Genomic DNA, 288,358 nt, shown 5'->3' with positions numbered 1-288,358 from the left:
GGCTGTCTTTGGAGGGCCTCTGTAGAACTTGGGACCAAGACTTGCTGTCTTAGCAGTGGAGTATTGCTAATCCCAGAGGGACTTGCCTGGCTTCTGAAGGGTTTCTCTCTAAAGGCTGCCTCATGATTATCTAGGGCCAAGTTAGGAATCACAGGGCCCGCCAGGCTAAAAATAGCCACAGCCTACAAAGAGGGCCCTCGTGGCACAGAGCCACTGCTGCCTTCCCAATGCCAGAAGTTGATCACATAATGGGGACAGGAGGTTGCCGAGCCCCAAAGGGGTCCTGTCTAAAGACAGGTGTGGTGAGTGCAGGGAAGAGCAGGCATTTCTTCTTGGCTTGTGCAAGGGGAGGTAAAAGTCAGTGGTTGATTTAAAAAATTTTAGAAATGAAAGTAAATATTGAGGTTAGTCTTTTTATGAGGCTAGCCTTACTGGGATATATTTCTGAATAATTCTGATTTATAAGAAACTCTTTTGTGTTGAATGTTAGTCACTGTCAGTCGGAGGAATGGAAACAGTAACATGTCTTGTTTCTTTATAGTGTCTTTGAACACAAAGTGAAGCCTTGTTTCAAAACTTGCAGACAACAAGCCATTTAAACAAAGACCTACACATTTTAAGCTGAAATTTAGGGGAGGATTATTTAACATTCTTGCTAATAACTCTTTGGATACAGTATGATACAAATTGTATGTTGAAGTCATATGGGCTAGAAGAAACTTCCATTGGAAATTGAGACACAAAATAATCCTTCCAGAATGGTAGCTGATTGGCTATAAGATATTTGAAACTTAGTTTTTCTTTCTTTTTGTTCCATTTTAGGTGGAATCAGAACTTTAGAAGTTAGGCAAGTAAATAAGGAGTGGTCAAGAACCAGAAGACTCTTATCCCTTGAAGCCTTCAGGGTAGTTGTGGAGATGTGATTAGATAAAAGGAGAGAATTCTGTTTGAACACCTACTGATTTAGGGATGAAATGTCATTGATTTTCAGAGGTTCTTCCACAGCCCCTCAGGATTGACTGTGAAGTGTAAGCATGTCATCTGTGTCATCTGATTGTGGTGGCAGTAAGCACTCCTTTGCCTTTAATGATGCTTCACCTCACATTTTGCATAAGGTTAGTCTGTTGTTCATTATTGTCCTAGGTAACTGGGTCCCTTTTTTGTATTAGATGTGCTAGGAGGCCATCAGAAGGCTTGGACCCAGGGATGGCAGGAACTGGGTACAATTCAGAAGGTTGACTCTGGGTTTGTTTGTTTGTTTGTTTGTTTGTTTGTTTTTGGAGACAGAGTCTTGCTCTGTTGCCCAGGCTAGAGTGCAATGGCATGATCTCGGTTAACTGCGACCTCTGCTGGCCTCCCAGATTCAAGCAATTGTCCTGCCTCAGCCTCCTGAGTAGCTGGGACTATAGGCACATGCCACCACGCCTGGCTAATTTTTTTGCATTTTTGAGAGAGACAAGGTTTCACCGTGTTAGCCAGGATTGTCTTGATCTCCTAACTTTGTGATCCGCCCACCTTGGACTCCCAAAGTGCTGGGATTACAGGCATGAGCCACTGCGCCTGGCCATGGTTGCTGTTTTGAGAATATATTTTCAAGAGGCTGGGGCTCATGATTTGCCCAGTTAGTCCCGGAGAGAGAGAGTGGTGACTTGGGCCAGGGATAATAGTGAAGGTGAGGAATGGTTGCATTTGAAATGTACTTTGAATGCAGTCCCTATTGGAGTTGCTATTGGGGAGAGAGGGAGAGGGGCAGCTTAGTGCTGACTCCTGGGTTTTTGGCTTGAGGTACATTCATGGTGTCTTATTGAAAACCAGGAACACTGGAACAAGAAGGAAATGGGCAGGGGTCTGGAAGCCAGTAGTTCCCTTGAAGCATGAGATTATATCAGACTGTTCTTGCATTGCTAGAAAGAAATAACTGAGCTAGGTAATATATGAAGAAAAAGAGGTTTGACCGGGCGCGGTGGCTCAAGCCTGTAATCCCAGCACTTTGGGAGGCCGAGGCAGGTGGATCACGAGGTCAAGAGATGGAGACCATCCTGGCCAGCATGGTGAAACCCCGTCTCTACTAAAAATACAAAACATTAACTGGGCATGGTGGCATGTGCCTGTAATCCCAGCTACTCAGGAGGCTGAGGCAGGAGAATTGCCTGAACCTAGGAGGTGGAGGTTGCGGTGAGCCGAGATCGCGCCATTGCACTCCAGCCTGGGCAACAAGAGCGACACTCTGTCTCAAAAAAAAAAAAAAAGGTTTAATTGGCTCATGGTTGTGCAGACTATATAGGACACATGTTGCTGGCATGTGACTGAGGCCTCAGGCAGCTTCCAATCATGGCAGAAGGCAGCAGGCACCTGGTACGTCATGTGGTGAGATCAGGAGCAAGGGGATGGGGTGGGGTGATACCATACTGTGTTTTGTTTTGTTTTTCTGGGTTTTTTTTTTTTTTTTGCCCTCCTTATGGAGCAGGGCTAAGCCATAAGACGTATGGCCAGAGTCGGCTGCCACACACTTTTAAACAACCAGATGTGGACAGCCCCGAGCCTTTCACGAGGGATCTGCCCCCATAATCCCATCACCTCCTGCCAGGCCCCACTTCCACCACTCGGGATCACATTTCAACATGAAATTTGAAGGGGACACACATCCAACCCGTAACAGAGATTCCAGTTAAACATGTAAATGGAGATGTCACATTGACAGTTGAGAATTCGAACCTGGAACTTTGGGGATAGATCAGTGCTAATGATGAGCTTGTGGGAATTATCCTCAGCGTATTTGAAACAAGAGTGAGGGAAGAGAAGGGAAAAGGGGGCCGGGCCCCGCCCTCCTTCCCCCTGCACTTGGAGGTTTATCAGAGAAGAATCCTTCAGAGGCATTTGCCAAAGAGAAGTCTGTGAGTTTAGAAGGAAAACCAAGATAGAGTAGTGAAGGGGCCTTCCTCAGGCTTGATTTCCCATAGTGAAAAGAGATTTTTCTTTTGTCAAACTGGGATGATTTTGTCCGATTTTTGGTGAGTGAGTGAGTGTATGTGTGTGTGTGTGTAATTATCATTTAGAAACATTGATAAACTTCTGGAAACCTTGTTAAATACATCAGAAGAAAGAACAAATACAACAAATCTTTTAAACACCAGAACATGGGATTTAGTTACCCACAGGCAACCTCATTTCAGGGAAATAATACATGTGTTGATGATTTTTGAAATACTGACAAGGATTGGAGGAACCTACTTCCTGACGGTCCCTAACATCCAAAACACGTCATTACATCATCTCCTGGCCACTGTCTGTAGGCTGTTTAAAGACCTTCATTTACTACGGCTTTTTTCTTAGCAGGTCCTAATCCTGATAATAGCAAAGTAGTAAAATATAACCATACTTCATATGTTGTGAAACAGGTGAGTTGCTGTTGACTGTTGATCTAGTGACACATTTAGAAACCTACTCTCTGCCTCCTTACCTACTACTTAACTCTTCGGGTCTAAGCTTGAGTGACTAGCCCAGAGAGGCCTTCTCTGACCCCTGCTCCCATAATAGCAATCAGAAAATCCATGCTTTCCTATGTGGTCTGTAATTTGTTGATGTAGTTGTGTCTGTTTTGTTCATGCCGTACTAGCTCATAGCAGAGCATTTGGCATAAGATGGGCAGTCAGTACATTTAATGTATGACTGTCATCCGGTATTAGAAAACTGACATCTTACAGGTACCTCAGTAGCTTTGGTTTGGTATCTGAGCTCAGTGTCATCTTTATTTTTATATATTTTTGGAGATGGGGTCTTAATTGGTCACTCAGGCTGGAGTGCAGTGGTGCTATCTCAGCTCACTGCAGCCTACCCCTCCTGGGCCCAAACGTCTTACGCCTCAGCCTACCAAGTAGCCGAGACTACAGGCACCCACCACCATACCCGGCAAATTTTTGTATTTTTTGGGAGAGACAGGGTTTCACCATGTTGCCCAGGCTGGTCTCGAACTCTTGGGCTCAAGCGATCTGCCTGCCTTCTTCCACGAGTGCTGGGATTACAGGCGTGAGCCACTGCACCTGCCCTCCTCTTTATTTTTAAGTCTGGTTTATTGATGTATAATTTACCTACAGCAAAATTTGCACTTTTTGGGTGTACGGTGCAATGAATTTTGACAAACACATGTAGCTGTGCGACCACCAACCACAATCAACAAAATAGAAATTTTCACCATTTTGAAGTTTCCGCGTGCCCCTTTCAGTCGTCCCCCATTCTTAGGCAAACACCAATCCTGTTCCCTTAGATTTGCTTTTCCAGAATATTAGATAAATGAAGGTACACAGTATAGAGTCTTTCGTGCATAACATCTTTTGTTTAGCATATGTTTGAGATACATCTGTGTGGTTTGTGTATCAGTGATTTACCTTTCTTTTGTGGAATGGTGTTTCATCATATGATTGTACCCCAATTTAAAAAAAAAATCTACCATTGATGGATTTACCTTTGATTTACCTTTCTTGTGTGGAATGGTGTTTCATCATATGAATGTACCATAATTAAAAACAATCTACCATTGATGGACATTCAGGTTATTTCTAGTTTTTGGCAATTAGATTTTTCTTCCTAGTTTAATAATACAAGATATTAAAGTGGTATCAGTAACCCACAGCTCCATACCCCTACCCACATCTGTTTTTATTTTCTTTTGTTGTTTTTCTATGTGTTTTATGTAACAGTAATCATAAAACACAGAAATATTTTTCCTAGTTTTGTAAACTGCATAGTTTATAAATAGTTGTATTTTACTGAGTTACTGGACTGTAATTTTCTAATTCCTTGTTGTCAACATTGAGATTGTTTCTAAGTCTTCACAGATGTGAAAAATATACCAAAAATCTTCTCCAAATATTTCCTATAATAAATTTCTGACAATAGTTTACTTAAGACTCTTAATCAAAAGTCATAAAAAGTCAAGCGAATATGGACAAACACTGGATAGGTATGATAAGGATATGGAGTCCTTCTAAGAACTCACTGTCTGACAGGTTCTCAGGAACCAAGTCGTTAGGTAATCACTAACAAACTTTTCATTTCTGCACCTCTTGCTACATTGGTCCCATCTTTGTCTATGTAGAGACTTGCTTTCTCTGCTTCTGGATGTGTGGAGAAGGTGGCTGATGCACAGCGCTTGGATTTATGTTCTTTAGTTCCAGGACACACCGTGCCTGACCACCCTTTTTTTTTTTGAGACAGAGTCTCACTGTGTCACTCAGGCTGAAGTACAGTGCCGGAATCTTGGCTCACTGCAGGCTCCTTTACCTCCTGGGTTCAAGTGATTCTCCTGCTTCAGCCTCCAAATAGCTGGGATTACAGGTGTGCATGACAATGCCTAGCTAATTTTTTTGGGTTTTCTTTGAAGTTTTAGTAAAGATGGGGTTTTACCATGTTGGGTGGGCTGGTCTTGATCTTCTGACCTTACGTGATCCACCCGCTTTGGCCTCTCAAAGTGCTGCTATTATAGGCATGAGCCACCATGCTCAGCCCTGACCACCTGTTGCAAATCCAAATGCTGGGGCTGGCAAAATCTTAGACTGTGAGCTAAGTTTCTGCCTGAGGGCTAATTCACTAGCTCATTTAGTGAAATCTACCTCAGTGAGTAGGAGGAGTTGTATTCAGAGAAAGGTTGTTGTTGGAAACTAAGCCCACACCCAGAATTTTCCATTTTCAGTAAGATACCATGAAATCAAGTCTTACAGCTGTTGAAATTGGTCTCCAAAAGCCAGTTGCAATTAGGTCTTAAAAGAGGAGAGAGCCCAGGGAGTATTATACATCTATTTCTTTATATTTGTATTTAGATATAAAACTAGTTAATAGTGATTAAACATCACTCATCACTTATGAGTGATGTTTAATGGCAAATAATCTAATTTACAGTCAACATTTATTGAATGCTTACTTTATATAAACCTTGTATTTGAGATTTTTCCCTTTTTTTTTTTTTTTTGAGACTGAGTCTTGGCTCTGTCACCCAGGCTGGAGTGCGGTGGTACAGTCTTAGGTCACTACAACCTCCACCTCCCAGACTCAAGTGATTCTTCTGCCTCAGCCTTTCAAACAGCTGGGACTACAGACATGTGCCACAATGCCCAGCTATTTTTAGTAGAGATGGGGTTTTACCACATTGGCCAGGCTGGTGAACTTCAGCTCAGGTGATCCACCCACCTTGGCCTCCCAAAATGCTGCGATTAGAGGCGTGACTGCAGCGGGCCGCTCATCTGAGACTTCTGTGTAGTTAGTTGTCCGTTGGTATCTGTGGGGATTAGTTCCAGGATCGCCCCTTCCTCCACCATCAACACCAAAATCTTAGAATGCTTAAGTCTCTTAGGTAAAATATCATAGTATTTGCCTATAAATGACACATACTCCCAAAGACTGCAAAAAATCTCTACGTTACTTTTATTTTTAATTTTTATTTTTTTGAGATGGAGTTTCACTCTTGTTGCCCACGCTAGAGTGCAATGACATGATCTCAGCTCACTGCCACCTCTGCCTCCTTGGTTCAAGTAATTCTCTTGCCTCAGCCTCCTAAATTGCTGAGATTACTGGCATGTGCCACCACGCCTGGCTAATTTTGTATTTTTAGAAGAGTTGGGGTTTCTCTATGTTGGTCAGGCTGGTCTTGAACTCCCTGCCTCAGGTGATCTGCCTGCTTTGGTCTCCCAAAGTGCTGGGATTACAGGCATGAGCCACTAAACCCAGCCTCTAGGTTACTTTTAATACCTAATGTAAGTGCTGTGTAAATAAATTTATACCTGTTATGTTATACTGTATTTTTTATTGTTAGATAGTTTTTCTCCTGATTATGTTCAGTCTGTAGTTGGCTGACTGTAAATAGAAGCAAGTTTTAAAGACCACTTATCACCACGATGCATTCTAACAGATTTATTTAACCATGCAGAAGGGCTCCTTATTAAGTGGACCTTGACTGGGAATGTTCCATGCAGAGGTAGTTGTGCCATTCTTTGCCTGCGGATTAGACCAGCATTGGTGCTGAATGGCTTGGTGGCCGAGCAGGAGCCTAAGCATCTTTACTTAACTGAAAGGCCTGCTTAGTCACGTGACTCACTATTGGGCTATGTGTCTTGTGGTCACTTTGATTTTTAGGCACCTGCTAGGGTCACCTAGATTGGCCAGGCTGCCTTACCAGGAGTCTGTACCTGAGCTCTGTTGGCCCAGTGTCTGGTGGCCATGGGTCCAGATGTTTTTCCTAGTAATTTATTCTAAACAGCTACATCGAAAAAAATCTTTGTGAGCATACTTGTGGTTACTATGATAATTTTACTCTTCTATGAAATATCTCTTATGATACTTAATAGAGTGAGAATTTCTTTGAAGGTTTTAACAACAGAACTTGCAAACTTAGGAGACTGGTTCCTATGTACACATGGCTGCTTTCTGTGTGACCATCTAGCTTAGAAAAGCTTCCATCTGGCAGGTGTGTCGGGGGTGGTGCATGCTGTCATGCAGACCCTTTGCATTTGAGGATTGAATGTGTGAGGTCTCAGATACTCAGCCTGAAGTTTCAAGATCCAGAAGGTGGTACGGTATTTTTCTCCTATTTTGTAGATTGGGAACATTGAGATATTGGGAGGTGAAGCCATTAGCTGAGTCTTCTAGTTTGTGGTGTTGCTTAAAACAAAAATAGGGTAAAATATACATAAATTTACATTTAAACCATTTTTAATTGTACAGTTCAGTGGCACTAAGTACATTCACAAAGTTGTGTAAGTATCACCACTATTTTTGGAACTTTTTCATAATCCCACACTAGAAACTAGACCCATTTAGTAATAGCTCACTGTGTTCCACTTCCCCAGTCCCTGGTAACCTCGAATCTACTTTCTGGCTCTATTCATTTGACTACTCCAGGTATTTAATTTAAGTGGAATCATCCAATATTTTTCCTTTTCTGTTTTTTTTTTATGACTTACAATATTTTCAGGGTTCAGCCATGTTGCAGTATGTAACAGAATTTCATTCCTTTCTATGGTTGAATAACATTCCACTGTATGTATAGACCACATTTTGTTTATCCACTCATCTGTCAGTAGTGGGCACTGACACCTTTGGTGGTGTCCACTTTGCGGTTATTATAAATACTGCTGTGAACATGGGTGTACAAATACCTCTTGGAGGCTTCGTTTTCTGGTTTTGGGGGTATGAGAGTGGAGTGCTTGATCATATGGCAATTGTATGTTTATCTCTTTGAGGAAGAACAGAATTATTTTGCATAGCTGCTACACATGTTATATTTCCACCAGCAATGCAAGAGGTTTCCAGTTTCTCCATATCCTCACCAATATTTTGATAATAGGCATCCTAACGAGTGTGAAGTGGTATCTCATTATGATTTTGATTAGCGTTTCTCTAAAGACGAATGATGTTGAGCATCTGCTCATGAGAGTCACCCTGATGGCATCACCTCCCCTTCCCTTCCCTTTAAGTTCTAGAAAGAGGTAAACTTACTTTCATTTTCTTCTCCCCTCCTTATCCTCTTCTGATTTGAGATTGAGGTGGTAGTAACCAGAATGAAGTAGGAAAAGCAACAGCTTTGATTCTTCTTTCCACATCAAAACAAAGACCTAACTGGTGTTCAGTTTTTTGGCCCTTAGGCGGATGTTAAGAACCAGTTTTTTTTTTCCCCGGAACTAGTAGTAGCTGCATTGTGGTTTAAATGGGTTTCAGATTGGAGGCCAGCCTGGGAGCTTATTAACAGAACACTATTAAGAGAGAAATGCTGTTAATAGCATTTATCTAGGAAAATGAGCTTTGAGTTAAATAAATCTCCAGGCGAACTTTGGAAGATTATATGCTTGTGGGTTGGGGACTACCTTCACCAGCAGGATCATTAAGGTCACATAATGAGGTTATGGAGCTGAAGGAGGGAATGTAGATGTGAGGGCTACACAGTGGGGAAGACCACAGACATTGAAATGACTAGATTTGCCTCCTAGGCCTGTTGACATACAGTGTGCTTTGGGCCCTAGCTTCCACCTCAGAAATGCTAGTCATTGATCCATGCACGTGTAGATGTGTGTCCAAGCTGTTGATATAGGAGTGATGAGGGAGATGTCAGAGATCTTCCTGGAAAGGCCCTGAGGGATTTTGGTGCTACATTGCTATGATTTGAATGTGACTTCCAAATTTTTGTCTGGAGGTGGAGTCTTTGGGAGGTAATTCGATTTAGATGAGGTCATCAGAGGTGGCCCTCATGATGGGACTGGTGGCTTTGTAAGAAGAGAGACCTGAGTTGGCAGGCTTTTACTCACGCACTATGTGATGCCCTTCGCCATGATACGGCATAGCAAGAAGGCCCTCACCAGACAGCAGTGCTGTGCTCTTGGACTCTCAGCCTGCCGAGCCCTGAGCTAAATCAACTTTGATTCCTTGTAAATCACCCAGTCTATGGTGTAGCAACAGAAGCCATACTAACATACGCATCAAAGTAAGGTGTCTTACCCTAGATTTGCCTTTATAGAGGAAGGCCGCTGATACAGACACTAGGCTTTTTGGCTTGCTTCAGGTAACCCCAGAGCATTTTTAGGCCACGTCTAATGACAGTGTGGCTAGTGTGACTCTTGAAGATTGTCCCATCACTGCTGCCCTTATGTATGGCTATCTAAGACATTGCAAAATACTTGAAAAGTTCGGTTCAGAGACACTCATTTCTAGTGATGTTTAAGACAGTCTTCTTTTCCCTGGGGCTCTTTCTCCTAATCTTTATATTTTACTGTATATCTTTTTTTCTCTTGGATCCTCTCTGGCATACTAGGAGTAAAGAGAAATAACAGTCGCTCAGCCAAAGTTAACTTCTCACCCGAACGAGGTGAAAGTGAGGGGCAGTTGTGCGTGTGTGTCTATTGAGTGAACTTGGGGAGCTAGAAGGGTGATTTAGTTCATAGTAGTTTTTCTTCTGAACTTATCTTTGGGAGTTTAATCTCCTTTTGATTTTCTAATATGGATGAGTCTTGTTATACAATCTCCATTTCCATACCAGTACTTTTCAAGGGCACCTTATGTTCATTTGGTTTCTGCTGATCTTTTATTCCATTGCAGTTTTTTGGTGCTGAATCACAGAGGGTTGCTTCAAAAGTTAGAAGAACTATTCTGGCTCTTTACAAAGTCATGAGCTGAAATGTTTTTACGAGTGCCTGGATTCTCTTTAACATTGAGTGATAGTGGATTATAAAAAGAAATTGAACATACTGTGTCTAGTTTTGGGCTTGTTTATCTTTGTAGGAAAGCTTAATCTGCTTTGCAGCCCACTAGAGTACTGAATGTACTGGTTTCTTATCTTAATTGGCATCAGTGATTGTAGCCAAAAGTACTTCCCTGGTATGACATCAGTACGGAGTATGCTGGCCTCTTCTGCTGGGGAGCAGGACCAGATAATTATGTTTTAGCAGATGTAATATGACAGTCGTAATTATGAATCTCTTAATTTAAATCCTCTGGTATAGTCAGTAGGGATATTGAAAACAACAGGGATTCAACTTTGGGTAATACAAGTGAAATACTCATTCTTGTTTTCACCTGTACCTTTGGGACTCAAACTATTTAATATAGTATATTGGTGGAGGACATCTTTAAGTTATTTTGTTCTGTAGGTATGTGTCTAGTTTCTGTAAGCATCCCTTTTAATACATATGATGTTCTGAAGGCAGGATTAGTCTGCGGTGTTTGTGCCATTTCACTTACGGTGGCTAAATGGACAGGTTTTAAAGTGGATAAAAATTAGAATTTTATCCTAAATGGCGGCCGGGCGCGGTGGCTCAAGCCTGTAATCCCAGCACTTTGGGAGGCCGAGGCGGGTGGATCACGAGGTCAATAGATCGAGACCATCCCGGTCAACATGATGAAACCCCGTCTCTACTAAAAATACGAAAAAATCAGCTGGGCATGGTGGCACGTGCCTGTAATCCCAGCTATTCAGGAGGCTGAGGTAGGAGAATTGCCTGAACCCAGGAGGCGGAGGTTGCGGTGAGCCGAGATCATGCCATTGCACTCCAGCCTGGGTAACAAAAGTGAAACTCTGTCTCAAAAAATAAAAATAAAAAATAAAAAAATATAAAAAAGAAGTTTATCCTAAATGCACTGTTATTTTGCTTTCTTTCATACATTTATGAGGCAAGATGATGGTAAACTGAAGAAAAGGTGGAAGATAATTCTGATCCTGGTTCTGCCTCTAAATAACTGCATGGTCTTAAAAGTCATCCGGGCTGCTACCCTGCACAATTCTAGGGGCACCATGGCCGTCATCTTTAATGTAAATGGACCAATGGAGTTTCTGTCTATAGAATATGGTGTGAATGGGGACTCCTAGAGTTATGCATTAGAGACACTACTAGAAATTGTAACTTATTTTTCTCTACACCACGGTTTTCTCACATGTAGAACTCGTAGACTGGGTTTGAACCCAGCTACTCTAAACACTGGAAGATGATTCATCCATGTTAGTGAATCTCTTTTCCATGAATGTACTCTGTTTATAGGAAAATAGCAAAATTGACTTTGTTAGTCAGAATTGTATTTAATTTCAAGAGAAGCTTATTTATTGTAGAATTTGTTTTCATGTGTAGACTGCCTGCTTGCAGGACGACTTGGCATGCCTTTCAGGTGTCTGATTCAGACAGTCTGTTGTTGGAATTTGAAAGACATTTATTTAGGGACTACACTGACTATTTTGTAAAGTAACAGCTTTGATGACACTAGTTACTCACATTACTGAGAGCAGATATGCTGGCCCAAGATTGTGAATAAAAGATTTCCAGATCTTTTAATTGCAGTGTCTGTGAAAGAAATGCTGATTTGAAAAGTTCATTCCATGAAGCCTGAATTTGATTCCATTGGAACATAAATATATTTTTAATATTTTGATATTTAAATAAAATTCCAAAAGCAATTACAAATATTTAAGTAATTATTTAAACATATAAAACAAACTTATAATACAAAAGATCCCCCTGCCTCCTGTTCCTCATCACTGACCTAAGATGGTGAACCACTGCTAATGAGATAGTATGTATCTTGCTGGAACTTTCCCTTACACATATTATTTTATTTATTGCTAACTTAAGAATTTCTTAGCACTCAGAACTTCCTAAGTTTAAAGGATATGACACTCCTCAGAATTTATTGGTTTAGGTAATTAGTCTGGGAAATGAGAAGTAAAATTATAGGCAGGATAATGAAGATTATACTTTAAATTCCAGTTATGTTAGAGGTGCATACTTAACATCTTTAAAACTTTTTTTTTCTTTTTCATTATCCAAGTCACTAGAATATTCCAGTTTCTTTAATCCAGAATCAGTCATCCAGCCACAGTGAATGCTGATTTAATCTGACAGGCGAAAGTCCCTTCTGTTTTCAGAGATGATCTGAAAATTGCTTAGGAACTTGTCATGTTTTTGTTTTGTTTTCAGTTTTACTGTAAGTAATGTGTATAGTATAACTAAGAAACATCTGCATACAAGTTTTCTGCCTATAAAGCCTCAGAAAAGTCTGTGATGTTTCATTGGCAGGGAGTCCAAGGAAAATTCTTTTAGTTTGGAAGAAAAAAAACAAATCGTTACACTCAGCCCTATTACTGCTGCAAGGCTGAGCTGGTCTTTGAATAACCATAGTCCCCAGAGAGGATTCATTGTACGGTCTGGTGTTTGGATTTCCTTTAGTCTGGTTGTAGTTTCTGTGTTGCTCCATGAAAGACAGTCTCTTAGGTGCAACCAGAGGCATTAAAAATTTTTGTTTGGACAGATCAATTGAATAAGACATCTCTTGCTTACGTTTATAGCAGTTGTTTTGGTATTCTGAGGAATATAGGTAAGTTAGCTTGGTATGGTTGATTTGGAGCATTTAAATTAAAAGCACTCAGTTTCAAAAGCGATTTTTTAAAAAGCTGCTCTTTGAATCTTAGATGCTTTCCACCTGCTTACATTTTGTTTGTGATATTTATCATATGGTATTGGGTTACCCCTCCTTGAGGCTAAATTCTAGGATTTGTGAAAATGCAAAGGTTATTATGAATTAATGTGAGTACACCCTTAGGAAATTTTGGGAAAGGATAATAGTCAAATGTGGTACTCTGCTTTGGGTTAAAGTAACAAGTAGAAAAACTTTTATTAAGCTATATGTAAAAATGTTATATGTTGTTAGAACTGACAATGGTTATTTTATGGTTATACAAACAATTGTATGGACTGTGGCAGGAAATTACTACATATTCTTTACTTTATATGTCATCTGAAGTATCTAGAACCTTGCTTATTTGTCACTTTTGCATCGTGATTCTGATTGGAGTGCTTCCCCCCACCCCTCTGTGTGTGTGTGTGTGTGTGTGCGTGTGTGTGTGTGTGTAAGCAAAGAATGTGGCAATGGGTCAGACAGAAGGAAGAAAACTGCAACCACTCGAGTGCTTATGATTTACAATGATCTGAACATTTTAAACTTGGCAGTTGGGCTTTCGTCTTTGCAGCAAGAGATGAGGATGGAGGGAAACGCAACTTTGTTATTTCCGCTGCTTTTATGATACCTTGAGAGAGTATAGGGTGCCCTGAAAGTGTTAAACCATTATACTTAGTAAGATTTCTGACTAAGCCTTCAGAAATGCAGTTTTAAGAGTTTGTGAATGTGTGGGGTCTTCTACATGCTGGTTTGGAGGTTTTAGGAAGTTGTTGAGCCAAAAAAAAAAAAAAAATTGGAATAAAGGCATATTTTTGCAATGAACTTCAGGAATCGGAATTCTTGAAGCTCAGTAGGTCAGTTAATCGGCTGTGTTGAATCTTTATACTTCCAGCAGGCTTTGCAGGGAGCTTCTCCTTCAGGGGTGCTGTCCCTGTGATCATCAGCTAGGGGCTTGCTCCTCCACCCCACTGGAAAGGCTTTATTTAATTGCATAGTGTGAATTATCTAAGACAGACTGACTCTACTGTGCTATTGACAGAGTTAGTCGGTCTTCCATTGCCAGTGCCCATTTAAATTGTAACCACATTAAAGAAACAACAGAAAAATCCCTGAAAACTCTACTCAAGAAGTGAAAACACTTCTTATTTATCTTTATTTATTGGTGTAAAAATGATATTTTGGATGCTTCTTTTACTTTTCTGCTGTGTTTGATAGCAGTTTTAGTGGACTTTAGAATGTCATCTGCCCACCAGCACTCTCTCTTCTCTGCTGGTGGTCTTGTAATAGTTTTTTGTTTTTTATTTGTTTTTCTTATTTTGGAGGTAGGAGACTTCTATTTGCTTATAAGACACTTGGCAATTTTTGACTATTTCTATAAAAATATTTTAATTACTGCAAAAAGTCTCTTAAAGATTCTTTAAATACAAAGCTCGTGGTTTTGGGGGTGGGTAGGGAAAGGGGGTGATACATTCTTTTTTAACCATGGCATAAACAGAGTTTCTCTGATAGCTTTGTTGAATATGATTTTCTTTTACAAAGTCTTAAATGTGTGTGTTTTGGAAAGAAGTAAGATACTTTTCCTTGGATAATTAAATAGTATCTGTCTCTATGCTTAATAAATTATTCAATTTAACCCAGATCTCTTAATCATTCTTTGAACCTCTCTTTTATTTCTTTTGGATTGAGTAAAAAACCTTTGAGACCCTAGAACATCCAGAGTTAATGTCCTAAACTCATAGAGTAGTTTATTTGAAGAAAGAGAAGAGAGAACATTAAAAAACTCTCCTAGTTGATACTAAAAGCGTAAATCATTTGTATCTCTCTAGAATGTGATACATTATTTATGCAGCTCTCCTATACTATCTGCTGTGGCTTCCTTCTTTAAATATTAATGTAGTCTTTTAAAATAATGTTTAATTCAACAGACCTGCATTGGGCACTCAATGTTTGCCGCCAGCTCTGCTGCTCAGTGCAGAGGACACAGTGGTGGCCTTTTTAGCCTGTCTGGCTTGTCCTTTCCTTTGCCTCTTGCTGCCACTGCCAGGAGTTCACATCTGTCCTAGCAGTTTGCCGCATGCAGTCTCTTTTCACTAGGACATCTTCCACCTTCAGCCAATTCGAAGCATCAGTCTGCATCACAACACCTTTGATAGACTCACATTGTTCTCAGAGTAGAAGCCAAACTCTTGAGCCGACCAGGCTGTTACTTCTTTATCTTCATGTCTCCCAACCCCCAAACTTGGAGCATCTTACTGTTTCCAAGCACTTCTTTCTCTTTCACAGTTTTCTTACTTTTGTTTATTTTTTAGAGACAGGATCTTGCTCTGTCACCCAGGCTGGAGCACAGTGGCATGATCATGGCTCACTACAACTTCGAACTCCTGAGCTCAGGAAATCTTCCTGCCCTCAGCCTTCAGAATAGCTGGCACCATAGGTATGCACCACCATACCTGGCCATTTTTTTTTTCTTTTTTTTTGGTAGAGATGGGGGTCTCGCTGTATTGCCTAGGCTGGTCTTGAACTCCAGGCCTCAAGCAATTCTCCTGCCTTGGACTTCTAAAGTTTTGAGATTATAGTCATGAGCGACTGTACCCAGCCCTTTTTACCTCCTTTCACTCTTTTTTTTTTTTTTTTTAAACTGCTAATCGAGAGCATTAATCATGACATGTAAAAACAATACATTCACGCCTGTGATTTCAGCACTTTGGGAGGCTAAGGCGGGTGGATCATGAGGTCAGGAAATCAAGCCATCCTGGCCATCATGATGAAACCCCATCTCTACTAAAAATACAAAAAAATTATCTGAGCATGGTCGTACATGCCTGTAGTCCCAGGTACTCAGGAGGCTGAGGCAGGAGAATAGCTTGAATCCAGGAGGCAGAGATTGCATTGAGCCGAGATTGCACCACTACACTACAGCCTGGGAGACAGTACGAGACTCCATCTCACATACACACAAAAAAATACATTCATATGTTAAAATTGGCTCCAAATTCCTTATGAACAGTACAGAAATGAAATGACACACTAATAACAAAATTGTACTGTTAATAACTAAAAGATTTATGCAACCATTTTTTAAATAAATATGTATATTTTACTCTGAGGCTGTTAACACCAAAGTGAAAAAGAAAAGTATCAGCTGGAAGGTATTCAGTATCGAGTTTTAAAAACCATTTATCATTATTCTGCAGTGATGTATATTTATTCTCCCCACCCACACTATGTGATGATAACAGGAAAAGATGGCAAGTGGTTGTGTCCAGTTTTACTATATCCTGGTCATGTAATTCTCAAATATACTGATCATATGATTCTCAATTCAATCAACAAAAACAAGAAAATAAAAGTTTAACATCCATTAACACTACATTATCATATTTAAAAATATGTATTGAAATCAGTTTTCTCTTTTAAAAGAGGGATTGGCAGTACATTCTCAGACCAAACAAAACAAACCCGCAGAAAACGAGTACAATGTTTTCTTATAATGGCTAGTGCCGTGCATTCTTCATATTTCATGTAAATCAACTAGGTAAGTTCAGAGTTCACATCGACTGCCTCACAAATACTTAACTCTGGGCTCTTAGTCACCTTGAGATAAGGTCTGCAAATGTCTAAAAGAAAAATAACTCCAAATGCTACAACAGTTATTCCATTCAAGTGCTGAGAGATGTATGCACATTAAACTTGAAAAAAGTTAGCCATGTTGAGTAGTAGGAAGAAATCTCATGGAAGAATGAGACGCGTGTGTGGCCTTTGGGATGAGTGGGAATTAAACATTTCTCATTCTAATCACGGATGGTGATTACTTGTGGACTGGGTGTACTCACATGTGATGCTCTGCAGACATTTAATTTCTTACAAGTTGCCAAGTTTCTGTTATTTTCTGTAAAATTGCATGGATACTGGTAAGACTTGTTTTTGCTAATACTGTATGCTTTCAGTTTTGTGATCTTTAACAGCTGTAACAAACTTGAACTTGTTGACAAAAATTCACTAAATGGGCTCCTAGTCTTAAGATGGCTCTAAAGTCACAATTAGGCTTTAAAAAAAAAGAAAATAAAATAAAGGTAAACTAATGCTGGCATAAATATCTCTTAAATTGTAGTATAACATTTTATAGTATATGAAGTATATAATATATGATAAATGATAATTAGTGGAGAAAATTTGTGAAAACTAAGAACCAATTTTTGGTGCAATTTCTGTTTGTTAGATAATTTAGAAGCCCTGTGGTAACTGATATTGTGAGTGGGTATTTTTATGAAAAGAAGTAGTGATGGACTTTACCAGAAAATTGAGCGTATACTGTCCTTCGGTTGAATTGACCTGTTTCTGAAAGAGCCAAGAAATAGAAATAAAACCAAAAGGTAGGGGTGTGTGTGTGTGTGTGTGTGTGTGTGTGTGTTAATGGTGAAGTATAGATGACAGCTAGTCTTTTTTTTTTTTTTTTTTTTTTTTTTTGAGAGAGTCTTGTTCTGTTGCCCAGGCTGGAGTGCAGTGACATGATTTTGGCTCAGTGCAACTTGCACCTCTCGGGTTCAGGTGATTCTCCTGTCTCAGCTTCCCTAGTAGCTGGGATTACAGGTGCACACCGCCATGCCTGGCTAATTTTTGTCTTTTTTTTGTAGAAACAGGGTTTCACCAGACTGATCTCAAACTCCTGACCTCAGGTAAACCGCCCACCGCAGCCTCCCAAAGTTCTGGGATTACAGGCGTGAGCAATCATGCCTGGCCGATGACAGTTGGTTTTGATTGATTATGCCAGGGTTCCCCAGTCCCTGGGCTGTGGCCTATTAGGAACTGGGCCACACAGTAGGAGGTAGGCGGCAGAGGAGAGCACAAAGCTTTATCTGTGTTTGTAGGCACTCCCCATCACTTGCATTATCGCCTGAGCATCACGTCCTGAGCTCCATCTCCTGTGACATTAGTGGCAGCATTTAATTCTCCTATGAGTGCGAATTCTATTGTGAACCATGCACTTGAGAGTTCTAAGTCACTTCACTTTTCCTGGATGGAGTGAGTCAAAAGCCAAGAGTGTTTCATGAATTAAGCTCCCTCCACATGGAAGGAATAAACTGAAGTGGGATGGAAGCAACATTTCCTGCCTTTCCAGTTATTTTCTAGATGCAGAACATGAGCTGTCTTGAGAGACGCATTCAAAAGCATAAGTTAAGAGTTCAGGTGGGGCCTGGTAGCTCACACCTGTAATCCCAGCACTTTGGGAGGCTGACGCAGGCGGATCATGAAGTCAGGAGTTCGAGACCAGCCTGGCCAAAATGGTGAAACCCTGTTTCTATTAAGTATACAAAAATTAGCCAGGCATGGTGGTATGTGCCTGTAGTCCCAGCTACTCAGGAGGCTGAGGCAGAAGAATTGCTTGAACCTAGAAGCAGAGGTTGTGGTGAGGCAAGGTCATGCCATTGCACTCCACTCCAGCCTAGGCAACAGAGCAAGGTTCTATTTTTTTTTGAGACAGAGTCCAAATGTAGGGAAAGTCTGTATCTACTTTGATTAAGAAATGGTATCATTGGATGTGAAAGCAGCCGGCCCTGACAGCTACTGTTGTCATTGATCTGGTCAGCTGGACAGACGTTTCTCCAAGCTGTTTGCCACATCTTTGCTACTCCACAGTGGCCCATGGACCAAAAGGATCGGTATCACCAGGTAGAAGGATAGAAATGCGGAATCTCAGGCCGCAACCTTGTCTTCTGAATCAGGCAGTTAACCAACCAAAGGCCCAGTTGATTTGTAGGCACCTTAAAGTCAGAGAAACATGGTTTCAGGAGAATAAAAGGATATGATTTCAAATTTATACCCGTTTTCTAAATTATTTAAGGTCCAACGTGTGTTACCTCATAGCCTTCCATTTTGAAATGCATTAAATCAACTCCAGTTTCCTGCTGATTTTTTAAACAACTTCGTGGGAAATCATCGTGCTTTTAGGAAATTGACCACCAGGTCCATCTCTGCTTGGTTCCTAGGTGGTGGACATGCTCTGTTAAACCTAGTGCTTGAGCTGGTTATTGAGCGTGATGAAAGGTAGGCCGCAAGAGCAAATTTAAGAATGTGGGCATGAATTATGAAAAACAGTAGTACGTTCAGGCTTAGAATAGAACTGTTTATTAGCTACATTGCATGGTTTTAGTAGGAGGTAGAGGCTTATGAATATATTTTTTTTATAATACATGCTGCTGATGACATTTTGTTCAACTGCTTAATTTTTGTTTTTGTTTTGTTTTTGAGACAAAGTCTGGCTTTGTCACCCAGGCTGGAGTGCAGTGGCGTGATCTCTACTCATGCAACCTCCGCCTCCTGGATTGCAGCAATTCTTGTGCCTCAGCCTCCTGAGTAGCTGGGATTACAGGCGCCTGCCACCACACCTGGCTAATTTTTGTATTTTTAGTAGAGATGAGTTTTACAATGTTGGCCAGGCTGGTCTTAAACTCCTGGCCTCAAATGATCCACCCACCTCGGCCTCCCAAAGTGTTGCGATTACAGGCCTGAGCTACCATACCCAGTCTCAATTACTTAATTTTCAATAAGATAAACTTACAGTTTAGATAATTTGCAATGTCATCTTTTTTTGATTCAAGGCAGGTTGAAGATCAGGTAATATTTTGGGTTTTAAAGCCTGCAGAGCTAAACTACTATTGTGATTTGTGAGTTCTTAAAATCTTTTAAGAAGACTGATAATGACTTTATGACTTAGAAGCTATAAATTGTAACTGTATTTGTATTCACATCTTAAAGGACTGGTGTATATATGACAGTATATGTATATATTGACATAAATGAGTAAAATGAGTATTACATAAATAAGGAGTAAAATTAAGTTCTGTGTGGTTATAAAGTAATGAATCCAGTTTTTATGTTTTACTTTTGGAAACATTCTTTATTTTATAATTACGATACAGTGTTGTAAGTTTAACCATAATGAGTCCAGATAATTAAGCTAGACACTGTGGGTAATAGGAAGATAGACATCTACTCATATTATATAAGCGTCTAATGAGTTTCTAGTTCAGTTAGTGAAATAAGGCACACAACTATTGTATAATCTGCTACTGACAAGTGATTTGGCCAAATCATGCAATTTATTTCTCAGAGGTTTCCTCATTTGTAAAATGAATTTTCAATTGGATCTCTAAAATTTCTTCCAGCCTTAATATGGTAATCATGATGAATTCTATTATATGATAATAATTGTAATTAGTATGATTCAGTTCTTCAGGTGTGTCTCTTCACATGAGGGAGTTTTTTTATCTTTGGGGAATAAACAATCACTTAAGCTAAGATTTAGAAAGTAGATTTAGATGGATAACAAAGGCATTGGAATTAGGCCTCAGCAATTGTGCTAGTAGCTCTTTGACCATTTCTTTCAGCACGTATTTATCAACTTTTAACCTTGTAAATCCTTAAGGAAATGCATATTTTGGTAATCTTCTAAGAGGAGCTGCTCTATTATATTCCCAAATTTGAATAAGTGAGGAATTTGTTCTCTTTGGTCCAAAATGTTCTCTGAAAAATATCTCCTTATTTTCCCAGTGATTCTCTTAGGAAGGAAACTTGATCATTCAGCTTTGTTGTGGAGTGTTACACAAGTGTTAAACCTTTGTTCTGGTAGGCAGTGCTACTGAAAGAGAATTTGAGAAATTATCCCTGGGGGTGAGGATGGTTTGTTTCTAGTGGTGTTGTTGTTGTTGTTGTTGTTGTTGTTGTTGTTTTTCCTCCAACACACACTCTTTCTTTATTTTTTAGCTTTCTATATCTGGTTTAATAAAAACATTTCCAAGATGGTAACTTTGAAGGCTCTGCAAGTTATATTGCAGGTATAGAAATAGGAAGAATTTATTTCATGAGTCATGTGAGATTAAGTCAAAGAAGGTATGTGTCTAGCAAGTGGTGGAAGCTGAGGACCCTTTTTTTTTTTTTTTTTTTTTTTGAGACAGAGTTTTGCTCTTGTTACCCAAGCTGGACACAGCAACCTCCGCCTCCTGGGTTCAGGCAGTCCTCCTGCGTAGCTGGGATTACAGGCACGTGCCACCATGCCCAGCTAATTTTTTTGTATTTTTAGTAGAGACGGGGTTTCACCATGTTGACCAGGATGGTCCCCATCTCTTGACCTCGTTATCCACCTGCATCGGCCTCCCAAAGGTGGTGACTTAAAGCCATTTTTCTCTTTTAATGAATTGTGAGGTTGATTCTCCAGCCTCGGCTGGGATTACAGGTGTGAGCCACCGCACCCGGCCCAAGACTCATTCTTAAAGTCGGGGAGAGGCCGGGTGCGGTGGCTCAAGCCTGTAATCCCAGCACTTTGGGAGGCCGAGGCGGGTGGATCATGAGGCCGAGAGATCGAGACCATCCTGGTCAACATGGTGAAACCACGTCTCTACTAAAAATACAAAAAAATTAGCTGGGCATGGTGGTGCGTGCCTGTAATCCCAGCTACTCAGGAGGCTGAGGCAGGAGAATTGCCTGAACCCAGGAGGCGGAGGTTGCGGTGAGCCGAGATCGCGCCATTGCACTCCAGCCTGGGTAACAAGAGCGAAACTCCATCTCAAAAAAAAAAAAAAAGTCGGGGAGAAATAAAATTGACAGTAAAATAAAATGGCCAACTTTAACTCTTTTGACAATCTCCTGAGGGAAGGCTAGTCGCCCCTTTCTGTCCATGGCTTTGTATTCATGGTGGTGGTGGTGACTTAAAGCCATTTTTCTCTTTTAATGAATTGTGAAGTTGATCTTCCAGCTAATCCTGGAATTTATCAGCTTAACTTCAGAACCTTTTCGATATCCAAATCTCTGTACCACTCATTTTTTATTCTTAAGAGTAGAAGAGATGTCAGTAAATTTATTTTATATCAAAACACTCCTTAAGTATTTATGAACACATGATTGTGGGTTTTTTTAGTCTCTTTGCTTACCAATTTGAATTTTTTTGTTTGTTTGTTTTATTTTAATAGTGATAGGGTCTCACCCTGTCACCCAGACTGAAGTGTGGTGATGTGATCAGAGCTTACTGCAGCTACTAACTCCTGGGCCCAAGGGATCCTTTCTCCTCACCCTCCTGAGCAGCTGGGACTACAGGCATGCACCACCACACCCTGCTATTGGGGGGGGAAAAAAAAAAAATTGTAGAGTTAGAGTCTTGCTGTATTGCCCAGGCTAGTCTTAAACTCCTGAGCTCAAGTGATATTCCTGCCTCGGCCTCCCAAAGCACTGAGATAACAGGCATGAGCCACCACACCCAACCTCTTTTTCTGAATTAAAAAAAATAATAACCCAAGTGTACTAAAAGGTTATGTGAAACTTGAATGGTTGATGGCTTCTTCATTTTTCTATCACTCTTATGAACCACTAGCTTTTAAATCTAAAACATTAACTTTATGTTTTAAATCTAAAACTTAACTTTAGTGGAGTTTCACAACCATTAAAAATGTTTTTATACGGCTGGGTGTGGTGGCTCATGCCTGTAATCCCAGCACTTTAGGAGGCTGAGGTGGGCGGATCATGAGGTCAGGAGTTCGAAACCAGCCTCACCAACATGGTGAAACCCTGTCTCTATTAAGAATTCAAAAATTAGCTAGACATGGTGACATGCACCTGTAATCCCAGCTACTCAGGAGGCCGAGGCTGGAGAATCACTTGAACCTGGGAGGCAGAGGTTGCGGTGAGCTGAGATCGCACCAGTACACTTCAGCCTAGATGACAGAGACTACGTTTCCAAAAAAAAAAAAAATTTTTTTTATACTATAATGACATGGGAAAATGCCTGGGCAACAATGCTGACCACAGTGTATGAAGTTAGCATATGTACTGTGGTCAGTATAAAAGCCAAACTCGGAGAGAGTGAGTATATAATAAATATAAAATATTTTGTGTATGTATGATGTACATATATAGTAATGTGCACATTATAAAGAATCCTGCCCCCCTTTTTAATACAGTTTGGCAAATGATCAGATGTCAAATACTGTGAAGATTTTAGTTTAGTAGTATTAATACATGAGAAAAGCTGGACCCCTTTTCTAAAAAATTTTTTTAAAAAAATTAGGCATGTGCTAGGCCGGGCGTGGTGGCTCAAGCCTGTAATCCCAGCACTTTGGGAGGCCGAGGCGGGTGGATCACGAAGTCAAGAGATTGAGACCATCCTGGTCAACATGGTGAAACCCCATCTCTACTAAAAATACAAAACATTAGCTGGGCGTGGTGGCGCGTGCCTGTAATCCCAGCTACTCAGGAGGCTGAGGCAGGAGAATTGCCTGAACCCAGGAGGCGGAGGTTGCGGTGAGCCGAGATCGCACCATTGCACTCCAGCCTGGGTAACAAGAGCGAAACTCAGTCTCAAAAAAAAAAAAAAAAAAAAAAAAAAAAAAAAAAAAAATTAGGCATGCTGGCACATACCTGTAGTCACAGAGACTTGGGAGGCTGAAGTGGGAGATCACCTGAGCCTAGGAGGTTGAGACTGCAGTAAGCTGTAATTGCACCACTGCACTGTAGCTTGGGGGACAATGTGAGACCTTGTCCCCCCGCCTCCCCCCCAAAAAAAGAGACAACTGGTAAAAACCTAAGACTAGTGATACAATTATTTATCCTGTTTTATACTATTTAAAAAATAACTTTGACATATGAGCCATTTACTTTATTCAGGTTTAAAAATAATCTTTTATGTACTTTGGAAGGGGGAATTTGGGCAATAAAAATTCTGTTAATTGAAGCTAACAACTGTTTACAAAGACAAATAATTCCCACAATTTATGCTAAGTGCATGTTTGCAGTGCGCTTTGCCCATATTTGCTTACACCAAAATCTGTTCAGTGAGTATTGGCCTTTAGGGAAGCAGAAAGGTGTAGCATATTTAGTGCTTTTCAGAAGTTACATGGCATGCATGTAAGCCTAAAAATGAATAAATACATTTCTTTATTTAAACGTTTAGCTTGCAGGTTTTTTTTTTTTTTTTTTTTTTTTTTTGAGACGGAGTTTTGCTCTTGTTACCCAGGCTGGAGTGCAATGGCGCGATCTCGGCTCACCGCAACCTCCACCTCCTAGGTTCAGGCAATTCTCCTGCCTCAGCCTCCTGAGTAGCTGGGATTACAGGCACGTGCCACCATGCCCAGCTAATTTTTTGTATTTTTAGTAGAGACGGGGTTTCACCATGTTGACCAGGATGGTCTCGATCTCTCGACCTCGTGATCCACCCGCCTCAGCCTCCCAAAGTGCTGGGATTACAGGCTTGAGCCACCGCGCCCCGCTAGGTATTTTTTTTTTTTTTGAGATGGAGTTTTGCTCTTGTTACCCAGGGTGGAGTGCAATGGCGCAATCTTGGCTCACCGCAACCTCCGCCTCCTGGGTTCAAGCAATTCTCCTGCCTCAGCCTCCTGAGTAGCTGGGATTACAGGCACGTGCCGTCATGCCCAGCTAATTTTTTGTATTTTTAGTAGAGACGGGGTTTCACCATGTTGACCAGGATGGTCTCGATCTCTTGACCTCGTGATCCACCCGCCTCGGCCTCCCAAAGTGCTGGGATTACAGGCTTGAGCCACCGCACCCGGCGATTGCATGTATTTTATACTGGATGATTAAAATATTAATTTATGTTTCATAAAAGCTTTTATCAAGGCTCTTGCCAATAAACTATTCAGTGATTTCACTAAGGAGTTATATGGTAAAAAGTTAACAAATTTATACTTTCATCAGTATATCAATCATACAGCCCTCATTTTAGGGTCACAACCCCTTTTTGGATGTACGTATGTACACATGCTGTTGAAATAAACATTTCAACAGCTATTTCAACAGCCTTTTTTGTATTCTGTTAAAGGCTGATTTCAGGATGCTCAGGCCTGTAACACACAGAACACTGTTAGTAAAGAAAACTGATGTTTCAGTTTTAACATAGTTCCTATTCTCCTGGTTTTATTCAGGTCACTGAAGTTTGAACACAGAGAGAACAATTGCAAGATAGAAAAATGAGACCCACTCTTAATTCAGCAGTTTGAATGAACACACAGAATGGATTTTTTTCCCTCCCTCATGGATATATTTTCTTCTTTACAGCAGTACTGTGACTTTGGATTGACATTGAATACTAGGATTAGAAAGTCAGTTAAAGTGTGTGTGTATCTGTATGTTTGCAGTCCTAGTTTGAACATGTGTACCTTTGTTAGGCACTGCTGTTTGACCAAAAGCATAATAAAATTTGAGTTATTTCCCAAAAGTGGCTGGGCGTGGTGGCTCACACCTGTAATCCCAGTGCTTTGGGAGGCTGTTGCAGGCAGATCACCAGAGGTCAGGAGTTTGTGGCCAGCCTGGCCAATGTAGTAAAACTCCGTCTCTACTAAAAATGTAACAGTCGGCCATGCATGATGGTGCACACCTGTAGTCCCAGCTACTCTAGTGAGGCTGAGGCAGGAGAATTACCTGAAACCGGGATTTGGAGGTTGTAGTGAGCCGAGATTGGACCACTGCACTCCAGCCTGGGTGGGAAAGCAAGACTCTGTCTCAAAAAGAAACCACTAATAACTGATTTGCAAAAAGTTGTAGATTTTAATGCTTTTATGGATATTTTTAAAGGTTTCATTTTTAAGTGTACAATTCAATAGTTTTCAATATCTAACATTGTGTAACCATTATCATTATATAGTTTTAAAACATACTCGCAAAAGAAACATCATTCCAGTTAGCAGCCAGTGTCTGTTCCCTTCCTCTCTGCCCCTTCCCAGCCTTAAGAACCGCTGATCTACTTTTTGTCTCTATAGGTTTGCCTATTCTGGACATTTCATGTAAAGAGTGTCATATAATACGTAGACTTTTGTGACTGGCTTCTTTCATTTGGTATAATATATTCAGGTGTAATACTGTATCCCTGTTGCACTGTGTGTCAATTTGCCTTGTTTTCTATTGCTGAAGAATATTTTTGTTGTATGCATAACACTACATTTTGTTTTCTGCTCACCAGTGGATGGACATGTGAGTTCTACGTTGTAACTGTTATGAATAGTACTTCTATTAAGAATCATGTACATTCGTATTCAAGTTTTCATGTGTACATATGTTTTCATTCCTCCTTAGTAGATTCTAGGAGTAGAATTGCTGGGTCATGTGGTGCTTAAGTCTTCTTTGGCCACCATAACAAATTACCATACACTGGATGGCTTAAACAACGAAAATTTATTTTCTCACTGTTCTGGAGTCTGGAAAGTTCAAGATGGAGGTTCTTTTCTGGGTTTGTTTCTAATGAGAGCTCTCCTACTCTTCTCAGTGTACTCTAATTTGGTAGAGCGGGGGTGAACTGAGGGTGGGAGATGATTCTGGTGTCACTTCCCCTTCTTAGAAAGAAACCAGCTCTATTGGATCAGCACTCCACCCTTAGGACTGCATTTAACCTTAATCATCTCCTTAAAGGTTCTGTCTCCAACATAGTTGCATAGGCTGATTAGGACTTCACATATGAATTGGGGAGGGGGTGGGGAACAGTTTAGTTCATAATATATGGCAGCTCTCTAACATTTCGAGAGACTTCCAGCAGAGTACCACTTTAGCCTTTAAGAATTGACAGCTTTAGGCTGGGCTAGGTGGCTCACGTCTGTAATCCCAACAGTTACGGAGACCGAGATGGGTGGATCACCTGAGGTCAGGAGTTCAAGACCAGCCTGGCCAACATGGTGACACCCCATCTCTATTTAAAAAAAAAAAAAAAAAAGATTGACAACTTTTTTTTTTTTTTCCTTGAGTTTGGAAATGCCATATGTTTAAGATAGGAATGAAAACAAAGGAAGGAGAAACATGAGTTCTTCATTGATCTTCAGCTCATTTGCTGGGCCTTCATGGTCTGTCTAATAATTACTCTGCATGGAAATAATAGGGGGCTCTTCTGAGAATGAAAGGGACATGATTACTAATCATCCTGGGACAACAGACATGTTGGGACTATTGTAAGGATATCTGGGTGAATTGTCGCTCTGTCAACCAACAAGAAGAAAAAACTATTGCTAGATTTAGCTCTTTTGTTCTGACAAGTCCCTGGGAGTGGGAAGGAAGCATTTCAGTTGTGAAGTCAGGCACAGGGTTAATGAGCAATGTCTCCATCTTCCATTCTGCCCCATTCCCTCAAATTAAAAAGGTGTCTTGAAAAGGGGTAGTGGATTAGCTAATTATATCTTAATTACCCACCTCAATAGTTGTGAGTTCTAAATGTGAAAATAAAGTGATTGAAACTAATCAAGGGGTGGCCTATTAATTTTTGTAATAGTTAACTTGAGTTAAACATTTTATTTCTTCTAGGGAGCAACAAATCATTGAATCTTCAGAGCATCCTAGACTAAAAAACTTTGAACTGTCCTGAAAAATTTAGAAGACAGATCATTTTTCCTACCCTCTCATTTGAAGGGAATTGAAGAAATAAAATGGCAGAGGTTTAAGGGTACTCTTCAGGATGAATGATGATAATTTAGATGATAAAACAGAAGATGAATTGCAAACCTTCTTTACCAGTGATAAAGATGGAAATACACATGGATACAACCCAACGTCACCACCTACACAAAACTCTTCAGTCAGCAGTGTGAATTGGAATTCTGCCCACCCAGATGACATGGTGGTTGATTACGAAACTGACCCATCAGTGGTCACTGGTGAAAATATTTCTTTAAGCCCTCAGTGTATTGAAGTATTTGATCATGAAACGTCTTCTAGTGACTTCATTAGTAAGCAGGTGTTAGATAGGCATAAAGATTCGATTGGTCAGTCTCCTGCACTTGTAGGTACAGAGAAGCCTGAATATGTGCAACATCATTGTCAATGCCTAGAAGCAGCTCAGGGCCAGAGTGTTGAGCCAGCTTTGCCTTTTGTGTGGAAGCCTAGTGATGATTTGAAATGTACAGGCTACTCTGCTGCCTTGGAGCTAAACCAGACATTTGACATCACAGTGGATAAAGTTAACTGCACCTTTATATCACATCATGGCGTCGGAAAGAGTCAGTCTTTTCATACCACTGGAAGTCTGCCACCAACTGGTGGGAGAAGTGGAAATATATCTTTATCCTATTCATCTTGGACATCTTCCCATTCTGGTAAGATGCATGCAAGAGAAACTACTTTTGATAGAGAACACTTTGAAAGCCCTCAAGCTGCACCATCAGAACCCCAAGACATGACTTACACAGCGTTTCCTGATGTGGTGATGCAAACTGAGTTTTCTGTTCCAGATATTGGAAATCAGTGTCCATGCTCTTCAGGAAAGGTCGCCAGTGAGTACACAGATGGCTCACAGCAAAGACTAGTTGGAGAAAAAGAGATGCAAGCTCTAACACCAGTTTCTGATGGCATGGAAGTCCCCCATGGGTCTGCATTACAAGAGTTCATTTGTTTATCCAAACATGAATCCAGTAGCGAGTTGCATTCACAGAGCTCATACAGGCAAAAGGAAATGGGCCAAAATCTAAGAGAGACAGTGTCCAATTGTCTTGCTGATGATGAATGCCCTTTAGTGGAGCCAGCTTTTGATAAAAGTGAAGCCCAAGTGCTGAACCCAGAGCTTAAAGTCACTGAGACTGAGGACACACAAATGGCTGCCAAAGGAAGGGATTTGGGAACCCAGAATCGTACCCCAGAATTGATTCTCAGTAGCCTGCCAGGACAAAAGATGGGTTCGCCATTTGGACTGACTTGGGATGCAAATAATATGGTCATTAGCACAAACAACACGATGTGCATGTCAACACCAGTCCTAGAACCCACAGAGGTAACCTTTTCTGTTTCACCGATTGAAGCAACAAAGAAATGTAAGAAAGTGGAGAAGAGTAATCGAGGGCCTAAAAATGTGCCAGACTCGAAGGGGGCTCCTGTGAACATGCATAATCCTAGTCTAGGAAAATCAACAACCAAAACGAATACCCCAGCAGGCTGCAAAGTTAGAAAAACTGAGATTATAAGTTATCCCAGACCGAACTTCAAGAATGTCAAAGCAAAAGTGATGTCTAGACCAGTGTTGCAATCCAAAGATGCTGCTTTATCAAAGGTCACTCCCAGACCTCAGCTGACCAGTGCCTCGTCACCTTCATCAGTGTCTCCCTCAAAACAGCCAGCAGCAGTCTCGAGCAGAACACCAAGATCTGACTTGAATGCAGACAAAAAGGCAGAAATTCTAATTAACAAGACACATAAGCAGCAGTTTAACAAACTCCTTACTAGCCAGGCTGTGCATGTTACAACTCATTCTAAAAATGCTTCACACAAGGTTCCAAGAACAACATCTGCCGTGAAATCAAATCGGGAAGATGTTGACAAAGCCAGTTCTTCCATCTCGGCATGCGAGGCCGGGTCTGTAGCTGCGTTGTTCCAGAAGATCAAAGGCATACTCCCTGTCAAAATGGAAACTGCAAAATGTCTGGAAATGGCCTATGTTCCCAATGTTGATAGGATTAGCCCTGAAAAGAAGGGTGAAAAAGAAAATGGAACATCTATGGAAAAACAGGAGCTGAAACAAGAGATCATGAATGACACTTTTGAATATGGTTCTGTGTTTTTGGTAAGTAATAAATATATGTATATATATTTGGCATGCTTCAGAGAAGCTTGGGGTAAACTAAGATATGTTACCAATTCGTTATCTATTAGTCAATAATATTGCAGAACCAGATGGGCAGATTTACATTTAGTTGTTAATTCTTTGATTTTTTTTCCAGTACATATTAGCATGTTAATAGGTCTCAATATAACAAACCTGAATATGGGGAAAAAAAATCCTCAATTTCAGAATTTTGTATCAAGTATCACTGTTCCTTTTATTAGTGTGCTAAAAGTTACTTTAATATTTTAGTATAGTTAGTAGTTAAATGGCTGATACAATCAGATTATGTTTTCTTTTTCTGAAAAAGTTGGCTTGTCAGCTTTTACATGTATTGGACCACATTTAAGAAATGGCTCGGGAGTGCTGGTAAACATGTCAACATAAAAATAACTCCTGGACTGGTGTGGAGGAGGCAGCTCTGGGAAGTAGAGCCGTCTTCTGTGAGCAGGAGTGTTCTTGATTCTGCCTCTGACTAGCTCATGTGATTTTGAACAAGTAATTTTTTGAGACCCAAAAATGAAAGTATTGCACTAGTGGATGTGTAAGGCCTCTTGCAGCCTTAATGTATTGATTCCTTGTACATAAAATAAAATCTCCTGTATTCATGTATAGTGAAAAACCAGTATGTTTTCTGTAGCACCTGTCTAAAATATTTGGGGGTACCTAGAGAGTTCTATTTAAAGAATTCACATGCAGTATAAAAGTGATTTTTCTTTCAACAGGCATGTGTTTTTGAGAATAATGTGAAGAAACAGGTTTTTTGAGTTTTAAAAACATTTGACAGGCCGTAGAGAACTTGTCCTCGGCCCTATTTTTGGCAGTGGGGACTTAGGTGTATTTTCAGCCTCAGACAGGCTGTCCTTAGGTGCCTGTCCTCTGGGCCAGGAATGGAGCTAGGAGCCAGGGGAGAAAGGCAGGTGTGACACAGGCAGCTTGTCCCTTGGGCTCCTGGCAAGAGGAATGAAGCACATAGAGTAGCAAGTGCAGAAGGGCTGACTTAGGTGTTTTCAGGGTGCATAGGGGCCACACAGGAGGGAAATGTCAGATCCCTTTGGAAGACAAGGTTAGGAAAGGCTGAAACTCTCGATTTTCTAAAACATCAGTGTCGAGATGTTTGAGCTTTAACAACCAGTCTTCTCTACTTGGAAGAATGGTACACCACTCAGTGATTTCTAAACTGAGTTCATCCATTGTTTCAAAACTCAGATTTAGTTTTTAAGTTATCTTGAAGACAAACTTAGAAAACTTACATTATTTATAATTTTAATTTTTTGCAAAATTAAATGACAGTACCCTCTTAATTCTAATCAACATTCTTAATTTGGTGTTTACAGATAAACACAGAAGCAAGATGTTTATTTCTTTTTATGGAAGATGTTTTTGTGAGTCAGTCCCCAACTAGCAAAAACACTATCATAAAGGTTTTTTTTTTTTAATGAAATTTGTCTTGAATTTAAATTGGTTGTATAATTTTGAAACTAAAAAGTTTTCCTGATTTGTTTATTTAGTCTTAGAGTTAAATTTCCCATGTGCAGCATGAAAGCCTGTTTTTCAGGCTCACGATGTGGTATTCAACCATCAGGTTGAAATGGATCCCAGGACATCTTGGAGAAGAAGCGCTTTTCACCTTAGGAATCTGGCAGTTAGGGTTCTTAATTAGCGATGAAATACTTTGTAAGTCTTGAAAGATTGTCCCGTATCCTCTGCGCTGTCACTTTTGCTTATCAGCTGGTTATAAAGGACTTACTCTTCTTTCATGATCATGTCTGAAGCACAGCGCTCTCTCATTTGGCTAGTTCACCTCTTTCACGTTTCCATGTCTCTGAGCAGGAGGACAGGACAATGGGCAGATGCTCAGAGGCCACTGGCTTTGCACTTACTGTAGAGAGGTGAATGAATTCACTGCGTGTTTTCCTAAAACATCAATACCTGTTGGTCACTTCAGCAGCACTCAAAGGCTTTAACTGCCCTGGATTGATGGAGACCATCCTGGAGGGATGTTACTGTTCTTTTTCTCTGAGATGGAGTCTTGCTCTGTCACCCAGGCTGGAATGCAGTGGTACAAACTTGGCTCACTGCAACTTTCACCTCTCAGGTTAGAGCAGTTCTTCCACCTCAGCCTCCCATGTAGCTGGGATTACAGGTGCACACGCCTGGCCAATTTTTTGTATTTTTGGTAGAGATGGAGTTTCACCATGTTGGCCATGCTGGTCTCGAACTTTTGACTTCTAGTGATCCGCCCGCATCTGCCTCCCAAAGTGCTGAGATTACAGGCATGAGCCTACTGCGCCCGGCCAGATGTTAATTTTCACTATTGGCTTTGTCCTAACTTAAGCCTTGAGTTTATTGAATCCTCAGACTGCCTGCAACCTCCCAGCTCTTTGGTGGTCAGGGTTCATCTGAATCTTTAGAGAAGTTCTTATTTGGAAGAAGGAACTTGATTTTTAATTTGGACGAGGCGTAGCTCCTCGAGACAGAGGTTATTTATTCATGATCGTGTGTGAGATAAAGGGAAGGGAGACTTACCTAAAAGGAAAGGAATTGATATTTATCCACTGCTTGCCCTGGCCCAGGTACTTTGCTCAGGTGTTCTAGGTATATTATGCCATTTAATGGGCCCTGTAATGCTCAGGTGCTCTACATATGTGGTTCTTTACTGTTCGCAGTAACAATAGGACAATTGTTGTCTACATTTTAATACTTCAGAGAGGTCACTTCAAATGCACGCAGCTGCTAAGTAGTAAAGTTGGGATTCAAACTCAGGGCCTTCACTTGAATCCTGGCCTTTTCTGCTCCATACACCATAGGGTTTCAAAATGTTTGGAATGTTGACTCTGAAAGGCAAAAGTAAGCGATACGCTGAAGATTCACTTTTGTAAACAGATGAGAAGTTTGCATTACCTTTTAAAAGAAGGTTTTCTCTGGGAGATTAACTTTTGGGTTACTTTTTTAAAGAAGATTTCCCTCTGGGAGATGAATTCAGCCAGCTTTAATTTAACCTAGCCAGAGACAGAAGATCTTTGTTAGTTTGTGTACAGTCACCTTGCTTTTCTTGGCCAATTCTGTATTGTTCTCCAGTGCCAGAACATGACCTCCAGCTGTGCTGATGGGTTATTGGCCTACTAAGTTACTGCTGAATTCACCTAATGTGTGAATTCAACTGTCATCAGTGTTGGGCTTTATGTATCTCTACAGGAAATTAACACTTGTGATTTTTTTTAAACAAAGGAAAAGGGTAATGGTGGGGAACATGCTACCTTACAAACACAGATTTTGGAGTAGTTTCAAATTGTAGCTCCATCATTCACGGTGCAAAATGACCGCAGGGAGGTTACTAAGTCTCTGTTGGGCTCAGTTGTTTTTTGTATCAAAAAGAAGAGTCAAACTCTAATGTATTTGAAGAGATTTATTCTCAGCCAAATATTGGTGACCAGTGGTTCATGACACAGCCCTCAGGAGGTCTTGAGAACATGTGCTTAAGGTGCTTAGGCTACAGCTTGGTTTTATACATTTCAGGGAGACATAAGGCATCAATCAGTACAGGTGAGTTATACATTGGTTCTATCTAGAAAGGCGAGACAACTGGAGGTGGGGGCAGCTTCCAGGTCACAGGCAGATGTAAAGATTTTTTTTCTTTGTTTTTTTTTTTTTTTTTTTTTTTTCTGTGTTGCACAGGCTGTGGTGCAGTGGTGTGATCTCTGATCTCACTGCAGCCTCTGCCTCCTGGGTGCAAGCAATTCTCCTGCCTGAGCCCTTTGAATAGCTGGGATTACAGGCATGCACCACCATACCCAGCTTTTTTTTCCCCCCCTATTTTTAGTAGACACAGGGTTTCATCATGTTGACCAGGCTGGTCTTGAACTCCTGGCCTCATGTGGTCTGCCCACCTCGGCCTCCCAAAGTGTGCAACCAAGCCTAAAAGATTTTCTGATTGGCAGTCGGTTGAAAGAGTTCTTATCTAAAGACCTGGAATCAATAAAAAGGAATGTCTGGGTTAAGATAAGGGGTTGTGGAAACCAAGGTTTTATCATGCAGATGAAACCTTCAGGTAGCAGGCTTGAGGGGGAATTGATAGTAAATATTTCTTATCAGACTTAAAGGAGTCTGTTCTATTAGTCTTAAGGTCTGCTTGATGTTAATGCTGGTCAGCTGTGCCTGAATTCCAACAGGGAGGAGATGATAATCATGTCTGACTCCCACTTCCTTTCTTGGCCTGAACTAGTTTTTCAGGTTAACTTGGAATGCCCTTGGTCGAGAGAAGGGGTCCGTTCAGATGGTTGAGGGGATTAGAATTTTAGTTTTGGTTTACATTAAAGGGAGAATATAAAATGTAGTTCGGTATTGTAATGTATGCTGAGTGAGGCTCGTGCTCCCATTTCATTTCTTCTATGTGGAATAGGAACATTTATTGGGTACCTAGTGTGTATTATATATATGGTGATGATTATTAGGATACAGGGGTAAAAAGAGACTTTGTACAAATGTAGCGTCTAGTGCAGTGGGTAATACTGATGCAGGAGTTTTTCTCTCCCTCTTTGTCGAACTTGGAATGGGGGCGCCCCATGTATTCAGCCCACCACACTCAACCTCTTGCTGGTGGCAGTGTGTGGGCAAGTGAGCGCGGGATCCAACCAGCCACTTTGGACGTTGGCAGGAGCAGGCTCTATGTGGGCCCCACAGTGGTGCCCAGGTGGGGGTGCCTTTACTCCAGAAGCTCAAGAGTGCATGTCACAGTGCTGTCTTAGCTCCACCATCCACGGACAGCGGTGTCTCATCAGCTCCGTGGGCCCTCTGCCTCATTGTGTGGGGCAGCTGCCCTCAGCCCAGGAGGGCAAAGGGCCAGTGTGATAACCTTTTTTGGGTACCCGCTCTCAGTGCATCCCAAGCTCTTGTCCGGTGTCCAAAAAGAATTGGGTCACAAGGTCAATTGAAGGATGGTGGAGGTGGATAATTTTATTTAGTGTTGGAAGTGGCTCTGGGCAGAGAGGCTAGCTGGAGAGGGGATGGGATGGGCAGATGATCTTCCCTGAAGTCCAGCCGTCTCCAGCTGGCTCTTCCCCGAAGTTAAGCTATCTCGCCTCCAAAGTCCAGCTGTCCCTCTATCATCCCAGCACTAACCAGGCCTGATCCTGCTTAGCTTCCAAGATGAGACGAGATCAGCTGTGTTCATACGGCAGCAGATCCAGCCATTCTCTCAGTTCTCCGGTTGATATGGTTTGGCTGTGTACCCAGCCAAATCTCATCTTGAACTCCCACGTGTTTTAGGAAGGACCCATGGGAGGGAATTGAATCATGGAGGGCAGGTCTTTCCCATGCTGTTCTCATAATAGTAAGTCTCACAAGATATGATAGTTATTATAAGGGGGAGTTTTCCTGTGGCTGCCGTCCATGTAAGACGTAATTTGATCCTCCTTGCCTTCTGCCATGATTGTGAGGCTTCCCCAGCCATGTGGAACTGTAAGTCCAGTTAAACCTCTTATTTCTGTAAATTGCCTACTCTTGGGTATGTCTTTATCAGCAGCATGAAAATGGACTAAATACCTCTTCTCTACCCACTGAGTCTGGGGTCTTTATAGGCAAGAGATGTTGGGGAAGGAAAGACTGTAGTTAATTTTGGAAAAGGCAGCAGTCAATTGGTAAAAAGACATTATGCAGAAATAACTATTCAGGAGAGAACAGGCAAACAGGGATAGAAGTTCTCACTTTGGGCTGTGGGTTTCAGGGTGTTTGGCTTGCAGGTGGGGTTTTGTTGGGGACCTGAGTCTGCTTAGGATTTCTCTGCATTCTGCCTCTATCAGTATGAGAAAGTAAACCAGCAAGGGTATGTTGATTGCTAAATTGGGAGTTTGAGTAGATTGCTGAGCTGCAGGAGAAGGAATGAGGTGTGGTGATGGGCAGAGTTGTCAAGGAAGGCTTATAGGGGAGAGCACATGTTGTCACTAGCTGGAACTTGAAGGGCAAATATTCTGGGTAGAGGAATACTACGTACAAAGGTGAAGAAATGGGAGAAGATTTTCTCAGTTAGGGGACTCCAGGTGGTTGGTATGATGGGAACTGGGAGTGTAGAACCGTGAGCAGTAGGAAATGAGGTGAAGAGGGTGGCAGGGGCTTCCACATGCATTAGGATTACTGGGCCTTGTGAAGAAGAGATGCTATCGGGAAGACAGATGGAAGGTGTCTAACCCTATTTGAGTTTGAGAAAGATTGCCTTAGCAGGCAAATGAAAAATGACTTGAGAGCTGGTGAGACCAGAAAGATCCTGAGGACATAGTTTCAGTAATCTTGGTGAGAAATGACAGCAGATGGAAAAGTGGGGTGTAAGAGGTAAGAAAGAAAGCACTCAGAAATAGCTTTCATTGTTGAAGTTGGGTGTCTGGGTATGTTGTGGTAAATACAGGAAGAGATAAGTTTTGAGATAGATGGGAAAGTAAGTTTAATTTTAGAAAATGCTTTCATGTTCTTTTGTGAAATGGGATATAGTAAACCTACCAACTTCACAGGATTATATGAGGATTAACTGAGTCGATACATAAACTTAGGATTTAGAATAATAATCTGTTAAGGGCCCTATGTATATTCTTATAAGGACTATATGTTAGTAAGTTGAGGGATATGGTTTGGCTGTATCCCCACGCAAATCTCATCTTGAATTGTAGCTCCCATAACTCCCATATATTGCGGGAGGGGCCTAGTGGGAGATGATAGAGGCATGGGGGCAGTTTATCCCATATTGTTTTCATGATAGCGCGTAAGTCTCATGATATCTCATGGTTTTATGAGGGGAAACCCATTTCACTTGGCTTTCATCCTCTCTTGTCTGCTGCCATGTAAGGTGTACTGTTCAGCTTCTACCACGATTGTGAAGCCTCCCCAGCCATGTGGAACTGTGAGTCCATTAAATGACTTTTTTTTTTTTTTTTTTAATAAATTACCCAGTCTCAGGTGTGGCTGTATAAGCAATGTGAAAAGGAACTAACACATAGAAGTACTTGAAGGATGCTGAGAGGGGAGGTGTAGAAAGAAGTGAGGTATATAGGATACTCGGGAGAGAGTATTGGTTGGGCATGTGGATTTGGATGCACCAGTGAACAAGTGGCAATTAAAATAGCCAAGATCATGTAGGAGGAGCACGCGGGGAGGAGGGAGAACAGGACCAAGGATTAGGTCTTCCTGAATACTAGCTGTATTAGTCTGTTCTCAGTTGCTATATAAAGAACTACCGGAGACTGGGTAATTTGTAAAGAAAAGAGGTTTAATTGACTCACAGTCCCTCAGGCTGTACAGGAAGCATGGCTGCAGAGGCTTCCAGAAACTTACAGTCCAGGCCCAAAGGCAAAGGGGGAAGCAGAGGAGTCTTGGATTACTAGAGAAGGAGGAAGAGAGCGATGGTGGAGGCTGCACTCACTTCTAAACAACCAGATCTTCTAAGAACTCCATCCTGAGCACAGCAATGAGGAGTCTGCTTCCATGATGTAGTCACCTCCCCCCAGGCCCCTCCTCCAACACTGGGGATTATAATTTGATATGAGATTTGGGTGGGACACAGATGCAAATTATATCATTAGCCTCCAAAGGTACAGAAAAATGGTACCCAGAAAAGGAATGATCAGAAAGGTACAAGGAAAACCAAGAAAAAGTTTTGTCAGGAAACCAGAGGATGCAGTTGTTAGATTGGATGCCATAGAGCATGCGTTCCCAAACTACAGCCCGCAGGCCACGTGCGGCCCCCTGAGGCCATTTATCCGGCCCCCGCTGCACTTCAGGAAGGGGCACCTCTTTCATTGGTGGTCAGTGAGAGGAACACAGTTAGGTGGCGGCCCTCGCCCTCCAACGGTCTGAGGGACAGTGAACTGGCCCCCTGTGTAAGAAGTTTGGGGACGCCTGCCATAGAGAGACAGCCCCCTACCCCCCACCCCGCTCCTAGGGAAAAGATTGGTAACTGTAGCTCGAACTTAACTTGTGGCACTGGTGATCTTGAGAACACTCACTAATGGGTACAAAGGCAGAATATGGTGATTTAAAGAGTAAACTGTGAAGCGTTTTAATTGCTTCATAGTAAAAATGGAAATTGAATATAGTCAGTTCTCTGTATTTATGGGTTTCACATCTGTGGATTGAGCCAACCTTGGGTTAAAAATATTCAGAGGAAAACATCGAAACATGGGCAATGTTTCCAAAAGCAAAACGTGAACTTACTACATGCTTAATACCATGTTGAATCCACTTGAAACAAGTATGCAGATGTCGTAAGTAATGTGGAGATGATTTACAGTCTGTGGGAGGGTATGCGTAGGTTATATGCAAACCCTACATCATTTCATATAAGAGTCTCGAGTGTCCATGGATTTTGATATCTGCCAGGGTCCTAGATCAATCATTTTTGATAGGGAAGGACAACTGTACATGTCCGCCTAGAAATTCTTTCTGTCACATAGCTAATACCACATGGGAGTGATATGGAAAAGGTATCATCTCGATTAAAATTCTGTTAATGAAAAAGCCAAACTCTAACATATTTGTAGAGATTTATTCTGAGCCATATATGAGGACCCTGGCCTATGACAGAGCTTCCAGAGGTCCTGAGAACATGTGCCCAGGTGGTTTGGTTACAGCTTAGTTTTGTACGTTTTAGGGATACAAAAGCCATCAGTCAGTACATTTAAGATATACATTGGTTTGGTCTGGAAAGATGAGAAGTCTTGAAGCAGGGACTTACACATTGTAGGTGAATTCAAAGATTTACTGATTAGCAGTTAGTTGAAAGAATTAAGTTATTATTTAAAGACCTGGAATCAATACAAAGAAGTGTGTCGGTTAAGAGGAGGGGCTGTGGGGACCAAGGTTCTTACTATGTAGATGAAATCTCATAGGTGGCCACCTTTAGAGGCAGTAGTAGGTGGCAAATATTTCCTATTTAGACTTTTAAAAGGTGCTAGACTCTCGGCTCATTGCTTTGGGACCAGAAAAAGATCTGGGAAGGTAAGAAGATTCTCTGTGGAATGTGAATTTGTCCCCACAAGAGACCGCTTTGCAAGGCCATTTCAAAGTATGTTCAAGAAAAATATTTTGGGGTAAAAATACTTCGGTTTCCTTCAGGACTTGCTGTCTGTCATGCGATGGTATACTAGAGTCAGATTGGAATTTGGTATCTTTTTGCTGTAAAGAGTCTGTTTTATCTGACTTAACGTCTTAGTTTTAATGTTAGTGCCGGTCAGTTGCGCCTGATTTCTAAAGGAAGGAGAGTATAATGTGGCACGTCTGACCCTCCTTCCCACTGTGGCCTGAACTAGCTTTTTAGGTTGCTTTGGAATTCCCTTAGCCTAGAGGGAGGGGTCCATTCCATCAATTGGGGCGCTTAGAATTTTATTTTTGGTTTACAGTCTTAACTGTTATTTTCACAGGGCTCTGCTTCAGAAACGACAACCACCTCAGGTAGGAATGTATCCAAGCCTGACTCCTGCAGCGTGAGGAAAATAGCTGCTCCAAAAGGCAAAGCGGGGCCCCCGGTGTCCTGTTTGAGGCGGAACAGCGACAGTAGAAACCTCAGTGCTGATCGAGCCTTTTCTCCTCAGAGGATCAGGCGTGTGTCCAGTTCTGGTAAGAATAAATAGTTCAATAGTTAGGAATTACTTGAATGTGAAATGTGACAGTCATGATTATAGGACTAACGCATTCTGTCATTTAGCCTTCTGTGGACCAGCACCCTGAGCAGAGAAGGTAGGAACAGAAGGTGACAACACATTCCTTATCTCTGAGCAAGGCAAAGGCTAGTTGAGAGAGATACAGGTGCATAAACCGTCTTAGAAGCTATTCAGTAGAATGTGTACATAAATAGACAACCGAGTGGCTGTTGTTAATACGAATCATTTCGTTAATTTTTTTCAAATGGTTAAGTGCTTAACGATACTGAAGTGTTGAACGGTAGGTCCACAGTGTACCCTCAATACATGTGAAGAGATTAATTTTTTTAAATGTTACTTAGAGTTATATTATAAATTTAGGAGGGATACGAGCGTCACTAAAAAGTTGAATTTTTCTAATATGAACTTTTATTTATGTTGGCTGGTGTCTTAGAAGTTGTGGTTTTAAGGTCCTGTTAGGCCAGTGAAATTTGAGAGCCTCAAGAGTAGCTATTAAGTATCATACTAAATTTGGCAGATGTACAGATTTCTCTGTGTTACAAAGAAATGGAAGTGGAAAAGTCAGCCCTGTGTCACAGAGTAGGGTGAAAAGCCTGCTCACCATTCCAATTGACTGAGAAAATTTGTAGAGAACACACCTTATTTCTGCAAGTACAACCTTGAACAAATTAAAGTCATGTCAAATCAATTTAGAAGTAAGTTCGGATACAACAATAGTGAGTTATGTGTCCACACATGTGCGAATGTTTTATGGAAACTAACAAAAGCAAGCAAATCCCAGATCTCTTTACCTGTCTACAATTTCGTATTTTTAGGTTTTATTTTTCAACCCTATCATGAAGCCTCAAGTGTGAGGAGCCTATACTGCACGGAAATGTTTTAAGTGCTGTTTGTTTAGATTCAGGTCCAGCGTCAAGATTAAGGTCACGTGACCACAGAGGTATGCGTGGAAGAGGAGGGATTGGCAGCACATTTCCATCTCCGTCCCCAGAGGAATGAGGTGGAAAGAGGAATTCATTAGCTTGGAGTGTTCATCATTTGGGAGGAAAAACAGAAGCCAGAAGACATTGGGAGAAACACTGGTGGATATTGCCACACTTGGGGAGTCAAGGCATGAGTGAGATGAAAGCTCTGGTCCTGGCCGGGCATGGTGGTTTATGTCTGAAATCCCAGTGCTCTGGGAGGCCGAGGTGGGAGGACCACTTGAGGCCAGGAGTTCAAGTCCAGCCTGGGCAATATAGCAAGACCCCTGTCTCTATGGAAAAAAAATTAGCTGAACATGATGACATGCACCTATAGTCCCAGGTATGCAGGAGGCTGAGGCAGGAGGATCGCTTGAGCCCAGAAGTTCAAGGCTGCAGTGAGCTATGATCATGCCACTGTACTCCAGCCTGGGCAGCAGAGCAAAACCCTGTCCTTTGGTGGAGAAGAAAAAGTTCTGTTCCTTACTATCATTGCCCAGTAAGGTTCGTGGTGCTTGCCGGAGAATGAGTAGCTCCCTTCTTCCTCTGTGAGGAGCACCTGTAGGTTGGTGGCATTGAGTGTGGCCCCTGGTCCCTGGCCTGTAGTTGGAGCCCTGTGTTTTGGTTCCATTCTGGCCCCAATATGCTGCCTGAACAAGTCTTTTACTCTCCCTGGGCTTCAGCCTTCACATCTGGAAAGTATTAAGTGTCTGAGAATCTAAGACCCTGTCAGCTTTTACAGCCCTCATCTTTCTAGGCACAATTTGGAGCTCACTTAATTTTCTGAGTAACTGCTGCTACTCGTATGTTTCTCTGAATTTCGTGGTGCTTAAATCCCAGAAAACCTAAGTGCAAATACTTTAAAGACATTAGGCCAATACCCAGGATACATGGGAAAAGATACAATCATTTTATATAGGCGATCAGTCCCACCCAACGGAAAAGCAGTTGTTAAGTCCTTTTACTCTCCATAATGTCGTGTCTTAGAGAAAAGTGGATCCGTGTAGTCTTAGGGAAAAGACAGGGCATGTTTTTAAGCTTTTACCTTCCTCCATGAGCTTGATAACTGAGTTGTGCATCCAGATTTTTCAGTCTGAGTTAAAACCTAAATTGTATTTTACTGGGTGGTTTTCTGTATATGAATGGAAAAAAGTTAATATAACCAGAAACATTCTGGATTTGAATTTGAGTTTTATATTTGGCTGGTTAGAAGACTTTTATGGAAAGCTTGGGTCTGTCTCTCCACATCAATATGTGGAAGCCCCCACCTGCAGTGTGATTGTATTTGGAGACAGGGCCGGTGAGCAGGTGATGGAGGTTGGACAGGGTCATAAGGGTGGGATCCTAATCCAGTAGGGGTCCTGCACTTAGACGAAGAGGAAGAGACGGCTGGGCATGGTGGCTCACACCTGTAATCCCAGCACTTTGGGAGGCTGAGGCGGGTGGATCAGGAGGTGAGGAGTTCAAGACCAGCCTGACCAACGTGGTGAAACTCTGTCTCTACTAAAAATGCAAAAAAATTAGCCAGGCATGGTGACATGTGCCTGTATCCCAGATATTCAGGAGGTTGAGGCAGAGGAATTGCTTGAACCAGGGAGGTGGAGGTTGCAGTGAGCCGAAATAGCACCACTGCACTCCAGCTTGGGAGACAGAATGAGACACCAGCTCAAAAAAAAAAAAAAAAAAAAAAAAGAGGAAGAGATACTGGAACTGTCCTCACCTTGTGAGGTACAATGAGAAGGTGGCCGTCTGGATGCCAGGAAGAGGGCCCTCGCAGGGAAGCAGATCAGCTGGCATCTGTATCTTGGACATCTCAGCCTGCAGAACTATGAGAAAACAAATTTCTATTGTTTGAGCCTCCCCCCTGTCCCCCGCCACATCTGGTATTATTACTATTATGGTGGCCCGAGCAGACTGAGAAGATGAACTTGATTCTACCTTGTTACGTTTTACAAAAAAATTAATAGCAACTAATTTGTTGTGATGCTCTCAATAAATTGAGAGGCATTTCTTGTGGGGGACAAGAAACTTAATCACCGTAGAGTTAAAAGTAGAGCAGAAAAATCAAGGAGCAGAAACAGCATGCTTTTAGATACTGCGAACCTGTTACCATTGATTGTACAATGAAGTGTTTGTGTATTAGAAAATTGAAACCAAATGGATTTCACCATATTCACTCACAGTCACTCTGCTGAAAGGTAAGCAGCAGGAATGTTCCAGCCAATTGGGGGTTTTCAGTAAATCCTTTCAGAACACTTAAGTAGAAAACCAGACCCAGTGTTGAAACAGCCATTTTCTTGAAGCTTTAAAATGAATGTGAGAAGGAATGGTAATTAAACCCAATGGAGCTGTTCCTTTTTTTTGAGATAGAGTCTCTGTCTGTTGATCAGTCACCTGGGCTGGAGTGCAGTGGTGTGATCTTGGTTCACTGCAAACCTCCGCCTCCTGGGATCAAGTGATTCTCCTCCCTCAGCCTCCTGAGCAGCTGGGATTACAGGCACTGACCACCATGCCTGGCTAATTTTTGTATTTTTAGTAGGGATGGGATTTCACCATGTTGGCCAGACTGGCCTCGAACTTCTAACCTCAGGTGATCAGCCCACCTTGGCCTCTCAAAGAGCTGTTCCATTTTACTAGTTTAAATGTGGAGATTTATAAGACTAGATGATAAGAAATTATAACCAAATCTAAAGTACCTTTGCTTCTTGGAAATGCACTGAAATAGATGAGATAGTGACAAAAATTATTTCTCATAGCAATTATTATAATGTGAATGATAACAGCTCATGCTGTTAAATATATGTCAAGTTCAGGCTCAGTTTTAGTAATTTCATCTGTAAATCATTTAAAGCTCACAATAATTTTGTGAGACTTATGCCTATTCTGTAGACAAGGACTCCACCACAGAAAAGTTAAATAATTTGTCCAGTGTTATGCAGCTTAGAAAGTGGTAGAGGAGAGATTCACACCAGCCTGTCATGCTCTTAACTGTTACATTACTAATCCAAATACTACTGGTGTGACCATGAGTTTTATTTTAAATAATAAAATAAAGCTTAATTTTTTTTTGTTTTGTTTTCTGTTTGTTTTTTGAGACAGTCTGATTCTGTCGTCCAGGCCAGAGTGCAGTGGCCCCACCATGGGTCACTGCAGCCTCGAATTCCTGGGCTCAAGCGGTCTGGTCCTCCTATCTCAGCCTCCCATGTAGCTGTGACCACAGTTGTGCATCAGCATGCCCAACTGATATATATATATTTTGTGGACATGAGGGTCTCACTTTGTTGCTTAGGCTGGGCTCAAATTCTTGGGCTTAAGTATTCGTCCCACCTGGGCCTCCCAAAGTACAGAACTTACTGGCATGAATCGCCACACTGGGCTAACGTTTAGTTTTTTAAAAAATTTAAATTTGTGTTGCCTAGCTGAGTGGTTTTGAAACTGTGGCACTTCTCTTTTGAGGTCTTCATTTAAAGCTTGATGTCAGTTTACTCTGATGTGAATGATTTTATGTGATTACTGAAAATTAATACTGCTTCAGGAAAAATAGCTAATGCATGCCAGCCTTAATACCTAGGTGATGGGTTGTTAGATGAAGCAAACCAGCATGGCCCACATTTACCTATGTAACAAACCTACACGGCCTGTATGTGTACCCTGGAACTTAAAACAGTAAAAAAATACAAATAATAATTAATGCTGCTGAATAACTAACTGCTCAGTAAATCCTTCATGATCAATTCAGACGTCTTCAGAGAGACCCACCGTCACTCCCTTTTGGAGGCAATACCAGCTCTTACCAGGTTTTATGTGATAAATATGTGTTCTTTTCTACAAACATGCAGTTGCCCTTTCAGTGGCCAGCCTGAACCAGGCAGGATTACAGAGGTAGCACAGAATGCCCTCCCTGCCCTGGGACTCCTGTAAGCTAAGTGAGGAGGAAGGGTGTAGGTTTATGCAGCACAAAGGATGGTGATGGGTGGGGAAGACGCCCCCTGAGAAGAATCTCCAGGGGCAAGTTGGTGAAGAAAGGCCTCCTGAAAGAGATGGTTTTTAATTTTCTTCTAGAGAAAAAGAAACCACATTTCAAAAGGATGGCTCTTTGTTTCAATTCAGTTTATTGTGGGTTAATAAAGGAAATTCCCTTCAAGACAGTAGTCCATCCGAGCTTGCAGTGACTTGCCTGTCATCCCAGGTTTCTCTTCTTTCTTAAGTGATTTCCTTCGTTGTTTGTATAAACTGATTTTCCCCCATTCATTTCATATTAAAAGGAATTGAAAATCTTCAAATTACTTTGATATCCTTTTAAACTTTTCTAGGTGAGCGTTTCAGAGAGATAGCAAAATTATGAGAGATTTTTTTGTACACTTGCATAATTACTAAAAATCAGAAGTTATTACCCAGTAAGTGGTTGTGAAAGCTAACTTTAGGCCAGACGTGGTCGGAAGGGTGAGGCGGGGGGATTACTTGAGCCTGCAAGATTGAGTCCAGCCTGGGCAACATAGTGAGACCCTGTCTTTATAAAAAAATTAAATAGCAGTTAGCTGGGCAAGTGGCACACGCCTGTGGTCCCAGCTACTTAGGAGGCTGAGGTGGGAGGATTGCTGAACCCAGGAGGTTGGGGGTTCAGTGAGCTGTAATTGCACCACTGCACTCCAGGCTGGGTGACAGAGCAAGAGCCTGTTCCTAAAATGTGAATAAAATCTAAGATTAATGTGTCACTGATAGGTGTTTCTATAGTTGTATGTAATTAAAACACTTTCTTAAGAATGTGTCTCAGGATTTCTTTTAATAAAAATAGTAACAGTCACTAACAGGTTTTGAGCATGCATGTATGCAAAGCACGGTGATAAGCCCTTTTTTTACATGTATAATCCCATTTAATTCTTACAGCTCCTAGTGGGGATACTGTGATTATTCCATTCTACAGATGAGGAATTGGAGGGTCTGAAAAGTTAAGTAACTTGTCCAGAGTTACACAGTGGGGTAATTGGTAGAGGTGGGAAATGGGCCTGGTGGTCTGGCCCCAGAGCCTGTGCTCTTAACCCCCTTCCTTTACCTGCGTGCAGGAGTCTTGACATACTCGTCTTCCTTCATGGACATGAGTGAATTCTTCGTTAAACCACGTATGTGTGAGGGAGAATGTGGGTAAGGCTGGCTTAGGCTAAGAACTATTCTGAGTACTGGAATGAAGTACAAAGAAGAGACCAGTTCCTTCCTTTAGGGACCTCACATTCCAATAAGGGGATTAAGAAAATAAATAAAACTTTTGTATTCATGACGTTGAATATAAAAATAAAATAGAAAGGCCGAGCATGGTGGCTTTCGCCTGTAATCCCAGCAATTTGGGAGGCTGAGGCAGGCGGATCACTTGAGGTCAGGAGTTTGAGACCAGCCTAACCAACACGGTGAAAATTTCTACTAAAAATACCAAAATTAGCTGGGTGTGGTGGCAGGTACCTGTAGTTTGTCGCAGCTGCCCGGGAGGGTGAGGCAGGAGAATCTCTTGAACCTGGGAGGTGGAGGTTGCAGCAAGCCACAATTGCATCTGGGTGACAGAGTGAGACCCTGTCTCAAAAAAAAAAAAAAACAGAACAAGCTAAAAAGAAGAAAAGCAAAATAAAGCAGTGAAGGAAATTAGATTTTTAAACAGGTGGTCAAGAAAGGCCTCACTGAGAGGGTGACATTTGGGCAAACACCTGAAAGCATGGGAGGAGGGAGGCATTTGGATGTCAGTTGGGAGGACTTTCCAGGCCTGGGGACCAGCCGTGCAGAGACCCTGAGGTGAGGCAGAGTGCGGGGTGCGTGAGAAGCAGTGAACCGCCCACTGTGTGTAGTCGGGGCTGGAGGGCGTGGACAGGCAGAGCAGATGAGAACAGACCAGGCATGGCTGTGTGGGTGCCTGTGAGACACATGTGCCTCTCTTCATCCTCAGGAACATCACCGCTTGTAAATGCTTGATCTTTTCCAGGCATTTCACACAATTCTCATTTGGCAGTAATTATGGAGAAGATTGCTTACGGAATGACTCACGGGTAGGCTTAATATGACACAGTGTAGTCTCGCCCGTTCATTCAAGAAGTGCTTAGAGTCCCTGCTCTGTGTTGAGCAGTGTACTAGATTCTGAGAACACAAACAGGATTAAGCAAGTATGCCCTCTTAAGGAGCTTACTGATTGGAGGGTGAGGGGATAAGGGACGTTTTAAGCAAATCATTACTATGAAAAAACTCTGTGCTCTCCAGATTGCAGCTCAGCTGTCCTGGCCTCTCTGCTGCTTTGCATTTACAGAGCTGTATGCTCATTATTTCCTTACCTGTCCATCTCCTTCTAGACCGTGAGATCCATAAGGATGGACTCCAGCTCTTAGGTATTTTCATGTTTCCCAGTGCCTGGCACAGTGTACTGGTTGCACAACAGGTGTTTAAAAATGTCGCTCGGTTTGATTTGAATGTGAAGTGCTGTGTATCCACAGTGAAGGAACAACACTAATTCATTGTGAGGGAGAACTGCAGCAGAGGCGGTGACATTTGAACTGTTGGGAATGTGCCTGCAGAAGCTTGCCAGCAGAGGCGGCTGCTGGCACTCCCGAGGGTGCAGATGTGGCGTTGTCAAAGGATACGGTATGCTTGGGGAACATCAAGGCCAGGGTCAGCATACCTTGAGCAAACGTGTCCCGGGGCCAATGAGAGATGAGCCTCTGCATCAAGGGAGGTTGAGGCTGATTGGTTCTAATACTCTAGACACAAACTTGCAAGAGCATTGCACACTTTTGGGAACAGACAGTAGAGTGCAAGTTTAAAGTAATAGTGAGAAAGAGTGTCTGGTCACCTTTGTTGCTGGTGAATAAGTCCCAGTGTCTCCCCAGACACCGCCTTCAGAGGCTGGGTGGATGGTGGGCCATGAAGTGAATGGGGGAATAGAATAGCAAGAAGTTTTCAGGAAGAGAATAGTGAGTTTGGTTTGGGGCTTACGAAATTTAAGGAGGCTACAGACTGGGAAGCACCTCCAAGGAGTATGTGCATGTTTGAGGTTTGAGAGTAAAAATATGTAGAGACCGAGGAAACCATCAGAAAAGAGCTGACATAAAGATAGAAGGGACAGGCCAGGCTTGGTGGCTCCCACCTGTGGTCTCAGCTACTTGGGAGGCTGAGACAGGAGGATCTCTTGAGGCCAAGTTTGAGTCTTTAGTGAGCTATGATTGTACCACTGTGCTCCTGCCTGTGCGAGACAACTCTGAAAATATGTGAAGTTTTGAGGTCTCAGTGATCTCACCATCTCATTGCTCAAAGGAGCTCTGCTCATGAACCTTGACTCCTGATGAGCCAGGAGGCTCATTGTGCACCTTTTCTGTTCTTATCAGGCGTTATTAGCATGAGCGTCAGATGGTAAATAAATTGTTGGTAAACATGTGAAGACCCTTGTTAATCTCCTTTGTATGGTAGCCTGGAAAAGGATGTGACACCTTTAAGTCTTTGGTTTATTACCCTCTGAATTTAAATGTTCCCTTAGTTATGGGACACATGTTCCAGGCCTGTGATTAAGACACTTATTTTTGCTTAATCCACACCTGAAGCCACAGACATCTTGTGAACATACTTGCAGAGGCAGGTACTGACAGCATCACCAGGAACGCTGCGCTTCTGTGCAGTTCAAGTCATCGTGAGAACCTCGCTTTGTGGGACATTCTTGCTTCTTTGTCAAATTACTGCTCTCTTAAAACTTGCTGTGTTTTTCTTATGACTCACCTGTGTTGCTTTGCCTTTATCTAGGGAGCTTACCCTTGAGTTGAAGCAAATGAGGATAGTTATACAGAGTCCTAGTGTAATACTGCCTTGACAAACTCAAGAAGGTGGAATACTAGAATTACGTTTGTGACATATAAATGTAGAGTGTTACTAAAATACACTGTGTTCTGGAAGATAATTAACAGAGAGTGTATGCTCTGTAGGTCATATGCCAGACTGAGGGATAGTGGGATAAGACATGCTTTCTGCCCTCTTGATATTAACTGCCAAACAGAAGAGGTGACACGTTCTTCCCTCATCACGTTTGTTCTTATAATCTAAAATTTAATATAAGGAACTGTAGGATTTTTGGCAGAGGGTGAAATTATAAATACCAAAGTTTGCTTTAATTTTTTATTTCGTAATATAGGAGATTATATAATGTAATAGAGTTACACTGTTAAATAGGTAGGGGCCAGGCTTGGTTTAATGTTACGGTTTGTGCTGTTTAACTTTTACCCCCTGAGATCCAAGGAATAAGGAGGATGCACAGGGATTGAGATGTATTTCAGGATTTGACTGATGTTTTAGAAAGTTGAATGAGAAGAGGAGTAACGACTCAGAGTGTGGAATGTGGAGATTGAGGTCAGAGTCAGTACGGATGCGTGAAAGTACAGAGGAGGGCCAGCGGTGACTAGGATATGACAGATTGGCTTTCTGGCAGGCAACCAAGAAGAGGCTGAGCCAGAGCCCGTGTCTGTCAATGCCAAGAAAGGCGTTGGGGGTTAGGGTTCTTTCCCTTTTGTGTCTTGAATTGAATCAGGCAAATTGGAGAGTTTATCAAGTTTCCACTACTCTCTTTCCAGTAGGCTACTTTAAAGATACAGCATTTTAACTTAAAAGTGAGAAGGAAGGCCGGGCGCAGTAGCTTAAACCTGTAATCCCAGCACTTTGGGAGGCCTAGGCAGGTGGATCACGAGGTCAAGAGATCGAGACCATCCTGGTCAACATGGTGAAACCCCGTCTCTACTAAAAATACAAAAATTAGCTGGGCATGGTGGCGCGTGCCTGTAATCCCAGCTACTCAGGAGGCTGAGGCAGGAGAATTGCCTGAACCCAGGAGGCGGAGGTTGCGGTGAGCCGAGATCACGCCATTGCACTCCAGCCTGGGTAACAAGAGCGAAACTCCGTCTCAAAAAAAAGAAAAAAAAAAAAAAGAGAGAGAAGGAAAATAAACACCCATCATTTTCCCACCACCACATAGCTTTTGGTAGATAATCAAAATGTATGACTATTTGGTACCTTTTCTTTTTGCATATTCTTATGCACATATGTTTATGTGTATAATGGTGACAGTGTCTGCTGTTTTATTTTTTTGAGATGGAGTCTTGGTCTGTCACTCAGGCTGGAGTGCAATGGCACGATCTTGGCTCACTGCAACCTCTACCTCTACCTCCCGGCTTCAAGGGATTCTCCTGCCTCAGCTTCCCAAGTAGCTGGGATTACAGCTGCCCGCCACCATGCCTGGCTAACTTTTGTGTTTTTAGGAGAGACAGGGTTTCACCTTGTTGGCCAGGCTGGTTTCGAACTCTAAACCTCAGGTGATCCGTCTGCCTCAGCCCTCCAAAGTGCTGAGATTACAGGTGTGAGCCACCATGCCCAGCATGGATCACGTATAGTCTTGAAAGTCATGATTAGGACTTTGATTTTTAACTGGAGTGACTTAAATGTTAACAGGATTACTCTGATAGTTGTGTTAGGAGTAGATGGGATGCCTGTGAGGTAGGAACAGGAAGATCAGTTAGAAGGGGTCAGTGTGATGACAGCAGAAAGTTACGGTTTCTGGGACTTGGGTTGTGGCAGTGGGTCCTGCTCAGATTCTAGTATGTGCTTGACAGTGAAACCAGTGAGGTTTGCTTGGATTGGATCTGGGGTGAGAGCAAAGGGAGGGATCACTGATGACCCATGAGCAGCGGAAGGTGCAGCTCTTACCCGAGATGGTGGAATGGATGGTAGAAACAGATGTTTGGAAGGGGATGTCTGAAACTCATTACATTGAAATGATTGTTAAGAGGCTGTGTGGAGTAGAAAGCTGGATATGCAAGTCTGAAATGCGTGGGAGAAATATGGTCTATGGATATCAATTTAGGATTTAGCACCATAGAGTGGATATTTAAAGCCAACAGACTAGATGAGATCCCCAAGGCAGTAAGTATAGAGAGCACAGGTCTAGGATAGCTCTGGGGTGCTCCCTGGAGTCTCCAAAGTCAAGAAGAATCAGCCAGGAACGTAGGGGCACCCCAGAAGCCAGTAAGGAAAGCCTTTCAAGGAGAACAGAAGAAACAGCTGTATCAAATACTGCTGGCAGGAGAATGGAGCAGTTAAGATCCCAGTTGGCAGCATGTGACAGAAAACCTGACCTGTGGACAAAAACCTGACCAGTGGTGGATGTAAACCAGAGGCTGTGTGTTTATTCATTTAGTGTTCTAGACTCAGGCCATTCCAGGTTTGATGATTTGGAAATGTCCTTTTTCTGCCTCTCCGCTCGTCTTGCCTCAGCATGTGGCTTTGTCATTGGCTTTTCAGTTAAAATATGGCTGCAAAGAATTCCGTGTGCATGCCACCACCTCTTGGGACTGTGTTGAAAGGCTGGAATTGAGGACGGCATCGCAGGGCAGGGCTGTCTCCGTGTATCAGGGGGACACACGGCCAGTGGCTCCCTCCTCACAGTCTTGTCCTTATGTCTGATTGGTGCAGACCAGATTTCACAGTTGCCCCTGCTGGCATGAAAGGTTAGGAAGCAAGCATTTGACTTTTTAAACTTTTCTGAGGGGTTAAGCAGTGGATAGAGATTAGGAATGACAGTTGGCTCACCAGGAAAGGTGTTAGACACAGTGAGGTTAAATTAAAAAAGAAAAGTTATCAGTTCTTTTTATTCCTTCTTTCATGGAGAGCTTTTGCTCACTTTTATTTGGGGGTAAAATTTTATGTTGATTTCCTTTGTTGTTTTACAGCATGTCTTTTTATTTTGCATATGGTGGTTTCTTAATTTTTTTTTTTTTTTCATTTTTATGTTGTCAAATGTTTTTGTTAACTTTCCCTATGTTTTTGCGTTTTTTTTTGTTTTTTTTTTTTTTTGAGATGTAGTCTCGCTCTGTCTCCCAGGCTGGAGTGCAGTGGCGTGATCTCAGCTCACTGCAACCTCTGCTTCCTGGGTTCAAGTGATTCCCCTGCCTCAGCCTCCTGAGTAGCTGGGACAACAGGCACATGCCATCATGCATGGCTAATTTTTTGTATGTTTAGTAGAGACAGGGTTTCACCGTGTCAGTTAGGATGGTCTCCATCTCCTGACTTCATGATCCCCCGCCTCGGGCTCCCAAAGTGCTGGGATTATAGGTGTGATAATTTGCCATTTTAACAATTTTTTTTTTTTTTTTTGAGATGGAGTGTCACTCTGTCACCCAGGCTGGAGTGTAATAGCACGGTCTCAGCTCACTGCAACCTCCACCCCCAGGTTCAAATGATTCTCCTGCCTCATCCTCCTGAGTAGCTTGGAATACAGGCACGTGCCACCACACCCGGCTAATTTTTGTATTGTTAGGAGAGATGGGGTTTCACTGTGTTGGCCAGGCTGGTCTCGAAATCCTGACCTTGTGATCCACCCATCTCGGCCTCCCAGAGTACTGGGAGTACTGGCGTTGAGCCACCATGCATGGCCTTAACAATTTTTTAAACATGTACACTTCTGTGGCATTAAGTACAGTCACAGTTTTGTGCGACCAGCCTCAGTGTCTGTCCATCTCCAGAACTTTGTTTTTCCCCACCTGAAATCCTGTATCCATTTTACTAACACCTAGTTCTCTGTTTCTTTCAGCCCCTGGCACTCATCATTCTGCCTTCTGTCTATATGCATTTGACTATTATAGTGATCATGTAAGGAGAATCATACAGTGTATGTCACCGACTTATTTCAGTGAGCACCATGTCTTCAAGATTCATTCATGTTGTGGCATGTGTTAACTTCCTTTTTAAAGCAGAATAATAGTTCGTGGTATATCTGTACCACCTTGTTTAGTCATTCATCTGCCTGTGAACATTTGGGTTGCTTCCACATTTTGGCTGTTGTGAATAATGCTGCTGTGAAGATGGGTGTACAGATACCTGCTCAAGTCTTTCCCTTTTTTTTTTTTTTTTTTTTTTTTTGAGGCTAAGTCTTGCTTTGTTGCCTCAGCCCCAGTACAATGGTATGATCTCAGCTCACTGTAAGCTCCACCTTCTAGGCTCAAGTGATTCTTCTGCCACAGCCTCTCAAGTACCTGGGATGACAGGTGCCTGCCACCATGCCTTTGTAATTTTTTTTTTTTGTATTTTTAGTAGAGACAGGGTTTCACCATGTTCTCCGGGATGGTCTTTTCAAACTCCTGGCCTCAGGTGATCTGCCCGCCTCGGCCTCCCAAAGTGCTGGGATTACAGGTGTGAGCCACTGTGACTGACTTGCTTTCACTTCCTTTAAATTTATACCTAAACAGAGTTGGATTAAATGGTAACTTATAGGTTTAATTTTTTGAGGAACCACCATACCATTTCCATAGTGGCTACGTTCCCACTAACAGGGCACAAGGATTCCAGTTTCTCTGTCCTTGCCAACACTTGTTAATTTTTTGTTTTTGCTTTTTGTTTTTATGATAGCATCCTATTAGGTACAAAGTGGTATCTCACAGTGATTGTGATTTGCACTTCCCTAGGGAATAGTGATGTTGAACAACTGTGCATGCGCCTGAGGGCTATTTGTTTTCTTCTTTGGATAAATGTCTATTCGAGTCCTTTGTCCACTTTTTAAATTGGGTTGTTTGGTATTTTTGTTTTTAAATTGTAGTCTTAATGTTTTTCTGTTCTAAATTTTTTTTTTTTTTTTTTTTTTTTTTTTGCTGTTCCTAATTATTGTAGATTAGTGTGTTTAAAAAATTCAATTCCCAAAGCCGGGCACGGTGGCTCAAGCCTGTAATCCCAGCACTTTGGGAGGCTGAGGCGGGTGGATCATGAGGTCAGGAGATCGAGACCATCCTGGTCAACACGGTGAAACCCCGTCTCTACTAAAAATACAAAAAATTAGCTGGGCATGGTGGCGCGTGCCTGTAATCCCAGCTACTCAGGAGGCTGAGGCAGGAGAATTGCCTGAACCCAGGAGGCGGAGGTTGCGGTGAGCTGAGATCGCGCCATTGCACTCCAGCCTGTGTAACAAGAGCGAAACTCCGTCTCAAAAAAAAAAAAAAAAAAAAATTCAATTCCCCCATTTAAAGGCAATCACGTGTAGGTTCGGATTTGAATAGTGTTCAGTTAAAATATCAATTCATGGAATAATTCACATGTGTACACTTGTTCAAATCTTTTACTTTTCTCATTTTTATAACTTTTACAACAGAATAGCACTTTCTGGTCCATTTATTCATAGAAAAAGTGCATAGGCATGTGTCTACCTATGCAGCTCCTTTCGTTACTGAAGTCAGGGATTTCCTTTTCTGTTTTTTCCTGGCACATAGGAAATACATGGATTTTATATAATACTTATTTGGTAAGCAGCCTATCAGGTTTATTTAATATTTATACAGTAATACCATACCATTGAGGCTAAATTCTTAAACATGTATATTTAGTGTTAGTGAGAGAATTTGGTCCCTCAAGCTTAATTGGAAGTGAACCTGCAGCCCCAGTTTTGAGTATGTAGAATTTATTTCTCTCTTATCATTAACATGTCGCTTCTAGGTTTCCCCTGGTTTTATAATAATTCCTAGTTACTGTAGATAATCACTCTAAAGGTAACTTTCTCTATGTAGTTGAGTTGTATCTAAAGAACTCAAGTTATAATTACAGCTAGAAACATACTCTGAATTAACTGGGAAAAAGTAAACATGTTCTGATGCCTTTGTATTTTAACTATGTCTGTTAATTTGGCATTTTCTCTTTCTCACTCTAGTAGTTAGTGGCCTTGCCACTTGCGTGCCTTACTGATAGATTTCATACGGACCTCAGTAACCTTGTCATTTTCTAGTTAAAATTCTCACTTCTCTAGCCCTGGCAGGTGCTGGTCCACTGGCTTCTCATCTTTTTCCCTGACTTCAGTCTTCAGTCAGTTCTGCACATTGCTGCCACACAATCAAGCTCTGATGTAAATGCTAAGAAAGCCTCAGTCTCCCCGCCCCCACGTGTGTCTTCCCACTGTATCCAGCCCTAACAGTTAGGGTCTAAAATTATTAGTCTGGCATTTATTACCGTCTGTCACTCAATTGTGTAATGTACCTACTTCTCCATCCTCTCTTTTTTCTTCTTCGCCATGATACCTGTGTTCCTACTAAGCTGTATAAACTACAGAACAACGTATCTTACCGTGATGAGACATGATGTTTTCTCTAGCTTACAGTTGTTACTGAGAACATCTGGTAGTTGATTCTGTGGCGGGATGTCAGGTGTTTCTGGCTCTGTATATGTTTGAACTTGGTGATTACTTGCAGTTAACTTACTAGGTAAGCACATAAATACTCGTGTAACAGATGCCTTCATGTGAATCCATTGTCTGGATTTTTATTAAGATGATCTGTGTTGGCTGGGCACAGTGGCTCATACCTGTAATCCCAGAACTTTGGGAGGCCAAGGCATATGGATCACTTGAGGTCAGGAGTTTGAGACCAGCCTAGTGAAACCCTATCTCTACTAAAAACACAAAAGAAGTTAGCCAGGCGTGGTGGCGCAGGCCTGTAATCTCAGCTTACTTGGGAGGCTGAGGCAGGAGAATTGCTTGAACTCAGAAGGCACAGGTTGCAGTGAACCAAAATCGCACCACTGCACTCCAGCCTGGGTGACGGAGTGAGACTGTCTCACACACACACACAAAATTATCTGTGTCTTCTGATACAGGTAATAGAGTAGTAGTCAGTGTTTTTTTGCTGTTGTTAGCAAATTAAAATTTATCTTCAAAACCCATAAATGTTATCAAATGTATAGAACAGGAAGTCACCTTTTCAATGCTGAATAGTCTCGTGAAAAATATATTAAGGCCAGGCACGGTGGCTCACACGTGTAATCCTAGCACTTCGGGAGGGCAAAGCAGGAGGATCACTTGAGCCCAGGAGTTGGAGACCAGCCAGGGAGACCAGCCAAGGCAGCAGAGTGAGACCCCACCTCTAGAAAAATTTAAATATATATGTTAAAGCTGGATTCCTTTGAATCTAGGTGATGGTTCTCCTCTAGAGATGAGAAATTGCTTTGGCAGTTGTTTCTGTGTCTCTGGAAATTGCTCTCACGATTTTACAGGTGTTCCCTGAGTGGCGGGGGACCCACCTTCTTTCCTAGGCCTTCCTTAAAGAATGAAGGCCAAATTGTTGCAGAGAGATTGCACTACAGACCTGTGAGGGCCCTGGGCATTCTTTCCTGGAGAGTGAATCATTTAACTTAAGTGTCAGGACAAAGGACCGTCATTCAGGAGTTCATTCTTTGGCTTTCATGTCCAGTCCTAGGAAACATCCCATGAGGATATCATGAAAAACTTTCCAATAGTAAAGCCACTGTTTTTATGATAGCCATACAAAGCATCAGTTAAAATATTGATTCTGTTTTTTCTTCTAGTCCTGTTAAATAAAAAAGGCTTGAAGAATAATGCTTACAGATGAACAGGAATAAAAATGATTATTAGAATCAACTTTATCGATCCAATTTTGTCCTTTCTTGATTTCTTTATTTTGTCCTAGATGCCTTTTCTGATTAAATTTGACCCCATTGACTGTAATACGATTTAATAGTTTCATTATAAAATATGCTTATTGTAAAATTAAAATTCGTATGTAGTAATGTATGTATATAAAGTCTGAAGGAAAAATTGTCATTTCTGCATCTTCTCATTTCTTCCTTGTCTCACTCTGCTGTACCTCTTAATAGTCTCACAAAATTGTGGTACAGCCTTTTGTGCTCTTTCAACATATAGGTAAATAAAAACTTCAAATACATAAGTTTTTATTTTCTCAGGGCACGTGCACCTTGGAACCCTCAGCCTACATAATCACAAGCCAATTCTGAGTTTTTCTCGAGGCCGCGTAATAATTGCTCAGTGTTCGTTTATAATTTGGTCTCCTTCCTTTGTTTCCCACATCTCAGGGCTATCGCTGCTCCCCCCAAGTCCTGTTTGTTCATTTCTTTTCTTCCTTTTCATTTCTTTCTCTTCTTTCTTAGAACACCGAACGAGATCTGCCCTTTAACACATTTTTAAGTGCACAGTACAGTGTTGTTAAGCATAGGTTGTGTGTTGTACAGCTCATCTGTAGGATGTATTCATCCTGCATAACTAGAACTTTCTACCCGTTGAACAACTCCCCCTTTCCCTTCCCCCAGCCCCTGGCAAGCGCCATTCTACCGTCTGGTTTTTACGGAATAGGATAGTATTAAAATTAACACTATCCTGTCTTTCACTTATTAAATCTTTGCATTGCCATTTTAGTTTTGCTAGGCACCTTTTACTGATTCTTATTGTTGTTGAATGTATTACACTTAGGTTTTCTGAGGTGGTGTACTAAGAAAATGAACAATTTCTTAGTCAATTGGTTCATTAATGAAGGATTGCTTCAAATCCAGTAGACTGTGTTACTATCTAAGGCAAAGTGGAAGTGTCATTCTTCCAGATTTTCCCTATGTAAAAGATGGTTATAATTACAGAATAAAAACAAATCTGTTGTCTATACGTAAGTCTATGCTAAGTGCATGAGCTTAAAATAAACCACTGAGATCAATAATATCCTGGCAAGCAGATCGTAAATCTTTATCTTTCACATCTGGGATAAGTTACACAATATGTTATGAACTAGGAAATGTCACCTTTTCAGAACTGTAATTCAGAGAAGTCCAGTATTGATTTCAATGTTTAAGAATTTAGTGTTTGGGTTATTTGCAATCTCTCAATTAACCCAATATTGCTATGTTTTGCTTTTAATACTGCTTATGATGTGTGTATTTTATTGCTTGATATGAAATCCAATTAGAACTACGTTAGGTCAACTTGACTGTGCAGCCAAGTGTTGGGACTGTTGGTGAAACAGTGAAATGTCTTTGTCGCATCCACACCGTTTTCAGCGTTCTGCTGTGGGCGCTCCTGTCTAGTATGAGCTGCAGTTTGAACTCAGTCTGCCTCCAAACCTCATACTTCTTTCTGTAGCCGAGATGCTTCTGTTCTGTGGCATGGCCAAGGGAACACTGGGTGGGTGGTTAGGCACGTGGATTCTAGGTCTTACTGTCACCGGCTGGGTATGTGACATGAGTAAGCCATCTAACTACCTGAGTAGTTTGCTCATCAATAAATTGGGATAGTAATGGTCACACACGTTTAAGATTATTCTCACTATCAAAGGAACGAAGGTTTTGGTGAAATCGGCATTTATTTCGTATCCTCAGCGCTCATTAGTCAGGCGTCATGGTGGAATCAGGAAGACTTTGGTGATGAAAAGTTGGTAGTAGGTGTAGGGGATGGACCTGGATGGGGGTGATAATGAGATAGGGCGGGTCACGGAAATGATATTTGGGTGCAGAGCTAAGCTTTCTTCTAGTGCAGGCTCTGAAGGTACAAGTCTTCTGTAGTAATTCCAAGGCCACTCAGAAATGTCTGCAAACCTGGAATGTGTTTAGAAGCAAAGCTATGAGGCATGCATTTCTGAAGAATAAGCTAATTTCCAAAACTTCAGAAGCCTTGGCTGCACTGTGGCTGCAGCCCAGTCGTGTTGATCTGTTACTTGCCAAACCTTGCTTATTAGTTGCGATGATGATGATTCATCGATGTTTTTGCTGAAGGGGCCGCAGTTTGGTAACTTTATAGTCTAAAAATCTGTTTTTCTGTTTCTCCTAAAGCAAATAAAACTAGTGGCTAAACGTAAGTTTTTAAAACGGGTATTTGCTATCTAGTAGTTGCTAATTATTGTCAAGGATATAAAGAAGAAAGTTGCTAGCTAATAGACTGAAGAGACAAGCTTATAAGCTTGTAAAAATGGATTAAGCGTTGAATGCTTCAGTGTAGATGATGGGAGAACACATGATAAAAATGTGTCATTTACTATTGGCATTAAAAGAAAAATGAATTTGTTGAGAAAACATTGATTAAGGCTCACTCCATGCTAGACTGTTGCCAGTTCCTGAGGATCAGAATTGAATCACGTGCCCTTCCTGATCTCAAGAACCTTAGAGATGGTCCAAGAGGAATGTGGAGGCGGACGCTGTGACAGAAGCAAGTATGTGGCATGAGCAGAAAGCCAGGCGTAGTCCCTGGTACACAGAGGAGGGTGTCCTGGCAGGATAAGCTCACAAAGAGGTCCTGGTTCTCAGCAGTGCGTCAGAAACCTGGTGATCTTGTGAAACTGCAGGCGGTGATTCAGTAGACCTCGGGTGGAGTCGCAAATGAGTAGCAAGGGTTTAGAAGAGAATCTTGAGCTGACTTGGCATTGACTGGGCAGAAATAGGGCAGGGGCTAGAAAGGAGGCCGTTCAGTCAGAAGGATGGGCATAAGCAGAATCATAGAGTGGAATGGCTAGAGAGAAGCTAAGAGGAGTGTGTGTAGGAAGGGGCGGAGGCATGGCCTAAAGGGGAAGAAGTGGGTAGGGTTGCCTTTTATTTATGCCTGTAAAATAAATATTAAATAAAAGGATTGACCATAAGGTCACCATCCTGTAGATTGGGGTATCCAATCTTTTGGCTTCCCTGGGCCACACTGGAGGAAGAAGAATTGTCTTGGGCCATGCATAAAATATGCTAACGATAGCTGATGAGCTGCTAAAAAAAAAAAAATCTCATAATGTTCTAAGAAAGTTGATGAATTTGTGCAGGGTTAGCATTCCAAGCTGCCCTGGGCTGCATGCCCATAGATAGTGGAGAATCCCAAATTTTAGACCAGGTCATGACCTTAATTTTCACATTCGGGAGAGTAATGTGGAGTTGGGAAGGATGGAAAGATAAGATTTTAGGAGTGTAATACAATTGTTTAGACGACTCTATAAGGGGTTAAATAAGGAATCAAAGAGAGGACGAAGAGGTCTTTGAAAGGAAATGATGTGCCTAGTGGACTATTAATAGGCTAACACGTGACGTGCCCTGGTGTCAGAGAGAAAGTCAGAAGGACTGGGGCAGAGCACACATTGATGTAGAAGAGGAATACAGTAGTCAGGCTGCAGCCGAAGAGGGAGCTTCGTGTGGTCACTTCAAGCGCCAGGCCTGAGGAGATTCCATGTCTTTCTCTCCATTAGATGAGGTTTTTAGGAGCGAAATCACTGGAACAGAGCAATGAGCATTACTTTCCAGCAGCATTACTTGACTCACTTACAGGGTCCTTAGTGATAGGCAACACTGTCATTTTCATCAGAGGTCTTCTTCAACTCTGGATAGTCTTCAGTTAGGTACTACTGGTAGCATTGGGAGATGGTGCTAGAATATATAGGGATCTGGGGAAGAAAAGATGATCCCAGTGGTTTGAAGCTGGAAAAAAAAATTAAAAATAGGGCCGGGTGGCTCACACCTGTAATTCCAGCACTTTGGGAGGCTGAGGCAGGAGGATTGCTTAAGGCCAGAAGTTTGAGACCAGCCTGAGCAACAAAGCAAAGATTCCCTCTCTACAAAAAGTTTTGTTTTTTTAAAAAAATAAAGCAGTGGAGCTATAATTAGCAGAAACGGGAGCATGTCAGTCCAAGATGAAAACTTAAAGTACACAATGAGTACTTTGAAACATGAGTAGCCATGGGATTCAGAAGGAAGATGGGGCTGCACGTGAGAATATGGGATTCGTCTGCACAGGATGATGGTTAGAGGAAAATAAAGAAGATAGATTCTCCAAGAGAATGGATGTGAGGAGAGTTGTGAGCTAAAGATTGAACTTGGGAAATGCCCACATTTAGGTAGCCGATGTGAGCGTCAGGAGATTGTAGTTACAGAGATGCCAGCGGATATGAAACCTGTATATTTATTTCACTGATAAATGGAAACATTTTTACTGCAAGAAAGAGTTAGAAATTTGAGTGAAGATCATTTAAGTCTGACAGATAAACTGTGTGGAGAGTAAAGAAGAGAGCAAGAAAAAGAAACTTAATAGTATAGCACCACCTGGTGTTAAAACACTAGGCATTTTTCAAATAAAATTTTTTCTTTGAAATTGCATTTTTCTTCCTGTTTGGGTAGTTTTTAAATTTTCCACTTACTTTTTATATGATAGCCTTTTGTGCTAATGTAATAACTGTTTTTTAGTCAACAGTATGGGAGGTCATATCAATTTGTTTATTCTTTGATTTCAGTTTTGCCAGAAGCTGTTTTCTTCTGATTCTTCAGACTGATCTACTTCAGAGAACATGTGCGAGTTAATTACTTTAGGAGACAGGGTTCCTGCCACACTTCTAATATCCTAATTGCCTCATCACTTCTGCTCTCTTGCCTCTAAATGATCAAAAATAAACATGTCTGCATGAAGCTTTCATCTTTCGTCTGAAGTTACATGATTGTGAATATTCATTTTGTGTTTTGACTTTGTTGTTAGTGCAGAAGTTTGAGTTTACATGCTTAAAAAGTGCCAGCTTTCAAGACGAATAGCAGTGGACACTTTTTTTTTTTTTTAATCCCAAGGAAAACCTACATCCTTGAAAACAGCACAGTCGTCATGGGTGAATTTGCCTAGACCACTTCCTAAATCCAAAGCATCTTTGAAAAGTTCTGCGCTGCGGAGGACAGGAAGCACCCCCTCAATAGCCAGCACCCACAGTGAGCTGAGCACTTACAGCAACAATTGTAAGTCAACTTGGTATCACACTTTGGGGATTGTTGAAACAGTCATTACATGAAAAACTAATGCTCTGCAGATAATTAGAATTTTTGTTTCTGGGGCTTCAGGAATAATATGCATGCTGCTTCCTGGAGTTGCTCTGAAAGTTTGGCAGAAAGAACCAAATTCTTTGAAAAACACTCTTGAAATAATTGTGTGTTGAAGTGTATTTTTGCATGAAGGATTCTAAAGTGCATTGTCTGAAGTGATGGCGTTTTGAGGGTTTGAGAGTAGCAGCCCAGGGGATTTGTACTCTAACTGGAGTCAGAGAAAAGGTTACTTCAGTTTTATTTACTTTGCAAAAGACTATCTCTTGTGGATATGTGTTGTAATCTTTAACTTTGGATACTAGAGTTTGTATAATATGACTAATGTAACTTGAAGCCTAATTCTAAAAAATTTAAACTCAGGAGAATTGTGTTAAAGTTTTCAGTTAATGTGAGTTCAATTTTCTCTGTATAAAGGAGTGAATTTACTGAGATACTTCTTTCATTCCAGAGATGTATTTGGACTTCGTTCTTATTTTCTCATTTCCTTTTTTGTATTTCCACACAAAATGATTCATAAATTTAAGCCATTTTGCAGTGACTGCTGTGCACGGACACCATGCTAGGCGCAGTGAGGGACATGGGATATAAAAGAAATGATCCTTACTCTAAAAAATAGTTGAAGAGAAAAAGAAGGTATTTCTGTGGATGATGAGAATACCGATAAAACCAGACACAAGGGTATAGAGAGGGACAGCAAATTGATCTCTCCAGTTTGACAGATCAATTTCTTCTTCTGGGTTAGGAGCTGGGGACAAAGTGGAATAATGCTCATGAGGCTCTTCTGGGTATGGAGCAATAGTTTAGGATGACCATATATGCTTTTAGTTTTTGCTCAAGTAACTTCTGTTACTCTGATTTTTATATATGATGTGACTGAGGCTCAGAGATGTTGTCAGTGGTCCAAAGTCACACAGCAGTTATGTCAGGGAATTAAGAATGCATTTTTTTTTGTAGAGAAGGCATTGAATTAATGACCGAATTAATGAGCATATTTCTGACTGGTCACCTAGCAGCAGTAGCTGAGAGTAAGTGGCTGCATACCCTGGCACTTCAGAAATACTGGATATGTGACTTGAAATTAAACAAGATTATGATAAGCTTTTTTGTTTGAATTTTGAAGCTGTGGCACAAAATCAGGTTTGCATGTAAGAGAGAACTCTGAATTTGAAAGGTAATTTACGTATGTATTATTTTAAGTTCATTTCACTCTAGCTCTCTCTGTGTCTTGTCATGCAATTTTAAAAACAAACTGTCAAAACAGAATCACCAACATGCTACTGGAAAAACTGTTGTGGCAACAGAATTTGTGGCACTTGAAGCAGACACAGTCTGTAGCTCCACATTTTGTCGACATCCATGTTGACTTGGCCACCGTTTCCGTACTGTGTCTGATGCTCCTAAGGAGGTTGTAAAATGCTTTTGTCCATTCCTTTTTGTCTTTTAACAAAGGAGTTTACCATACACCCACAGAGCCTGTCTAGTGGCGATGTGTTCCTGTTGCGGATTAAGCATTCGAATCAATGAGTCTCTTTCTTAGTTTGATTTGCTAGCTGGTTTAATCTGTTTTGTGTAGTGCTTTGGAGCTTACACATTTTTTTCTTCCTCCATTCTAATTCACTAAGAGCAAGCATGAGGGATATGAGAGTGAACATGGCTGCAGTTTTTCCTGCTTAAGCTTGCTTTGATCCTTTTAAATGACTGTACCAGGAGGATTTCGCAGTTGTACAGAAACTGATATTTCTTCAAAAATCTTTATCAATTCTACACTCACCCCACCGGCTGGTTCAGAGAGGCACTATGATGCTACTTTATTGACACTGCTGGTCGTGGGATCGTACAGCCTTTGTATAATTCCTTTGTTAGCCACGTTTACGGGGAAAAAAAGTAGGTCGACGATTTCTGGTTTCTTTTCTTTGTAAGCATGCTTAAATTTTTATTCAATAAATTGATTAGGATGTTTGGACTGCTATTTTTGTAACTTGTAATTTATGGTAATGGTAGTGTATGGGGCATTTTTATGTATGTTTAAGATGTGAATGCTTCTGTGGAGAACCAATCCTATTGTCTCTTTTATGTGTTTTGGCACTCTTAATATAATTCAGCAGCTTTGTTGATGCTGTGGCACATGAAATTATCCTATTATCAAAGACGTTTTGATGGTTTAATTTTTTATTAAATAACTAGTTTTTGCATGTATGTAGCTGGTAGTTGTGCAAGTATAGAAAAACCACTTTTATAAAATTGGGAACATCACATCTTTATTGTTCTAAGTTGTACCTGAAAGTATTAAACATGTACTTTTAAAGACTATCTCAAAACATGAAAAAATTACTTTGCACTGAATTTTCCTGCTTCTGATAATGGATGGTCATCTTAAGAATTAACTTACCCTTTTGATCAGTGTTCTGATTTATATTGGCTTAAGTATTTGAATCCCTTTAATGAATATTGGTTTCTTGCTTTGTCTGCTTGTTTCTTTGTGATGTGATATCATTAATGGCATCATTTAAGAACTTCTGATAAAACACAGTGCTGCTGTAAAATTTAGCATTGGGTTCTCAGAACTTCGGTATCCTATGGAAATGATGTTACTAAGTTTTTCAAATGACTGAATGAAAATATGTAAGGCAATAAATTCTTCTTATTTGGGAATTTTAGTAGGTTATTTTGTGTATGTTCTTTTAGGCATTGAAAATTTCAAAGTTATGATATTGATCCTTTTGGATATTAATGTAAAACATTTCACAGTGGTTTCTATACCAAATGTGCTCATTTACAGAGGTTAAACATTATAAGCTCTTTCACACTCAGATACCTGATGTCCAGTTTTGAAGGACATTAAAGTAACTGGATAAAAATAAATGATATATTGTAGATCAGGAACAGAGTTGAAGGTTTGGGGACTATTGTGCAATCTAGAAGGAGGTCCTGGGAGAGTGGATAATTTTGCATTGTTAGCAGGAAAATAAAGTCCAAAGACTTCACTTCCCCTTCGACTTTGGCCACAAAACCGTGTTTATTTTTGAGAGCCAGATGGTGAGGGGAAATGTAAGAGATGCAGACCAAAGCTATTTGCGTTCTCCTGGAAATGGAACAGAAGGAGGCTGAATAAAAGAAATGGAGCGTTCTTTCCCTTCACCTTCACAGCCAGCCCTGGCTGAGGTGGGGGGGGGTGTGACACGTAGAAAAGGGCACTCACCTTGGACCCACCTTAGGTTTCGCACACTTGCGCGCGCGCGCATGTGTGTGTGTGTGTGTGCGCGCGCAAATGTGGAGTTTCGTTCTTGTCGCCCAGACTGGGGTGCAGTGGTATGATATCGGCTCACTGCAACCTCTGCTTCCCGGGTTCAAGCAATTCTCCTGCCTCAGCCTCCCGAGTAGCTGGGATTACAGGCATGCACCACCATGCCCAGCTAATTTTTTTATGTTTAGTAGAGATGGGGTTTCATCATGTTAGCCAGGCTGGTCTTGAACTCCTGACCTCAAACGATCTGTTCACTTTGGCCTCCCAAAGTACTGGGCTACAGGCATGAGCCACCGTGTCTGGCCCCGCTCTAGTTTTGCTACTAACTCTGTGAAGTTTCTCTTCCCTTAGCCTCTATGCTCTCCTCTGATGACAAGGGAGGCCTGGATCATCTTCAAAATCCTTGCAGCAACAAATGTCTCTGGCCCTTTTCACTGCGATAAGACAGGGCCTAATTGTTTAGCAGGATGGTGTTTTGAATTGTTCAGGTGATTAAGCTGGGAAAGAATAGGGTGGCTCTTATTTACCCTTAGTTTTTTTTTCCCTCACAACAGGAATGGCAAGTGAGTATTGTCTCACCTGCCAACACTGGTTAGTTGATAAGAATTCTCCTATATTACAGTGTCAGTTGTTTCTCAGGCTGTTTTCAGGTTCAGGGGGAAAGTTTTGTGTTGAAGTAGGATGTCTGCCGTGGGTGAGGCGTTCAGGCTCTACATCACAAAACACATTAGTACTTACGCACTTCTGAATGGACTGTTTATGAAGGAAATATCCAGACCACTATTAACTTTGTTCTCGTTCTTTCTCTTTTCTTGTTTTCTTAGGGTATATGTGAGACGTTCTTCTTGTTGTATAGTTGAGTGATCTTGCTTTTGAAATTCAAAAGCTTAGTTTTCAGTAGGATTTGGTTTTAAGCCAGGTGGGCAGATGATCTGGCACAGTGGGGAGTGTTAAACTGATTCACATAAAATTCAAAAAATGAACAGGATGTTGGCTCTGTGTATATATACACGATGTTAGAAAAGCTAATTTTCACTAGGTGTTAGAATGTAGTATGAATGTTAGTTTGCAGATAGAAGCCTGGAACAATGAGAAGCTTTTTTTTTTTTTTTTTTTTTTTTTTGAGGCCGTCTCGCCCTGTCGCCCAGGCTGGAGTGCAGTGGCACAATCTCGGTTGACCGCAACCTCAGCCTCCTGGATTCGAGCAATTCTCCCACCTCAGCCTCCTGAGTAGCTGGGATTACAGGTGCACGCCACCATGCCTGGCTAATTTTTGTATTTTAAGTAGAGACAGGGTTTTGTCATGTTGGCCAGGCTGGTCTCGAACCCCCGGCCCCAAGTGACCCACCCACCTCGACCTTCCATAGTGCTAGGATTACAGGTGTGAGCCACTGTGCCAAGACTGAGAAGCCCTTTTCTAGTAGGAAAATCAATTCTTTTGCTTGGGCTTTTTTGAGGATATCCGTTCACTTTTCCTTTTATACTCAACAGCTCCTTTATTTCACTTGAACCACACTTTGGCCATGGGGAAATGAAGATCAGGATTCCGGAGAATCTATTATTCCGTCATAATTGAAACAGTTAGGACCAAAGCTGACAAAGGGGCAGTTTTGTTTTTGGTTTAAGATGGCGTTTTGCTCTTGTTGCCCAGGCTGGAGTGCAGTGGTGCTATTTCAGCTCACCACAGCCTCCACCTCCTGGGTTCAAGCGATTCTCCTGCCTCAGCCTCCCAAGTAGCTGGGATTACAGGCATGCAACACCATGCCCGGTTAATTTTGTATTTTCCGTAGAGACAGGTTTCTCTATGTTGGTCGGGCTGGTCTTGAACTCGTCAGGTGATCTGCCCACCTGGGACCCCAAAGTACTGGGATTACAGACATAAGCCACCTGGCCCGACCCAAAGAGTCAGTTTTTAACTACATAACAGATCAGGTTGAGAGATAGGTAGCCATCTGGGGAATTTTATGTATTGTCTCTTCAGGCCAACTGTCTTTAGTGCCCACAGCTCTTTAGAACAGTGTCTTTAGGATGATTCTGAGGATGCATCCAGCCTTAGTGGGACTGAATGCCAGTCAGTTGGGCCCCTGTGAAAGCGAATGTACTGTCTGTTCCCATACCCGATATTCAGACCCTTGTTATTCATAGACAGGTGATTCAGCACAGCTAGGCAGTGGCCAAGTCAGCACCCGAACTTGGATATTTTATATCCTGTTCCATTGCTTGAAACTATTATGCATCTTTTATATTGGAACTGTTGCTACTGAGGACTTTATTATTTGGATATAATGAGTCTGGGTAAGGGAAAATTTAGATAGTATCAGGATACCCAGCCAGTTGCCATGTTAGGAACGGAACTAGAGGCAGGGGAAATACTTGAGGAGCATGGTGCCTCATGATGATACACATCCTTCAAGTTGGGGTTTACTAGAAAGCAGTGGGCCAGCCTAGAGTACAGTGAGTAGAGAGATTGAAAGAAAGATATTAAGCGTTAGTCATACAGGTATGTTCAGTTCAGTATAGTTTGTGCCTGCCACGAGTAAGGCAGAAAGCATGTAGGATCATTGATGATCAGAGAGTATGTGAATAAATATCTTGTACATATAGCTTTCATGTAAATATGTATAAAATGTAAATACATGTGTGTTTGTACCTGAGTCGAAGCAGACAGTTTATCCTTGCTATATGGATTCTGACTTCATTTTCTGTGTTACGAAGTTGATAGGTCTGGTGCTGGAGTGATCGAGTGTTGTGTTGAGTCTGAAAAGAGGCACTGAGACAGCTGGTTTCCAGCACATCACCTCCTATTCTGCATGTGACAGTGAGCCAAGGGACAGGAGTATCAGGCCTCATGAGAAACGTGTCCATTACTTTAATGAGAAACCTTTTTACTCATCTCTTCGTGAACTGTGCAGGCCTTTGTGTCTAAAGTTTAGGAAAGCATGAATTTAGAATCACACAATTTCATATTAGGTTTGTAAATTGAACTCAGTTTAATTTTGTTTTGCTTTTGAGTTAGAATCTTGCTCTGTCGCCAGGCTGGAGTACAGTGGCGCCACCTCAGCTTACTGCAACCACCACCTCCTGGGTTCAAGTGATACTCCTGCCTCAGCCTCCCAAGTATCTGGGACTACGGGCATGTGCCACCATGCCCAGCTAATTTCTGTATTTTTAGTAGAGACAGGGTTTCAGCATGTTGGCCAGGATGATCTCAGTCTCTTGATCTCCTGATCCACCCACCTTGGCCTCCCAAAGTACTGGGATTATAGGCATGAGCCACCATGCCCAGCCACTCAGTTTAATTTTTAAAATATGAATAAGTGACTTATTTGTTGCCAATTGTAATAACATATGGCTTCAAGAAAACTAAGACTAAAACCAGATTGTTAAAATTCCATGGTCCAACTCTCTAGTTTTGTTTGTTGGATTTGATTCAGCAAAAGCTAAAATGCTAATTGAAACCCAATGTCCGTTTCATATAAACATCTAAAAAGGGTTCTGTTGAGTGTGACCATAGCAGAATCTTTAATATTATCATTCCCGTTAGCCTCCTGTCAACTTTGGAAATACCAAGTCTCTAGGTTCTGGGGAAGGTGAGAATTGGAGAGAAGGACAGGAAGTGGACAGAATTTTCTCAGCAGGAGGAAAAGCTCTGTGTTGATTTGACCTAATATTAGGAATGTTATTTGGGCATAAGAACAATGAACAGATGGCTCATTGTACAGGGACGGGGTGTGGATTAGGGAAAATAATAGCCTGCCTGTGCAAAGTTTGAATGTGATACGTCTAAGCACTATTATGGCAGTTGGAATAATTGAGCATAGTGAACAATTTCTAGCCATCTAGTTATACTGTGTTTGTAAACAAGGCAGGCATCTTAACCCTTTGCTAAATGAGTGAAGTGAGAAAAGGGGTCAGAATAGTTAATAAAGAAATGTGTAAGTGTTGAATAGTAGAATAGAATCGGGTGCTTAGAATTGGATATTGATACTGTTTAGAAACAAAAAAATACAGTCTGGGTTGGTGGGGGGTGGAAATTTTTACACATAATATAAAAGACAGTTTTTGTTATTCAAGTGAGATTCCCTTTTATGTTTTTGCTTTGGAGCAAACGTTCTTTGTTCAGGGAAGAAGTTGGCGTTCTAACTCGTTGCTGCAGCAGTGAGGATTTGAACCCGATCTCATTCTCTCATCCTTATAGCTACCAAGTCATCTGTTTGTTACTGTTCTGACGTCATTAAGTAGCTGGCTGCGTGAATTCTTCCTCGTCCCCATGGAGATGAGTACTCTTCCTAGCTGCACCTGGGGCATCCTTGTTACCTTGCATGAACAGCCGTATTATTTCTTCCCCAACTTTTATCTGGGATGAAAGCTGAACTGGACAAGATGCATAACTCGGACTGTGCCAGGCAAAACAGGATGTCTGGTCACTGTGATTGCAGCCTTTATTTCACGTCCCTGAGCACACAAGCTACCTGTTACCCATGCTGTACTCCCATTGTTCAGTAATGACTGGCTGGTCATAGGTGTTTACTGAGCATTTGTTGATTCAAGGACAAAGGAATAAATTTGGAAGGCCAAAACTGTATTTATCTATATAATAAAATGTCCTTTTCTGTTTTATTACAGCGAGTAATGCTGCTGTCATCAAATATGAGGAGAAACCTCCAAAACCAGCATTTCAAAATGGTTGCTCAGGATCCTTTTATTTGAAGCCTTTGATATCCAGGGCTCATGTTCACTTGCTGAAAACTCCAAAAGGTATGGTCTTCATTATGGTTAGAAGAGGGAGGGCAAGATGCTTAAAGTTCTTGGCCTGGAGAAAGTTAAATTTTGACCATTAGGTTTATGGTATATTTAGCAATGATTAAAAATGTGTTAAGAGATACATTTTTGCACTGAGAAAATTGTTCTGAGAGTTGGTAAGTTCTGTAGTTAAAAATCATTACATATAAATCAGCAGGCAGAACAAAGGTATAAAGGAAGAATAACAGAACTTCTGGAGTTGAGTTGTTCTAAGACAGTACTCTAGGAGAGTGAGATGGGAGTAGAAATGCATGATTTACTTTTTGTCAGGGTAGATGTTTCATGTTTATTATTGTACTTGTGTCTTTGGTCCAAGACAGTGTTCTTCCTCTAAATGTTTTTTGTTTGTTTGTTTGTTTGTTTGTTTTTTTTGAGACGGAGTCTTGCTCTGTCGCCCAGGCTGGAGTGATGATCTCGGCTCATAGAAACCTCTGCCTCCCGGTTCAAGCGATTCTTCTGCCTCAGCCTCCCAAGTAGCTGGGATGACAGGAATGTGTCACCACACCCAGCTAATGTCTTTATTTTTAGAAGAGACGGAGTTTCACCATGTTGGCCAGTATGGTCTTGATATCTTGTCCTTGTGATCCGCCCACCTCAACCTCCCAAAGTGCCATGATTACAGGCATGAGTCACCATGCCTGGCCCTATGTGTTTTTTTTATCTCTATTCCTTCTTTTATCACTCACTTTATATTTACTGTGACTATTAAAAGTAATTTTTAGGTTTACAAAATATGTGATATATACTTAATGTGCAGTGTTTTCATGCAGCTTTGTCACAGCGGGCCCAAAGCACATCAGAAGCCTACTCTGTGTCACACACGGTGGCTCATACCTGTAATCCCAGCACTTTGGGAGGCCAAGACAGATGGACCACTTGAGGTCAGGAGTTCCAGACCAGCCTAGCGAAGATGGTGAAACCCCATCTCTACTAAAAATACAAAAATTAGCTGGGCGTGGTGGTGTGTACCTTTAGTCCCAGCTACTCGGGAGGCTGAGGCACAAGAATCACTTGAACCCAGGAGACAGAGGTTGTAGCAGGCTGAGATCACCGCACTGCACTCCAGCCTGGGCAACAGAGTCAGATTCTGTCTCAAAAAAAAAAAAACCGTCTTTGTGCTTAGTGAACTAAAGCTTAACCAAAGCCTGAGAGAATAATTGTGAAGGAGAAACTTGACCTATTAAATGAGACCCTCATTTATGTTAGAGAATTTGGAAAACACAGAAACATACGGAGAGTCTTCCTTAATTCTCTCAGCCACCAATTGCTGTCACATTTCCTTCTGATTTTTTTCCTCTGCATATATATGTTGTTTTGTTTTTACTCCAGCAAAACTGGGATAATAATGAATATACTCTTCTGTATCTTGCTTTTTATTAAGTTGGTGGTATATCATGAGAGCTTGTTCACTTTAAACAGCTATGCAACAGTCTACTGTTTCCAGATTCTGTGGTTGTCCACTTCATAGTGGACAACTTCTGACTTTGGGGTGTATTAACAGTGAGATGAACCTCTTCAAATGTGAGTCACAGTTCATTGTTTCAGATTCTGGTTACTTATGGATATCCCAGAAGGAGAAATTACTGGGTTAACCTGTCTGAAAATCTTCGGATTGTTACTAAGTAACCTTCTAAAAGGTGTTACTCTGTCACAGCATCCTTCTTAATGTGTGTCTGTCTCTGTGAGTGTGTGTTTAAAGCATCATGTGGTACTTGAGGTTGGTGAATATATGTCAGTACCTTTTCTTTGTACAGAATAGAGAAAATAGGCATGAATTTTAGGAGTCACTTGAATTTTTCAGTGTGCAGCAGGTTGTCATTTGTCTAGTGACTTAATAAAATTTCGGAGGCATCAAATGACCTCTTGCTGGGTTGACATCAAGATGGAAAACTGTAGTTTTTATTGATGATGATAAAGCCCCATCCATGATCCACACAGCAGTAACAAAGTTAACGCTGTTGAACTTCGATACTAAAATAACTTTCAGAGAATGAGATTCCATGAACAGCTTTGTAGAACAGAGGACTAAGAATTCTAAAATGCCTCACTATTGAATGTATAGGTTTTTTTGTGTCACAGCAGTTTTACTTGAGTGGGAATCAGTACTTCCCATTGATAACAGCCACGTATTTTAAGAAATTTTCATCTCTGTAAAATTTCAGATAGAACATGGTCGCTGTTCTAACTAGCATTTCCGGATGATGACGTGCTAGAGATGACTATTTTATGTTAAGTAGAAGCGCTCATAGATTTTTTTATAGACACATAGAGGTAAAGGCTGAGCGTCGTGGCTCACACCTGTAATGCTAGCACTTTGGTAGGCTGAGGTGGGTAGATCACTTGAGGTCAGGAGTTTGAGACCAGCCTGGCCAACATGGTGAAACCCCATCTCTACTAAAAATACAAAAGAATTAGCTGGATGTGGTGCTGTGCTCTTGAAGGTTCTTGAAGTCCCAGCTACTTAGGAGGCTGAGGCAGAATAATTGCTTTAACCTGGGAGGCAGAGGTTGCAGTGAGCCAAGATTGTGCCACTGCACTCCAGCCTGGGCAACACAACGAGACCCTGTCTCAAAAAACAAACAAACCACTCCTGATGTTTATATTTTATCAGTTTGGAGGCAAAGCTTATATTTTTCTTCATAGCTGAATAGAAATGGGTAGTTTTGGAAAGTGGTTGTCCTTCGTGAAGTCTGGCCCCTGCTCTGCCAGCGTGAGAAGTATTAATGTGCACAGTAAATGTGTGAATTCAGTGCTGTTAAGACTTGAACCTCAGCTCTTCTTGATTGAAAAAATACTGTGGCTTTTCCTATTAAAGCTGATCCTATTTAATTTGTGATGATAACTTCATATCCTTCTTCAACATGTTGATGTTATATGGAATATCATCTTATATTTAAAATGCACTTGACAAAAGTTGGTTGCATCTCAGCGGTATTTCCCACCTGGAACCTGACATTTAGAGATAGATTGTTTTTGAAAATAATTCTTAACAACATGGTTTGTTTTTTGTGTGATATGTCAAATAAAACGTGTATTTTACATATATTTCTTTTATATCTTAGGTCCTTCGAGAAAAAATTTATTTACAGCTCTTAATGCAGGTGAGTGACCACTTTATGGATGGGGATAAAAAGAATCCTTTTGTAAAGTCATGTTATTTCAGATATTTATTTACAGTGTTTTTTTCACTGGTGTGCTTATAGATGGAATTTCCTATTTGAGGTGTAAACATAACTTTTTATGATGGGCTACATAGCATTAAAATATGGTAAGCATGATTGGCCATCTGATGTATAAAAGGATATTTTATTGCTAACAGATAATTGTAGTGTTTTAAAAAATGATCTTGTTAATGTGGTCTAAATGAAATGGAAAATTTACTTCTCCCAAGATAAATGCTCTTTTGAAAGTGGATATTCCTTCATTGCTAAGTGGATCACTTGAGGTCAGGAGTTTGAGACGAGCCTGGCCAGAGACTCCATCTCTACTAAAAATACAAAAGAATTAGCCAGATGTGGTGGTACACTCTTGACATCCCAGCTACTCAGAAGGCTGAGGCAGACTAATCACTTTAACCTGGGAGGCGGATGTTGCCGTGAGCCAGAATTGTGCCACTGCACTCCAGCCTGGGCAACACAGCGAGACCCTGTCTAAAAAAGAAAAAAAAAAAAAATCGATCAATCTCTCTAGATACATGGATGGGTGAATGGATGGACAGAGAGAGAGAGAGAGAGAGAGAGAGAGAGAGAGAGAGAGAGATGAGGTTTCCCATACACTGCCTACATTGTCTTATTTTATATGCAGTGATAAAACAGTTAGGTGGCTTCTAAATCCATGGCAGATTAGAAGAGCAAATCAGAAGAAAAGAAGGTACAAGCATCTCTCATTTTCTTGAGCCTCGCAAATGTATTTTTTGCAAGTCTACCAGCACCATTGTTTCAACAGCAGGTGCTCATTTCATGTCCATGTGTTAGATTTTGGTAATTATCACAGTATTTTAAGCTTTTTTATTATTATGTCTGTAATGGTGATCTGAGATGTTACTGTTGATTGTTTGGGGACACCACGGACCTTGCCCATATAAGACAGTGAACCCAACTGTTATGAGCACTGACTGGTCCCTCTTCTGTCTCTCTCCTTTGCCTTGGGCCTCCTTATTCCCTGAGACACAGTAATACTGAAATTAACAAATTAATAACCCTATAATGCCCTCTAAATATTCAAGTGAAAGAGAACTTGTATGTCTCTCACTTTAAAAGATGGAAATGATTAAGTTTAGTGAAGAGGGCATGTTAAAAGCTAAGACAGGCCAGAAGCCAGGCCTCCTGTGCCAAGCAGTTAGCCAAGTTATAAATGAAAAGGAAACATTCTTGAAGAAAATTAAAAGTGCTACTCTACTGAACACACAAATAAGAAAGCAAAACAGACTCCTGGCATAGGAAAAGTTGGAGTGATCTGACCAGACGATTAAACCAGATGCAACTTTCACTTCAGCCAAAGCCTAATCTAGAAGGAGACCCTAACTCTCCTCAGTTGTATGAAGGTTGAGAGAGGTGAGGAAGCTACAGAAAAAAAGTTGGAAGCTAGAAGAGGTTGGTTCATGAGGTTTAAGGAAACTGTCCATAACGCAGGAGTACAAGGTGAAGCAGCAGGTGCTCGTGTGGAAGCTGCAGCAAGCTATCCAGAAGATCTAGCTGAGATAATTGATAAAGGCAGCTACAAAAAACAACAGACTTTCAGCTTCAGACTGAAAGAAGAGGCTATTTACAACTTTCACAGGTAAACAGGAGAGGTCAATGCCTGGCTTCAAAGGACAAGCTGAGTGTCTTATTAGGAGCTAATACATCTGGTAATTTTAAGTTGAAGCCAGTGCTGGCTTGCCATTCCGAAAATTCTGTGGCCCTTAAAAATTAGGCGAAATCTACTCTGCCTGTGCGTATAAATGAAACAGCAAAGCCTGGATGACAGCATAATTGTGTACAGCATGGTTTGCTGAATATTAAGCCCATTGTAAAGACCTACAACTCAGAAAAAGATTTCTTTTAAAATATTACTGCTGACTCACAGTGCATCTGGTCACGCAAGAACTCCGATGGAGGTGTACAAGAAGATGAACGTTGTTTTCACACCTGCTAACATAGCGTCCATTTTGCAGCCCTTGGATCAAGGGGTAATTTTTACTTTCAGGTCTTACTATTTAAGAAATACGTTGCATAAGACTAGCTGCCATAGATACTGATTTCTCTGATGGAACTGCGCAAACTCAGTTGGAAACAGTCTAAACGGGTTTGTTCTTCTAGATGCCATTAAGAATATTGGTGATTCATGGGAGAAGGTCAGAGCATCAACATGAATAGGAATTTGATCAAGAAGTTGATCAGACTGTCATGGATAACTTTGAGGGGTTCAGTTCTTCAGTGGAGGAAGTCACTGCAGATAAGCTAGAAATAGGAAGAGAACCAGAATGAGAAGTGAAGCCTAAAAATGTGACTGAATTGCTGCTGATCTCTGGAAAAATTTGAGCAGATGAGGAGTTGCTTCTTATGAATGAGCAAATAAAGTATATTCTTGAGATGGAATCTACTCCTGATGAAGATGTTGTGAACATTGTTGAAATGACAAAAGGAGTCAATATTCCATAAACTTAAAGTAGTGGCAGGGTTTGCGAGGATGACTCCAATTTTGAAGGACATTCTGCTGTGGGTGAAATGCTATCAAACAGCATCACATGCTATAAAGAGATCTTTCATGAAAGAGTCAACTGATGTGGCGGACTTCATTGCTGTCTGTCTCTACGTTGCCACAGCCACCCCAACTTTCAGCAACCACCACCCTAATCAGTCAGCAGCCATCAACATTGAGTCAGAAGAATTCCTACTCACTGAAGGTCAGATGCTGATTAGCAATGAAATATTTTTAAACTAAGGTATATTGTTTTTTAGGCATAAAGCTATATGTACACTTAATAGGATATAGTATAGTGTAAGTACACATTTTATAGGCACTAAGAAACAAGACAATTTTTGTGATTTGCCATATTGTGACATATGTCTTAAGGGGTGATCTGTATCTCCCAGGTATGCCTGTATTCTTACAGCATGTTGACTACAGTTTCTTCATACATTGTGAGTGTCAGGTGTTAAGGATGCAGTCTTGAGCAAAAGATGAGCAGGGGCCTTGTCTCTGGGAAGTTAATAGAATAGTCAAAAAAAAAAAAAAAAAACCATGTTCAAATAAACATGAATTACAAATGAGCAAGTTCTAGGGAGGAAGGCTGTGTTGTATGGTCCTAGGTGAGAGGTCTGGATTGAAGGCTGTGATGTGAGGGAAACCTGGGCAGGAGGTATAAATTTCTGAGCCTCTTGTGTAAAGAAAATAGCATGGATAGCATTACATCATGAATAACAAATATCCTTGATGCCCTATCAGATGTATTCAGTTTCTTCAGCATAATAAGCAGGGAAGTGCAGGGGAATTATCTCAGAATTCTTAACCTTTTGTAGCCTCTTGAAGCTAGGAAGACAGCCATGCAGAATGATCTAAGCTCTAGAAATAACCAGTACACTGAGTGTGAACATAAATGGTTATTAAGGCCTTGGTGGTCTAAAAATGCAGAAGAAACTCTGTGTTGTGCATATTTAGGCTTTTATTTTCTTTTAAGTTTCTGGTACATCCTAATATCTAGGGGAAAAAAAGATAGCTAATATTCTATGGAATGGTTTTGTTTAAAACTTAGTTAACCATTATCAGAAAACTGACTCATACGGTCGCTCTGTGTGTGACAGTTTAAGAAACTTCCAGGCTGTTTTCCAAAGTGGGTGGACCATTTTATATCCTCACCAGCAGTGTTTGAAGAATCTGGCTTCTCCATATCCTTGCCAACACTTGGCTCTGTCTTTTTTATTATAGCTATCCTACTGGGTATGAAGTGATGCGTCAGTGTTGTTTGACTTGCATTCTGACAGCTGGTGACATTGGGTGTCATTTTGTGTGCTTATAGGCTATTTGTGTATCTTCTTTGGAGAAGTGTCCATTTAAATCATTTGTCATTTACAACTGGGTTATTTTTATTGTTGAATTTTAGAAGCTCTTCACATAGTCTGATGTTAGGCCCTTATCAGAGATAACATTTGCAAATATTTTGTCCCAATTCTTGGGCTATGTTCTCACTTTCTTGATAGTATCCTTGGAAACACATATGTTGTAAATTTTGACAAGGTTCATTTTATCGATTTTTTTTTCTTTTGTTGTTTCTGCTTTTGGTATTATATCTCAGAAACATTTGCCTAATCCAAGGTTGTGAAGATTCATGCCTGTTTTCTTTTATGATTTTTGCAGTTTTAGATGTCACACCTAGGTTTCTGATTGATTTTGAGTTAGACTTTCTACTCCATAACACATAAAAATAGAACTCTTTTTTGCACATGGACATCCAGGTGTTGAAAACATTCTTTCCTTCACTGAAATGTCTTTGCACCTTTGTTAAAAATAATTGGTTAAGAATGTGAGGGTTTATTTCTGGGTTCTAAATTGTATCATTTGCATCTATAGGTCTACATTTGCCAATATTACACTGTCATGATTAGTAAGTTTTGAAATCAGGATGTGATTCATTCAACTTTGTTCTTTTTCAAGATTGTTACAGCTATTTTGGGTCCCTTGATTTTCTATATGAATTTTAGGATCAGCTTGTCAGTCTGTGTAATGAAGTTAGCTGAGATTTTAGGAATCTAATAAACCTAATAATTAATCATCCTAATAATTCCTGTTACATTGAGTCTACTGATGACTCTGTAGAGTATACAGAATATAGTCTAAGGGGTCAACATTGCAACTTAATCTAGGTTGTGTGGTCAGTCTGTGTATTTTCCCAAAACCATAAGCGTGACTTTCCCAGGTTCTTCTTCTTGATGGTTAGTTATTGTCATGTCTTAAGACTAACCTGGTATTATGAGGAGTCTAGTGAGGAAAAGTTACTTTGTAGACAGGGGACCACAACAAAGTATGTTCTCTTTGGAGGGACAACTTTGATGCTGAAAAAAGTTCTCCAAATAGACAGTGACTTTGGGTGGATTATTGAATCTCTTTGATAATAGTTTTCTATGTAATTGAAAGGGTGGATTTCTAGATTTCTCTCCACTGTGATATTCTGTGGCTGCAGATCACCTTTTTTTTTTTTCCGTATTCTGCTGGAAATTGGTCATATTTTAGATGATACAGAAGACACTGCCTCCACACATAAACATGTTCCTCTGAGTATTAAATTTTTAATCAGTGTACTATGACTTTGAGATATTTTTATTTTAAAGCAGTAAGTAGTGGTGGAGATTATGGTTGTGTTGACCAACTTCATATTCCTTAGTTCTAATAAAATAATCACTTTTAATTACAGCAATTTGCCAAACTTCAAAAAGTTTAGTGTGTAATTTAGAAATCACCCTTTAGCTTTTTAAAATTTGTGATTTTAAATGAAATTCAGATACATTTATATCCTACTTTGTCATTTAAAATATAGTAATCATTTTTATATTTAGTAGGTGCAGTAACATTTACCTACTTTTGAATGTTTAGGGTGTTTCTCTATCACATTCGTAAATGATTCTATGCTGAACATCTGTACGATCAGCACTTTCACCTGTGGGGGAAGTTTCTTGTGATATATTCTTAAAAGTAGTATCAGGAAATCAAAATATGTACACACTTATAGTCACTGTACTCAAATAGCCTGATTGTTTTCCAAAACCTTCTTACCTGTTTATACCATGGTCGACATAAAAGACAGGCTTTATCATGCCTTGGTCAATACTGGATATTATTGTTAAATTTTTTTGGCTAACATAATTTAAAATGTTACATCATTGTTTTAGATTAACCTTAACCAGTTATTTTAAAGAAATTCCATTATCTCATAAGGCAATGTTAAAGAGCAGGAGGGGAATGAACTTTTAAGGCAACTAGCCCAAGGTCAGGACACTTTCTATTTGTGTCCTGACCTTGGGCTAGTTGCTAAGCCTCTCCACGTCTCAAATTTCTGATTTGGAAACATGGGAATATTGGGGGAATAATTCCCGGTCAGGGAATAATTTGACATCATAGAATTGTTTTATAAAAGGTTCTCAAATAATAGTTACTTCAGCTGCTAGGAATGGTAATGGTGATGATCTTTTATGTTGTTTTTATAATTCTAGTGGCTTATTTTTAGAGTTCTTTTCCAGGAAGTTGAATTATTTTAAATCCGTAAAGCAAGCAGGAAAGACTACTTAAAGTCAAGAACCATCCTCTTGGGGTCTCACTGTTGTAATTTATTTAAAGGCCGTGATGCTGCAAGATTCTAGTTGACATTGACTCTAAAAAAAAAAAAAAATCTTGGCTTGCTGTTTATAAGGAAAATGTCACACATACCACAGCATACTATTATTACATTGGTTCTACCACGTACTAAAGCCATTGCGATACCAGAGGCACCAGAGCTGTATTTATCCAGCACCCTGGTTGTTTTACACAAGATCTTCAGTCTCGGGTGCCAGGGTGTCTGCCTTGGAAGGTAGAAAATGCACTACTCCTTCCACAGTTATTTACTAAAGACAGCACAGGACGACAGGGTGGCTCTTTTGCCTCCTTTTGCCAAGTGTTGGGAAGAGGTTGCAAGGTGCAAAGCTGCTGCCGAGGCTGCCTGGGTTTCTTCTGGTGAGAGCAGAGAGAAGGCCAGTTTTCACTGTTGCTTTACCGTCATAACTGTCTCCTTATATTTAAAAAGCAGATGCTCTTTTGATATGAGATATATTTGTTGTTTTGGTGTTGGGGTTTGGGAGAAGTGGATCATTTAGTTAATCTTCTTGAGACAGTGGCCACCTTTTTAGCAGGAGCTAGCTCTTTTTCACATATATACAAACTATTCCAGATAAATTAGTTTTAAACACACAAAGTAATTAAAACACTAAGAATATAGACTTAAGTAGTAAAGATCTTTCCAGGAACACTAGTATAATAGAAATGATTAATAATTATGACAACAAAAGCTTTAAAAAACTTTAGAAACAGGCTGGTTGTGGTGACTCACACTTGGAGTCCCGGCACTTTGGAAGGCCAAGATAGGTAGATTGCTTGAAGCCAAAAGTTTGAGACCAACCTGGGCAATATAGCGAGGCCCAATCTCTACCAAAAATACAAAACAAAACTAGCTGTGCATGGTGGCATGCACTTGTAGTCCCAAGTACTCAGGAGGCTGAGGCTAAAGAATCGCTTGAACCCAGGAGGCAGAGGTTGCAGTGAGCTGAGATTGCATTACTGCGCTCCAGCCTGGGTGACAGAGCAAGACTCCATCTCTAAAAATAAAAAGCATTAGAAACAGTATTTATAAGCAAAGAGCAAATTGAGATAATATCAGCACATAACTCTTCATTGAGCTCTGTCAAATGAGCAAGATAAAGACAAGTCTATAATCAAAGCTAAATGAACATACCACCCAAAGAGATCTACAGATTCATTGCAATCCCTATCAAAATCCCAGTGTAATTATTTTTTTACAGAAATAGAAAAAACAATCCAAAAATTCATAATGAATGACAAAGGACTGTAAACAGCCCAAACAATCTTGACAAAGAACAAAGCTGGAGGCATCTTAGTTCCTGATTTCAAAGTATATTACAATACATAGTAATTAAAACAGTATGGTACTGGCACAAAGATAGAAAGAGACCAATGGAATAAAATAGCCTAGTGATAAATCCATGTATAAATGGTCAGCTAATCTTCAATAAGCGTGCCAAGAATACACACTAGGGAGAGGATAGTCGCTTAGTAAATGGTACTGGAAAAACTGGTTATCCACAAGCAAAATAATGAAATTGGACCCTTATCTCTCTCAGTACCCAAAAATCAACTCAAGGTGGAGCAAAGACTTAAATATAAGATCTGAAACTGTAAAACACCTCAAAATGTGGGGCCAATCTTGATGTCATTTTTCTTGGTATGACACCAAAAGCACAGGTAACAAAAGCAAAGTCAGGTGGGAGTACATCAAATTACAAATCTGCAGAGCAAAGCGGTCATTTAATAGCATGAAAAGGCAGCCTATGGGATAGAGAAAATGTTTGCAAACCATGTATCTGATAAGGGGTTCTTTACCAAAATAATTGAAATCAGGATGTAAGAGAGAATTGCACTCCCACGGTCATTGCCACATTACGATAGCCAGGATGTGGGAACAACGTGAGTGTCCGTATGATAGAGCAAATACGGCATAAACACGCAGTGGAGGATTATGCAGCCTTTAGAAAGAAGCAAGTCCTGCCATATGCAATGATACGGATAAACCTGGAGTACAAAATGCTAAGTGAAATAAGCCAGTCATGGGACAAATGCTTCATGATTCCTCTTACGGGAGGCATCTAACATAGTCAAAGTCACAGAAACACAGAGTAGAATGGTGGTTGCCAGGGCATGGGAAGGTGCCGTTGAATGGTACAAGGTTCGTTATACAAGGGCAAAAAGGTTTAGAGAAGTTTGCTACAGCCTTGTGCCTACAGTTAACAGTATCGTATTGTTCTCTTAACATTTTGTTGAGAAGGTACATCTCATATTAAGTGTTCTTGCCACCATTTAAAAACACTAAACAGAAAAGAAAAAAATAAGTGGATAAACAGAAAAGAAATATATGAAGTACTAAGGAATATATAAAAAGTTGACCAGATATGAATTAAAATAATGTGCTCTCAGTTCTTGCTTACTTTTAATGGTAGTACCTGGTACTGGAGAAGAGTAAGAAACAGCACTCATACATCCAGCTCTTGAGTGTATGTTAACAGCAGCTGTGTGCAGAGCAAACACCTTCAGGAGTTCCGGTTTTGAGGACTGGTTCTAGGAAAATAATTTATTTACTTATTTACTGCTTTTCAGAATTGTTTGGAAACAACCTGTATGCCTTATAGGTGTTGTTTAAATCACATTCATTGACATTTTCAAGACATTTTTGAAGCCATTAAAATAACAGAGAGGCTTATTTAATCCCGTGGAAAGATATGTGTGAAAATTTTAAGTTTAATAGATTTACGAAGCTTATATTAAGTTTAAAAACAAATTACAGAGCAGGATGGTGTGTAGTAATTTAAATTTTAAAAAATACAATGAACATACCGGTTTTTGTTTTTAAAAACAAACATTGTACATGAATTTGAAGCATTACTGCTTTTGATTTAAACTCTTATTTATTGCAAAATAAAAGGCAGTGTCACTGTTCTTTGAGAGCTTATCGTCTTATCGAGGTGGATGGAAGTTGATAGTTTTTCTAATTGCTTTGTGTTAATTTTTTGATAATTACAATGTATGCGCCTAGTAAGGAGGAGGATAGCATGGAAAAATTGGGCCTTAAGCTGAAGGTTCTACAACTGGAATACAGAATTGAACTTACTACATTAAAGACTGTGAGGAATAAATTGAAGAAAATGTTGCAATTAATGCTGTGTTAGGGGAAGTAAGGCGATAAATGTTAAGATTAATATTCCATATTAGGCTAAGGAAGATCGGTTGAATAGAGATGCTTGAATCTCTGAACAAGCCACTTGGTTTGAATTGTAATCATCTTCCTCATTCCTTATGACCATTAACAGCAACAAACAGTAACAGACAAATTGAATGCATTTTATATCATCTAAGCGCCCCCATACAGAATATACTAGAATCTTGTCTGGAATCATGACATCATTGTTTTCTAAATCTCTGATTTAAAAGACACATTTCTATACAAACTTCAGTGGAATTTCTGTTTGAATATACTGTGATATTACAACATATTGACTTACCCAGCATTTTGTATCATCATCTTTTTCTGGCTCCATGACTTTTGTAAAAAACTAGGAAAATACAAAAGCATATAATAAAGAAATGCTGCCTCTTCCACCTCCCGGAGCATTGCTGACATTTTGGCATGTTTGCTCCCATGTACTTTATCCTTTCTGTTTAAAATTGATACCCTGCATTGCGTAAAATTTAAGTCCTGGTTTTGTTTTCCACTGATGTCCTAATACAGGCTCTGCTTCATAAAGACTCATCTTTTTCTTTCCTTTTATTTTTTATTTTTTTATTTTTTTGAGACGGAGTTTTACTCTTATTGCCCAGGCTGGAGTGCAATGGCACAATCTCTGCTCATTGCAATCTCTGCCTCCCAGGTTGAAGTGATTCTCCTGCCTCAGCCTCTTGAGTAGCTGGGATTACAGGCACCTATCACCATGCCCAGCTAATGTTTTGTATTTTTAGTAGAGACAGGGTTTCACCATGTTTGCCACGCTGGTCTCAAACTCCTGACCTCAGGTGATCCACCCACCTTGGCCTCTCAAAGTGCTGAGTTTACAGGCAAGAGCCACCGTGTCCAGCCCAAAGACTCATCTTTTTTTTTTTTTTTTTTTTTTTTTTTTGAGACGGAGTTTCGCTCTTGTTACCCAGGCTGGAGCTCAATGGCGCGATCTTGGCTCACCACAACCTCCGCCTCCTGGGTTCAGGCAATTCTCCTGCCTCAGCCTCCTGAGTAGCTGGGATTACAGGCACGAGCCACCATGCCCAGCTAATTTTTTGTATTTTTAGTAGAGACGGGGTTTCACCATGTTGACCAGGATGGTCTCGATCTGTTGACCTTGTGATCCACCCGCCTCGGCCTCCCAAAGTGCTGGGATTACAGGCTTGAGCCACCATGCCCGGCCCCAAAGACTCATCTTAGCTATAGCTAACTTTTACAACTACAAACTCTTCTACCTTAGGCACTAAAATTTCCATATTTTTTCCCTGCTGTCCTCAGTGATGCCTGTCTATTCCTCTTAAGACTTTGTAAAATAACAAAGACACTTTTTTTTTTTTTATCTTTAGGAACTTCTCTCACATTTGTACAATTGCAGAAAATACAGAGTGCCTAAAGTAACGGCTGATCAAAAATCAAAGAATTTTTTGAACCAATTTTTTTACCTTGGCTCCTGCCAGAAGCGTATATAGTATAAAAATAGTTGTGACCTGAAAGTAATTACTAATCCAGTTATTTAAATGAGCAAATACACGTAAAATGTCTAAGCGAGTGCCTGGAGCAGTGGACTGTAAGCGATGACTGTCCCTGTTGATAGATTGCCAGCGCAGCTCCCTTGTTTCGGTGCACTTGTGCTGCTCGGCCACCAGGAGGCAGACTATGTTTGGGAAAGAATTGCAACCCAGTTTGTGCAGTTCTCAATCATGTATCTAGCACACCTGCTGTTTGTATTTTGCTGTACAAACAAAAATGACTTTTGGCTTTCCTCCTCACTGGCACTGTTTTTGTTTATTCCTTCAGCTTCTTGCTTTGCTGTTAAGAAATATAGTTGACAATGACTATTTTTAATATGATAATAGTTTAATGTAATTCAAGTAAAAATGTTAATCTGATTAATTGGTGGTTAAATTGCTAATTTCTTTTAGGGAATCTAAATTTCTCTTTTAACAAGAGCAGGCGTCCCCAAACTTTTTACACAGGGGTCCAGTTCACTTTCCCTCAGACCATTGGAGGGCCACCACATACTGTGCTCCTCTCACTGACCACCAATGAAAGAGGTGCCCCTTCCTGAAGTGACTCAGGGGCCGCATGGGGCGAGGGCCATAGTTTGGGGACACCTGAACAAGAGTAATTTAAGGCTGGGCGCAGTGGCTCACATCTATGATCCCAGCACTTTAGGGGGCCGAGGTGGGTGGATCACCTGAGGTCAGCAGTTCAAGATCAGCCTGGCCAACATGGTGAAACCTGTCTCTACTAAAAATACAAAAATTAGCCGGGCATGGTGGCAGGTGCCTATAATCCCAGCTACTCAGGAGGCTGAGGGAGGAGAATGACTTGAACCCAGGAGGCAGAGGCTGCAGTGAGCCGAGATCACGCCATTGCATTCCAGCTGGGCGACAAGAGCAAAACTCTGTCTCAAAAAAAAAAAAAAAAAGGTAATTTAGAATGTACTATTATTGAACAAACAAACACAACAACAACAACAAAAGCATCCTATATGGAGTGGTGGCATGCCTGTTTTTAATAATATCAAAATTTGTTATTGTATTTATGTTTTTAATGCTGATGGGTATCTTGGTTTTTAGAGGTTTTGAGGGGTAGAGGAAAAGGTTATGGCATGTTTTTAATATTTACAATCTGATAGGAAAAGCTGTTTAGTTTTTTTCATAATAACAAACTGGGATGAAGTAAAAAGACAACACCTAAAAGCAGCTTGTCTTGACTCTAATTCCTTGTTCATTTGTGCTTGCCTTGCCATGCTGCAGTGAGTGTATTTAGAAGGTTCGTTGTCAGCGTATGAACTAGGTGTATGTTTCTCACAGGAACCCGTGGGAGATGATTGGGTCTGTCTCCCTTGCTGACAGCCTCTAAAATGGCAAGTTGGACACTTGAGTGAACAGGGAGGAGGCCTTGAGGGAAGAGGACTTGTTTAAACTTTCCCTTCCTCCCTCCCTCCTCCCCTCTTCATACCGTAAATACTCGATAGAATTTGTAAAAGAATAACTGCTTCCAGCCAGTTTTAGTAGTGCTTAATAGAGTTATTTGTGGTAACAATTCCGCATTTATTTCTAAGTCTTATTTCCTAGGAAACCTTGGAAACGGGTATAGGACATTTTTAACACATTGTTTTGTTGTACTTTATAAAATTTTTAAAAAATGTTAAGAGCTCGAGCTGTTCCTGGTTTAATGGAATTAGCTTAAGTGGGCATATTGTTGTGGTTAATTGTTACATCTGTGTCTTTGTTTTTCAAATTGTTTTTTGCCATTGTGTTTTAACGTACTTTTACAAGCCACTCTCCTTAAATAAAAAAGTAGGTAACCAGCAAGAGATACTCATAACTGTGCCTCCCTCACACTCCTGGTCTTGAAAGACCACTGAAGAGAGCACATGATGTTCTATAAACACAATTAAGCAGTAAATGCAGTCTCTAGAATATGCCTTTGTGGTGGACTATTCCTCTGAAACTCTGATACTACATCTGGTAGAGAAACCACATTAATCTTTCATTGTTGATAATTTGTGAGGTCCTCAGCACATGGGAATTAAAGTTGAACTTTAACCTTTTGACAATCTGTCATTAACATAGTAGAATAGAAATTTTATTAAATACTGTAGTTGGGAACATTGATTGCCTGGTCTTTAAAAAAAAAAAAAAAAATACTTCTTCCAAAACATCAGGTTTAAATATAGGTTTACATTTAAAATATCTAAAGAAAAAAATGCTCATGTTATTAGTGCAAATATAAGGAGTGAAAAATGTTAAAATCAGGACACAGTTTACTTCCATGAAATCTTAATCTTTTTCTAATTATGAAATAAACGTGAGGCACTTGAAGCAGTTAATTTCCCCTAGCGATCTTTGAAGTGGTTACAGGATCTGTGACGTAACTGATCGTTCTGTAAAGCTCCTGAGACCACCCACTTTCTCCTCCCCTTCACCATCTCCCATCTCCAATGAAAACCATAACAACTCCACAAGCATGCACAGTGTGATGTAATTCAGAGGCTGCTTCTGGAGCTGCAGGAAGGAGATTTTACTCAGAGGAAGAGCATCGTTCTGGCCACATCTGGAAGTGAAAACGGAAGCCAGAAACAGTTGGCCAGCCCTGGGGATGTTTTTCTTCTGTGCCTCTGGTGGAATGACATTGCTGTGTAGGCATGCTTCCTCTCACTGTATTTCTTGGCTTTGAAGAGTACTGAGTTTAAAAAGACAGTATGTGACAGTCCATGGAAACTGCCTTTTCTGTGAAATCTCTCCACCTGCTCTGAAGACATGTTGTTGTCTCCCAAATTCTCCTTATCCACCATCCACGTACGACTGACAGCCAAAGGATTGCTTCGAAACCTTCGCCTGCCTTCAGGGTTTAGGAGAAGCACGGTTGTTTTCCACACAGGTCTGTCTTGCATAGATCTTTATTTAGTGTTGTGCGGGGGATATCTTCATTCATTTGCAGATGTTTATCAGAGATTTTTCCAAGGAAACAGATGATGGGAGAAACAAAGCTCTCTCTAATGAGAGATTAGGCTTCATTTAAAAATAGTTTTCTGTTGTTTCAGTGTAAGTGCATAATACTTTTACCGTTTACAAGCAGACTGTGGTGTTCGTGTTTATGGAAGACATAATTGTTGCCTTGGTGTTCCTAGCTCTTTTCTCTGTCACCAGCCCAATCTGTGAAAATCAGCACCTGTTAAATTACATTTTACTCCAAATGGTTGGGAAACAGGACATAGGCAAATTTAGAAGAAGATTTCTTTTTCCTGTGGGGAGATGAGAAGGTTTCTGTGGTTTTTCACTGGATAGTTTCTGAGTGAGATTTTGACAGTAAATTTTCATAGGCTAAAAGATTTCTGTTTTCTAAACACTTCTGAAAGAAAACATCCTAATGGCTACAGGGAGGTAATAAGTGAATCACAAATCCAGTTTTCCAGTCTTCGTAGTAAAAATGTTTACAGTCTCAAAATACTTCCCCTGAGGTTTTTGTTTGTATCTAGTTTTTATTTTCTGTGCCTAAGATGAATTTTAAATTATTATATATTTGAGGCACCTATTGACCTGTCTGCTCACTTTTAGGGGATTGGGTTGTCCTACCTTGCTACTTTTGTTCTAGGTGATATTTACAACTACAGTAAATTAATCAGTTTTATTCTGTAAAACAGGTAACTATGGTACTGTTAGATTTGTTTGGGGCTGGTCAGTGTTAAGTGTCACAGGATGGTTTGATGAGGATGTAAATAGATTTTTTTTTTCTGCTTCATGTTCATGTGACCCCCTCATGTATCTTGTTTTCCACTTGGCTCATCTCTGTTGCTGGTGATTTTTTTTTTCAGCTGACTGTCTTTAGTTTTCCCAGAGGCATCTCCCTTCTCTGCGGGAGAATTCTCATTTTTTCCAGCACCTCTCTCTCGTGTTTCATAACTCCCCTTGACCTGTCATTTGAGTTTGCCAGCCCCTCCCTTTCGGTCTGAGCTGACAGCTGAAGGTAAATGGGGCAGGCAGCGGGGAGGTGGTCAGCCGTGGCCTTTCTCCCCCAGCCTAGGGCCGCTGCAGCTCTTCCAACGGAAAAAATTAATAGATGGGGGAAAAAAATAACAAAGTACCCTATGTTTGCCATAATTTGTATGATCTAAAGTAGCTCCAAATAGCTTTTAATTTTAACAAGTTTTTTTAAAAATAGTGTAATCTACCCGCCAAGTTAAAAATAAACAGTGTGGAAGGTTGTGCAATGAGTGAATCTCTCTCTTACCCAGGGGCCCTGCCCGTTCTCCACAGAGGCAGCTACTCTAGGGCTGCTGGTATAGCATTCCTGCACGTTTCCAATCACATGTAAATCTAGGTCTTTCATATTCTTTTTTGTTATACAGAGAGAAAAGCGTACTATATATTCTATGCCTTTTTAAAGTTAATGTATTTTCGATTTTCATATGATCCCATGTTTATCTTCCTCATTTAAAAAGTAGTTCTGTAACATTCCATTGTTGGGTAAGTCATGATTTACTTAACCATGGAGTAGACGTTCTGAGTTGTTTGTAGTATTGTTGTGAAGCAGACAGCTTTCCAGGACAGCTTACAAAAATCACAAGGCTTCTTTCACCAGAGTTTAGTTGATAGTGATGTGCTGGGCACATTTTATTTTCTAAATTCATATACAAGTATTTTTTGTTTATTTGCCGTCATAATCTTTTGAGCTAATCTATCTTATTTCATACAGGAAGTCTGAGGCCCAGAGAAGGGAATTCACTTGCCCAAAGACATACAGTAAATGGCAGAGATAGGGCTAAAACCTGGGACCTCTGTTTAGAATTTTTGGCATAATTTTGCAGCTGCAAATTTTGCTGTAATTTGGTTAGATCCCAAGAAAACCAGGGATGGAGAAAGTGTTTTGTGTGTTGGATGCTTTTTAAAATCATGTAAGGAATATAATTCTCCTTACTCGCAATGTAACTCTTTTGTGAGCTTATCCATATTATGTCATTTTAACACCTAAAAATTGTCCGTTAAGTGGATGTTGAAGCCCTCATGGTGACTTTTCCCTCAGTCGACTGTCAGCAGTAGCTTGGCCTTGTATCTTTAGTGAAGGAAGTGGTATTGGTTGCCTTGATGATGTGGACCTGGATTCCAGGAGTCCTGGATTATAGTCCTTATTCTGCTAGTAACTAAGTGAATGACTCTGTGCACCTGACCTCACACGGCTACAAAATAAGGGAATGAGATGAGATGACTTCCACGTTCCCCTTAGCCTCAACATCTGTGACTCTTCTGGCTGAAGATTTAAAAACCGTCAATGTATTACTCTGGCAATTCATCTTATCTAAATTCTCTCCTTGTTTTTGCCTCCTAAATTCAGTTAATACTCCTGAATTATCTGTGTCTTTTAATGACACCATGTGTCTTGGTCATCAAACCCCACCTTTGGTTTTTTGTTTTTGTTTTAGATGGAGTCTTGCTTTGTTGCCGAGGCAGGAGTGCGGTGGCGCCATTTCTGCTCACTGCAACCTCTGCCTCCCAGGTTCAAGCGATTCTCCTGTCTCAGCCTCCTGAGTAGCTGCGATTACAGGCATGCAGCACCACAGCCAGCTAAGTTTTTTGTAGTTTTAGTAGAGATTGGGTTTTACCATGTTGGCCAGACTGATCTGGAACTCCTGACCTCAGGCAGTCTACCTGCCTCGGCCTCCCAAAGTGCTGGGATTCTAGGCATGAGCCACTGTGCCTGGCCAGACCCCGCCTTTGAATCATTATTTGTCCTCATTCATCCACAACCAGTTGGTTGCAAAACTCGACAACTCCATCCTTTGAAATCTCTTTGTTCTTACCCCCCTGCCATTACCCTAGTTCAGGCATTTATTATACTGAAGCATTGAAATTGCTCTTCTTGGCTGGTGCCAGTGGCTCACACCTGGAATCCCAGCACTTTGGAAGCCCAAGGCAAGAGGATCACTTAAGGCTAGGAGTTTGAGACCAGCCCTGGAGACTTAGCAGGACCCTGTCTCCGCTTAAAAAAACAAACACACAAAAAAATTATTCTTCTAATAAGTGAAAAGTGGCCAAATATTACAGTTTTGTGTAATCCAGCCTCAGATGTTGATTGGGTTTTCTGAAGGGTTCTGTATGTGGTCTGTGCCTCCAGCCTCTCCCTTGCTTCTGACTGGTCCTTCGAGTTACAGACGAATTCATTCATTTCATACAGAAGTACCCATTAGACATGTACTATGTACCAGGCATAATGGTAGGTGCTGAAAGTGTGGCTGGGACTAAATCCCACATGGACCCTGCCTTCACACAGCCCACTGTTAAATGGGAGACAGAGCCCCAGGGAATAATGCAGGATGTGGATGGGTGCCCAGGCAGCTCTTAGCAGGTGGAGGGACTTTTATCCAGCTCCTCCAGTGGAAGTGCCTTTTAAGTTGGGTCCTCAGAAAATTGAGAAGTAACCAAGAAACGAAGTGTTTCGGAGGGAGAAAACAGTATGGCAAAGCCTAGAGGGATTGGGGGAAGGGCTCCTTCAAGGAAACAAAAGAGTTGTAATATTTCTGAGCATAGAATGTGGTGGGAGTGGGGCTGGCCATTACAGAGATCCAGCCAGAACAAGCTTTCTCACGGATCCCACGCACAGGGTGCCTTGCACTCTGATGTGCTATTACTGGGTGGCATCCACCTCTGGCAAAGCATGTTGTTGGCTCCAGGTTATCTTTCCTCTGTAAACAGGGGAGAGAAGAGAGAGAGAGTGAATTTGTCAGGTACTGTGTGTTACATTGCAAGATGTCGGGCACAGATGAAAATCTAAGTCCAGTGATGACTTCACTAACTTGCGGAAGTGTCGGCAATAGTCTTTCTTACCAAAATATTAAAGTCGGTCTATTTCAGAACTTTGCCTCAGCATATTAGTTCTATTTTTATAATGAGTCAGTGGAGGGAAAAGACTTTGCTAAGATATATTTGCTGCCACTTAGCATTCAGTTTTTGTATGAAGCTGGAAATTCTTGTATTAATTACTGTGAAGAGTGCCATTTGAACCTCACAGGTTAATTTCCTTCTTGACTCCAGTGAAGACAATTCACTGCACTAAAGACAATTCTTTCTGCTGAGCTAGTGACATTAAAAGTCATTTCTGCAGCGAAAAGGGGGAACATGTGGACACATGTATTGAGGAACAGCAGAGGTAGTATCAGGACAAAATATTTCTATTTACTTTTACCGTTTTTTTTTTTTTTTAAATTTTTAGGTTCAGGGAGACAGGAAGATTTGTTATATAGGTAAACTCATGTCACAGAGTTTATTGTACAGATTATTGTACAAGAATTAGTTTATTGTACAGATTATTTCATCACCCAAGTATCAAGCCCAGTACCCAAGTTACCTTTTCTACTCCTCTCCCTCCTCCTGCCCTGCACCTTCAAGTAGACCCCAGTGTCTGCTCAACAGGTGTTCAGTAAGAGGCAGGCAGGATGTGAATGCATTTGTTTAATTAGGATGAAATTCATTGAATTATATTTTCGCATTTGGTATTCACTTTTGACTCCTTTTAGATGGAATTAACAGCTTCATTGAGAAGCAACTCATGTCTTACCTGAGGAAAAAGCAGCTTTGAGGTGGTGTAGGGGCGCCTCCATGTCAGGGTCCACCTCTCTGCTGTCTTAGCCCTTTCCTCATGCCTGTTGCCTCATGATCTCACAATGGCTGCTCCAAGAAGGAAGAAAAAGAAATAAGGAAGGAGTGGTGCCAGGTCGCTTAAGCTTCTGTCTCATTGGCCGGGTGTCAGTCACATGACTGTATCTACCTGCAAGGGAGCCTGGGAACTAGAGCCTGTGACCTCTCTAGTCTCTGTCCCACAGACAGGTATAAAATAGTAAGAGCCCTATGGCAACATCTGCCACAGAGAAGGCAGAACAGGTATTTCTCAAGCAGATGTTGGCTGATTATAAAGTTGGGGAGTATATTACTTAACAAGTTGTCTGGCCACAGGCCTTGCTGTTTTTTCTCTATTCTGTGCATTTTGGAGGGGCATTGATTACCTATTTGTAATAATTCGAATTAAACTTACAGGTGGTTTTGTTGTTCACACCTAAGTCTTAATACTTGATTTTTGGTCTCCTAAATGAATGAATTTTCAGTCGTAAAATACATTGGGAAGGAATATATTCAACCTTAAATGTCGGTTTTGTATACTTAATGTTATTAGGAGTACATTTATGGATGCGTTAGGGATTAGGAGTGCATTTTTTCATGTACTGTTAAGGTGACAGTAAATAAACTTCAATTTCTCTTGTGTTTTTCATACTACAAAATGTAGATGTCAATAAAGCCATATTAGAAAGCTTCCATTTTAAAAAAACCACCATATATTGGAGTTTGCGTGTAAAAAGATAAAATTCAGGCATTTGTAGAATGCTGAAGAAACCACAAGGACCAAGATGAAGAAGAATGAGAGTTGTAGCCTTTCACGGCCCCTTAGTTATCTTCCTGTGAATCCAGATTGTTCTTGTCCCCCTCCTTCAAAGCAGTCATGAAAGATTTTTGTGGGCCTCTTGCCACAGAGACAGGCATTTGCTAAGAACTGACGTTATGAATGGCATGAGGCTAAAAACGTTTTGTCGCAGATTGATTCCAAGCTTCTGTGGCTGTGGCTGCTTTGGAGCTATAGCTTTGCCGGGACATGAAAGTCTGCTGTTGTGTAGTTACAGCTTTGTATTGAAGAAGACAGTAAAGTGGTTAACAGCGTTTTGTTCACAATAGGCAAGATTTTGGTAAGTTTTTTTAAGTGAGATGTTGAAAGAGACAGTATGTCTTAATCTGACAAGTTTCAGATAACTAGTTTTACTACACTAAATTATATTTTAATGTACTATCTTTTTTCACACAAAAATGGAAAGGAAATCATAAGTTATGGTTTGGAGTTGCATTCCGAATGGGAAGGATAGCAGTGTTTTTCTTCAAGAGATACTGGAGGAATATGGCAAGCTGTATATAGTAAATACTTGTTTCGTTCAACCAACTTGTTCTAGTTAATAGACAATTACCCTATAACTAATACATATTATGATACTTGTATGAGCTTTAAAGCATCTTTCAGAGCTAAGAATAATATTTTATTAATAGGCCATGCACAGTGGCTCATGGCTGTAATCCCAGCACTTTGGGAGACTGAGGTGGGTGGATCACCTGAGGTCAGGAGTTCACAACCAACCTGACCACTATAGTGAAACCCCGTCTCTACCAAAAATACAAAAATTAGCATGCACCTGTAATCCCAGCTTCTCAGGAGGCTGAGGGAGGATAATTGCTTGAACCCAGGAGGCAGAGATTGCAGTGAGTAAATACCATACCACTGTATTCCAGCCTGGGTGACAGAGCAAGACTCCATCTCAAAATATATATACATACACACACACACACACGCACACACACACATATGTGTATATCTATATATGTGTGCGTGTATATATATATATATATATGTATATATTTTTTTGAGACGGAGTTTCACTCTTGTTACCCAGGCTGGAGTGCAATGGCACGATCTCGGCTCACCGCAACCTCCGCCTCTTGGGTTCAAGCAATTCTCCTGCCTCAGCCTCCCTAGCTGGGACTACAGGCGTGCGTCACCATGCCCAGCTAATTTTTTGTATTTTTAGTAGAGACGGGGTTTCACCATGTTGACCAGGATGGTCTCAATCTCTTGACCTTGTGATCCACCCGCCTCGGCCTCCCAAAGTGCTGCGTATATATATTTTTAATTACTAGTATATACATGTTATTTTCTTTAGTAGAAACATAACAGTTGTGATTTTAAAGGTATCTAACATTAAATGTCATATTTGTGTTTATCTTAGGCAATATTTTGAATTACTTTAGAAAACGAGGGTCTTTTTAATAAACAGCAGCAATTATGTGGCTCTGTGGAAAATTAAGACTAATAGAGCTTTCTGTTTTGGGTGAGAGATTTGCCTTTTTTCTCCATGGTGACCTGAGTTCTAGGCACCTCTGTTCCAGATGGCTTGTCTTTAACTGCTTAGTATTTTGAGAATGATGTCATCTTTTAATTTATTGTTTGTACTATAAATATTTCTAATATTTAATGTTTAAATTGACTATTTTAATTTTCATTTCTGTTTTAAGACAGTTGGTTGTTGTTTTTTTTTTTTTTCTTTTCCTTTGGGAAAGTAGTGGGATTGCTGGGCTGAATGGTAGTGCTATTTTTAGTTCTTTGAGGAATCTCCGTACTGTTTTCATGGAGATTGTACTAATTCACATTCCCATGAACAGTGTGTAAGCATTGCCTTTTCTCCACCTCCTTGCCAACATCTGTTGTTTTTTGACTTTTTGGTAATGGCCATTCTGGCTGGTATGAGATGGTATCTCACTGTGGTTTTAACTTGATTTTCTCTGATGATGAGTGTTGTTGAGCATTCGTCAGTATGTTCTACTTTTTAATATGTTGGCTGCTTCTGTGTCTTTGGAGAAACATCTATTCATGTCCATCACTCACTTTTTATTGGGTTGTATTTTTTCTCATTGAGTGGTTGGTGTTCCTTTTAAGTTCTGAATATTAGATCTTTGTCAAATGCATGGTTTGCAAATCTTTTCTCCCTTTCTCTAGGTTGTCTGTTTCCTCTGTTGACTATGTTAACTGTGAAGAAGCTTTTTAGTTTAAGTCCCATTTGCCTATTTTTGGTTTTGTTGTATTTGCTTTTGAGATCTTAGTCATGAATTCTTTGCCTCAGCCAATATCCTGAAGAGTTTTTTCTAGGTTTTTTTCCCCCTAGGGATTTTTATAGTTTCAGGTCTTACATTTAAGTGGTAAATCTGTCTTGAGTTAATTTTTGTATCTCATAAGAGATAGCGCTTCAGTTTCTCTCTTCTAATTTTCCCAGTGCCATTTATTGAATAGCGTGTCCTTTCACCATTGTATGTATTTTTGCTGACTTTGTCAAAGATGAATTAGTTGTAAGCATGTGGTTTTATTTCTGCGTTCTCTGTTGTGTTCCATTGATCTATGTGTCTATTTTTAGACCAGTGCCATGCTGTTTTGGTTGCTGTAAGAGGGAGGCAATGCCTTCTTAAAAGTACTTCTGAAAGTGGTGAATTTGTATTAACTCTTCTTCAAGTTAGTAGTCCATTTTAGGTACATAAGAGCATGAGAAATCTGCTTTTTTTCTGCCAGCTACGTGAAAAATGGTTACAGGCAAGTTTGAACTGTTGCTTCAGGAAAAATTTTGTAAGCATAATTAACACAAAATAGAAATTTTTGTGGGAATATGCTCTCCATTCTCTAATCCGCTTTTAATGTGAAGCAAAGAAGTAGAACCGGGCCGGTCGTGGTGGCTCACGCCTGTAATGCCAGCACTTTGGGAGGCCGAGGCGGATGGATCACAAGGTCAAGAGATTGAGACCATCCTGGTCAACATGGTGAAACCTCATCTCTACTAAAAATACAAAAAATTAGCTGGGCATAGTGGTGTGTGCCTGTAATCCCAGCTACTCAGGAGGCTGAGGCAGGAGATTTGCCTGAACCCAGGAGGCGGAGGTTGCGGTGAGCCGAGATCGTGCCATTGCACTCCAACCTGGGTAACAAGAGTAAAACTCCGTCTCAAAAAAAAAAAAAAAAGTAGAACCACTTTTCATATAATAGGAGCTATCGCAACAAATTCTACCAATAGAGTAATGAAAAGTTTGAATGCTAAGGCATCTTAAAGCCTCCTCCCACCCTCAACAAAGAATTGGCTTGGATAATTTTAAATGTCTAAACACTGCTTTGCTGAGCTTAAGATTTTCCATATTCAGTAAATGCCATATCTACCTAGAAATAGAAAAATGTCTCCTAAATTATTATTACTGTTAACTCTTAGAGTATTCAGCTAATGAAAAGAACACTAGAAAACTTGATACAAATACAAACTCATAATTGACACAAAAGATAACTTTAAAAAATTGCATGTGAGATTGCATAGGTTATACCAAGAGCTCATTGTTAAATTGCTATGACTAGAAGGTGCGTGTGGTCATATTCTTCTGCCAGGGGTGGGACAGTCTTCAGGACATTGGGAGATAAAGAGCTGATTACTCCTCAGGAAAATTACATGGCAGTGATTAAATGTGGAAAGCAGGTGAGTTTAGAAAAGGCTGTTTTTTAGAGAAGCAAAAGTAGAGTGTTCGAGAATGGCCTAACACCTTCCTCAACACATCGCACCCCAAACTCTTCCTCCCTCTCTGCCCTCACCTCATTCTCACACACTCATCTTCTTCCCTTGATACGATGAGGAAGGTGCTGGAAACCTGGGACTCATCCTGGATGTCCCTGGATCCAGGTGGCCACTCAAGCCCCCTGTGCACATTCCTCTTTCCCTACCTGTTATCACTGTCCAGGAGTTTCTCTTCCAAGATCTCCTTCCTGTCCTCTCTGCTCCCGGTCTTGCTCTGCTGAGCCTCCTGTACTGTGGCTCCAGGCCCTCGCTCAGGCTCTTCTCTGCCTGCGCCAAGATAAAACCTTGCGTGGTCTCCATGCTCTCACACCTGTTAGTTTCCACGGCTTCGTTTGACTTTAGCTTTGGAAGTACTGGCTGTGCTGACAGCAGGGCTTCTGGGATTCTTGCCCTGCTTTACCTTTGTGTTTGCTGGCTTCATCTCCCTGCAGTGCCCTGCCTCTGCCTGTCCTCTGCTTTTCTCTGCCAGAAGTGCAAATGTCCATCCAGATTGCCCTGGGAACCCTTTCTTGACTGCCGCAGATCTAGGTGCTTCTCTGCTGTACTCCCACACACTGTGCACGTGACTTTAGCAGATAATTGTCAAGTCGTTTTGCCATCGTGGATGGCGTATGGCTGTCTCAACCACACCATTTCTTGAGAGCAAGTACCAGTCTGTGAAGAAGGCATCCCGTAGATGTTTACAGGTTGAGCAGTAGTCATTTGGGTGATCATTTCATACTGGGTACTCCCTCTTACCAGAAAACAATTTCCAATAATTCTGACTTTAATGCTTTGTTTTTATTGAAATATCCCAGGATAAGCACCTGCCACCAGATGCTGGGGAAACACTGACAGAAAGAACTTGAGTGTAGCAGTCCCTATGAGGGCTTTTAGTTGTGTAGGATGAGATGGGGCAGAAAGAAGGGAATTTTCAGTCTGTCCACACTGCTAAAAGAGATGAAGAGACCCTTCATTAGCCTCTAAGTTCATAACCTATGTTTTGCCAACCCACAAACATTAGTTTTTAATGCAGTATGTTGTGGAAAGCACACACCATCCAGTCTGTGACTGTCACCTTTTTACAGAGAGTTGGTACTTGGAGTCGAAGAGATGAGCACCAGGGACACATGAGTCTGCAGAGGTCTTTGGTGTCTTTGTGCCTTTCTGGGCAATACCACCCTCTTAGGTGATACCGTTCCCATCCCCCAAAGCACCGGGGCGGGTGCACACCCTCCACAGCAGTGCCCTTATGGTAGCTGTTAATGAATATATTTCATGAGCGAGTGAGAAGGTCAAGGAGTGGACACAAAAGTAGACAGCGGTAGTTTCCAAATTCCATGTTTAGTGTTTCATGGAACCTAAGGCAAACTTCCTCAGCAGGTCTTGTCTCTAACTTGATTTTAATAATTGGGAACGTCAGCAGATACAGGAAATGCATGACCTTTTTGCGCCAGAATGGATGTGTCCTCAGCTGCCATTATGTGGTGATGATTAGTCCATGTCTTCATGGGTAGGTTTTTCCCTCAAAATTGTTTTCGGTCTTGAGATATGGAGGTCTATTTGCCTAAGTGACTTGAATGAGAAAGGGGCATCTTCCTCTTTAACCAACTACTTTACTACTTTCTTTAAGGAGATGATACATTACTTCATTGCACTGGTTTTAAATTTTATTAAATTGAGGTTTCTGAGTAGAAAACAAAGATAGCCAGCAGTGTTATCCAGCTGTTTTCCAAATGAGCAAATGTGTTTGGTTCTGGCCTTTGTTTTCCTGACAGAGGTTGCCATTTCGTACAGTGATTCCCAGCAAGGCTGGACCACAGCTGGCGGTGGTAATTATCTTGTTGGGAAAAATCTGAATCGATGCAGAAGTTAACACTTAATTTTAAGGTTTCTGATTAAATAGGTCCTTTGAATTCAGAACATGTTCTGTTAATAGGTACAATAAATAAAGTATTTTATACTATTGTAAAAAAGGTAAAAGGTTTGTTACCAAAACAGTAACATGCTGATAAACGGGCCTAAGGGCAAAGTTTGGCTATTATGCCAGTTTCGTGTAACTAATGAATTCTGCAGGATTTCAGGGAAACCCCTGGCTTTTCAGTTCTGTGAAGTACCTGTTGATGAGCCTTGGGACTCTGAGCATCGTTGGAGATTTTTGCATCATCTCCGAGCTTCAGCTGAGCCAGGAGTGTGGGAAGGATGTGGAAACTGGGTCATCAGCTGCCATGCGGTCACACTTCATCCTTAGGGAGCACAGTAGATAGAGCGGAAGATGGAGTGCACAGCATGAGTTTCCAGCTCCACATAGAGTGCGGTCTGTTTGCTTATTTGCTGTCATTTTAAGATTTGAAGACCCATACTCTTAGGTGAATACGTCAATGTGTTCTTTCCTCCTTAATCATAAAAGTATTGTGTTCAGAGTAATCACTAACTTTGTATAATGTTTGTATTCCTGTATAGTTTCCCCAAGGAAAAAATTCTGCATAGGCTATTTTCTTGATAGCTAAGTATTACATAAAAAATGTATGTCCTCAAATTTCGCTTTATCTTTAAAGTAATTTACTTCTTATATTTAACTTTTGCATAGGTAATATATTTACCTTATGATTAAAAAGTATAAAAAATGCTTTAGTATACCTTTTAGCTATCTGATTCCTGTTACCTTCCCTTCAAAAGTAAACATTGTTAGTACAATTACATGTATTCTGTGATATTTTTGTTATGAATTTATAAGCAAAAAGCAAGAATATAAAAGAATATTTTCTCCAAAATATTAATGTAAAAGATTCACTCAGATTTTGTAAATAATTATAAACTGATAGTTTTAAAGCTCTGAAATTGTGTTAAAAATAACTTTGATTAGCATAGAAATTCTAGAAAGAGAAACTGTCATTCAGGACTCAGGAAATGATAAAGCAGTTATCAATAAATAAATTTTTAACTAAGTTTTGATAGGATATATAGAAATGATTTTAGGAGAATGAACTTGTGTTTATATTTGTTGCAGTAAATTCTAGATAGTCAAATAATTTAAAAATTTTTGTTTATAAAATTATATAGCACATAGATGTTTATATGTGGATTTGTTAAAATATCAGATAATGGGCTTGAATGTATTAAAGCAAGATACTAGGTTTATTGCATAAATGTTTTATGTATGTCATATATTTTTATGTATGTCATCACCACCTAATCCACTTTCCGAAATGTGTGGGAACAGCAGAGACTTGGCATCAGAGGCCTGGGTTCTGGCTTTGAATCGATTCCCATAGAAGTTGTCTACACCCAGATAAGACCTTTCACACCCGTAAGCCTCCTCTTCCCTATCTAGGGTTATTGGGAGGATGAAAAGAAAAGGAAAGTGAGAATACACTGTGATCAGTAACACACTGTGTAATTATTATTATATGTTATGGGACAGTTTCTAAAAACATTTAGGAAATGCCATAAAGGAATACTAATCTCATGGTCAAATATTTAGATTATGTTTCCTTAATGCAGTAAGTGACTAATAATTCGTTCTTCAGGACTGTATATGATATTAACTTGGCTATTTTCTACATCTATGGAAGTGACAATTATTGATAAGCTACTAATAATTAATAAGGAGTAATGGATAAATACTTCCTCTTGTCAAGTATTACAAAGACACAGTGGAACAAGTGATACTTTAATCATTTTAGAACTGAGAATTAACAAGTATTAATACAAATATGAGTAGTTTAACCATGCAGTGCAGCCATAGAAAATAAGAGCCTTTTTTTTTCCTGGTTTTAAAACTTAGAGTTTATTCAATATATTTTGCCATTTATTCTTAGAACGTGAGTATTGATGTTTATTTTTCTTTAAGCAATCAATGTAGTAGTTTGCTTTTCCTGAAAAATTAGGGAAAATAATTACTGAATTTCTTTAAAAGGTGTCTAAGATTTGTTTGTTACCACAAAATGTGGGCGCCATAGTGGAAAGACTGTTAAAATACAGAAACTTTTGTTTGTTTGTTTCTTGCGTCTTTTTCTGAGATTTAGATTTGTTTTGATTACTTGGCTTGTTTATTTCAAGAAGCTAAGCAGTTCATTTCCTGTTTTTCCAATTCTGTTTGATGCTCAAAGTGACTGACACATTTGGAATGGTTCCAAGACTGAACAGTTTTTTATTTTAAACAGAGTAATTCCCAGGGCACCATAGCACAGGAAGGACAGAATCACTTATCATGGCATTTCTGTGCATTTAGTGTTAGCCTGTGCTTTAGGAAACTTATTTAAGCCGTTATTACTACTTGGGAGAAAAGACCAACAAAACTTGTGGTTGACGGAAAATGGAATAGTATAGTCAAGAGTATAGTACTCACAACAGTGAACTCAAAGAGGCAGAGTCTGAGTATATTTTCGATGTATGTTATGATTTGGTAGAGATGGGGAAATGACTCATCTGCAGTATAAATCTGTGTAATGACTAGGTCAACATCAGGGAAAAGATGAGAAACTTGTAGAAAATGTATGGGAGGAGAGAAAGGCATTTAATTTTAAGTCTAATGATTTGTGTCTTTCCTTCAGCATGTGAGATCAGAAAAGTCAGTCTTCTCATCAGTCAGGTTTCTCTACCAGTTTAACCGGAAAATGAGAAACTAGGAGAAGAACATCATTTCGCGCACAGTTTTTATGTTTCTGGGTTGCCAAATCTATTTGTGTCCTGTTCCTAATTCTCTGTTCCGCATAAATCTTGTAAAGTCAAAACTGAAGTCGCTGTCTGTGTTCGTGAATTCCAGCCATCTAGATCTCTGACTCATTCCAGTTCTCATCCATATGTATTCCTTACGGAAACATAACTTACAGGCATTTTCGTCGCTTATCTGGTTGTTTCTGAATCCTTGTGGTGGTGATTTTAGAAATTAACCTCACCTATCTGTGTGCCTATGTTAATTCCTTTCGCAGTTGAAAAGGGCAGGCAAAAGAATCCCCGAAGTTTATGCATCCAGACACAGACGGTTCCCGATGTGCTGTCCTCTGAGAAAACGCTTGAATTGGCGCAATATAAAACAAAATGTGAAAACCAAAGTGGATTTATCCTGCATCTCAAGCAGCTTCTCGCCTGTGGTAATACCAAGTTTGAGGCACTAACAGTTGTGATTCAACATCTACTGTCTGAGGTAAGGATGTGCATCCTAGAAAGAGCCTTTCTCATTGAGGTCGAGGGTGGGGCACAGGGAGAACCTTGCTCATGAGCTTGCCTTGGGAATATCTTTAGGTAAATGATGGAAAAGATTAGGTGTACTTCATCCCGTTACATTTTTGTCAGTTCACCAGATACCTGAGTCGGTCTCTAGAAATTTGGGATGGAAACATCTTATCACTTTCTTTTTCTCCCCTAGAGTCTCTTGGTTAGAATGGTGACAGCAAAAACATAATGGCCTGTTATACTGCTGTATGCCTCTACACCTAAACTAGCATTAGCATTTTTTCACTTATTTTTTCTGTTTGTCTATGTGTAGCTTTCCTCTTTCTTTTTTTTCTTTTTGAGATGGAATTTCTCTCTTGTTGCTCAGGCTGTAGTGCAGTGGCGCAATTTCGGCTCACCACAGCCTCCGCTCCCAGGTTCAAGCGATTCTCCTATCGCAGCCTGCCAATTAGCTGGAATTACAGGCATGCACCACCACGCCTGGCTAAGTTTTTGTATTTTTAGTAGAGATGGGGTTTCTCCACATTGGCCAGACTGGTCTCGAACTCCCCACCCCAGGTGATCCTCCTGTCTTGGCCTCCCAAAGTGCTGGGATTATAGGCATGAGCCACCATGCTCAGCCTGTGTATAGCTTTTACTATCACACTTAGTTTAATGCTGTGAAAAATGAGGTTGGTTATATTTACGGATTAAAGAGCTCTTTGGAGGTAACTCCCAGAATCATATCTGGGGATTCTTTCCATCTATTTCTAAAATAATCTCTGTAGCGCAACAAAAGCAAAGCAGATTTGCTGTGTTGTTACTCTTCCCTAATGTTCTTCAGGGACATTACTTCAGGAACTGGCTAAAATTCATCGAGAAAACCAAGTTTATATCAACATGTTATTGACATAGCAATAAATCTATAATTAAGGGGGAAACTGATAAGAGAATATAACTTGAGCTCCTTAGATTTTTTTTTTTTTTTTTTTGAGACGGAGTTTCACTCTTGTTACCCAGGCTGGAGTGCAATGGCGCGATCTCGGCTCACCGCAACCTCCGCCTCCTGGGTTCAGGCAATTCTCCTGCCTCAGCCTCCTGAGTAGCTGGGATTACAGGCACGAGCCACCATGCCCAGCTAATTTTTTTTGTATTTTTAGTAGAGACGGGGTTTCACCATGTTGACCAGGATGGTCTCGATCTCTCGACCTCGTGATCCACCCGCCTCGGCCTCCCAAAGTGCTGGGATTACAAGCTTGAGCCACCGCGCCCGGCCAGATATTTTTTAATCACAGTTTTAAAGGTGGATATACGTGATAATGCAAAGGGGAAAAAAAACTGGCCAACTACTGTGGCTCATGCCTGTAATCCCAGCATTTTGGGAAGCCAAAGAGGGAGGATTGCTTGTGGCCAGGAGTTCAAGACCAGTCTAGGCAACAGAGGGAAAAAATAAAAATTAAAAGCAGAAAGAAAACTGTTCAATTTGGTTGTTCTGTAGTTCATTTTAGATCAACAAACCTGTCCTGATTTCGTACAGAGCCCCCTGTGATATGGTTGCATGTTTAGGCAGCAGGGAGACAGAGGCATGAGACTTGGTCTCTGCCTTGGGGAAGCAACCAGACTGGTAGACAGTTTCAATGAATTCTTGATGAATATTTTACAGCTTTCTCCAGATTTTTTTTTTTTTTTGAGACAGAGTTTTGCTCCTGTTGCCCAGGCTGGAGTGCAATGGCGCAATCTCGGCTTACCGCGTCTTCCACCTCCTAGGTTCAAGCGGTTCTCCTGCTTCAGCTGGGATGCACCACCATGCCTGGCTTTTTTTTTCTTTTGTATTTTTAGTAGAGATGGGGTTTCTCTGTGTTGGTCAGGCTGGTCTCAAACTCCTGACACCAGGTTATCAGCCCGCTTCCACTTCCCAAAATGCTGTGATCACAGGCATGAGCGACCATGCCTGGCCCAGATACCTTTTTTTTTTTTTTTGGTGAGGAAGATGGAGACTACCTAATTTTTCAGTTACAGTAATGGTATACAGTATTTTTGTTTCTCTTTCATTTGTAAGAAAGGAACTCAAGAGTGTGTTTGTATAACCAACTAAGCCAGCTAGAAACTATATACTATCAAATGTAGGGAACAATAAGTTTTGATATTTAGAGAAAAACCAATTATTTTATTTTACTGTACTCAGCCTAATGGCCCCTGTCCTCAACTATTTTGTCTCCTTTATCCTCCTCATGATGTCAGTCAAGTCCTTTGAACTCTCATTTCAGGGTTTTTCCCCTTCCTGTGTCTTTGCCATTCCTGCTAATGTCATCCTTACCCAGACACTGGATAGCTAGCTGTCCACTAGATTATTATAGCAACTTCTTTTTTTGAGATGGAGTCTCACTCTGTTACCCAGGCTGAAAGACAATGGCATGATCTCTGCTCACCTCAACCTCTGCCTACCGGGTTCAAGTGATGCTCCTGCCTCAGCCTCCCAAGTAGTTGGGATTACAGTTGCCCATCACCATACCTGGCTAGTTGTTGTTTTTTTTTTTTTTTTTTTTTTTTTTTTAGTAGAAACGGGGTTTTGCCATGTTGGCCAGGCTGGTCTTGAACTCCTAACCTCAGGTGATCTGCCCACCTCAGTCTCCCAAAGTGCTGGGATTACAGGTGTGAGCCACCAGGCTGACCTATGATAGCAACTTTTTAACCAATCATTAGGCTTGCACTCTTTCTCCCCTATAATCCATCCCAAGCATTGCTGACAGCTTCCTCTTCACAAAGCATCCCATGCTGCTGATTAAATCTTAGAGTAGTTCTCCCTTATCTTAGGACCGAGCTGTCCAGTGTGGTAGCCACTAGCCTTATGAGACTATGAGTATTCGAAATGTAATCTGTTGACTTGAGATATGTGGTATAAGTGTAAAATACACATGGATTCCAAAAATGTAGAATAACAGCAAAGGATGTAAAATATCTCATTAATAATTTTTATATTGAATATGTTGAAGTAGTTTCTATATATTTGGGTTAAATAAAATATTAAAATTACCTTCATCTTTTTCAACTTTTTTCAATGTGGCTACTAGGAAATTTTAATTACCTGCGTAACTCACATTGTTATTTTGTTTTGGGAAGACTCTGGTTTTTAGCTGGGACTGTAAGGCTTTCTGTGATTTGGCAACAACTGCCCCTTTTAATGTTACTCTCATGCCCAGATGCTCTAGCTGTACATAAAGACATGGAGGTGAAGCAAGAGGGATTTATTGAACACTAGTATGGTGCAGAAGTAATTTCTGTTTTGCCATCATGGCAAAAGCCGCAATTACTTGTGCACCAACCTGGTATTTACTAAGTGCCAGATGGTTTTACTTGTCTTATTTAAATCCTCACCAAAGATACGAGTTAGAATTTTCAAATAAGAAACTTGAGGAATGGAGTTAAGTAATTTGTCTGCTATCAGACAGCTAGCAAGAGGAGAACCAGGAAGTAAACCTAGATCTAGGGCACTGTCAACTAAAAATGTCCTGTAAAGTTCCTGTACTTCATCCTTCGTTCAGATATCGTCACTGGGCTGCTGCTGTCCTTGCCCCCAGCACCTACATGTTTAGATCTGTTTTGCAGCAGCATCACATCACCACTTACATTTAACTTACATAGATTGAGTCCACAGACAACCAAAGTAAGAAAAATGCAGGCCAGGCGCAGTGGCTCATGCCTGTAATCCCTGCACTTCAGGGGGCTGAGGCAGGTGGATCACTGGAAGTCAGGAGTTTGAGACCAGCCTGACCAATATGGTGAAACCCCATCTCTACTAAAACTACAAAAATTACCCGGGCGTGGTGGGATGTGCCCGTAGTCTCAGCCGCTCAGGAAGCTGAGCTAGGAGAATCGCTTGAACTCAGGATGTGGAAGTTGCAGTGAGCCAAGATTATGCCGCTGCACTCCAGCTTGGGCTACAAAACAAGACTCCATCCAAAAAAAAGGAAAATGCAAATTAAATGAAGAACACAGGTCCACCTTGTGTGCCCTTCTAGCCCAGGAGTCTTTGAGATGAAGGTCAGGAGTTGTCTCTTCCTTCAGGCGTCTGCTCAGTTTCTCAACACCTCCTGTGGCATGAGCCTTCTATACTCTCCACAATCTTAGTGTTTAAAAATACTTTTCCCTCATAGAACCTGGCCCCTAAACACAACCCAAGGCCTTTATCAGGTGCTCAGTTAGAGAAAGAGTAGATCCCAACACTAGAGGAAAAATTCAGCAGGTTGGATCTACAGAGAGACGCATTGTCTGTCCACAACCTGGCAAGCTCTTAATGACTTTCCCAGACAAGGGTACTGTGTGTGAATTTCACCTTACACCTAAAGTTAGGTCCGGATACCCTAGGAATTCTGACTCCACTGCATACAGCTCCAGAACCCACCTTTTTTTTTTTTTTTTTTTTTTAAAAAAAAAAACGCAGCATCTTGCTCTTGTCACCCAGGCTGGAGTGCAATGATGTAATCTCTGCTCACTGCTACCTCCGCCACCCAGGTTCAAGCACTTCTTCTGCCTCAGCCTCCTGAGTAGCTTGGATTACAGGTGCCCACCACCATACCCGGCTAATTTTTGTAATTTTAGTAGAGATGGGGTTTCACCATGTTGGCCAAGCTGTTCTTGAACTCCTCACCTCAGGTGGTACACCCACATCAGCCTCCCAAAAGTGCTGAGATTACATGTGTGAGCCACCACACCCAGTCCAGAACGCAGTCTTTAATAAATGGTTTCCTGGCCTTGTAGATCTATGTTCCATCCACCTCTGGATTCCAAGAGCATATATGCTTCTCTTTGATTCTCTATGTTACATTAGAGATAGCGGTTTAATGCTTGTTTTTGCTTTTTAAGATAGCAAGTTTACTGAGGGCAGGATTTGCATCTAGTTCTTTCTTAAGAAACCACCTTAGCAGCTCTAAGAGACAACACAATGTATATGTGAGTGAACATATGAATGGAGTAGATGGAATTCCAGATGTAGGATGAGCATAAAGTCTTATGTACCTGTTCTTTGCTCTCTTTATTTTATAATCAGCAAATATTTACTAATTGTGTCATGTATGCTGAGTACTATTATAAGACAATTGGAGGCTGGGTGTGATGGCTGACACCTGTAATCCCAACACTTTGGGAGGCTGAGGCAGGCAGATCACTTGAGGTTAGGAGTTCCAGAGCAGGCTGGCCAACATGGCGAAACCCCGTCTCTACCAAAAAATAGAAAAATTAGCCAGGTGTGGTGTCATGTGCCTGTAGTCCCAGCTACTCAGGAGGCTGAGGCACAGGAACCTGAGAGGCGGAGGTTGCAGTGAGCCAGGATGGCGCCACCGCACTCCAGCCTGGGTGACAGAGTGAGACCCTGTCTCAATAAATAAATAAAATAAATAAATAAATAAATAAATAAATAAATAAATAAATATAATAAAAATAGTTGGAGAAACAAAATCATGGGCAAAGTTAAGCATTTTTTTTTTTTTAAGACGGAGTTTCACTCTTGTTACCCAGGCTGGAGTGGAATGGCGTGATCTTGGCTCACCGCAACCTCCGCCTCCTGGGTTCAGGCAATTCTCCTGCTTCAGCCTCCTGAGTAGCTGGGATTACAGGCACGCGCCACCATGCCCAGCTAATTTTTTGTATTTTTAGTAGAGACGAGGTTTTACCACATTGACCAGGATGGCCTCGATCTCTTGAAATCGTGATCCACCTGCCTTGGCCTCCCAAAGTGCTGGGATTACAGGTGTGAGCCACTGCGCCCGGCCCAAGTTAAGCAATTTAAAAAATTCCCATCACCTTTGAGTTGTCATTCCCGTTACAGAAGAATATATACAGTGTGTGTGTATATATATATATGTACACACACACACTATGTATATAAAATATAGATACACATTGTATACATATACAATATGTATGTATTTTATATACATGATATACGTAGACATTGTATGTCTATGTATTTTTATATATGTATAATATATAGGTTGTGTGTGTGTGTGTATGTGTGTCTGTGTATGTATATATTTTGTTATAGCTAACCTTTTCTTTCTAAATAGCATTAGAACCTTAGATTATGGGTAAAAGTGGTTAATTAAGAGAATCTTGCAACTATCACTTACCCTTTTGTTGCAAGTCTGTTTAATAACTAAGTTTCCCACTTAAGTAGCCCGCATATTTCATCACTTACAGGCATTCTAATGTCTCATGAATCTGGGAACTAATGTAACATTCCTTGTTTCTCAAAAGACACACTAATGTTACTTTAGTTTTTTCTAATTCTTGGTTTATTCTTAGAAAGTATTCTGCACAGATAGCCAAAGCGGTCAACAGTATTGGTGGTAGTAATTTCAGTTTCTGCATAAAAGGTTATACCGGTGGGCTTCTAGGTAAGCTTGAACAGGACTGAAGTCACCCTCCACAGACCTATGAGTGATTCTTCAAAGTGCCTCCCAATCTTTTTATTTTTATTTTTTGAAAGTGGAATTTAACCTAAAGTAGCACCTTAAAAAGGGTGAATTTTGAGTGACACTAGTGTTAAAATTGTCTCAGAACAAAAAAATCTAAATGCATTGAGCAAATTCACTGTGTGGGTGATGGGGAGGAGGTCAAATGCAGCACAGGTCTGAGCTGTCTGACGTGGCTCTTCTCTGCAAGATCGCCTGTGCTGTTGACGCTACTCAGTGGCTAGCAAAAATGCAGCCACACCAATGGGACCACAGCCAGAGACTAAGTGCCTCTGTCCCAGGGACTCCTAATTCAATTATGGCGAATCCATTTTTTTTTCTTGGAGCATTTCATATAATTAATGCAGGAGCATAAAGGCATTTTCCCATCCAGTTTTCTACCTTTCTCTCTTTTCACATTGTGTGAAATTCTGCATGTTACGGTACAAAGAGAATCGAATCAGCTTGTTATCTGGACTGTTAAGAGTTTATCATCTCAGACAGAAACACTGATCTAGGAGCAGCCGAGTAAAAAGAAACAGTACATCAGTATCTAAGGGACATTAAATGCATTTTATCATCTACAAGTAAAGGGTAAGTATATGTAAAGGCCAACACCAGGGAGAGTCAGGCAGAAACTAACACTTAGTATGTGTCTGTCTGAGTATGAGCACTGGGGTCAGCATTTCACCTGTGGATTATATAGTTAAGGCACTTGGTTATTTTCATTACTTATTCCCATCAAACAAGGTCATCTGCCTTGATAGATGACCAAAAAATTGGGCCTGGATGTTTTAGTTCTAGGTAATTCCCACACTCCTTGAAGGCAGGGACTGTGTCTTACATTTCTTTCATATTTTCACAGCATCTGCTATGAAAAATGCTTGGTTAATTAGTTTGAAGTAATAAATTACCAACCGTTTTAGAAGGGTAAATGGTCTTTCTGTGCATGTGAGGGAGGGGGATGATGTCTCTGACATGTAGCATTCCCAGAGGTTTATGTGAGTCAGTAAAGAAAAGCCCTGCATTCCAAAGAGGGTGGTGTTGGCAAGACTGTGGAGGTGAGATATGCGTGGTCCATGTGACCTGCTCAGGAGAGAGGCCGGGAGGCTACAGGGGAGGCTAAATGCTTCAAGTCCGCAAAACTATGGTGAAGTGGTTTGTTAAAATTTGTTTTGAATGCACTTAGGAGGCTGTTTGTGAGCAAGGGAGTTTATATGTACAAAGAATATGGACTAATAATCTAACAGCCTTCTGAAAGGTGAAGGGGTGCTTCGCATAGTCCAGGAATGGGCTAGGATCAGGACTAGAGCGGAAGTAACACGAATAGAAAAAGTGCAGTGGATTCAGGACACCTTACGAAGGAAGAACTGACTGATTTTTGCACCACCCATTTAGACAAAGAATCACAGATAACCTCACAGTTTTCCTGTTGCTGTTACTGTGACTGACAGAGGTTGGAAGATGTGGGGGGTTTCTGGGGTATTAAGGACAGGAACGTGGAGTGCCGTGAGAAGTTTGGGGAGATGTCCTCGTGCTTAATGAAACTCCCTTTCCCAAAAACCCTTTGAATAAGCAAAAATGTCACCTGGCGTGTTTTTGCAATAGCACATAAGGTTTTCACAAAATTATTCTTTGAAATTACACTAGCTGTAATTTCTGATTTTTTTCCATCGTCCCATTAGTTTCCATAAATTTTAATAATGATTTAATTTTCTTGCCATCTCTTCCTTCTATTAGAAATTGGCTGCCACTGAAAGGTGCATTTTAAGCCAGTTTACCAAATGAGTTTCAGGATTGCTTGTGGGTATTTAGTAAAGCTGTCTTGTTTTTCCTGTTACTTGAGTGACAAAACTTCCTGGTATTTACTTGAAGTCGATTACTAAACAAAATTAAGACTTAAATTTATGATGTTAGAAGAAGTATATATGATACATATTTTTTTGTTTTTCTTCTATTATGCAGGCTGATTTTCCTCAAACTTTAATTTCTACGTTAGAAAACCACGTATTAATTTTAAAAACTCCGACTCATTGATTGGTGATTTTGGAACAACTTAATACCATGTTTTTAAAAAACAAGCATTTAGAATACCATTGAGGCCGAAAGGTACTCAGTGAAAAGTGTCTCTTAAATCCCAGTTCCTCTTGACCATGTTTCAGTGCTGGCATTTAGACTTGGATGCCTTAGCTCTTATTGAGAGGTGAGAACAAAGCAAAAGTTAAAAATACATGGGATCTCCAACTCTCAGATGAGCGCTTCGGACTGATTTTGAAACACCGCGCATTTCATAATGTCATTTAAAATACTAAACGACGGCACGCCCCTTTCCTCGCCCTTCACCTAGTTCATAACCTGATTTAGTATATGGGTTTTGAAGAACAAGTTTCCCTTTTCTATTAGGAAGTGTGATCATCTAATGACCTCAATTAGAGAGGGGAGGAAAAAGGCTCACGAAGTCTAAAAATAACTCCATTATCCAAGCAGAGAGGGTCAGTTTTTCTTTCCCTCTCTGCAGCTGATATTTAACTAAGTGGCAATCGATCAGTCTAATGCCTGGCTCTCGTTTTTCAGAAATGAAAGGCTGTGGCTTTAAGTAATCGCAGGCTGCCTGTGCCAAAGGCAGAAGCTGCAGTATCAGCTTCTGTGAGAGAGGGATCCGAGGCGCACGGTAACCTGCAGGACATGAAGTAAGACGCCCGAGGGCCAATGGCGAGCCTCCTGCTAGAGCTTTGAATGTAGACAGACCCGACTGGTGGGTGGCGCAGCCACCTGTATGCTTCTTGGACAGTGCGAGGGGTGGGGGAACTTGGAGACAGAAGCTGGAAAATGGGCTGCCCCAGCAGCAAAATGTGCCTCTATTCTCCATGTGCAGCAACAAGGGTAATTAGTATTTGTTTATAGTGCTTTTCTGGAAGAATGTCAGGGACTACTGCAGAGGCTGTCTGGAATTCCGGGAAAATGCTTTGAATGACAAGCAACTCTTGCCTGCAAAGGCCGGGTCTCATGATCTCCGCAAGGCTGTGATCAGGATGCGGTGGGAGCTCCGTCTTGGGTGATCCTTGTGAGGACATTTTTCAGCCAGCTTTGAAATTCTTCATTTTTTTTTTTTTTTTTTTTTTTTTTTAGTTACGCCCTGGTTCTAGGGAATCTACCTTTTAAGGAACTGTATGTAATTACTGTATTTGTGTAAGTATGTGTGTATGTGTGATTGCTGTGAGTTGCTGATAACTTGAAAATTATTCTTTACCTCAAGGTTGATCATTGCTTCTCTAATACTAAAAACAGCCATCTGGTTTTCTTTGGTTTGTTTTTCTAACGTCTATTTAGAATGATCACTGATCCAAAACGTATCATAATCCTTAGAAAATGGTACGGAGCTGAAAAAATTAGTTTTCTCTTTAAAGGATTATCTTTCTGCTGTAGCTTTATAACAAACTTCTTGTCTTTCTTTTAGAAGGACTGGCATTGTAACGAAACTTTTTTATTTGCAATTATGGGACAAAGTGCATATATGTGCCTATGTTTATAACATTAAATATTTATCTTAAACTGATTAGATGTTTATTGCCCTTGGAGGAGGAGAATGCATTACATCTTAAGTACAGTATGCATTAGCCGAAAGGCTCTATGGATCAGCAGTGAAGCCTGGCTCAAAGTAAATATTTCTAAATGGGGCATTCACTGCTTCAAACAAAAGTTTCACTGGGACCTGCAAAAATACAGATTTTTCAAATACGAATTTCCTTAACGACGAAGGGACAACCGTGTTTCTTTCAACAACACAAATTGTTAGCCTAAATGATTCATATCTTGGCTTCTCAATCCTGGGTCTCATTTTCCTAGTGATAACAAATGTGTACCTTACTGAAGGGGACCCTCCTGGAAACATTAGTAACTTGATGTGTGTTTTCCACAGCGGGAGGAAGCGCTGAAACAACACAAAACCCTATCTCAAGAACTTGTTAACCTCCGGGGAGAGCTAGGTAAGAGCTTTTTCTTGTTGTTGTTGTTGTTAAATTTTATGGGACAAGGAGAACACTGGAAAATGTGGTTGTCCTGTCTGCAGCGTGGCTGGAGTTGCATGCTGGGAGCTGTTAGCACTCCCTCCCTGGTATCTGTGCAAACACTTACTATCGACATTTCTTTTGAATCTTGGCAGCTTGACCTCCACTTCACAGAATTCCTGGTACTGATCTGACTAAGCCTAGCAGAACTTCTTCTGATGAGCAAAACATTTCTGTTGCTGAAAAGAGGGTCAGAATTATTTTTGTAATTGTGTGAATTCCTGTTAAATAATGTTGTCTTTTTTTTTTTTTTTTTTTTTTCCTTCGGAACCACTTTTCTTATGAGAAGAGTGAAAGTTTCCCCTCTTGGTAACAGTAAATACATTATACTTCCAACGGATGGTTTGTGAGTAGTCAGTGTGAAGTTGAAAGGCTGCTGTCCATTAGGACTACCTGTCTGAAAAAGGCACATTCTATGCTATCTTACTATTTGGAGGGGGCCGATGGCGAATCACCTCCCCGCTCCACAGGGAGCCCGTGTCTGCAACACTCACCATCCAGCTCTGCAGTTTGCAGGCTAAACTCTTATTTTAGTTCCAGTCCCTCCTGGAAGTCCTTAGGGTTCATGGAACAGAGATGACGCTGCCTTTTCTATGTCAGCTCCCATCTTGGAGTAAACTGACCACTTTGGGGTTCCTCTCTCTGCCCTGGGCTTCTCTGCCTAGAGAATCACCTTCCTGCTTCAGCTTCAGCCAGATCTGGAGCTGATCATCCAAGGGCGGATTTCCTTGCCTTTGCAGTTTTCTGCAAATGTTATAGACTTCAGCAAAAGATGCCCAGGTATGTTGTATGAATAACGCAAGGGAACAACCAGAGAAGCAAATTGTGTTCACTGAACTTTAGGAGAAACTGCCCATTTCTCTTTTGGACAAGACCAGAGTTTAAACACTGCCAATCTGATTTGCTGGATTTGAACACTCTTGATTGTCTCACCTTCACCAGGGCAAAAATCAAAGGGCAGTGAAGGTGGGGACAAGACTTTTTCTCTGGGCTGGGTGCAGTAGCTCACACCTATAATCCCAGCGCTTTGGGAGGCTGAGATGGGAGGATCACTTGAGGCCAGAAGTTTGAGACAAGCTTGAGCAGTATAGCAGGACCCTGACTGTACAAAAAATAAGTTAAAAATCAGCCAAGCATGGTGGTGTATACCCGCTGTCCCAGTTACTCGGGAGTCTGAGGTGGGAAGATTGCTTGAGCCCAAGAGTTTGAGGCTGCAGTGAGCTATCATTGTGCCACTGCACTCAAGCCTGGGCAACAGAGCGAGATCCTGTCTTTTTTTTTTTTTTTTTTTTTTTTTTAAGACTTTGTGCATTTCTCTTCCCTTTTCCCCTTCCAATAGGAGGCGAGGCCAAATCCCTGACTAACCATCCAGATTCCTAATACCTAGCCAAGACATCAGTCCTGATCTTATTTTAGGCTGTGGAAATGAAGTCCTCTTTATGGAAAAGTAATTTTAACACAGATGGAAACTTCAGAATCCCAAAGAAGTGAGAGTTCTGGTGAAACAGTTCAAGAAAACCCCAGCTGAGAGACAGCCCAGCTCTCAGACTTGGCGGGCTTTCTGACTTAACTTGACAGCTGCCCTTATGATTACCTAAATGACCAATGCAATTTGCTTTTGTCCATGCCTTAAATAATGTAATTAATAGAGAGTGTGAAGATGAGGAAAGAGGCCTTTTGTGTGTGTGTTCCAGAGTTCATTATAACCCAGTGGAAGTGGAGGTGAGCCTATCTAGAGATTCGGGTTTCAACCTCTCTCCTAAGACAAGGCAGAAATGAGAATGGAACACTGTGGCCATTCACTGTGCTTGAATGCAGGCTACTCTTTTTACATTTTAGTGGACAGCACAATTAAGTGATTGCAGTTGGGGCCCAGGGATTCAGCACCTCCAGTGAGTCAAGTAGCCCGACAGGAAATAGCTGTAGCTGTCTTTGCCCACTGTCACCTTTCCGTCCGTGACGAGGAGGCTGCCTGGCGTGCTGCTTCTCTGCCGCCAGAGTGTTGGTATAGTGGGTGGCCTGTCCAGGTCCTCAGTCACCCAGCACTGGCCTCTTAGGGAATGTGTCATTGCCGCTGTTGCATCAGGCCTACATTTGATGGCAGCCCTTCTCTGCTTGGAGAAGGGTTTTGGTTCTGTAAGGGGAGGGAAGTGAAACCTACAAACACTTGTGATGAAGAGGTGCAGGAAACCCTTTCAAGGCTGCAGGTTGGATTGTTAGTTTCAGCGTGAGTTGAGATGGTTTTACATAGCAAAGATGAGACCTCAGTCTTAAAATCTGAGGCAGTAAAGTGGTTAGGCTCATGTTAACACACTGTCCGAGTCCAGACCTCTGGTAACTGAGTGACTTAGGACAAGTCACTTTGTATGTCTTCTGTCCCAACTTCATTCTCGGTAAAAATGGGGGTGATAATTGTCTGCCCCAAGGGTGGTTGTGAGGATTATATGAGGTAATGCATTGTAAAGCATCTAGCACCGAGTGTTAACTGCTATGAAATAATAGGTATTAGGATGTATGCAGCTTTACGTCTGTGTAGTAATTAACCACGTTGGCCATTTCATGAGGACATCTTTTATGCTACAGAAAGGAATAGTCGTTAGACTAAATATTATTAGAACTATCCAACGACAGGCTCTTCACACTCAGATGGAAGTGAGACCTCATCAGTATTCTCCTAATCCAGTGGAGTTTGGTGTGTTGAGTCAAAACTTAGATTTTTGTCCATCCGCTTCTAGTGGGATGGATGTTCCCTAACTTCTTCGAGTATGATTTTTTCACTGGTGATAAGAAATCAGTATGCATTTTGCTGGGTAATTGTGGAGCTTGAATAAAACAGTAATGCATGTGAAGCAGTGGCATAGTGCCTGGCCCACAGCAACTCAGGAAAAGAGAGCTGCCACCATCACCATTGTCAAAGCATCCACTTTTTCCCTCCAAAACAATGGGGGTGGGGCGATGGGGGTTGGTGTCGCTCTCCCATTGAGTGATTTCTCTTCACCTTCTCTATGGAAATGGAGACAACATACCCAGACTACTAAGAACTGCAAAGAAAAAGGACTGTTCATAAACTCGGGAGCACCGAAACCCGGGAAGAGTCTGTGCTTTCCACCTTCCGAATCTAACGGCCTCCAGCTGTCCCAACCAGCCACTGACTTTCCCGTTGTTCTCTCACTCTCACTCTGGCAGCATCCTATACCACCAGGTGAAGCCAGCTAGCCTCCAGTGTAGTCTGTGTGCATCCGCTGTCTGAGGCACGCTGGACTAATTTTTGTATTTTTAGTAGAGATGGAGTTTCACCATGTTGACCAGGCTGGTCTGGAACGCTTGATTCAAGTGACGCTCCCCCCTCACCCTCCCAAAGTGCTGGGATTTCAGATGTGAGCCCCTGCACGTGGTCAGATGTCTGCTGTGACCTTTTTGCACTTTTTCATACTTTCATGGAAGGGCTGGTACTTTGCTTCTGCAAAAACTTTTAAGAGGGTCCCTTTGGTCCAGGGATTCTTGATACTCTGCGTTGACGTATTTACTGTCTCTTGTGTTTTCTTGTCCCTTTTCTTTATACCTTACCTCTGTAAGGTATAAAGTCCGTAACTGTAGAGATTCTTTTCTGCTTCCTATGGAAAAATAGTATAATATGTGTTCTGTTTTCTTGGGTAATTGGTAAGTATTTTTTTGGCATTTGAAGTTTAAAAATTTTTTAGGAACAGTGTGTGAAAATTAAAATTAAGTGAGAAGAAAATAGCCTGTAGCTCTACCACCCTGACATAAGTTTATTTGCATAGGCCCTGTTCTTATTTTACGTGAATATATACAACTTCATGCTATAATTATTTAAATGAAGGTATAATGTTCATACAGTGGAATGCTTATTACTCCATCAGTTTTGACAGACATGTACTCCTAAAACCTACGTACTTATCAGGCATAGATTATTTCTGTCATCCCAGAAAATTGTCTCATGCCATTTCACATGGATCATCCCTTCCCTCAGAAGCAAACACTCACCTAACCTTTATCATCAAATATTTTGTCTGAACTAGCATCTCATTTAAACGGCAAGATAAAGTGTGCTGTTTTTTGTCTCTGGCTTCCTTCATAATGCTTTTGAGATTCGTGTATGTTTAATGTCTGCTTTGATTTTTTTTTTTTTTTAAGGCAAAGTCTTGCTCTGTTGTCTAGGCTGGAGTGTACTGGCATGATCTCGGCTCACTGCAACCTCTGCCTCCTGGGATCAAGCAATTCTCCTGCCTCAGCTTCCCGAGTAGCTGGGATTACAGGCACACACCACCACGCTGGGCTAATTTTTATAGTTTTAGTAGAGATGGGGTTTCATCATGTGGGCCAGGCTGGTCTGGAACACTTGACTCAAGTGGTCCGCCCACCTCGGCCTCCCAAAGTGCTGGGATTACAGATGTGAGCCCCTGCACCTGGTCAAATGACTGCTGTGACCTTTTTGCACTTTTCCATACAGCCTCATGGTCTTCATTATGATCAACATTAATGGACTGTGGGACACTCTATCAAGCGGCTGTCCCATAAGTTCACTTACCCCTTAAATAGTATCATAGTATATAGCAAGGGTTTCATTGCCAGCTGTTTCCTCATCCATTCGCATGGTTTCAGCTCCTACCTATACAACAGTGACCCAGGTTTATTTTTCTAGTCATCCCCTTCCCAAGCTGCAGATGCTTGCCAGTGACGGGCTGCCTCGGGGTCAGCTAGTCCAGTATAATCAGGCCTTCCTGATGGCCCAGCCCCTTCCTTCCTGAGCAGCGTCTCCTCATCTACCCGTGTTCCTCAGCTTTGGCGGTGGCATTCTGATTGACTTAGCACTCTAGCTGACAACTGAAATCATACTCCTGTTCCCCATCCTCCACGTGTATATCCGTCTGTGTCCTAAATGTCACCTAAATGATCATCCCTGCTCAGCATTCTGGCTGCTGCTGTTTTAAGTCCCACAGTTTCTCACCTGGAAAATACTGTCACAGCTACCGAACAGGTCACCTTGCCTCCAGGCCTGCACTCCCGTCTCCACTCGTGGCCAGGATTGTACTTCAACATGTGTCTCTACTGGATATATTCTTTTTTTAGAAGCAGTTTTTATTTAGACGCCCAGGCTGGAATGCAGTGGTGCAATCTTGGCTCACTGCAGCCTCCACCTCCTGGGTTCAAGCGATTCTCCTGCCTCAGACTCCTGAGTAGCTGGGATTATAGGCACCTGCCACCATGCCTGGCTAATTTTTTTATTTTTAGTAGAGACAAGGTTTCACCATGTTGGCCAGGCTGGTCTCGAACTCCTGATCTCAGTTGCTTCACCTGCCTCGGCCTCCCAAAGTGTGGGATTACAGGAATGAGCCACTGTGCCTGGCGTCTACCGGACCTTTTTAGCAAATGCAAAAGACTCCATTTTGCCCTTGGGAAAAAAATCCAGACATACTAAGCACACCATTTATGATTTGAGTGACTGAAACCTTCCAGTCCACATTCACGTCTAGACACTCTCTTCCCCCTTTATTCACGCCTCCTCCCCTCCCAGGCCCAGCCATGGGTTCCTCTGTACCTCTTGTCCACATCTTATACACAGTATCCTCTCTGCCTGGAGTGGACGCTCTTCTTCCCACTCGCCTCCTGTCGTTGACCCCTCAGGCTCTTCCTCATTTACTCAGTTTTTAAGTCTTAGCTAAAATGTCTTCAGTTGAATTTCGCCCCTATCTTTCAAGCAAGTTAATTGTGCCTTCTAACATGCCCTTCAAAGCACTTTGTACACATTTAAGATTTTGTTCTATAGTGAATTGTTTATAGTCCTCTTCTTGCCATGTAGAATCAGGGATTCCTCAAGGTCAAGGCCAGTATCTCTGTAATTTTGGTGGTTCTCTCACCTCCTGCTTGGCACTTACCGGGTGCTTAGACTTCAATCATGACTGATTTTATTACCAAGGATGGGAGCTAGGGGAAGGTAGTTTTCTCCTTACCGATGTGCTAACACTCAGTGTTTTTTATGCACAAATGTTTTCCTATAAACTGTTTAAATAACATTTCTATGACAAACACATATGGACACAAATCGGGGAACAGCAGACACTGGGATCTCCCTGAGGGTGGAGGATGGAAGGTGGGAGGAGGGAGAAGAGCAGAAAAGCTATTGGGTACTGGGCTTAGTACCCGAGTGGTAAAATAATCTGTACAACAGACTGCTTAGCTATATAACAAACCTGCACATGTACCCCTGAACCTAAAATAAAAGTTAAAGCAGTCAGAATAATTAAGAAATAAAACCCACATCTCGCAAAGAAACAATAATAGATAATACTTGTAGCATTAGGAATCCATAGTCATAAAGGAGAGCTGTAATTCTCTTCAATACATTTTATGTTATGTCCGACAATCCCTGTTAATCAGCAGATCATTTTGTGTCAGCCTTTGAAATAGATTACAGTTAGATTTAAAACAGTCTGCATCTAGAGCAGACATTTTGCTTCTAGGATAAGATTCTTCCTAGAGTCATGTTGAATAAAAACTGGTGCAGTAGTGGGCCATGATGATGATCTTTTGGGTTCCTTTTGCTTTTTGTTAATGTTAATCCTTGGAATCAGACTTTTCATCTAAATCAGGGGTATCCAATCTTTGGGCTTCCCTGAGCAACATTGGAAGAACAAGAATTGTCTAGTGCCACACATAAAATACACTCACACTAGCAATAGCTCGCGAGCTAAAAGAAAAAACCACAAATCTCGTAATGTTTTAAGAAAGTTTACAAATCTGTGTTGGGCCGCATTCACAGCTGTCTTGGGCGACGTGCAGGCTGAGGGTTGGACAAGCTTGATCTAAATTAATGAAGTAAAAGTTATTTTCTATTTCAAAATTATTTTTTAGCCATCAGAACACCTAACTCACATCTTTTTATACATTAGTCGTCATTATTTTTATTTTGTGAAGCAAGATTTTAATTCTTCATTCACCACAACTGTCGAGTATTCCCATAATAGCGTAAAAACACTAGTGGATTTTTCTGCGTGAAATTGATGAGCTAGGTATAGCAGTATTGTGTATTTGGTGCCTACTCATCCCTAACAAACAGTGTTCAGCTCTCCATCTACTCGTTTTGCATTTTATTTTTAAAAAATCAATTGAGGCTCAGAAGTTAAGTAACTTCCCAAGGGCTGAATGGCTAGAAAGCAAGAGCTTGTGTAAGAACCCATTAGCTAGACCCCCAGTCTTGCGGTAGTCACCACAGGGAAAGTTTGATGAAATGATGCAAAAGATTAGAAACTATTTGAAGTAAATACTAGTTTGCATTGATAACTACTTTTGGAATATTTTTCTTCTAATCAAAAGTTTAAGAAATATTGTTAAAATGTATCTTACTGAGGAAGGTAACTTGCAAAAACAGTATTGCCAAAAGCAGTATACACATTGTCTAATCAACACTTACCCAGGGTCTGTGAACTTCAGACTGCTTCATACCATATGGAATGTGCCGATTCGTTTACTGTTCCATTTTTATCTACAATTTTGGTTTAACAAGGCTGTGTATTTAAAATTCTTTTAAAACTCTTTAAAGCTAAGTCACTTTTGAGTTGTAGAATTCCAGAAGTGATTTTTCTTCAAGTAGGCTTTAATGGAAAATCTATTAATATACTGAAAACCAAAACTGTAGGCCAAAACAGAGCTATTTATCTCCCTGACTTGTTTGAAGACAGAGTTGATAGCCATCTGAGACTTAGCTCAGTCTCTTCCTACCCACATCTGCTCTCAATTTGGACTTTGGCTGGCTGTATTTTTAAGTAAAAGGCCCTGTTCTTTGACCTGCAGAAATGCAGTTTTACCAATGGTACCTGTGTTTGAGACTCACTGTTTGTCCTTATCTTGTTCCTTGTCCTAATGCCAGTCTCTCAGTTCCTAATTTAGTACCCTTTGGTGTAGAATAGTGGTTCTCAAATTTTGTTGTGTAATAAAATAGACCTGGTTAAAATGCAGATCCTCAGTTCTTATGCCCATTGTTTCTGATGGGGCTGGCTGGGGACGGCATACAGGGATCTGCACTTTTAATGGTCATCCAGGTGGTTCGGATGCAGGTGCTCCTGGGACTACCCTTTGACACTGCTCTAGCTGACTAGGATGTGGTTTCTTTTATGTAAAAAAACACACTATGTAAAGATCAAATACGCATAGTAAGGATAATCTGAAATAACTCCAACTGAATTGAGTCCATTCTTATAAATAAGCTTTCAAATTTTACACACGCCAAGGACTTTTAGCAGCCTTTTTACCCTTGTGCCCTAAAAAATGATTGATGAGGGAGGAGGAGAGGCAGAACAGTACCTGACTGGGAATCTCCCTTCTATTATATTGAAACTCTTGATTGAAACAGGAACGCTTTAAAGTCTGCCTCACTTTTCTCAGGCCTGACTCTTAGAATATGTTGTCAGTTTTGCCGCTGAACTCCTGTCTCCAGCCCACTTTTATTCTGAAATGTTTTCGTTTGTACGTGGAGTGTTTGCTGTTGTGATTATTTAAAAAAAAAAAAAAGGGAGAGCGCATCTGTTCTGCAGCATGTTGGCCAGTGAACGAGCTGAAAAACAGCAAAGACTTTTCAGGCTTCTCCCCAAGGGTGGGAGGAGGAACATTGGCCGGGAGAGGCTCGAAGCTTAGGGGAGGCCCAGCTGGTACCCAGGCACCAAGATCGAGATGGAAGACTGGCTGAGTGGAATTTTCTTCCCACCTGTGAGTCAGACTAACCAGAGTAGGTGGCAAAAGGTCATTTTTTTTTTTTTAACCTGCCTTGTCTTGCAGTCTTTTCACCAGTGCTTCCACTAGAGAATTACACCCTACTACCTTGAGGCTTCCATGGTGCATATGAATTAACTTCTCTCTTCTTCATCTCAGCTTGGGAAAAACAGCCAGTCAGATCCCATTTAGTGTTCTGTGCTCAGGCTCTCAAAGAGGCTGGAGTTCTAGGGCCAGGAACTGTGGGTCACACCTGTAATCCCAGCACTTCGGGAGGCTGAGGTGGGCAGTTCGCTTGAGGTCAGGAGTTTAAGACCAACCTAGCCAACATGGTGAAACTTCATCTCTACTCAAAACATGACAACAACAACAAAGTGGCTGGAGTTCTAGCTTTAGCTCTGCCATTTCCATTCCCCTTTAGTAAAGTGAGATGTATGATAACACCTACTTTAATCACTCGGAGCGTTGTTACCTCACGTGAAACAGATGTGATAGCAACTTGGAAAGTACAAACTGAGTTTTAAAGGTGAAGTGGTGGCATTTATGGGAGGATTGATTTGATAGTGCGGGCTTTTTGTAAAAAGTAAGTTCCTAATAAGTTATGATTTGTGGAAGACTTTGAAATTAGCCCTTATTGATTCATTAATTTCATGCCCAAGAGTAATCAGCCATTTGGAGCTAATTTTGAAATTTAGAAAAAGAACCTTCTCTACCACTTGTCTGCAAAATTTCTTGGTCGTTTGACAAAGAATCTTTAGGGAGGCAAACCCTGGAGCTCCATGAGTAGGGGATTATTCCACAGGGTGGGAAGACTTTTTCTACGAAGCCTAATAGTAACTCTACTTCACTTTACTCTCACCAGTCTGTAAGGTTGGCAGAACAGGTGGTATTTATTTCTACCTTCTGTATCAGGACACAGAGGCCCAGGAATCTGGACATTGCCTCTTTGTGGGATAGTCTCGGTCCCATCTTTTTCTTCTTTAGGCCACTGCCTGTCCACAAAGCGTCAATTCCATGTTTAAAACGACTTCTTGGTTACTTGTTCAGTTATATTACTACCTTCAATTTCAAACCAGATTCGACCCTGGCTTAAGGGAGTGACCAACAGAGTCACTTGCCATGGACGTGTGTTGTGATTGGATTTTGCCTCGTTGAATGTGATGACATCATCACACTCCTACATTAGAAGGTAGTGTCCCCTCCTGGTTCTGGGGTGTGGGGCACAGGAGAAGTGAGAGAAAGTTTTGTTTAGCCTGAGAAGTATATTGGGTGTGTGCTGTTGAAGAAAGAAGTGAAGGAGCCCAGAACTGAGGACAGGTGGCCAGTTTCCCTGGTCACCAGGAGAGAGTGAGTGGGGGCCCAAGGCAGGCAGAGCTGGAGGCAGCCTGCCCATTTCCCTCCTAGACGGTGCAGAGAAGGGGAATTCGGGGTGGGGGAGAGTCGCCTCCCAATAGCAGGCTGGCCAGAGCATCCGGGAAAGGTGCATGTATGCAGTTTGGGAATAGAATTGTCTCGTTTTTCTGTTTTTCTCTTCTTTCTGTCATACTCTCTTATATAGCATTATGAAAATTTGCCTGGCACTTTCCTTTTTTATATTTTGGGCCTCATTTACATAAAATCTCCTCCAAATTAGGAAAATTCTATTGCATATAATGTCAAGAATAATAGTAGTAGAAGATAAAGACTTGAAGTGAGTGTATACTACACCATAATACTTAGGTATGTGTGTGCATATGTACCAAATTTGAATACTAGGCCAGCAGTGCTTAACTGTTATATTCTGTTATGGAACCCCAAGCCTGTCTTCCAGAAATCTTCAAACACATTGGAATCAGTGGACTCTTGGACGCCATAACAGTTACCATTTATCTGCACACTCTAGTCAGGTACTGGGCTGAGTGCTTCACCTGTGTTATTTCATCCTACAGAGAAGGCATTAATACTATCTTCATTTTAAAAATGAAGAAATGTAGGGTTAGGCAAGGCATGGTGGTTCACACCTTTAATCTCAGCACTTTGAGAGGCCAAGGCAGGTGGATCATTTGAGGTCAGGAGTTCGAGACCAGCCTGGCCAACATAGTGAAACCCTGTCTCTACTAAAACTGCAAAAATTAGCCAGGCACAGAGATGGGCACCTATAATCCCAGCTTCTCAGGGGGCTGAGGCAGGAGAATCACTTGAACCCAGGAGACAGAAGTTAACAGTGAGCAAAGATTGTGCCACTACACTCCAACCTGGGTGATAGAGGGAGATGCCGTCTTTAAAAAAAAAAAAAAAAAAAAAAAAAAAAAAAAAAGAAAGAAAAGAAATGTATGCTTAGAAAGTTTAAATATTTTACTCAAGTGATATAGCAGCTAAGTGGTGTCGCTGAGATTTGAACCCACGTAATTCTGGCTCTAATCTATTAGGACATTTATTTATGTTGTTGAGCATTAAAATATTTTTGATTGTCTCCTAATGAAGCATGGTACTCAGATAAAAAAAAAACGAGGAAAGCACTGTATCATTTCAAAAGAAGATTAACAATGTTGGTCTATGGCTACATAATGCTTTTCTCTGTAAACAGTACATTTATCAGTCAACAAAGAGAAATGAGTCTCTGTGAGATGGAGATAATAAAAGTGTGCCCTCTGCCTCTGAGAAGAACCCAGGAGGGCTAATGAAGTAATGGCTGCACTCCTGCCCTGCAGGGGAAGCTGCTAGAGGACGTGCGAGGACTCCAGCTCTGTTATCGCAGATGATGTTTGACTATGGCACTGGGACTTTTCCACGTATCAACCCCATCATTATTTGAAAAGCAGAACTTAAAGCATTTGAATTGTTAAAATTTTTTTTTTTCCTTGCACAGATACTCATGATTTAAACAGTCAGGGAGGGTCTCACGTTTTTCTGTCACTGGCCTAGAATTCTTCTCAGGTGGCTCACTGCAGAGTGGAAATATTCACTTCTAATCTCCATATGGCCTTCTGCTTTATGGATGATTTTCTGTGTGAGTCTGCCCTTCCTTTCCTCCTCCTCCTTCCTCCCCTTCCCTCCCTTCTCCCCTTCTCCTTTCTTCCTTTCTGTTTTTTCTTTCTTCCTAAATCCTGAGAACTGTATTTCCCCTTGTAAGCTGGATTGCTGGAGATAGCTTTCATAGTTGACAAACGTGTATACCAGAGTTGCGCCACAGATCTCCAACAGGCAGTGGGCTGTTGGTGTTAATCATATACACGCTTTTAAAAACCGACTAATGGGATGATTAGAACAGTAGGGACACAAGGACTACTTTGACTTTGTGTGGATTTTGTGTTTGTGTCATATGTTCTTTGAAATAGTCGCATGTATCACTGGGAGAAAATTCCATGCTTGCTTCTTCCAAATTCGGAACGATTTCGTGTTTGGTTTTGGCTTTGTTGGGTGTCTGATTAATAGAAAGGGACTGGAATTCTGGAGAATAAGCAGGGAGAGACTAGGCTGAGGATAGGAGCGAGAGCACACTCGGGGCCACCATCAGTCTCTCCTCAGCTGTAGTCAATGCAAGGGAAAGTCTGCGGCCTAAAATCAGGGTTACACACACCCACCGCCACACACACGTTATGTCACAGCTGCCCAGGAGAGCTCCGAGAACCTTTAATACAGCGTTTACACGTGCACCCTTTTAAAAATGTCTCTTGAGTCTTTATACCAAATAAATGTTTCCTTAGGAGCCCAGGCCAGTTCGTCCAAACTGAAGCCATTGGTGTGAGTGATCATTGCAGCCCAGCTGTTCCCCGAACAGCACACCCAACCAGTAAACAGAGCAAAGGTCTGTGCACAGCTGCAGGCTGACGTCACTGTCTGGGGCCGGGCCTGCTGCTTTGGACTGTTGCAGTAACAGCAGTGAACCACCCGTTCTCCCATCTGACCCATTTTCTCCCTTTCTCTTTCCCATTTCTTCCCATCTGTCCTCCCTTCACCTCACTCATGGTGGCCAACAAAACTTCACGTATCTGAGCCTCGTTTATTTTGTTTTGTTGGTTTGTAAACAGAGGAAACAGCCCTGCCTGGTGGCTAATGGGAATGGACTTGTGTGTATCCTACTTGGTTTTAAAGGCTGATGTGCTGTAATTATATATTCAAACCAACAGTATTTTTATTATAAACAGATGTGTTAAAATCAGCCAGGGTAGCCTGCTGTTAACGTCTGCTTCAAAGCTCTTCTAGCCCAGGGCTTGAAGGCAGTCTCTTATTTATTGCTGAGTCCCTGAGTTCACTGAGATGTTTCTGTCCTGGATATGAGCTTCCAGATAGGTTCAGATCATGCCCTTGCTTTTTATTTTTTAACTTTGCAAATACCTGAAATGTTAAGAGAAGCTAGTGAAAAGGCTGCATGAAACTAGGATTTCTCTGACTAGAAAGTTGTTTGATGCCTTCATTGATGGCTTGCAAAGTATTTTCCTGTTGTCAGCTTTCTCAGAAAATTCTAGTATGAGTCTCACACGAGGAGCCTTCAGAGTCAGAAGGTTACTTGGCAGAAGCTAATGCTGTGTTTACTCGTTTGACTAACATTGGACTTCCGGAGTCATTTTCTCTTCTGTGGTTACTGCTGCAATAGAAGGGAAAGTGAATGTGAAGAGCACGGTCTCCAGTAGTCGAGATAATTACTATTTCTTACTAAATTATTTTAAAGGAAAAAAACAAAACTCGTAACATTGAGTCCCAATGGACTGAGTTCTGTGCGATGGCCCCTGCAACCTGGCCTCCGTCTGTCTTTTCTGGGTCCCATCCTTTCTGCTTTGTGAGTTTCTTAATCACTAAGGCACACTGCTCTGTCTCCCACTATTGCTCTTGCTGGGTTAGGATTTTCACCCTCAGTGCCAGAATTTTATTTCTGTCATTTGGCTGAGTTCGAAAATTTGACCAAATCATAACCACAGCGATATACTCATTAGGATGACTGTTATATATATTTGAAAAAATAAAATAGGTTCTGGTGAGGATGTGGAGAAATTAGAACCCTTTTGTGTAGTGCTGCTGATGGGAATGTAGAATGGTTCAGTCACGATGGAAAAGAGCACCATGGTTCTTCGCATAATTTGTAATAGAACTACTGTATGATTCAGCAGTTCTTTCTGGGCATATACACCAAAGAATCGAAAGCAAGAATGGAATTAATAATAGAATTACCCTGTGGTTCAGCAGTTCTTTCTGGGTGTATACACCAAAGAACTGAAAGCAGGGGCTCAGGCATGTACTTGACCCCAGTGTTCACAGCAGCATTATTCACAGTAGCCAAAGCTGGCAGCAACCCAGGTGTCCACGGATGGTGAATGGATACACAGATGTCATCTGTACATGCAGTGGAATATTGTTGTTGTTATTATTATTATTACTATTTGAGACAGAGTCTTGATCTGACGCCCAGGCTGGATGGCATTATCTCGGCTCACGGCAACCTCCGCCCCTTGGGTTGAAGCATTCTCCTGCCTCAGCTTTCCGAGTAGCTGGGATTATGGATGCCCATCACCATGCCCAGCTAATTTTTGTGTTTTTAGTAGAGACAGGGTTTTGTCATGATGGCCAGGCTGGTCTCAAACTCCTGACCTTGGGTGATCCACCTGCCTCGGCTTCTCAAATGCTGGGATTACAGGCATGAGCCACTGCATCCGGCATCACTGGCTCATTTCAACGGCATTTTTGGATGCAAAAAATGTTTTGGGTTTTTTCTTAATGTTAATTCTTTGCCCTTCAATAAATATTCGTGGATTTCTTTAATTTTTAAGGGTTCTCTTTAGCGGATACTATGCCTGCCATTATTTCAATATGGTCTGTTTTTCATCTGAAGAAACGCTGATTTGGGGCAAGTGACTTGGGTATTTCTGCCACCACATGGCATGTTCCTGAGGTAACAAGTCGACACCATTGTGGGAAATTTGTCCTGAGAACCTGCCAGTTTCACATTTCTTAGATCAAATAAATTACTGAGCTAAAATAATTTATTTTTTTCTGCCCTAAAAGAATCTTTCTCCTTCCCTAACTCCTGAAATGGTATTGCTTTCTAAAAGAGAAGTAAGGGTTAATTTAATAGATTTGCCAGTAACCCTGTTGTATTAATCCACAGGCACTCTGGGGGTGTGGACAACATGTGTACCCCCTGAAAATTACAGTAGCTCTCTATTTGCCTGTATTTACACAGCAGTGACGGAAGACTGGGAATGTCCAAAGTCAGCCTTCCTAAGGAATTCAGGCTTTTCTAGGATTTATTGTAATGTGTATACATATATCTCTGACTGTGTTCTGCCATGTATTACATTGTTATTAATTCTGTTTTGGTAGTGGTGGGAAGAGGTAGAATGCTCTGATTTTCAATTACGTTTATCAGACGACTTTGCCCTTTTATAATATATTAACCTTTAATTTTATATTGGTGCTTTTTTTTTTCTTTTTTTTGGAGCTAGGGTCTTGCTCTTTTGGCCAGGCTGGACAAATGTGTGATCATGGCCCACTGCAGCCTCAATCTTCTGGCCTCAAGTGATCCTCCCACCTCAGCTTCCTGAGTAGCAGGGACTGCAGGCCCACACCATCAAGCCTGGATAAAGTTTTTAAAATACATTTATATTTTTCTATTTTTAGTAAAGATGGGGTTTCACCATGTTGACCAGGCTGGTCTTGAACTCTTAATTTCTTTAATTTTAAGAGACGGGGTTACCTGGGCTGGTCATGAACTCCTGAGCTCAAACGATCCTCCTGCCTCAGCTTCTCAAAATACTAGAATTACAGGCGCAAATCACCATGCCTGGCCTATATGAGTGCTTTTAAAATTGTAAGTTTTTTTCATGAGATATTTGTGTTCTGGTGATCTGTGTTTAAGAGAGGCTAGTATTTCATTTTTACTAGTTTTGAAATAACAAATTGGAATCAGCTCAAATTAAGCACAAACTTAAAGTCCACTTGTTTTTTATCCCTGGTCTTTCCTGCTCCTGTCTGAGCTTCTCCCACACTGGCTGGCTGGGAGGGGGAGGAGTCCCTTGTCCTTAGAAATGTCTTGGCCTTTCTTGATCACTGCACTGACTGGTCACCACATGAGGGGGGATCTTCCCTTGGAAACCTGGCTCTTCTAAAGTACTTCTCTTACTGTTTCTTTTCCCTCGTGTTCCTTTTCTTTTTTTTTTTTTTTTTTTTTCCTAATGGAGTCTTGCTCTGTCACCCAGGCTGGAGTGCAGTGGCATAATCTCGGCTCACTGCAAACTCCACCTCCAGGGTTCAAGCACTTCTCCTCCTTCAGCCTCCTGAGTAGCTGGGATAACAGGCAGCTGCCACCACACCTGGCTAATTTTTGTGTTTTTAATAGAGACAGGGTTTCACCATGTTGACCAGGCTAGTCTTGAACTCCTGACCTCAGGGGATCCTCATACCTCGGCCTCCCATAGTGCTGGGATTACAGGTGTGAGCCACGGTGCCCTGCGCTCGTGTTCCTTTTTACAGTTCACTTCTATACTGTTATGTTTGAAGATGCGGTCACTAGAGACCCGAGACGACATTGGTTTACGATTCAGGTGTCATCACAGCTCTGCATGACTGCACTGAATATGGGACATTTCGCAGATGAAATGACCTCTTCCCTTTTCTTTCTTATCTCTTTTCAGTCACCGCTTCAACCACCTGTGAGAAATTAGAAAAAGCCAGGAATGAGTTACAAATGGCGTACGAAGCATTTGTCCAGCAGCACCAGGCTGAGAAAACAGAACGAGAGAATCGGCTTAAAGAATTTTACACCAGGGAGTATGAAAAGCTTCGGGACACCTACATTGAAGAAGCAGAGAAGTACAAAATGCAATTACAAGAGCAGGTCTGTGCTTTCAAAGCAAGAGCTTGGCGGATGCTCTGCTGCTTACTTGAATTCTCATGGCTCTTCACGTCCTTTGATGAGCTTCTCTTTGGCTTTCAGTCTAATAGGTTAAAAAGTATCTTTTTTTTTTTTTTTTTTTTTTTTTTAGGGATAGAGTCCCGCTTTGTTGTCCAAACTGGAAGCTGGTGTACAGTGGCTTGACCTCAGCTCACTGCAGCCTCCGCCTCCCGGGTTCAAGCAGTTCTCCTGCCTCAGCCCCCTGAGACTGTAGGCACCCACCACCATGCCCGGCTCATTTTTGTGTTTTTACTGGAGATGGGATATCACCATGTTGGCCAGGCTGGTCTTGAACTTCTGACCTCAGGTGATCTGCCTGTCTCAAAAACAATATCTTTTTAATTGAATAGATTTTTTATGACCAAAGCAATGTATATATGTTAAGTGACAGAAGGGAAGGAAAAAGGAAAAGATAAAATTACAAAACAACCCTTTCTTTCAACACAGAAATAATCCCATGTAAACATCCTGGTGTTGTGTTGTCAAACTATTGTTTTGACTTTATTTTTTTTTTTTAATGGCATTTGTTTAAAAACCCCATTTTTTTTTTTCACTAAATAGAATATCATAAACCTTTTTAATCTCGTAGCTCCCTTTGTAACTCAGTTTTTCATTTAGTAACTATCTGTAGAGCACCTACTCCAGGCCAGGCATGTGCTAGGGACTGAGTGGTCAAATGACAGGCGCAGAGCATGTGGCCCTGTCACTGTGAAACACATCCTCACTCCTCGTCATTTCTTGTGACTGATGGAGCCGTTTCCATCCATCTCCCCTGGAGAGCCTTGATGTGTTCCTGAGGGTAGGGAAAGAGACAGAGGAGAGCTACGTGGTAAATCCCACTTGCATTGCTCTGTATGCAGTGTGTGTGTGTGTACACACACACAGTCTTGCTACGTTGCCCAGGCTGGTCTTCAACTGCTGGGCTCAAGTGATCCTCCACCTCTGCCTCCAAAAGTGCTGGGTTACAAGTATGAACAAGTGTCCCGGCCTTTGCCTACATTTTTTGTATGTGTCAGGGAGCCTTTAAACGAGAGCTGAAGCATAATTACCTATGAAGCTGTGAAGTCTCCTACTGTAGTTGCTTTGCTAATTCAACTTAGGATATTTGGTTTTACTGTTAAACCAAGATTTTGTTTGTTTCTTACAGTTTGACAACTTAAATGCTGCCCATGAAACCTCTAAGTTGGAAATTGAAGCTAGCCACTCGGAGAAAGTTGAATTGCTAAGGAAGGCCTATGAAGCCTCCCTTTCAGGCAAGGATGCTTTTTTTCTCTTTAAACATAATAAAATCTGATGGGACTGTGTGGTATGTTTTAAGATGGAAATGATTCATGACTCTCCCCTTCAGCGAATGTCCTGTGGCATTCAAGCTAGAGTGTTCTTGGTTCCTTTCTGCCTTGTTCATTGTTAACAGATGCCTTTCCCACTAAGGATGCAAATAATAGTTATAAATGCCAGTCTTTTATTAAATAGGATGGGCTTTGGAAGATTGTAAAGGTCATTTTGGGGGGCAGTGGTTGCCAACTTAGGTTCCTGGAAGTTGGGAGTAAAAGTTTCTATCTTAAAATCCACAGTAAAGGATCTAAATCCCGCCCCCCGCCGCCCCCCTCCCCCCCACCACACAAACACAAGCGCTCTTGAACAGCTGTGGTGCTGTGAAATGTCAGTGGCGCTTACTAAACAGAAAAAGAGGGCTTTTTGATTTTTCATCTGTCATGAGTGGAAGGGTATAAGCCATTGCTTTCAGAACAGAATCGGCAGTGTTGCTCAGCCTTTTCTACTAAACCAGTTGCATCTTACGAGCAGCGTGGACATGTGCTAAGAACTGGCTATGTGACCTTTAGCAAGGACCTTCTCACCAGAAAAGTAGAGTTGCCTGAAGGCATTCAGAGATCATGACAATGTGTAAAAGTGACTGGCTCTGGGCAGTCTTTTAGTAAACATTGTTTTTCTTCCTTCTTGCCCGCTTAGGTCATGAAGAACAAATTGAAAAGAATACAGGGTTTCCAGACTAGGAGTCTGGAGTGGCATTTATGAGAACCTGCCCTGAAATGGGCGCTCAGTGTTTTTCCAAGGTCACGTGGCCTCTGTGGGCCTCAGTGCTCTCAGTCATAAAATGGGAATGGCTCCCCTACCCACCTCTCAAGGCTACTTTGAGCACAGATGGCCAGTTTACATAAAAGCATCCCATAGATGTAAAGTCACATCATATGACTTCATAATGAACCCCTACATCTATATGCTTTCACTGTTGTAGAATACATTGATCTCGTAGAATGTTTTTGTCTCTGAAATATCCTTTTATTTTCCCAGAAATTAAGAAAGGCCATGAAATAGAAAAGAAATCACTTGAAGATTTACTTTCTGAGAAGCAGGAATCGCTAGAGGTGGGTGAAATTCAGTATTCCAGCCCTCCCCCCAAAATTTTTTTTCATTTGTTTGGTTTTAATATTTCTGTGTACATATGTTGAGTTTCTGGAGTCTTCTTATTAACTTATGTTCCACATTTCTTGGTGTTTAGAAGCAAATCAGTGATCTGAAGAGTGAAAATGATGCTTTAAATGAAAAACTGAAATCAGAAGAACAAAAAAGAATAGCAAGAGAGAAAGCAAATTTAGTAAGTTGTGTGTGCTCCTTTATCAAGAATTTTTCTTCTCAGTTGCCATTTGGAGTTATTTAAGTGCTCAGCAGCTAGAGAAATAACACAGGTTTGGAATCCTTTTCCTGTCTGGCAGTGTGCTTTCTAAGGTGTATAAAACAGGTTCTTTGGGTTTTTTGTTTTTTGAGACAGAGTCTTGCTCTGTCACCAGGCTGGAGTGCAGTGGCATGATCTCAGCTCACTGCAATGTTTGCCTCCCGGGTTCAAGGGATTCTACTGCCTCACCCTCCAGAGTAGCTGGGACTACAGGCACGCACCACCACGCCCAGCTGATTTTTGTGTTTTTAGTGGAGACAGGGTTTCACCATGTTGGCCAGGATGGTCCCATCTCTTGACCTCGTGATCCACCAGCCTCCGCCTCCCAAAATGCTGGGATTACAGGCGTGAGCCAGCACATCCCGCCAGCTTCTGTCTTTAGTATCTTTTTTTAAATCATCCTAAAAACTGACATACAGATGAAATCCAGGATGTTTCTGATGGTCTAAGCTCATTTCCTACAGAAAAACAAGAAAACTACCAATTAGGATTAGGGTTTTATGTGAGGATTTTATTAAAAAAAAAAAAAAGCACTGTATTGGGGTATGATTTACAAACTACAAACTTCACTCTTTTAAAATGTAAAATTCAGTAGCTTTTAGTATATTCATAAAGTTGTCCATTGGTCACCAATCCCTCATTCTAGAACATCTTTATCACCCCAGAAAGGAAGCTTGGCCCTGTTAGCAGTCACACCCCATCTCCCCCAAGTCCCCCGGCACCAGGCCATCCCCAGTCTACTTTCTATCTCTATGGATTTACTTACTCTGAGGAATTAATACAAAAGGGCTTGTCCAATATGTGGTCATTTAAGATTGGCATGTGTCTTTTACTTAGTGTAAAGTTTCCTAGGTTCATCCCTGTTGTAGCATATGTATTTCTTCTTAGGGCTGAAAAATATTTCATCGTATGGATAAATGCCACTTGTGAAAAGTACAAATCTCTTGGAAGCTCAAATTTCTCTTGCCACGTTTGTCTGTCTCCCCTGCCTTCCCCTGGCGTGTGTCGTTTTGAAAATATTTTTTTCCCTGCTGCTTCTCCTTTAGTACTACTGTTTTCGTTCTCTGTGTTTAGGCTCTGGGACTGCAGAAGCAAAGCTTTTCTCCACTTATAATCTCTGACCAGCTCTGCCAGGGCATGTGTGGATTTCTCAGTGAGACCCTCTAGCTATTTGATAACATTAGATGAGCTCATATTCAAAGAAACCTCAAAGCTTTTTATTCTAGAAGATTCTTAGGAAGAGTCAGTGATTTTAAATGAAATCCAGACACTTACATGCAGAATGTAAACCTTACTGATGGCTCAGGAAACAGGTTGGAAAGAGTTTCCGGTACACAAAGGGGATTTTTTCTACTGCAGCAGCTTTTGGAAAGCTCAGGGCAGAATCAGATGGAGGAACGCAGAAACATCGAAGTGCCTCTGCCACATAAACACACTGAGGTTGTGGAAAAAGAGAGTGCATGAGTGCAGTCCAGGAGAAAGGGGCGGGCTGGCAGAGAAGTCGGAAAGAGGACGGAGGGGCCAAGGCTAGTAAATGCTGTAATTGTCAAACCAATGGGAAATCATGCTGTTTCCCCTCTAACAAAAATGAGGTAAGATTCGCTATGCTCAAGGTTTAAAAAAAAAAAAAAATCCTTTGTACAAGGATAACATTGTATCAAACGTATGATTTTTTTAATTAAGGCCGTTTTGTACTTATTTCTGGGGTACATGTGATGTGTTAAGACATGCATAGACGGTGGAATGCTCCAGTCAGGGTATTTAGGGCATCTATCACCTTTATCATTTTTGTGTTGGGAACATTTCAGATCTTCCCTTGCAGCTATTTTGAAATACACATTATTTATTGTTAACTGTGGTCAGCCTACAGTGTTATTGAACAGTAGAACCTATTCTTTCTAACTGTACATTTGTATGCATTAACCAACCTCTCTTCATGGCTCCTCACCAGCCAAGGTACACACACATAGCTCTCCCAGCCTCGGGGAACTATCTAAAGAGCCTAGAGTTGAAGATCTGAGTATCAGTCCCTGCTCTGACCCTTTCGGGCTCAGGAAGCTTTCCTGATCTTTCCTGAGTAGGTCGCTTAACCTGTGGGACATGTTTCTTAGTAAGGGGTTTGCATTACGTAATCCCGGAAGGCCCCTTGCTGGATTCTCCCTCACGATTGGTCCAGAGCAGAAGGCACTGCACCAAAAGATAAGCCTGATGATCCACACCCACTCTTACCTAAGACATCCCTTCATTAAACACATCTCTCTGATCAGTCGATCTTATGCTGTTCTTTTGCAGCATAAATTTTGGATGGTTTAGTTGAATTTCCATGAATAAGGCAAGGAGAGGATGAGAGGTGGTGGGGAATCCTCGCAGGGTGTGCTCTCAGAAGACGCCTCCCCTTATGTAGTGTTTATTTTGGAGAGTTTTGTGTTTTTGAGACAGGGTCTTGTTCTGTCAGCAGCCTGGAATGCAGTGCCACGTGTGCAGTTAACGGCAGCCTCCACCTCCCGGCTCAGTTGATCCTACTGCCCCAACCTCCTGAGTAGCAGGGACTAGGCATAAGCCACCCTGCCTGGCTAACCTTTGTATTTTTGGGAGAGAATTTTAGTAGGCTGTGTACTCCTTCCGTGTAGGTACTAGGGTGTCACAGTATAAAATGATGGAATTATGTCTGCCCCAGAAGTGTGGCCCAGGCAGCACAGCCCCATACTCGATAAAAATCGAGACTCAGGATGCTATTGTTACTTGTTTTGCAGAGAGCCGTATAATGCACTGCCTTTCCTTTCCCGATCAGTTCACTTGGTTAGAGAGAACTCTCATTCCCTTTTCTCCTGGTAGATGCCAATAAAGGACTTGTAGATTGCCTACTCTCCAGCCAAAATTGTTTTGTATGTAAGGATTGGTTTTTCTGTTGGTTACAATAACATGTTTGACGTAACCCACATTTTTGCATATTGTTACTGATAAATGAGTGAAATGTTTGTGGTATTAGGACCAGTCTTTGATATTAAGGTGCTGTTAACTTTTTTCACCTCTTTGAAATTGCTGTCAGATGATGGACATCTGTCGCTTGCTACTTATTTGTCTTATGTCTAATCAAAGATCCTTCATTAAGAATTTCAACTATGTGAGTGTGTGGAATAAAAGCAGTAACTTGCTGTGTCCTTTCCAGAAGAACCCTCAGATCATGTATCTGGAACAAGAGTTAGAAAGCCTGAAAGCTGTGTTGGAGATCAAGAATGAGAAATTGCATCAACAGGACGTCAAGTTAATGAAAATGGAGAAACTGGTATGTTTCCTTCAGAATGAATGAGGGAGGATCTTACAAATGGGGTAATATCTGTGACACTGAACCCTGAAGTTTAGAACTATGGAGTTGGGTTAACTGCTCCTAAAGATATTTGGAAATGGGCCAAAAGGTAACGTTTACATTTTCTTTGCCAAGTTTGTTCAATATGTATTCATTGCTGCCTGCTAGAATTTTTTTTTTTTTTTTTCAAAGAACATGTAAAACAGCATCTAGTTCTTGGAAAACCTACAGCAAACAAATCAGGCATGTATTTCAGTGGTATTTTGAGTCTTCACCTGTGTAAGAAAAATGTTTAAATATCTGTTTAAAATCAGTACTTTAATATACCACCCACCCTGGACAGGTTTCTTAGGTCTAAAACAGTTGGATATATTTAATAGAAATTAATCGCAGTAAAGCAATATGATCTATAGACTTCTTCATGTTGCTTCTTGTGAATTAGCATGTGATAAAAGAATTGTGGGCTGAGTGCAGTAGCTCATTCCTGTAATTGCTCTTTAAGAAGGCCAGCGTCGGGCCATACGTGGTGGCTCACACCTATAATCCCAGCACTTCGGGAGGCCGAGGCGGGTCAAGAGATCGGCCGAGGCCGATCACGAGGTCAAGAGATCGAGACCATCCTGGTCAACATGGTGAAACCCTGTCTCTACTAAAAATACAGAAAATGAGCTGGGCATGGTGCCGCGTGCCTGTAATCCCAGCTACTCAGGAGGCTGAGGCAGGAGAATTGCCTGAACCCAGGAGGCGGAGGTTGCGGTGAGCCAAGATCGCACCATTGCACTCCAGCCTGGGTAACAAGAGCGGGGGGAAAAAAAAAAAAAAAAAAAAAAGGCCAGTGTCTGTGGATTTCTTGAGGTCAGGAGTTCGAGACCAGCCTGGCCAACATGGCAAAACCCTGTCTCTACTAAAAATACAAAAATTGGCTGGGTGTGGTGGCACACACCTGTAATCCCAGCTACTGAAGAGGCCGAGGCAGGAGAATCACTGGAACCCAGGAGGCAGAGGTTGCCATGAGCCGAGATGCTGCCACTGTATTTAAATTTCAGCCTGGGCGACAGAGCGAGACTCTGTCTCAAGGGAAAAAAAAAATGTGCTATAATAAGATTAATCCACTTGGACAAGTAGCAAGCATTACCAAAAATCTGAGTAACATTTAGTTTGCAGCGTCTAGGAGAGAGAAGGATGTTAGTGTGTGACAAGTCTGACCAGAATCGTGTGAGTGGCATGCTCAGTGTTCGGCGTCAGTCTTGGCCCAGCTCTGAAACACAGCTGCTGCCAGCCAGGACTCAACTAAATTGGCAGGGCTTGGGAAGGCAGCGTAAGTGATCCCGTACCTTGCGGTGCCTTGCTGTTGACCGTGCAGCCGCTGCACACCGCTGGCCTCTTCTCCCCTCAGTGATGAGTGACTCAGGCTTCTACAGGTGCTTCATTCAAACCCAAACCAACCCTGGACAGTAGCGGGCACGGGGGCCTCTCTGCTGTTTGGTGTCTGTTGGTTTGCGTTTGGTTTTCTTCGAGAGACTTTTTACTTCTATTGAGAGAGAGAACAGCTCAGCCCCTCTGTTGGATATACAAGCACTTTGAATTATCAGGAAATGTTTGTAAAGGAAGGAAAGGAACTCATGGTTGTTAATGAGCCCAAGTTAGTATACATACCAGCTCCTGCCAAAGGTCATCCTGCCACACTGGGTCTGATACCTTCTCATCTGGTAGTCGGGATGGCTCAGATGATGCTGTTAATAGTTGCTCTATAGGCCATTCATACATCAAAACTTTCAAAGACTCATGTACAATGAAACACTGTCCTGTAAACTTACCCACACGTTTAATTTTTATTGATCTAGTATTTGTTTCTTGCCATGCCCAGGAGGTATCTTGATAATACCTGTCAGACTTGCATTGTGTATATGTGGAAGAATGGGTTGATACAGTGACAGGGAAACACACTGGCCTTTGATGAAATGAAGAGACTGAGCAGGACAGGAAGTTTTATTTTTGAAATGGGTGTCGCTCTGCTGCCCAGGCTGGAACGCAATGGTGCAATCTCAGCTCACTGCAACCTCTGCCTTCACGGGAAGTTTTCTAAGAAAGAAGGCCCTGCCCATAATCAGCTCTGTGACATTATCAGGACTGGTTTCCCTAGGATGAGATAATATTTAAAGGACAACACCATGCACTCTTGAATTCCAGGTTTTTCCACATTGTTTTATCGTGGATTCCTTCATAATTACTGAACATTTCGAAGATCCCTTTTTCTTACATTCCAGACTAATTTTCTGGAAAGTTATTTCACCTGAATGGCTTGTTGTCCTGAGCTGCTTCTGGGTAATAGGATGTCTTAAGAACAGTCAGGCTCCAGGCCGGGTGCGGTGGCTCAAGCCTGTAATCCCAGCACTTTGGGAGGCCGAGGCGGGTGGATCACAAGGTCGAGAGATCGAGACCATCCTGGTCAACATGGTGAAACCCCGTCTCTACTAAAAATACAAAAAATTAGCTGGGCATGGTGGCGCGTGCCTGTAATCCCAGCTACTCAGGAGGCTGAGGCGGGAGAATTGCCTGAACCCAGGAGGCGGAGGTTGCGGTGAGCCGAGATCGCGCCATTGCACTCCAGCCTGGGTAACAAGAGCGAAACTCCGTCTCAAAAAAAAAAAAAAAAAAGAACAGTCAGGCTCCAAACTAAGCACTATACTCAAAGCACGTCAGTCATGCTACAGGACACGGACATAGACTTAATTCTGATAGAGCTGGAATATTGCCCCTTAATAAAACCTTACCTTTAGAAAGTGAGTGGGGGATGGAATCGGCTTGTCATCAGGTGAAGTGATTAAATGTCCTCAGGCATCTGATCCTTTAATCTCTCAACTGATCAATTTGTTTGTCTTGAAAGTGTAGCCTGGGCAGGAGGACAGGAGAACAGACCTATCTTCAGGAGAGCGAGGCCTCCTGGAGTGTTCCTTCTTTCATGCCATGCTTTAAGAGCTCTGTAGAATTGCAGCTCTGTGTGGCCACTCAGAGGTAAATGCTGAAGAATTACCATGAATCTGAGTTGAAGTCCATAGTAAACATGGCCAAGTACTGTGAATTGTTGGCCCATTAGTTTTCATCAGATGTGGGAATCTTCCGCCTCGCCCTCACCCCCCCCCGCCCCCCCCACCCCACCCTCCTCCTGCAAAATTCACCATAAGAAACTATGTAAACTTTGCTAAGTCTGGGCGTGGCTACAGGGTTTGTTTCACATTGAAACAAAAAGAGGCACCAATTCTTGCAGAATCCCAAAACAAACGTGACCTGGAACAAATCCACTACCCGTATGAATATGTAAGCGGCCTGACACACATTTTTTAAATAATATCCGGCTGCTCCGTTTTGCTGTTTCAGATTCTTTTTGCATTCTTTTTAGATTCTTTGTGTCAGTGTGTAATAATTCAGTATGCCATTACATTGTCCTTAATTAATCTCCAAAGTGTGTTTGTGTTATGAGGTGCCTTAAGAAATGAGGGGATTTTTTTCTAATACTGTATAAATGTTGCAATTTTTCTCTATGCCAAGGTGGACAACAACACAGCGCTGGTTGACAAATTGAAGCGATTCCAGCAGGAGAATGAAGAATTAAAAGCTCGCATGGACAAGCACATGGCCATTTCTAGGTAAGAATAAAGCAGCGCTGTTTCTCCTGAGCTCCCCACTCCCTAGCACATCCAGTGTTACTTTCTGGCCAGGCTCTACCCGTGTACCTCCTGGAAACAGGAGGGAAGCAGATGGTTAAAGGGGCACTGATTTCTGTCTGGAAAATGTGATTGTAGTAGTTCATGTGTTTACCAAAGTGGCCTGGACTGAATATCAAGACCCAGGCCAGCAAGCCTTCTCCCCGGCCTCTGGCTCCTTCTGAGAATGCTTTCAGACACAAAGCAACACAAAACCAAATAGAAAGCAGCCCCAAACGTAACATAGTCATAAAACATGCCGCATATTTGCGAAAGTGGCACTCTGCCTCCTATGAAATTGCCCCCAAAAAGTACAATTTTTTTTTTTTTTATATGAGGTCTCTGTTGTTCCCGCTGGAGTGCAGTGCTGCGATCTTAGCTTACTGCAACGTCTGCCTCCTGGGCTCAAGCAATCCTTCCACCTCAGCCTCCTGCGTACCTGGGACTACAGGCACATGTCACCATGCCTGGCTAATTTTTGTGTTTATAACAGAGACAGAGTTTCACCATGTTGCCCAAGTTGGTCTCAAAATTCTGGCCTGATGTTACGCATCCACCTCCCAAAGTTCCAGGATTACAGGCACGAGCCACCACGCCCGGCCTGCATGTCGGGTTTCCTAGGCAGCCAAATACCTGTGACTTTGTACAGGATTCTGTTTTGTCCCAAAGGAATAAATTGGGACTTTCAGATTTCAAATGCTAAGACACTTTTTTCAAGTAATTTTTCACATAGATGTACCTGGTTTCTGGCTTTTGTTCTTCAAGGCAACTTTCCACGGAGCAGGCGGTTCTGCAAGAGTCGCTGGAGAAGGAGTCGAAAGTCAACAAGCGACTCTCCATGGAAAATGAGGAGCTTCTGTGGAAGCTGCACAATGGGGACCTGTGTAGCCCCAAGAGATCCCCCACGTCCTCAGCCATCCCTTTCCAGTCACCACGGAATTCTGGCTCTTTCTCCAGCCCCAGCATTTCACCCAGATGACACCTCCTTAAAGTCAACAGACTCTCTGAAAGCATTTTGATACAGGTCTGCAGGACTGACCCCAGTGAGGAACGTGGGCACAGAGCTCTATCAGCGCACGTGTGATCACCATAGGGTAACTGGAGCCATCACCGCCGCCGAAATCAGCAGCTTCTGAGACTGGAACTCTGGAGGAAGACTTTTGCCTCAGTCCAAAAGATTCCTCCACACCCAGATTTCGGCACCGACACACGGACGTTGTTGCACAAAGCACTTAAAGAACGAGAGAATCTTGTTCATTGCCTTTTTCACCTAAGCATAGGGGGAAAACTCTCAGGGGCCTATTCAGATGAAGATTTCTAACCTTTGTAACGTTCTTCACCAGACACCTTTGTGAGTTTTTAGTCTGACTGTGGGGGTGGGGGTGTATGAATGAAATGGATGTCATTGTGTCATGTGTCTGATGCAGCCTTCTTTGCTGTGTATTCAATGTCAAAATCTGAATATATCTGGATATGCACTAATCAAATAGTCACTGTATACATTTCAGCCAAAGCCATAGAAGAAAAAGCAATAGTTGCCTGCATTATGATCATCTACCGCCAACTCTGCTCAGCCCTGTAACGTGGTAGGGAAAGTGTATAACAGGAAGAGCTTCGACTTGTCACTGTACATTCGCTGTATCTTTTTGGGGTAACTTCTTGGCAGTTTCGGTGTTCAGCCATGTCAGTTGAAACTAGGTAGATTTTTCTGTAGATTTTGTACTTAACCACGGGAGCCTAACACTGTCCTGTAATCCATTTTCTCAGGCTATATGTAAACGTAGAACCCTAGTTTTTCTATTAAAAAACTGTATAAAGAAAAAGGGCAGTACCAATGGGTTTTTCTGCCTTATTTTTACCTTGCTCTGAGCTGTCCTTGCAGATTTAACCTGTATTCTTCTCTCCCATTATTCCCATTTTCCTTTTACCTTTCTCCACCATCCAGAGCCACGAAAGCAAACCACCTACCTCCTACCTCCTTTTCTCTGGGACGAGGATAAAGGAATACGCTTGTCCAGAGCTAGCTCATCTTCCAGGTGCTCAAATCACTTTCCAAATAAACTGAAGCCTGATTTGATACTACAAATGTTGTTGGGAAATCTTAGAATAAAGAACAAGAAAGAGGAAGTCATTGGCTAGGAGAATTAAGAAAGGTAGGATTCCGTGCTTACCGATGACTAGAAGCACGCTGATTAAACTGATGTCGCAGCATTTGATAGAAGAAACGGTCTGAGGATCATGCTCATTTTTCAGGGACCCTCTGAAGAGTCCCTGTGTTTGGGAAGGTAGCAAAATGGCCAACAGATGAGTGGAAAATGTGGCTTGTCCAGCTCTCCTCCAAGTTGCATTTCAGTTTCTTTCCAAAACTTACTCGCTCCCCTGATTTTGAGACTTTGGAAAAGGTGGAAGGAAGACTTGTGGCTTTATATCCCCCTCCCTGCATGTGTCCACACTGTGATGTCAGTATTTACTAATCTACATTCAGTGGCTGTACAAATAACCGCTGTAGTAAGAAGATTCAGGATACTAGAGGTGGATTTTTGAGTCATTTACATGTATACTACATAGCAAGTTGATACCATGATGCATGTTCTTTTAAATTAGTGATTGTGTGTCTTAAGTCTTTAACTTCCAATAGTTTATCATGTATGTAATACCTTCCATGTTTGCTTCTGATAAATGGAAATGTTGATTCACTGTCACTTCCTGGGACATCTCTGCTCACGCTTCCAAGTTGTTCTCAATGACATTAGCCAAAGGTGGGTTTGCCATTCGTCCCTTACGCATGGTAAATCTTGTGTTGTTCCCTGCTTGTCCTCCGTACTATGTGACTGGGAAATAAATCTTACAGCAGTTAATAAAAAAAAAAGTCTTCGGAGGATGGGAGAGAACAGAAGAAAAGATAGGAAACAAAATGGAGAATTTTTGAGATTTTGTTTAAACCAAATGTTTTATGTAGGATGTAACATGTTGGCACGTCAAAAATACGGATGTGTAGACAACTGTAGTTGTGCTCAGTTTGTAGTGATGGAAAGTGTATTTTACTTTGATCAAATAAATAATGCTGGAATACTCAAAAATTGCATCCTGACATACCTCACTCTTCAAAGTGTTACCAAGCGCACGGCCTTTTTAACACCACAGGAAAGATGACGTCTCTTCTTAGTTTATTTTCCAGGAATTTCCACTACAACCACAGAAGAGGTCATGGCCTGAAACTTGGCTCACAGAGCTACAGGTAGAGCTTAGCTTTTCTTTTCTAAATTCAAAGCTGTGTTTGAGACATAAATTTGGCGGGTTTTAACAATTTCTGCTGTATAAGAAAATTGGAGAAACCTGGTAAATATTTTTAAATATGATAAAAAACTCTAAACAAAGCTGAATGTTCTTAATCTATGCATCTATTTTATATTGAAAGCTAAACTTCTAAAAACAGGTTCCATTGAATAGACTAGAATTAGTACCCTTGAGTGCAGCAGTTTAAGAAAAAGAAAAATGCATACATGATTTTTTTCAATACTTTGATCAATTATCTCACATTTGCTTTAAAGTTGCTACTAAGACAAAAATGACATTTCTAAACATTTGAATCTGGAGTTGCTGTTTATGGATAAGTAGTCAAACTATCTAGTACATTTTTAAATTCTACTGTATTGTGGTAGTTATGTGACAGAGAATACTTGGCATTGACCCAGGTATCCCCACCACCACCAAGTCTTTCTAGATATATTTTAGGCCAACTTAAACACTTAGCTCACAATTTTTTTTTTTTTTTTTTTTTTACAAAAACTTGCTCATTTAATAGAAATGATTATATAAAATTGTTTACACATATAAACTAGGAACACATGTAGGTAAGCAATCAAAATGCATGCTTTCTGTTAGAAACGTTAACACTTCTGTGACTAGACTGGATGACTTCCTTTTAGTTTGGATGTCTGGGTCGGGCTCACAGGACGTTGGGGTTGGGGTTTGGTGCTTCACATCACTCTCTGGCAAAGCACTAATCAAAAGAACCCCAAAGCCAATAGTCTACACAAACGGGCTTTCCGTAAGTTCATGACATTTCCTTTTCCAACTCAGGAAAACTCAACAGTGGTAGCTACTGTGGTCTGTCCTTGAAGATTCTGAGCAGTGCAAATGTAATATCCTGCATCAATGGTCTCAAAGTCTTCCACTGTAATGACACTCTGGGAGATTCTGGTGGTGTGTCCCAGTCCTCTGTGGATCAGCCTCCAAGTGTCTTGGATCGTCACAGGCCTTTCATCCTGTTTAATGACACCCACAGAGACTGAAGCACGAGGGTCAAACAGCTCCCATTCACCCAACACTGTTGAGGGTTCCTTTCAAAGGGCCAAAGCACATGCTTACAAATAACTGTTTAGTATGCATAGCTCATAAACTCTGGAAGCTTTTCTACACTGAAATCATTTTAGGCAAACAGAGCCTTGAATTTCATTATGTTGTTTGGTGCTGTCTTTCTGCCCTTTTCTTCCCTAAGTTTCTACTTAAGCTAAACTTTATGCTTTTAAAACTCCAAGAAAGTGGAACTGGTATTAAGCATCAACAGGGACAAAATTTTCCACTGGCCACGCTTTTCACATTGCCCACTTTGTTCCTAGCTAAGTAGTTCTTATTTACGGAACTGCAAGTCAGAAGCCTGAAACATACCCACTGTGAAAGCTCCCAATTGCTCAGATTTGGAAAAGGGAGAAGTATGATTATGCTAACATCCCCTAGGACTCCAATGGGAGAAAAGTTGTACCAGGGATGGGTAAGATAATGTACTAGATGACATGATCCCTATTTCTAGAACGTGAGATGGTCACTTTTGAGATGTCCAGCCAACTCTGGTAATGAGAACGTAGTATTTTCTGAATTAATTTAACAGAACGAATATATTACTAAGTGAATACCTTTTCTTATAAAATACCACATAGCAATGTAGGAAAAAAAAAAAAAAACACCCCTATTGAAAATCATCAATGTCCTGTAAGTATGACCAACACTTTTGATAATCAAGCACCTAATACCAAGATGCTGGAAAACACTATTCCCTAGAGACAGTTATTTTCCACCAATCACAGCTCGTAAGCCAGACGGATGTCAGCTACTGAATGTGTCTTGGAGAGGCTAAATCTCTTCTGGCAACAAAGGGATGATTCCATGCTGGTAGCGAAGCTGTTACTTTAGCAAGCAGAACATGCACAAGGGCTAAATATGCTGCAATTGTTTTTATGAGAAGTCTATTTTAAAATGATCTCTGGCCTCACAGCACCTTTTTGGCAGGGTCAGTTTCTTTCTTTTTTTTTTTGAGACGGATTTTCGCTCTTGTTACCCAGGCTGGAGTGCAATGGCGTGATCTCAGCTCACTGCAACCTCCGCCTCCTGGGTTCAGGCAATTCTCCTGCCTCAGCCTCCCGAGTAGCTGGGATTACAGGCACGCGCCACCATGCCCAGCTGATTTTTTATATTTTTAGTAGAGGCGGGGTTTCACCATGTTGACCAGGATGGTCTCGATCTCTCGACCTCGTGATCCACCCGCCTCGGCCTCCCAAAGAGCTGGGATTACAGGCTTGAGCCACCGCGCCCGGCCGGCAGTGTCAGTTTCTCTGCCCACTTGGTGGATGCCTGCTCAGAGCCGCCTGCCGTGGGCATGGCTTGTTTAGAGAACACTCCAGCCAAGTGAAACGCAGGAAGGAAGCAGCAGAAAGAGCCCTGTGGGCACACTCGGTCCCCAGGGAAGCCACTTCCGACTTTGTCTCACAGAGGTCCTTGGGGAGGGCTACCAGAGAAACTGGGAAAAAACCACAGGGAGAAGAAAACGAGCTGAACTCTGTAAAAATGTTGACTGAACAGTTTCCTGTACAGAACTCAGGTGAGGGGATGAAGCGGGAGTGCAGACACAACGCAGAAACCATGGCATGTAGGGAGATGTGAAACCTCAAAGCCCTGTCTGCTTTATTGGCCAGGAGGCTGGCAGCCAGGGGCAAATTCTCAACCCTACTCACCCAATGCCTAGAAACAAAACTCAGTGCAGTGGGTAGGGACAGAGGGAGTGAGACCATCCATTTGGGCTACACAGGACCTGGGGAGGCCTCTAACTGCTGGCTTTCCCCCACTTCCCTAGTGACCTGCCATAATCAGAGCAGAGCAGCCATAATCCCCTGGGGAACATAACTCTATTGGCCTGAACACCACACCCCCATCCCCAACAACAGCCATGGTGACCTACCCAAGGAGAGTCTGAGCTCAGACATGCTTAGCCCCGCCCCCACCTAATGGTCTTTCTCTACCTACCCTGGTAGCTGAAGACAAAGGACATAATCTGTGGGAGCTCTAGGGTCGACTACCACAACTGATGCTGTCTTTAAAGTGTCACCTCCTGGCAGGAGACCAACCAACACAGAACTAGTGCAATAAACAAAACTATAACTAAGGACCCTCACAGAGTCCATTTCACTCCCCTGCCACCAACATCAAAGTAGGTGCTGATACCCATGGCTGAGAGACCTGAGACACCACAGGACTCTGTAGGCACCACTCGGTACCAGCCTGGAGCCCAATAACTCTGCTGGGTGCCTAGATACAGAAGAGAAATAACAATCACTGCAGTTTGGCTCTCAGAAAGCCACACACATAAAAAGGGAAGACCACTACATCAAGAGCACCCCATGGAACAAAAGAGTCTGAACAGCAGCCCTTGAGCCCAGAGCTTCCCTCTAACACAGTCTATCCAAATGAGAAGAAACCAGAAAAACAATTCTGGTAATATGTCAAAACAAGGTTCTTTAACACCCACGAAAGATCACAGTAGCTCACCAGCAACTGATCCAAACCAGAAGAAATCCCTGAATTGCCAGAAAAAGAATTCAGAAGGTCAGTTATTAAGCTAGTCAAGGAGACATCAGAGAAAGATTAACTCCAACTTAATTAAATAAAAAAAAAAGACAAGATGAAGGGAAAAATCTTCAGAGAAATAGCAAAAATAGAAAACAATCTCAATTGCTGGAAATGAAGGACACACTTAGAGAAATGCAAAATACACTGGAAAGTCTCAGCAATAGAACTGAACAAGCAGAAAAAAGAACTTCAGAGCTCAAATGTAAGATTTTTGAATTTACCCAATCAAACAAAGACAAAGAAGAATTTACAAGACCGAACAAAGCCTCTAAGAAGTTTAGGATCATATTAAACAACCAAACCTAAGAATAATTGGTGTTCCTGAGGAAGACGAGAAATCTAAAAGTTTGGAAAACATATTTGAGGGAATAATCAAGGAAAACTTCCCCCACCTTGCTAGAGAGCTAGACATCCAAATACAAAAAGCTCAAAGAACACCTGGGAAATTGATCACAAAAAGATCATCACCTAGGCACACAGTGATCAGGTTATCTAAAGTCAAGATGAAGGTAAGACAATCTTAAGAGCTGAGGCAAAAGCACCAGGTAACCAAAAAGGAAAACGTATCAGATTAACAGCATATTCCTCAGCAGAAACCCTACAGGCTAGAAGAAACTGAGGCCCTATATTCAGCCTCCTTAATCAAAACAATTATCAGCCAAGAATTTTGTGTCCAGTGAAACTAAGCTTCATAAATGAAGGAAAGAGACAGTCTTTTTAAGACAAACAAATGCTGAGAGAATTCACCAGTACCAATGCAGCACTACAAGAAATGCTAAAAGGAGCTCTAAATCTTGAAACAAATCCTTGAGATACACCAAAATAGAACCCCCTTAAAGCATAAATCTCACAGGACCTATAAAACAAAAACAAAATAAATTTAAAAATAAAAACCAAGGTATTCAGGCAACAAATAACATGATGAATAGAATAGTACCTCACACCTCAATACTAACACTGAATATAAATACGCTAAATACTCCACTTAAAAGATATAGAATGGCAGAATGGATATGAAGTCACCAATCAAGTATCTGCTGTTTTCAGGAGACTCACCTAAAACATAAGACTCAAAAACTTAAGGTAAAGCAATGGAAAAAGATACTCCATACAAAGGAACACCAAAAACGAGCAGGACTAGCTTTTCTTTTTCTTTTTTCTTTTTTGAGACAGAGCCTCACTCTGTTGCCCACGCTGGAATGCAATGGCGTGATCTCAGTTCACTGCAACACGTTCAAGCAATTCTCGTGCCTCAGCCTCCTGAGTAGCTGGGTTTTCAGGCACAAGCCTGCCTTTTTTTTTTTTTTTTTTTTTTTTTTTTTTTTTTTTGAGATGGAGTTTTGTTCTTGTTACCCAGGCTGGAGTGCAATGGCGCGATCTCAGCTCACCGCAACCTCCGCCTCCTGGGTTCAGGCAATTCTCCTGCCTCAGCCTCCTGAGTAGCTGGGATTGCAGGCATGTGCCACCATGCCCGGCTAATTTTTTGTATTTTTAGTAGAGACGGGGTTTCACCATGTTGACCAGGATGGTCTCGATCTCTTGACCTCGTGATCCGCATGCCTCAGCCTCCCAAAGTGCTGGGATTACAGGCTTGAGCCACTGCACCCGGCTACAAGCCTGTCTTACATAAGAGTAGCTATTCTTATATAAGACATAACAAACTTTAAAGAAACAGCAGTTTAAAAAGACAAAGAGGAACATTATATGATTTTAAAAGGACTTGTCCAACAGGAAAACATCACAATGCTATTTATATATATGCACCTAACACAGACGCTCCCAAATTTATAAAGCAATTACTACTAGACTAAGAAATGAGATAGACTGCCACACAATAATAGTGGGGGACTTTAATACTCCACTGTCAGCACTGAACAGGTGATCAAGACAGAACGTTGAGAAAGAAAGAATGGATTTAAACTATAACCTAGAACAAATGGACTTAACAGCTATTTATAGAACATTCTACCCGACAACTGCAGAATATACATTCTATTCATCAGGACATGGAACATTCTCCCAGACAGACCAGATAATAGGCCACAAAACAAGTCTCAATAAATTTAAGAAAAGTGAAATTGTATCAAGTACTCTCTCAGACCACAGTGGAAAAAAACCTGAAAATTCCAAAAGGAACCCTCAACACGTACAAATGCATGGAAATTAAATAACCTGCTCCTGAATGATCACTGGGCCAACAATGAAATCACGATGGGAGTTTAAAAATTCTTTGAATATTCCTGTATTCCCAGCACTTTGGGAGGCCAAGGCGGGTGGATCACTTGAGGTCAGGAGTTCAAGACCAGCCTGACCAACATTGTGAAACCTACCGTCTCTACTAAAAAATACAAAAATTAGCCAGCCAAGGTGGCTGGCATCTGTAATCCCAACTACTCAGGAGGCTGAGGCAGTAGAATCACTTGAACCCAGGAGGCAAAAGTTGCAGTAAGCTGAGATGCAACACTGCACTCCAGCCTGAGCAACAGAGCAAGACTCTGTCTCAAAAAAAAAAAATTCTTTGAACAGAATGATAATAGTAACAGAATCTATCAAAACTTCTGGGATACAGCAAAGGTAGTGCTAAGAGGAAAGTTCATAGCATCAAATGACTATATCAAAAAGCCTGAAACAGCAGAAATAGACAATTTAAAGCACACCTCAAGGACTAGAAAAACCAGTACAAACCAAATTCAAACATAGCAGAAGAAAAGAGACAAAGATCAGAACAGAACTGAATGAGAAGATAAAAGAAACAAAAAGCTGGTCCTTTGAAAAAATAAATAAAACTGATAGACCATTAGTGAAATTAACCAAGAAGATCCAAATAAGCTCAATTAGAAATGAAACAGGAGACATTAACAACCAGTATTACAGAAATACAAAAGATCATTCAAAACTACTATGAATACCTTTACACACACAAGCCGGAAAACCTAGAGGAGATGGATAAATTCCTGGAAATATACAACCCTCCTAGATTAAACCAGGAAGAAATAGAAACTCTGAACAGACCAATAACAACCAGTGAGATTGACATGGAAATTAAAAAAAAATTGCCAATAAAAGTAAGTCCAGGACCAGATGGATTCACAATTGAAATCTATGAGACATTCAAAGAAGAACTGGTATCAATCCTATTGACATTGTTTCACAAGAGAGATAAAGAGGGAATCCTTCCTAAATCATTCGGTGAGGCCAGTATCACCCTAATATCTAGACCAGAAAAGGACATAACAAAGAAAGAGAAAACGACGTAACAAAGAAAGAGAAAACTACAGACCAACATTTCTGATGAATGTAGGTACAAAATCCTTAACAAAATACCAGCTAATCAAATCCAACAGTATATCAAAGAGAGAATCCACCACGATCAAATGGGTTTCATACCAGGGTGGTTTAACATACACAAGTCATTAATGTGATATACCACATAAACAGAATTAAAAACAAAAATCACATGATCATTTCAACAGTCACAGAAAAAGCATTTGATAAAATCCAGCATCCCTTTATGATTAAAACCCTCAGCAAAATCAGCATAGAAGGGACATACCTTAAGGTAATAAAAATAGTCCATGACAAACCCACAGCTGACATTACACTGACTGAGGAAAAGTTGGAAGCATTCCCTCTGAGAACTGGAACCAGACAAGGATGCCCACTTTCACCACTTTTAGTCAACATAGTACTGGAAGTCCTAGCCAGAGCAATCAGACAAGAGAAACAAATAAAGGGCATCCAAATCAATAAACAGGAAGTCAAACTGTCACTGTTTGCCGATATGATCATATACCTAAAAAACCCTAAAGACTCCTCCAAAAAGCTGCTAGAACTGATAAATAAATAAATTCAGCAAAGTTTCAGGATACAAAATTAATGTATACACATCAGTAGCTCTGTTATACACCAACAGCAACCAAGCCAAAAATCAAATCAATAACTCCTTTTATAATGGCTGCAAAAAAAAAAAAAATAGGAATATACCTAACCAAGGAGGTGAAAGACCTCTACAAGGAAAACTATAAAACACCGCTGAAAGAAAACACAGTTGACACAAACAAATGGAAACACATTGCATGCTCATAGATGGGTAGAATCAATATTATGAAAATGATCATACTGACAAAAGCAATCTACAAATTGAATGCAATTCCCACCAAAATACCACAATTATTCTTCACAGAACAAGAAAAAAAATCCTAAATGTCATATGGAACCAAAAAAGAGTCTGCATAGCCAAAGCAAGACTAAGCAAAAAGAACAAATCTAGATGCATCACATTACTTGACTTCAAACTATATTAAAAGGCCATTGTCACCAAAACAGCATGGTACTGGTGTAAAAACAGCACAAAGAATAGTAGAACAGAATAGAGGACCCAGAAATAAACCCAAATATTTACAACTGAACTTTTTGACAAAGCAAGTAAAAACAGAAAATGGTTGAAGGACACCCTATTCAACAAATGGTGCTGGGATAATTGGCTAGCCACATGCAGAAGAATGAAACTGAATCCTCATCTTTCACCTTATACAAAAATCAACTAAAGATGGATCAAATACTTAAATCTAAGACCTGAAATCATAAAAATTCTAGAAGATAACATTGGAAAAACCCTTCTAGACATTGGCTTAGGTAAAGACTTCACGACCAAGAATCAAAAAGAAAATGCAACAAAAACAAAGATAAATAAATGGGGCTTGATTAAACTAAAGGGCTTCTGCACAGCAAAATAAATAGCAGAGTAAACAGATAACCCATAGACTGGGAGATAACTTTTGCAATCTATACATCTGACAAAGGACTAATATCCAGAATCTACAAGAAAATCAGACAAATCAGCCAGAAAAAAACAAACAATCCCATCAAAAATTGGGCTAAGGACATGAATAAACAATTCTCAGTAAACAATTCTCAAATGTCCAACAAATATGAAAGAATGTTCAACATCACTAATGATTAGGGAAATGCAAATCAAAACCACAATGTGATACCACCTCATTCCTGCAAAAATGGCCATAATTTATGTTTGCATGGATGTGGTAAAAAGAGAACACTTCTCCACACTTCAGCACTGCTGGTGAGAATGTAAACTAGTACAAGTACCATGGAAAACAGCGTGGAGATTCCTTCAAGAACTAAAAGCAGAGCTACCATTTGATCCAGCAATCCCATTAGTGGGTATCCAACCAGAGGAAAAGCAGTCATTATATGGAAAAGATACTTGTACACACGTTTATAACAGTACAATTCACAAGTCCAAAAATATGGAATCAGCTCAAATGCCCACCAATCAATGAGTAGATAAAGAAATTGTGGTATATATACCATGGAATACCACTCAGACATAAAACGGAATGAAATAATGGCATTTGCAGCAACCTGGATGGCCCTGGAGACCATTATTCTAAGTGAAGTAACTCATAAATAGAAAACCAAACATGGTATGTTCTCACTCATAATTGGGAGCTAAGCTATGAGGATGCAAAGATACAAGAATGATACAATGAACTTGTATCTTGGGGACTCTGGGGAAAGGGTGGGAGGTGGGCGAGAGATAAAAGCCTATACACTGGGTACAGTGTACACCACTAGGGTGAATCCACCAAAATCTCAGAAATCATCTAAAGAACTTATTCATGCAACCAAACACCTGCTGTTCTCAAAAACCTACTGAAATTTTAAAATGATGACATATATTAAAAACAAAGAAGACTCTGAAGGACTCCAGGAGGTGGTTAGACTCTAGTTGACCCAGGAGATGCAACTGAATTTGAGGTGGGGGCAGGAGGAAAGAGAGGATCCTCCCTTTCCCTTTCCTCCTACTGCCCTTTAAAAAAAAAAAAAAAAAAAAAAAACACCACACAACTTGTATTTTAGGCTCAGGGGTATACATACAAGTTTGTTTTATAACTAAACTCGTGTCATGAAATGACAGATTATTTTATCACTCTGGTATTAATATTAAGCCTTAGTGTCCATTAGTTATTATGTTAAGGATAATTAGTTATTAGTTAAGGATAATGACCTCCAACTCTATTCATGTTTCTACAAAGGACATGAGTTCATTCTTTTTCATGGCTGCCTAGTATTCTATGGTGTGTATGTACTACATTTTCTTTATCCAGTCCACCATCAAAGGGCATTTAGGATGATTCCATGTCTTTGGTATTGTGAATGGTGCTGCAATGAGAACTACTGTCCCTTCTTGGTTAAGGGTTTTTTTTTTTTTTCTTCAACCTGCTTATGAAGAGAGTACATCGAGCAAATTACTAACAAAACTCCATCTTTTATGTCCTGTCCTTAAAAAAAATTCATTTTTAAACATACTGAAACATCTTCAAAGAAAACAAGAAAGCCCGACCCGCAACATAAGCTCTCATGTTTCTTGCACTTCTTAAGTTATGGCCTGTATCACTGGGTGAGGACAAAACTGTGGATTAAAACCACTGGCTGAGACGCAGGTGCTGAGACGCAGGTGCCGCACTCACCTTCTGCCCTGGGAAGATCCACCTGAACTCCACCTCCACGTCGGGCTCCCCCAAGACAGTGCAGAGCACACTGACGTCGTCCCCACTTCTCACTTTGTTTGAAGAGGCCAAGATGGTTGTTGAGGGAGGGCCGCTGGGAACTGGAAGCAAGCAGGAGACAGGGAGAGTGAGATGAGACCCTGATGTAACGAGAACAAACCTACAGACGTGCTCTTTTCTGTGGAGAGAGATGGACTGTTGTGCCTTCCTCACAGCCTCCTGACCAGCGCCAGGGCGGTGCGAGCCCACCACTTGTGGCTTCCTCTGAAGCCGCCTTTACCTGTTGACCTCAGTGGTCTGGGAGGGGGCAGGCACCAGGACTCCCGGGGACAGCCTCCAAGCCTGTGATTAGGTGAGGAGGCTCAGAGGGCCATCCAGGGTCGTGAGGGGAAATAAGTCCCTAGGGAAAAAGCAAGCAGGAAGTACTGGGTGGTAGCAGCCATAGGGGTGGTGGGCGGCAGACAGGTGTCCGGCTGTCCATCCGCAGAAGGGGACAAAGTCTAAATACACAGATGACAAAGATGTCTGCGTACAGGGCACGAGTGCTACCTAGCTTTGCAGTGCCTTTGCTTCACCACGTTTCAGAAACAAATGTCTTCATTATGCTGAGTTCACTCAATGAGCTGGCTCTCTATTTATTTACGTAGCAATGGGGTCTCTGTCCTCCAGGCTGGAATGCAGTGGTATAATCTTAGCTTGCTGCAGCCTCCAACTCCTGCAACTTGGAGGACAGTTCCAGCTAGCCTCCCATCCCAGCCTTCTGAGGAGCTCGAATTACAGGCAAGAGCCACTGCACCTGGGGCAACTTTTCCATTTTTTGGTCTACGTTGCCCATGCTGATCTCCAACTCATGGCCTCAAGCAATCCTCATGCCTTGGCCTCCCACAGTGCTGGGATTACAGGTGTGTGAATGAGCAATTTTGATGGCAGCCTTGAGCAAGGCTGTGCTGGTAGCTGGGCCTAGAGCAGGGAGCGAGATGGACCTGATCTCTGAACCCCTGGAGCCTGTATTCTAGCAGAGAGGCCAGACACCGAGGGAGTCGCTGTATGGTTAATTTAAAATGCTGTGCTAAAAGCTAAGGAGCAAAAGCCCAGAGTGCTCCAAAAGGCCAGAATAGAATAGTCTGAGAGCCAGGAAGGGTTTCCTTGAGGGAGCAATGTTTGAACTAAAATCTCAAGGCTGAGCTTCAAAGACATGCTCAGGAGAAGCATGGAGGCACCAGCAGGCTGGGAATGCCCATCTGCATGGCTCCAGGTGAGAGGCAGTGGCACGGTGCAGGAGGGCTGAGGAGGGGAGGTCAGGACTGAGAAGGGGAGGGGAGGGCTGCAGGGGAGGGCTGGAGTGGGGAGGGGAGGGCAGCAGGGGAGGGATGGGGAGGGGAGGGGAGGGGAGGGGAGGGCTGGGGAAGGGAGGGCAGCAGGGGAGGGCTGGAGTGGGGAGGGGAGGGCAGTGGGGGAGGGCTGGGGAAGGGAGGGCAGGTCAGTGGGGGAGGGCTGGGGAGGGGAGGGCAGTGAGAGAGGGCAGGGCAGTGAGAGGGCTGGGGAGGGGAGGGGAAGGCAGTGGAGGAGGACTGGGGAGGGGAGGAGAAGGCAGTGGGGGAGGGCTGGGGAAGGAAGGTGAGGGGAGGGCAATGGGGGACTGTGGAGGAGGGGAGGGGAGGGCTGGGCAGGGGTGGGGAGGACAGTGAGGGAGGGTGGGGGAGGGGAGGGAGGAGTGAGACCTGGCCGGGGAGGAAGACAGAGGTGAGTCCATGCAAGGACATTCAGGCCACACAGAGGATTTGGACTCTGGTTCTAGGAGAAGTGGGAACCTACTGAATGGTTTAATTAAACCAGCACTTTGGGAGGCCAAGGTGAGAGGATCACCTGAGGTCAGGAGTTCAAGACCAGCCTGGCCAATATGGGGAAAACCTCATCTCTACTAAAAATACAAAAATTAAGGACAGGCGCTGTAATCCCAGCACTTTGGGAGCCGAGGTGGGCAGATCACCTGAGGTCAGGAGTTCAAGACTAGCCTGACCAAGAAAACCCCATCTCTACTAAAAATACAAAATTAGCCGGGCATGGTGGCGCATTCCTGTAATCCCAGCTACTCAGTTCGCTGAGGCAGGAGAATCACCTGAACCCAGGAGGTGGATGTTGCAGTGAGCAAAAATCACACCACTGAACTCTAGCTTGGATGACAGAACAAGACTCTGTCTTTAAAAAAGAAAGAAAAAACAGCTACAGTGTGGCCAACAGAGTGGAGAAAAGAAGTTGGACATCAGGGAGACAGGTGATAAAGTATTTGCATTAGTCCATGGCAGAGACGATGCTAGCTTGATCCGTTTTTTGCCCTGAGGGTGGAGAGGAACAGTAGCATTTGAAAGTGATTTAATGAAAACAGTAGAAAGGACCAGGAGGAGAAAGGAGGCAGCTTGACTTCCAGCCGCTGGCCTCTCTCCTGGGTGAAGGCAGTGCTATCACCAAGGCAGAGGAGGAGGAAGAACCAGATCGAGGGAGGATGGCACTGAGCCCAGGGATGGCACAAGGAGGGTTGGGGCCCTGAAGCACCTCAGTGCACACCAAGGTGGACAGCGGATATGTGGACCTGGCACTCCCAGATCTGGCCACTTCCACTCACTTGGGAGTTACCAGTGTACAGATGTGAAGCAGGCCCAGGGAGAGAATGGGGCATGGGAAAGAAGCGTACCTGGGTGAGGAGGGGGCACCAACATTTAAAAGCTGAGAGAAGGCTAAGGGCTGACCAAGCAGAGATTGTTTGTTTGTTTGTTTGTTTGTTTGTTTGTTTGTTTGAGATAGAGTCTTACTGTCACCCAGGCTGGAGTGCAGTGGCATGATCTCAGTTCACCACAACCTCCACCCCCCGGGTTCAAGCAATTGTCTGCCTCAGCCTCCCGAGTAGCTAGGATTACAGGTGCCAGCCACCATGCCCACCTAATTTCTTTTTTGTATTTCTAGTAGAAACAGGGTTTCACCATGTTGGCCAGGCTGGTCTTAAACTCCTGACCTCATGATCCACCTGCCTTGGCCTCCCAAGGGACTGAAAATTTTAAACAAATGGTCTTAGAAACCAGAATGAGGCTATCTTACTCACCCAGCAAGCCTGTTGGATGTGAAAGTGAAACTCAACAGGACTAACAGACGTCCCTACCCTCAGGAAAGGGGGTTTCAACACGGTGGAATGGACGGAAGTTACCAGGGAAAAAAGTATTTAACATATGAACACCCTGAATTGAAATGCCTTACCAAAACGGCCACATTTAAAAAAAGAAGTTCCATTTTTAATTGGGAGCTTGATCATGTTCCAGCTCTGTCAAGAGGAAAAGAATGGAAGAGAATGAGGTGGGAATTTAAAAACTCCAAGTGATAGCAGAAGAAAGAGGGAACAAAACACAAAAGGCACCAGGCAGGCAGAGTGGATGAGAGATGGGGTATTCGTGGGAATGCCCTCTACCCACCCAAGGGGAGTGTCCCAACAGCTCGTAAATCTCTGGGTACAGGCATGGGGAGGTTAGCTGTGTTCATCCAGGATGGTTCTTTCCTGGACAAGAGATTATAGAGAAGAGGGTGTGCAGGGCATGGGTGGCAGGTCCTGATGTGGTGGGACCCAGGTGGGTGGGGAGGGCAGAAAGCCCCGGGGAACAGTGTGGGGCAGGGGGTGCAGGTGAGGATCGTGGTGGAGCGAGTCATCGAACACATCGTCCTGAGAAAGAGAAGCCTGTGACTGAGCAGGGGTTGGCCCCGGTGATTGCTGTCACGGTGGTTGTGGTTGATATGTTCACATTGCAATGAGGGTGGCAAGATCTGAGATGAAGCGGATGAGGGGTCCATGAACCTGGCCAGTGGGTTCCAACCCAGTATCAAAGTCACCTAAAAATGGAGTGACGAGCAGGGCCAGGAACCAGATGCCAAAATGTTTGATGAACGCATGGCAGTGACAGGAAAAGAAATGAGAACACTGGTGGAGCCCACAAAGAGCAGAGGTTTCCAACAAAAGGGCAGAGAATGAGGGCTGGGAGGTGGGAGTGAGTACAAGAAGGATGCCAGCCTCGAGGTGGCAGTAAACGGCATCCTTTGGAGACAGCAGACTCGGGTTAAGGCCAAGAACCGGGAGGAGGCTCTAAAGGAGTCTGGGGACATAGAAGACTTGCTGATCAAACACAGAGGCAGCACCAGAGTGAATGACGGAAGGATTTGGCTGGAATGGAGAAGAGGGGTTTTCGGTCAGAGTCATAGAAGGAAGGAGAACATCATAGAAGTGGTGGTGCCAAAGGGAAGCCTTCGAGAACAGCGTAAGTGGGCCGAGCATGGTGGCTCACGCCTGTAATCTCAGCACTCTGGGAAGCTGAGACCAAAGGATCGTTTGAGCCCTGGAGATCAAGACCAGCCCAGGCAATGTAGGAAAACAAACAAAAAAAAGTTAGCAGGGCATGGTGGTGCATGCCTGTAGTTCCAGCTACTCAGGAAGCTGAGGTGGGAGGATCACTTCAGCCCAGGGCTTTAAGGCTGCAGTGAGAAAATGGTTGTGTCACTGCATTCCAGCCTGGGCAACATAGCAGGACCCTGTCTCAGAACAAAACAAACAGACCCCAACAACAATGAAGCAAACAAAAGGCACTTATGGTATTTCCTTATCCCATCTGCAGACAGAGAACAGCAGTACCTGAAAGTGACAGGAAAGTGACTAGAATCTAGGCAGGGGTGGCCAGGCTTACCCGCCACGTAGAGCAGCTGGTACTTGATGGAGATCTGAGATCTGCCCCCGGCCTCGGCCCTGCAGTAAACCACGCCCTGGTGCTCAGAATGAGGTTGCAGATACACAAAGCCCCGCTTCATGTCGTAAACAATGTCTGTTCCATTGGCTGGGATCTCCTTGGCTGGGAATTCCCTGTGGAGCGTGACTTTGGCGGACAGCACAGTCACCCGACAAGGAACCACAGCCTGTCTGTCCGGGTTCAAGTAGACAACATCGAAGTAGCTGGAAGAAGGCACAAAGAGTTCTCCTTTCTCTGTAAAGGGAAGACACAGGCTTATTCACTACGGAGAAGCAAAGTAAAAGCACCCCTAAGGATTCTGAATACTCAGAATACTGACTCCTTAAGAGTAGAAAAGGCTGGGTTTTCATTTTCTTTTTTTATGCTTTTCATTTTTTTTTTTTTTTTTTTTTTTTGAGATGGAGTTTCACTCATTACCCAGGCTGGAGTGCAATGGCGCGATCTCGGCTCACTGCAACCTCCGCCTCCTGGGTTCAGGCAATTCTCCTGCCTCAGCCTCCTGAGTAGCCGGGATTACAGGCACGCGCCACCATGCCCAGCTGATTTTTTGTATTTTTAGTAGAGACGGGGTTTCACCATGTTGACCAGGATGGTCTCGAACTCTTGACCTCGTGATCCACCCGCCTCAGCCTCCCAAAGTGCTGGGATTACAGGCTTGAGCCACCGCGCCCGGCCTTTCATTTTTTGAAAGAATGATTTTACTTCCTGTCTCCTTAAAGAAAATAGAAAAGGTATCAGTTCAAGCCCAAATGAGGCCCATGGATCATCACCCTGAGGAAGAAAGGAACAAAACTGATTCCCTTAAAGTTTAACAGGCCCAGCCTTACTTCTTAATATGAAATCAGTGACCACACTAGTTGCTTTAAAAATATATTTGCAATCTGACCGGGTGTGGTGGCACATGCCTGTAATCATAGTGCTGTGGGAGGCTGATGCAGATGGATAGCCTGAGCTCAGGAGTTCGAGACCAGCCTGGGCAACACGGTGAAAACCCATCTTTACTAAAAATACAAACAAAATTAGCCAAATGTGGTAACACGCACCTGTAGTCCCAGCTACACGGGAGGCTTAGGCATGAGAACTGCTTGAACCCAGGAGGCAGCAGAGGTTGCGGTGAGCCGAGATCGTGCTACTGCACTCCAGCCTGGGCAACAGAGCAAGACTGTCTCAAAAATAAAAATTGCAATCAGTAGCCTCCATCAACAACAACAAAAAATGTGTTGAAGTTCATTTTAATAATTATAGATTACATATGACCCCTGCAAATGTATTTATATCCACTCATGTAAATGACAAACATATTAAATTAAACTAAACACACTGGATTTTAGATTTCAAAAAAAAAATCAAGTTAATAAGCTATACACGACATCCAAATTACAACTAACTCAGTATTTAGGAAAGCACTTATTAATGTGATTTTACAATTTTAAGTTTTAAAACCTGAGCAGTTATAAAACCTTGAAGCTATCTGCTGCCTCTGTGTGGAGAAATCAGCCGCACAGCCACGGTCGGTAACTGCCAGTCAGGAAGCATTTCCCAGCATATCAGAGCTCCCACAGGAGCCCCAACACAGGGACAGTGTCCTCAGCATGTCCTCACACAGCCCAGAGGACCCGGCGCCTGTCAAGGTCAGTGGAGGGGAATGGAGTCGGCTTGAAGGAGGAACCCATCAGTCTCAGGTCTGCTCTTGGCTTGGCCAGCACCTGGCTGGGAATCTTCAGCCAGTCTTATACATGTCCCTATTTCCTCTGAAATTGCTTGGCCTGGTTCTTTAAGCTCAGATGATGGCATTTGTATCTTACCAAAATGGGACAAATGAGGACTGGCTTACCCATTCTGTCCTTAGGACAGGCAAGAAACTCTGGATTGGGCTTTTGGGGGTATTTCTGTTGGTGCTGGTGGCTTTTCTTTTTTGGCATGGTTCATTAAATCCTTTGTTTTTCTGGATCATTCTGTGAGGGAATGTTACAGTAATTGCAAAGAGAAATCTTCAGAGCTAGTCAGACCCCAACACTTAATACATGGTTTCTTGTGTTTTCTGCACAATGTTCCTGAAATAAATATTTTTTTCTGGGCTTTCTCCCTCACTCACCTTCTTTTTTTTTGTTGTTTTTGAGACGGAGTTTCGCTCTTGTTACCCAGGCTGGAGTGCAATGGCGCGGTCTCGGCTCACCGCAACCTCCACCTCCTGGGTTCAGGCAATTCTCCTGCCTCAGCCTCCTGAGTAGCTGGGATTACAGGCATGTGCCACCATGCCCAGCTAATTTTTTCTATTTTTAGTAGAGACGGGGTTTCACCATGTTGACCAGGATGGTCTTGATCTCTCGACCTCATGATCCACCCGCCTCGGCCTCCCAAAGTGCTGGGATTACAGGCTTGAGCCACCGCGCCCGGCCCCCTCACTCACCTTCTTTGTGTCACAGTTAGATGGTGTTTTAGGTTGGGGGCAGAATTACTGGACACATCATCAAATGTTTCATGAGCCAAGAGTTCTTGGGCTTTAAGTACCAAGTTCACTAACATGTAGAGCCTCCCCGCTGGCTCTAAGATGAGAGAAGAGTACCTCATGGCTCAGAGAGTCTCCATGTTTTATACTGGTTTCTGTCAGGCTGGGAGGTCTGTGCTACTTTATGAGAAATTGGCTTGCAGGCTTAGGTAAGGAGCACCTCCATCAATGTTGTGCCCAACATTCATGTATTCATACAGAGTCCATCTACATGGCTTTGGAGGCATTATTTAATTTCCTCAGGCTTCAACGTCCTTATGTGTAAAGAGAAGAATCTGGAATTGATAATATTAAAGATGTTTTCTTAGCAGCAATACCTTAGGATTTTATGACCGCAAGATTTAGAGGCAACTTTTAAGGGTGTGGAGAATAATCTGAACCACTAAGAAAAGCTGTTAGTTGAATAAGTGAACCATGTGAATTTAAGAACACAAAAATATCATCTTCTTTCCTTTACTCTTTTTTTTGAGATAGGGTCTCACTCTGTCACCCCGGCTGGAGTGCAGTGGCCTGTTCATCATGTATTGCAGTTTCAACCTCCAGAGCCAAAGTGATCCACCCACCTCAGCCTCCTGAGTAGCTGGGACTACAGGCATGTGCCATCATGCCGGTCTAATTTTTTATTTTTTAGTTTTTGTAGAGTTGGGGTCTCACTGTGTTGCCCAGGCTGGTTTCAAATACCTAGACTCAAGCAATCTTCCTGCCTTTGCCTCCCAAAGTACTGGGATTATAGGCATGAGCCAGTGTGCCCAGCCTTGCTTCTTATACTATAAAACATACTTGGAAATAAGTAATCACACCAGTTGCTTTAAAAATCTATTTGCAATCTGTTGCTTCCATCAAGAAAAAGTGTTCAAGTTTATTTTAATAATTATAAATTACTTATGTCCTCTGCAAACGTATTTATGTCCACTGATCTAGATGACAAATAGATTGCTTAAAGAAAACTAAGCACATGGGATTTCAGATTTTAAAAAATCAAGTTAACAGGCTATACACTAAATCCAAATTACAGCAAATTCAATATTTAGAAAAGAACTTTTGTTTTTTGAGACAGTCTCACTCCATTACGCAGGTTGGAGTGCCATAGTGCAACCTCAGCTCACTGCAACCTCGGCTCAGTGTAAGTGGGTGTAAGTGATTCTTGTGCCTCAGCCTCCCGAGTAGCTGGAATTACAGGTGCATGCCACCATGCCCAGCTAATTTTTGTATTTTTAGTAGAGATAGGGTTTCGCCATGTTGGTCAGCCTGATCTCGAACTCCTGACCTCAAGTGGTCCGCCTGCCTCGGCTTCCCAAAGTGCTGGGGGATTACAAGCATGAGCCACTGCAGAAAAGTACTTATTAATGCGGTTTCCTACATACAAAAATTAGAGCCCCAGCCTTTTACTACAAGAAAGCTATAGGCCGGGCACAGTGGCTCATGCCTGTAGTCCCAATACTTTGGGAGGCCGAGGTGGGCAGATCACAAGGTCAAGAGTTCGAGACCGGCCTGGCCAATGTGGTAAAACCCCATCTCTACTAGAAATACAAAAATTGGCCAGGTGTGGAGTCATTTGCCTGTAATCCCAGCTACTTGGGAGGCTGAGGCAGGAGAATTGTTTGACCCTGGGAGGCAGGGGCTGCAGTGAGCCGAGATTGTGCCATTGCACTCTAGCCTGGCAGCAACCAGGGGACTAATCTCAGCTCACTGCCACTGCCATCTCCCAGATTCAGGTGATTCTCCTGCCTCTGCCTCCTGAGTAGCTGACACCACAGGTGCATACTACCATGCCCGCCTAATTTTTGTATTTTTGTAGAGATGGGATTTCTCCATGTTGGCCAGGCTGGTCTTGAACTCCTGACCTCAAGTGATCCACCCGCCTCAGCCTCCCAAAGTGCTGGGATTACAGGTGTGAGCCCCCGTGCCCTGCCTAGGGTGAGATTACAGGTGTGAGCCACTGCACCCAGCCGAGAGCCCATAATATTAACAGGACATTCTGCCCAAGCTAAGCCTTCAGTTCAAAACCTCAACGAATATTTTGGGAAGATACAACAGTGCTAATCTTGGCAAAGAATCTTTATTCTGCAACTTAAATTGTGGAATCAGTCCTTGTCTGGAATAACAGACTGTTATTCATCTTAGTTGGTTGCCTTTTCCACTGTTGCTTCACAGCATGTTATAACACAAGGGGCACATGGACCATCTTGTGTAGCAAGTTCCAAAATGAAGATCCAAAGAGATTGCTTATGAACAATTATTAGCAATTCTCCTGACAACACCAGTTACATTATGTAGAATCTGGCTATCAGTCCATCCTTCACCTTGTCCTAGAAAAGGTTCAAGGCAGTAAGAACACTTGATCCTGGGTCAGAAAAACAGGTATGACTCCTTACTATGCCACTACAAGTCCTGAAACACTGAGTCTCAGCATGAGCATTAATATTTCTAGTATTTTGGATATAATAAAGTAGCTTTTGCCAATTTTCCAGGGTTGTTGTGGAAATGAAACTGATAGAGGCAGGAGGCAGAGAACTCTCCTAAACAGATAGGGAAGGGTACTTAGAGAAACTCCGACCCACAAAGGTCATGCAGAGGCCTAAGCATGCACCAGTAAAGAACTCCATCCCTTAACACATGCGCAGTAAGGGAAATAGATCAACGCAGAGTGACTCAGATTAAGGACCTGCATGCAGTCGCTGAATGGAGAGGGTGGAGCTGCCAGGACTTCATGCCTTCTACAAACAGGGAATCCAGACCTTTCAGGAGAACGTAGAAGCCCTTGTATTCAACTGTGTAGAGGGCAGCCTTTTTGAGAGCTTTCCTTTTTGTTTAATCAATTCTATGCCACGTCTGTATGCCTAAGTTTTCCTGGTCATGAGACAAGAACTGGGATCCAGCTGGACTAAGGAGCAAAAAATCTGCATCAAAATTAGAAACATGTGCTTTCAGAATTGCAGCATATCCTACTAATGCATCTCCTTGCCAGGAAAAGCACATTTGGCCAGGAAAGCACAAATCCATGAGATTGTACTAAAGCATTCTTTAATGGTAAGGGCATAACATCATTTGGGTCATACGTCTATGTCTATGTCTAGGTCTATTTAGGTCTAGATCTGAAAGGTAGATGGATTCAGGGCATAGAGAAATCTTATGAAAGCCCCTGCCCAGGCACTAAGAAAAGATTCTGGATTCAGCTGAAATGTCTTGGACAACAAGAAGACGGGTGGATTTTTAAGACTCCTCAAAGCTGTTACTGACCTCTAACCTTGAAGAACTTCATCCCCTAAACTTCAGAACTTAGAGAATGTTACTGAAAAAAGAGTCTGAGCAGTTATTCTGCAACACCTGTTTCTCAAAATGCAAGCTCCACCTTCCAAAAACATACTTTGCACTGCAGAGACGAGTTCTCCACTCTGACCTGAACGTTTTTAGGCAGTCCACTTAGGCTCAGGGACTGGAGACAAAAGAGCCACAATCTTTGGGAATCTTGTCCCCGAAATCTCAGCTCATAGTAATTCATAAGAACAAATGGGGCTGAGCACGGTGGCTCACACCTGTAACTTCAGCACTATGGGAGATCAAAGCGGGAGGACTGAGCTCGAGTTTGAGACCAGCCTGGGCAACATAGTGAGACCTTGTTTTTACTGGAAAATGAAAAATAAAATAATAAAAAGGACAAATGGGAAGAGGTCTTTAGCGAAGTATCCTACAATTATGGAGTTTCCAGAAAGGAGATGGTCATAGGTTCTGAGAACACAGTGAAAGTCAACAGCAGCACCGTCCAATAGAACTTTCTGAGATAAAGGAAACGTTCTCTCTCTGTGCTCTCTAGTACAATAGCCGTTAGCCATATGCCACAATCGAGCACTTGAAATGTGGCAAGTGCACTGAAGAACTCTTTTTAATTTTATTTCATTTTAATTAATTTTCAATTAAATTTAAGTAGCTACTTGTGTCTAGTGGTTACCATACTGGGGAGCGAAGGGACGGACCCTGTTTGCGTTGGAATGGTTTGTGTTGAAATCCTGTTACCACCACTTATTTGCTGTGTGATGTTAAGGACTTAATCACTCTAAACCTCAACTTTCCCATCTGAAAAAAAAAAACAGGACTGATATTAGTATTTGCCCTGAAGGGTTATGGCAAGACTTACATGAAATAACTGATGGAAAGCATTTAGCCCAGAGCCTGCCAAACAGGGAGTGCTCTGATTGTCATTATTTGCTATTCGGCATGCAGTGGGGGAGCCTTCAGTTCTCAGCCAAGTCCAGAAGTTTGAAGAGTTCCATTCATGCAGCAAATATTTTACCTGTAAAAAAGATGTAGGTGGAGCCTGTTTTGGCCTCGTCCTTCCTGCAGATGTAGCCACTGCAGAGCTGCCCCCAGCAGCTGAATTCACCTGTGTCAGCCGAGGTGGAGTTGACCAGCGTCAACTGGCTGTAGCGCTCATTCTGCTTGACACTAGGAATAAAAGAGACATGAACTCAAAGCAGGTCAGACCTGGGCTGGGGCCCTCCAGCTGTCACGCTTGGCCCCATTGTTCTCTGGGCAGACTTGCCCCAACCTCTCTCCAATGTCACAAAGTAAAATAAGAATGTGTTTCGCTGGGCACAGTGGCTCATGCCTAAAAACCCCAGTGCTTTGAGAAACCAAGACAGGAGAATAACTTGAGGCCAGGAGCTCGAGACCAACCTGGACAACACAGCAAGACCCAATTTTAACAAAAATTAAACAATTAGCCTGGCATGATGGCTCACTCCTGTAGTCCTAGCCACTTGGTAGGCTGAGGCAGGAAGACTGCTTGAGTCCAGGAGTTTGAGATTCCAGTGAGTCATGATCATGTCAATGCACTCCAGCCAGGGTGACAAGACCCCGTCTCCAAAAAATAAAAATAAAGAGTGCATTTCTGATAAATGAGTGTCAGGGGAGGCACAGAGAAAAGCCTTTCCTCAAAGGAAATGATAAATGTCAAAAAGAATTCCTCTTCTTGGAGAACATAATTGTCATCAGACCTGAGGTTTCCTTAAGTAAAATCTTTGGTGCAATAGCTACGCAGCCTCAGAAGCTCAGCCAGAAAGCCTTGGGCTGGTGCTTGGCTTTCAGCCTGCGTCTCATGAATTCATTTATACACAGTCAACATGAATGAAAGCACACAGCATTATCCAATATCCAAAATCCCTTTCATCAATAAAGATAAGTCTCTGAATTAAAGCTTGGAATCTTAGATATGCTGCATTATCATGTTAAAACCAAACACTTTCTTTTAAGAAAAAAATACATTGGCTGGTAAGACCCTGAAGCCCAAAGTATGCATGCAGCCCACTTCTAATAAAGTATTTAAAGCCTTTGCGCATTTGGACTTTTCCTCTGACCTCACTATTATTTCTACTTTTATTTTCTTCCTTATCGCTTGTATTTTGTATCTTGTTGCATGGCAAATATATTTGCAAACCCCTTCAGTTTCTTTCTGAAGAGAGGCATACATATTTATTATTAAACACTAGCATTAGCCAATTTCAATGGTAATTAATTCTATTATATTGTGGCAGAAATCCAGATGTATCAGATGTATCATTCTCACTCACACTGGAGGTTCCCCTGAGGCTCAGAGCCTCAGCACCGGGGGGTATACCAAAATAAGTAGTTTTACTCTGGGGACTCATCTCAGCTATCCAAACACTTCACTCTTCTGAGATCCACATAGTTTTATGATGCAGTTGAGGTTTCCCAGTTTATCTTGCAGCAATATCAACACGGTGACCAGTTTACATTTAGCATAGGGCAAAATGTCAGGTCAGCTGGTCCCGAAGGCAGCCCTGCTCTGGTTCACTGCGGAAAAGCTTGTTTTGCCCACCAGCTCTGCCAAGTGTGCTTCTGTACTCCCACTCCATCAACTGCCCCCTTTACCCTGAACGGAAAGCTCTCCTCCTTCAGTAAGCTTCTAATTAGAATTGACTCTCAGGACTCTCCCCACTTTTTCCTGACATAACTGACTTCCTCGTTCTCTACCCCTCCGATACCCCTGGCTTCCTGTCATTACACTAGATGGTGCAAGCTTTGAGGCAGGGACTGAGCTGTATTTGTTTTATATTCTCTAAGCAACAAATCTGTGCAGAGTACACAGTAAGGGCTCCCTAAATATGAATGAATCAAATTGAACCAGTGATGGAAAGAAACTGGAGAGGCAGGCTTCCAGCTCTCTATTTTGCAGAGGGGGAAACTGAGCCTCAGATAGCTGAAGTGGTTTCCCTGAAACCCACAGCTTATGAACCAATTGTGAGGATGTCTTCCTTAAGTCAGTTAAGTATGTTCTGAATACCACTCATCAGGTAAGAAAAGGTATACAAAGCCCTTGGAGCAATGCCTGGTCCACTGAATTATCCCAATTATATCTTAATTACAGATAAGTAATAGTAATCATGAATATTACTATAGCAATGATAAACAGAACACATGCAGCATTGGGGATGGTTAGCACAGCAAATGAAAAATGGTGGACCCAGGCCAGGGGTGGTGGCTCATGTCTGTAATCTCAACACTTTGGGAGGCTGAGGCAGGAGTATGGCTTAGAGCTTAGGAGTTCACAACCAGCCTGGGCAATACAGCAAACCTACAAAAAATTAAACATTAGCCAGGCATGGTAGTATGCAAGTGGTCCTAGCTACTCAGGCGGCTGATGTGGGAGGATCTCTTGAGCCCAGAGGTTCAGGCTGCAAGGAGCTATGATCCCACCACTGTACTTCCAGCCTGTCTCAAAAAAAAAAAAAAAAAAAAATTGAAAAGATCAATGCTAGTTTAAGGATGAAGCTAGATTTCAGCAGATTAAAAAAAAAAATTAGAAAAGGGAAGGGAAGATGGAGGCGGTATTCTCCCCACGTGGACAAGAGTGTCTGGCCACCTCCTGTGGAGCTCAGAACCAGGGTGCAAAATCAGCAGGCAATCAATATATTCATTGCACATCTTCTCTGACCCCAGCATTTGCTAGCATTGTAGTGATCAAAAGCATTAGATGCCGTTACTACCGGGAAAGTAATTAGGCACGTAAAAAATCAACCCTTGGGAATAACCCTAGCACCAGTGTGCAACCTGCATGCTGTATCTTTAGTAGGTTTGTGGGTGGAAGGAAGGAAATGCACTAGAAAACAATTTTGCATGTTTCCACCCCCTCTTCTATGCAAACAATATAAAACAGGAAACGAATTATTTAGAGGGATTAGTGTTTAAATGCCTGGATTTAAAATGTCCATTTCTACCAATGGTATCTCATCATCTAGGCAGCGGGTTACACAAGGGGTTGGAAGTGACCAAAGGCCTCTGGAGGCTGAGACTGTGTCGTAAAATGGAGACGAGGATTCCCTGAGCCCTTCAGAACCACTGTCTATACAGAGACGCTTCATCAAAGACCCTTTCTGTGTAACCACTGAACACCACCCCCAGGGATGGAAGAGGTGGAGAATGGAGAGTTTAAGTGGAGCTAAAAGAAGGTGTCATGACCAACTGCCAGGAAAAAGTGTCCTAAGAGAAGTAAAATTCACACCAACAGGAGGCAGCTCTGAACATACCAACACATCAGCTCACCTCTGGCCTTTTCTTTCTTTCTTTCTTTCTTTTTTTTTTTGAGACGGAGTTTCACTCTTGTTACCCAGGCTGGAGTGCAATGGCGCAATCTCGGCTCACCGCAACCTCCGCCTCCTGGGTTCAGGCAATTCTCCTGCCTCAGCCTCCTGAGTAGCTGGGATTACAGGCACGCGCCACCACGCCCAGCTAATTTTTTGTATTTTTAGTAGAGACGGGGTTTCACCAAGCTGACCAGGATGGTCTTGATCTCTTGACCTCGTGATCCACCCGCCTCGGCCTCCCAACGTGCTGGGATTACAGGCTTGAGCCACCGCGCCCGGCCCTTCTTTCTAAACTAGGAGTTCTACCCTGACCCACAGAGATCTCAGTGAGGGCCAAGTCCATATTTCCAAGTGAATGTGTTCAAATTTTAAGACTCTGTGTATGTGTGTGTATGTCTTCCAACATGCTTCCCCGGCCTTTACACACAGAGTCTTGCGTCCATCAGCGGAAGCTTGAAGCTTCCTGCGTTCAGCCCAGCCTGCTCTCTGCAGGGGCGGCCTAAGTCGTGAGAGTGTGCAGAGGAGGGAGCTGACAGCCCTCAGATGTAGGGACCTGCGCATCCTACCTGGGGCAGTGGCCAGGTAATAGTAGTGGGGTCCCTTTTCTGTCCGTCCCCACCAAGACTCTGCAAGCCAAGGGCAGGGGGTGAGCCCTGGATTACAAGATAATGATTCATTGGTATTGTACTCACACATGCTTAATGGGTACAAAATAAACAGGAGGTACTGGAGAGGACAGGAGGGATGCAGTGATGTCTAGAGAGGTCCCTGCTCGAGAGTTCTTCTATACAACATGCCATGAGAACTCCAAAGAGAGTAACCAGCAAGAGTCTCTAGGCCGAGAGGGTCTTGGTGGAAAGGAAGGATTTCAACAAGCACAAATCAAGGGCATGCATTCCAAGGGAAGGAGATCTCCAAAGAGAGAAAAAAGGGCAGGTTTGTGCATAACAAAGAGATGTTTGTCTGGACCACAGGTTGGCTGAAGACGGTGGCGAGAGGCATAACATCATGGACTTTAGAACTCTACCGAGCAGATCCAAATCCCAGCTTCACCATGACCTTCAGAGTCCTTAGCTAGGGCTCGTCTTCCACAATCTGGCTTCACCTACTCTTCAGACTTGTAGTAAGAACAATGATGCTAATACTTATGGAGGGCAGGCATGCTGCCAAGCTCTCTCTTTAAACAACTTCGGACTTAGAACAGCAACTGCCACAGAGAAATGCTCAATACATTTTTTTTTTTTTTTTTTTTTTTTTTTTAGAGACAGGGTCTTGCTTGTTGCCCCGGCTTTGAGTACAGTGGTGAAATCATACCTCACTTCAGCCTCAAACTCCTAGGCTTGAGGGATCCTCCCACTTCGTCCTCCTGAGTAGCTGGGACTACAGGTATGTGCCACCACACCTGGATCATTTTTCAGATTTTTTGTAAAGACAGGGTCTTGCTGTGTTACCCAGGCTAGTTTTGAGTTCCTGGCCTTAAGCAATCTCCCACCACAGCCTCCCGAAGTGCTGGGATTACAGGCATGAGCCACCACACCCAGCCTCAATACATTTTAGAAATTGTCATTACTGTGGTCCCCCGGTTCTCATAACCACATTAGGATGGTGGTACTCTTTTCCCCTTTTACTGATGAGGGCACCGAAACATAGAGAAGCAACTTGTCCAAGTTACTCAGCTAGTAAGTGGGAGAGCATCCAATGTAGTGTGACACAGACTCAGGTTACAAACATTTAGAAGTGAAGAGGGGGCATGGATTTTCATCCTACAGAAACGAAATGAAATGAAGTAAAGCAATTTTGACTGAGCGATGGTGTCTTTAAAGAGCTTGTAAAATCTGCTAAAATATAGCGCCCCCCCCCCCCGCCGCCGCCCCACACACACGCACTCTCTCTCTCCCCTACATCACAAACACGAACATGGTAGATCCAGTTAAATGAGCCCCGAACTCTGAATTCCTTAGTAGAAACGGTACACTATTTTCTGTTAAGTCAACACTAAACCATCCAGTAATTAATTAAAGGAAACAAGAACAGGACACCCATCACTTATGAAGCATCTACTTCATAATTGGCAAAACCCAAGGGAGACTTTACTTTTTCTCCATCCCATGAGACGACAATGATGAAAGTAATAATAACTGAAACATAAGCAGTGTTTAATGTGTGCTAAGCACTGCTATAAGCCCTTCACCCGTTTGGACTTAGTTCATCCTCATGAAGCTTGGAGAGATAGGTGCTATCATTAACTCCACATGATAGGTGAACAAACAGGCTGGAGAGGTTAGGTAACTTTCCCAAGGTTACACAGGACATGCTGGAGCCTCCACAGAAGAATTTGAAGGTCAGTGTAAACAACTTTCCCGGGGCGCCTCTGCTCGCTAGCAAGACAGATTTTCTGCTTTGGACACTCTGTGTTGCCTCTATTGGAAACAGACCCCCATCTCTACAAAAATTTTAAAAATTAGCTGGATGTCACAATGCCTGCGTATAGTTCCAGCTACTTGGGAGGCTGAGGTGGGAGGATCACTTGAGCCTGGGAGTTGGAGGCTGCAGTGAGCTAGGATTATGCCACTGCACTCCAGCCTGGGCAACAGAGGGAGACCTTGTCTCTAAATAAGTTTACAAAATAAAAAATAAATATTCTCTTTCTTCTCCATTTCAAAAATTGTTAGGCCTCTACCACACGCAAGAACTGTGCCAAGAATCAAGAGCGATCTAGACTCATGGGTATTTGCTTGTCTGTGTTTCAAGTGTTTACACAGGGCCTGTGTTTCCTCTAACTCTCCGTTTCAGAGCATGTCAGAAAAGAATGGCTGTGTGATATGCAGAAACCATGCCATATGAACAGAGCACAGATCCTGGGAAACATACAGCTGGGTGAAACATATTGAAACTGTCACTGTTTATGTTTCTTTAAAAAAGAAAGAAGAAATATGCATGAGGATCTCATAGAGAAACAAACACGCAAACTAAAGAACTTCAAAGTGAATATAGTTTCTGTGTCAGAAATTAGGCTGGAATATCTCTATCCCTCTTTCAATCTATTACCAATCACTCTATCATTTATCAGTCTATCATCTATTGATCTATCATCTATCAATCTATCATCTGTCAATCTATCTGCTGCCCATCTACTATCTATCCTATCTATGCTTCTATCTATCCATCTATCTATCCATCTATCTATCTATCACGTATGTCCATATTTGTATACTATCCAAGGAACTATTCAAAATCCTTGCAATGTGATACAATATTTCTACCTCAACAACTGGTTACATTTTGAAATGTGGCTCAGGTCTCTCTACTACAGTGATTTATGCCAGATTCCTCTGTATTATGATTTTATTATTATTTTTACGGTAACTTTTCCTTTTTGAGACGGTGTCTCATTCTGTCCCGTAGGCTGGAGTACAGTGGCATGACTTCTGTGGGTTTAAGGATGTCGTGGGTTCAAGCCATCCTCCCACCTAATACTTCAGGGTAGCTTGGACTACAGGCACACACCACCACACCTGGCTAATTTTTGCATTAGTGAAACCATGTATCTACTAAAAATACAAAAATTAGCCAGGTACGGTAGCAGATGCTTGTAATCACAGCTACTCAGAAGGCTGAGGAAGGAGAATCGCTTGGACCTGGGAGGCTGAGGCAGGAGGATCGCTTGAATCTGGGAGACAGAGGTTGCAGTGAGCTGAGATCATGCCACTGCACTCCACCCTGGGTGACAGAGTGAGACCCTGTCTCAAAAAAGGGTGAGAGGAGAGGAGAAGAAAAGAGAGGAGAAGAGAAAAGAGGAGAGGAGAGGGAAGAGAGAAAAGAAGAGAAGAACTACCATAAAAGTAAACAAGTGAAACTATTTATAAAGTACAAAACAGATGCTGCATGAATGCATAAGCACAAAGGCTCATGTGTATTTCAATACCTGGAGGTGAGTTTTACAATGTGTTGCCTTTTTAAAATATGAATTTCCAATACGCAGGGCCAAAAAGAATTCCTTTAGAGGCCTAAAACTCCTGGGTATTACTTTGATCTGATTAATGAAACACTGCCAGGTAGAGTATAACACACACTTGGAGTGCAGCATGACTCTGTCCTAACCGTCTGCTCCCTGACCTGTGCGGACCTGCCAAGGCTATGCCACCTCCCTGGAGCGAAACCCAGGCTCCCGGGTCTTAGCAAGCCTTCCTTCTCACGTGGTTCCCACTCTTGGCATCTCTAGTTCTTTTCACAGAGCTGCAACGCTACCTGTCACCCAGGCTGGTACCACCACTGATTCTCTCTCATTTCTACTCTGTGTCAAGTGACCAATCAATCTTTCTGGAGAAATGGCTCCTCCATCCCCTTCAGATGCCTTTCATCAAGTATCAGATATACTTTCCTGAAAACCATTTTATGATTACCTCCAGTTCTAAATATTAGTTTCTCCCACTGCACACGGAATTGCACACAGCCACCTCTGCCTGGTACTCCAGCTCCTCTGCTCTCCCAGTCCTTCCGGAGAATATCCATGTGTCTTTCACCATCTAGCGCCTCACCAAGCCCAGACACATGACTCATTTCCACCTCTGAGCCCTCCACCCTTCTCTTTCCCCCTGAAGGGCTCTCTTCTTCTTCTATCTGACCAAAACGTAGTTACTCTTCAGGGTGCTATTCCCGAGGAGGGCGACCATGTCCAGCGGCCTTTGTAAAACAGCAGTTAAGAGCATGCACGCGGGAGTCAGCTTTCCTTGGTTCAAATCCTGCCTCCACCACTTATTGGCTGTGTGACCTTGAACTACAGTTAAAACAACTATACAAATGGACAGAATCCACTGAGTGAAAGAGGGTTGAATAACTTATCTAAGAGTCCTACTTTTTGCCCCTCTGCCCTTTTTAATCCAATGTGAGTTAAATACAAGTGCCAAGAGTAATTCTGGAACTAGGAGAGAACTTAGAGGTCGCCTGGTTGGATCTCTCACTTTACAGAGATGAAGTGACTGAGCCAAGATTACAAGGCTAGCTAGAAGCAGAGCTGGGAATGAAATCCCTGGGGACCCCTGAGCAAAGAGAGTCTGGCATCCTTCCCACTGTGCCCTGGAAAAGAAACACGAGTTGATTGTTTTAAATACATACGTAAATCGTAACCAAATGAGTGATTTGGAGGAAATTTACAGATGATAACTTTGCACATAGGCACTCACCATGTGGAGAAACTCATAGAAATAACAATGAAATCATCCTTCTCTTGTTTTTTCTTGTGTGTGTGTGTCTGTGTGCTGGAGTCTCACCGTTGCCCAGGCTGAAGTGCAGTGGTGCGATCTCAGCTCACTGCAATCTCTGCCTCCTGGGTTCAGACCACGCTCTTACCTCAGCCTCCTGAAGTAGCTGGGACTACAGGTATACACCACCCCATCTAGCTAATTTTTGTGTGTTTAGTAGAGACAGGGTTTCACCATGTTGACCAGGCTGGTCTTGAACTCCTGAGCTCAAGGGGTCTTCCTGTCTCCACCTCCCAAAGTGCTCAGATTACAGGTGTGAGCCACTGAGCCTGGCCTTTCTCATTCAATTTTGACAACAAGGTCATCTTTCAAACTTTGTGACCACGATTCAGAAGTGTACGGGTTACTCACATTATACGTTGACTATGCCATATCCAAAACGCTTGGTATCAGAAGGGTTTAGATTTCAGATATTTTCAGATTTTGGAGTATCTACATCATACTTGCAGTTAAGCATCCCTAATTTGAAAAATCTGAAATCTAAAATGTGCCAATGAACATTTCCTTTGAATGTCATAGTGCTCAAAAAGTTTCAGATTTTGTAGCATTTCAGATTCTGGATTTTTGGATTAGGGATGCCCAATCCTTATTATCAATCTGGCAATTCTAATCTTACCAAGTAGCATAAGCTTATCAGCACTTCTCTGTGGGTAACATGAGAAAAAGATGCCCCAGCTCTGCTTAGCTGAATGCTCACAGCCATGCACTCAGGAAGAACAGGACCTGAAGATGAGTAAGGACAATGGAGCAAGCCTCTGCCACCCTTGCTAAGAGAACAAGCTGTGAATTACTAATGGGCAGGCATGCAGATACAGTGAGTGTATTATGGCCAAGTCAGAATAGCGAATTCAACAACCATGGGGCGGGGGCCCATTCACACCCAGCACAATGAAGTCACTGTGGGAAAATCCACCAAATCTCCTTACTGCCAACATTTTCAAGGTACTTGGTCACAGTAATGCCACTTTTACAGTAAATCTTCTGAACATCAGAAACCTAAATAAACTTTTTTTTTTTTTTTTTTTTTTTGGGTGTAGAGACTGTATACAAAGATCTTGGGAATGAGGCTCGATTTGAGTTTACTTTACTAAAAGCTGTGCAAACATGAGGAAGTCTCTGACCCTTTGTCGCTCTAACCTAGTCACTTGCAAAATGTATGGTCCAAGCCACATCAGTGGTTCCCCAAGCTGGCTACGTATCACAATCTTTTGCGGGAGGGTTCCTGCTATTCTCTTTGGCTCTTTTTATTATTATTTCATACGGAGTCTCACTCTGTCACCCAGGCTGTAGTACAGTGGTTTGATCTTGGCTCACTGCAACCTTGCCTCCCGGGTTCAAGTGATTCTCCCGCTTCAGCCTCCTGAGTAGCTGGGATTACAGGTGCATGCCACCACACCCAGCTAATTTTTGTATTTTTAATAAAGACAAGGTTTCAACTTGTCTTGGCCGGATTGGTCTCGAACTCCTGACCTCAGGTGATCCGCCAGCCTCAGGCACCCAAAGTGGTGGCATTACAGGCATGAGCCACCGCACCCAGCCGGCTCCTCTTTATTTTATTATTACTGTTTGAGACAGAGTCTTGCTCTGTCACCCAGGCTGAAGTGCAGTGGTGTGAGCATAGGTCACTGCAGCCTCAGCCACCCACCCCAGCCTCCCAAGGGACCACAAATGCATGTCACCATATCCAGCTACATTTATTCTTATGTTTAAAGAGATGGGGGTCTCACTATTTTGCTCAGACTGGTCTCAAACTCCTGAGCTCAAGCAATCCTCGTGTCTTGGCCTACCAAAGTGCTGGGATTACAGGTATGAGCTACCGTGCCTGACCCCTCATTGGCTCTGCTTTGCACAAGTCTCCATCTCATCTTCAAGGCCTGGTCTCCTACAATTAGGTCGTCAGTGAGTCAATGAATCCATCTGCCTCCCCAGCATCTGCTGCCTGCTCTCCTTCCCATCAGCCGCTCCACACTCACACGTGACCACATGCTGTCTTCTGTTGCTTTGTCCTTGTATCTGGTGTCTTTTATCTCACTAGTTCTTAAGCTGCTTGTGGTTGGGACCATTTCTGGTTTCTTTCTCATACGGCAGTCTGACTTAGCAGACTGTTTTTATATATACATTAGGCAAACGATAATGCTATTTAGCATGCACTGTGCTCAGCTGACCACTACTCAACTGCAGGCTGTGACACACTTGCTCTGTTCACCTCTCCTGTTCTTGTATGGGGTATTGCCTCTTTCCCCAGGATGCCTACCAGCTGATGTGATACATTGTGCCACTGCATGAGCTATTTGGGTAAATAAACGCATAAGGGCACATTCAACACTGATTTGCTCTCATTAGTATTGGTTGACCCACAGGGTCCCCAGGCCCCTGCCTTGACCCAGCTAAGAGGTCAAGTTCACAGAAAACACTGCTGTTACAGGGAAGGGTGAGCTGGTGCTTTCTGACCTCTGCTCCAATGTGAGACACCAGATCTCAAATCTCACTTGGGTTCTTTTTTTGTGAGATGGAGTCACACTCTGTTGCCAGGCCGGAGAGCAGTGGCATGATCTCGGCTCACTGCAACCTCTGCCTCACGGGTTCAAGAGATTCTCCTGCCTCAGCCTCCTGAGTAGCTGGGACTACAGGCACCTGGCACCACACCCTGCTAATTTTTTGTAATTTTAGTAGAGATGGGGTTTCACCATGTTGGCCAGGATGGTCTCTGATCTTCTGACGTCATGATCTGCCCACATGGGCTTCTCAAAGTGCTAGGATTACAGGCGTCAGCCACCTCACTCAGCCCTCACCTCGGTTCTAAGCAGTGGAATGGGGAAAGAGTAGGGGTTTGGACTGTAGGATGTGATCTGAAAGGCAGAGACAGGGGCAAATCAGGATGAGCTCCCAAAGGCAATCCAACCAAACTCTTCGAGCAGCAAGGCACCAAGCAAGGCCAGAGAGAGGCCCCTGAGGCCCCAGGACAGAGTGGACAAGCTGGGAATGCGGGACGAGAAGTGACATGAGAAGGTCTGGGCAGACTCCCCAGGGCAGCAACTTAGCAGCTGCCCACCTGCAGCCGGCTGTGTGGGTGGGAGGGTGGGTAGGAGGGAGCCCAGCCTGGAAACCAGAGGCAGACCTTTGACAACTTCATTTTGCTCTTTTATAAATGTGCCATTCTACACAACTATATACTAGAGGACACACAATTTCCCGTTTTACATCTTATCCTTTACTCTTTTTTTGCTCCCTCCTTGGACGTACCTTTCAAAATTGTTTTATGTCTATTTTACATATTCAAATTCTTGATCAAAAACGATCATGCTGCCAACACACCAGTTTTCACTTTTGAGCATGAAATTCCAGACGTCACCCACGTGTACACATATTTGTCAAAGGAAGGTTTCACTCATAAAATACATCACTGGTACCATAAGCAATTCTCCATTTTGTAAGCCTCTCCCAAATTAGCATCGAAAACTCTGTGATATTCCTATTGTCTTTGGTTGGATGCACTAGCTTGACTGTATGGGGATCTTCTTGCTATATGTTAATGCTGGGTAACACATCTGGGATAATCAATCCTAGACTTACCGGAAGTGCTCAAGAAATGAAATGTTTTCTTGAATGAAACGGTTTTTTGGCTTTTATAAATATTCAGTATAGGTAGAAACATTTTTAAGTAAGAGTTAGCAGAAAACGTTTTCCCCAAAACTACATGTGCTTGAACCCATGTTCCTCACCCTAACGACTAGATCAATTAGCAATGGCCGATCTAGAGAACCTTGGGACCGTTAGTATGCGCGTCAGCGAGCCCTCCACAGTGCTACGGACATAAAGAGTTTGTAGGGGATTGAGACATACATCTAAAACATTTCTTAAAACAAAATACCTGGGCCAAGGCAGGCGGATCCCCTGAGGTCAGGAGTTTGAGAAAAGCCTGGCCAACATGGCAAAACCTCCTTTCCACTAAAAACACAAAACTTGGCTTGTAACCCCAGCCACCTGGGAGACTGAAGCAGGAGAACTGCTTGAACCTGGGAGGTGGAGGTTGCACTGAGCCGAGATCATGCTACCGCCTGACAGAGCAAGACCACATCTCAAAAAAACAAACGTGTGGAAAACTGGCTGATTTCTTGGGATTTACCTCCTTTCGGTACAGTACGGTAGACAGAAATAGTACATCGATATTGAGACGGCTTACCATGTGTGCCAAGAGCTTTACATGCATGACCTCATTCTATCCTGAGATAGCACAATGAGCCCAGTTCTATTATTACCCTTCCCCCACCCATGTCCTGAACGGAACCGAGCTGTGTTTTTCGGCAGCCTGAACTCTGTCAGAACAGTAAGTACGCTGGGGGGAAGTCTTGCTTCCTGCTGCCTCCACCCATCCATCTCTGGGGAAATACAACAGGGCCTGGAGCTGGTGCCAGTGAGTCTGGAAAGAGAACACTCTGCCTTCAACTTTGATTACGTTTTGTAGTTGTCATTTCTGGGGTAGACGACCAATTAAGCCAAGTATTAGCATTTGGGGTGGTGTTTCCTTTTGACTGGCCACGGCAAATGAGACCGCAATTGGACCCATGCTCCGACAAGAATGAAGGCGAAGTGAGAGCCTCCTCGTCTTCATCTGTTCTGCTCAGAAAATAAAATAAAACGAGCTTGGGAGGAAAGTGAGTTCGAATAGAAAAGACACCGGCATAATGACATGAATACATGTCAGTGTACTGAACTGTCTACTTAAAAATGGCTCAAGTGGTAAATTGTATGTTCTGTGTGTTTACCAAAAATATAAATTATTGAGGGGGGAAAAAAAGAAAACGTTCTCAGTGTAACATCAGAGCGTTGTCTGCAATATTTACCAAAGTCTGTGAAGATTCTTTCTCAGCGGTGGGATTCTTCTGTTGATCAACACTTGAGATCTTTCTCTTTCCCTTTTAACACGCCTTCCAGACTCTTCCTCCAGACGCTGGCCGGGGTGATGAGCCTGGCGGGGAGCCCACTCTCTGCACCTTCGGCCCACCCTCCCTTTGTGTGGTCTGTGGGTGGAGTAAGCCACTGCCAACTGTGGCCAAATGAAAACCCCATACCCTCCCATCTCTTTAAAAGCTATTTATTGTTTTCAGAGGAACAAACCATCAAAGAGATCTCCTGTGCCCCACGCACTCCTCCCAAATCCCAGTTCTTACAAAAAACGCTAACATCCGACCAGATACCACAGACGCATCCTGAAAGACAGTGGCTGGACCCGTACTTCCCAGGGAGCAGGACCAGGCTTTATTACGTCAGTTTATCTTGTTTTTACTGCTGCAGTGTTGTTGCTGACAACCCAGCTGAAGTCTCCAACATCTCCCTGTTCCTACCAGCATTGATTTATTATATTTAAGCCTTTGTCCCAACCCACCTCTTCTAAGTTTCTTCTTGTTTTCTACCCTGGCTCAGCGTGGTGCCAAGAATTCTCCTGCTCTAAACCCTGGAAATGTATTATGATGAAATTAAAGAAATGAAATGTGTGCAGAGAAGATGGAAATGCATCATGTTGATCTCACAGCAAAGCTTATTCAGATATTCCAGAATATTCTTCCATAATTTTTTAATATTATCAACAAAATGAAAGTAAAAATTTTAAAAATTATTGCAAAAAAGCTTGATGTCCAAGAATATATCTGAAGACCCCACTTTGAGGCCGGGCGCGGTGGTTCACACCTGTAATCTCAGCACTTTGGGAGGCCGAGGTGGGTGGATCACCGGAGTTCAGGAGTTTGAGACCAGCCTGAGCAATGTGGTGAAATCCTGTCTCTACTAAAATAAAAATTAAAAAAAAAAAAAAAAAAGCCGGGTGTAGTGGTATGCGCTTGTAGTCCCAGCTACCTGGGAGGCTGAGGCAGGAGAATCACTGCAACCCAGGAGGCGGAGGTTGTAGTAAGCTGAGATCACACCACTGCACTCCAGCCTGGGTGACAGAGTGAGACTCTATCTCCAAAAAAAAAAAAAAAAAACCCAAACAAACCATAACCCAGTTGGAGTGAAATAGATATGGGGCACAGGGAGGAAGAAAGTGTATGACTGACACAGGAAGAGACACTGTCTTTCTTCTGAAGGCAGCGAGGAGTGCTAACCCTCACACTGGTTTACATTACTCTGTGTTTTCTTTCTGTCTCTCTGCTTCCCTCCCTCCTCCTCTTTCCCTCTCTTCCTTTCCCTCTCCTTTCTTTCTTTGACAGTCTCACTCTGCTGCCCAAGCTAGAGTGCAATGGCATGATCTCAGCTTACCGCAGCCTCCATCTCCCAGGCTCAAGTGATCCTCCCACCTCAGCCTCCCAGGTAGCTGGGACTATAGGCAAACACCACCATGCCTGGCTAATTTTTGTGTCTTTTTTTTGTTTTTTTTTTTTTTTCCCACAGAGACAAAGGTTTGCCATGTAGCCCAGGTTGGTTTCAAACTTCTGAGCTCAGTGATCCACCTGCCTCAGGTTTCCAAAGTGCTGAGATTACAGGTGTGAACCACCCTGCCCAATCACACATTTTGTATGTATACATATTTAAAAGACTTTAAATCCTCGAGTCATAATCGCCTTAGGCTTTACTCTAAATTTTTGTGGCCAACAAGGCCCTCCACGGTCTACCTCACCTCCCGTCATCTCTTCTCCTAACCTCCTTCCCACTCCCCGCCTCTGACCGCCAGTCTCACCCACCTGCCCTCTATGCTCCAGGTGCTATACGCTTTCCCACTCCTAGGTACTTCCTTCAAACTCTTCTCTCTTTCTGGAATTTCCTTATATTCTTTTACACCCCTTTTTTTTTTTTTAACCCAGGGAACTCTTAGCTTTCAGATATTAGCTTGAGTTTTCTCCACCTTGACACCGTACCTCTGTTCACAAGGCATTCACACAACATCGCTCATTTAAATGTCTTCCGTTAAGATTAAAAGATCTATGGGATATAGAGATTGTGTCTCTTTTGCTCACCATCTTATTTTCTCCAGCATCTGCCTGGCAGGGACCGTAAACAAAGCAGATGCTTAAAAATTGTTGGAAGAAAGAAACAGGGCGGAGGAGTTGAGAACCAGAGCGTTGGACAAATGGTACTGCTGTCGCAAACAGTGTCTTGGCTGTTTCCATTCTCAAACAGAGGAGATGTTTATGGGATCTGGGACGGACTGAGTGGACGTAAAAGTGGAATCAATTTCAGCACCTAAAAATACAGTCATCAGCATATTTCTATCAGCCTCGAAAGGATCAACTACACTGTTCAAGGTGGCCGCTGTTCTTGAAAGACCCAGCAGAGAATGGAAGCAGGAATGAATGTGTCCCTGTGTGGGTATATACACTTATAAATATCTACTCCCTTTTTAAAAATGTGTTTGTTGGGGTGAGCATGGTGGCTCACACTAGTAATCCCAGCACTTTGGGAGGCCCAGGGAGGTGGTGGGTGGATCACTTGAGGTTGGGAGTTCAAGACGAGCCTGGCCCACATGGCAAAACCCTGTCTCTACTAAAGATACCAAAAAATTAGCCACACAAGGTGGTGTATGCCTATAATCCCAGCTACTTGGGAGGCTGAGGCCTCCCAAGAGTCACTTGAACCCAGGAGACAGAGGTTGCAGTGATCGTGCCACTGCACTCCAGCCTGGGCAAGAGCAAGACCCTGTCTCCAAAAATAAATAAACTAAAATAAAATGTGTTTGTTGGTAAACTGAGTTTTCTACTGCTTAAAGTACAACTTGAAACCATGGCCACTGCGTAGCCGGAAAGGGTGAAAGGACCACAGGCCTAAGTGTGCAGGTATTGTATCCACTCAGTTCTCATGGGGAATGTTTCTGCTTTTTCTGGTGAAAGGAAGATAGTTGGAGCACAGCTGAAACCTGCCATCTAGTGGACCTTCCTATGACAGGGTTTTGCAAGGCAAAGGAAACCAGCATTGCAAAACAGCACATCCCTCAGTTACACTCTTTGGATGGATCTCTTCTCTCCAAATAGCCCGGTGCTATGTTTTCACACTCTGGCATCCAAAGAGTTCCCCTAGATCAATGTGGAATTGCAGCCACTTTCCACTCAAAGCTATTCCAGCCAGAAAAATCGATGTGCCATTCTGGGTAAGTATATGCTTTTCATTTCTGTTTTGAATCTTTAGAAAACAGATTTATTCATTTAGTCTAGTCTGTAACTTTAAAACAAAGTCAACAATTAATCTATCTTGCCGGACGCTACCTCCATCAGACCAACAGTGTACTGTGATCTAAATTTATCCCACCAGACATATCACAGAGCTCTGGAGTGGGGCGGCCACTCTGCCTCGGGAACCAGGGCGCTCAAGTTCTGGGACCCGTGCAGCCACCTGCCAGCTTGCCACTCTGGACCAGACACTTCTCCTCTACGACTCTCAGTTCCCTTACCTGTCAAAAAGTGGGGCTTCCTCAAAAGACGACATATACACGGCCAATATGCACATGAAAAAAAATACTCAACAAAACTAATCATTAAAGAAATGCAAATCAAAACCACAATGAGATACCCTCTGACATCAGTTAGAATGGCTATTAACCAAAAGCCAAAAATAACTGATGCTGGTAAGGTTGTGGAGGAAAGGAAATGTTTCCACACTGCAGGTGGGAATGCAGATTCATTGTTACTGTGCAGAGTTTGGAGACTTCTCAAAGAACTGAGAGCTACCATTTGGGCCAGCAGTCCCATTACTGAGTGTATATCCAAAGGAATATAGATTGTTCTACCATAAAGGCGCAAGAATTCAAATGGTCACTGCAGCACTATTCACAACAGCAAAGACATGGAATCAACCTGGATGCGAATCAATAGTAGACTGGATAAAGAAAATGTGGTATATACACATCATGGAATACTACACCGTCATAAAAAAGAATGAAATCATGTCTTTTGCAGCTGGAGGCCACCATCCTAAGTAAACTAATACAGGAACAGAAAACCAAACACCACACGTTCTCACTTTTAAGACAGAGCTAAACACTGAGTACACCTGGACACAAAGATGGGAATAATAGACTTGGGGGCCCACTTGAAAGTGGAAAATAGGAGGAGGCTGAGGACTGAGAAACTACCTATTGGGCACTAAGCTTATTACCTGGGTAATGAAATAATCTGTGCACCAAACCCTCGTGACATGCAATTTACCCTTGTAACAAACCTACTCGTATACGCGCTCAACCTCAAAAAAAGGAGGGGCTTAAGCATAACCACCAGAAGGTTCTGTATTAGTCTGTTCTCACACTGCTAATAAAGACATATCTGAGACCAGGTAATTTATAATGGAAAGAGGTTTAACTGACTCACACTTCCACATGGGCTCACAATCCTGGTGGAAGAGCAAGTGATGTCTTACATGGCAGCAGGCAAGAGAGAATAAGCGCCAAGAGAAAGGGGTTTCCTCTTAGAAAACCATCCCATCTCATGAGACTTATTCACTACCATGGGGACTGTATTGGGGAAATGCCCTCATGATTCAGTTATCTCCCACTGGCTCCTCCCCATCCCACAACACCTGGGAATTGTGGGAACTACAATTCAAAATGAGATTTTGGAGGGGAAACAGCCAAACCCTATCAGGCTCTGAGACAATGAGGATGGATCTAGATGGACCATAGATATGAAATACATGTTGTTTGCCTAGCAGACTCACCTCCCAATACAAGCAGGGCGCACATCAGCACTCAGTAATTATCTGTCAATGTTGAATGAATAAAGGAATAGGAACAGACTTCTGACATGTGCCCTAAACCCCGGGGAAGCCAAAATGTGAGCTCTGGTATGTGTCAGACGTTCTAGGTCAGGCGTCCCCAAACTATGGCCTGCGGGCCGCATGCGGCCCCCTGAGGACATTTATCCGGCCCCCACTGCACTTCAGGAAGGGGCACCTCTTTCATTGGTGGTCAGTGAGAGGAGCACAGTATGTGGCAGCCCTCCAACGGTCTGAGGGACAGTGAACTGGCCCCCTGTGTAAAAAGTTTGGGGACGCCTGTTCTGGGTGCTAGGAATCTGATGATGAACCACAGACGTACTGTTTGCCCTCAAGGAGCTTATTCTTTTATGAGGGAAAAAGGACACATAACTCAGATTATAAACAATTAAATAAATCAGCAGTAATATATTCATATTCCAGATCAGGAAACTGTGTTCTAGGAAAACATGATCACAGATCACTTTGCTGGTGAGTGATAAAGGGAAGAATCAAATCCAGCTGTGCCTCAGCCTCTGACATCTCTGTTCCATAACATTCTGTCTTTATTCTCATAGCAGGAAGCATGTACAATAACACATTTATCCTTACTGAGTAAACGGCATGCTTTCTCTGTGTTAGACATATGAACCATGAGAGCCAGTTATTTGTATATGTTTATAATTGCACTATTTATGAGAGTAATAACCTCAAACAGCCGCAAGCCGGGAACCAGGTAAGAAGACAGTGCTGTGTTACTGATAGAATACCACACCGTCAACAAAACCATAGGCAGATCTACATAAAAATCTACATGAAATTACTGCAGGTTAGAACAGGTTAACTTAATCAAATACTGCTTTCAACACATATTTTCCCAAATCCCAAATTCACAGCGGAGTGGGTCCTTAGAGATCATGTTGTTTTACAGGCTAAGGAACTGAGGCAGTGTCCTTGCTAAAACACCACTGTGAAAAATCAGTAGCAAGAGACGGATTTCGGCATCCTTCAATCCAACAGAGATACCAAATTATGTTTAGGTGACATGAATGTTTCTTTCTTGATACTGTCTTTTAATCGTTTACCAAAATATTTCATGCCTTGATGAGTAAGGCCAGATCTATTAATTTATTCAAGTATTTAATAAGCGACTATGACATTCTTAGCACTTTGAGAAGACCAAATGTATACTGCATTTTTCTCTACTTGGGCATTTTACTTTCTAGGACTCTAAAAGTTCATTAAACCTCTTTCTTCTTCACACATTGCTCTCTCTGTTGACCTGCTTTTGTAGCTGAGTGTCAAGAACATCTCACGACTTAGTGGGAAAAGACCAAGTAGTCAGAAGATTACATCAGGATAAATGTGGTCACGCTTACAGAAAGCCACCAATATTGGTTAAAACTACAAGGCTTGGCAGGGCGAGGTGGCTCACGCCTGTAATCCCAGCACCTTGGGAGGCCAAGGTGGATGGATCACTTGAGGCCAGGAGGTTGAGACCAGCCTGGCCAACATAGTGAAAATCCATCTCTACTAAAAATACAAAAATCAGCCAGATGTAGTGGTGTGTGCCTGTAGTATCAGCTACTTAGGAGGCTGAGGCACAAGAATCATTTGAACACAGAAGGTGGAGGTTGCAGTGAGCTGAGATCATGCCACTGCACTCTAAGCTGGGCAACAGAGCAAGACTGTACCTCGAAGAAAAGAAATATGATTGAGAACAACTCAATGAATTCTGATTGTTTTTTTTTTCTCCCTTATTTTGTATAATAAGGACCTCCTGGGAGTTGTGACTTAACACAGAGGAATAAGTCTATGGTTAGGAATTTTTAGATCATATAGTCAGGTAGAGGAAATGCCTGGCAAGCTCTGGTGCTCTTTAAATGTTACTAACTTGCATAGACTATTGTTTATGCATTTTTCATTTGTGGGCCGGGCATGGCAGCTCATGCCTGTAATCCCAGCACTTTGAGAGGCTGAGGTGGGTGGATCACCTGTGTCAAGAGTTTGAGACCAACTTGGCCAACATGATGAAACCCCATCTGTACTAAAAATACACACAGAAAAATTAGCTGGACGTGGTGGTGGGTGACTATAATCCCAGCTAGTTGGGAGGCTAAGGCAGGAGAATCGCTTGAACCTGGGAGGCAGAGGTTGCAGTGAGGCAAGGTCGTGCCACTGCACTCGAGCCTGGGTGACAGGGTGAGACTCCCATCTCAAAGAAAAAAACAGCAAAAAACTCAGGAGGCTTTGTGGGATGAAGACCTGGGGAGCATCCAAACTCAACACTGTCACAGCCCTGAAAAGAACTCATTCTATGGAAAAAAGAAAACACAGAATGAATACTTCTCTATCCAAAGGCACCATGTTCTGGGAACGATGTCAAGAGTCCATTTCTTGAATCTCTGGTGTGAAATAAATCATGAAAACTAGACGTTTTTCACATTTTTTCACATTTCATAAAGTTTTGGAAGCCCACATCTGTCATTACTGTCCTCTAAGGCCCTTGCTGTGCTTTGAATGAACACTATTTAATGTTAAAAAGTCAAAATCTGTTTTTTTCAGATGCTGAGTATTTCTCTTCAGATTAATGCTCACTCGACTTGGAGTCTTTAAAATGTTTTTAAATATGTTTTAATATATCATTTAAATATATTTGCAAATACTCTTAGAAAATGCCAAATCTTCAAGTATGGAATCCTCTAAACTTAAGATGCTTTGTCTAAGTCAAAGACTAAATATTCAGAATTTAAATTATATCAATTTTGTTTTTTTATAAAAAGTATATGAATCCGACTTTGGTAAATAAAGTCATTTAAAACGTATGCGGTAAATTTCACTTCTGGGTATACACCAAGCAGAATCTCTAAGAAATATATGCACACCCATGTTGATTGCAGCATTCACACTTGCCAGAAGGTGGAAGCAGCCTAAATGTCTATCGCTGGATGATGGATTAAAAAATGTGGTCTAGGCCAGGCACAGTGGCTCATGCCTGTAATCCCAGCACTTTCGGAGTCCAAGGTGGGCAGATCACTCGAGGTCATTGAGTTTGAGACCAGCTTGGCCAACATGGTGAAAGCCTGTCTCTACTAAAAATTCAAAAAGTAGCCAGGTGTGGCAGTGCACACCTGTAATCACAGCTACTCCAGAGGCTGAGGCAGGGGAGTCACTTGAACTCGGGAGGTAGAGGTTGCAGTGAGCCAAGATCTCACCACTGCCCTCCAGCCTGGGTGACAGAGCGAGACTCTGTCTCAAAACAAAACAAAACAGGCCAGGTGTGGTGGCTCACACCTGTAATCCCAGCACTTTAGGAGGCCAAGGAGGGTGGATCATGAGGTCAGGAGTTCGTGACTAGCCTGACCAACATGGTGAAACCCCATCTCTACTAAAAATACAAAAAAACTAGCTGGGCATGGTGGTGGGCGCCTGTAATCCCAGCTACTCAGGAGGCTGAGGCAGGAGAATTGCTTGAACCCAAGAGGTAGAGGTCGCAATGATCCAAGATAGCACCACTGCACTCCAGCTTGGGCAACAAAAGCAAAACTCAGCCTCAGAAAAACAAACAAAAACAAACAAAACAGACATAGTATAGGCTGGGCATGGTGGCTCACACCAGTAATCCCAGCACTTACGGGAAGCTGAGGCGGGCAGATCACTTGAGGTGAGGAATTTGAGACCAGTCTGGCCAACACAGTGAAACTCTGTCTCTACCAAAGATACAAAAATTAGCTGGATGTGGTGATATGTGTCTGTAGTCCCAGCTACTTGGGAGACTGAGGTAGGAGAATCACTTGAACCCGGGAGGCAGAAGTTGCAGTGAGCAGTGATCACCCCACTGCACTCCGGCCTGGGTGACAGAGCAACACTCTGTCTCAAGAAGAAAAAAGTAGTATATACATACAATATTTCTCAGCCTTAAACAAAAAGGAAACTGCTTTATAAGCTGCAGTATCAAAGAACTTTGAGGACATGATGCTGTGAGAAATAAGCCAGTCACAAAAAGACAACTACGCTGCATGCTCCATTTATACGTGGTACCTAGGGTAGTCAAACTCATAGAAAAGACAGTAGCGAAGTGACTGCCAGGAAAGAGTGCCAGGAGACAAGGATTTCAGTGGGCACAGAGTTTCAGGCATCCAAGATGAAAACATTCTAGAGGTCTCTTATACAACAATGTGCACCTATAGTTAACAATACGGTACACTTCAAAATTATTCTTTTTTTCTTTTTTTTTTTAGATAGTCTCACTCCTGTTGCCCAGGCTGCAGTGCACTAGTGTGATCATGGCTCACTGCAGCCTTGACTTCCCGGGCTCAGGTGATCCTCCCACCTTAGTTTCCCAAGTAGCTGGGACTACAGGCATGTACCACGAGTCAAAACAGTTAAATTTTTTTTTTTTTTGAGATGGAGTTTCGCTCTTTTTACCCAGGCTGGAGTGCAATGGCGCGATCTTGGCTTACCGCAACCTCCACCTCCTGGGTTCAAGCAATTCTCCTGCCTCAACCTCCTGAGTAGCTGGTATTACAGGCATGTGCCACCATGCCCAGCTTTTTTTTTTTTAATATATATTTTTAGTAGAGACGGGTTTTCACCATGTTGACCAGGGTGTTCTCGATCTCTTGACCTCGTGATCCATCTGCCTCGGCCTCCCAAAATGCTGGGATTACAGGCTTGAGCCACCATGCCCGGCCTAAAATTTTTTTTTCAAACAAAATTTCACTCTGTTGCCCAGGATGGAATGCAGTGGCGCTGTCTCAGCTCACTGCAAACTCCGCCTCTCGGGTTCAAGCAATTCTCTACCTCAGCCTCCCGAGTAACTGTGACTACAGGTGCTCACCACCACACCTCGCTAATTTTTGTATTTTTAGTAGAGACAGGGTTTCACCATCTTGGTCAGGCTGGTCTCAAACCCCTGACCTCGTGATCCACCCGCCTCGGCCTCCGTAAGTGCTGGGATTACAGGCCTGAGCCACTGCGCCTGGTCTTTTTTTTTTTTTTTTTTTTTGCCTTTTTAGTAGAAATGGTTTTGCCGTGTTGCCTAGGCTTGTCTTGAACTCCTGGGCTCAAGCGATCCACCCACCTTGGCCTCCCAAAGTGCTGGGACTACAGGTACGAGCCATTGTGCCTGGCATTCAAAATTATTAAGAGGGCAAATCTACGTTATGTGTTTTTTACCACACAAATATATGTAGTATTAAGTCTTTCCAGATTTGTTCCAAGCAGAATATCCATACATTCTCAATTACACACATGCACTTCAAGTGTGGAGGGGCAAACAGGAAGAATGGATTCACTTTCTCCCTCCCTCTCCACTCCCTATGCAGCCCACTGAACCTTAAGAATGACTCTATCCTAACATATCCAAGATGCTAGAGGGTCAAGGCAGAATAAAAATGTGAAAGATGTCTTAATACAAGAGGATAAGAGAGATAAGTAGACGGATTAATATTACTTATACGCGTATTTTATTTATTCTCCAAGGCGTGTGTGTAGGGGTGTGTGTGTGTGTGTGTTTTTGAGAAGGGCAAATGTATCAGGGGTGCTTGTCAGTCAATCATTCAACAGAGAAAGCTAACCGCCAACCACTCAGCTAAGTCTCAGTGAAAAAGACAGATGTTAACAGAAAATAAAAGCAGTAAGTGTGAAGAAAGCTGGCAAGAGGGAGCATCAAGTGCTGTGGGAACGCACAGCTGGGGAGGCCTGCATGGGTTTCCCAGACAAAGTGATGCTCGGGCTGGGGTTAGCCCAGAGATGAGGGGTCCAAGAGTGATCCTGGCTATGAAAGCAGCAAGCTTTAAGGTTTCGGGAACCTGGTGCTTTCGAGAATCTCACAGGAGCCCAGGGCAGGGAAAGCAGTGACTGACTGAGAGATTAGAGGTGACTCCGGAGAGATGGCAGAGGTCAGGGAGGGTCTCACTGTCATGTCAGGATGTTGGACTTTATCCCCAAGGGAACCCACTGAGTGATGAGTAGGGGAGCCACATGCTCCACTCTTTTTTTTTTTTTTTTTGGAGATCGAGTCTCGCTCTGTCACCAGCTCACTGCAACCTCTACTTCCTAGGTTCAAGTGATTCTCCTGCCTCAGCTTCTGGAGTAGCTGGGACTACAGGCACACACCACCATGCTCAGCTAATTTTTTGGTATTTTTGGTACAGACAGGGTTTTACCATGTTGGCCAGGATGGTCTTGATCACTTGACCTCATGATCCACACGCCTTGGCATCCCAAACTGCTGGAATTACAGGTGTGCGCCACGGCACCCAGCCCACTCTGACTTTCAAGTGTTGCTCTAGCTGCAGTGAGAAGCCCTAGCCCAGACATGGTGACTACAGCATCAGAGACGGGAGAGCTGGTGAGACAGGGGACAGTGACTCCAGGAATGGAAAGCAGACAGATTTCCATACCTGGAAGAAGGCTCGATTTCTATGAATAGGAAATAGAGTCGTATATTGGGCTGGTGCAAAAGCAATAGTGGTTTTTCATCATTACTTTGATGGCAAAAGCCATGATTACTTTTGCACCAAACTAACAGAATTTTGAAATGTAAAAGTGAAGGCTGAATTGGCTTAATTCGGTGACCGATTGGATGTAGAGAATGCGGGAGAGAGGGAGGAGGCACGGATGCTTCCCATCTTCTGGTTGGATAAACAAGTGGGTAATGACGTCCTTGAGGGAGATGAATTTCTGCAGAAATGGAGTTTGTGTGGAAATATGAATATGTTATGAATGTGCAGAGTCTGCAATACCTGCCCTCTGCAGCCCTTTTTTTTTTTTTTTTTTTTTTTTGAGACTGAGGCTTGCTCTGTTGCCAGGCTAGAGTGCAGTGGCATGATCTCGGCTCACTGCAATCTCCACCTCCCAGGTTGAAGCGATTCTCCTGCCTCAGCCTCCCAAGTGGTTGGGACTTCAGGTAGCTGCCACCATGCCCAGCCAATTTTTCTACTTTTAGTAGAGATGGGGTTTCACCATGTTGGCCAGGATGGTCCCGATCTCTTGATGTGCCTCCCAAAGTACTGGGATCAGAGATGTCAGCCACTGCGCCTAGCCTGCAGCCTTTCTTTCTCCCCTTCTAGTCATTTCAGACAACATCTGATATTTCACCACTGTTATCCACTGTATTTCTCCATTGTACACAGAAATAGGGTTGGAATGAATCTTCGAGATGATTTCACCCCCTACCCTTCATTCTACATGTAAGAAAACTGAGACCCAGAGGAGTTTAGGAGACTTCGCCAAGGTGCACAGGACTCTAAACCGATACACGCCTCCCTAATCACAGTCTGTGCTCAGGTTCCCCCGAGCTCCCTGGGAAGTACATGTTTCTTTCTTTCTTCTCACACTTGCCGCTTTCACCAACTTAACCACACTTCCTGGTCCAGAAGCCCAGCCTCCTGAAGGTACTCATTCAAACATGGGAAATCATTGGTCATCTTACCAGCTGAGGCCTCTGAATACAATAATCATAGATTTATGAAAGTAAAAATAATCAGGAGCAGTTGAAAAGTAGTTGAAGTTGATAATCTGGTCAAGTTGCTCACAGAAATCTCCTGTTAGGCCATTTTAGTTTTCATTATGATTACTTTAAAAACAACATAAAACATTGAGTCCATTAATTTAATTTTTTTTTTTTTTTTTTTTTTTAAGACAGAGTCTCGCTCTGGAGTGAAGCTGACTCAGGCTGCAGTGCAGTGGTGCAATCTTGGCTCACTGTAACTTCTGCCTCCCAGGTTTAAGCGACTCTCCTGCCTCAGCCTCCAGAGTAGCTGGGATTAAAAGCGTGTGCTACCACATCTGGCTAATTTTTATTTCTTGTATAGATGGGGTTTCACCATGTTGGCCAGGCTAGTCTTGAACTCCTGGCCTTAAATAATCTGCCTGCTTAGGCCTCCCAAAGTGCTGGGATTACAGGCATGAGCCACTGCACCTGGCCACACAATATGAATTTTTAAACATCTATCTCTATGCATAATAGTTTTCTATAAAATTTTGGCTTCCCATAAAATTTTACTCATCATACATTTAAAATTGTCAGATGGTTTTATCACATGGCTTCCTACAAAATTCCACTCTTTCAACCAATGTTGGTAGGATTTGCAATTTTTTTTTTAACTGGGTAAAGAAATAAAATCTATGACTTTTGCTCTTTGAGCTTCTATGTTTATAATCTATGAGAGTAAAATGGTACATGTCAGAAACAATGTGTAATAATAGTTAACTCCAGGCATGGTTGCTCACGCCTGTAATCCTAGCACTCTGGGAGCCCAAGGCGGGAGATCACCTGAGGTCGGGAGTTCAAGACCAGCCTGACCAACATGAAGAAACCCCGTCTCTCCTAAAAACACAAAAATTAGCTAGGTGTGGTGATGCATGGCTGTGATCCCAGCTACTTGGGAGGCTGAGGCAGGAGAACTACTTGGACCTGGTAGGCGGAGGTTATGGTGAACTGAGATCACACCATTGCACTCCAGCCTGGGCAACAAGAGCAAAACTGTCTCAAAGAAAAATAAAATATAAAATAAAAATAATAGTTAATAAGGGTTTTTGTTAACTATTACAAATCCTCAACCCTATACAGTTAAAAACAAAAACAAAAACAAAAACGCTTACCTGAGGCGAGAGTCCTTAAAGGTGTCAAGATACGCAGGGTAACTCCATCCAATTTTACTGCCTTTACATCGAAGCTCTACAGTTTGTCCGGCCAGCAGACTCAGGGTAGCGGCGGGTTTCTGGAAGCGACCTTTATCCAGCACTTGCATCATGATAGACTGTGTCTTTGGTGTTGAATACGTGGAGTCCCTGTCCTTTATTTTAGGAATTTTGGGCTTCACCTTCTTGTTGGTGGGTTTGATTCTGTTCTCCCCTGGTTCTTTCGGACGCTTGTTCTTGGGAGGGTGTTGGCCAGTAACTGCACAAATGCAAGGAGGGAGAAATGGGCTAGAGTAACAGCATCCTCAGAATATTTGAGGCCAAGAACTTTTTTTCTTTTTTTGAGACAGATTCTCACTCTGTTGCCAAGGCTGGAGTTCAGTGGTGTGATCTCAGCTCACTGCAACCCCCGCCTCCCAGGTTCAAGTGATTCTCTTGACTCAGTCTCCCAAGTAGCTGAGATTACAGGTGCCCACTCCCACACCCAACTCATTTTTGTATTTTTAGTAGAGACATGGAGACAGGGTCTCACCATGTTGGCCAGGCTGGTCTCGAACTCCTGACCTCAGGTGATCCACCTGCCTTGGCCTCCCAAAGTGCTGGGATTACTTAGGCATGAACCACCATGGCCAGCCCCAATCACTTTTAGATAACTCCAGAGAAGATAACTTTTTAATTATCCCCTCCTCATATGTCAACATTGTTTTCAGTAGAAGTCATGTAATAATCATTTTTTGACTCTTTAGTTTTAAAACAATAATTAAAAAGGAATATATTTTGGCTCCAAAGAAATTATTAAATTCAGCAAAATAGTTCCTATATGAGCTGAAGTTTGCCCTTAGAAAACAAAAATATTATTGCCTGTAGTTCACACTGTCTCACAGTCTCCAAAGGATCACACAAAACAGAACTGAAGCCATTCAAGACTGGTTCTTTACTTTGCAATCTCTATGTTATCATTGTTCAATTTCATTCTACTGTTTTAACACGGAAACATAGTTCCACAGGGTCTGGAGACACAAGCTGTGCTGAAAGTGCACACAAAAGATTTGGCGTTTATGGTTAGAAACAGAATCTCACTCTGTCACCCAGGCTGGAGTGCAATGGCATGATCCTAGCTCACTGCAGCCTTGAACTTCTGGGATCAAGTGATCCTCCTGCCTCAGCCTCTTGAGTAGCTAGGCCTACACGTATGTGAGACCATGCTAAGCTAATTTTTTAAAAAAGAGATGAGGTCTTGCTATGTTGCCCAGGCTGGTCTTGAACTCCTGGCCTCAAGCAATCCTCCCACTTAGGACTCCCAAAGTGCTATGATCATAGGTGTGGGCCACTGTGCCCAGCCAAGATTCTGAACCATGATGAACTTTCTCTCAAAACAAATGATAAAGTGGAGATTACATATGTCAGGGCCTGGCGATGTCTCGTTAGAATACAACGTTTATTATTAAAGAGTAAGTATTAAATGTATACGAATCTGAAACTTACATATAAATTATTAAAACTCAACTGTAATTGTAGCAATGATTTAAAATTTCATCAACAAAATATCTTTGGGCAAGGAGTATTTTATCATCAACATTGTTGAGAGTTGCGGGCAAAGAGTGATAATAAAAAGCACTGACTGGCCGGGCATGGTGGCTCACACCTATAATCCAGCACTTTGGGAGGCAGAGGCAGACGGATCACCTGAGGTCAGGAGCTCGAGACCACCTTGGCCAACGTGGTGAAACCTCATCTCTACTAAAAATACAAAAATTAGCTGGGTGTGGTGGCAGGCGCCTGTAATCCCAACTATTCAGGTAGCTGAGGCAGCAGAATCGCTTGAACCTGAGAGACAGAGTTTGCAGTGAGCCAAGATCTTGCCATTGTATTCCAGCCTGGGCATCAAGAGTGAGACTCTGCCTCAAAAAAAAGAAAAAAGGCTTACTCACTTTAAGTTGCTTGCTTTTATTGTTGTTTTTGCCTTCCCTATAAATAAGGCACCCCTTACTGCTTGCACCCAGGGAACGGTGCCCCCAGTGTTCTGCCCCTGGCAAGCCAATGGACTCCAAAAATCTCAGCTAAGCCCCTCGCAGTCATGTAGTGGTGTCCACTCAACAAGAATGAAACGGGAACTGTGGGCCAGGCGTGGTGGCTCATGTCTGTAATCCCAGCACTTTGGGAGGCCGAGGCAGGTAGATCACTTGAGGTCACAAGTTCAAGACCAGCCTGGACAACACAGTGAAATCCCATCTCTACTAAAAATGCAAAATTAGCCAGGCGTGGTGGCACATATCTGTAGTCCCAGCTACTCGTGAGGCTGAGGCATGAGAACTGCTTGAACCCAGGAGGTGGAGCTTGCAGTGAGCCGAGACTGAGCCATTGCACTCCAGTCTAGGTGACAGTGAGACCCCATTTCCAAAAAAAAGAAAGAAAGCAAAAGAAAAAGGGGACTGTTGAGTTTCAGTCTGACCATCCGTCTGCAGAAGCTCAAAGGCCACTGTGATAGATTCCCATAGAACTACAAATTGTTCAAACTTATGAGATCCTTAGAGATCATTTAGGTCCAGTCCTCATGCTGCAGATTTAAAAACTAAAGGAGGCCCTGAAAAGCTGAATAAACCATACAAAGTCATTCAGCTGGTTAGTGGAAGAATGTGAGGGCAGAAGGCAGGGTTCCTATTCCCATTCCAAAGTGCTCATTTCACTACATGGAGATAAACATTCTGTACATATTTTGAATAAATAACCACACAGCCCTTGGCCAATTGAGAGAATTATAGGGTGTTTGTAGAAAATGGGAAAATGTGCCAGGTACAGTGACTCATGCCTGTAATCCCAGCACTTTGTGAGGCTAAGGCAGGCGATCATCACGAGATCAGGAGATCAAGACCATCCTAGCTAACATGGTGAAACCCCATCTCTACTAAAAATACAAAAAATTAGCTGAGCATGGTGGCGCGTGTACTTACTCCCAGCTACTCAGGAAGCTGAGCAGAATTGCTTGAACCCGGGAGGTAAAGGCTGCAGTGAACTGAGATCATGCCACTGCCTCCAGCCCGGGTGACAAAGCGAGACTCTATCTCAAAAAAAAAAAAAAAAAAAAAAATGGAAAATGTGATGGATCAGGAGAAAAGAATAATAAAGAATGCAATAAATGCAATTGATTTGGAATCAACTGTGTAATGATGAATTTGGTTTTCTTTGTGTGTTTCCCTTTGACCTGTGAAACAGGAGTCACGTGGTCTCCACTCTTAGTTCGGCCTAGCCCTGACTCTAGAACTAATCCTGCCCTTGGGAACTCTTGGCTCAGTGTGAACATCCAGAACACATTCTTTGGGCTTCTACGCCTCAGTCCCTGAGCCCTGCTCTCTTTTCTGTGACCTCTGTCTTCTCTTAGGCCCGAGTCTCTTCTTATTTCCCTTCCTTCCTCTACGAAGCCTCATCTTGGTTACAGACCTTACTGAACATTCTCAATCTGACCTTGAACACTAGTCTCCAGGCGGAACCCCCAACATCTGCTGTTGAATCTGCTATTTGCCCATGATTCTGCTCACCCTGCACATGTGGTTTATCACCCCTGGTTCTAATGATAGGCAGGGACAGACAGTGGCTCCCATGCACACGCTCCCAGCCTCCTAGAAGGAAAAGCAGTGCAACCGTTGGGACTGTGTCAGATCAACACAAGTACAATAATCCAACAACATCAATTATGAAGCACAAGCCTCAGCTCTGCAACAAGCTAGAAGTTACAGGTTTTTCTGTTTTTTGAGACAGAGTCTCGCTCTCTCACTCAGGCTGGAGTACACTGGTAAGATCTCAGCTCACTGCAACCTCCGACTCTTGGGCTCAAGCAATTCTCCTGCCTCAGCCTCCAGAGTAGCTGGGAATACAAGCCCTTGCCACCATGTCTGGCTATTTTTTTCTATTTTTAGTAGAGACGGGGTTTCATTGCATTAGCCAGGCTGATCTTGATCTCCTAACTTTATGATCTGCCCGCCTCAGCCTCCCAAAGTGCTAAGATTATAGGCATGAGCCACCACACCCAGCCAGTTTTTTTCCTTAAGATAGAAAATAATAGGCCAGGCATGGTGGCTCACACCTGTAATCCCACCACTTTGGGAGGTCAAGGTGGGAGGTTTGCTTGAGGCCAGGAGTTCAAGACCAGCCTAGGCAACGTGGTAAGACCTCATCTCTACAAAAATTAAGGAAAAAAAAAAAAAGCTGAGTGTGTTAACACATGCATGAAGGCTGAGGCAGGAGGATCACTAGAGCCCAGGACTCCGAGTTTAAGTTAAGCTATGAATGCACCACTGCACTCCTGTCTGGAAGACAGAGTAAGACTCTGTCTCAAAAAAAGAATGATGTCCAAGTAATCTGTGCCCCATAAATCCTTTAATGCCTATGAGATTAATGAACCTCTGAATTAATGTCTAATTTGGTGTTCTCTGTATCACATAACAGGAATTCAAGTTATCAGAACAATAACCATTTGTAAATGCTATGGAATTTAGACAAACAGCTACTTTTCTGACTTCTAAGCTATCAGATCTTATGTGTCTATGTTACCCAGGAACATCAGATTATCTGATTATGAAGATTATGTATCCAAATATTTACTGTTATATATGCAACATAATTTGACCTTTTGACCAAATAGCCCACCAGTTGAACTAACTGTATAGTTGGTCCAGCTGCCTGAACACAGAATTGGCCTATGGTTTGATGGTAACGATGCTAAATTAAAGGAGCCAGCCTAGTGGCCCCACAGATACACAGACAGTCCTGGAATGGAGACCTCCCAAATCCCATGTCTAAATTTTAAAAGAATATGACTAGCCAGGCGAGGTGGCGCATGCCTGTAGTCCCAGCTACTCAGGAGGCTGAGGCTGGAGGATCACTTGAGCCCAGGAGTTCTGGGCTGTAGTGCGCTATGCCAATCGGGTGTCCGCACTAAGTTCGGCATCAATATGGGACCTCCCGGAAGTGGGGGCCCACCAGGTTGCCTAAGGAGGGGTGAACTGGCCCAGGTCAGAAATGGAGCAGGTCAAAACTCTGGTGCTGATCAGTAGTGGGATCGCGTCTGTGAATAACCACTGCACTCCAGCCTGGGCAACACAGCGAGACCCTGCATCTTAAAAAAAAAAAAAAAAGAAAAGAAAAGAATATGACTCTTCAGCCTACCTATGTCAAGTGGTTATTTTTCAAAGACCTGCAAAACACCATCTCTTCCAAAAAATACAAAAAACATTAGCCAGGCATGGCAGCATGCGCCAATAGTCCAGCTATTCAGGAGGCCAAGTCATCTCCAAGATGTAAAAAAAATAAAAGAATTCATACTATAGATAAAGTCAAAGTCCATTACCATTGCATTTTAAGACTATTTGCATTGTATATTTTCTAGAGAAATAGGTGGCAAAATTCACAAACTATTATTAATTTCAGGTCCAGGCCTGCCTCTTACTGGCTGCATGACCTTGGGAAGTTACTTGCCCTTTTCTGTTTCAGCTTTCACATCTGTAAATTGAGAATGATATGGTCATAATAACTACCTCATGATAACCATAATTATTGTGGGAATTAAATGAGATAACATGTCAAAAATGCTGAAATTAGCATCTGACCCATAGTAAGTGCTAGCTAAGTGCTATTTGTTTTATGGTTGTCATGTGACAGCTCTATGATAAACTTATTGCTGAGATAAAGCAGACGTTATACTTTTAAATCTATAGATGCTGAGTAGTTCACTCCAGGTCATCAAGAAGGTAGTGAAAAACCAGACCCTTTGACTCTAAGTCTAGAGCTTTCTCTGGCTCATGCCATTGCCTTGCCATCCACTTAGAGATTAGCAGATTGTTGCAATTTCATTTGATTTGCACAAGTCTCATGCACCATGAGATTCTTTGATGTGTCATGGAGTTCCAAGCCAAACAGAACTTGATGCTGGGGATGCGAGCCTCATCTTTCTGGAAGAGCTGGAGATGCATTTCCAAGGCACACATTGGATCCCCCCAGCGAGGAGATGCTGGTCAAAACCGCATATCCAGCCAGGTGTGTTGGCTCATGCCTATAATCCCAGCACTTTGGGAGGCCAAGGAGGGTGGACCACATGAAGCCAGGAGTTCAAGACCAGCCTGGCCAACACGGCAAAACCCCATCTCTTCCAAAAAATACACAAAAAAATTAGCTAGGCATGGTGGCATATGCCTATACTCCTAGCTATTCAGGAGGCTGAGGCATGAGAATCGCTTGAACCTGGGAGAGGGAGGTTTCCAGCCTGGGCAACAGAGCAAGACTCTGCCTCAAAAACCAAAAAAACAAAACCCTGATTTCCAAGATAAATAAACAAATGTTACAAAGCAAGAAGGAAGCAGGACAAAGGACCATGATTATTCATTAACTGAGAAACAATCAAATCTTATTAATCAAAAGTGACCTATGAACCTTTCTAATTCAATAGAACTGTGTCAGGGGAGAAAATAAATTCATTAGAAGAATCATTGACTGCAGCTTGGATGAGATTTCTTGTTAAGCACAGTCATTAATATCCAAGTGCTAGAGCTGCTTGGTTTTCTCCTCCCTGATGGGCAGTAAAGGGGAAAGGTCAGCTCTAAGAGTAGCACCCCACTAACCACAACATACATTCTTCTGAGCCGCTCAGTTGCCTCCAATCAGTTCCATAAACTCAGAGACACCACTCTCGTTTTTCCATTTTTCATGAAACACCCCACAGGAACACACACACTTTTCCAAGAGCGAAGCTGAGAAGGTGGGAAAGCCACAGTAGGGAGAGGAAAATGGCAGCATGATGTAGGAGCCCTTCCTTTTTCTATTCCTTTCGAGAACCTCACTCCAAAAAGCCTGCCTACTGCTGGTAGGTGTTCGAACCAGAGAGACTCCATCTTGAACAGGGGCTGGGTAAAAAATAAGGATGAGACCCACTGGGTGGCATTCCCAGGAGGTTAAGGCATTCTTCAGCACAGGATGACATAGGAGTTTGGCACAAGATACGGGTCACAAACACCTTGCTGATAAAACAGGTTGCAGTAAAGAAGCCGGCCAAATCCCACCGAAACCAAGGTGGCGACAAACATGATATCTAGTCATCCCCCCTGCTCATGACATGCTAATTGTAATACATTAGCATGCTAGAAGACACTCCCACCAGCGCCATGACAGTTTTCAAATGCCATGCCAACATCAGGAAGTTACCCTATATAGTCTAAAGAGGAGAGGAACCCTCAGTTCCAGGAATTTCCCATCCCTTTCCCAGGAAACTCAAATAATCCACCCCTTGTTTAGCATATAATCAAGAAGTAACAGTAGGTCTGTGCAGCTGAGCAGCCCGTGCTGCCGCTCTGCCTATGGAGAAGCCATTCTTACATCCTTTACTTTCTTAGTAAATTTGCTTTCCCTTTACTCTATGGACTCCGAATTCTTTGTTGCTTGAGATCCAAGAACCCTTTCTTGTGGTCTGGATCAGGACCCCTTTCTGGTAACACTATCACTGTTTAAAGCATCATTTAAAAAACCATCAAATAGCAGTTTCTGAGAATTAGATCCTTCGATGCCAGGATAAATACCTCCATCTGAAGCATTTTCCAGAACACCTGTTAGAACACAGCTGATGACTCTCTTCTTGAAAAACTTGATTCACGTGGCTCCCAGGACCCTGCGCTGTCCTGGCTTTCCTCTGGGGTCACTAAGAACTCTTCAGTCTCTGGCAGCGCTACATTCTCCTTCCCTGCCTGGTCACTCCTCGCTAACTACTTCCACTCTCTAAGTGACCTCACACAGTCCGCTGACCCTTGCAGCATTTACATGCTGAAAGCTGCCCTAGCTCCCGTCCTCACCCTGCCTTTACACTCAAGATCTGAATAACCTGCTGCTTATTCAGCACGGCCGCTTGGAAGACTAGTAGACACCTCAACGTTCGCATGTCCAAAATTTAGCATTTCAAATTTAGCATGTCTGACCTCTGGATGCCCCTTCAGACCTGCTCCTTGCTGATGCTCCCTCAATCAGCAAACGGCAATTTTATTCACTCAGGACAAAAACCTCCAAGTCTCACTTCTTTTTTTCTTTTAATTTTTTCTCTCCTAAGCCACAGCCAATCCACCAACAAATTTTGTTGGCTTCATCTTGAAAATAGCCCCTGAACGCAGCCTCTTTTCCTTCCATCCACTGATACCACCCTGGACCAAGCCACTTACCACCCAGACATTTACACTGTCTCCTGAGCAGCCCCTGGCTTCCACTGTATGACTCCTTCACCCATCTGTGTTGCTTTAAAAGGGGATTGCTGAGGCTGAATCATTTACGCAGAAAAAGCGTTTACTGAGCTCACAGTTCTGATGGCCACAAGATTCAAGACTGGGCATCTGGTGAGGGCCTTAGGCTGCTTCTACTCAAGGCAGAAGGAGGAGAATGGGTATGTGCAGAGATCACGTGGAGAGAGATGGAGCAAAAGACAGAGTCGGGAGGTGCCAGGCTCCTTTTAACCAGCTCTTACGAGAACTAATGTAGCAAACACTCACTCTATTAGCTCTATAACCTCGGGGAGGGCAACAGCTGTTCACTCTATTAGTTTTATTACCTCGGGGAGGGCAACACGCCATTCACGACGGATCTGCCCCCATGACCCAAACATCTCCCATTAGGCCCCACCCCCAGCAGTGGGGATCAAATTTCTTGTGGTTTTTTTTTTTTTTTTCTAAGATGGAGTCTCACTCTGTCACCCAGGCTGGGGTGCAGTGGCTCGATCTTGGCTCACTGCAACCTCTGCCTCCTGGGTTCAAGTGATTCTCTTGCCTCATCCCCCTGAGTTGCTGGGACTCCAGGTGCCCGCCACCATGCCAATTTTTTGTATTTTTAGTAGGGGCAGGGTTTCACCGTGTTAGCCAGGATTGTGTCGATCTCCTCACCTTGTGATCTGCCTGCCTCAGCCTCCCAATGTGCTGGAATTACAGGCATGAGCCACGGCAGCTGGCCGGGGATTGAATTTCAACATGAGGTTTGGAGGAGGTCAAATATCCAAACCATAGCATTCTACCTCGGGCCTCCAAAACTCATGTCTTTCAAATATTGCAAATTACAATCATCCGTTACCAACAGTCCACCCAAAATCTTAACTTGCAGCGTCCACTCAAGAGTCCACAGTCTCATCTGAGACTTGAGGCAAGTTCCTTACTGCAGTGAGCCTGGAAAATCAAAAACAAGCCTTGGCCAACCCCACCCCTATGACTTTGCTGGGCGAAGCCCACGTGGCTGATCTGACAGATTGGAGTTGAATGCCTGTGTCTTTTCCAAGATGACGGTGCATGCTGCTGGTGGCTCTCTATTTCTGCGGTTCCCCTAGGCAGTGCCCTGGTGGGGACTCTGTGGTGGTTCTGCCCCTGTAGTGACTTTTGCCTGCACACTCAGGCTTTCTGATGCATCCTCTGAAATCTAAGTGGAAGCTAAGCCTCTGTCACTCTTGCATTTGGACACCTGCAGAGTTGACAACCGGTGGAGGACTCCAGAGCTCAGAGCTTGTGCCCTCTGGAGCAGCATCTGGAGCCACACCTGGGGCCTTTTAAATCAAGGCTAGAACTGGTACAGCTGGGATGGGGCGGTGGCCGCCTCAGGTTGTACAAGGCAGCAGGGCGTGCCCCTCAAAACCATTCTATTCTACTGAGTCTCTGGGCCTGGGATGGGAGGGGCTCCTCGAAGATTGCCAAAATGGCTTCAAGGCCTTCTCCTACTTTCTTGACTACTAGCACACAATTTCCTTTATTTCATGCTAATTCCTTTAGCAAGAGTCTCTCGATTGTGCCCTTGGATTCTTCTGCTGAAAATGCTCTTCATTCTCCACCACATGGCCTAGCTTTAGATTTTCCAAACTTTTACTCTCTGCTTCCCTTTTCATTATAAATTTTACCTTTAGGTCATTCCTTTGCTGCAGTAATTAATCTTGATCCTACGTTTTTAAAAATAGCCACACCCACCACTTCTTGAGCACTTTGCTGCTTAGAAATGTCTTCTTCTGGAAACCCTAGCACATCACTCTTTACTTTGGCCTTCCGCAAATCCCTAGGGCGTGGACACAATGCAGCCGAGTTCTTTGCTAAGGCCTAACATGGGTGACCTTTGCTCCAGTTCCCAATAAGTTATGTTTCCACCGGAGGCCTCGTCAGCACTAACTTTACTGTCTACACTTCCTTCTATCAACAGTTTGGTCACAACCATATATCCAATCTTTAAGAAATTCCAAACTTTCCCTCCTCTTCCTATTTTCTCCTGAGCCCTCCAAGCGCTTCCAAATCTCTGCCCAGTACCGAGTCCCAAAGCTGCTCCCACATTTTCAGGTATCTTTTTAGCAATATCCCTCTCCTTGGTGCCAATTTTCTGTGTCAGTTCCTTTTGCATTGCTATAAAGGAATACGTAGGGCTGGGTTGTTTATAAAGAAAAGAGGCTTATTTGGCTGATGGTTCTGCAGACCATACAAGAAGCACAGAACCAACGTTTGCTTCAAACGAAGGCCCCGGGCAGCTTCCACTCAGGGCAGAGGGCCAGGATAACTAGCTGTGCAGAGATTGCATGGTGGGGTGGGAGGAGGAGATACCAGACTCTTTTTAACAAGCAGCTCTTGCCGGGCACGGTGGCTCAAGCCTGTAATCCCAGCACTTTGGGAGGCCGAGGCGGGTGGATCACAAGGTCGAGAGAGCGAGACCAACCTGGTCAACATGGTGAAACCCCGTCTCTATTAAAAATACAAAAAATTAGCTGGGCATGGTGGCGCGTGCCTATAATCCCAGCTACTCAGGAGGCTGAGGCAGGAGAATTGCCTGAACCCAGGAGGCGGAGGTTGCAGTGAGCCGAGATCGCGCCATTGCACTCCAGCCTGGGTAACAAGAGCGAAACTCCGTCTCAAAAAAACAAACAAACAAAAAAAAAAAAAAAAAACAAACAAAAAAAACAAACAGCTCTTGCTGAAAACAGTAGAAAACTCACAGATTCCCAAGAGAAGGCATTAATCTCTTCATCAAGGACCTACCCCCAAGGCCCAAACACCTCCCACTAGACCCTACCTCCCACCACCACCACACTGGGGATCAAAATTCACCGTAAGATGTGGCGGGGACAATCCACATCCAAACCACGGCGCCTACCTTTGAACTCAGAAATCAAATTATAGGTACTTCTCTGTTCAGAACCCTCTGGTGACTTTCATCTCATCTAGAAGCAAGCCCTAAATTTTCCCACGCCCGACAAGGCTTGGTCATGTCCTGTCTCACACATCATAGCCACAGCCACACTGGCAACTGAATCAAGCCCATCTCGAAGCTGTCGCACTTGCGCCCCTGGCGTGCACAGCTTTGCTTTCAGCTGTCTCTGGGGTTTGCCTCCTTGCTCTAGGCAGGCTTATAGCTGTCCATCCTAACAGCATCCTCGCATCCCACGCCTCCCTCAGTCCTCTCCATGTCTCACCTGTCTTACTGGTTGAATTGTATCCCGTAAGATGATATGCTAAAGGCCAGGCATAGTGCTCACACCTGTAATCCCAGCACTTTGGGAGGCTGAGGTGGGTGGAGCATGAGGTCAGGAGTTGGAGACCAGCCTGACCAACACAGTGAAACCCCGTCTCTACTAAAAATACAAAAATTAGCTGGATGTGGTGGTGTATGCCTGTAATCGCAGCTACTCAGGAGGCTGAGACAGACGAATCGCTTGAACCTGGGAGGCGGAGGTTGCAAGGAGCCAAGATTGCACCACTACATTCCAGCCTGGGTGACAGAGCAAGACTCCATCTCAAAAAACAAACAAAAAGATGTGCTGAGGTCCTAACTTCCTGGTATCTGTGAATGTAACCTCATTTGGGAATACAGTCTTTGCAAATGTCATCAAGTCAGCATGAGGTCATTAGGGCAGGCTCTCCTCCAATAGGACTGAGAGTCTTATGAGAACACACACACACACACACACACACACACACACACACACAAATGCCATGTGAAGACAAACACAGGGAGAAGATGGTCACATGGTAACAGAGGCAGAGACTGAAGTGATGCCGCTGCAAGCCAAAAAGTGTCAAGGGATTGCTGATCGCAACCAGAAGCTACTGAAGGCAGGGAAGGATTCTACCCAGCATCTTACAAGCAGCTTGGCCGTCCTGGCACTGACTTTGGACTTCAAGCCTCTGGACTGTGAGAAAACAAATTTCTGTGGTTTTAAACCTCCCAGTCCATGGTACCTTGCTATAGCAGCCTGAGGAACCTAGTAGATCCTGATTAATGATTCTTTTTTTTTTTTTTTTTTTTTTAAGACGGAGTCTTGCTCTGTCTCCCAGGCTGGAATGCAGTGGCTCGATCTTGGCTCACTGCAATCTCTACCTCCCAGGTTCAAGCGATTCTCCTGCCTCAGCCTCCCAAGTAGGTGGGACTACAGATGCGTGCCACCACACCTGGCTAATTTTTGCATTTTTAGTAGAGATGGGGTTCCACCATGTTGGCCAGGATGGTCTCGATCTCTTGACCTTGTGATCCAGCCGCCTCAGCCTCCCAAACTGCTGGGATTACAGCTGTGAGCCACGACGCCCTGCCCTGATTAATGATTCTTGATGCCATTTACTACTTCCTGAAATTATATCTTTACTTCTTTATTATCTTTCCTCTCCATTCGATTATGAGCGCCACAAAGAAAGGGTTTTAGATCCTTGCCTAGATTTAAAAACCATCAATCTTTTGATCACCAGATACCAGATCTCTCTCCTACCCTCAAACTTTTCTCTTTCTGCATTCTAAGTATCAGAAATTGTTTTGTGGCCGGACACGGTGGCTCATGCCTGTAATCCCAGCACTTTGGGAGGCCGAGTCTGGTGGATCACGAGGTCAACAGATCGAGACCATCCTGGTCAACGTGGTGAAACCCTGTCTCTACTAAAAAAAATACAAAACATTAGATGGGCATGGTGGCGCGTGCCTGTAGTCCCAGCTACTCAGGAGGCTGAGGCAGGAGAATTGCCTGAACCCAGGAGGCGGAGGTTGCAGTAAGCCAAGATCGCACCATTGCACTCCAGCCTGGGTAACAACAGTGAAACTCTGTCTCAAAAAAAAAAAAAAAATTGTTTTGTATGTCAAACGTGCCAGCCAAGACCCTACATGCTTCAGGCATTATTTGCACTAGTAAACAATAAGGAATTTTAGAATTCTTTTTTCATTCTAAAGATTTCTGAACTAATGTTTACGTTTTTTTTTTTTTGAAAGAATAAATGAAGACCCGAAAGTGTTAAAGGCTCCTGGTTAGAGAATCACCATCACTATGTCTCTGTCTTTACCTTCTTAGAGATCTGGCTATATGACCCTCAACCATAATGAACCTCTTTAGTCCTCCCAGAAAGAAACCCCCTTCACCAGATGCAAAATAAACCCAGGTTATACTGAAGATCAGATTAGCATGGATCAAGGTTCTCATGTTGTTCAACCAAACAGTAGTGACAAATCAATATTAATGCATCAATGTTTGCTCCTGACATTCAATAAAAATATGTAGGTAATCAGCCAGATGCAGTGGCTCATGCCTGTAATCCCAGAACTTTGGGAGGCTGAGGCAGGTGGATCACAAGGTCAGGAGATCGAGACCATCCTGGCTAACATGGTGAAACCCCATCTCTACTAAAAATACAAAAAATTAGTCAGGCATGGAGGTGCACGCCTGTAGTCCCGGCTACTCGGGAGGTTGAGGCAGGAGAATCGCTTGAACACGGGAGGCAAAGGTTGTAGTTAGCAGAGACTGTGCCACTGCACTTCAGCCTGGGTGACAAGAGCAAGACTCTGTCTCGAAAAAAATAAAAAGGTAGGTAATCAAAAGAAGTCAGGAAGTACCTATGATTTTATACTTTTTAATGTGAAAATAGAAGCACCCTATCAATAAACTCAGTGGCGTGTATTTCATATAAATACTGAAAATCAGGTGCCATGATCAATGTCTAAAAGGGGAGTCTTGGGCTATTTGTTGCCTGTTTTCATGCCTCACTTTCATGCCATTGAGCATTATGTGATCTTCCAGCTACCCTTCTTCATGAGGAGAAAACACATTGCTTCCAAAAAATTAAAGCATTTTAGAATTGGGAACGGCAAACTTGACTGGGTCAGGCCAGATGTTCACCCCCATACGCACTTGCAGGGAAGTCTTTTCCACTTAGAAGACTATCTTTGACTTGTCCTGGTGGCTGACTCCTGTAATCCCAGCACTCTGAGAGGCCAAGGTGGGCAGATCACTTGAGGTCAGGAGTTCGAGACTAGCCTGGCCAACAAGGCAAAACCCTGTCTCTACTAAAAATACGAAAATTAGCTGGTTGTGGTGGTACACGCCTGTAGTCTCAGCTACTCGAGAGGCTGAGGCATGAGAATTACTTGAACCCAGGAAGTGGAAGTTGCAGTGAGCTGAGATTGTGCCACTGCACTCCAGCCTGGATGACAGAGTGAGATGTGAGACTCCAACTTAAAAAAATAAAAAAATAAAAAAAAGACTGTCTTTAGATGTGATCAGAAAAACAAAAAGGCAGTTTTTTGTGTCTGCAGTTTGTGCTTTGGGATGGCCCTGCAGGCTGCATATTCCTACTGCCAATCAGAAACCAGCACTGCAAGGGCCTCCTGAGTAATCCACTCTCCTTAGTAGCTCCCAGCCCAACCCAAGACACAACTCAAAAGCAAAAACCATGCGTAATACGTTTAGCCAAACTGTTTCATAACTTAATGAAGATGTGTTCACTATTTAATCCATAAATAGTCCATACATTATAGATGTGTGTACTTTTTTTTTTTTTGAGATGGAGTCTCGCTTTGTCACCCAGGCTTGAGTGCAGTAGCATAAATTTTTGTATTTTTAGTAGAGATGGGGCTAATTTTTTATTTTTAGTAGAGACGGGATTTCACCATGTTGGTCAAGCTGGTCTTGAACTCCTGATCTCGTGATCTGCCCACCTCGGCCTCCCAAAATGCTGGGATTATAGGTGTGAGCCATCTCACCCAGTTGATATGTGTACTTTCATAAACAAAATCTCAGTGCTATTATCACCTAAAATTTATGAATTATTTCTTACATTCAGTCTATTTCACTTTCTCCGGTTGTCTTGTAAATGCTTATTGTTTGCATGGATTACATTTTATTTAAAGAAATGCTAAGTTACTTAGGCAGATGTTTGTAATAAACTCACATGGGCTGGGTGAGATCCAGGAGGCAGAATGGAAGCCACTTCCTGAGCTTCTAAGACTGGCAACTTGGGTATAAACAAGGGAATGGCTGATTTGAAATTCTGCCTGGCCATCTCCTGCCCTATTCAAAAAATGATGCCACAAGCTACATTTCTGCCTTTTCAGCAGTTGCATACAAAGACCTGCCAGGAGCATTTTAATATTTCATTTTGCAAACTGAACTAATGCTAGCTTCTCTCTGGACAGAGTTAAGAGTTACTCTCCTCCCAATAGAGGCACTGCCTACACTTTATTAAGCAAGGGTCTAGGCTTAAGGACCCTCAGCTCAACTTCAAGTCCCACAACTATCTTGAAATTTCAAACTATGATGTGAGTTTTTGTCTTTTGTAGTTTTTTTTTGGGGGGGGGTGCAACTCTTATAGTTTCCTAGGAAAGAAAGGAACTGGTCAGGATGGAGGAGTGGATAAAAATGTGAGCCAGGTTAAGCTGGCTCCAGCGTGAAGTTGCATAACAGCAAAAGCTACTTTTCCACTAAATCTAAGCAAAAATTGTGCTGATGCCCAGGAATTTCAAGAGAGGTTTGAGGATACCAGATGTACCCAGATGAAACATGTACTGTACAAATAAGACCCATGGAGTGAGTGGAGCAAACAAAACATCTAAATGCTAACAGGAATGTATATACGCATCGCAGTCTCACACACACACACACACACACACACACACACACACACACAGAGAGAGAGAGAGAGAGAGAGAGAGAGAGAGAGAGAGAGAGAGAGAGAAAATAACACCTGACCCTGTGGTCGTAAGTCTACCCAACAGCGTGGACCCAGGCAGGCACACATTCAAAAACGCGCAGTGAACATGGTCCCATATGCTGTACAGAAAAAAAAAAAAAAGCATTTTCTTCACTTTTTCCTTTTCCCATCCAATTAGATAAATATAACAAGCTGTGGGGTTTTGATTCGTTTCTAAGTTTCATACACTGACATTTTCGTTCAAAGTTGTAGGCAGATCTTGTAGGATTCAAGCCCAAGGTGGTGGAGGAAACACACCCAGGGCTGCAAGGGGAGGAGGAGGTCCCCTGGTAGGAACTCTGCAACGGAATCAGACATTGCCCTGCTTAGGTGGCACCCGCTCTCAGTAGTAGAGGTCCGGGCCACGCCGCTGGGAGGTGGAAGTGATCCGAGGCTCCAGCGCCACCTCCCAGACCGACACGTTGACACTGGGGGCTGGACCAGGCGCTCACTGGGGATGCCTGGTTCGCCAGGAGGTGCGGGGCTTGGAGAGGTCCTGGGGGGCTCCTAAGGGTCGGGGTAGCTGCCACCTTCCCTAGAGGGCTCTCCTGGCAGGGAAAGAGCGGGAGGAAAGGAGACCCCCACCAGGAGGGGGCAGGTGCATCTGGCAGGCAGTGGCGCAGGGGTCAAGCCACCGAAGGCCGAACGTTAGCGCAAAAGCTGGCAGACAGGCGGCGAGGGCTGCGGGTCCCGGCTAAAGTCAGGGCACAAGCCAGGTGGCCCCGCGCCCAGAGTCACTCACCATCCTCCAGCGCTTCGTGCACCAGCAGAAGACCAAGCAACAGCCAGACCTTCATCTCGGGGACCTCGGACCTCTCTGGGCGCAGGAGCGCGGCGGCTGCGCGGGGCCGCGGCGCAGGGGAAGCGGCGGGCGAGGGGCGGGCTCCTGGGACGCCGCAGCGGGAGGATTCGGTTTCATGAGGAGGAACAGAGTTTGGGGGGAAAAGTTGGGGAATTAAAAAAAATAAATAGTCCTTGTAATGTGACTTCTCCTGCCCCCTGGCGGAGCCGCGGGCGCAGCGCTTCTTCCCAGCGCGGGGAGGTTGGACGAAGGGCGAAATGTGAATCACCATAGCGGCTCCTGGAATTTCTCCAAAGCTCGGCGTTTGCACCAAGATACCGAGTTCAAGAAGGCCCAGCGGGTGCTGACGGGGTCACGTTTAACCACGATTGTCCAAATGTTACCAGCGCTCGCCCCACTTCCTCAGGCAGAGCCTGAGTGCTCTGTAAAAAGTGCTCCCTAAATATTTCTGTTCTTTCCGTTTCTCTCTCCCATTCGCACTCACTCACAGGACCGTTGCCCTGGGTTCTTGCTGCTTCTCTGTGTCTGGCCAGAGATAGGCTCTGTACTCAGCCCTGTAACTGCTGGTGAGGGTGGAAGGACAGATCGATTACAGGAATAACGTGGAAAATGAGACTGCGCAGACAACCTGGGCTGTGGTGGTGAGGCGGGAGAATAGGTGATTAGGGTAACCACGGGCTAGGGGGATAAGCAGGAGAAAAGCAGGTGCAGCGGGTTCACAGAAGCAAAAGATCAGCAGGTGCAGACAGTTCTAGGCATGATTAGGCCGCACGCAGGCCACATTGTCTCCTCTGATAACAAGACAGAAGTTTCCACTTGAGCCTCTGATTGGCCCTACGCCAATCCTTCACAGGGTGTAACCAGTTGGAGGCCTCTTAAGGGAACCCAAGGGTGTTGCCAAGTTCTTTTCGCTTCATAAAATATCTGGAGAGGATCAGGCTTTTGTGGCTTGCTCCAGCCCACTCAGTGAATTGTCTTCAATATGTGATGGATGCAGCAAACCACCACAGCACGTGCATATTGCTGCGCTGTCAATATGTCTGCGCTTTCCTTCCTCACTTCTCTTACTTTGTTTTTCGCTGTGTCTTTCTTTTGTTACTTTGGGTGTTTTGTTCAATTTTTTGTTCATCAGGCCAAGAACCTATACTACTCTATCCGGTAACAGTGGGGCAGAGGATTCAGGCTTTCACATGCCCCTCTGCAGAGAGCCATGCTGGGTTTCTGAGCTGGTAGACTCAGAGCAGTTTGCTAACGGGGGAGATACCAGGTGTGTGTTCCCCCAGGTGAGAAGCAGCCCATTTCATTGACCTTCAGCACGAGGCACTGCTATTAAAGAGAGCTCAATTCTAAATAACAAGAAAGAACTCCCTAAACACCCAAGGGAAGAAGTGCTGCCATTTCTAACAAACTAGGGCTTCTCAGCCACTTCGTGCAGGAGGAAACAAAAATTCAACATTCTGTTGCCAGCCCTAGCCCGAGCTGTGTCACTCACTTGCCTTGTGGTGTAGAGAACAGTTGTCTGGGAATAAAAAGACCAAACTTTAGATCTCGCCACTGCCACAAACTCTCAACGCCTCTTACAAGTCACTTAACCTTCTGGGTTTTTGCATCTCTAGTTTATTAAGAGAGGGAACTAGATGATTCTTTCAACAGGAGTTTGCTATGTGATTACTATTATGGATATGAAGGTTAAAACATCGTCTATCAAGGCTACTTTTTTTTTTTATTATACCTTAAGTTCTGGGGTACATGTGCAGAATGTGCAGGTTTGTTACATGTTATGGTGGTTTGCTGCATACACCACCCGATCATCTACATTAGGTATTTCTCCTAATGCTATCCCTCCCCAATCCCCCACCCCTTGCTATCCCTCCCCTAGCCCCCCACCCCCCGACAGGCCCCGGTGTATGATGTTCGCCTCCCTGTGTCCATGTATCACAACTCCTTTTAAGGAACAGACAAGAATTTAGACCACTGCAACGTGGTGTGTCACGTTCTGGGGAGAATTCTGAGCAAAGGACTTGGAGGATGCACATGGGAGTGGCTGAATCTGCCTAAGCTGCCCCACCCTGAGATTTCTTTTCATTCTGACTCCACGCATTGACTGTTTCACTCCATGTTGGAGCCTGGGGTTGCCTCTAGATTCCTCCTCTCCGTCCCCTCTCCTCCCCATGCTGACTGGGTGCTCAGGTCTGCCCCTCTTACGCCATCATTGTCAAACTTCACTGCCCTGGCTCAGGTTGTTTTCCTCTCTTACGAGGAGTGCAGCCACAGCCTCTAATGGATCTCCCTACCCCTCTTTCTTGTACCTCAATTTATTCTTTGCCAGGCAATGTGATCAATTGCAATAACTTTTTTTTTTTTTTTTTTTTTGAGATGGAGTTTGGCTCTTTTGCCAGGCTGGAGTGCAGTGGTGCAATCTTGGCTCACTGCAACCTCTGACTCCTTGTTTCAAGGGATTCTCCTGCCTCAGCCTCACACGTAGCTGGTATTCCAGGCACACGCCACTACGCCCAGCTAATTTTTGCACTTTTAGTAGAAATGGGGTTTCACCATGTTGACCACGATGGTCTCGATCTCCTGACCTCACGATCCACTCGCCTTAACCTCCCAAAGTGCTGGGATTACAGGCATGAGCCGTTATGCCTGGACTGCAATTACTTTTAATGGCAAAAACCACAATTACTTTTGCACCAACCCAATCTTCAAATGAAGCCCTAGAAAACTTCACCCTTAAACCTTTCTGCGGCTCTCTAGCAAGACTCAGTTCTAGAGCTCGCAGGCCCCTGCTTATCTCTCCTTGCTTGGGCCTCACAAACAGCACACTCTGGTAGCACACATCCCGGCCTGTGCATCCGCAGCCGCCACAGATTCCCTGCTTCTGCTGTTTCCATCGGCCCCCAAAAGTTCCCTCCTCCGGTTTCCCACCTGCCTGCTTTCTCTGGCCTCACTCATCCCACAAGGGTTAGCCCAGATCCCAACTCCTTCCGTTGGGGTGAGCCCTTCTCTTGGTGTGAATGGCTCTGTTATAGCCCGTGCAACAAAATTCTGCATTTCGCTGTTTATCTGTTTATGCTTTTCTCCTGCACTATCTTAGGATTTCAAGGGCAGACTGACTGGCCATTAATGTGGTGTACACAGAAACTCTGGTGAGAAAGGCACGATGGTGCCACATTAGGAAGTAACTTGGCTTTCATGAATAGTTGTGCTCAGTTGCTGCACCTATATTTTCATTGATTTAAAAAAGAACATGGGCCAGGCACAGTGGCAGAGTCCTGTAATCCAAGCACTTCGGTAGACCTAGGAGGGTGAATCACAAGGCCAAGAGATTGAGACCATCCTGGACAACATGGTGAAATCTTGTCTCTACTAAAAAGACAAAAATTAGCTGGGTGTGGTGGCATGCTCCTGTAGTCCCAGCTACTTGGGAGGCTGACGCAGGAGAATCGCTTGAACCCGGGAGGTGGAGGTAGCAGTGAGCCGAGATTGTGCCACTGCACTCCAGCCTGGGTGGCAGAGCAAGACTCTGTCTCAAAACAAAAAAACAAAAAACAACCAAAAAACCCCAGTAGTAAGTATTCTTATTCAAACATCTTTGTGCCTGTGAGTTTATCTATATGGTAGATACCCAGAAGTGAGTTGACTCAGCCTAAGATCACGATATTTCACATTTTTGGGAAATGCTGCCAGTTTGTCTTTTAACAAAACTGTCCATATTGGTAACCAATACTTTCTTGAGGAGCATCTGAGACTACCCACATCCCCACACTCCCACCAAAATTCAATGTGATTATTCTTCTCCATGTTTACAACGTGAAATAGGCAAAAATCTCATTATGTTCTTCAGTTCTTCTTTTTTTACTCTTGAGGCTGAGTATCTTTCTGTTTTTTTGGTGTTGTTTTTGTTTTTTTTTTGAGATGGAGTTTCACTCTTATTGCCCTAAGCTGGAGTGCAATGGCACAATCTCTGCTCACGGCAACCTCTGCCCTCTAGGTTCAAGCGATTCTCCTGCCTCAGCCCCGTGAGTAGCTAGGATTACAGGCACCTGCCACCATGCCCAGCTTTTTTTTTTTTTTGTATTTTTAGTAGAAACGGGGGTTCACCATGTTGGCCAGGCTGGTGTTAAGCTCCTGACCTCAGGTGATCGGCCCGTCTCTGCCTCCCAAAGTGCTGGGATTATAGACGTGAGCTGAGGCTGAGTATCTTAGGTATTTCTTCCTCATTTGTATTTACCTATTTTTGAAAACTGGGTTCTTTTTATTATTGTTTTATAGTAACTCAACATATTCTGACTAGTAAGCTCTTGAGTGTTTTAGACACTGCAGACATTTTCTTCTAATTCTTTGCTTGTGTTCTAGTTTTGTTGCTAGTGCCTTTCTCTTAGCAATGACAACAAATGTTTCTTTAAGCAATTACATTTCTCAGTGGCTTTCTTCATGGCTTCTAGGTCTTCTATTTCCTTAGGAAGGCCTCTGTGCCTTGAATTATCAAACCACTTCATATTTTCATCTGAAACATGTATCATTTTCCTTTTCTTGAAATCCACCCATAATTTATTTTTAGTATCACAAGCTAGAAATCCAATTTTGTGTTTTCAGTTGGATGGTCAATGTGATACGATCATTTGTTCAATGATTTTTCCTTTTTCCATCTTTTTGAATTGACTTTTAGGATGTATTCAATTACATAGTTACATGGGTCTGTTTCTGTTCTATTTTATTCTATTTATCTCTGTATCTATGCCTCTTAAAATACTCTGCTACATTAATTGGTATGGATTTATGGTCTCTTTTGTTATGGTTTTGGGAGAGGAATGCCACCACATCACTACTCTTCTGTTAATTATCCTTATACATTTTCTCTTCCAGATGAAATTTGGAATCAGCTTGTCAATCTCCGTAAAAATTTTATTGTATTTTGATTATAATTGCATTGATTTTAAGCTTTGGGGAAGAACAAACATATTAACAATACAGAGTCTTCCCGGCTATAAATGTTATGTTATATATCTTTCAATGTATTCAGGTCTTCTTTTATGTACCCATTACGTTTTCTAATTGGTTAATGCTAGTATTTACACAATTATTTTGGAATTCTGCATTTCCAAGCATATAATTATAAGTATCAAATACACTTTAGCTAAATTTGGTGTATGTGTGTGTACATATGTGTGTATGGTCACATAATTACTTACGTAAGTTTGTTGTTACATAGTTATATTTTTCCATGTAAGTGTTACTTGTTCATTGTTAGGCTTCTTCCTTCCATCCTTCCTTCCTTCATTCCCTCCCTCCTTCCCTCCCTCCCTCCCTCCTTCCTTCCTTCCTTCCCTCCCTCCTTCCCTCCCTCCCTCCCTCCTTCCCTCCTTCCCTCCCTCCCTCCCTCCTTCCTTCCTTCCTTCCTTCCCTCCTTCCCTCCTTCCTTCCCTCTTCCTTCCTTTCTTCCTTTTTTCTTTCTCTCTGTCGCCCAGGTTGGAGCACAGTGGCACAGTCTCAGCTCACTGCAACCTCTGCCTCCCAGGTTCAAGTGATTCTCCTGCCTAGGCCTTCCAAGTAGCTGGGATTACAGACGCACGCCACCACACCTGACTAATTTTTGTATTTTTAGTAGACATGGGTTTTACCACATTGGCCAAGTTGCTCTCAAACTCCTGACGTCAAATGATCTTCCCACCTTAGCCTCCCAAAGTGCTGGGATTATAGGCATGAGCCACTGTGCCCAGCCTACTGTTGGGCTTATTTCATATTTTTGCTTTCTTATTTGTTTCACTCTTGTAAATGAAACTTGACCCCATTACATTTTCAAATTGGTTAATGCTGATATCTAGAAAACAATTTTGGAATTCTATTTTCTCAAGCCTTTTCTATGTCACATACACTTTAGCTAAATTTAAGTACCTAAAATTATCCTAGATTTATGTTATGGACTAAATTGTATCCCTTGCAAAATTCATATGCTGATATCTTAACCTTCAGTAACTCAGACTGTGACCTTATTTGGAGACAGAAGCTTTAAAGAGGTGATTAAAATAAGGTAATTAGGGTGGGCTGTAATCCAATGTGTCTAGTGTTCTTATAAGAGGAAATATGGACACAGACACAGGCAAAGACGGAAGACCACTTGAAGACACAGGGAAAAGATGGCCATTTAAAAGCAGAGGAGAGGGCCAGGTGCAATAGCTCAGACCTGTAATTCCAGTATTTTGGGAGGTGGAGGTGGATGGATCACTTGAGGTCAAGACCATCCTGGGCAGCATAGTGAAACCCCATCTCTACTAAGAATACAAAAATTAGTAGGCCGTGGTGGCACGTGCCTGTAGTCCCAGCTACTTAGGAGACTGAGGCATGAGAATCATTTGAGCTTGGGAAGCAAGATTGCAGTGAGCTGAGATGGCACCACTGCACCCCGATCTGGGTGATAGAGACTCTGTCTCTAAATAAATAAATAAATGCAAAGTAGAGAGGCCTCAGAGGATACCCATTCTTCTGCTACCTTGATCTCAGATTTCTAGCACTCAGAACTGTGAGAAAACACATTTCTGTTCTTTAAACCACCCAGTCTATGGTTCTTTGTTATGGTAGCCCCAGCAAACTAATACAGGGGTCTGTATTAGGATGGAAACAGAATTTATGAGAAGTATAGGAGCTTTCCCAAGACATGTAGCTGTTTCATCACAAGGCTTATTATCCTTGAATGAGACAATCTCAAGATGATTTTAAATTTGAAAACAAAAACTGCCAAAGCTGTGTTTTTCATGGGTCTTTCTTTCTTCACTATAAAAATCCATGTGCTTTGTCTCTAGGGTGAGAAAGAATTTTATTATTAGAATCTCCGTTGTGTTGATCTTTTCCATTCTTCTTCCAACAATTGCTATAATGTTAGCCAATTAAAATAAGCATTATCTTGCAGCTCTAAATCAAATACAATTTGAAGCCTCCTTTCCCAAGGCCTGATGAACTTTTTTTTGTATGTTTAGCTTGTATCTGGTCACCTTAATAGACCCTCTTTGTAGTCTAAATAGTTTTCAGTTGATCTCATGGGTTTTTAGATAAATGCTCACATTACCTGTAACAATCACTTTTCTTTCTTCTTCTTCTTTTTTTTTTTTTTTTTTTTTAGGTGAGTCTCACTCTGTCGCCCAGGCTGGAGTGCAGTGGTGTGATCTCGGCTCACTGCAAACTCCACCTCCTGGGTTCAAGCAATTCTCCTGTGTCAGCCTCCTGAGTAGCTGGGATTACAAGTGTGTGCCACCATGCCTGGCTAATTTTTGTGTTTTTACTAGAGATGGGGTTTCACCATGTTGGCCAGGCTGCTCGAACTCCTGACCTCAATTGATCCGCCTGCCTCAGACTCCCCAAGTGCTGGGCTTACAGGTGTGAGCCACTGCGCCCAGCCATTTTCATTACCTATTTTAATTAATGGTAGTTTTCTATGATTACCCAGGAACTGTCCCTACTCTATTGCCTTCTGTGCTTTTTATTTGCACCTTTGAAGTGGTGAATACCATTAGGAATTTGTTAGATAAGAAAAAATCAGCCAATATTTTGGACATCCCTGATCCATCCCCAAGATAAGGACATGTAACTTCTCTAACTAGTCTTTCTTAACTACAGACATACAGCCAAGATGAATTTTTCACAAAAATCAATGCTTTAAGGTTTTAGTAGGGGCACAATGTAGTGGTTTTAAATATAGGACTCCCTGAAAACTTCATTCTGAAAGAAATGCCAGACATTTTTGATGCTCCCAGAGCCACTCATCAAGAGACATCTTAGAGTATGGTAAGTATCCCAGAATCTTAGGCTGCTTAAAATCGATGAGACACAAGTAATGACCTTCCTAGTTCCAGGCTGTTGCATGTTGTAAAGATGCATCACCTATTCATTAGTTACAAGAGCCTCTAAGTGGCAAGGGAAAGAGAGACCACTCTAAGATAAAATGCAGAACAGGAAAATTGTGACTTGAGAGCTCTGGCCTCTCCTTCCTTTGCTCTTTTTCTTAATAGTGTTCTCCCTCCTATTTCAACTGCCTGTGCCTATTTGCGTTCTCTTACTTATTTGCTCTAAATGATCTTTCTGAAAAGCATCTATTATCAGTCATTTATACTTACGTGCCTATTAAAGTCAATGGTTCTGTTTTAAGAACATTGGCATGTCTGCTTTCTACCAGAGCAGTGAAATTGTTGGTCCTTCCGTGAAATTATCAGGCATCAGTGAGCAGGTAGATAAAGATTCTGGTGACTTGAAGACTCAGCCAATAGGGATGCCGATTTGTGGGTTAAGGGACTCAGAGCTCAGAAACTTGCTTGGACATTGGGGCCCACCTTGGGCTATGTAGTACTCCTGAGTAGTACAGTCTCTATCCTGTGTGTTCCACTTCCTTTGGACTGCTCCAGTCTCTAAATAGAGTATAAGAACTCTTTAACCACAGTTTATGACATCTGAAACTCTTCTATCTACAACTATTTAAGAGGTGGCTATCAGTCTGTTACTAGGAAGGTTCATGTAAGTGAACGAGTATTGAGCTGAGTTTCTTCCTAGTTTCACCTTCATTCATTCATTCACTTTTAGAGACACGATCTTGCTTTGTCACCCAGACTAGAGTCCAATGGTGCCATCATGGTTCACTGAAGCCTCAACCTCCTGGATTCAAGTGATCCTCCCACCTTAGTCCCCCAAGTAGCTGGGACTACAGGCACTCAGCTAATTAAAACAAAAAAATTTGTAGAGACTGGAGTCTCCACTATGTTGACCAGGCTGGTCTTGAACTTATGGCCTCAAGCAATCCTCTTGCCTTGACTTCCCCGAGTGCTGCGGTTACAGGCATCAACCACCATGCCCAGCCACTTTGACATACTTTAAAAGACAAGTTGAGATAATAGGTTACTGAGAGTTATTTTTGCATGTCTTCAAAAATTTTTTGAGATCGTTTATAGGATGAAATAAATTATCTTTCCACATAGATGAGGACTTCCCAGCACAATCTCTTAGCAATCCATGGGCTTTGAGCCTGTAGCCCCAAAAGGACGCTTATTTGTGGTCTTCTTCAAACACTAAGGAGATCTTATTCCTACCTCCAGGAGCTTCTGACTGGACCTAGAGCCGGGAAACAACTCCTGGGAGATTATTTGATGTGATCTCATGGTGGCAGAACACGGGTGGGGCACCACTGCCTCACAGCAACCCTAATCAAACAAAAATTAAATTGTTTGAGGCTTCTACTTGGCAAGGAGTTTGTGATTTTAGCTTGGTTTTCAATGCTGTCTAAATTGATAGTAAATTTTCTAAAATTCAACTTATTCCTTCCAATTTACTAGAAACAACAGGAACTGCATACACAAAGATGTTTCAAAATTAAACAAGCTAGCTCAAGACATTTGTAATTTTTAAGCAATTTAGAATATTTTAAAAAACGCTTTGAATTCTCCCTCATCAGAGTACAAAGTTGGTAATTATTCACCATACTTAAAAAGAATCCTAGTTATATACAACTGACCACCGATCATTAAAGGTGGAAAGAACATTGAGTATTTGAATATTCCATCAATGTTCTTTCCACCTTAATTTAAATATTCCATCAATGTTCAAATATTCAATGTTCTTTCCACCAAATAGAAAGATTTGGTGGAAAGAACATTGATGAACTCCTTGTAGATCAAAGCAATGTTGAAGTGATTGGCTCATTAAATGACAGTCAGTTGTAGAATCCCAGATGTGTGACTCGGGTGGCATGCTTCAAGAGCAACTGATACTTTTCTGGAATGTGCCATGAAAATTGAGGATATGTGAACACATCTCTTTCATCTGAGGACTTGTTAATCATACAGCAGGCCCTAGGTTGCCAGTTTAGTATTCTTGAATTGTTTCAATGTAGATTGCATTATATTTCTGAGCTTTAAAGATTTCCAAATAAAAAAGGTGCTTAAATTAGGTAAATACGAAATGTGTGCTTTTGGTATATGTGACATCTGCCTTCTGCATTATTACTTATTAAAATTTATTTTAAAATACAGTCACATCAGAAAGCATATTTTACAGTGGTAAAGCAGCAGTTTTTATTTATTACAAATTCTAAAAAAAGAATACAACTTAAGTAAAAAGGAACACTGATGATCACTTAAAAACATTTAAATTTAAAATTACTACTAAAAAAACCCCTTACAGCTGCACAAATCCAATGTCTTTCTTGGTTATTACAGACATAGACTTTCTGTAGGGTTTTGGGCCCTATCAACAATTTCTATTAAGTACAGTGAAAACAAAATAAAGCAATAAAACAACTGGGCACTCGCAGGGGCCACCAAAGATAAAGGGCCCATTAATCAGGGGTAGGCCAGAGAAACCCAACTTGTTGGCAGTAGGAGGCTCTTTCCCAACTGGGTCTTGGCAAGATACATGGCACAGCAAGGCTGTCAGTGCATGTGCATAAATTGTAGACCGGGTCCCACTATGCTAGTTCCGGAATCAGCTACCCCTTCCATGAGTCACAGAAGTTCCTTGGTCCTTATTCATCTTGATATGCTCACGGGATATTTGGAATTAAGGACCCCAAACTACCTGACTTGCATTTGAAGTCTTTCACTTCATGTCGCACCCCATCGGTCTAAGAGCCCATACAAGAAGGGTAGCTACAGATAGATAGATGCCCATGCCCTAGAGGCTGCCTGACCCTGGAACCAGCCTGGGGTCCTGATTATGATCCACGGGGCTGTCAGTGGTTAGGGAAAGCTCTTTAAGGCCCAGAGATCACGGCAGTGGCATCAGCCATGGTGAATAAAAGTTAAGTGTAGTCCTCCCAGAAAACAGTATTACCAGTTGGGTTGAGCCATAACAAAATGCATTTGAAATCAATAAGACTAAACTGTATACATAAAAACAATAATGAATATTACAAAAACCAACAACCACAACAATAACAGATCAGGCTTCTCAAAATCCAGAAACCAGAAGGCTATTTTAAAGTATTTAAATATAATTATGTAAGGAAAAAAAAATCTCCCCAAAACAATAAAGTCAAGCAATTTTACTTTCACATCTACATGACTAAAAATTGACCTTGGCTGGCATTACTTGCTACATGAATATCCCTACTTTCCCCTTGATATTTAAGGACGTGTGGGAGAACTTTATAAAAAAGTAAAGTGTGCACGAGAAGGCACTGTTTTGGCCCTAGCAAAAAGGACAGTTAATTTCACAAGAATCATGTGAACTTTAATAACTCATGACGTACACGCTAAACTCAATCCTTCAAAGCCCTGTGGAAACTGTATTTTTGGTGGTAACAGTTGCCTGAAGTGTATCAGGAGAAAACATGAGCAACATCACCAGAAAGTTAGAATCTGGGCATGATTTCATCACGTGGTTTGTAATCTCAGAACACGCCCTGATTTAAGAGGAGGGAAGGCAAGCTAAAGGGCTCTCTCTGTCATCATGGGTATAGGATGCTGATGGCTTTTCCTTATGCTCCCTGCTAAGCATTTCAATAAATTTGGAAAATAGATAAAAATAGATTCTAATTCAAAGTGTTTTATTAAAAAGTTTTTTTTTCTTTTTGAGGCAGGGTATCACCATTGCCCAGGCTGGAGTACAGTGGTGTAATCTCGACTCACCACAGCCTCAATCTCCTGGGCTCAAGTAATCCTCCCACCTCAGCACCCCCAGTAGCTGGGACTACAGGTGCGTGCCAACATGCCCAGCTAATTTTTGTATTTTTTGTAGAGGTGGGGTCTTGCTAGGCTGCTCAGGCTGGTCTGAAACGCCTGTGCTCAAGTGATAGGCTTCCTTCGACCTCCCAAAGTCCTAGAACTACAGGCGTGAGCCACCAAGCCTGGGCTTAAAATTTTTTTTAACAACTACCTATAAGCACTCAAGACTTAAGTATTTTGACTAATATGTAAAATGTAAAAGTTTTTTTAAAAAATTCTCTTATTCATAGAAATTAAAAGAAGACAATCTTTTATTTTTTAAAGGAAAATAATTCTGAAACTAATATTTTCTGTCAACTATGGCTGGTAATGGTAAAGCTCCATATATTCATGTTACTTTTTCTTAAAGATCTCCCTCAAATGACACTTTGGATTTAGTTTTCTCAATGTTGATCTCTGGGAAAATGTGATTATGATAATCAGTATTTCAGTACATATCAAAGGTTCTAATGTAAGTTTTCCTCATAGTTTTTAATAGAGTTTGCATAGCTCTATTCTTTCATGTAGGACTGCCATTGCCTTTTGGTGGTCATTCACAAATCAGTCTTTGGTAAAGAGTATAAAATTGAGGCACTATTATAAGAAATTCTCACTGAAAATGTTGAGAATATATTCCTTAGTGTAGACAAGAAAAGTAATTTAAGCTGCTTTTATTCAATCACAAAAGAATGTGCATGTGTACTTTTTAATTACTGGAGAAGACTTTATATACTTTTGATTGATTACTAGTCAAAACTCTGCAACACATTTAGGTGATTTTGAGAAAGTAAAAAGAACATTGAGTTCAAAACATTATGAATTCAAACGTAGAGACAGGAAGGTGCCAAAGAGCTGGTGGTACTGACTTTTACCAATAAACACCTACCAAAAGAGATCTGTCAGAAAAGGTGTGGCAGAAACAAGTACACAGGAATTCCCAAATGCCCCTACCACCTCTCCATTCCAGATTACAAAGCACCTGTTATAATGTACTAGAGTTTAGTGATTTCATATTAGAAACATTATAAATACTTCTTAAAGAGCCTATCTATAGGAAATATACATATAAAATCATAGTACATTTTAAAATAGTTTAAAAACTAAAAATTTGGTGTAAGCATATCTATCAACATCAAACATTGATTTTTCTCCACATCAGCTGGGTTTTGTACCCACATAACGATATCGCCAAAGCCCACCATAAACCCAACTTACACACTGACATTTGAAATACACACACATAGATATATATACACTCACACTCACATACGTAACTGTTAACATACATATAAACACACACATCCATTTGAGTCCTCACAGAAAAAAAGGCACAGTGGCTGGCAAAGCATCTTTTTATAGTTATTTGTGTCTGTAAAGTATATCAATGTGGAAAAATAATTTTTCCCTAAATTCTGCTTCAAATTGAACACAGTGGGCATAACAGTTTTAGCTGCCTATCACATTCTAAACAAGTTTCTTGATTTTGTTACAGTAAACGATTTGAGTGTTTATATAAAACAACTGTTCACATTTCCTGTGTGAAGGGCCTATTCTAGATCGAGTGTAGAACCAAAGGGGTTTTCAGCGTACTGTGACAACAGCAAGGATTTATGAGCATGCCTATCGTCCCTTCCCAAATATCTGACCCTAAGTTTATCTAGCTCCTTCTTTCCAGTAAAACATCCAGCTTGAGAGAGAATTCTGGGCTTCCGGTTTTACCATGTGCACCCTGGAAGTTGTGGAATGTCCGTAATGAGTTCTGTGTCACGGATGCTCTAGCACTAGCAGCCAGAAACCCAGGCTTTCTACCTGTTTGATGTTTAATCACAATAAACTCTTGGTTATGCAAAACCATCGCAACCTGCTTTTTAATGGCGTCAATAAAATAACTGATTTCTTGGGAGACTCGTGAGAAAAACAAATGTTTTCCTTGCCTTTGGATTATGTAGGCCAGCTAGCATGCTTGGTAATGTTCACCATGGTGTCCTGGGAAATGTCACCCAGCCTCATACAATGAACTATTTAATGATCTGTACAAAAGAAAATAGTTTATGAGAAGCAAAACACACTGCAAATAAATAGTCCACTATTAGGGAACCCTCAAATGTAAAATGTAACAATTAGAGAATCTTACATGTAAAATTTAATTTACTCATTTACAAAGATAACTATGTTTATACAGTTTTAATTCAATTTAAATTTTTTTAGTTTACAGTTTTAAATAATGTTTTTAACCAGAATATTTGAATCCTCAATCACTGATGGGTTATTGTATACAAACTCTGGAGCGTGTATTATATAGGCTTAGTGTGGTCATTTGAAGCAACTGGAATAAAAAGTGCTAAACAATTTACGGAGTAGGGGAAGAAAAACATTCCTAAATGTTTCCAAAAGAAACCTCAGAGGCAAATTAGATCCAAAGCCCTTAAGTTGGGCCAGATGCCATTTAATATTGGAATAGGCACGTTCATCTCAGAACAGGGGGTTTTCTCTTCTTCTATCCCTTGATCCTTTCCTCTGTGGACGGTGCTGTTGTAGCCCCGCTCATCTCCAGGACAAGAGAAAAGAAACACAGAAACAAAGAAGTGAACTCTGTACCTGAGGAGGTCAAGATAAAAAACTAAACTGTGATTAGGTAAGTAACGGAAAAAGGATGAATCCTGCCATCAATTGTGTGGGCTGGGAGAGTCTGTTGGCTTATTTTAAGTGACTTTTTAGAAAAGGATGCTTGGTGTCTGCTTATTCAAGCATTGGTCTAACTCTTTGATCTTCAAACATATTCTCATTATGGTCACTACCATGAGCTTTCTGGCCAGGGTGACTACTTTCACTTTTTAATTTCAAGGGTCCCAAGTAGATCACAGTGCCTCTCTTAAGTCCCTGACTGGGGATACGTCATTCACAAAAAGTGAAGAGCTCGTATTTCAGGACCACTGTTTGCAAAGGAGACAAGAACTCAAAAGGATGCCAAACAGTGACTTGGAATGCCACTCCTGGCCTGTGTGGTGCAGCTGAAGCAGACATCCCTATTGGCTGAAGTTTGAGCAAACTGTCATACCTCACAGGGAAAAAAATTTTGCATTAAACCCACTGTTGGCATTCACAACTTAATAAAAGGGCTCATTCCTTATCCCCTCATCTTATCCCTAACCAGTGATAGACACCATGATGAGTAACTGCATTTTGGCATCCCCTAAATTGACAGTGATGAAGTCAAATAAGGTGGAGCTACCAGTATTTCCCTAACTGCAGGGGGCACACACAAAACCTCTTTGCATTCAGTGATTTACGTCTATTTCAGTATGTGCAGTATACGCCACTGATTAATGACAAAACTGGAAAGATGTAACACAGTCATAGTAAAATACCAGCTAACTTTTAACACTCATGTTCCCAAGCATATACATACATACATATATACACACATACATACATACACTCCCACTGCTTGGGGGCTGTTGATCACTGATGAACGAAGCCTCCACTTAGGAAGTTTCCCAGGGCACATAATTCACCATCTGAGGAGATGCTGTGCAGATGAGTGAGTGTAAGTGAACTATGCATGGAGCAAACCCATGACAACCTAGCATGCTCATGACATCCTGTCATGTTTTACTCAATGTAGGATACGTATGTTAAGATGATGACCAGCTCTTCTCCTGCAAGAGTTAGAATTCGCTCATCTTTTCATGAAATATGAAAGGTAAACTGAGATTTCTTGGGTGATGGTCATTTGCTTGAATGGCAGATTTTTCTTCTGTTGCTGCATGAATGTTGTCTGGATAAGCACCTTCTTCGTCTTCATCTCTCAGATGACCCTCCAGGCTGTGTCTAATGCCATAAGCAAAGTAAATCAGGAAGCCTGTTGAAGTGGGTGGAAAAAATCAATGTTTCAGGTAAGGCAGAAAATGACTTTTCAGTTATTGAGGTAGAGGATTAAATACAGAATTTAACAGAGTTTTTCTCTTTCCTTTCTGTAGTACTTTAGAACAGGGGTCCCCAAGCCCCAGGTCATGGACCACTATTGTTAGGAACCAGGCCACACTGCAGGAGGTGAACTAGCAAAGCCCTATCTGTATTTACAGCCACCCCCCATCTCGCACATGACCACCTGAGCTCCATTTTCTATCAGAGCGGTGGCTGCATTAGATTCTCATAGAAGGGACTATGCATGTGAGAGATCTAGGTTGCGTGCTCCTTACCAGAATCTAACTAATGCCTGATGATCTGAGGTGGAACAATTTCATCTCAAAACCATCCCCCACCCCACCCATGGAAACACTGTCTTCCACAAAACCCGCCCCTGGTGCCAAAAAGGTTGGGGTCTGCTGCTTTAGAAGAACGAAATGCAAATACAAGATACCCCACAGAAGGTCTCCTTGATAAATATTTTCCTGATGGAATGTGTCTCTCTATTTTTAAGACCCAAACTTTCCAGATTGTATTTCACTCTCAACAAATTTTGCAGTGTTGGTATGGAAAAATTTTAACTTATGTTCTTATAAGTCAATACTGTAAACAAAACGACATGTGGGCTAAAGTCTCAAAGTATAATCTAAATACAAGTGGTTAGTTATCAGAGTCAAGGTCAGGTATTTTGGAAAGTACCACCTGTATTAACAAAGGGGACATGGACATGCCTTCCACGTGTCACCGTTACCAGGAGAGTCCAAAGAACCGTGTGCAAAGCAACTGTTTATTCACAGCCACACCGACTGTGTGTGGATCAGGGCAAAGTTTTAAGTACCCTCCGAAGATCACTGCAGACATGTAGGCATTTTGCTGTTTTAGTTCCATTTTAGAAAATTGGTTGTGAGTTTTGGGTTGATGTAAAATGACTTTTTCTCGGTTTCATTTTTTTCACCCATAAGTTGAAGAAAATAGAGCCTACATGATTCTAGAGGGTTACTGGCAGATACTGATTTAAAAAGGCATCTGAAAACATCTGGAAAAGCACTCAGACATCCCTAAGAATTGGGAAAGAAAAAAGTGGGGGAAAAAACCCCTTTATTCCCAGGATGGGGGAGAGAGTGCATTTCTCTCATCACAGCACATGAAATAGGAAAGAGAACTCAACAGTAAAGAACCTACCAAGTGCCATCCAAATGCTGAATCTGATCCACGTGTCTGCGCTCAACTGGACCATCAGGTAAATGTTCACCAGGATGCTGAATGCTGGCAAAAATGGTAAGAACGGAACCTAAGGGGGAAAACAATCCTTTTGAATATACTCATATTTTGAAGCATGTTCCCCAAGTTATTTCAACAGGTGGCAATTAATTTGGCATATATACTTTCACACCACATCAGTCACAGTAAAAACCATGCTCTAGAGACTGTAAAAGGAGAATCACAATTTTAGAGCATTTACTAAAGCTCAAGGCAACAGGGGGTTTATCAGATTCACCAACACCTGCACCATCAAAATAATACTGGCTTTAGGATTTAGCTTTTTGGGGGGTTTACCAATTTCATTTAGATACACACACAGGGGATATCTCTGAAATGCGGGATACATATGGTACCCCAGGTACATCCTTCCAGGATGCTCTCTTCAAGCCTAAGCCAGCATACTCTTAGCTCAAATGGGGCAGCATAGTTTAACTTGCAGTAGAGGAGCTTATCTTTTTAGTTTTTAATTTAGTTTTATTTTTAGAGAGTGTCTCACTCTGTCACCCAGGCTAGAGTGCAGTGATAATATGATAGCTCACTACAGCCTTGAACTCCTGGGTTCAACTGATCCTCCCATCTCAGCCTTCTGACTAGCTAGGACTACAGAAATGAACCACCACACGCAGCTAATTTGTTTGTTTTGTAGAGATGGGGTCTTGCTATGTTGCCCAGGCTGCCCTTGAACTCCTGGCCCCAAGAGATCCTCCTGCCTTGGCCTTTCAAAGTGCTGGTATTACCCGTGTGAGCCATCACACCTGGCCCTGGAGGAAGGGTGTTTGGTGGGAATGAAGTCCTCATGAGAGGGCAGTAAATTTCTAAAAACAAAATATTCACCTTACTTTTCTGATATTATAGCTTCTTTAACATGAAATTTGTTTGCTATTACATATAATAATACTGTGATAGGAACATTCCCAAGTTTTTGAAAATGCAGTAAGAGAGCCAATGTAGAAGGAATTCTGTACAAAAAGGAACATGTCGAAGGATTCTGACACTTTCATTCACTGGCTAACTGCATTAGACACTTTTTTCTTTTTTCTTTAAGAAACAATTCACTAAGGCAAGTGGATCGCCTGAGGTCAGGAGTTTGAAACCAGCCTGGCCAACACAGTAAAATCCCATCACCACAAAAATACACAAATAAGCAGGGCACTGTGGCTCACATGTGTAATACCAGTACTTTTGGAAGTGGAGGTGGGCGGATTATTTGAGCACAGGAGTTTGAGACCAGCCTGGCCAACATGGTAAAATCCCATCTCTACTAAAAATACAAAAATTAGCTGAGCACGGTGGCATGTACCTGTAATCCCAGCTACTGGGGAGGCTGAGGCAGGAAAACTGTTTGAACCCAGAAGGCAAAGGTTGCAGTGAGCCGAGATTGCTCCACTGCACTCCAGTCTGGGTGACAAAGAAGGGCTCCACCTCCAAAAAAAAAAAAAAAAAAAAAAAAAAAGCAAAGAAAAAAAACAACTCACCAAATTAATTATACAGAGAAAATGAACACAATATTATATTTTGGGTCTCTAATCCTCACTACACATACCATGAAGGCTACTTTTTGCTGATTCTGGGGCTGCCTCCAGATGGTGAGAACAATGGCAATGCTGAGAACAAGAAACAGCACAAGGAGAGCAAGGCTCCAGGCCTCCAGCTTGGAGATGGCATGAACTCCGTAAGTGGTCAAGATACTCAGGCCCAACACGAGAAAAGCTGTAGGGGTGATGTGTAGAAAACACAGTCAGCACACCATGCTCCACCCAGATTGCTTGGTGCAAACAGCGTATTCTGACAAAACATCCAGTTCTACTTGGCTAAATACAAAGAATCTTCACCTTGCCCTTTCTTCTTCACTGAGGAGAGATGCTCAGTTGCATAGATTTAAGAAACATTGTTCATTTGCTCAATACTCTCTCCTCCTTAGAAGCCAACCACCCCACTTGGTGTTACTGACTTGCATTATCTGCTCTTGTGCTAACTAACTGTGTCCTCACTGGCTACTCTTAGACTAGGATGCTCTCAGGGGTGGATACTTACCTTTTTTTCAAATGGGAAATGGCATGTCTGGTTATTTTAAGCTATTTTAAACATGGACTGTGATATGGTTTGGCTGTGTCCCCACCCAAATCTCATCTTGAATTGTAGCTCCCGTAATTTCCATGTGTGTGGGAGGGACCCGGTGCAAGATAATTGAATGGTATGCAGTTTTCCCCATACTGTTCTCATGGTAGTGAATAAGACTCATGAGATTTGCTGGTTTTATATGGAAAAATCCCTTTTGCTTGGTTATCATTCTCTTGCCTGCTGCCATGTAAGATGTGCCTTTCACCTTCCACCATGATCGTGTGGCCTCCTAGCCACGTGGAACTGTGAATCCATTAAACCTCTTTTTCTTTATAATTTACCCAGTCTTGGGCATGTCTTTACTAGTAGTATGAGAACAGACTAATACAGACTGCTAACATACACAAATGATATATCATTTGCATCTTTTCACCTTGTTTTTGAGAATGACATCACCACCCCATCTCTGACCATCAAGTCTGCTCTGGAGGACCCTCCCATTTGCTTTGAGAAGTCTGTGCTTCCCTACTTGCTACCAATCATCCTGCCTTGTAAAAGCCAGTAAGAGTAAGGATTGCCTCTCTTGGCATCCTAGGTGCCCAGTGGAGTGCCTGGCACACAGGCGATGTTCAGTAAATGTCACCGAAAATATGAATGCTTACAACACTGCGCGTGAACAAACAGGGATTTTCTATATTATTGGACAATTTCATCGGGTTCCAGTCAGGTTACTGGCAGAGGTACCTGGCATGATACTTTCACCCAGCGGTGAAATAATCACTAATGAATGTGCCAGTTTGTACTTCTGCCATTCTTGTCTTGAAGTATTCCTTCCTCTTTTCTTCAATTATCAAGATACAATAAATTTATACAGGTCATATAAAGATGATCTCCACTGCTGGTGATGCTTTCAGTAAAAATTTCAGGGTGGTTGCTAATATATTCTAGGGCAACGTGAGGCCCTCTGTGCTCTTCCACATCATGCCAGCTTCACCCACACACATCTTCTGGGTCTGTACAATGTATGCAGAGAAGAAGACTTACCCAGGAATCCTACTAGAAAGCTCACAAGAGAAGCTGACTGCTGTGTCGGCAGTGGGGAGGGGCAGAAGAGGGTCCGCACACTGAAGCCCTGTCTTTGCAGCATGGTGACCTGGGACTCACTCTTCGAGGCTGCGCTGGGACACAATCCCAGACCATCTTTCTCGGGAGAAGATTTGGGCTGCTCGTAAGATAAGCCAGGCTGGTACCTATTCCCAAACAAACATCCATGTCTTTACTGTCAAACAGACATTTGACCCAAGTGAAACCAGCACCTAAACCCTTAAGTAAGACATTATACAGAGTGATAGTGTGTAGAGTAAATCAACACTTATGACTCCAGCCCCAGAGCATGCTGAGCCACATGGCAAACCTTTTCAATAAAATATCTGCAGCAAAATATCCACATATCCCCTAGTAGTCATCTAATCAGAGTAATGTATCAGATGCACAAGAAAGTGAAGTTGTAAAGTAAGGCGATTGTGACAAAAGGATGACTATTCTGAAATTATCTATGTCCAAAGGAAATGTGGTGCATGAAAACAGTGCAGGAACTCTGGGTAAATTTCAGTTGTAAAATAATGCAATCACCAGTTTGGTATTCAAAGGACTCATCACAATCTGTCTTCCTGGCCTCATCCCTCCCTACCGATTCTAGCTATACCCAGACAAGCTCATCTGGCCATTGTGCCACCTCTACACCCAGTGCATGCCATTTTCCTTTATTACTTTATCCTTCTCCTCTATAGCTTATATCAAGACATCAGCCTTGATAATGGTTTGGCTGTGTCCCCAACTGAAATCTGCCCTTGAACTGTAGTTCCCCAAATCCCCGTGTGCCATGGGACAGACCCAGTGGGAGGTAATTCAATCATGGGAGTGGTTACCTTTATGCTGTTCTCAAGAAAGTGAGTTCTCAAGAGATCTGATTTTTTTTTTTTTTTTTTTTTTTTTTTTTTTTTTTTTTGAGATGAAGTTTCACTCTTGTTGCCCAGGCTGGAGTGCAGTGGCGTGATGTCAGCTCACTGCAACCTCCCCATTGGGTTCAAGTGATTCTCCTGCCTCAGTCTCTGGAGTAGCTGGGACTACAGGTGCCCGCCACTACACCCTAAGGGGCTTTCCCCCCTTTTGCTCTGCACTTCTTCCTGCTATCATGTGAAGAAGGATGTGTTTGCTTCCTCTTCCACCATGATTATAAGTTTCCTGAGGCCTCTCCAGGTCTGCAGAACTGTGAGCCAATTAAATTTCTTTCCTTTATAAATCACCCAGTCTTTGGTATGTCTTTATCAGCAGTGTGAGAATGGACTAATAACAAGCCTGTTTCTCCACCTAGTGTGTGCCCCAGGCTTTTCAGTATGGCCTCTTCACCTTCTGGACAGCCTTTACTTATTTTTGAAAGTAATATTTTCCTTTCATATAAAGAAATATGCTCACTGAGAAAAAATACATGAAAGTATACAGGAGAAATTTAAAACCAGCCATGATAATACCACCCAGTGTTAATCACTGTTAGTACTTTGGTGCAATTTCATTCAGGCATATAATGTCTATGTAGGCATATATGATTTCTTCATGTAAATTTATTACTTAAATAAGTTCAGCTACTATATATACTGTAATTTTGTATCCTGAAATGGATATATTTCTCCATAAAATTAAATATCATTTTATTTGCTGTAGAAGAGTTCACTGAATAAATGCAGCCTCATTTATTTAACCATTCCCCTAGTGATACTCAGGTTACTATTGTAAATTACTTTTTCTGTAAACATCCTTTACATACATCTGTGTGTGCCTCTGATTAAATCTTTAGCACAAAAATTTTAACAACTGAATTAATGGAACAAAAAGCATAGCATTCTTAAGTGTCTGAACATTATGAGAAATTGCCTTTCATGTAGATTTCATGACCTATCTATCCACTAATGGTCAACTTGTATTTGATTCTTTGCTAAAGACCAGATATGCTTCTTCTACTTTTCATTGCTATTTTGATGGATGGCCTCTCACCTTGGTGAGACAGCTGGCTCCCTGGAAGCCAGGAGAGTGAGGGCTCAATATCTGATTCCCAGAGCCCCTCACACATGGTACACCCTGCAGAAACCACCGGGTGACTTACCTGAGGATGAGAACACAGGCTGCCACCAGAGAGTATGCCATGAGAGTGCCAATGGACATCATGTCCACAAGCGCCTTCAGGTCAAAGAGAAAGGCCATCAAAGCTAGGGGGGAAAGAAAAGAAGGGTGAAGCAAATGGCCCAGGAGGAAATTCCATACAGTTATTAACGTTCGAGCCAGGGACATCTGACTGCTATTTCATTTTAGTACTAATGATAAGTCAAGCAGACTATAGAAAATGTATCTCTCACATTTAAGATGTTCTTAGGGTCCATATAATTTGTTGATAGGACTTCAAAAGCCCTCAGGTCTCTAGCAACTACAAGGCACATTCTACTTTGATTACTTAAAAAATATTTGGCCTGACAAAGAGTGAAAACATTACATGACAGAACACTGTCTTTGATGTTTCAGAAGAAAAATACTGCTAGGAAACACTGGCTAGCTCGTTTTTTACAACCACAAAAAACATTCAAACAGAAGGAGTTTTCATTATAGTATTACCTAACCACTATAGTTTCCAAGTGCATTGAGTTATATACAACTCAATTTTTTCTTTTTTTGAGACAGGATCTCACTTTGTCACCCAGGCTGGAGTGCAGTGGTGCAATCTTGGCTTACTGCAATCTCCACCTCCCTGGTTCAAGCGATTCTCATGTCTCAGCCTCCCAAGTAGCTGGGACTACAGGCACGTGCCACCACACTTGGCTAATTTTAGTATTTTTAGTAGAGGAGGGGTTTCACCATGTTGGTCAGGCTAGTCTTGAACTGGCCTCAAGCAATCCAGCGGCCTTGGCCTCCCAAAATGCTGAGATTACAGGTGTGAGCCACAGTGCTCAGCCTGACTCAAAATTATTTTAGTAAGTCTGATAAAATAAAGTAATTTTCAATTAAATGAGGTTTCTGAAACAGGCTAAATGCTACTATGATTAAAGCCATGTATTCCAGGTAGACTTTCTAGATCTGAGACATCAACTTCTGGTCCTGCACACCAAATCCCAAAATATTAAGAGGCAAAAAAATATTTTAAAGAGTAACTTCCACTAAATAACTGTTTTCTTCACTGAAACATCAAAATAGTGACACTATTAACTTGAATTTAGCCTACAGTTTTCCCTGTCACAGTAAGTGGATATCATCACATTCCATTTATATGGTGTTTCAGATCCCTCTACAAGATTGAAACCTCTGTGATCTCATTTTACCTTCAAGTCAATGATCCTATGAGATGGAAAATCACTTAGGTTTAGCTATATAAAATGGCTGGATTTGACAATGTTTGACCCCAAACTCAGCAAATGTGAGTGGTTTTTCTAACAGGATTATCCCCATCTTAGAGACAGGCTAACTTAGCAAGGCCATGACTACCCATTGGGGCAGAGTTCCCCTCTTCCAACAGCCCCATGTTCCTGCTACAAGATCACATGGTTTCTTTTAACACATCGCATGCCTCACTTTGAAAATTTCTTGCTGGGCTCGGAAGTTCACACTCATAATCAATCCCTGCACTTTGAGAGGCCAGGGTGGACAGATCACCTGAGTTCAGGAGGTTGAGACCAGCCTGGCCAAAATGGTGAAACTGAAAATACAAAAATTAGCTGGGCGTGGTGGCACGTGCCTGTAATCAGAGCTACTCAGAAGGCTGAGGCAGGAGAATCTCTGAACCCCAGAGTCGGAGGTTGCAATAAACCAAGATAGTGCCATTATACTCCAGCCTGGGTGACAGAGAAAGACTGTGTCTCCAAAAAAAAAAAAAAAAAAAAAAAAACCAAAAAAGAAAATCTTCATTGCTCATATATTTATACATCAGATTACTACAATTTTGTTATGTTTAAAAATCATAGCCAAATAAGGTAGCCAAGAGAGAAGAAAATGATCAATTGTCTCTACAAGCTCTCTGATCCAAGTTAAAAACAAAGTATAAAATAATAAAAATATTTTAGAGCATTTTAAAAAATGGTCTAATTATCTTCTTTTAATTATTAATTTTAATATCTTAACATGCCACCAAAATAAATTCTTCTTGAATGGAGGAGAATACACTTTTAAAAATTCTAGATCATTACTGAGAAGTATTTTACTGGAAAAAGAAAATTTTTAATGAGTTACATAAAATGAACGACTCTTTGTCAAAAAAGTATTTATAAACTACCTTTAATATCATATATTGTTTAAAAATAAAATGGGTACCGAGTGCAGTGGCTCATGTCTGTAATCTCAGCACTTTGGGAGGCTAAGGCAGGCAGATCACCTGAGGTCAGGAGTTCGAGACCACCCTGGCCAAAATGGAGAAACCCTGGTGTACTAAAAATACAAAATTATCCAGGTATGGTGGCACATCTGTGTAATCCCAGCTACTTGGAAGGCTGAGGCTGAGGCTTGAACCTGGGAGGCAGAGGTTGCAGTGAGCCGAGATTGTGTCATTGTAGTCCAGCCTGGGCAACAAGAACAAAACTCCATTTCAAAAAATAAAATAAAATAACATAAAATGGACTTGACATCACCTAGTGCAAATCTTCATCTTAGGGGGGCAGAAATCTAAGCCTGAGAAAATCAGTGACTTGATCTGCTAATATATGTTTAAGAAAGCGCCAGATTTATAAGAAAATGTTTACAACGTGAAGTGTTTAAACAAATACATTCTGACCTTGAAAAAAATTCCATTTCATACAGAATGAAGCACTAGCTTTTTCTAACCTAATTTCCCAACAATTCAGAGCCTCAACACAATTGTCATTTTGGTTTGAATTTCTAGCACCAAGATTGTTCATTATTTTATGCACAAAGCTTGCTAAAGTCTTCCTTTTGTTTCCTGTAACACTACCTCTCAGGCCATTCTCTGGATCTAGAACATCATTGAAAATTTCTGCATGGGATAAGAATCTGGCCAAAGGTATTTTAACGGATATTAAGATGTGCCAAAAGACTAGCAATCTGGATTTTCTGAACATACTTTAAGTACCAGAACTGTTGAGGGGAAAAATAGATTCCTAATGGAGTTTGAGAGGACATACGTGTTTGTAACTGTCAGATGACTGTGATGGCCCTAGAAGCAAAGATGCCCACCATACTGAGGGCAGTGATTACAAGGGCCAAGCCCAAATTCTCTTGGACATTTCTTATTAATAATGGGTAAAGTTTAGCATTTCAAAAGTCCTGTGGTCCTTTAGCAATAGTCAACATACATCCTAGACCAAAAAAATGTGAATCATTATTTTAAAATTAATATTTCAAAAATTAAGAATTCCTTAATCAAAAGTTTATGCATCAATAACAGAATTTTGTGTGCTAGTTCATCAGAAAAGCAATCCATGATAGCGAAGAGCCATTATAACCCTTTGCATATTTGTTAGAGCCCAAAAAATTAAAATAACAAAACAATAAAAAAAACCCAAAGGGTCAATTAAGAATGAACTTCAGTATACCACTGCCACCATAATTTTCAGATGTTAATACCAATGCTCATATACTAATTTATCAGTGATTTTGTTTTTTTAACTTACATGCACAGCATGCAGACCCTCTTTATAAGTCCATGCATGCGAATTAAATGTTCCAGTCCAATGCTCAAGAAGCCTCAGTCTGTAAAGCTTACCAGAAATGACCCCTGCAGTCAACGTGGCAGCAACTGGTGACTGCCTCTTACTCACTCTGGCAAGAAATCTAAACAGTAAGCCATCCCGGGCCATCGCAAACAGAATTCGGGGTAAAGGAAACATAGAACCCAGAAGACTAGAACAGAAAAATCCAAAATCCACACATGAGTTATTTTAAGGATTATTCTAGACAGGCATACACAGGTAAAGACTGGACACATGAAAATGCAGAACCAAAATATTCAAAATAAGAAACATTCACAAAAAAAGTGACCGAGCTTCACATAAATCAATACAGAAAACCACCTAGCTTTGTATTTTTAACGCAGAGTCCTTGATGAAAAAGATTCCCCTTTTCGTAAGAAAAGTCAACTCTCTCTCACCTGCCACCGCACCCGATGATAAAGTAGCAATTATTGGTGTCTTCGTTTTGGAATTGATTTGAGCTAGACATTTGAAAAGCAACCCATCCTCCGCCATAGCATAGATTACACGAGGCATTGGAAAAATGGATCCAAGAAGACTGAATAAAAAGCAAACACATGCAGTATGGCAAACATTCATGCAAGATTACATCCCCGAACTGAAATAAAGTAACTGTATAGTATTCAGCATGCCAGTTGTAATTATCAAGTCACATTATTTATATTAATAATTATGTCATATTATTTTTGAATGCCTTATGATTGGGCATTTACAAATATTTGCTAATATTTACCATTGTGCTACTCATTATTCTGTTACAGATAAGTACCCAGCAAAATTACCAGACTAAAAACAATATTGCAAGTAATTTGTGTGTACCCACAATTATTATTAAATTAAAACTAAGTAATTAAGACTTAACCAAACCAATATTAAGGCATTTTTAGCAGTAACAACTTAGAAAATAAAATTACTAATTTGTTATGTAATTAAAGACTAAGTAATTTTATTTCATAAGCAATAATTGCAACCTTTATTCAACAATGATATATTTTTGCATTTATTTTACCAGAATTTTTTCTCATACACCTTGATCTTGGGTCAAATTAGTAATAATTCCCAACATCATAAGATAATCGAGACAGAAAAAGGAAAAGAAGATCAATTTACATAAATGTAGTATACAGAGGTGGCCATAGTGAAAAGTTATCAACTGAAGTTTAGTTAAGACAGTTTTTGCTTGAGATGTTCGGAATTACTTTTGTTTACCAGCTGTACCATTTCATACGTTACTTAGTAGTGAAAAATAACCAGGTAAGAGAAAACAAAAAAAAAATATTTTATTTAAAAATGCATCTTATTTATTTATTTATTTGTGACAGGGTCTCGCTCTGTCACTCAGCCTGGAGTGCAGTAGTGCCATCACAGCTCCCTGTGCCCACAAACTCCTGGGCTCCTTCCACTTGTCTCTCAAGTAACTGAGACTGGGACTAAAGGTGCATGTCACCATGCTCAGCTAATTTCTTGATTTTTTTTTTTTAGAGACCCAGTCTTGCTATGTTGCCCAGGCTGGTCTTGAACTCTTCCTTAAGTGATGCTCCTGCCTTGGTGTCCCAAAGTGCTGGGACTACCAGAGTGAACCACAGTGTCTGGCCCTTCTTTATCTTTAATAAGGCTCTGTTGAGCTTGGCCATAGACGAATCTTTGTCTGCCCCTTCTAAGGCCAGGGTGGCCTGGTATCTTCACAGTTCAGCACTTGAAATTACATAAAGTGATTCAAAATAAACCTCAAAGCTGGGTGTGGTGGCTCATATCTGTAACCCTAACACTTTGGGAGGCTGAGGTGGGAGGATCACTTGAACTCAGGCATTTAAGACCAGCCTGGGCATCTTAGTGAGACCTTGTCGCTACAAAAAATAAAAAGTTAGCCAGGTGTGGTGTCACAAGCCTGTATCCTAGCTACTCAGGAGGCTAAGCTGGGGAGATCACTTGAACCCAGGAGTTTGGCCCTCAGTGAACTATGATCGTGCGACCGTACTTCAGCCTGCCTGACAGAGTGAGACCCTGTCTCAAATAAATAAACAAATAAACAAATAAATAAACATCAACACTATTAGATGGCTGAGAAACCAGAAGTGTCTAATCGCTACTTAATATTGTCTTAACTAGAAAATAACGGGAGTTTGGGGGGGAAAAAATAAAGTTAGGCTGGTGAATTACACCGAAAGGCTTCTTTTTGTACTTTCAGACTTTTACAACATTATTTTCAGTTAAAAAATTACTAATCTGGCAAAAAGATTAATTTTCTCTTTATAAGACTCTTCTACTAGATGGCATGATACAAAATTGGAATGAAGTATCTTACTCATAATCATATGTTAATTAAAATAAGGGTTGCTCAGGAAAGCAGGGAAATGAGTTTTAAAGTATTCCAACAAGCAGCTACTGGAAATCTGAAAACTTGGGATTCAACGACCCTACCTCTTCACATATTTTTATGAATTTCCACCATTAATTTAAGAATGATAATTTCTATTTTCAGACCAGCTTCACTCTGACTGGTGCTAAGTCTCCATGTTTCACAATAAAAAACACATTATATTTAAAACAGACAAAGCATTATAGCATCCACTCACACAGAATCAGTATTACCCGAACAGAGGTAGCAAATGTGAGGTCTGTGCATATATTCTCAGATGTCTGAAGAACTACAAATATCAGCCAGGTGCAGTGGCTCATGCCTGTAATCCTAGCACTTTGGGAGGCTGAGTTGGGCGGATCACCTGAGGTCGGGAGTTTGAGATCAGCCTGACCAACATGGAGCAGCTCCATCTCTACTGCAAATACAAAATTAGCTGGGCGTGGTGGTGCATGCTTGTAATCCCAACTAATTGGGAGGCTGAGGCAGGAGAATCGCTTGAACCTGGGTGGCAGAGGTTGCAGTGAGCCAAGATTGCACCATTGCATTCCAGCATTCCAGCCTAAGCAACAAGAGTGAAACTCCGCCTCAAAAAAAAAAAAAAAAAAAAAAAAAAAAAAGAACTACAAGTATCACCAAAACTAATGAAGAAGAAACATTTTAGGACAAGAATCCTGAAGTTTCATAATACCTACATACATGACTATGTGTAACAGATGTGTGTGTTTGTGTGTGTGTGTGTGTATCAATGCCATATATATTTCTATTGAAGCCTGGACCATCGCTATCTATAGCAGAGGGAGAAATGCCAGATATAGGTGAAGGGGATGGAGGCAGCAAACCACACTGCCATGTGTGTACCTATGCAACAATCTTGTATGTTCTTCACATGTACCCCAAAACCTAAAATGCAATAAAAAAAAAAGCTGACTCTGAACTAGCAGAGTTTATCCTTTAAGATTTTTATACGAGGCCAGAGTTTATCTTTTAAGATTTTTATATGAGGCCAGGCGCGGAGGCTCAAGCCTGTAATCCCAGCACTTTGGGAGGCCAAGGCGGGTGGATCACGAGGTCAAGAGATCAAGACCATCCTGGTCAACGTGGTGAAACCCCGTCTCTACTAAAAATACAAAAAATTAGCTGGACATGGTGGTGCGTGCCTGTAATCCCAGCTACTCAGGAGGCTAAGGCATGAGAATTGCCTGAACCCAGGAGGCGGAGGTTGCGGTGAGCCGAGATCGCGTCATTGCACTCCAGCCTGCGTAACAAGAGTGAAATTCCGTCTCAATAAAGAAAAAAAAAAGATTTTTATACGGAAATTCTGAGCAAAATAATCAATAAATACATAGTTAAATAACATTTTGTTTCTATTAGGATACTTTTTAAATATACCAAAGCACATTTTTAGACACTGACTACACTTTGTAGAATCCCAAACAGCCCCTGCCCCAAAGGCGACGTAATGTACCTTGTTGACAAGGCGCAGAGAGAACCAGCTGCGACGATATATTTGGCAGGACCCCATCCCACATATTCAAATGCTACAGGGAGGGGGCTTTTTTCGTCGAGGAGGTAGTATGGCATCATAAGTGTTAAAGCTGCAGAGACCCCAAAATAGGCCATAAAGCAAACAAGCAAAGATGTCACAATTCCAATAGGAATAGCTCTCTGGGGATTCCGAACTTCTTCACCTAAGGAAATACAAACAAAAGATGTGTATGCTTAAGAAAACATCAATAGGTAAATAAATTAAGTTGTGCAAAATTCTTCCTCTTCTCCAGGGTAATTCTTCTTTGCTTTTGTCCCTTCTCTCTTCTTATCTTGGTCCATCTATTTTATTTTATGTTTTTTTGAGACAGAGTCTTGCTTTTTCACACAGGCTGGAGTGCAGTGGTGAGATCTTGGCTCACTGCAACCTCTGCCTCCCAGGTTCAAGCGAGTCTCCTGCCTCAGCCTCCAGAGTAGCTGGGACCACAGGTGTGCACCACCACACCTGGCTAATTTTTGTATTTTATTAGAGATGGGTTTCACCATGTTGGCCAGTCTAGTCTCAAATTCCTAGCCTCAAGTCATCCACCTGCCTCTACCTCCCAAAGTACTGGGATTACAGGCATGAGACGGCACCTGGCCGGTCCATCTATTTTATATGAAATTTCCTCTATTCGTGAAGGTACTTTCTTATTACATAAAAATCCAAATCCCAGAGGAAGAAGAGGAGAAGTCATGACAGTCAGTTTCGCATCTCCAGGAAAGAAAAAAACCAACGAACCAAACAAACCCCATAACATCCTAGCACTAGTAAGTATTTAGAGACAGAATAGCAGTCTTAATCCATTTGGAAAATGATTCATCTCCAGAGATTAAATGACTGCTGTGCCATTTGGTAGGCCCCTCAGTATGAAGGCTTCAGAAGAAGTTATTTCATCTATTTGTATGAAGTTGTCATTTCAATTTAAAAAACAGTACATTTTGTGCACTAATGAAACTGAATACTCAAAATGTGGTCAATTGTATGGCCATACCATGACATAAAAATAGAGGAAGCACTTAGAGAATGACTCTGGGATAATTATGTTGTTGTATGAGATAATGAAGACAGAATTGGCACAATATTTTTTCTCCCACTAACAAAAAGACCATTTAAGAATGTCATCATCATGTAGGGCTCATGTGAAGCACTTCTGGATAGAAAGATAGGGATGGTAATAATGACTAATGTTTATAAAGTAATCAACAGCTTGCAAAGTATTTTTCATATGCATTATTTTAGGTAATCTTCATACTATTTGAGGAGTAGGAATTGTTCTCTCAAATTTATCAACTTGGAAACCAAGGTCAGAGAGTTGCACTCTTCCTCGGCAGCAGGTGTCACAGCTGGGTCTGGACCTAGTGCCCTTCTTACCCCAAATCCCTCTCTCTTTCCTGGACCCTCTGCTGCCACACACGATACTTAAGCACGACAAGGACCACTCATTCTTCTACAGTGAGCCAAGGCACTGCTCTTACCAGTTGTTGCAATGCAGTCAAATCCCACAAAGGCATAAAAGCAAGTTGCAGCACCCGCCAATGTTCCCGTAAAGCCGTAAGGCATAAAGCCACCAGCCCCATAGATACTTGTTCCATTTTCAGAAGGTGGCTCACTAAGGAAGAGAACAAACACATTGGAAAGTCACTTTGACAGAAAACTGCTCCTTCTGGTGATTTGTCTCAGACCACATCCTCAGAAGGCAGTTGTGTTTATCAGCTCTTTGAAGCTGATACACATAAAACTATAACCTCACTCTCTCTCCCTGTGCTAGAGAATGTGGTGGTGCCCCTAACAGTGCTACCTAACAATAATCATCCTGTATCACTGACATCCAATTACAGGTTGATTGATAGCATACATAGAAGGCCCAGACCCGCTCCGGCTGGAACCCACAGCCAGGGAGGATTTTGAGGGCAGAGACTCTACATATGAGCCATGCTCTGGGACAAAGACCAGAAACCTCCTCTTCTTATGGATACTTTTTCTTAGGAGAACATATTCTTCAACTCATAAAGCATTGAGTAAGAAAGTGTGCATGTCTTTAACATGCCCTAAGAAGACATTTAAAAACATGAAACAAAACTTCCTAGTCTTGATTGATAATAATAAAGTTGAGTATTTTATTATATGTTAAAAACTCTATAAGTTCATAGGATACCAATTTCTTCCCTCATTGGAATGACTATAAACAACATATATCACGAAAAACATACAGATGTACCTCATTCCATGCAATAGGTATTTGTGTAATCTTATTTCTGCTTGTACAACTAATAACATTCTCCCAAAAAAACAAGGTCTGAAGATTACTAAAGGGCTAAGAGAATACAACAAAATGGAATGGTGGCCCTGAAGGAAGAACTAAAGGATGCATGACTCAAAAATACTCATTGCTATTTAGTGGTGGCAAACTGCTTGGGGGAAAAGATCAAGTTTTTCCAGTAATTCGAATCTTCCCTTGCTCTTCCCCTAAACCTGTAGTGGAGCTTGAGGCTGGGAACCAGCAGCTGCATAGCTTCACACAGTTGTCCCACAGGGAGAACACCTATACTTTTAAGATTGAAGGGAGTCTGGGAAGAAGGTTCTTGGAATAGCCTCTCAGAAAGGTCTCAGAAGCAAGAGGCTTGAGAACCATTGCTCTAGAAGAAAACTCACATATGCCCTCTGATATAGTTCGGCTGTGTCCCCACTCAAATCTCATCTTGGATTGTGGCTCCCACAATTCCCACGTGTTGTGGGAAGGACCCTGTGGCACGTGGTTGAATCATGGGGGCAGGTCTTCCCATGATGTTCTCATGGTGATGAGTGGGTCTCATGGGATCTGAGAGTTTTATAAGGGAGAGTTTCCCTGCACAAGTTCTCTTCTCTTGTCTGCTGCCATGTAAGACATGCCTTTCACCTTCTGCTGTGATTGTGAGGCCTCCTCAGCCATGTGGAACTGTGACTCCATCAAATTCCTTTTTCCTTATAAATCACCCCATCTCAGGCATGTCTTTATCAGCAGAGTAAAAACGAACTCATACACTCTCTTAAAATATTTTCTTAAACAAGAAGGAGAAAAAAAACCTCAAATATTTTACCTGGCACTTGCTGATATATTTTTGAGAAACTCTTCACTAATCTTCCAGTTTGCCACATTTCCTTTCACAAACCCAGCAACCATCACAAACAGAAGGACCAGAATATTAACAGCTGTGAAGATTTTATTCACCCAAGCAGACTCTTTTACTCCAAAAGACAAGAGACCTATGGCAAAAGAAAGGATATTTTAGTTTTTACCTAGCTTTAGGAAAGGCAATGGCATTTTGAGGCAAATACAGGGCTTTAGGACATTACTTTACCAGCATTCATATCTGTAACTTCCATCTATCTAACTCTCATGCTAGTTCTTACTCATTAGTTACCTAATCCTGAAAGGTCTTCTGAATGCAACCAACTCAATTTTGGAAGGCAGATCATGCTCACAGAAGACACCACACTTTGTAAGAAACATAAATCTAGTAACTTTGGCTATCACTACCAATGAGAGGTAAAGTAACATCTAATTTCAGGTTAATGGTTGTAAACTTTTTTTTTTTTTTTTTGAGACAGAGCCTTGCTCTGTTTCCCTGGCTGGAGTACAGAGGTGTGATCTTGGCTCACTGTAACCTCTGCCTCCTGTGCTCAAACAATTTGCTCACCTCAGCCACCTGAGTAGCTGGGAACACAAGTACATGCCACCATGTCTGGCTAATTTTCGTATTTTTCTGTAGGGCTGGGGTTTTGCCATGTTGGCCAGGCTGGTCTCAAATTTCAGACTTCAAGTGATCTGCCTGCCTCAGCCTCTCAAAGTGCTGGGATTACAGGCATGAGCCACCGTGCCTGGCCCATTTGCAAACTCCTTAAAAGTAAATGCTAAAACATATGTCTGCTGTGCACACAAAACACATAAACAAAGATACTTCTTCAACTATGCCAAAAAAGCATTTTGTTAAACCTAGTCTCATTTTAACAGTTTTATATTCTGGTTGTAAAAGTGATCAATTTCCTATTCAAGTACTTTGAAGACACAGAAAAAATATAAAGAAGATCAACCATGCTTTTCCCTCCCAAATTTTGCACACGCACACACACACACACACACACACACACTCTCACTCTCTCCCTTTCTCTCTTGTGCCAGTAAATACATAGTCTCATTTTTAACAGCTGCATAATCTTCAACTATATTGATGTACTACACTTTAATTCATCCCTTATTTATAGACAATTAGATCACTCTTTGTTATAATTATAAATAGCACTGACATAATAATTCTTTTATAAATATCTTCCTACACTTTCTATTTACTCCTTTACAATTTTCTGCAAGGTAATAGTGTATCAAAGGTAAGAACTGTTGGTTCATATTATCAAAATATTCTCTGGAAAGTTTGGCTGTATTTAAAGTTTTTATTTTTTCTATTAGGGTATTCTATTCATATAGATTGATACGGTTTGCCTGTGTCCTCACCCAAATCTCATCTTCAGTTATAACTCCCATAATCTCCATGTAACATGGGAGGCACCCAGTGGGAGGTAATTGAATCATGGGGGCAGGTTCCCTGTGCTGTTCTCATGACAGTGAATACACCTCCTGAGATCTGATGGTTTTAAAACAGGCAGTTCCCCTGCACAAGCTCTCTTGCCTGACACCACGTAAGACATGGCTTTGTTCCTCCACCTTACTCCATAATTGTAAAGCCTCCCCAACCATGTGGAACTGTGAGTTCATTAAACCTCTTTTTCTTCATAAATTACTGAGTCTCAGGTAATTCTTTATAGCAGTATGAAAATGCACTAATACATTGATTTGTAAAATTTATGTATATATTAATGCCATAAGCTCTCTGCTTGTCATGTATGGCATACATTTTTCCCAGTCTGTTTTTGCCTTTAGTCTTACTGTTGATGATATACATGTAGAAAAGTTATTAGAAAAAAAAATTTTTTTCCTTTTTAGTTTCTACCTTGAAAAAAATTCTCTAAAACATTAACCCAAAACATCTACTTTGTTTCCTTCCAGTATTTTTTCTAATTATATTTACATCTTTAACTCATCTTGTATAAAATTTGAATTATGGACCTGCAGAAGTTTATCTTTTACCATTGAGGAAATGATTGCTTTGAAAAGATGATGCCACAGATTTACTTGTTTCTTCCTCATATCTAATAAATTTATTAGATATCACCATCAAATAAGCAAAATTTTCCAAGCAGAGATGAAAGAACTTGAATTTTGTTCTTCTACCTGTATAATTCCTAGAATCATAAACTAACCATATAAAGGAAAGCTGTATGGTCAGCACAATTCTCGACTCTGTAATTGTAAGTTAGGTTAGGAACCACTGCTATATACCTCAGAGAATAACAAAGCCACCTTTATATTTCATGTAAGTTTCCAGCAGCACATGTGCACTGTCTACTCTGCAGTCTCATCTCCCATCGGGGGATTAGACACCAATGAGTATCTCATCTCACCACAGCATACACTTCCCGTGTATCTTTAGTAAAACAACTGCTTCACGTAATTTGTTGTTACAATATGAATAGAGATTTACAATATGGGGTCTGTTCTTCAAAGATTCTAAGAACAAAGTTATAACATAAGCTTCATCTATAATTAAAGGAAAGATATGATGGTGAATGAACACAGGACAAGTGATGTGAGCCAAGGCCTAAGTCTTGCCGTGGAATTAAACTATGTTCTCATTGCTTCATAGCTACATGCTTTTCATCATTTGGAGATTAAAACTGAGTATTTTAAGTTCACTGAAATGATCCCTAAATAAAATATGATGTAAACAACTTAATGCTCGACTGGTTTCTATTTCTAAGTTAAACTGGTTAGAAACCAAAACAAAAATCGATTCTTTGTTGAAAAACAAATGGTGTAATTTTTCTTGACACTACACTCAAAATGGAGAACATTTTATACCTATACACTTTTTTAGGTTCTTATCCCTATATAAAACATTTAATTAATGACTCACTCTTTAAAGGGTAAAGCTATTTTTAAAAATTATATAATTTTCAAGTAAACATTTCATAAGAGAACGATATTTCTGTGTCGCTCTTCTAACAAGGGAGAAAACAGAGGTAAGGCTGGACAAGAAAGCGTGAGGCAGATTGCCCAGGATAAAGCCAGTGAGAAGTAGGAACAGACATGGTTTTTACTCTTGGTGCAATCCTTGATGGGCATAAGCAGGACGGCAGGGAAGGATGAGACTCAAAAGAAAAAATGTGGCCAAGCACAGTGGCTCACGCCTGTAATCCCAGCACTTTGGGAGGCTAAGGTGGAGGGACACTTGAGGTCAGGAGTTCGAGACCAGCCTGGCCAACGCGGTGAAACCTTGTCTCTAATAAAAATACAAAAGTTAGCTGGGCATGGTGGCGCATGCCTGTAATCTCAGCTACTCAGGAGGCTGAGGCAGGAGAATCACTTGAATCTGGGAGACAGAGGTTGCAGTACCACTGCAGTCCAGTCTGGGTGACAGAGCCAGATTCTGTCTCAAAAAGAAAGAAAGAAAGAAAAAGTTCAAATAGTTAAAACAAATATAAGGAGATGGAGCAGGGATTAGCTATACCTATGAAATAAAATCACTACCAGGTGAGTGCTTATTAGGAACCCAATGAGAAGCCTGTAAGAGGCAGACACTGATGCCCTCATGTTCTGGATGAGCTAACTGAGTGAGGGAGATCACAGAAATTGTTCTATGTTCTAAAGGAAGTGAGTGGCACAGAAAGATGGAAATCTGCGTTTTCTAATTCTTGTGCCTTTTAAAACCACTATGCTACGATACTGATGAAAACTGGAAAATCCTGGTACTAAGTATGTTTGTCTATATAATGTTGACATTACAAAACGACAGGTGATTTGAATGTGCTTCCTTTACAACCAAAGGCCTACATTATACAGATGAAGGCATGTCCGAAAAACAGAATTTCTTCTAGACGTTGCAAATATCCCTAGTTGTATCTAATAAGATAGAACAATGCCAAGAAAGTATACATTCTTCCTTACTGAAACCACCGCTATTCCTGCAAACCTGCAATTAACTATTACAAAAATCAGTGTCCTCACCATATTATTTAGTACATGCCGGTTCCATTTACTCAGAAGTGCTATTTCTATCACTGCACACAATTTAGGCCTAGGTTAAAACGTGATTGCAGCCAGTGATAAACCCCACAGATGTCTAACAGTAACAATAAATGTATAAATATACTGACCTCATCTTGGAAACTGAGGCCCCAAATTCAAAAGTAACTGGGGAGGAGTACAACAAGTTTTCTTACCTGCTAGAAGTAATATAAGGCACACAGCAAAAAAATCAGGATATTCTGCAAGACCAGTGTAATTCATTCTGAAGTATGTCCTCAAAAACTGACCAATCTGTTTGCTAAGAAGTTCATCAAAGGTGCCACTCCAGGCTCTTGCAACACTTGATGTACCTTCCCAAAACAGAACACAGAATACAAAGTCACTGGGAGAAAATTAACTAGCATCATTTGCTACTCTATTATAGGATAAATATGAGTTCACGAAAGATTGAAAATTTTAATTATGTATACAGTATCTAGATAATTTTATAATCATGCAATAGTCATCAAATGTTCAAATCCATAACTATGGAATCAGATAACTTTATTTGCAGTAGAGAATTATAATTTAAAAAGTTCGCAAGCCCACTAAGAGGCATAGTCAGAGATGAAGCAAAAGTCACAGAATTTTGTAGCTGGGTGCCGTGGCTCACACCTGCAATCCCAACACTTTGGGAGGCCAAAGTGGGTGAATCAGCTGAGGTCACGAGTTCAAGACCAGCTTGGTCAACAAAGTGAAACCCCATCTTTACTAAAAATACAAAAATTAGCCGGGCCTGGTGGCGGGTGCCTGTAATCCCTCCTACTAAAGAGGCTGAGGAAAGAGAATCATTTGAACCCAAGAGGCAGAGGTTGCAGTGAGCAGAGATCATGCCACTGCACTTCGGCCTGGGCAACAGAGTGAGACTCTGTCTCAAAAACAAAAACAAAACAAATAAACAAAAAAACTCCCACAGAATTTTGTTATTTTACAGATAACAAAAATGAGACACAGAGGTCAAATGATGCACACAGGCCTACAATTGAATCTAAGTGCTGTGACTCAGGGCTGCGATTTCTGCCATTCCACAGGAGGAAGACTTCTTTTTGAAACATACCTATCACGTAAGATAAAATGAGATTCCAGCCAGTGATGAAAGCCCACAGCTCCCCCACAGTCACGTAGGTGTACAAATACGCAGACCCCGTCTTGGGAACACGGGCCCCAAATTCGGCATAGCAGAGGCCAGCCATCACCGAAGCCAGGGCAGCAATGAGGAAGGATACCACGATGCTGGGGCCCGAGTCTGCCTTGGCCACCTCCCCGGCGAGGACGTATACCCCGGCACCGAGGGTGCTTCCAACGCCCAGGGCAATAAGGTCCATGGTGGACAAGCAGCGGCATAATTTGGTGTCTTCTAGAGTGTCCAAGGTCACGATTTTTCTCCGGATCAGACATCGGGCAAAAGTCAGCGCAGCTCTGCAGGGAATCATTCTGACGTCTGACGAGGGCAACCTGAGCAGAAAGGGAGGAAGTTAGAAGCTGATCTGGAATCATCATCCCTCCCTTTGACGACCTAGCTTCCGGGCACAATTAGAGCGGGTGTGTGTGTGTGTGTGTGTTTCACTTGTTAGAAGAGATTCAGTGACCCAGAGCAGTCAGAAGGAAGGTTTAATAGCCAGAGCCTTGAATTTCCTGTAGATTAATTTCCTGTAGTATTCATGTCCCTTTTAAAGAGACTACAACAAATGGTTTATGTGGTAAGCAAAGGAATACAGCAGCCTTCGGTGATTAAAAAGATTCACCGTTTTTGTTCACATATTATAATTTCATGTTTTTGTTTTTGTTTTGAGACAGGATCTCTGTCGCCCAGGCTGGATTTCAGTGGCGTAGCCTCGGCTCATGGCAGCCTCAACCTCCCTGGCTCAAACAATCCTCCCACCTCAGCCTCTGGAGTAGCTGGGATTACAGGTGTGAGCCACCATGCCCAAGCCAAAAATTTTCTAAGAATATGTTGATAGAAATATATGTCAAGAGATGCCTAAATTAGTTCTCATTACAAGGAAGGGGGTGAATGACCTCATCTTTTAGGTTCTGTCTTTCTTTACTTCAAAAATCCATGTAACTCAGGTTCTTTTGCTTTGTTGTTGTTGGTGAGACAGGGTCCTACTCTGTTGCCCAGGCTGGAGCACAGTGGTGTGGTCATAGCTCAATGCAGCCTCAACTTCCTGGGCTCAATCAATCCTCCCACCTTAGTCTACTGAGTAGCTGGGACCACAGGCATATGCCATCATGCTCAGGTAATGTTTTTATTTTTTGCAGAGATGGGGTCTCACTATGTTGCCCATGCTGGTCTTGAACTCATGGGCTCATGTGATCCTACTTCCTTGGCCTCCCAAAGTGCTAGGATTATAGGTATGAACCACCATGGCTGGCCCAGATTTTTCAGGCCTTTCTATATGCCAAGAATTGGGCTGGGATTATATGTAGAATTATGTCTTACATAGATGGGGTCTCTACCCTTATAGGACTTAGCTATCATCTAAAAGCAGGTAAAAACATAATCATTATGTATTCTACAGCTTTATCAAGTAAGCTTCTCTGTTTTCAATTTAACAATGAATATGAAGCAGATATGAACTTCTTAGAATTTTTTTAAAAATCACCTCTCAAAGCATGCTGAAATCTAAAACTGCTATTCAACCATGCTTTAAGTATGAATTTGTACTAAAATACACATGCTTACTACATTTGCCATTTCTAAATAAATACATCCAAAGTCCATGCCAAGTATTATTCTATGTTCTTTTAAAAATGGAATGAATAAAGTAGACAAAAAAAATCACACTCTCTACCTCCTGCAGGCCTAGGCAATCTAACACTGAAAAAAATCAAGTTATAAAACAAGGTATGAATATTAGTAAGAAAATACATAGGCATATATTGCAGTAAAAAGGCTTAAAGCAAAGCATATAAAAATATTAACAGTAATGATATTTAGATGGTGGGTTTTTACTTCTCTGCATTTCATATATTATAATGCTAATACCTATTTCTAATTTGCATCCAATCAATATGTACAACTTATATGCAAAAGAAATATTAAAAATGAAAAAGCTCTACATGGCATTGTCTACCAAAACATATAACTTAACAGACTAGGAGATAACTGAGGAAAATTATTCACACATCAATATAAACATTAAATACAAGCTTCCAATGGTGAAAGCAGGTAAGTCAAAGAATATGAAACAAAGACTAAGGAGAAACACAAAATAGGTGAAACGTTCCTTGATGATAAAAAATAAACTTCTATACATCTTCAGTATCTTCTGTGCCACCTGACAGGGTACCAAATCATGGCACTTCACAAATGTTTGTTGGAAAATCTGCAAATATGTTGATATCCCTAGTGTTGCCGATATTCAGGTTTCCAAAGTCAAGACTTATCAATGCTTCCATAAATCAAATGTGTATCAATTTCTACCACTAGCTAACCCTTAACTAGCCCTTTCTCATATATCTAGAAGATAAGTGTTCTGCTTAAAAAGAATTGAGAAGTAAAAAGTAGAAGTTGTATAAAGGCCAACTGAGGGGGCCAAGAGGGGTGGGAAAGGCAGTTACTAAATGCTGAGCTGGCATTTTTATACACAGATGTACAAATACCAAGGATTAGGGACCACTGCCAACTGAAAAGTATTCAGAAACAAAGACCCACTAACCTTCACTAATGATTTAAGATCATGTGAAAATCGGACACATCATATACAACTTTGGGAACACAACTTATTAACAAAGTGCAGCATACCCTTTTGTCATTTAACTAAATAAAACATGCCCATTATGGAGTACTTAAATGAACTTTGATTTTTATGAGTAAAAGACATAAATTCCCTATAATCCCAGCACTTTGGGAGGCCAAGGTGGGTGGATCATGAGGTTAGGAGTTTGAGATCAGCCTGGTCAACATGGTGAAACCCTGTTTCTACTAAAAATACAAAAATTAGCTGGGCGTGGTGGTGCATGCCTGTAAACCTAGCTACTCAGGAGGCTGAGGCAGGAGAGTCACTTGAGGCTGGGAGGCAGAGGTTGCAGTGAGCTGAGATTTCACCACTCACTCCAGCTTGGGTGACAAAGCAAAACTCTGACTCCAAAAAAAAAAAAAAAAAAGACATAAATTCTACAACTATTGCATATTTAAAGAGAAAGGATCTGGAAGGAAGCAAGGAAAACAAAGAAAATATTTGGGGGCTAATAGAATTGTGGGTAACTTTTTTTCTAATCCTTTTTTTTCTGGTACCATGATTATGTTGTTTGTGAAATTTCTAAAGAAAAACCAGCATAAAAATAAAAGAATAAGCAAGTTGACCAATAAACAAACCTCCTTTGAAAATGTGAAAACAGTAAAAGCTTTTATTACTAAGTTACCCAAAATGAAAAAATGAGTGGTGATCTCTTCAATATGAAATTTAATTTAATTCATTCCAGATTACATAGGAGGCAGGACTGCTTATAGAAACACACAGCTTTAATCAGGTAAGATACGATTTCTGCTGCTTCTTTCCTATTTTTCTTTTTTCTTTTTTGGAAGGGTTTCGGAAGGGGGGTGGGGGTCTGTATAGGCAAAATATTTCTTTCCATTAAAGATGAAAAGTATTTTATGTGTAGTCAGGTTTTCTATGTTACTCTGGGGGGAAAAGACAAATATTCCATTTGTTAAGCATTCGTTTGCTTTTGAGTAATTAGAAAAGCATACGTCAGAAACTTCTCAGAACTGACAGGTTACTCAATGTTCTTCGCAAACAATCTCAACTACGCACAACATGGTAAAATACGGATTGCAAAAGCCATGACACAGATCTCATTTTGTAGGACTATAATGGGATGAGAGAAAAGGAAAAAACATACTGGGGCAATTTAATGAGTCATTATTAAACAAACATTTATTGAGTCCTAGCAGGTGTATCATGCAGTGCTTAGTAGATGAAGAAAGTTAATTTCATGCTTTTGTAAAATATGCTTGTCGAGACACACTGATATATAAAAGCAGTGTGGCAACAAGAGAATGAGAAAAAAATTTTTATCTAATGTTAGTGATGTAATTTGTTATGTACCTATTTTTGAAGTTTTTATAACTTTTTCTTTAACATTTTTAAAACGATAAGCTTTTTATGTGAAATGGTTATGACAACCTTACTCTCATTTTTACAGGGGACTTTCACTGCCCAAGAAAAAATATCCCTCCCACTTACACAACCAAAACAAATGCAGAGATAAGCGGCAGGGTTTTGGAGGTGATTCCATTGATCTGGAGGGCACAGACTTTGTTTTTCCAGGAGCAGACTGATCTGCACCATTGTACCCACTGTCAATTATTGCTATTGTGACCAGGGACCCATATTTAATATGAAACCTACATGCATGTAGTATAAGAACAACAATGCAGATGTTGGGAAGAGGCCCATATAAAACTCATGCCCATAGAGCAGGCGTCCCCAAACTTTTTACACAGGGGGCCAGTTCACTGTCCCTCAGACCGTTGGAGGGCTGCCACATACTGTGCTCCTCTCACTGACCACCAATGAAAGAGGTGCCCCTTCCGGAAGCGCGGCGGGGGGGCCGGATAAATGGCCTCAGGGGGCCACAGTTTGGGGACACCTGCCACAGAGTATAAAGGCTCTAATCAATATCTCTATGAGGTCACAAGTGATTCTGGCAATATGAGAAATAGATCTGTATCTTTCTTCAATAAGCAATTATTTTATTAATGGCTGAGATAGTGGCGTCTCTTGAGGAAGACAAATATGCACATATTAGCTTAGATCTGAAAATAGAATTAGCTAAGGGAGGACTGGAAGGGACTAGCAATATGATGTGCTGCAGAAGTCTCTGAATGATTTTAATGAGTCTAATGATACATGTGGATCTTTCTTAGCCTCCACCCCCATTCTGCCCCAAACTGAAGTATAACCATTTCTAGGCACGTTATTCCTTGATAGAGCCCTATAAATTCTTGCCAAAAAGCTAAATTCCTTCCTCAGCAACTCGGAATTACCTTTTTGTAAAACTTCTTCAGCCTAGGCCATCAACCAGACAGTACAGAATTTTAGGCCTTGTAAATTCCTAACCCTGATAATATAACAGAGCAAACTGCCTTTCAACGATCCCCAGACATCTTGCCGAATCTGCTTATCACAGTCACAAGTTTATCCTAGATTTTCACATTTGTTCAAAAGTTTGATTTACTGAGTCACTTAGAAATGAATCTTTCCCTTCCTCCCCTAAGTAAAGGCTGACATTTCAAACTTAATCTTCTATATCAGTATCCCAGGCCCTGACCATAAATCTTACAGGAAAAACTAACTGTGGCAAGTCGGTGAGGTAAGTGTTCCAATAAACTCTCAACAAATTAGTTTGTCCAAATTACAACAACCTTTTGTTTCTTCATTCCAGTTGCTAGTTTCATGGTGAGACATCTGCTCTCTCTGTTTTGGGACTGATGGGAAAAAGTAATTAAATCATTATTTAATTGCTTTTAAAGATAGGGATCTTTGTACTGTTTTTGCCCTAGATCTTTTTTATTTTGCAATCTCCAAACCCAACGTTTCTACAACCTTTAAGTTCCAAGATACATTTTCAAATTATAATGTCAGTTAAATAATTCAGTAAAGGGAAAAAAGATACAGACACAAGACCATGGAATTACTGACTTTTCTCTCATTCTTTTTACCAAGTTTTGAGAGATTAATTTCTTTAAAAAATCATCAAAAGTATAATGTAGGACAAAAGACTATCAGAAATGGTAACTCTTCAGCCCTGATCAGCAAAAAAAAGAAATCACAAACCCATGCATTCAACTCTTAAACCTGAATTTTTCCAGAAAAAAAGGAACACTCTCCCATATCCACTTAACTTATACTGGGTCCAAAGCGTATCTTTTCTCCAAATCAAATTTTCTGAACAATTTCTTCCCCTAGAGTTTTCTCCACAGAATTGAATGCAAATGTAGACATAGGTAAAAATAAAAAACCCAACTGAGGCCACTACAAAGTTATAATCACTGTAGTAATGACATTTACATTTTCTTCCCTTTTATACCAAATCAGTACTGCCAGGAAGTTAGACTAAGAATATATTATTTCAAACTTTCTGATGTAGAATCCAGACACAGGCAAGCATTTTTCCTAAAGACATTCAACAAATAAAGGGCTGATAGAGAATTCTGGGAAGTCTGTAAAGACAGCTGGTGCTTCCAAACATGTGACTCCATTTCCCTTTAGTAAAAGCCACATAACAGCGGGAATAAGGCATACTTAATTAGCTCAAAGAGATGTAGAAAAAAATCAAATGAAGCATCCAACTTTTGTTTTTAGGTTTGGGGAACAGAAGAAACAAAAAGTGAAATGAAGAAGGCAAAGCCCTCGATGCCTTGGTAACCAGAGTCTCTGCCCAGTCAGCACACTGCATTCCTAACCAGAGCTCAGTGCCAGGCTTGGGCACCAGGCAGATGCCCATGCGCATAAGGTCTTTAAGAATCTTTGGCTAGTACATCACTCTGACTGCCAGTGGGTACAACCTGTTCCCTTTCCCTAAGCTGCTAGGACCTGTACCTTATATGTGCTATTGCAAACATGAGGAGCAGCTCTTCCCAGAATTCTTTCACCTCACCTGGGATCCTGCCATTGCCTCCTGCTCTCCCCACTGTCTTCAATCCCCCAAACCACAGATCACTGGACCAGTGAGATGCCTAACTGAGGGTTAAATACTCAAAGGCTATGAATGCTCAATTAGATGTTCTGGAAGCTCTGAGGAACACAGTGACTGATGCGATCAAATGGTCTGGTGCAGGCTGAAATCACACAGACTGGGGACCTGCTTGACAAGGTGCAGAAATTCAGAAGCTGGCAGTAGAAGTCACAGCAGGGTGGGCCAGTCACAGTGGCTCACGTCCATAATCCCAGCACTGTGGAAGGCTTGAGGAGCACTTGAGGTCAGGAGTTTGAGACCAGCCTGACCAATATGGTGAAACCCCACCTCTACTAAAACTACAAAAATTAGCTGGGTATGGTGTCATGCACCTGTAATCTCAGCTACTCAGGAGGCTGAGACAGGAGCATTGCTTGCACCTGGGAGATAGAGGTTGCAGTGAGCTGAGATCGTCCACTGCACTCTAGCCTGGGCAACAGTGCAAGACTCCACCTGGAAAAAAAAAAAAAAGGAAAAGAAAAAAGAAGCCATACCATTGTCATTTAGAGGAGGGCAGAGATGAAAGGCAGCTGCCCCAGCAGGGAGGCAGGGCAGGAGGAGCCCGGGCAGCTTCTCTGTTCCTGCCAGGCCTTGCTGCACCTCTAATGTTGGGTGTGCAAGATTCCCCGGCATGGTTTGGACAAACTTCCTGTGCATCTCAGCTATTTAGAGTGGTCTCGGTTCCTTGAAACCAAATGCTACTTACGACGAAGGTCAAGGTGGTACTGAGAGTGCCTCCTTCACCCCACTCTGCTCCCACTGTCAACTCTTTCAATCTGCTCCCTTCAGCCATTTCTGCTACATTTCCTGATGTAATGAAAATTCCTCTTCTTTCCAAAAGCAGGGTTTCCTGGTAGAATAACTCATATGTGTTTACTTTTCTGATGAGGTACTTTAAGAGTTTAACCTGCATTAGTTCAGTCCCTTTACCCACAGATGTATATACCCTCTCCTTGAAAGAATAGCTTGACATAAGGCAGAGAATTTCTTTTTTCTTTTTTCTTTTTTTTTGTGGCAGGCTGGAGTGCAGTGATACTGTTGAAAACATTTTTTTGTTATTTTTCTTTTGCCAATGAATTATAGAAGTAAGCTAGCAGCACAGCAATTATTCACCTAATGGAGGAAAGGATATCGAGGGAAGCACTGGGAATATTTTACCATACGGGAGAAGGTTTTTAAAGATTCCTGAATCAGAGAAGTCTCTACAACACTTAATATTTGAATGTTAGGGGATTATCTTTTGTTAAAAAATGTAATTTTTTTTGAGGCGGAGTCTCCCTCTTTTGCCCAGGCTGGAGTGCAGTGGCATGATCTTGGCTCACTGTAACCTCCGCCTCTCAAGTTCAAGTAATTCTGCTGCCTCAGCCTCCCAAGTATCTGAGATTACAGGTGTTTGCCACCACACCTGGCTAATTTTTGTATTTGTAGTAGAGACAGGGTTTCACCACGTTGGCCAGGCTGGTCTCAAACTCCCAACCTCAAGTGATCCACCCATCCATCTCAGCCTGCCAAAGTGCTGGGATTACAGGCATGAGCCAACGTGCCTGGCCAGAAATGTACATTTCTTCTGAATACTTCCACTATTTTATCAGTTCCCCCAAATACTTGAGTGTACACTACCAGGCCCTGAAACAACCATAAATAGGCTGCCCCAATTCTTCACTCGCGTCACTTGCAGTGGCACAGGTACAAAGATGACGGCTGTTGCAATATGAGACAGCTATGCTTGGGCACAGGGGAAGCCAGGCACTGCAGGGATTCCTAACTGACTTTGACAGGGGTGCAGGTAGTTAGAGAGGCCTTCTTGGAGACAGCTATGTCTGGCTGAGTTAAATTTAGCCATCTGAATGCTCAGTGAGAAGGAGGACACGAAGGGGCCATGGGGATTACAAGTGTTCTAAGCAGAGGAAACACCAAGAGCAAAGGAGTAGACAGTAGTTTAGTCCACATAGAGCTTAGGGATGGGGAAACCAGAGGTCAGCAGAGCTAAGTAGAAGGACCCCTAGGCTGTGCAAGGAGCTTGAACTTGACCCTGGGGACAGTGGGGAATCACTGAGAACTTTAAGCCAGACACAGAATTTGAGAAATGTCATTCTGACTATATTATAAATAAGGGATGAGAAAATCAAGACAGGAGTTAAGGAGAAAGGTAAACAGGCTACTAGAATAATCTAGGCAGGAAGGATTCTGAGCTGCTCTAGGGGAGGGGCAGTGGGGTAAGGAGATATGGATGGAAGACAGAGCTGAGCTTCTCCACCCTGAGAATCAAGGAAGAGGATGAGTGGAAAGGGACACATGGATCTGTAAGCTGGGTGGTAGATTACTGAGCTCCTAGTCCACTCCAAAGTTAAAATGTTAACTTTACATGGCATACAGTTTACCAATAATAATAACAGAAAATCAACAAATTATGTCAGACTGACTTCAGTATAACTTTATGCAAGGAGGATTCTGTTTTGTCTTTGTTGTTGTTGCTTTACATTTGAAACTTACACTCCTGTTCTAAAACTGAAAAAATAGAGTTTAAATATATGCTTCTAGAATACAGTTAAAATGTCCATGTCGAGCTCTTCGAATTGTCAGAATTCCAGAGTAATATTCGCCTTGATATTTTCATGGAACCAAGTATTTTAAACGAGTGGGTTTTCTATTTCTGAAGATTCAGTCTAAGTCTTTGACACTGTCCATCACATTTGCCACAATTCAGTGATCCTCCTCTAAATGCTGTTCAATTTCAGGGTGGTTATTCACTGTGGTGACTGAGGTCCGAACTGCTCATTGTTACAAAAGGGTAATCACTTCTCAGAGAAACTGTTTAAAAAGATGAGCATAACTGTTTTTTAAAAAGCAAGCCACTCAATATTACCTTAATTCCACTTTGAATCGACTGTTCATGTAAATTAGAGCTAATTCAAGGATGCCAAGGAAATCCAGAAGACCTGAATGGAACCATGTTCCTGCTGCCTTTTTAAATAGCCTGTGCTCATCAATGATAGACTGGATAAAGAAAATGTGGTACATACACCATGGAATACTATGCAGCTGTAAAAAGGGATGAGATCACGGCCTTTGCAGGGACATGAATGAAGCTGGAAGCCATTATCCTTAGCAAACTAACACAGAAGAGAAAACCGAATGTTCTCACTCAAAAGTGGGAGCTGAACAATAACACATGGACACAGGGAGGGGGACAACACACACTGAGGCCTGTCGGTGGGTGGGGTGAGGGGAGGGAAAGCATTAGGACAAATAGCTAATGCATGCTGGGCTTAATACCTAGGTGATGGGTCGATAGGTGTAGCAAACCACCATGGCACACATTTATCTATGTAACAAACCTGCACATCCTGCACATGTACTCCAGAACATAAACTTTAAATAAATAGCTTGTGCTTGCGAAGCGAGCTTCACTTTTCTCTGCATTAGTAGCTGTCTTTCAGATTAAAGATGTCAGAAGTATATGCATGGACCAGGAGGGTAGTGGGTATAAGAAAGCTTTTTGTCTAAAAGCAAAGAGCTGAGAAATACTTTAGAACACTCTGGTTTCCTCTAATTATTCTCTTTCCAAATAGAGCCAAAGTGTATCCCTTTCAATTGACCACCCTGCACCCCATAAAAGTTACCTAATGTAAATTTAATTAATTATTAGAATCCAACCACTTTTGTTTCAATGCTAGGCAAAATTCATTCCTTCAACTGCGGCAGAAATGGAATTTAACCAGAATTCACATTCATTTTTGTTTAAGTTCAAGAAATTTGAAGGGATACTGAGTTGGGATTTATGGTTTTGCTGCAAAGTCATTTCTTGAAACAAAATGGTCACTTTTGAAACTGTATTTTTGGATTGTGAAAAACATGTTTTGATTTGGTTCTTCTTAAAACACAGCAACAATGTATGACCATAGATTTTATGGTTAGCTTCTTGACGGATTGTTGAAATGCTGCTATTGGCTGAGAGAAGTTTGCAAGTTCATGCTGGCTTCAAATAAATCTGAATAAAATATTCCCATCGTGTGCTCAGGGAAAGCAATTAAAAGGGTGCTGGTTCTTCATGATTCAGAGCCTCCAAAATTTCTATCTAGAATATGCAAACCAAGAACAATTAAAAAAAATGAAACAACTGGAAAGGATGTGCTTCTTGAAACTGAAGAGTGATGTGCTTGTCACATTTCTATTCTACTTATTTATATGCCACAAATGTAAACAATTTCTCCAATTAAGTCTTCTCCAGTCTTTGTCTTAATTTTTATATTTATTGCATCGACTGAATTCAATTTATCTATTGCTCAACAGTTTCTCTAAAAGATCATGCCTTAGACATTTCAAAAAAAGAAAAATAATAATCTAAATGCAATTTCCAAACAAAATTCCAGGAGACAAGGTACAAAAAGACAAGTAAACTGGCCATTACCATAAACCTAGATGTGGGTAAAGGAAGTCCAGGGTACTACGGGCACACCCAGGAGGGGACGCCATGCTCACATGGGACTGGGGTCGGGGGGCAGCAGGGAAGTTTTCCTGGGGAAAGCCAGGACTAACCCGAGCCTTCATCCATTATTCCACTCTAGAATTGCTGGGGTTTTTTTAAAAGGCTCAGTACTGCTTAGCTCATCCTTCGGGCAAAGAATATAAATAAGAAAAACCAACTTTGCATTTTTAAAATAACTCTATAACATTCATAATTTTTAAGACTCATTTTGACAATTTACATAATCAGCCACCTCTTAAAATAAATTAGAAGTCAAGTATTCCTCTTTGTTACTTTATTTGAAATAATTCCTTCCTTGGAAAAAGATCTTGAATTTCTGCATAATATTTAACAGCAACTATAGTCATTTCCCTGATAAATAGAAAAAAAAAACCTTAAAATAATCATATCAATCTATAAACTCTTACTCAGAAATTCCTGGAAACATCTAGTTTGATTTTTAATTCTGAATAATAATAGCTTAAGTTACTATAAAACTTATAATTTGAACAATCTCATAAATATAAAAACTATTTTGTAATCATTGATCAATAGGAATTTAAAAATATTTAAATAAAATATGAAGAGATTTTACAAAGAATATCACTCATAAAAATAAGAAACACTGCAAGGCCTGTAATCCAAGCAAAAAATTTAAAAATATATACATATAAACATATATTGTACTATTCATGGAGTTGCTCAAACTTCTTTTTAACAACACTCATTTTAAATCTTTTGTTACCCCAAAACAAACCTCAGACTATATCTTTCTGTCCTCTAAAACCTTTATAGTGGCCTTGTATTACATATAATATGGCCATGGTACAGCTGCTCTATTTTCAAAGAAGACTCTAAGAAGAGAGAGAAACTTGCTTTTTCCTCACTCTTGCTGCTTCTTTATAACAAGTCATTTGATATGACCTTCGGGTTTTTAGCACTAAGATGCAGACAGAGAGAGCAAAACCCTATCTTGGAAGGCTCTGAATTTCATTTCCAGGAAACCAGCAGCTATTTCCCAGCACTGACTTTGAGTGACTCCCAGGAGAGGAAGCAATTATTTGAAACCACACTGTATGGAGATTTGTAAATGAATTATTTTGTTCAAACAGAGTTTAGCTTCCTTCAATTTAAATAGGCTTAGAAATACCAGCATCTTTTAAAACAACAATTCTTATTTAATTTAAATACTGTAGAGAATGAGATTTCAGTTTTAAGGCTTTGAATCTATTTATTGGCTGGGTGCAGTAGCTCACATCTGTAATCCCAGCACTTTGGGAGGCCAAGACAGGAGGGTCACTTGAGGTTAGGAGTTCGAGACCAGCCTGACCAACACGGCAAAACCCATCTCTACTAACAATACAAAAATTGGCTGGGCATGGTGGCATGTGCCTGTAGTCCCAGCAATTCAAGAGGCCGAGGGAGGAGAAACGCTTGAACCCAGAAGGCAGAGGCTGCAGTGAGTCGAGATTGCGCCACTGCACCCCAGCCTGGGCAACAGAGAGAGACCCTGCCTCAAAAAAAAAAAAAATCTATTTACTCACACTTGTATCTAACCTGCCTTCTGCCAACTAACTGCAGCAACCTGCCTGGGTTTCCAGACCACCCCTCTGCGGTGTGGCCACAGCCTGCCTTTCTAGCCTTGTACTTCGCTATTCTCCAATGAGTACTATAGCCCAGTTTGTCCTGCCACCCTTAGCACACAAGCCTTCTTGGCTACATAAAGGTGAAAAGGTATTGACTGAACTGCGTGGATCCAGCTGCCCCCACCTTGTCCCCTTGCCCTCTCTCTCTGTCCCAGCTGCCAGGCCATCTGAGCTATTGCAGGGAGAGAAGAAGAAGGTTCTTTCTTGTCCTCTTTGTCAGCTCTTAAGCTTTCCTTCTGACTTAAAGACGAAGCAGAGGGGAAAAATGCTTAGAAAATTAAAGCTAAGAAACCAAGCTGATTTACGTAACAGGGTAGGAGGCAGGGAAAAGCCAGCAGGCTGAAGAATGAGAACCTTCCACTCACCCACCTGCCAAGAGAAGCGGGGAGGAGAGATAAGGGGGTGTCGGGAAGTGCTGGTGTGGAATACAAATGGGGTCTCCTTCAAGAGATATTAGGTTGGTGCAAAAGTAATCATGGTTTTTGCTATTGCTTTTAATGGCAAAACAGCAATTACCTCTGCAGCAACCTAATACAAGGGAAGGGCGAAATTCCTTTTCAATGGACTTTTGGCAGCTTCTTTGAAAATGTCCCTCTGGACCGGAAGCGGTGACTTACATCTGTAATCCCAGCACTTTGGGAAGCTGAGGCGGGTGGATCACTTGAGGTCAGGAGTTCGAGACCAGCCTGGCCAACATGATGAAACCCCATCTTTACTAAAAATACAAAAATTAGCCAGGCGTGGTGGTGGGTGCATGTAATCCCAGCTACTCGGGAGGCTGAGGCAGGAGAATCCCTTGAACCAGAGAGGCAGAGGTTGTAGTGAGCTGGGATCGCATCACTGCACTCCAGCCTGGTCAACAGAGCGAGACCTTGTCTCTGAAAAAACAAAACAGAATGTGTAATGGCCACACTGAAAAACACTCACTAGCTTAAAATATGACACTCTCAAGAAAACAAAGGGTTCCAGAGATAGGGAAGCAAACACAGAGCCTAATTAGCTTAGGCTATTCCTCCATTTTGTATACTTCTATTAATTATTTTTGCTTTGTTCTTGAAAGCCACCTCAACACAGTGTAGCCAGCTCTGCTGGGTCCGTTCCTCCCTATCTCCTCAGCCGCCTTCTGCTTCCTCCTCCTCCACTTGAGCTGCCCTGGGCTCCTTCAATGTCCTCAGAGTGCTAAGCCTCTGACTGTCCCAGGCTTTCTGCACAGTTGTTTCTTCTTCCTGGAAAGTTACTCCTTCTCCTCTTTGCCTGGATAGCTCCCAATCACCCCTGACACTCCCTCAAGCTAAATTAGGCCACCCTGTTCTCACAGCACTCCGTATTTTTATGCCACTTAAAAAAAAAATCCTAATTAGTCAACTACTTGGATGACGATAGATTTTATTCCTTGTTGTGGACTGAATTGTATCCTCCAGAAAGATAAGCTGACGTCCAAAACTTGGCATCTTATTAGGTGACCTTATTGGGAAACGGTGTTTGCAGGCATTATCAAGTTAAGACACTAATCCAGTAAGACTGATGTCCTTATAAGAAGAGAAAAATGCCATGTGAGACACATGAAGAACACCATGTGATGACAGAGGCAGAAATTACAGTGACACAGCTGCAAGCCAAGTAATGTCAGAGATTGATGGCCATGACCAGAAGCTAGAAGAGGCAAGGAAGGACTCTTCCCTGCAGGTTTCAGGAGGAGCACAGATAGTCCAGCTGCCACCTTGATTTTGGACTTCCAGAACTGTAAGACAATCTATTTGTTATTTTAAGCTACTCAGTTGGTGGTACCTTTTAATGGCAACCCTATAAAATAAATATATTCCTTTAGACCATATGGCTCTGGAAATCAAGGTCTATATTTATTCATTCGTCATATCCCCAGTGTTTTCTCAGTGACTGAAACACGGCTAGGAGTAAACATTTGTCCAATGAATGAATTAGGGAGTGAATGATTCATATTTGGTTTGCAGTCAACTAAAACCCTCATGTCTTTTTTCTCAAACATTTCTATATAGTGTGGTCCTCTTGGTTCCATTTTGTTTAAATCATTATTTTAAAACCTAAATTCAACATTTTAAGTTTCATATTGTTTGAGGTCATGTTATAATACAAGTCTGTCAATCATGCATTAAGTACCCTACCTACCTGTGTGTCACTGCAAATTTGAAAATCAGGTCTTATATGTTAATCCAAATAAATGATTTTTAAAAAGTTAAACCGGACAGAGCCAAGGACAAAGTACCATGGCATGCCACGAAGATGTCCCTTCAGGCTGATATTGATCCACTGATCAACACCCTGGATATATCATGCAACCACCTAGATATCCACATTTCTCTCCAACTTATCCCAAGGTTATCACAATATGTTAAGTGCTTTGCTGAAATCCTAATACATTATATTCAAACTTTCCAAATTCACCAGTCTAATAATCATGGAGAAAGAGGGCATGCAGTTCGTTAGGCGTAATGTGTTCTTAGCGAAATCATGATGCTTTCTAGAGATAAGCTACTTCTTTTCCAACTGCAGTAGATATCACACACAGCTAAAATTTTGCTGGTGGATGATCTTCAGCTCCCTGATCCATGGTTTTCAGAATCTACATTGGCTTTCAGTTTGAAAATAGGGTAACTGCCTCTTTCCTTTCTCTTTCTCTCTTTCTCATACTTCAGGGCACCTCCAAGATGATCTCTGCTCACTCCACACACCCATCTAAAAATTCCTCCAACATCATGAGATGTAATTCATCCAGACCTGAAATTCTGAACTATTTTTTTTTTTTTTTTTTTTGAGATGGAGTTTCACTCTTGTTACCCAGGCTGGAATGCAATGATGAGATCTTGGCTGACCACAACCTCTGCCTCCCAGGTTCAAGCAATTCTCCTGCCTCAGCCTCCCAAGTAGCTGGGACCACAGGCGTGAGCCACCATGCCCAGCTAATTGTGTATTTTTAGTAGAGATGGGGTTTCTCCATGTTGATCAGGCTGGTCTCGAACTCCTGACTTCAGATGATCCGCCCACCTCGGCCTCCCAAAGTACCGTGATTATAGGCATGAGCCATCATGCCCAGCCCATAAGCTAGTTTTATCAGTGAGGTTCTCTCACCAACTCAGGCTTCAGGTTCCCTTTCAGCCATTTGTCTTGTCCTTCTCGTCAGGTGGCCATTCTTCTTGTAAAGACAAAAGTAAAATAGAGATTTAGAAGCTCTGCCTTCTCTGTCATCTGCTTCTACCACACCAGGCTTCTCCTTTCTTAATCACCTTCCTATTTCACAAGCTGCCAATCAAACATTTCTTTGCCATTTTTCACAAACCCATACTTCTTACTTTATTCTTCCACCTTTTAAATCTGAACTCCTAAAATGAATTCCCATGGCAACTACAATGAAACCTTCTGGTATCCGCCCCCTTGTTCCTAACTCTGAGTATTCATTAATAGATAAGGATTTTGATTGCATTTGTCTTTTCTTCTTTCCAAACAATATCACTTTTTAGGGTTATGGTACATAGAATTACCTTCATATTTTATCTGAGCATTTAGAACTCTGCTTTTTAAATATCTAGGGTATAGAGGTTAAGTCCACTAGCTAGTCATGAGGCAATGTTCTAAGGTATAATGCAAATTATTTCCCCCTTATCAAAAGACAAATATCTTGTGAATATTACCAAAAAGTATACCTTGTGTAAATTTTTTGAACTTCCCAAACTCTCAGTACTCAGCCTCCCTATTTGATTTATCTATGTCAACAAAGACCAAGTTTGTTTACAAATCTTTCATAGGAAGGTTTCAACAAATCCTGCTTGCAGGAATGTCATGGTTTTCAAGCAACAAAGCAATATTTCATCATCTACCTCCATTAGCACCATCCAGTTGCTTAATGTACCCTGAGTGCAAACTCATACACAGCCAATCACTGTCGAGGCACGCAGGATTCTGCCATGATAATTTAAACGTAACCAGCTCATTGTGAAATTAAAACCCTAGCAAACAAATCCTCCCAGATTATCAGCTGCACCTCCCTCAGGACTTGCCACTCCTACGGTTCGAACACCCAAACCTGTATTTGTATAGTGTCCTTTTTCCAGAACATCTTTCTGTGAATGCAAAGATAACCTGTTGAGAAATAAAAAGAAAATGCAACAAATACTAATAATTGCAACTATGATTTTTTTATTTCAGATTCTAAAGCTTGTTTCTTATTGCATATATTTAAGGTATACATCATGATGTTTTAATATACTTATACACAGTGAAATGATTACGACAGGCAAGCAAATTAGCATATCCATCTGATCACAGTTATCCCCCTTTTAACAAATAAGACTTCTAAACGCTCTATTTTCTTTTTCTTTTCTTTCTTTTTTTTTTTTTTTTTTTTTGAGATGGAGTTTCGCTCTTGTTACCCAGGCTGGAGTGCAATGGTGCGATCTCGGCTCACCGCAACCTCCGCCTCCTGGGCTCAGGCAATTCTCCTGCCTCAGCCTCCTGAGTAGCTGGGATTACAGGCATGTGCCACCATGTCCAGCTAATTTTTTTTGTATTTTTAGTAGAGATGGGGTTTCAACATGTTGACCAGGATGGTCTCGATCTCTCGACCTCGTGATCCACCCGCCTTGGCCTCCCAAAGTGCTGGGATTACAGGCTTGAGCCACCGCGCTCAGCCTAAATGCTCTATTTTCTTCAAGTAGAGAAATACTCATAATGAAGATATGCCTTCTAATGAGGGAGAACAAGAGCCCAGCATCTCTAAGAAACTCAGAAAGAAACCCCATTATTCAACTTAAGAAGTCAAGGTAAACTCTGGTGGACTGAAAGGAGGCTTTTAATAGACTGAATGTAACACAGAGAATGGGAAAAATATGTGGAAAAATGGTTCTATGTTAGATTACAACTTTGTCTAGATGCAGGGGGAGAGCTGAGCTCTGAGTAATCCCTGACTCTTGCCAAAATCAATGTATATGTTTTTTTGACGTGGAGTCTCCCTGTGTCACCTAGGCTGGAGTACAATGGCACAATCTTGTCTCACTGCAACCTCCGCCTCCCAGGTTCAAGCAATTCTCCTTCTTCAGCCTCCTGCATAGCTAGGATTACAGCTACATGCCACCACCCTTGGCTAATCTTTTGTATCTTTAGTAGAGACGGGGTTCCACTATATTGCCCAGGTTGGTTTCAAACTCCTGACCTCATGATCTGCCCACCTCAGCCTCTCAAAGTGCTGAGATTACAGGCATGAGCCACTGCACCCAGTCTACTTTTAATTCTTTAAGGAATCTCCACACTGTTTTCCATAGTGGTCGTATTAGTTTACATTCCCAAGAGCAATGTAAAAGTGTTTCCCTTTCACTGCATCAATGCCAATATCTATTCTTTTTTGATTTCTTGATTATGGCCATTCTTGCAGGAGAGAGGTGGTATCACATTATGGTTTTGATTTGCATTTCCCTGATAATTAGTGATGTTGAACATTTTTCCATATGCCTGTTGGCCATTATTTTATCTTCTTTTGAGAATTGTCTATTCATGTCTTATCTTACTTTTTGATGAGACCATTTGTTTTTTTCTTGATGATTTGTTTGCGTTCTTTGTAAATTCTGGATATTAGTCCTTTGTCAGATGTATAGACTGTGAAGATTTTCTCCCACTCTGTGGGTTTTGTTATTCTTCTGATTATTTCTTTTGCTGTGGAGATTTTTTTAATTAAGTCCAGCTAGTTATCTTTGTTTTTGCTGCATTTGTGTTTGGTTTCTTGGTCATGAAGTCTTTGCCTAAGCCAATGTCTAGAAGGGTTTTTCCAATGTTACCTTTTAGAATTTTTATAGTTTCAGGTCTTAGATGTAAGTCTTTGATCCATCTTGAGTTGATTTTTGTGTAAGGTGAGAGACGAGGATCCAGCTTCATTCCTCTACATGTGGCTAGCCAATTATGCCAGTACCATTTGTTGAAAAGGGTGTTCTTTCCCCACTTTGTTTTGTTTGCCTTGTTGAAGATCAGTTGGCTGTCAGAATTTGGGTTTATTTCTGGGTTCTTTATTCTTTTCCACTGGTCTGTGTGCTATTTTTATACCAGTACCATGCTACTATGGTGACTACAGTATAGTCTGAAATTGGGTAATGTGATGCCTCCAGAGTTGTTCTTTTTGCTTAGTCTTGCTTTGGCTATGTAGGCTCTTTTTGTTTTTTTTTAGGATTGTTTTTTCTAGTTCTGTGAAGAATGGTGATAGCATTTTGATGGGGGTTGTACTGAATTGCATTACTTCTAGTCATATGGTCATTTTCTTTCTCTCTCTCTCTCTCTCTCTCTCTCTCTCTCTCTCTCTCTCTTTTTAAGTTCCAGGATATACGTGCAGAATATGCAGGTTTGTTACACAGTATACATGTGCCATGGTGGTTTGCTGCATCTCTCAACCCGTCATCTAGGTTTTTATTTTTAGTTTTTGAGACAGGGTCTCCCTCTGTCACCCAAGCTGGAGTGCAGTGGTGTGACCATGAGTCACTGCAGCCTTGACTTCTTGGTCTCAAGCAATCCTCCCACTTCAGCTTCCTGAGTAGCTGGGACTACAGGAGCAACCACTATGCCAAGCTATTATTTTTATTTTTATTTTGTAGAGGTAGGGTCTCACTGTGTTGCACAGGCTGGTCCCAAACTCCTGGGCTCAAGCAAACCTCATATCTCAGCTTCCCAAAGTGTTGAGATTACAGGCATGAGCCACTGTACCCAGCCAACCCCCTTTTAAAAAATCTACTTCCTAGAAGTCAAAAAAGATGTCTTCTCTCACTTGCTATTGGCTAGAATTTGACCCTAGTATGCTTCAGGGGAGACACAAGACCTAGTCTTTATTTCAGGTGCTCTTCTAGATGCCCAGCTAAAAATTGGGAATAATCATCATCCTTTACTATATTGTCAAAGAAAATGTGATAAAATGTAGTAAGAATCCTCCCCAGTCTCTGCCCTTGGCTGCTTATCAGGGTGGTACAAACAAGTGCACAATCTACTCAAGCCCAGGATACAGGTTCAGCCCTGCTCCTTGTGGTCAGTAAGGCCAAGATGGTTTAGCTGTGTCCCCACCCAAATCTCATCTTGAATTGTAGCTCCCATAATTCCCATGTGTTGTGGGAAGGACCTGGTGGGAGATAACTGAACTGTGGGACAGTTTCCCCCATACTGTTCTCATGGTAGTGAATAAGTCTCATGAGATCTGATGGTTTTCTAAGGGGAAATCCCTTTTCTTGGTTCTGATTCTCTCCTGTCTGCCACCATGTAAGACATGCCTTTTACCTTCTGCCATGATTGTGAGGCCTCCCTAGCCACATGGAACTGTGAGTCCATTAAACCTCTTTTCAAAAATTATCCAATCTTGGGTATTTATTTATCAGCAGCATAAAAATGAACTAATATACAAGTATAGCCTGGGTCATTTTCTTTCTCTTACCTAGAAGATTGTGTTGCCAGAAAGCCACTATAGTCATTAAGGACACAGTCTCAGTAAGTCTCAGTAAGATTCTGTAGCTTCTGTTAAAAATAACTTTCCAAGCACAATTTCTTTAAGCATTGGCCACTGGGTAACCGCTCTCTGTGGAAGTGGCTTGACAGAAAACTTTACACAGGGAAAGAAGGGCATTAAGAAACTTGCTTCCACATTTGGGTTTGATTTCTTCCTTTTACAGCCTGCTGTATGCTAGCAATGCATCATTCTGGGCATGGACACAGAGCTGGGTTTTCATCAAGGCTTTGGCTTTTGAGAGTTCCTCCTTAGCCAAGCATATCCCAGCACCCCATGCTAATGAGAGGCTTGCTGCCAGAAAGCTGAAAAGAGGCCACAGCCCAGCACCACATCTCCCTGTAAGTACCCCCATCTCTGGGGTTACTGGCTCCTGCCACAGTTGTCTTCACAGGGTGGTCTGATCCAGGCATGGGATCCAGAAGCACCTGATGGATGGCAGGCTGGGATGAGTGTGGATGAAATAGCAGAACTCCTTCAGTGCAATTCCTCAACCAAGAAGTTTACAGAAATTAATGAGACAGAGACAGTGTGCCTAGAATTATCAAGGAGCTGTCAGAATTCGGCCAAATTAATCTGATGTAAATTCTTACAATCCTACACTCTGTCTTCTTGCCATCATTGCAAAAAACCAACACAGATCATTTACAAGCTTTTTTGTCTGTAGGGAAAAGACACAGTATACCAAACATTGCCTAAGCTCTGCAAGTATTTCCCTTCATTTTTTTCTGAAATATAAACATTTCTTTGGCCTCCCTCTATTAAAATATACAACTTCATATTTTAAATATATTCTTTTTAGAAGGCAACTATCCTAAAATGGCTCAAGGACTATTAAAAAACTAGCAGAAGTAAATGTAGTTACCTTACATATGTTAGCCTAATCAATAATATCAACTAATCAGCAAGAGTAACTATCATTGTGGTGCTATATGTTTTGTTTCTAAATGAAATCATATCTGAAAAATACTTAAAAAAAGTCATTTCAGTAACATATATGTTAGATGTACATTAAAAATATAAATAACATTAAAGCAATTAACAGAACTGATTTGCTTTTAAGATACTTAAATATCTTTCTTCTTCAGTATTATTTTTGTATGGTCACAAATCAATGCTGGAGCACAAAACACACACACTATTTAAAACTATCCTCTGCTTAAGCTCATCTCTACTTAAAGATAATAATACCCTTTTACTCCTCTCAACATCCTTCTTATATCCCATCTCCCCTGTGAAACTTTTTTGAAATGAAAGTAAATTTGTTTGGAAAAGTAGTTTTTTTTTTTTAAAAGACACAGTCTTACTCTGTTGCCCAGGCTGGAGTGCAGTGGTGCCATCTTGGCTCACTGCAACCTCCACCTCCCGAGTTCAAGTAATTTTTGTGCCTCAGCCTCCCGAGTAGCCGGGATTACAGATGTGTGTCACCACACTTGGCTAATTTTTGTATTTTTAGTAGGGATGGCGTTTCACCACGTTGGCCAGGCTGGTCTCGAACTTCCAACCTCGGGTGATCACTCGCTTTGGCTTCCCAAATTGCTGAGATTACAGTTATGAGCCACAACATTCAGCAATGGTATTTTTTATAAAAGGGTGTGTGTATGTGTGTGTGTGTGTGTGATTATCTATCTATCCGTCTATCTAAAATCACATACATAAACATTCTCATGAACCCCTATGCTTCAGATAACCATTTTAAAATATATTTTGTTGGAACATATGACATAATAGAAAAGTTTCTCCCTTTAATAATTCTTTCCAAAAACATGGAAGGTTTTAAAGCATTTAAGATTTAAAATGCTTTTATCACTTATTGCAGTGTCAAAATGCCCCAAATTCTACAATCAGTATCAAACAGCATCCAAAACTAAGTGTAATATACTTTAACATATATGTTTCACTCTGATCATCACTCATTCTTTCTCATAGAAAACTCCTCTTCGCCCAACTCCTTGTCAGAGAATAAGATATTTCAATCAACCAGATAGGTTACTGGTAGACAACAAAATTGAATCCATTCCCAGGGTTCACAGAAGAAGGGTGCTCTCCTTGGATTATTCTAGAAGGTTTTATGGAGAAGAGATCATAAAGAATATTTTAGGCCATCAGAAAACTCTGCTTGGCAAGATGAATGTGAATATTTAGGAACCTGGCCACCTTTATTCAAAAGCCCCAGAGATACTTTTATCCTCTTTATGTAAGTTACCCTGAAGTAAATGAAGGAGATGATGATATGGCATGGAGAAAAGTTACAGAAACAGTGTGAAGGGTTTGAAGCCAATACTAGGGAGCCACAAGCAATGAGAAAAAAGCACCTAAGTATACAGCAAGGCCATACTGAGAAGAACCCAAAACTCCACAGCCTCATTAAGGCTGACCTGGAGGGACAGGGCTGGAGGGAACAGGATTCAAATACAGGAAGCTCTCAATTAGCCTACAGCTGCAGAAATATGAGATTCTCATTACTATTGCTTAAAAAGAATTCAATCATCAATTTATAATTTTAGAAGAGTTCTGGTAAGTTCCTGGAATGAGACATGCTCCTAAAATATATTACCATCGCTATAACTTACTTCTGGCGCTACTACTGAGAGCCAACATTTATCAAGGGCATACTAGGTTTTAGGAATGAGGCTAAGTGTATTACATATATTAACCTAACTGAACTACCTATCAACCCTATGAGGTAAGTGCTTTTATTAGCACTAGATTATAGGTGAGAAAACCAATGCTTAAAGAGTTTAACCACTAGCTGGTTGTTATAGACCAAATGTTTGTGCGCCCTCAAAATTTCTATGAAGTTCTGACTCACAATGTGATAGTATTTGGAGGTAGGGCCTTTGGAAGGTAATTAGGGCTAGATGAGATCATGTGGGTGGGACACCCATGATGGAATTAGTGTCATCATAAAAAGAGAAAGAGTCTGGGGCTGGTGTTCTCTTTCCACCAAGTGAGGACACAAGGAGAAGGCTGCCATCTGCAAGCCAGGAAGAGAGCCCTCCCCAGAGGTCAATGCTGGCACCAGAATCTCAACTCCTAGCCTCCAGAACTGAGAAAAATAAATGTCTGTTGTTTAAGTCCCCAGTCTATGGTATTTTATTATAAGAGCCCAAGCAGACTAAGATGCTAGCACAGATCAATGTCAGGACAACGTCAGACCAAGTCAAGTCTGTCTGACTCTCCATCAAAGAATATAATATGCATTAGTGTTTCAGAAGCAATGAAATGAAGTTTTACAATTTAAAAAATTTTTTTTTGTTTTTTGCTAACAATTTTGTTTTGCTGTGGCCACTGAAGTTTTTGATGATTTCGTACCATCCAAAGAGACAAGCACGACATTTACATTTTTTCCAGAGCTCAAAATTTCCCATGAGGAACACTAGCTTGAGGAAACAGAGCTCTCTGCTGAGCAGAGTGTTAACTGCCACACCCCAGAAAGTGAAGCACAGGCAGTTCCTTACCAATAAATAGTCCAGTTACGAAGTACGCATTCTAAACTGAGATGAAACACTATTCCAGAATGTGCCTTAATGAAAGAAACTTGTCACCACGGCTTGGTTAAAAGCCAATGTTAGCTGATGATTACATCATCCAGCTTAATATAGCACACTGAAGAGAAACTCAGAATTGATGGAGTTGCAGGATATTGTTTCCTTTACTTTTGGATGTTGTGCAAAAAAAAAAAAAAAAGAAAAGAAAAATGAATAAATATTTGAGACTATCATATAGGGAGCAAAAGTAATTCAAAGGAAAGGGGACTCCATTTTATTTATTTTTTATTTTTATTTTTTGAGACGGAGTTTCGCTCTTGTTACCCAGGCTGGAGTGCAATGGCGTGATCTTGGCTCACCACAACCTCTGCCTCCCGTGTTCAGGCAATTCTCCTGCCTCAGCCTCCTGAGTAGCTGGGATTACAGGCATGCGCCACCATGCCCAGCTAATTTTTTGTATTTTTAGTAGATACAGGGTTTCACCATGATGACCAGGATGGTCTCGATCTCTTGACCTCGTGATCCACCCGCCTCGGCCTCCCAAAGTGCCGGGATTACAGGCTTGAGCCACCGCACCCGGCCGGGGACTCCATTTTAAACAAGGCTGTTCTACCCCAGACTTTGATATATAAAAATAAAATAAATAATAGAGACTATTCATTGTTCTCCTATTATGTCTTAGGTTCCTGACATACTTTATTTAAGCCTCACAACCACCCCAAGAGAAATGTCCTGTCTTAGGCTGATGAAACTAAGGCTCAGAGATGTTACGTAACTTCTCAGAATCACAGAGCAAGATCTGAACCTAAGGTCTGTGCAGCTGCAAACCCCATGCCCTCTCCTTTTTGCCGCATAACCCAGAAGTGGTGAGAAACACAGAATGCTAGCAGTTCCCAGGCTCTCAGCAGCCCCCTAACACCCAGCTGATGAAAGAAAATTTGAAGGTCATCAAGACGTTACCAAAAATATATTTGAAATACTTCAGAATTTTAAAACTTCATCTCTAACAGATTCTAACTTTTCAAATTCATGAACTATTACTGCCCTAAAACTGAAAATATAATAGTTATTAAATGTAAGCAATAGGAAAATCAATGTTTAAGGACAAAGGAAGATACTAGATTAGCATCAGGACTTAAGTCTGTATTAAAAATGCCAACATACATTAAAACTCATACCCCTAGCTAGAAAAATCTCCAATGATTTAATACAAGAAGGTTATCTACAATAAGAAGCTGAAGATTTTCATGGTCTTCACTGGAACATATAACATTTTCTAATACACTTGTATGCATTTTACAATTTATCTAGTTCATTTCTAACCCATCTCTTGGCTTCTTGGTTTCTCAATCTGTAATACTCCAGATGCTCTTCATACTCCAGAATTCAAAACATATTTCAGAACAAGCAAAGTCTTTTGGCCCTTCAAATCATGTCTTTGTGCTTTCATTTTGCCTAGATTTTATTTCAAATGATCTCTGATAATATCAGGAACCTCTTCTTTCTATTGCCCAGTTTTTGTTTGCTCTCATTTGTGCCTGGAAATAAATGAGTATAATTAAGTTAAAGTCAACATTATTTTCTTAATCCACACAAGGAACGTGTGTTTAAAGTGCTGCAAAGGGAGAATGAGCAGAGACACTGGATCCATATTTAAAACAACATTTGAACTTTTCATATAGAATTCCCACCTTAACTCCTTAACAGCACAAGCCTGCTACTACAACTTTTCTGTCCCTTGTTTCAAAGACTTAGCTCATGGTTCTGTGTATTATATAAACCAATAGTCAGATTATGGGTAGGTAGATTACACCAAAGTACACACTGCCAAAAACCCACCACCCCACTCAACGTCCCCATCCTTCAAAACAGTGGCAGCCAAGTAAATTCACAGGGACTAGAAAATTAAAAACCACAAGGTACGTCCTCATTACTGATGACTTTGGACACATACCGGGTGGGGGGGAGTACTACCATTACATAATGACTATTTAGATCAAATAAATATTGATTTGGTAAACGTTTCTTAAGTTTAAAGGTTCATCTGATGCAACAAATCTTTTTTTAGTGTTAGCAACTATAAAGTCCTTCCCCTTTTCCTGGTACCCTCGCATGAAATACATAATTCAGCATAGTAGGTACAGCCTTTACCAACACAGCTCTTCCAATGTATATACTCATTACGTAAAACAATTTCCTATAAGATCAGAAAAGAAATGCTGTTTTACCCTTGGCCCAGACAATTACAGCACCAAATACTGGAAATATTTATATTCTAAACTAACGGAAGATTTTATCTTTCTCATTTCAGTAAAACTTATCACAGGGTCTCTACTGCCTTTATGCTTATTACTGTTACGATTCTAAGACTTAAGGTAGTTGTAACTCATAAACTTGAACAAGTGGAATCTGCTTAGAGATGAGGCCTTAATCGAACGTTTTTAGAAGACGTCATTTTTGGCTGAATCAAATGATATTAAAGCTAGCTTAAGAAATGACTGTGGAATCTAAGAAGCAAGGCAAAGCCATTCTACCAAGCAAAGTTGAGTTTTTATCCTACTCAGAGCAGCTTTAAGAGGGAAATCTGGACAACTTAATTTTTTTTAGACAGTCTCACTCTATTGCCCAGGCTGGAGTACAGTGGCATGATCTTGGCTCACTGCACCCTCCGCCTCCCAGTTTCAAGCGATTCTCCTGCCTCAGCCTCCTGAGTAGCTGGGATTACAGGCACTGACCACCATGCCTGGCTAATTTTTGTATTGTTCGTAGAGACGGAGTTTCACCATGTTGGTCAGGCTGGTTTTGAACTCCTGACTTCAAATGATCTGCCTGCCTCAGCCTGCCAAAGGGCTAGGATTTCAGGCATGAGGCACCACGTCTGGTCGGCAACTTAAATTTTTAAGTTATTTCAGAATTAGCTTCCAGGGATGGCTGCTATGCATTTCCCCATCTTTCTTTCTAGGTATATTTTTGAGAAGGGAAAATATTGCTTTATATTCCACTATATTCTGACATATTTAAAGAAATCTAAAATAAAAACATGGGTTTTCTGGGCTCATTCTACTTCTATTCTTCTCACAATGTCAGGGACTCTGAGGGGTTCTCTATAAATGTTGAATCAGTCATTTCTCCCAAGTCAAATGCATGTTTTGGGACATATTGTATTTTTTTTTAAATTGATTCCTCTTTGGTTTACCATAGTTCACCACTACCCCTTTTAATTTGCACTACCTGTTTCATTCATTTCTGTTACTTACCTGGATCCAGGGAATTGTGACCAAATCACTGAGAGACACTGTGAAGTCAAGGAAGCCTCACTAATGTGCAGAGGTGTTTTTACTCCCAATAAGGGCTGAGCATATACCCTTGTGGAGAAGAACTAAGACTGTTAGGTGTCATTGATATTTACATGTTATCTGCAGTTGAAATACATCCAGCTTTTTTTTAAGAATCCATGCTATTATACACATGAATATAGAAGACAACTGATCCTGAGAATAAATAGAACTTGATTGCTACTCTTTAGAGGTAGGAATGTTGAGTGGGGTGGCAGGTTTTTGGTAATAAGTGCATTGGTGTAATCTATCTACCTGTAACTTATCCTGAGAATAAATGGAACTTTCCCTCTTTTAGCTGCTCTAAGTGGGACAAAACGTCAATTTTGCTTGGTAGAATGTCCTTTACTTGCTTCTTAGATTCCATAGTCTAGCTTCACTATCATTTGATTCAGACAAAAATGATGTCTTATAAAAATGATCAATTAAGCCTCATCTCAGCAGATTCTACTTGTCTAAATTCATGAATCACAACTATCTTAAATCTTAGAATCATAAGAGTAATGAGCATAAAGGCAGTGGGGACCCTATGATAACTTTTACTGAAATGAGAAAGATAAAATATTCTCTTTTGAAATAAATGGAACTTTTGCTATCTTTTAAAATCATAGAGCCATAACCGGGCAAGATTTTAAACTTCTTTTTCTATGAATGGAGGTAAAAGTGGCTGATTTTGTTTTTTGTTTCAGTTTAGAGCAAACTTGTAATTATAAAAACACTTTAGGCCGGGCACAGTGGCTCAACACTTTGGGAAGCAGAGACGGGTGGATCATGAGGTCAGGAGTTGAAGACTAACCTGGCCAACATGGTGAAACCCGTCTCTACCAAAAATACAAAAATTAGCCGGGCGTGGTGGTGGGCGCCTGTAATCCCAGCTACTGGGGAGGCTGAGGCAGGGAACTGCTTGAACCCGGGAGGAGGAGGTTGTAGTGAGCTGAGATCACGATGCCGCTGCACGGTAGCCTGAATGACAGAGCAAGATTCCGTCTCAAAAGGAAGGAAAAAGGAAAGTTTAGAATTTATCTTCAGGCAAGTAAGCCAAAGATTTCTAAATAAGATTATTTTCCTAAAGAATGACATTATGTTGTGAAATCAACGGTCCCATACGTCAGTGTGTTAGAAGGTGAGGTATAGAAAGAACATAAACTTTGCTGGCCCCCCTAGCATGGGTTCCAACCCTCTAAATTTTTAACTCTCAGAGTCTGAGTTTTAAATGAAAATTTTTTTCAAGGGGAAAGTTTTTGTTTAGAATTTTAAAGTCCCTAGTTTATTACCTTATATTAGTAATTATAAAATTATTATTCTTGAAAACCCCATATACAGTTATGTTCTACCAGGTTTTTTAAAGTATAAAGTCAATATTTTAATGTATAATGTTTAATGCTTTAGCGACAGATTACATTACTTGAATAAGAACTTCACTCACCGAATTCTATCTATTCCGTGAATAAATTGTACGACAAATGCGATAATAGGATCTCAAAAAGCAACAACTGTATTGGTCTAATTCAGATCAGCCCTCCCTAGCTCCACTGAAAAACTTGCAAAACAATGCGACAGATGACTGAGAAAGAGGAAAGGTACTGAGGGCTCTTCTGATTCTTCAGCAACACCTCCCTCTTCCTAGGCACTGAAATAAAGTGTTGGAAATGTCAGCACTGCAGGACTAAGAATGAAGAAGTTAACGTGAAAATGCTTAACTTTTTTCTACAGATTCATTTTTAAAATTTTACTTTAAGTTCTGGGATACAAGTACACAATGTGCAGGTCTGATACACAGGTATACACGTACCATGGTGGTTTGCTGCACCTATCAACCCATCAGCTAGGTTTTAAGTCCCGCACACATTAGTTATTTGTCCTAATGTTCTCCCTCCTTTCACTCCCCTCTCCCTAACTGGCCCCCGGGGTGTGATGTTCCCCTCCCTGTGTCCATGTGTTCTCACTGTTCAGCTCCCACTTATGAGTAGAACATGTTGTGTTTGGTTTTCTGTTCCTCTATCAGTTTGCAGAGGATGATGGCTTCCAGCTTCATCTATGTCCCTACAAAGGACGTGACCTCATTCCTTTTTATGGCTGCATAGTATTCCATGGTATATACGTGCCACATTTTCTTTATCCAGTCTATCATTGATGAGCATTTGGGTTGGTTCCAAGTCTTTGCTATTGTAAACAGTGCTGCAATAAACATACGTGTGCATGTGTCTTTATAGCAGAATGATTTATATTCCTTTGGGTATATACCCTGTGATGGGATTGCTGGGTCAAATGGTATTTCTGGTTCTAGATCCTTGAGGAATTGCCTTTTCCCATTAAAAAGTGGGCAAAGGATATGAACAGACACTTCTCAAAAGAAGACATGTATACGGCCAACAAACATGAAAAAAAGCTCAATATCACGGATAATTAGAAAAATGCAAATCAAAACCACAATGAGTTACCATCTCATGCCAGTCAGAATGGTGATTATTAAAAGTCAAGAAAAAATAGATGCTGACCAGGCTGTGGAAAAACAGGAGCATTTTTATGCTGTTGGTAGGAATGTAAATTACTTCATCCATTGTGGAAGATGGTGTGGCGATTCTACAGATTTTTTTCCTAGTTATGGATATTCTCAACATTTTACTGTTTTTCAATACAGAAGTAATGTCATTTATGTTAGCAGTTAGGCAATTCTGACTTTTTTGCAAATACCTCTGTACAGTTTAAAATGGCCAGTTCGGTCTTTTATTATTATTTTATTTTTTACTTTTATTTTTGTATTTTTGAGACAGAGTCTTGCTCTGTCACCGAGGCTGGAGTGCAGTGGTGCTGTCTTGGCTCAATGCAACCCCTGCCTCACAGGTTCATGTAATGCTCCTGCCTCAGCTCCCAAGTGGCTGGGATTCCGGCTGCCTGCTACGATGCCTGGCTAATTTTTTTATGTTTAGTAGAGACATGGTTTCACCAAGTTGTTCAGGCTGGTCTCAAACTCCTGATCTCAAGTGATCCATCTGCCTCAGTCTCCTAAATTGCTGGGATTACAGGCATAAGCCACCATGCCCAGACCTCAGTTCATTCTTACATAATGCACACAACAATGAGAAATAGGTAGATACGGTTCTACTTGAAATGAAATACATATAGGCTTCTTCTGAGCCCAGGATCTTATGATTTACCAAAGCTATTCATGCTGCAAATCATACTTTGACGAACGTGAAAAATTCAGCTCAGCAAATAATTTCAGTAGATGTTTTAGTGAAATGAACACTAGAAAAAAATTACTTTTCTCCACCATAAAACACCATTCTGCATACATCACTTTGTTGGAAGTGAAAAACAAAAGAATAAAAATTATTGCATTCTTGTTTCTCTTTTGATTGTACTTAATAACAATAAGGAAATTGCCAGGTATGGTCGCTCACGTCTATAATCTCAGGACTTTGGGAGGCCAAGGCGGATGGATCACTTGAGGTCAGGAGTTCGAGAGCAGCCTGGCCAACATGGTGAAACCCTGTCTCTACTAAAAATACAAAAATTAGCCAGGTGTGGTGGTGGGCACCTATAATCCCAGCTACTTGGGAGAGTGAGGCAGGAGAATCGCTTGAACCTGGGAGGCGGAAGTTGCAATGAGCCAAGATTGCACCACTGCACTCCAACCTGGGCAACAGAGGAAGACTCTGTCTCAAAATAAATAAATAAATAAAATAATAAGGAAATTACACTTAGTTCAATAAAATGAGCATTTTTCTTCAATTTTTGAAAATAGCCTGAGCCAGGCATGGTGGCTCACACCTGTAATCCCAGCATTTTGGGAGGCCGAGGAGGGTGGATTACCTGAGGTTGGGAGTTTGAGACCAGCCTAAGCAACATGCAGAAACCTCAGCTCTACTAAAAATACAAAATTAGCTGGGCACGGTGGTGCATGCCTGTAATCCCAGTTACTCAGGAGGCTGAGGCAGGAGAATCACTTGAACCTGGGAGGCGGAGGTTGCGGTGAGCCGAGATTGCACTATGGCAATCCAGCCTGGGCAACAAGAGGAAAACTCTTGTCTCAAAAAAAAAAAAAAAAAAAAAAAAAAAAGAAAATAGCTTGAATTCTGATTCATGCATACAAAGTTAGATGTCAGATTATATAGTTCAATTTTACCGATTGTTCTGCTCTAATATGCAATGCATTAAAATGACATCATGAATTAAGGACCCACTCTTTAAACAGATGACTTGAACTTTCAATTACTGTTGGTACGAACAACTACAGCTGGTGTCTGCAGTCCCCACTCCTAGAGCTGCCTCCACTTCTGTGACATCATTCTCCTGCTTTATGCCACCATTACCTCCCTCTTTCATCAACACACACCACAGGAGCTCACCACCAAAAGGCGACAACAACCAGTCAAGAGAAATTAAAAAAAAAATTTTTACTAAATACTTTCAAAACTGGGAGAAATAATGTGGGTCCTCACAGTTTTTAAAATCCTTATAAAAATTAATATATTAATATACTACCATTACCGGTGGTTCATTGTGATAAATCATGCTTTCAGTCTTCAGTCACTTGACCAATTATCATTTTTATTGTTTGTTTATTTATTTATTTTTGAGATGGAGTCTTGCTCTGTTGCCCAGGCTGGAGTGCAGGGGCATGATCTCGCCTCACTGCAATCTCCGCCTCCCGGGTTCAAGTGATTCTCGTACTACAGCCTCCTGAGCAGCTGGGACACAGGCACCTGCCACCATGTCCAGTTAATTTTTGTATTTTTAGTAGGGTCAGGTTTTGCCATGTTGGCCAGGCTGGTCTTGAACTCCTGACCTCAGGTGATCTGCCTGCCTCAGCCTCCCAAAGTGCTGGGATTACAGGCATGAGCCACTGCACCCGGATCAATTTACCTTTTTAAAAGTAGACAGGGCGTCCAACCTCCAATACCTCAAGTTAGCAATGCAGGAAAAATACAAAAATATTTTATATAATTTACAAGAACAACAATAAGGTTGTTTGTCCTTGACATTTCTCTTGTACTCTGTAGCAAAAAAGACCAAAATAACGTAAATATGCTATTCATTATTCAGAAAGTTCATGTGATCCATTTCAGTGCAGATAAAATGCACTATCAACAGAAATTTTATGCTAACTCTGCTCTTTTTTTTGTTTGGTTCACTGAACTAAGTGCAAACCATCTGTTACCTATGATAATCAGAAAAAGTAAAAAATTCAAACAGCTTTTTTTAAAAAAGCACAATAGCACTCCAAACAGAACTTACTTGTTTAAAAGCACCACTTATGAGGTTCAAATCCTAATGACTTTAAAGGGCTCAGAACTCATATTTAAAGTCTTTTTATTTTTAGATTAAGACTATACTTTTCCACTTTGACTTTAAAGGGCTCAGAACTCATATTTAAAGTCTTTTTATTTTTAGATTAAGACTATACTTTTCCACTTTCTGGTAAAAGTATGCAATTTAATAAAATTGTTCATATCATAAGATTGTCACTCTACTAAAATGTCTTATACCCAAATACGTTAATTTGCAAGAATTTTAAAAATCTATCAAAACTTTCTTTTCCACTCTTCCTATAACACTTATCATTTTCTAAATGCACTTCATTACCTTCAAATATCTCTTTGAAAAATAATTTAATAGCTTATTACAAAATCTTTAGGGCATATTAACATAAGAGTTTTTAAAATTTATTCATTTGTATTTTTTTCATTGGCATGTAATTATGATACATATTTATGGGATAGAGAATGATATCTCAATATGTATATACTATCGGTAATGACCAAATCAGGGTGATTTGCATATCCATCACTTCAAACATTTTTCATCTTTTCTGCGTTATGGACATTCAAAATCCTTTCTTCAAAAAAATGCAAAAAAGACAGGTACAGCGGTGTATGCCTATAATCCCAGCACTTTGGGAGGCCAAGGCGAGAAGATCGCTTGACCAGGAGTTCAAGACTAGTCTGGGCAAAACAGTGAGACCCCCCCTCTCCACAAAAGACAAACAAAGAAAAAATGATTATAATAATACACAAACACACACTTAAATCCTCTCATCCAGCTTTTTGAAATTACATAATAAATTATAGTTAACCATTAAGATCTAAAAATTTTAAGCTAAAATTGTACTGATCCCCAATTTAAAAATTCCACCTAAGTAGTATATTCTAGCAATTATTATTTGTTTTCACAAAAAAAGAATGGTCTGATGTAAAACTGTTTTCTCCAAGTCAACATGCTTGGACTCTAGTCTTCACTCTACCCCTAGGTGTCTAACCTCAGATGAGTTACATCTCTCAAAACCTCCATCTCTTAACCTTTAAAAAGAGTGCTCTAAAATGTCATTCCCAGGCACTTAACTTCCCTTCCATATTTTTCTAGCACTGTGCTAGGAACTTGATAACTGTCCACGGCCAGGGAGGCTACAGAGGAATGTGTCCAAAGCCTCTGAAATTTCGCACAGCGCAGTTTTAAATGTACTGTTAAGTTTAGGCTTTAAAATACAAAACCAGCTGCCAGAATGTGTCTCACCATATTTTTTTTTCTTTATATTTTTTTGGGATGGAGTCTCACTCTGTCACAAGGCTGGAGTACAGTGGCGCGGTATTGGCTTACTGCAACTTCTGCCTCCTAGGTTCACGCGATTCTCCTGCCTTAGTTTCTCTAGTAGCTGGGACTGCAGGCATGGGCCACCACAGTCAGCTAATTTTTGTATTTTTAGTACAGATGGGGTTTCACTATGTTGGCCAGGATGGTCTTTATCTCTTGACCTCGTGAACCGCTCACCTCAGCCTCCCAAAGTGCTGGGATTACAGACGTGAGCCACTGTGCCCAGCCTGTGTCTCACCATTTTTATAGTGAGAGAATCAAATGAATTTCCAGGACACCAAGCCTTACTCATGTATCAATCCTCTTTAAAGAAAATAGTGATTTTTGTTATAAAAATGAAACTCTGCTAAGTTTTAGGAGAGTTTAAAACAGGTGCCAGCCCAGCACTTGTTTCACAGTTCTAGTACTACAAATTTTATCAACACCCACTATTGTTTTTGAATGGCACGTAAAAGTGCTTGTTGCTATGTTCTTGTGGACGCCAAGTCCTACTCCACCTACAGAACCACTCTGCTGCAAATGCAGTGCATTTAAGAGAGGGGTTTCTTTTGCAACAAAACTTTACAAATTCTAACTGCTTATAAAGTAAGTGTTGCAAGAGATAATCTCAGTAGCTAAATCAGCATTAAAATTCCTCAGTGTTTTTCTCATTATTGCTCATTAAGTATGTTATTAAACAAACATAATGGTAAAAAGAAAAGCTATGGGTTATATTGTAAAAATTGAAAGGCCCTGAAATAATGCTTTCGTTGCTCTTTAGTATGACTTAGTTCTATTCAACTGTAAGTTTATTAAATCTCAGAGATTTCTACAAGAATATCCATATCAGAGCTGGCAAGATTAGATTTCAAATGTCACACTAAAGATGCTCCAATTTTGGGTAAGAAAAGAGGGCACTGACTATTCTTATCCATTTTTTTCCTGTTTATGGCATACATTTACAAATCCTCAATTTAAATTTTCTCAGCTAAAACTCAAGCATATTTATTTCTGGCCCATAGGAAGACATTGAAATCTATGAATCTAAGAATTTGAAGGAAAGAAAGATGGTGAGGCTGGAGATCACTGAAGGAAACTGCGTCCACCATGGTACTAGTGAGAAGGGTCATAGCTCTGTGACTCACAGAGTGTCCCCAACTGCCACATCTACTTCTGAGCCAGTTCTCAGCCCCTCCTTGGAGGCCAAAAGCAGTCTTCTTTAGCAAGAGGAAAGGATGCATGACCAAGAAGGCCCTATCCTGCCCAAAGGATTCTCTCCTAAGATATTCTCCAAGAAGCTGACATGGTTTCTGTATTACAGAGTCCTTATCTTGGGTTTCCAAACCCTAGTTGTCCACTGGTTGTAATGCAGGAAGTCTTGACCTTTCAGAAATCTTACACAAAGTTGCTGGAGGGAGGAGGTGCAGTTTACAAACAGATGTTCATTCTTTTTTACAGGGAAGTGAACTGGATGGGATTAAAGGGTAGATGTTTTCATCAACCAATATCCTTAGATGTTTTACCAAGGGAGCCACTGCTGTATAGAACAGCTGCTATGATCTTAGAGTTCTTCTTTCCCACAGAGGCATGAATGTAAATAGAATGGTCAGCATATTGGAGTAAGGGAGGAGGAGCTCCTTCTCTGTATATCGGAGAACTATGGGAACCATTTGTTCAAAGGCAGGCCTCTTTCATTAGACAAGACTGTAAAAGTCACACGATATTTTCTTTTTTTTTTAAGTTGAATTTCTTGAGTTCTCTTGTTTGATTCAGTTATTCAATATTTTAAGAGTTGCAGTTAAATTTCACAGACTGCTCAAAGAGTATGGCCCTCAAGTTGTAAATATTAATACAGTTCTTACTAAAAAGAATATGACTTTTCACTTCTCCAAATTTGTTAATAAAAGTTAACCATAGAGATTAAAGCCAAAGAGAAGAGGATGTGGTGGAAGAGGAACTGTGAACATATATGGGTTCTCTAAGGAATGCATACAGAAATACAATCGATAAACTTGATAGAATTAATTGTTACTTTGGTTACTTAAAATGACCCCAATTTTATTCCAGAATAAGAACCACTGGTAATTTTATCAAGTATGGGCTCTGCCAGTTAGAATTACATAAACATTTTTAAATGTCCCTGCAATTCAAGACTTTAAAGTGCGAAATAATTTGAGGAGCAACTAATTGAAAGGTAAGGGTTTCAATTCGCTAGTAACTGAACTCAATAAGAAACTGACCAGTGGTCCAGGAGTGCCACCAGATGTCATCTACCACTGCCTTGATCTCATTCAGCACTTGGCACATTCTCACAGGGCACAGAGCTGCTGCTTGATATTTACTCCAAGCTGAGACTCACTAAACACTCAGCAGTGGCATTTTGTTTCAAGATGATCAATAAACTGAATTCTTAGTAGTTTGTTATTCTAACAACGCCGTCACAAAAGTTCAGATCAATGCCTCTGAGTTGAAATCAAAATCTCACTTTGCTTGGTGAATCACAGCCAATGTGACTTCACTTTCCTGCCATAGGCTGCTGTGAAACAAAATTCCTCATGTGGCCAAAACACAACTGTTTCTGAGGCCTAGGGAAGGAGTGTCAAAGCTCACCTCAGGCTCCTTCTAGGTCTCCACAGAACTCACAAGCCAATGTGTCTCCCAAACAATTGTTTAAATCACAACTGAAATAAAGAAACCACTTAAAACTTGCTGGTGAATTCAAACACAAATATAAAACTGTATGGTTTCATATGATCATTAAAGCAAATAAAAAGTCCATACAGAGTATCCTAAAGTTTGGAACTCAGGCTTTTTCCAGAGAAATTCATACCCACATTGATACAAATTATCATGAAGAGTTTCCATTTGAATTTTTATCAGGACAAGTACCTTGGCAAGTTGCAATATTCTGTGAACTATGAGCGTCGTGTATGAATAATAAGTACCCTTTGCTAGAACAGATAAGGAACATCGTGGGAATGAATATAAAGTGAATTTCAGGAAGCAAAAAAGTCACGTTCTAAAGAAACAGCCACCCTTCCGAAGGGGAAAGTTTTTTTCAATAAAGATGTTTTCTACTTGAAGGAAAAACACAAAGAAGAAATTTGTGAAATTTTTATTTACTAACTGATGGAAAGTTCATTTAAAATTTTATTTACTTATATAATATTTTAAAATAATAATATAATGATTATTCACCTGCCAACAAATCCAAGACCTAAAATGAATACTATTTACTGGCCATATAAGAACCAATCATGGCATGATAGCAGGGTGCAGTGAAGAATTATGAATAAAGAATTTGGAGCACCTGAGGTCCATTGAACAAAACCTTGTGAAGTAATTCCCCCAGTAGAAATGGACTCTTCACAGTATTCTTTTAAATAACCTGCCTACATAGACTAAAAATGTGAATCAGTTTCTCATCCAAGCCCCCCTCCACCCAACCTCTCAGGAACGATTATCAAAAATTTTTTAAAAGGTATGTTCGTTCACAAGAACCAGGAATCTGGAAAGTCAAGCAGTGATACTCAACTCCATACCTTCATGGAAACCTACTTTGTCCAATGGAAGAGCTGTTATCTTATAGGGATTTAAGTCTTTAGTAAAGATTCTTTTAAAACATTCTTTTCTTCTACTAGGCCAGTGGTAAGACACCAAACTGAATGTATTTCCTTCTAACAGAAGAACTGTCTCTCTCTACTATGGAATAGATAAAAATCTTTCCACTGTCTACACTTTTTTTTCCCTAAATCAGTCCTTTTTCCATTCCAAGGTGCAAGTCAAGATTGGAATCAATACTAACCTGTAAAGGCTCACTGCTTTCCTGCTGGTCTTCAGAGAGTCTCCTGCTGGGAGAAGCAATGATGGGAGCGATAACTAAAGGCCTCTTGTGATTTCTCCATTCTTTTTTTTTAAGCCTCCACCTCCCTGACTCAAGAGATCCTCCCACCTTAGCCACAGACATATTCCCACCATATATATACATATACTTGTAGGAAGACTTACGGAGCCTTGATGAAGCCAGAATGGGTTAAAGAAAGAAGAAAATTTTCCCCACAACTGTGGGAAAAACTAGTAAGAATCAACAAGGGACATAAAAATTCTTTGTTGTGTATTGTTCACCAAATATTCCAAAAATGAATACAACACAGTCGAGGCTTTTTTCTTTTAAGCTCCTGTTACAAAGGTCATGGAATGCTCTCGTATCACTTGCCTTCCCGCTACTGAATCAGAGATTAGGCTCAGTTCTGTAGAGGGGGGCTAAGTACTCAGCAGTCCCAGAATGGGTGTGCAAGTGTTGCTTTCATTTTTTATTTCATTTTACGTATTTTATGTTTTATTTTCTGCAGGAGGATGGGGACACTGCAAAAAATTAAATTGATGACATTTGCAGCACTAGACCGCTCTAGCTTGATGATTCAGTCTTGGATGTATAAAGTCCTGTATCAAGAAACTCCAAGATTTTCCACAATACATCACATCCATAACACCCAGAGAAACAGGGAACCACATCTCTCTGAAAAAAGAGATTCAAACTTAAAGTCTAAAAAAGAACAGAAGAGACGTGACTCACATATTCGAATCCAGCCTTTAAAATAGCCTCATTAACTCAAATCTTTTCTTAAGTCAATACAAATTATACTTAGCAGTGAGGTCAGCATAATGGCAGCAGAAGCCTTTCTCAGAAATATTTAAAGTTTAAGAGTCCATAAGAGGCCGAGCACAGTGGCTCATTGCCTGTAATCCCAGCACTGGAAGGCTGAGGTGAATTGATCACTTGAGGCCAGGAATTCGAGACCAACCTGGGAAACATGCTGAAACCCCATCTATACTAAAATTACAAAAATTTGCCAAGCGAGCACGGTGGCACATGCCTATAATCCCAGCTACTTGGGAGGCTGAGGCATGAGAATTGCTTGAACCCAGGAGGTGGAGGTTTCAGTGAGCTAATATCTCACCACTGCACTCCAGCCTGGGTGACATAACAAGACTCTGTCTGAGAAAAAAAAAAAAAAAAAAAAAAAAGTCCATAAGAAAGTGAAAACAGTCTACTGCTTGCTTCCATAGATTGATACATAACAGTTTCCATTACTAAAATGGACAAGAAAAATTAATAGGTGACTCATACTGCAATTACCTTAACTAGTTGGAGCCGGATGGAAATGAACCCCTAATTGGCTGGGTTTTTTTGTTTGTTTGTTTTTGAGACAGAGTCTCCCTCTGTCACCCAGGTTGGAATGCAGTAGCACAATCTTGGCTTACTGCAATCTCCACTTCCCGGGTTCAAGTGATTCTCTGCCTCAGCCTCCCGAGTAGCTGGGATTATAGGCGCCTGCCACCACACCTCGCTAATTTTTGTATTTTTATTTATTATTTTACTTTAAGTTCTGGGATACATGCATAGAGTACACAGATTTGCTACATAGGTATACATATGCCATGGTGGTTTGCTACACCTATTAACCCAATTTTTATATTTTTAGTAGAAACAGGATTTCATCATGTTGGCCAGGTTGGTTTCAAACTCTTGGCCTCAAGTGATCCGCCTGAATTGGCTGGGTTTTGTCAATGTCACCTACAACATTTCCATAGCCACAGACATTACTTCTAAAACAAGAGCCAGAAAGTCAAGTAAAAGGAAAATATAAGAGGATTGAGGACAAATATGTTACTAACAGTGAAATAAAAATGTCCAGCATATGTGCTTTTAATGATGAAATAGTAGCATTATTTTCATGTATTAGAGAGCATATAAATTACTTGCTTTGTGGCACAGGCAGTTCTGAAATCACCTGCTTAGAAGTGGTGGTATTTTTTAATACAGTAGAGCAAAATAAAAAGCTACTCTTAAAATCCATCAATGGAATTCACCAAAAGTAAACACAATTATAGAATCCCTCTGTAACTGGAGCTATACATTACTTTTTTGATTTTCCAGTCTATGGAGTAGAAACTCAGTAAGTTTTCAATTAAGGAATAAATACATCTGAAGACACATAAAACATCTTTTCTCAAACTGTTGAAATCAGTGGCATTCACTCAACAATAAAGACATACTAAGTATGTGTTATGTGATAGATACTGTATTAGGTACTGAAATGAAAAGTTATTAAAATGGAAGACAATGACAAGAACAATTCCATTCGTTTTCTGTTGTCATTCAAGGCTGTATCTATATGGTTTTGAATATCCAGATTAAAGGTTTAGAAACGAGTTAAAGACTTCCATTTTCAAACCCATTTAGACAAGTGCTATCACTTAAGTGAAATCTTACTTAACTGAGTTTTTCAGGATTCAGTTAGATGACCAAGCATTGAAATCATGCACCCAATACTAAACATGTGACTGTTTAGAAATATATTCCACTAAAGTTTTTTGCTTTTGTTCTAAATATTTGGCATCTATTAGGTAGTCTATGAGTCTTTAAAATCAATGTGTTCATATCTACGTGTTTGGAGAAATAAAGCAAACAGCAACATGAAGGTGTTTTCAAGGTTCTGCAAGTTGTTCACCAAAGAGTACCTAAAAAACCAGCAGATGGCTCTGAACACAGAGAGAGACAAGGGGGAGAGAGAAGGGAGGGAAGAGGGAGAGAGACGGAGGGAAAGGGGGAGAGAAAGGGAGAGAGACCAAGGGAAAGGGAGAGAGAGAGAGAGGGGGAGGGAGACAGGGAAAAATAAAGCAGAAGACAGAGGCTAGGCTACCAGGCTAAATAGGGAAGTCGCCAGAGGACAACCATAAGGGAAAAACCATTTGAAAAGGTAGGACTAAAAAGAGAAGAAATGACCACAACGAGGGCTCTGGGTTTGGCCAGAACAGCCAGGAGAAACAACAGCTTAAGCCAGGAGGTCTGAAAAGAAAACAGAAGGTAGACCACCTAGACTGGAGACAAGGCACTTTCACTCTGCAAAGGCGTTTGCAGCGCAAAGCAAGAAACCTGAACTTTAAAATTCTTCAGGCACACGTGTTCATACGGCAAAGATCTAAGAGAATACAAGATGAAAAACTCCAAGGTATGCTCAGGCTTTTTAAACTGCCACAGCTCCCCTGCTAGCTTCTATGTGCCTTCACAGGCTCCTAAGCCCAGTGACAGGGGAGACTGGAATGAAAAGGGCTATGCCCACCACTTAGGAGGCCAAGGATTCCAAAAACTGGATCCCTTTAGATACCAGAGGCTTTACTCTGGTCTCCAAGGCCAGGGCACACCCTAAAAGATTAAAATGCCTTAAGGTAGATGGCCATTTCCAGATCAAGGCACAGCATGGAAACAAAGCGCAGGGCAAGGGAGGAAACTTGAAAAATCACAATACAGTGGCCTCCCAGATTCCATCCAGAGCTGGCAACTAGCAACTTTTTAGTAAAAGGAGAGGAGAAGAGTCGTATGTTCTGCACAGAGATCGTTTCATATGACGCTTCAGTACAATTAAAATAAAAAACGATTTACTAATTACAAAGCAATCCTAACAAGGTACATAATGAATATAGACTATTCACATCCTATACATCTTCTAGAAGAAGATTACAAACCCAAAATGTTTCACTTTCCGCAGGAGATAATTATTAAATTTTAAATACCGGCTCAGGCAAGAATGAAAAAGTATCAAGTCAAGGCCACGTACATTCTAATTTTATAACGCAGGCGGCCCTGGACAGGATTCAGAGAGCTCTTATTTGAATAAGATCTGAAGATATCCCCTCGTTAAAAGGATTAGTGTTTCTGCAAAAACGTCTGAGTAAATCTTATTACTGGTCCAAAATTAGTCACCTAAAGGCTTTAGACAGTTTTGCATATATATTTACAAGTCTGAAGAGGCTGAGGACTTTTTCTCTTGAAATCCAGGCACTACATCCACTTCAAAAGCCATGTATGATTGTGACTTTTGCTGAGCATATTTCTTTTCAACGAGTTTAAGATACAATCTCTCAATACTTTACTCCATAAACTGGATGTAAGCGTCAATAGAAGATGGCAAAAAAGTTTTCTGGGCGGACAAGTACTCTGGGGTGATGGGTAGGGAGATTCTCTAAGCCTCAAGAACAATTTCATGAAATGGGCTTCATGAAATGGGCTTCAAAGCTACAGCCTATCTCAAACGGATATTAAAAGGCACCCATTTACTTTAAAATACCCAGTACAAACACCACGTCGGGCCACTCACCAGGTGCCCCATAGGACATGAAGAGACTTCCAGCGCTCCAAGCTGGGTTTCTAATTTAAACCAAGAACCCCAAGGGAGCGAAGACGACTTCAGGGACCCCCGCAGGGTGCAGGGCCGGGAGGTTCAGCCCGTCCACCAAGAGAGAGGTGCGCCGAGGTCCCCTGGAAAGAGTGACTCAAGGGCCCTCGCGAAGTCGCCTTGCCAGGCCCTCTCCCAGTTCCAGCGGTCCCCGAAGACCCCGGGCAGAACTGGCTGCTTAGGAATCAGATGGGGCGAGGCGCACCACGGAGCGCAGCCGGGAGGACCAGGGTCCGCGGCTTTGGCCCCAGCCCACTGTCCTGGGACTCACCGCCGAAGAGTCGATGGAGCTCGGCCTTCGGGCAGCTGCGCACAGTTGGACGCAGCTCCGGGACCCCCGCCCCGTTCCTTCCCCGCCGGCCCCAGCGCCCGGGCCGTCCCTCGCCCGGGGCCTCTCGGAGGGGCGGGAGACCTGGCAACTTACTGTGGCTGTGCTGGGGACGCGATGAGAAGGCGGCAGTGGGCTGGCAGCTGGAGCGCGTCAGGATCCCGCGGCTGGGGGAGGCTGGAGGAGCTGCCGCTGCCTCTCTGGTCCCGCGAAGAGGAGCGCCCGCTGGCCGCGCTGCAGAAGGCGGGCTGGGCACGTGGGCGCCCCTCTGTGTAGCCGCCCGGGGCGGGGGCGGGGCGCGGGGCCGGGCGGGGCCGCCTCCTCCAGCCTCCCCCGCGTCCCGGACCACAACCCTGAGCCCGCCTCCCGCCGGGCCCTGGCCGCGCTGGCCAATCCCCGGGGTGGGCGGTGTCCGGCCGCCGCTCCGCGAGGTTAGCCTGGAGTTGAGCACACGTGGGCGGGCGTTAGCCCGAGGCTAGGCCGGTGGGTGCGGACCGGTAAGCGGGGCTGCGCGCGAGGACAAAATTCATGCTTTCCTGGGAGGACCAAACCTCAAGGGCATTTCCAAATCTAAGCAGAGTTCTTAGTGGGGTTTTCGTCCCGCGTTTACTTTTCATTCTAGAAAGATTTTGGAAATCAGAAAACAATAAAATATAATAATAGTAATGATAAATAGAAGCCCAGATGGATGTGCTTTGTCAAATACAGCCTAAACGTTTATAAATAATGTGCAGTTGCTATTTTGGAAGACTCCAGTGACGTGAATAGGTAGTCACGATTGTTTGGGGATGGGTTTATAGGAAATGGCATTTCCAGGGGAGCGAGAGCAGAAGTTACACAATCAGGGTTTCTCCTACTGTGCTATTATTTACTTTAGGAGTATCAAAGTCACAATGTGAAAGCCTGTTAATTTTAATCCAAAACGAAGCAAAACATGCATTGAATTGAACAATGAGAGAGAGAGAGAGAGAGAGAGAGAGAGAGAGAGAGAGTGTGTGTGTGTGTGTGTGGTTTGTTTTTAGTGACAGGGTCTCTGTCGCCCAGGCTGGAGGGTAGTGTGACATGATCGTGGCTTACTGCAGCCTCGACCTCCTAGGTTCAAGTGATCCTCTCCATTCAGTCTCCCAAAGTGCTGAGAATTACAGGCTTGAGCCACCACACCCGGCCTATTACTATTTTTGTTTGACAGAAAGGTTCACCTTACTTTGCTTAGTATTGGGGTAAATGTCCCTTTAATCCACCTATTAGTAGTAACTTTAGCAAAGTGCCAGATTCGCATTGCTGCCTCACAGTACCTATACAGTTTTAATGTGATATTCTAAATCTTAATTTCAAGACATATTTCCCCAAGATATTCTAATAAATGGTGTGGGGCATCATTCTAGAAGCTAGCACACACAAAAAAATCTCAATTACTGTTTCCAGAGGTCATGTACCTCAGGAAGCCATCCATGGATTTCATGAAAAACTGGAAGTGTAGGCTGAGCCCTCATGCCTGTAATCCCAGCACTTTCGGAGGCCAAGGTGGGAGGATCACCTGAGGTCAGGAGTTCGAGACCAGCCTGGCCAACATGGTGAAACCCCTTCTCTACTAAAAATACAAAAATTAGGTGTGTGCGGTGGCGGACGCCTGTAATCCCAGCTACTGAGGAGGCTGAGGCTGGAGAATCGCTTGAGCCCGGGAGGTGGAGGTTGCAGTGAGCCATCACTGCTGCACTCAAGCCTGGGCGACAGAGTAAGACTTCGTCTCAAAGACAAAAACAAACAAACAAAAAAACTGGAACGTTTAAACAGCACCATGATTATGAAGATATTCTCTAATAGACTAAATGTCTTAGGTAATAGAGACAGTCAATAACTTATTTTCACAGTTTAAAAAAATGACTCCTTATGCAAATTACCATTAATGACACGAAGGTAAGTGATACATGTGGACTTTTAACACCAGACTCCTCCTCAATCCTACAGCTGGGAGGTGTTGTTCAAAGGAGTGATGACTCAAGATAGTCTAATTTCTAACGGTGAGTAATCTGATCTAAAATCTTTCACTTGGTTAAAAAAAAAAAAGCAATTATTTTCCCACATATTTTTACTTAAATGCTCTGTGTTTAAATCTGTTTAATCTGTGATTAAATTACAACACAATGATTTGGGATAAACACATCTATTTGACATTTAGAAACTGCCAATTTTGTCAGAATACCAATCTTTGAGTTTATCTAATCTGCCCTCCGGAGCACTTCCTGAGGCAAGAACACACTGTGTTCATGTGTGTGAATAAGCAAAGCTATTTCATCTCTAAGCAAAAAATGAGCAAGTTCTTTCAAACAGCGTTCTAACAAGATTGCTGAATATCTTGACACACTAGTTCTTGACTTAATATATTCCATTTCCTGTTTGAAATTATTGATTAACCCTGAATCCTGCCTCACAACTTTGGTTATTTCTCACCTTTAAAAATGTGTTTAGTCGGGCGCGGTGGCACGTGCTGGTAATCCCGGCTACTCGGGAGGCTGAGGTGGGAGGATCACTTGAGCCCAGGAGTTCTGGGCTGTAGTGCGCTATGCCGATCTGGTGTCCGCACTAAGTTCAGCATCCATATGGTGACCTCCCGGGAGCGGGGGCCCACCAGGTTGCCTAAGGAAGGGTGAAAGAGCTCAGGTTGGAAACGAAGGTGGTCAAAAATCCAGTGCTGATCAGTAGTGGGATCGTGCCTGTGAATAGGCACTGCACTCCAGCCTGGGCAATATAGGGAGCCCCCGTCTCTTTAAAAAAAAAAAAAAAAAAAAAAAGAGGCCGGGCACGGT

At 41.8% G+C, this 288,358-nt stretch overlaps 3 protein-coding genes and 2 long non-coding RNA genes across 20 annotated transcripts in view; 1 reads left to right on the top strand and 4 right to left on the bottom strand.

Moving 5' to 3' along the window:
• MTUS1 (microtubule associated scaffold protein 1) overlaps positions 1 to 139,740 on the top strand; it is a 160,557-nt gene extending 20,817 nt beyond the window's left edge. For 2 of the 10 annotated variants that reach the window (XM_074383970.1, XM_010346095.3), the window contains exons 2-15: positions 27,208 to 29,452; positions 38,896 to 39,091; positions 60,447 to 60,608; positions 68,563 to 68,694; positions 71,802 to 71,840; positions 99,860 to 100,074; positions 110,451 to 110,517; positions 126,933 to 127,135; positions 128,340 to 128,445; positions 129,506 to 129,579; positions 129,714 to 129,809; positions 133,057 to 133,173; positions 136,744 to 136,841; positions 137,664 to 139,740. In XM_074383970.1, coding sequence (XP_074240071.1) covers positions 27,359 to 29,452; positions 38,896 to 39,091; positions 60,447 to 60,608; positions 68,563 to 68,694; positions 71,802 to 71,840; positions 99,860 to 100,074; positions 110,451 to 110,517; positions 126,933 to 127,135; positions 128,340 to 128,445; positions 129,506 to 129,579; positions 129,714 to 129,809; positions 133,057 to 133,173; positions 136,744 to 136,841; positions 137,664 to 137,877 — 3,813 coding nt within the window. In that variant the 5' untranslated portion in view covers positions 27,208 to 27,358 and the 3' untranslated portion in view covers positions 137,878 to 139,740. Of the gene's footprint in view, positions 1 to 27,207; positions 29,453 to 38,895; positions 39,092 to 60,446; positions 60,609 to 60,659; positions 62,577 to 68,562; positions 68,695 to 71,801; positions 71,841 to 77,750; positions 78,427 to 82,297; positions 85,643 to 99,859; positions 100,075 to 101,177; positions 109,415 to 110,450; positions 110,518 to 126,932; positions 127,136 to 128,339; positions 128,446 to 129,505; positions 129,580 to 129,713; positions 129,810 to 133,056; positions 133,174 to 136,743; positions 136,842 to 137,663 lie in introns of those variants that run through there. The other 8 variants (XM_074383971.1, XM_074383976.1, XM_074383973.1 and 5 more) reach the window with 8 other exon arrangements.
• LOC104652581 (uncharacterized) lies at positions 87,091 to 95,278 on the bottom strand. The gene is made up of 3 exons (XR_745896.3): positions 95,093 to 95,278; positions 90,314 to 90,423; positions 87,091 to 89,441 (listed from the first exon to the last, which is right to left on the bottom strand). It is a non-coding gene; the product is annotated as an uncharacterized LOC104652581 (long non-coding RNA).
• On the bottom strand, positions 122,923 to 126,937 carry LOC141580848 (uncharacterized). The gene is made up of 2 exons (XR_012513229.1): positions 126,702 to 126,937; positions 122,923 to 123,892 (listed from the first exon to the last, which is right to left on the bottom strand). It is a non-coding gene; the product is annotated as an uncharacterized LOC141580848 (long non-coding RNA).
• A 1,053-nt stretch (positions 139,741 to 140,793) lies between the features above and the next one.
• Positions 140,794 to 205,909, bottom strand: PDGFRL (platelet derived growth factor receptor like). The gene is made up of 6 exons (XM_003935563.3): positions 205,521 to 205,909; positions 188,763 to 189,060; positions 161,910 to 162,061; positions 155,050 to 155,343; positions 150,293 to 150,432; positions 140,794 to 141,166 (listed from the first exon to the last, which is right to left on the bottom strand). Exons 1-6 carry the CDS (start codon positions 205,849 to 205,851, stop codon positions 140,978 to 140,980), a joined length of 1,404 nt encoding a protein of 467 aa, XP_003935612.2. The 5' UTR covers positions 205,852 to 205,909; the 3' UTR covers positions 140,794 to 140,977.
• A 9,701-nt stretch (positions 205,910 to 215,610) lies between these two features.
• Positions 215,611 to 285,802, bottom strand: SLC7A2 (solute carrier family 7 member 2). Of its 7 annotated transcripts, none has more exons than XM_074383967.1 (13): positions 285,648 to 285,802; positions 280,789 to 280,834; positions 243,344 to 243,741; positions 242,442 to 242,597; positions 238,205 to 238,370; positions 236,603 to 236,736; positions 235,065 to 235,287; positions 231,636 to 231,775; positions 227,658 to 227,760; positions 225,542 to 225,747; positions 223,980 to 224,146; positions 222,356 to 222,464; positions 215,611 to 221,126 (listed from the first exon to the last, which is right to left on the bottom strand). In XM_074383967.1, exons 3-13 carry the CDS (start codon positions 243,717 to 243,719, stop codon positions 220,933 to 220,935), a joined length of 1,974 nt encoding a protein of 657 aa, XP_074240068.1. In that variant the 5' UTR covers positions 243,720 to 243,741; positions 280,789 to 280,834; positions 285,648 to 285,802; the 3' UTR covers positions 215,611 to 220,932. The 7 variants fall into 7 exon arrangements, with proteins under 7 accessions (XP_074240068.1, XP_074240069.1, XP_039317034.1 ...); XM_074383968.1 differs by lacking the exon at positions 231,636 to 231,775 and adding an exon at positions 231,252 to 231,388; XM_039461100.2 differs by lacking the exon at positions 280,789 to 280,834.
• Between the last annotated feature and the right edge of the window lie 2,556 nt (positions 285,803 to 288,358).

The sequence above is a fragment of the Saimiri boliviensis genome, chromosome 13 (genome assembly GCF_048565385.1).
Source record: "Saimiri boliviensis isolate mSaiBol1 chromosome 13, mSaiBol1.pri, whole genome shotgun sequence".
NCBI classification, from domain to species: Eukaryota; Metazoa; Chordata; class Mammalia; order Primates; family Cebidae; genus Saimiri; species Saimiri boliviensis.
This window is presented reverse-complemented; position numbering and strand designations above follow the sequence as displayed.

What these genes read in the sequence shown, in the direction of transcription:
- SLC7A2 (XM_074383967.1), bottom strand. Translation starts at nt 243,719, where the DNA reads ATGATTCCCTGCAGAGCTGCGCTGACTTTTGCCCGATGTCTGATCCGG. An exon ending in ATCATCGGGTGCGGTGGCAG is followed by an intron (nt 227,761 to 231,635) that starts GTGAGAGAGAGT and finishes TTTCCCCCCTAG; the next exon opens with CTTTGATGGCCTTTCTCTTT. An exon ending in CTTTCTAGTAGGATTCCTGG is followed by an intron (nt 224,147 to 225,541) that starts GTAAGTCTTCTT and finishes TCACCCCTACAG; the next exon opens with CTTTTCTCGTGTTGGGCCTG.
- PDGFRL (XM_003935563.3), bottom strand. Translation starts at nt 205,851, where the DNA reads ATGGTGATTCACATTTCGCCCTTCGTCCAACCTCCCCGCGCTGGGAAG. An exon ending in TTTAAGGACTCTCGCCTCAG is followed by an intron (nt 162,062 to 188,762) that starts GTAAGCGTTTTT and finishes TTTTATTCCTAG; the next exon opens with TGTCAAGCAGAATGAGCGCT. An exon ending in CACCTACATCTTTTTTACAG is followed by an intron (nt 155,344 to 161,909) that starts GTAAAATATTTG and finishes TTCCCTTTACAG; the next exon opens with AGAAAGGAGAACTCTTTGTG.